Below are 288,358 nucleotides of genomic sequence, written 5' to 3' on the forward strand. Positions count from 1 at the left end.
TTGTTGCCAGTGCCACTTTTCGCATATTCTTGTATTAGGTCCATGGTATCAAACACTGACAAAAAGTGTTCAAGGTCATAATCAAGGACAGTTATTAACTTTTCCCTTATGTGCTGAGGCAACTTTGCCTTTGAGATGTGCAACACATCTTTGTGCATGACCAGCTCGTCCCAGTATTTCGTTAAACTAATGTATTTTTCGAATTACTTCCTAAGTCCATCTTGCTTTGGGTTGTAAATTTCTGGGCTGAAGCCCTTATTTCTAAGGCATTCTTGTATGCCCACTCACCAGTACTTAGCCAGAAAAGCCTTTTCAAATTGTTCACAATGTAAACAGTCCTCTGCGGGTTCAGTAGCCTCTAAAGCACCGTCTCCTTGTATATGTGAGGCAACGAATTGTATTCTTTGCATCTCACTCCATGACCTGGGCAATACGTTGCAGAATGAGCGTACAAAAGCTAGGGGATGGACTTGTCTTTTGTCTGGGATAAAGACATGAAATTATCTGTGTTTTAACAGGCTTTTTTCCTGAAAGATCTCTGTCAAGGTTGCGACTGTCTCCATCTCATCACGTGATTGTTGTACAGTGGGGTTTACAGGCTGATACCCTTCAAAGTATGTCCGCGAACTTTGTGGATCTGCAATGTACACCCCCTGTATTTGCGTATCGATAGGTGGTGCTTCTCGTGAAGGCTGTGGTATTGTTTCCACCACACTTCGCAGTTCTCTTATCTGTGACGAAACTACGTCTCACCACTGTGGAAGGTCATGATGTATCGTGTGCTTTATGCGGCCTATTTCCGAGTGGGGCGTTTGTTTTGCCATGCTGAATTCGGCCATCGCCTCGCTCCCAGCGCGTTGTAATGCGCTTTTCCACCCTGTATTTATTTTTTCGGTGAGTATTTTGTCTTTCTGCTGAATCCACTTGACGAATTCGGTATTTAATTTTTCACTTTGCTCATTTAGCCTGGTTTTTAACACTTCTTCTTATGTTTCTACGGACAGGGTATCGACACATTGTGTTAATTTGCGCGTCGTATCTTCCATTGTCTTCTGTGCTGATTGTTTCCAGATCTGTTGATAGTTTGGAAACAGTTTCTGGTAAACCCTTATATGCTTCCTTTGGGCGGGTAATTTCGGATGCTATTGTTCCTAAACCAGTTTTTAAATTTTTTACTAATTCCTCATTTACCTCAGTGGAAATTTGAGTGACCATTTATTTGTCACTTTCACTCAAGGTATTTTTTATTTGAGATGTTGGCGCTACGTCTCTTTCAGCAAGAGTAGTATTGACCTGCGTAGAGATTTGTAAAGCCAATTTTTTATCCCTTTTAGAAAGGGTGCTGTTTATGCATGAATCAAGCGCTTCATCGTGTGTTAATCATCTCAGGAATTTTATTGAATAGCAGAGAAAAGGGATCTACGACGGGTGGAGGTATTTGCTCTGCACTTTCAATTGCTTGTGCCTGCGTATTAGCTTCTGTCTCCACATTCTGACCGTCGGATTCTGCCACTGTCGGATCGGTATTGTTGTTACCGCCATCGACGTTATTTTCAGAAACACTATCATTCCATGTTTTCAGGTTTACCTATCTTTGCCATAACATTAATTGAAAATATAATTCCGAATAAAATCTCTTGATAATGCACTGAATAATTGGCGTAAATTGACCAAAACTAATTGTTGTATTACTAAAATGTCAATATGGATGCTTCAAACTAAAACAATCCATGATCAATCGTTTTCATCTCGCTTGCGTGCAGCGGAAAAGTAGCCATCTTAGCACAACGATAAGCAACAATGCCTGCTGCAATTACAAACTACGCATAATGCATAAATTCCAAAATTAAGAGTGAATTAAATGAGCTACGAGTTGCAGGCTATGGAAGCAGAGGCAACTGGTAACATGTTGGTAACCATACCTTTCTTCCGTGTTATATTTGATGTCTGCTCTGATTCCCATTACATCAGTTAATATCAATTATTTTTCGTGTAACTGTCATCAGTTTGTTCTTGACTTCAACAATACAATTGATTCATGAAAAATATAACAAACAAGCATCAATTAACATCATATAATTTTTTGTTCAAGCCCCACTTTGGCTGCACCAATATAATATTATTGGTATATATAAAAAATAATGTAATGTTATATTTATCGCTTTTGCTGGTGGTAAAGCATCTGAAATGGTAAAATGGTGCCTAGAAAATTTTTACTTGTGGATAATGAATTTATATATTCCGCCAATCAGAATCAGATTCCAACCAGACTGATGAGGACATTTACCGACGGCATTGTTTAGAGGGCAGTGACCGATCTGTTTCCGTAATTACATCGCCCGGCTACTGACAAAAAAGACCGGTGAAAGAGGTCTCACGGACGCTGGAATAATAGTTTGGTAAAATAATAGCCGATTGAACACTAGTAGCTTTCGTATGTGGCCACCAAACAATTCGTCAGCATCTCTCCTTCGCTGCAACCTGATAAAGTTCTAAAATGCGGCATAATAATTTGATATGTGGAATTAATGAAAAAGGAAATTAGATTCTTAATATAAACACAGCTATTGTAATTAAATTAGCGTAACTATTTAATCAAAAGTTATAGATACGAGAGTACTGACTCTTACATTTTGTGAAACAGTCATCGAAACCAGAGAGAGATATATATATAGAGAAAGCTGACAACTCCTGCTTCTATATAAACCAAAAACAAATTATGGCGACTGCCTTCAACTTGCTTTACAGTTTGGATACATAAATATTTCTCTGGAACATTCTTTACCGGAACAGTAATCAAAAATACATTTCTTACATTAAATTGTGACCTTTTGTCCTTACTTTACAGATTTATGTACACAGAGAAAATTTATTCTTATGTATTTTAGCCGTAATTAAACGATTGGGGCATATTCTATTTATTATTGAAAAACCAACATTTCAGTACTTCACACACAATTTATAGTCTACAAAACTGTTCACTGTCTACACGCTTCTTCCTGGCCAAAGTTAAATGTATACTCGAGCTGCCACTGAAAATTCCAAATTCACTCACAGTACATTGACACTGACAGTTGGGTTCCAGGTCTGGAGGTTGTTGCAGGATGCTACGTCCTTTTCACTGGTCTCCATACATGACGCGACTGCCTGGTGTACTATATTATGATAACACTGCTTCTCCACTCCAAGAAGCTGTGGTATATTTATTACAATTACTGATGGTTTGAGGAAGCAGGTAATGATGGACTCGATTAAAAATATGATTGTTAGTTGATGACAACATGTACAGTTTATTACTGCAAATGTAACTCATCTCAGCCACTTTTAAATACACTCAGTTAGGCAATATTCCACATGCCACCATACGACATTGATGATTTCACAGCTTTAAGCAGACAGACCACAGCATGAATAATTATATCAAAAGCAAATTAGTAAGTACCATACCGAGCAATACTGTCATTCACATCGACAGAACTCCACTCAATCCGACCACAAGTGCCAACTGGCTGCCATGCTAAGTGTTGATGCCAAACAGCAACAATCACACACTTCCCCAACCACTGTCAGCAGGCGATTATTGTGTAATTCTGGCCTTGGGTAAACCAGTGGTAGCTATACTAACATAATATACACTCTGCGGTTAAGTAGATCGACAAATCTGCCATCAAATACTACAAAGTACGGCCGGGGTGGCCGAGCGGTTCTAGGCGCTACAGTCTGGAACCACGCGACCGCTACGGTCGCCGTTTCGAATCCTGCCTCGGGCATGGATGTGTGTGATGTCCTTATGTTAGTTAGGTTTAAGTAGTTCTAAGTTCTAGGGGACTGATGACCTCAGCAGTTAAGTCCCATGGTGCTCAGAGCCATTTGAACCATTTGTTACAAAGGATGACCACTATATTGTTGTGGGAGGATATAGGATCCTCACAAATGGCGTGAAGCCTGTGGCGTCTTCCTACATTGTATTATGTATGACTGTCATGACACATGGTATTGTACCCCAATCCCTCCCTTTGACACCAACACACACCAAGAGCATGTCTGCCAACATCTTATTAAAGCATTCCGCAAGGCCACTAGTTTGTGGATGGTGTAGCAATATGAAATTATCTCTGATACCAACCTATGCTCGAAAACTTTTCTGTGATCATAGATCATCACATGGGACGCAATGTACTTCGAAATGAAGTCTTCTATAAAGTTATTTGCAATTTCCAGAGTTTCAGCAAACTGACAAACTTTGATGAGAGTGTAGTGAGTGAGGTAATCAGTGTAGACTATTATCCTTTGGTTCCCGTTTGCCATCTTGGGGAATCTCCCCAAAATGAGGACTGCACTCCAGTGGAATGGCACAGCTGCTGGCGTAATTAATATCAGATTTTCCAGAGGTAATTGCTGCACATGCTTCCATCTGTAGCATTCCCTCCAGTGACTCAGATATAGATCCATAGGGACTTAGCCAATTATACCAGCATCTGATTCTATCTAGAGTCTACATGACCCAGGTGACCAGATGTTGGAGCATCACAGAAATACTTCAGGCTATTTGGCCATCAAGTTGGATGATGAGCAACCATTTCTGCCCCCTGAATCACAGTTTCTCTTATTGTTAAGAATTCTACTTTGGTCAGTTCCCCTCTCTTCAAGTCTTCTATGGCCCTCTCAGTACTGTATCTTCCCTCTACTCAGTAGCAGTTTCATTTAATTCAGCGATGACAAAGATTCTATAATGCTCTTGTGTTCTGAAAAATATTTCCTTAAAAAGCAGCTGGTGTCCTTGTGTTTGAGTCCATTTTTGTATGCCACTGTGATTTGTACTTCTGAAGCCACAGTGTCCATCTCACCACTCAACACAAGGGATCCTTCAGACTACACATCTAGGCTATAAAATGGTGGCCCATCACAATGGTTAATGGTTTACTAAATAAACACTCCTGAACCTGTTGATGGCTCAAAAAACTCCAAGGCACTCTTTCTCAGTTCGAGTAGTTCATCCCAGGACTTTCCTGAATTTGCACTAGAACTGCACCTATGCCTTAACCACTAACACTAGACTGCGACTGTACTCATGTCTGCTATAACTTCGCACACTCAAAGGATCATATAGATAAGAAAAACCAATTTTGACTGTACTTGCTGCAACTGACTATACTCATATGTGACTAACCATTTGCAATGTTAAAATGTGAATGATATCCTATACACAAGTCCGTTGGACATGTGCACTATCTATTTGAAATGTTATATAACGGAAACGAGGATATATTCAGTTTTTTGTTACTTAATGCAAACTGTTTCCCTGGAACCACTTAGCTGCCTTTTCTATCATTGACTTGTTCATTAGTTGAACAACATTCACATCATAATGTGATAAAAGTTGTGACACTGGTGTAGATGAAGAATTTATAAGGCAATAATTCAGGCGTTTCATTACATAGACAATAAACAAGAAAGGTCCCAGTATGGATTCTTGTAGGACTCCATATTTTACTTTGAGTAGGTCAGATTATTGAGCCTTGTTTAGTAGGTTGTTACACTAAAAAAAATCACTTAATTGGTCCTTCATTGAAGTATCAAAAAAATTGATTGGTACTGTTCCTATAGATCTATAATTTTGGTGCAGATTTCTGTCTCCTTGTGCATCTTCTTATTTTCGTGGCGCAAAGATTGTTCCATAAAACTTCTGGCATGGAGCTACATAAATTTCACTTCTTCTTCTAATATTTCGGCTGTATACCATCCAACCACCTTCAGAGTGAACAGGATGACTCATACTCCAGCATATGCTTCTTTCTTTTAAATTTGTGGACTGTACCACCGTGCATGCAGCCATAGATACGCAAAGCACCAGAGATACTGACCAGTGACAAAGAGGTACAGCACATGCATGAAGTAGATATAATTTCATGCATATGTTGTACCTCTTTGCCGACAATCCACATCTCTGGCACACTAAGGACACCCACCGAATATTTTTGCATGCTTCAGTGACTCATGGACAATCAGATTACTCTCTACCATTTTTTTGCAGAGACTCAGCTGTCTGCTGAGCTTGTTTGATTTCAGATGACTATATTTTTAGAAAGGATGAGCGCTCCTGAAATTTTTCTCATTACTTGGTATAATACGATATCAACAGCAAATTTACATTGGGTTTTCAAAACCAGTCTTCACAAATCGATTTCCCAGCACTGCTTCTGACTGTCTATATAAACACACTAAAATCTATTTTGGAAAAGTGGGTGTAGCTGCCGAATTTTCTCTTCAATAATCAGTTTTTGCTCTCATGTAAACGCTCAACCGTTTTTGAAACTTCCATTGTTGTCATGGTTGTACTTGATTTTTAAAATATTGGGCTAATCTGGACAGAATGACTTCTTGTGTAGCGAAGGCAAAGAAGAAATATAGAACCGACCAGGAATTTAATCAAGTCCCGTATTTAACTGTAGGTAACCCATTGCGCAAAAAAAAAAAAAAAAATGCCGGAAAATGATTTCCAGAGGTTAGTTGAGTAAAACCGTTAACAGTCAGAAACCTGGTACTCGTCCAGGCTAGCAACACCAGTTAACTTATCACATGTAAACATAGCGTACAAATACTGCTTCCTAGACTTGGCCTTCCCGAAGTTATATCACATATGCAGCTAATGAATGAGGCTTAGATGAATCTCTTTGTATTGCTTGGTGACTCGGAGACCTATGGATAGTGACAGCTAATGAATGAGGCTTAGATGAATCTCTTTGTATTGCTTGGTGACTCGGAGACTTATGGATAGTGACAGAATGACAACATTCCCTGATTGTCTGCTGTTCGTCGACATGCTGAATGTCACATAACATTCTGTCTCAGCTGAATAGTGAAGGGTGTAGCTTAAGGCCGATTCACACTTCATGGAATGAAACCATCATGCAAAACATACAGCAACACTTTTCAAATGTCAGTATTCACATAGGTGATCATTGACACGAAACAGATGTTACTGTCATCGACTAACATCAGAAATTAACTTATTTTGTCTATGCCCACTCATCGTTATGAATTTTGTGTTTTTATGTCTTTTAAGTCTGTATTTTTATTACTTTGCTTTGTTTTCATGACAAATTGCAACTGTTCCATGATTACTTGGATTTTTTTTCCACTGGGTGTTCTTACATGAGAGAGGCCAGCTATCTGAATGCAAAAAATGATTTAGATTTTACAACAGAACTGATATTTACGCTGTGTACAATTCAGAACATAAACTGATGAAGCAATTTTTATTAAATAACCTTCCATTAATGAAAAAGATATTTCTGTTAAAGGAGAAAATTACAGTTGGTAATGGCATTATTTGTTACATAGAAAAAACGTAATTGATAAGATAAACAGGCTCAGTGTATTCGTTTATTAATATTATTTGTGAGTTTGTATGCATATAGTTTTGCAGCTAAATAAATACTGATATTTTGAAATATTGTTTCACTTCTTACCAATTTAGTATACAAAACTGTTCAAGAATATCTGTTATGAAGATAGCTTTGTGCATTAATAGACTTTAACAATGTGAATTCCTAATTCAGACACAATACTCTTATTCTTTGTACCACATACGGTGTCTCATAAGTTCATATACACCATTCAGCAGGGTGCTAAGCGAAATGACATTCCATTCCTGTGAGATCTAGTGTTAATTTACCTTTAAGGTAGCGCCTTGATTTGCAGAAGGTGGGAATATAGAGCCAGTATCAATGAATTAGTAATAGTGGTGCAGTTTAAAAAGAGGAAAAGCAAAATCCATGATGGATGCTTGTGACTAAAGTCTGATAAGTTGTACACACTACTGCAATATGAAAGGATAGGGAAAGTATCGATAGTAAGAAAGCAGTACATAACGAGTTTTGCTTCATCCTCTGCAGCTCATTTTCTTTATATTGACCAAACCACGAAACATATGCATTCTTCTCCCTCAGTGAAGTTGACTGTTTCACAATCGAAGCAATTTTCACTTATAATTTCGTTTTAGATTAACATATTGCCAACTGGAAATGTGTGACATTTGTAATGATTGTACAAAAATTTATTACATCATGAAATTCCACTTGACTAGCCACAGAAAACGTAAGTACATGCCGAATATGCTGTTATCCTCCTACATCACCTACGTTTCCCGCCTCGCCCTCTTACCACTTCTCTTCCAAACCCCTACTTAAAAATGCAGGACCATAATTTTAGTATATTATCAAGTGATTGTGGTTATCGGTATGATACACATTCATTGAAATGTTAAATGACTTTATGATGTTCAAAATGCCTAACTATATTTGTTTATCTGTACGAAGCTTTTTAGTGGATTAAGTACATATGAAGATAGCAAATGTTTGCCATAACCTGTAATGTGAAAATATTTATATATCTAATGAATCATTGACGTGATAATTTTTTATACTTCAATTATAAATTTTTAATGTAATTGTGTTTCTATTTACTAATAGAGAAAATTTTTTTCTTTGTCCAGGGATTCTAAAATCTAGATAAACACCGATTCACACTTGCAGTCATGTCACACCATGTCAAAACATTCCACAATGCATTTCAAACACTGGCATTCACACAGGCCGTCGACAGACCGTCACGTCACATCACTTCACTCCACTCACCCATCATGATTTATGAGGGAGAAAAGTATTGACAATGTCATCGTCTGCTGACATTGGAAACTACCTCATTTTCGGTGCGCTCACTCGATTTATAGTAGTAGATTTTCTACTTTTTCATCTTAAAGTATATTTTCGTATTCTGCTTTGTTTTAATGGCAAATTGAGAATGTCCCTTGGCATTTAGATATTTTTTCTCTTCATTGTTCTTCTACAAGCGACGTCAGGTACTTGAAAGCGAAACATGATATAGGTTTTATGATAACAGAACAGGGCAGACATCTACACTGTACTTATATAAATAAGAACATGAGTTAATGATATCTCTGAATCTCGTTTTCACCTTTCTTCATCGGGCATAAAGACCAATTCACATTGGCCGTCAGTGCACCTCCACGCCACGCCACGGCACATCAAGTCAACCAATTTAAGTCATGTGATCTCAGCTGTTTTCAACCTATACAAATAAAAAAAACAAAGAACAGATAACAAAAAACTAATACAAATATGTAGAATAACAACTGATTTCAATCTTGATAACCAAGCCCAACGAAAGCTCGCCAAAACGAGTACTGAGGACGATAACATGGCTGTGTATTGTGAAGAAACAAGCTTTGGGGTGACGTGATCAACAATAGATGATGAGGTCAGCTGTCGAAACTTTGCTTCTGAGAAATCCTGATGGGGCCTTGATGTGATGTGACATGCTGTCAAGTGTGAATGGGCCCTTAAGGGAATCGACACGACCTGATGTCCATTGTAAATATACCCCAACGTGACAGTGACATGACGTGTCGTGATGTGACGGTCCATTGATGTTTGGAGTGAATCAGCCTTAATTTTTTACTTTGAGATAGCGGGTCTCACGTGGGAGAAAACTATAATGAAAAATATCAAGTCCTCATACAGCCTTTCCACTGCGCACGGAAACAAAGCAAACAATAAGAGAATAAGAAGACAAAAAAATTCACTGATATAGCAAGTGGGAACGCGGCAAGAATACGCAAAGTTCCGATAGTCAGAAGCATACGTTAGATCACAGTATAACATGACAGTCGCAACACTCACTGCTGAGTTGTTACATCTGGAGCGACACTAGCGCACCAAGCGGTGAGAAAGGAGAGTGTCAGATGCGTTGTAAGTATAACGCCTTTTGTTGCATCCCTGTCCTACAAATATTTGAATTATTTTTTTGCCTCCAAGCCTTTGTGTAAAATCAGAAGACAGAGGTGTTTTTAAAAATGATTCTAAAATAAGCGCAAGTAGGGATAAAAATCGTGAATCCAGTGGCAAGATACAACACATTCGTGACCAAACACTTGTGACATTGGACAGAACTGCAGCTTCACGTTGATATCAAAAGAATATAAACACAAAGATCCACACATAAGAAGCGCAGACATGTACTTCTACACACCATTTATCGTTCTGTGGCCTGCTGCGTTTTAGTCAGTGTCACCTATTCGCACAAGTACGACAAGCGGCTGCTAAATAGTGGGAGAAATATGCTGTGTGCGTAAATCCCAAGTCCTCAAAGCCAACAACACTCTCAGAAGTGCTGTTATATGTTAAATTTGCCGTTAGAGACATTTCATCAATGACATATTCACTAGTTATCAGTATCAGAGAAATGCTGTACCTTCTGCTTTAAAAGGTGGAATATATTGTCACTTACTCCACATACCTCTGCAATGTATGCCCTGATGAAAGCATAAAACAATCTGACAAAACTTGAATGCCTTAGTGCTGTAACATAATAAATTTAGAGGAAACAGCTAATTTTCGTATTCCCATCTTGCAGCACGTTCCTCCTTCAATGGCAAGCAAATCTGGCTTAACAACAAGTCAAGGGCATCTGTTTTTAAATATTAGGATCGTACAGTCTACAAAATTTGTTTGTCCTTCTTCACTTTATCCTTCTGATACAGTTTTTGTTGTTGTCTGTACTTAAAATGATAGGCACTTTCCTTGTCCCATTTGCACGAACTCTACAGATCTGCACATCCTGACACTTCACATGCTTATGCAAAACACGAATAACAGTGTAGTGACCTATTTCTGACAATCGATCCCTACAAGTGTACAGTGCTTCATAAGCATTCCGTGAAGTGTTAATTTACTTCAATTATATAGTTATTTTTTGACTTAGCTTTAGTTAGTTATTCTGTGCTGTTCATGTCTGCACAATTCATTCATGTGTGTAGTGTTCAGTTATTGCTAAACGTATGTGGGAATAAAGGAATTGTTTTCTTCAACACCCACATTTGGTGACCCCGAGAGGAGCACTTACAGCATTTGGCACAAGTGTTTGACCGCCTACGCACACATGGACTAGTAATTAATCCTTCCAAGTGTGTTTTTGGTGAGAAAGAGGTCCACTTTCTAGGATATTTGATGAATGCACAGGGTATTCGACCGCCACACAGTAAAGTAGAGGTCATAAACAAATACCCCCGCCCTGTCACAGTCAGAGAATTACGACGATTCATTGGAGTAGTGAACTTCTACCAACGCTTCATTCGCAATCATGCACTGATAACTGCACCATTGAATGAATTACTTAAAGGCGCACCTAAACCTAACCACAGTGTGCCTTGGACTATCGAGGCGGATACCGCGTTTCACGCTATAAAAAAAGCTATAGTAGAGGCCACGCAATTAGCACACCTGGTCGCGCATGCTCCACTCGCTCTCATGGTTGATGCTTCATCCACTGCAATTGGTGCCGTACTTCAGCAACAAATTGATCAGGTATGGCAGCCCATTCCATTTTATAGTCATAAGTTGTCACCATCTCAGCAACGTTGGGCAACATATGACCGTGAGCTGTACGCAGCTTATGCGGCAGTAAAAAAATTCAGACACGCATTAGAAGGGCGACAGTTCACGATTTACACAGATCATAAACGGCTTACCTACGCCTTTAAGGTAAAGCCAGAGAAAGCATCGCCCAGGCAGCTGCGACACTTAGATTATATCAGCCAGTTCACGACCAGCATTGTGTATGTGGAAGGGAAGCTAAATGTTCCAGCTGATGCACTTTCTCGCATAAAAGCAGTGTCCACAGTAGCAGATGACATCGCACAGGTAGAAGCAGTGACAAAGGCCATTGATTACGACGCCCTCGCGCATGCGCAACAATGTGATAGTGAGTTGCGTGATCTATTGCAACAAGAGAAAGGATTAAAGCTACAGCTAGTGGCATTTCCTGAAGCAAGCATTGAGTTGTACTGTGACGTAGCAAGAGGAAATATACGTCCATTTGTGCCACAGCAATTCAAAACACAGGCAATTTCATCAATGCACACTCTGTCACACCCAGGAGTAAGAGCCACACTCAGATTGGTCAAACAAAAATTTGTATGGCCAAGTATGCACACAGACTGTAAAACATTTGTGAAGCAATGCTTGGCGTGCCAGAGGAATAAAATCACACAGCACATCAGGGCACCATTAGGCACATTTCTTCCACCAAATCAGCGTTTTGACCATGTGCATGTTGACATCATCAGCCCACTCTCGACATCAGAAGGCTGCAGTTATTGCCTCACGGTGATTGACAGATTTACTAAATGGCCTGAGGCATTTCCAATGAAGGACATCACTGCAGAAACTATAGCTCAAACATGTTTTTCGTGGTTGGATTGCCCAGTTTGGAGTTCCACTGAGAATTACAACTGATCAAGGACGACAATTTGAAGCTTACGTTTTCAAAGCATTGGCTACGTTATTAGGTACGAAACGCATACGCACCACGGCATACCACCCCGCATCAAATGGCATGTTTGAGCGTCTTCATCGACAGTTAAAGGCAGCACTGAGATATCACGCAACACCGAATTGGACACAGATATTACCTATCGTACTTTTGGGTCTACGAACCTCATTCAAATGTGATCTGAAAGCAACAGTAGTAGAACTGGTGTATGGACAAACGTTACGCCTACCTGGAGAATTTCTGCACAGCATGGCAGATGATACAATCACAGCCTCAGAATTCGCCACAAGATTAGGAGAGCATATACGCCAATTGAGACCAACAATGCCCAGAAACCAGCTTGGAAGACACTCGTTCGTTTTCGCGGAGCTAGACAAGTGCACGCATGTATTCTTACTCAATGATACTGTGCGTAAACCACTGCAGCCACCATATGACGGACCATATCTGGTAGTCAGTAGGGATAGCAATACTTTCCGCATAATGATTAAGGGTACACCGACCACAGTTGCAGTGGACCATATCAAGCCTGCATTTCTGGACGCAACAGACACCACAGCTACCACTGAACACAAACCAGAGAAGACAGGAGAAGCTACAAGATGTGTTCCTGTACCCCATGAACACCACAACGCTCAGCGCACACCAGTCACTGCAACACCAAGACCGACGTCGAGGACTACTACACCACTCCCTGACACAACCACTGACACACGTGACGCACCGCCCGGTTTCAAGAAAGCAGTAGTTACAAGAGCTGTACGGCGTGTGAAATTTAATCTGCGGTATCGTTAGCATTAAAGGGGGGAGTCATGTAGTGACCTATTTCTGACAATCGATCCCTACAAGTGTACAGTGCTTCATAAACATTCCGCGAAGTGTTAATTTACGTGCAGTGATATAGTTATTCTTTGACTTAGCTTTAGTTAGTTATTCCATGCTGTTCATGTCTACACAATTCATTCATGTGTGTAGTGTTCAGTTATTGCTAAATGTATGTGGGAATAAAGGAATTGTTTTCTTCAACACCCACAACAGCATTTACTCTAACCACCTCCTCACTGAAGCACGTCTGTGTTTACGATTCAGATAAATCTGCCACTGATATATAGAGAGTTGAACTGGCTGCTTCCATGCCATAGGACTCTTTTACAACTTTAGACGGATTGCCGAACCTTTGAGGCAATTTACCATTCACCATCAGTTGAAGTGTCTTATTTGGGATGGTGGGTTACTGCATTCCACACGAACTGATTATTCTCTGTAGTCATAAACTGGTTTTCTTCGAAGTGTAGCGGGCACTTATGCAGTTTAGCAGGTACGGAAAAAATTTTTCATTCCAAATGTATCTGGCTTGGAGAGCTTTGTGGGTGAATATGTAAAGTTTGTTGGTGATTGTACTTTGTATTTTCATAAATAAAGTGATCTGTAGCGTAGCCCACTTGAGGTTAGGTTGTGAGTTTTTTCTTTTTGGAATGCGGCCGCGGCAGCGGCCGCCTATGATTTGAAAATACTGATTAGTTAGTGTATTACGCAATGTTGCGTCATCGGCAGCGCCGCGCTTATCGGGCAGAAGATATCGCCGACGGTCAAGGGAAAATGAAAATGGATGTTATATTCGAAATCAGCGCATCACAATTCACTATATCGACAAAATATTGAAAAATAAAAAAATTTTTAAAAAATTTAAAACAATTTTTTTGATGTAAATAATTGACTGGGGCGAAAATAAATATCGTATTCGTAATCAGCGTATCAAATTTGACTATAATCGATCAAATTTTGAAAAAAAATGAAAATTTTTTTTCCGTACCTGCTAAACTGCATAAGTGCCGTGCAGCGAACAAAACTTAACATTATTATAAAGGTAACCAGGGTCGCTTTTCATAAGATCTTCTCGTCTGTTATTCAATAGCCCTTTTTCTGCTCCTACAACGAAACATTTAATCATTAATACACATGTAGTCTGCAAGGGAATCCTGAGGATACAGTTTAGTAACATGATGATATATACTTCTCAGGGTCCTTAGGAAACCCACAAAAGGACACATGAGGTGTCTTCGTCTTGTTGTTGCTGCAATTTATTGCCTATAAATGGTCCCGTTTGTAAAAACAATTGTACAAACCAAACTAAACTACTGCTATTCGCTTTCACGATAGCACCGAACTCATCGGTTTTACTTACTGGCCGCTTGGTGCGCTGCTGGCACAGTGGACAACAAAACTGAGGCGAAGTGTCGGGACAGTTATGTTACTCAATACTCTGTGAGCAGAAACACGTATATCGGTTATTAACGGCAGCCAATCAGGAGGCACAGCCGCTCTGTCCCGAAATGCTTGCACACAATGAACTAAAGCTTCGTGAGGCGAATGTCACGTCTTTATCGTTATCTTTGAGATAAAGATACGGTGTGTGTTTATTGTTTTGAAAGAAGTGGTTGTGTTATAATAGATTTTAGATCAGGTAGCTTAACATGTGCTGGATACTAGGTACATAAAGTGGCAAGGAAGCAAGAGCTGAACAATCTTTCACTAGGACTCACATCTGGTTCTTGCAGGTAACAAAGAACTGTAGTTTACACATTTCTTTATGTTTATTTGGTACAGTTGTCATGGTATATGCGATAGAAATAAGACAGTAGCTTATAGCACATTAGAAAAGGAAATGGCAGTGGGCGCACTTTGCTTGTAGAAACCATTACAGTTTTCTCCCACAGTGTAAATTTCTCAGTCTTAGAAACTGAGATTGACTATGTTATATATGTTCTAAATATACAGAAAATATTTTCATGGTTTACTGATAGTGAAATAGGTACATTATTAATTCTTCCAGTTGCTTGCAAAGTGAATATAATGCAGGCACTCAATGTAGCCAAGCAGGTATGCCACATTCATACTTCAGCGCGACCCCATCAAATAATCAAGCTTACAAGGATGAGAGTTGTGGATAATAGTCAGATCGGGAAACTGGCCATGGCTGAAGGGAAACCGCCAAGATGTATTCATGTTTACAACAAGAAAGGTGTAGGCACTATTGGTATGTATAAAGTACATCCTACACTGTAATGTTTATATGTTTACTGTATTGTTACTGCTCTTAAATGCTGAAAAGCCAGATGTATCAGGTTCTATTCTCATTTACAAACCGAATCATAACTCCATTAACAGAAGAATGTGTTCTATTGGAATCTTTTATGATCTGTCGAAAGCTTCAACTGTGTCAGCTATCAGATTCTTTTAAGGAAGACAGAGTTCTGTTGGTTGAGTGGGTCAGCAAGGATGAGGGTTAAATCCTACCTCAGTGACAAAAAACAGATGGATATCACAGATAGAACATGTGCATCGTCTATGTAGGGCAATGGCAACTATGGATCCCCACAGGACTTTTTCCTTGGTCCTCTTTTGTTCACCTTTATTAAGCACCTTCCAATGTGTACCAGTTTTGCGATGCATTTTGCACTTTTTGTGGATGACACAACTTATGCGTAACAAAGTGGTCACGATAATCCAGAGGAAATTGCAAATACTGTCTTTCCTGAAGTTTGAAAGTGTTTTGATTCAAGTGGACACACAATAAATGGGAAAGAGAAACCACAGTTCATTCAGTTTCGTGTGAACAAAAAATTTTCATGGCAGGTTAGCATTAAGTGTGGTAGTCAAGAATTAATGAATGTGGCATCATATAATTTCCTGGGTGTACACATTGAATATATTTTTCACCTTCAAAAAAATCTTAGTTCAGCCCCTTATGTTGTCCATAATTACTTACATTTGTGATACTGATGCTGTTAAAATGGCATACTTCACCTGTCTCCACTTACTATCTTACACTGTTGTGTTCTGTGGCAACCATCCACAGATAACAAATTTTCAATTCTCAAAACAGGATAATTAGTGATGTGCAAGGTTCGCCATGTATGTTCATGTAGAAACCCGTTTAGGTGATTGAGTTCTATTATAAGAATCATTCTCTGCACAAATCAAACATCTCATATCAGAGGCACAATATGAGGAGAAATCTTGAACTAAACTCTGAACTAAAGAACTTCAGTATTTTGCAGAAATAAGTGCAGTATAGAAGCACAAAATAAGAGCAGTACAGTAGCACAAGAATGCTCTCCCTCTTCAAATTAAATCCTCTGTCAGTGGACAACTGTATAAATGTACCTGCAGCTCTGCACCATCTGTGATAATACAATGCTCGTGAACTTTGACTTTGGGAACAACCTGGTTCTTGCACAATTTTTACTGCAACCCTCAAAATTTATTTTATAAGAATAATTATTTAGTTAGTAGAACATATTAATTTACAATTACATGTTTATAATCACATGTTGTTCTTTATGTTTACGAAGTTTGTATTTTCTTTTAAATATCTGTTAACCTGTCTTATTTGTTCAAGTTACATGCATTATTTTTATTAGCACTATATTAATTATGTTCTTGAAGTACTGTTATTGGTCAGTTTCGTAATACATATTGTTCGTATGAATATTTGACATAACTTTTGTAAAATTTAACCTTTGATTTATTCTACGTGCAACTGAATCACCCGTTAACTGCATACACGATTTTGAATGTTCATTAGCCCAATAAATAACTTTTGAGTTTTTCATTGTTCCATATTAACTCTCTATGGACATGATTATGAATCAATAAACACAAAAAAAATAGAATCAAACAATGGAAAATCCAGGATGGAATGTAACAATATTATGAGAAGGAAAGTTGCTACTCACCATATAGCAGGGATGCTGAGTGGCAGATAGGCACAACAAAAAGACTTTCACAATTAAAGCTTTTGTCCAATGGCCTTTGTCAACAATTGCCACACCCACTCACACAAATGCATCTCACACACATGACTGCAGCCTGAAGCAGCTGAAACCACACTGTCATATTAGAATCGTTACATACATATTACATTAGGCATCTAAAGATACGGGTGAATTATATATTGGCTAGTGAATATTTACTCGTATGAAATTACTTAAGAAGCTGAAACACTTGACTTGTATAGTTATTATTTCTTATGAAAGTCCAGAAAACAGTTCCTCTCTCTCTCTCTCTCTCTCTCTCTCTCTCTCTCTCTCTCTCTCTCTCTCTCTATCTATCTCTTTTTTCTTTTTTTTCCCCCTTCTTCAATGCACAAATGAGCATTATATTCTTCTGGCAAACAATTGACGGACTATCTTTGCAGTTTGGCATTTTGCATCAGCCTCTCTTCTCCAACACAATTGGCCAATGACCAACATTGCCCTGGTGAACAAACAGTTGAGGAATTGGTTTAGGTGCATGTCCTACTTTCTTCTTTATGTGTTTATTTATTCTGCATAGGACTTTGGCTATGTCAGCTTTGAACTGACAAAGTGGCCTCTGCTTATTTTTGGAGATCCCAATGGAGTCACTGTCCCTTCTGTACAGTGGCTGTGCATTTACTACCACCATGTCAAGGAAGTGAAAAAACATTTGCATATAGTACTTCTTTGATCTGATGTTGATTCTGTATAGTGCAATGAGTGAATCTAACAGATGCACTCCTCCCATAAACCTGTTGTAGACGTAAATAATTGATGGACAATCAACTTCAATTTTTGCTTTGGCCTTCCTACCACATCATTTCACCTTACTTAGTGGTTCTGCAGCAGAAAATGTAGATGCAAGTACTACTGATCTTTTATCAAACCATCTGGCACACATACACAGTGACCGTCAATATCTGCCTCCCATTCATCATATGTGCTGCGTCTGGATCATGGGGTCCCGGGTTCGATTCCCAGCCAGGTCGAGGATTTTCTCCGCTCGGGGACTGGGTGTTTGTGCTTCATCTTCATTCAGGAAATGCCGAGAATGGAATGGAAAGATTCGGACCTTGTACAGGTGCTGATGACCACAATGTTGAGTGCCCCACAAACCATCATCATCATCATCTCACTTTTTTTTCCCCAAATCTTTGTCAGTTGCCAACACACAGCCAGGCAACCTGTTGGCTCTGACAGTCCCCAACCGAAAAATCTTCATGTGAGCAAGCTCTGAAAGGAGTGGTATTTTTGTAAACCAATTTTGAAAGTACAACTTTGTTGTCAGGGAATGACCTTGCAAAGGTGTAAAATGACATTGGCATTAGCCCCTAAATCTTGCATTCTGGCAAAGGGTAATGTTTCCCACAATACACTTCAGAAATGTACATAATTCCTTTCCAAACACAATATATATATAATTTATACCCCCATTTGTGAGGTTTATTTCGCATGTACTGTTTGAAGCTAGACATTCCCTTGAACGGCACCACCTGCTCATCAACACATAGCATCCTATCAATATGTAGGTTGTTAAATTTTTTGAGAAAACTGTTTATTAGTGGCCTAAGCTTGAAAAGTGTGTCTTTGTTTTCACCTACATCAGGCATTTTGGTGTTGTCATTGAAATGTAGAGTGGACTTTATATCTTCCCACCTCTCTCAACTCATCACACCTGACAAGCAAGGAACACTAAATGAAGGAGACCAACGTAATTGAGTACGTGGTACATTAACAAGTGACACATAGAATGCTGTCCCTATATATTGTTCCAGTTCACTGACAATCAGCTGGAGAGATTTAGTTAGATTCTTCTGAACAGAATACAGGTTTGTCTGTTCAGTAATATGTTTGAGAAGTTGAATGTCAAAGAAGTGTTTGAAATACTCAACAAGTTCCTGGATTGAAGTAGACTCAGGGATTGAACCTAGCCAGTGTGGTATGTCATGAGCACTGTTGCCATTAGTAATATGTCTCCAAACTGGCTTTTGCCTAGTGGCTCCATATGACACTGAAGCAGCTGAAGTATTTTCTACATCAGGAACACTGGTATCATCTTCACTACTTGCTTCTGAAAGTGTCAAAACATATACTTTTTAGTGTCTTTTTAAAATCAATCAAGCAAAAACAGTACCACATAATGCTGCAGTACAGCCCTGAGATAAAAGCAAATACCTTACCATCTTCAGAACTGCTGGTTGTTGCTTCACTATTTGTTGACTTGCTCGTCTATCTTACTGAACGAGTCACTCAGGCAACTGTCATCACTCTCTCCACTAACTACACAAGCAACAGCAAGCCTATTCTTTCCATAACATGCTGCAGCTTTCGTGATCTAAACAAACAACAGTTTTGTTGCATATGCGTAAGTTATCAAATTTGTAACGCTTACAAATTGTATGAGTAATGTCTACAATAACCATTTTTGATCCAGAAGTACATCAATATTACACACATCATACAATATTTATGTAAAGTTGATAACTTGCATTCTTCAAGATCAGTAATACTAAGTAACAACAGCTGAAACACACATGGCCATGCTCGCGGAACTCATTAGAGACAACTGTTCAAATAGTTGACGAAACTGCCACAGTGCAGGGCCAGTTCCAACATCTGTTGTCTGAAGTGTCACGCATCTGCTGCGCTTGGCAACTGCATGAAAATACTTCTTGTTAAGCGCATACGGCAATGCATTCTAAGTTTTGCAAATTTGTTGTGATCATCAATAGAGGGCTAAACTGGTGCAGATGGCTATTATTAATTAATTGGATAGCTTATGCGCTGGCACTACATTATACCAGAAAAAAATTATTATGTTATAATGTCATCAGAAATTTAATGGAGGATAAGTTATGTGCAGAACCTTTTTGACAAGACTCATAATCACTTGGTGTAAGTCCTAGAGCATGTGAAAGTTGTGATAACCATCATCGTACTACTTCGTGTAAGTATTACTGCTGTATGAGAGTGAGAGTGAGAGAGAGAGAGAGAGAGAAAGAGTGTGTGTGTGTGTGTGTGTGTGTGTGTGTGTGTGTGTGTGTGTGTGTGTCAGTCTGTACATTGAGCAAGCAGTAAAGGAAACCAAAGAGAAAATTGAAGTAGGAGCTAAAGTTCAGATGGAAGAAACAAAAACTTTGAGGTCTGCTGATGACATTGTAATTCTGTCAGAGTGAGCAAAGGACTTGGATGAGCATTTGAATGTAATGGACAGTGTCTTGAAAGAAGATTATAAGACGAACACCAGTAAAGCAAAACAAAGACAATGGAATGCACTCAAATTAAATTGGTGATGCCAAGGGAATTAGATTAGGATATGAGTCACTTAACCCATTAACTTACTAATATTTTTCCGTATAGGCAACCCTACATTACCATTTAAATTTATGAAACTCAGCATATTTTTTTCTTGCACACTTTTCTCAAAATTAAATAATTTTTTTGATAGGCATTCTTTATATAGCCTATCTTAAAATTTATTGAAATTATGAACAGTGAAGATAATACTGTTTCAGAAGTTTTTGTTGGTGTCAGTATACCCAAAAACATTTAGACACATGCAGTGCCACTAGACGTTTCTCACACTCGTATCATGTGTCACTTTTCTTCTTCCTTGCTTCACACACAACACAATTTCTGGAGGTTGTCTTCTTCATGAGATTGGGGGAGGCAGATAAACCCAACAAAATATGCCCAGTTTGCTGCCTGCAGTCTAACTGGGGAAATTCCAGATTAGGTCCATCCACATCTAGGGTAGAATGAGATTTTCACTCTTCAGCGGTGTGTGTGCTGATATGAAACTTCCTGGCAGGTTAAAACTGTGTGCCAGACCAAGACTCAAACTCAGGACCTTTGCCTTTCACGGGCAAGTGCTCTACCATCTGAGCTACCCAAGCATGACTCATGCCCTGTCGTCACAGCTGCACTTCTGCCAGTACCTCGCCTCCTACCTTTCAAACTTTACAGAAGCTCTCCTGTGAACTAGCACTCCTGAAAGAAAGGATATTGCGGAGACATCGCTTAGCCACAGTGTGGGGAGGTACTGGCAGAAGTGAAGCTGTGAGGACGGGGCGTGAGCCGTGCTTGGGTAGGTCAGATGGTAGAGCACTTGCCCGTGAAAGGCAAAGGTCCCGAGTTCGAGTCTCGGTCCAGCACACAGTTTTAATCTGCAAGGAAGTTTCATATCTAGGGTAGTCTGATAGAGTGATGTCTGCTTTATTGTTGACTTCTGCTCTATTTATCCTCAGCCAGCTGAATTGTAAACTGACTGAAATTAGATTTTTTTCCCTTGTACTTTGTTTAGGAGGACATATGAATTGAAAATCCCAATGCTGATCAGGTAAAAGAAAATTTTCTTACTTCCTTTGGCATATCTTCTCATGAGAGGGAAAGATGACAACTGCTGGTCCTGTCTGACAACTGCATTCAATGAATTGTTGTATTGTGCAATTTTTTGGAGTTTCTGGACTGAGGTTTTGGTTTTCATTACAGTTTCTCCTCTTGCTGTCATAAGTGACACCTGTATGAATAGTAGATAGAATATTTGGTTCTTTTTTATCCTTCCACTGCAGAGGCATAAGCTTGTGTGAAAATAACACTAGTGTCTCCTTTTTTAGTGTAGATTTTTGAAACTGGTATGGCATATTTAGCTCTGGGGACCTAACTGTCCCTATGGCATTTGTGCTCATTTCAGTGAGCCTTACAAGCAATGGCGAGGTAGTGTACCAGTTGTCAACATGTACTGTATGACCATTGTCCAAATACTGTTGCATGAGGTCGATGACAACAGCTTCACTAATCAGGATTTCTTTGTTGCTTGGTTTAGGCATTTTTTGTATGTAAATATCAAATCCTGATCAACAACCACTATTTGACTCACAAATTTATTTTATTCCAAAACATGCCCTTTTTTGCGGACTGAATTGGATGTTGCAAAGTCTACTCTTAATTTCATTAAGCTTTCATCAGTTGCAATATCTTCCTCAACATTATAAACTCTTTGGAAATTTTGTTTGAGATGGTCAGTAAGAGGGTGTAACTTGTTCATATAGTTTGCATGGTCAGCATTTTCATTATTTGCAATATGAAGGAGCCAGAAATATGTAAGAATTTCCTGTAGGGAATGACGTCAGAAAAGAATGGAGTATGAATTGATTTCTTTACAGACTAATATGACTGAAGTGTTGGCTGCTTCAACTGTGCCCATAAAAGTACTTACTCCTCGACTCTACAGCCCTTGAAGGGCCTTGGCCTGCATCACAATATCCTGCCATTCTATCCAGTCCGTGGCTTCCTGTCTGCATCCTCTGACACTCAGCTTTTTCATATCTTCTTCAATTCCGTCCACCCATCTCTTTCTGGGAATCCCTTCTGTGGTCTGCCTCCAGCCTTGCCATCAAAAATCTTCTTATGTGTTCTGTCTTTGTCCGTTCTGACCATGTGTCCTGCCCTCTGCAGTCTTCTTATTTTAATGGTAGTGACAATGTCAGGTTCTTCAAACAGTTGTTCTAATTCTGCATTCATATGGATGAGACAACCTTCTTGATCGTCTATTGGGCCACATATTTTATGCAGAACCTCTCTCTGCCAAATGCTAAGGATCTTTTCCTAATTTGCAGTCATGGTCCATGTCTCGGCACGTTTTCATGATAGAAGCGAGCTCCTAAGAATGGGTAATGTGGCAAAGTAGCTTTTGTTGTCTGCTGCTACTCTAGCCTTCACCTCACTGTTGATGTCATTTGTCTCTTTGATAGTCGATCTGAGGTACTTGAAGTCTCTCACCCTTTCAAACCTCTTGTCGTCTATCCTGAGATTTGGTGGCTTTGGCTGGTTGGTCATTGCCACATATTTGGTCTTTTCAAAACTGACTACCAGGCCTTGTTCTCCTGTACCTCTCTCCATTTGTTGATGGGCATTGGCCAGTGTTTCATGCGAGCAATGCCACATCGTCTGCGTAGGCTAGGTACTGCAGTGATCTATTAAAAATGGTTCCTCCTATATGTAGCTCTATGTGACTTATGACTTTTTCCAGGTTGAGGTTGAACAGCAGTGAGAAGATATGGTTAACCTGTCTCAGCCCCTTCTTCACTTCAACCTCTCTGAAGATTTTTATTTTACAGTTGGTTTCACTGAGGATCATCATAGTAAGTTTAACGAGCTTCTTAGGTATTCCAGCCTCTTTCATTACATTCCACAACACCACTCTTGACCCCCCAGGGGTTCCACAACTCTCTTGTGGATACGTGCGTGGTGAGCACGGGGCCCTGAGCTATTGCAGCCTTCCTTCTTTCCAGGGCTGCATTTCCTTCCCCTTCCCCTCCTTGCTCCTTTCCCCTCCTTGCTCCTTTCCCCTCGCCCTCTCCTCTCCCTCTTTTGGTGTCCTTGCTTATGTTGGCCCCCGCTATCCTCCTGGTTCTGTTGGTTTTACAATTTGGCTTTGTTGTGTAATCACCTCCTCTTTTTGGCACTCCCCGGTCCCCTTCTGGGGTTTGACCTCCATTACTAAATTTCTCTTGCGTAGTGTGAGCCATTTGGGGAAGAGCACCTTACCTAGTGTCTCCGACATGTGCCCTCCTAGTAAATTCCACCTTTTCTTTCACGTTGTTGTCTGATGCTAGGGTGCATAGCCAGCACGCTAGCCAGCCCATGTGGTGGGGTCACTATGTACCCTTTTGGTTGAACCCCCTGAACACACAGGGATCACACTTCTGATACCTGACCTGTGACCTCCTCATGCAAGCCTTGGAGTGGTTGTTCATCATCCTGGAGCATCGGAACTCTCGGCAATGGCTGCCGTGCCAGACGGCCCTTGCTGTGGCTGGGTGGCGCCCGTGAGGAGAGCCCCGGATCGGAGTGGGCGGATGCTATGCAAATGAAATGCGTACGGGTCCAGACCTCTGGCCGTTCTTCTGCGGCTGTCTCTCTGCGTGGAACTGATTCTTCTAGTGCTGCTTCTCTTGCCCCTTCGGCCTTCCCTCCCATGGCTACCCCCTGGAAAGAGGATCATGCCCGTCGGCTAGGGGCGAAACCTTTCCCCCGCTATCTGGTTTGCACCAGGACTGATGGGGATACTTGCACCAATACCAAACGTTTATTGTTTGTGGAACACATTGAAGACAAGTTTGGCGAAGTGGACTCCCTGAGCAAGATGTGGTTGGGTTCGTTGCTGATCAAAACTGCTTCAGCTGCCCAATCTGTGGCCCTTTGTGCCTGTACCCATCTTGGCACAATTCCTGTGTCCATTACCCCCCCCCCCCTATCAGTCTCTCAATATGGTTCAAGGTGTGATTTTTCACAGGGACCTCATCCTTCAAACTGATGAGGAACTTCGGGACAATCTCGGATGGCGCGGTGTTCACTTTGTTCGGCGTGTTCAGAAGGGTCCTAAGGACAATCGCATTGATACTGGTGCCTTTATGCTGGTCTTTGAAGGGGATACCCTCCCTGAGAAAGTAAAGATTATGGTTTATCGCTGTGATGTGAAGCCGTACATCCCACCTCCTTTGAGTTGTTTTAAGTGCTTGCATTTTGGACACACGTCTTCCCGTTGTTCACAGGCCCCTCTCTGTGGTGACTGTGGACGTCCACTCCATGAGGGGAGTCCCTGTGTTCCCCTTCCTGTGTGTGTTAATTCTCATGGCACTCATTCTCCACATTCACCAGATTGCCCAGTATATAAGAAGGAAAAGAAGATACAGGAGTATAAGTCCCTCGATTGTTTAACCTACACAGAGGCTCGTAAAAAGTATACACGTCTTCACCCTGTGTCCATGACATCTAGTTATGCTTTGGTTACTTCTTCACCCCTTCCTCCCCCTTCCTTACCCCAATCCTGGACCCCTCTCCTCCCCCCCCCCTCCCCTACGGCTCCCACACCCTCTACTCTGGGCACTGCTCCCCCTCCCCAGCCGGAGAATTGTCCCACTCCTTCGGCATCTGCCAGTCAAGGGCGCCCCTCCCGGGGTGCCCCTTCCCGGCACCTTCCAGGCCAACGGTCTGCTGCCACGCGACGACCACAAGAGCCACGGTCTGTCGGTCCCCAGGTCTCTTTCTGTTCCCGATCTTGCTGCAGCTGGCTCCTTTATGCCACACAAACCCTCCTCGATCTCAGCCTGAAAAGAAGAAGAAACATAAGTCCTGGGACAGAGAGCCTCTGGTGTCACCAGAGTTCCCATCCCTGGCTTCACAAACAGATTCTGACCTGTCATTCATGGATGTTGCCCCCTCCTTGTCGGTGACGGATGGTGACCCAGCAGCATGACTGGCTTTACCTGTTCAACCCTCATTTGAATCATCGTTCTGTGATTATCCAATGGAATTGTAATGGATACTATCGTCGTCACATTCCGGAATTGAAATCCCTTATTTCGTCTTACTCTGCAGCTTGTGTGGTTCTACAGGAATCTCATTTTACTGATGCTCACTCACCGACCCTACGTGGGTTCCATGTTGTCTGTCAAAATCGGGTCGGAACCCTGCGGGCTTCTGGTGGCGTTTGTACGTTGGTCCGTACAGACATTGCTAGCACGTGGATTCCTCTTCAAACTACATTGGAAACGGTTGCTGTTAGGGTCCACCTGGACTCTGAGGTCACGGTTTGCAATCTTTATCTCCCTCCTGACAGGACTCTTTACACCTGCTGCCTTAACTGCCTTTCTTCAGCAACTACTTCCTCCCTTCCTCCTCCTTGGGGATTTTAATGCTCATCATCCCTTGTGGGGCAGTGCATTTCCATCTAGATGAGGTCTTCTCATAGACCAGTTTATTGCAGACCACGACTTGTGCCTTCTTAATGATGGCTCCCCTACTCATTTCAGTGCCGGTCATGGTACCTTTTCTGCCATTGATCTTTCTCTTTCTTCTCCCTCCCTCCTCCCTTCATTACACTGGTCGCCACACGACGACCTTTGTGATAGTGACCATTTCCTGTTGATTCTCTCTCTCCCTTCCCGCTCCCCGATGGACAGGTTACCTCATTGGTCTTTCCAATGCGGCAATTGGCCTCTATACACTGCACAGGTCGAGTTTTCTCCCTTTTTGTCAGGTTGTATTGATGACGTCCTACGTGACGTGTCTGACGCGATTGCTCGCGCTGCTAGCCTTGCTGTCCCGCGCTCATCTGGACCATTTCGTCGCCGGCAAGTCCCGTGGTGGAGTACAGCCATTGCCATTGCCACCCGTGATCGCCGTCGAGCTTCGCAACACTTTAAGAGCCACCCATCCGTAGCCAGCCTTACTACCTTTAAATGCCTTCATGCTAAAGCCCATTATTTAATCAAACAGTTGTTGTTGTTGTTGTTGTTGTTGTTGTTGTTGTGGTCTTCAGTCCTGAGACTGGTTTGATGCAGCTCTCCATGCTACTCTATCCTGTGCAAGCTTCTTCATCTCCCAGTACCTACTGCAACCTACATCCTTCTGAATCTGCTTAGTGTATTCATCTCTTGGTCTCCCCCTACGATTTTTACCCTCCATGCTGCCCTCCAATACTAAATTGGTGATCCCTTGATGCCTCAGAACATGTCCTACCAACCGATCCCTTCTTCTGGTCAAGTTGTGCCACAAACTCCTCTTCTCCCCAATCCTATTCAGTACCTCCTCATTAGTTATGTGATCTACCCATCTAATCTTCAGCATTCTTCTGTAGCACCACATTTCGAGAGCTTCTATTCTCTTCTTGTCCAAACTATTTACCGTCCATGTTTCACTTCCATACATGGCTACACTCCATACAAATACTTTCAGAAATGACTTCCTCAAACAGAGCAAGCGGATATTTTGGGAACGATTTGTTTCCTCCCTCGGTTCTACTGTCCCTATGTCATGGGTATGGGGTACACTTCACTCTCTCGAAGGTTGCCATCGGTAGTCCACCCTCCCAGGCCTTCACCTCCCAGATGGCCTTTGTACGGGCCCGTTAGTTCTTGCGGAACATCTTGCAACCCATTTTGCAATGGCATCAGCATCAGCCTCCTATCCGGCTGCTTTCCTTCACCGGAAACAGCAGGCCGAAGCTTCCACCTTATGTTTTACCCCTTGTGAGTCAGAATCCTACAACGAACCTTTTACCAAATGGGAATTTCTTGCCCAGACTCCATTCATAACCAGCTGCTTCAACATCTCAGTGCTCCACAACGGCAACATCTTCTTTGGGTGTTTAACCGTATCTGGCTCCAGGGTGACTTCCCGTCTCAGTGGAGGGATAGCATCGTGGTTCCTGTCCTTAAGCCTGGTAAGAACCCCCTATTTGTTGACAGCTATCAGCCAATTAGTCTGACCAATGTTGTTTGTAAGTTACTTGAACGGATGGTAGCCCGTCGGCTCAATTGGATCCTCGAATCTCGGGATCTATTGTCCCCTTACCAGTGTGCCTTCCAAGAGGGACAGTCTCCAATCGATCATTTACTTTGATTGGAATCCGCAGTTTGGCAGGCTTTTTCCCAGCGCCGCCATTTGGTTGCAGTATTTTTTTACCTTCGCAAGGCCTATGACACGGCCTGGCGCCATCACGTCTTACTTACGCTTCATCAGTGGGGTCTTCAGGGCCCACTCCCAATTTTTATCCACCAGTTCCTGTTCCATCGGTCATTCAGGGTTGGGGTTGGTACTGTTTTTAGTTCTCCACGGACCCGGGAGACGGGCATCCCACAGGGTTCTGTCTTGAGTGTCCTTCTTTTCCTCATTGCTATCGATGGACTTGTGGCCTCTGTCGGTCCTTTGGTCGCCCCTGCCCTGTATGTGGATGATTTCTGCATTTGGGTTAGTTCCTCTTCGATGGCCTCTGCAGAGTGGCAGCTCCAGGGAGTTATACAGCGTGCCTCTGCATGGACCCTCTCACACGGGTTTGAATTCTCTCCTCTAAAATCGCGGGTGGTCCACTTTTGTCGCCATACTACGATCCACCCTGATCCAGAACTCTGTCTTGATGCACAATGATTGCCTGCTTCTTTTCGAGAACGAGCTGACTTGGCTGCCCCATATCAGACTTCTGAAGGTAGGATGTTTCCATAAACTCAATGTCCTTCGCTTCCTTGCCCACTCGTCTTGGGGTGCGGACCATTCCCTCCTTCTCCGTCTTTATCGTGCTCTAGTTCTGTCTCGCTTTGACTATGGTTGTCAAGTTTATAGTTCAGCTGTTCCTTCCACACTGCATGTGCTAGATCCAGTCCACCATCATGGTATCCGTTTGGCCACCGGTGCCTTCCCTACTAGCCCTGTTGATAGTCTCCTGGTTGAAGCTGCAATCTCCCCCCCCCCCCCCCCCCCTCCCTTTCTGTTCGGCGGTCCCAGCTTCTGGTGTCTTATGCACTCGCTATCCGTACCTTTCCTACTCATCCTTCCTATTCTATCCTGTTCCCAGACCATGGACGTCACCCACCTGATTCCCACCCATGGGCGGGTTTACTGGTTGAGCTCCGCCTTGGGTCTCTTTGCCGTGATTTTCAGCTTCCTTTTTTGTCCTGTCTTCCTCACTCCCCCCACCCCCCATCCCCCGCCCTTGGTTAGCTCCTCGGCCTCGAATTCGGATGGATCGCTGCCGAGGTCCGAAAGATTCTATCCTCCCGATGGTGTTCCGTTCCTTTTTCCACCAAATTTTATGGGAGTTTGGGGATGATGTTGTTTTTTACACTGATGGCTCTAAATCTGCTGATCATGGGGAGTATGCCTTCACGTCCTCTGTTGGAACGGAAAATCATCTGCTGCCACCTACATGTGGGGTGTTTACAGCGGAATTGATGGCAATTTCCCGGGCCCTTACCTTTATTAAACAGTCCCAACACAACCGTGTTTTGTTATGTACGGACTCAATGAGTGGCCTTCTGGGCTATTGACCGGTGTTTTTCGCGCCATCCCTTGATCTTGGCCATCCATGACCATCTTGCTGATATTCACCATGCTGCTTGTTCCATTGACTTCCTTTGGGTCCCTGGCCATGTGGATATCCTGGGTAATGAGCTCGCTGATCGTTTGGTTGGGGGAACAGTCACTTACCCCCCCCCCCCCCCTCCCCCGTTTTCTGTAACCCCTCCTGCAGCGGATTTACGGCTTCACATCAAATCCCACTTCGCACAGTCATGGGCCAATTCTTGGGAGGCTACTCCCCTGTCTAATAAACTTCGTGCAATTAAGGTGACACCAGGCCGTGGTGTTCTTCCTTTCGCCACTCCCGAAAGGACTCGACCACACTGTGTCGTCTCCACGTAGGCCATACCAGGCTGACCCATGGTTTTCTTTTGCATGATGAGCCACTCCCACTTTGTGGTTGTGGAGCCTTCCAGTCAGTAGCCCACATTTTGGTTGAATGCCCTCTTATTTTGTCTCAGCGTGCTAAGTACAGACTCCCCCGCACTTTACCTATGATGTTGGCCCGGATGGTCTCTCTGGTTCTCAGTTTCCTCCGGGTAAGTGGTTTTTATTCTCAGTTTTAAGGTTTTTAATCTCTCTCTGGTGTTGGGGCAGGGTGGTGAGTGTTGGGGTATCTCCCACTGTAAACCGTGTTCGGAGATTACCGACCGCAATCCTCTTTTCTCCTCTTTTACTCTGTTTTTATCATTTTTTAGGATTGGCTAGTCTCCTTTTCCCATACGTACTTCTACATTCTAGCGGTTGCACCTTTTAAGTCGCAGGTGGTCTTGCCTTTGCTGCTTCCGCATAGCGTTGGGTTCATTCTCTTGCTGACTTCCCTCATTTTGTTTTTACCATTGACAACATGACTGCCCTTTTACATTTTTAGCATTTTCCCTTTTATTCTTCTGACTTTCCTGAGGTGTCACACTAGCAGAATGGACCACATTTGAAACAAGGGACTGATGACCTTGCTGTTTGGTCCCTTAAACCCCAAACAACCAATCAACCAACCACTCTTGAGATGCTATCATAGGCTTGTTTAAAATCAATTTATAGCTGGTTTATGTTTATTTGATGTTCAAAACATTTTTTGAATAGGATGCATAATTTGAATATTTGGTCAATTGTTGGACCTGATGGGATACCAGTTCAATTTTACACAGAGTACGCGAAGGAACTTGCCCCCCTTCTTGCAGCGGTGTACCGTAGGTCTCTAGAAGAGCGTAGCGTTCCAAAGGATTGGAAAAGGGCACAGGTCATCCCCGTTTTCAAGAAGGGACGTCGAACAGATGTGCAGAACTATAGACCTATATCTCTAACGTCGATCAGTTGTAGAATTTTGGAACACGTATTGTGTTCGAGTATAATGACTTTTCTGGAGACTAGAAATCTACTCTGTAGGAATCAGCATGGGTTTCGAAAAAGACGGTCATGTGAAACCCAGCTCGCGCTATTCGTCCACGAGACTCAGAGGGCCATAGACACGGGTTCACAGGTAGATGCCGTGTTTCTTGACTTCCGCAAGGCGTTCGATACAGTTCCCCACAGTCGTTTATTGAACAAAGTAAGAGCATATGGACTATCAGACCAATTGTGTGATTGGATTGAGGAGTTCCTAGATAACAGGACGCAGCATGTTATTCTCAATGGAGAGAAGTCTTCCGAAGTAAGAGTAATTTCAGGTGTGCCGCAGGGGAGTGTCATAGGACCGTTGCTGTTCACAATATACATAAATGACCTGGTGGATGACATCGGAAGTTCACTGAGGCTTTTTGCAGATGATGCTGTGGTGTATCGAGAGGTTGTAACAATGGAAAATTGTACTGAAATGCAGGAGGATCTGCAGCGAATTGACGCATGGTGCAGGGAATGGCAACTGAATCTCAATGTAGACAAGTGTAATGTGCTGCGGATACACAGAAAGATAGATCCTTTATCATTTAGCTACAAAATAGCAGGTCAGCAACTGGAAGCAGTTAATACCATAAATTATCTGGGAGTACGCATTAGGAGTGATTTAAAATGGAATGATCATATAATGTTGATTGTCGGTAAAGCAGATGCCAGACTGAGATTCATTGGAAGAATCCTAAGGAAATGCAATCCGAAAACAAAGGAAGTAGGTTACAGTACGCTTGTTCGCCCACTGCTTGAATACTGCTCAGCAGTGTGGGATCCGTACCAGATAGGGTTGATACAAGACATAGAGAAGATCCAACGGAGAGCAGCGCGCTTCGTTACAGGATCATTTAGTAATCGCGAAAGCGTTACGGAGATGATAGATAAACTCCAGTGGAAGACTCTGCAGGAGAGACGCTCACACACCGTCAGGTGGCTTGCGGAGTATGGATGTAGATGTAGACCTATTTCTTCTAAAGCCACTCTGATAGTTTCTAATTCTGTCTTCCACGTAGGGAGTAAGCCTCCTACTTAGGATCTTGGAAAACACTTTATATGTAGTATTTAGCAGGGAGATTCCTCGGTAGTTCTGGCAGTTTAATTTATCTCCTTTTTTTATGTATGGGGCACATACTTGCTGTTTTCCACTCCATTGGCATGCTGTCCTCCCGCCAGATGCTCAGTATTACTTTATGTGTTGCTTTCCACATTGTTTCCCCACCATATTTGAGAACTTCCACCTGGATCTGATCTTCTCCAGGTGCCTTAGTGTTTTTTTAAGGTCTTAATGGCTTGTATCACTTCAAGTGTGGGTTCTGGTGTTAAGACCTCTTGTCCATAATAAGTTATTTTCACCAGATCTTCTTGTTGTAATCCTTTTAATTCTGCATTTAAACAGTGGAAAATCCAGGAGGGAATGTCACAATATTATGACAAGGGAAGTTGCTACTCACCATATAGCAGAGATGCTGAGTCGCCGGAGATGCTGAGTCGCAGATAGCCACAGACCAGTGGTCGAAAGCTTTGATGAGTCTTTTTGTTGTGACTATCTGCGACTCAGCATCTTCGTTTTATGGTGAGTAGCAACTTTCCTTCTCATAATATTATTACTTCTGGGTACAGTAACTCTTGGAAGTATTCTGCCCATCTATCAAGTTTTTTATTACACTCCCCTATTAAGTCCCCTTCTTTACTCGTACATATATTTGTTCTGGCTTGAAACCCAGCCTTTCCTTTTTTAATCTTTTGCTACATTTCACATAATTGTTTCTCTTCTCCAAGCTTTTTAATTTCTTCCTATTTTTCTTTTCTAGTGCTATTTTCTTCTGCCTGCAAACCCTCTTAGCTACACAACACTTCCCATTATATTTATTCAGATTTGTCTTCTGCCTGCAAACCCTCTTAGCTATGATGTGCTTCTCCTTATATTTATATCTATAAAGAAAGATGATGAGACTTACCAAACAAAAGCGCTGGCAGGTCGATAGACACACAAACAAACACGAACATACACACAAAATTCAAGCTTTCGCACCAAACGGTTGCTTCGTCAGGAAAGAGGGAAGGAGAGGGAAAGACGAAAGGATGTGGGTTTTAAGGGAGACGGTAAGGAGTCATTCCAATCCTGGGAGCGGAAAGACTTACCTTAGGGGGGAAAAAGGACAGGTATACACTCGCGCACACACACACACATATCCATCCACATATACACAGACACAAGCAGACATTTGTAACGGTAAAGAGTTTGGGCAGATATGTCAGTCGAGGCGGAAGTACAGAGGCAAAGATGATGTTGAAAGACAGGTGAGGTATGAGCGGCGGCAAATTGAAATTAGAAGTTAGCGGAGATTGAGGCCTGGCGGATAGCGAGAAGAGAAGATATGCTGAAGGGCAAGCTCCCATCTCCGGAGTTCTGACAGGTTGGTGTTGGTGGGAAGTATCCAGATAACCCGGACGGTGTAACACTGTGCCAAGATGTGCTGGCCGTGCACCAAGGCATGTTTAGCCACAGGGTGATCCTCAATACCAACAAACACTGTCTGCCTGTGTCCATTCATGCAAATGGACAGTTTGTTGCTGGTCATTCCCACATAGAAGGCTTCACAGTGTAGGCAGGTCAGTTGGTAAATCACGTGGGTGCTTTCACACGTGGCTCTGCCTTTGATCGTGTACACCTTCCGGGTTACAGGACTGGAGTAGGTGGTAGGAGGGTGCATGGGACAGGTTTTACACCGGGGGCGGTTACAAGGGTAGGAGCCAGAGGGTAGGGAAGGTGGTTTGGGGATTTCATAGGGATGAACTAAGAGGTTACGAAGGTTAGGTGGACGGCGGAAAGACACTCTAGGTGGAGTGGGGAGGATTTCATGAAGGATGGATCTCATTTCAGGGCAGGATTTGAGGAAGTCGTATCCCTGCTGGAGAGCCACATTCAGAATATGATCCAGTCCCGGATCTGGCTGCTGCTATAGCTGCTTGGCCGGCAATGTAATAATAGATTTGAAATTTGTTTGAAACTTGCGGCCGGCTGTGGGTTAAAGGGATAGATGTGTTTTGCTATTTGGGCAGCAAAATAACTGATGACAGCTGAAGTAGAGAGGATATAAAATGTTGACTGGCAATGGCAAGAAGAGCGTTTCTGAAGAAGAGGAATTTGTTAACACAGTTAAGTGTCAGGAAGTCTTTTGTGAAACATGAACACTAGACTGTTTAGAGAAGAATATAAGAGAAGCTTTTGAAATGTGGCTTTAAGGAAGAATACTAAAGATTAGATGGGTGGATCGTGTAACTAATGAGTTGGTACTGAATAGGATTGGGGAGAAAAGAAACTTATGGCATAACCTAGCTAGAAGAAGGGATCAGTTGATAAGAAATATCCTGAGACATGAAGGGATCATCAGTTTCGTATTGGAGGAAATTGTGTGGGGTCAAAATCGTAGAGAGAGACCAAGAGACACATCAAGTATGCAGATTCAATAAGACGTTGGTTGCAGTAGTTATTTAGAGATGAAGCTTGCACATGAGTAGCATGGAGAGCTGCATCAAACCAGTCTTCAACCTGAACACCACACGAGCAACAGTGTTCAAATGTGCTCCAAAGCTGAAACAGTCACTTTTGCACTGCCCTTTAGCTGCTAGAGAAATTCCAGACTGAATAGTTTATTTATGTGTAGGCTGGAATGAAACTTTCACTCTGCAGCGGAGTGTGTGCTGATATGAAATTTCCTGGAAGATTAAAACTGTGTGCCAGACCAAAACTCTAACTCGGGACCTTTGCCTTTTGTGGGTAAATGCTCTACCAACTGAGCTACACAAGCACGACTCATGACCCGTCCTCAAAGCTTTACTTCCACTAGTACCTTATCTCATACCTTGCAAACTTCACAGAAGCTCTCCTGTGAAATTTCTTATGTGTAAGCTGCATGTTACAGTCCAAGAGAACACCTCATTTTATCTCCCTCATTTAATCTGTCTTTTATTCTGTCTGCCCCATCAAAAACTCTGAACTGAGGCTGGCATATTGCTTACTTATGTACTACTTGTGACACCTTTTCCTTCATCTTTGCATCTTTTGCTCACCACAACATATTGATTCTTCGCAACTGAGTATCTGAGTGACATTCTCCTTTCCCTCTTAGTGTTCCCCAGTCAAGCTCTGTTTCTTCCCTGAAGAAGGAATGCGTATTTCCGAAAGCTAGAAATATTACTTTACATAAAGAGTGTTTTTATTGGTAATATTGGGTGCCTTCTGAAGGCAAGGTGATTTTTTTTTTTTGTTGGGGGGGGGGGGGGGGGGGGGGTGAAACCGTAAGTATTGTGTTGTAATTAAAATGAATATGTTTGTTTAGAATACACTATTATGCGTGTGACTCATGTTTTATGACTGAACGATGATATGTGCCCCAATCTCACCATCAGACAAGACAAATATTGTCCTGTGTTACCAGTGTATCATTTAGCATGTTTTGTAAATATAATAAATAACCATTTCCAGTATAAGCATGTAGATTTTGGATTATCTGTTTTTCTTCATGTCCTCAGTAACTCAGATGATGGGGAGCTTGCTTTTGTGTGTATGTATGTATAGGGTTTCAGAAGATGACTGTGTGAAAAGTACAAGGCATACAGTGCAAAAAAAGAATAGAAACATATCAGTACATAGAGCATCTCTCAAAATAAAGATTCATAATATGTACATGGTATAGTTGCTCTAGGGTGCAGAGGTGTCAGAACATGTAGACAAATTATCCACTTCGTATTGTCATGTAGAATTAGTTCTTATCTGCCTACAGACTGAAATATTTCCAAAGCAGGCTACTGTTGTGCCTTCTACTATTTCTACCAGTGACTTCAATGAAGTGCATGGACAATTGACTTATTCTTCATCACAAATGATGCCCATTTAAGCATCGCTAATGTGAGTTACAAATTCAAGAAGATGCTGTATCCACTAAGTGTCTTTTTCCTGTGCTGTATACTTTATGTGCAGCCAACTTCTGAAATGCCCAGAGGTACCTACATAAAAAGCAATGCATACAGCTACTCTCATGGAACTCTTGTGCAAATAAAATATATTGTTGCAAGGTGTTAAGTCAGTGAAAGCAGGCATTTTAAAGTATAAGGATTGAAGGTTGATGGAAAGTTTATTTGGAAGCATCATGTTTAAGATCTGGTGCAGAAACTACACGCTGCTATCGTGACTAGAAAAATGATCAACAGTTTATCAAAAAGTTTTTTTTTTCAGTAGGCTTCCAGCAGAACTGAAGAAAATTGAGAAAAAATTCCAAGTATTCAAATCCAAGGTTAAATGTTTCTTTGGTATTATTGTTGTAGAATATTGCATGGTAGAAAGCAGTTTACCACTATTGATAACATTTATTTATTCATTTCTTTATTTTTTGTCATATAAGTGCAGCATTAGGCCTATATTGAGCTCAGGCATTGTTTTTTACAGTAGGGGAAAAGATCTTTCTTTATGTTCTGTAGTAGTCATCATGTAACAGGAGGCTAAGTTCAGTGAGAAACCAGAAAAATACATTGAGGTGACGTGTCATGGGATATCGATGTGCACATATACAGATAGTGATATTATCATGTACAAAAGGTATAAAAGGACAGTACAATGGTGGAGCTGTTGTTTGTACTCATTCATTTGAAAAGGTTTCTGACTTCATTATGGCCACATGATGGGAATTCATAACTTTGAATGCAGAATTATAGTTGGAGTTAGAAGTGTGGGACATTCCATTCCGTAAATCATTAGGGAATACTGTGTTTCAAGATCAACAATGTACCGAAAATACCAAATTTCAGGCTTTCGCTCCCACCATGAACAACACACTGGCCGGCTTTCACTTAACGACAAAGAGCAGCAGCGATTGCATAGAGTTGTCAATGCTAACAAACCAACAGTGCATAAAATAACCACAGAAATTAAGGTGGTATGTAAGATGGAGTATCCGTTGGGACAGTGTGATGATATTTGGTGTTAATGGGCTATGGCTGCAGATGGCCGATGTGAGTTCTTTTGCCTGCAGTGCCTCTTCTGGGCTTGTGACCATGTCAGTTGGACACTAGACGACTAACTGCGGCCTGGTCAGATGAGTCCTGAGTTCAGCAGGTAAGAGCTGATGGTAGGGTTTGTGTGTGGTGCAGACTCCATGAAGCCATCGACCCAAGTTGTCACCAAGGCACTTTGCAAGCTGGTGGTGGCTCCATAATGATGTAAGCTGTGTTTACATGAAATGGACTGGGTCTCTGGTCCAATGGAGTCATTGAGTAGAAATGGTTATGGCCGGCTACTTGCAGCCATTGACTTGACGTACTCAAACAAAGATGGAATTTTTATTTATGTCACTGGGTTACAACTGTTTGGATTGCTTTGAAGGACATTGTGGACAGTTTGAGCAAATGATTTGGCTATCCAGATCTCCCAGCATGAATCCCATCGAAAATTTATGGGACATACTCAAAAGGTCAGTTCGTGGATAAACACCTACAGTGGCAATACTTTGTTATGGATGATTCGATATTTGTGCAGGGGACTTGGTTACTTGAGTCCATGCTTCGTTGAGTTGCTGCACTACACTTGGCAGGAGGAGGTCTGACATGATATTAAGAGGTATCCTATGACTTGTCACCTCAGTGTACTGCGGGCACAGTTTCAGTGGACTGATGCATGGGCACAAAAACTCTTTAACAGAAAACAGTATTCACACAAGCCTTCTAGCTCTTGTTATTTTTATAGAAAAGCGCGTGCGCACACACACAGACAGACAGACAGACAGACAGACAGACAGAGAGAGAGAGAGAGAGAGAGAGAGAGTGTGCTAGCTTTGGGTGCCAGTTTGTACCTTTGCTAGAAAATGAGCAAGAGCTCCAAAGCTAGTGTGAATACTGTTTTCTGTCACATGTTGCTGTGTGCCAAACATCTGTCCACTGTGAGTGAGTGGCTGTCCTGTCCGTATTTTATGTATTGTTACATCTAGGAATTTCCATTAGTGTTATGAAAACAATATTTTGGTTCAGTCAGTAAACATGATTCTTATGCTTTTTTGGCAGGTGACAAGATACTGGTTGCAATCAAAGGACAAAAGAAGAAAGGCGTGATAGTTGGTGTGAAACAGAAGCAGCCACCTTTGGTGCCTAAATTCGACAGTAACAATTTGGTGCTGATAGATGATAATGGAACTCCACTAGGAACACGCATTCATGTGCCCATACCTACAGTTCTACGTCGCATTCTGAAAGAGCGTACACATGCAAAAGGCACGGATTATACAAAATTGTTAGCTATAGCAACTAGATTTGTGTGATGTATTGAAATGGTAGAACTGTACAAAAATTTTGCTTCTGGCACTGTTATAAGATGATGTACTATACTGTCTTGGCAAAAAAAAAATAAAAAGCATTTAGCTTACTTTATCAGTATGGATACTGAAAAGTGAGTTCCAAAAATTATGTACAACTTGTGACCTTTGTCCAACTGGATCTCAAGTAATGGGGTTAGCAGAACTGAGGAGTCCCTCAACCCAGCTTCTGACAAACCCAACTGACACATACCTTTTTTAAACAAATATTAGCAACCAGTAACCCCTCATTCCTGATTCTTTAAAGACTTAAACTTTCATGTATCAAACATCTTCAAATAATGGATGAGTATAGTCTGGGTAATTTGAGCTCCATTCTAAGAAAAGCTAGTTTTTCACGGTTCTCAATTTTTGATATCCTTTAACTAGGTATCATAAAATATAATTTTACAGGGTCAGTCACTGGTATATGTGACTGCAAGATGTATTGCAAATAAGAGTTACTGGCAAAGTACTAATTAATTAAAATGTCATGTCTGCCCAGATACTGAAGCTTTATTGTATGAACAGCAAAAGTATAGTATGTAATAAACTTTCTTCCGTCATTTTTTGTAGGAGGTATGAAGGAGAAAAAAAGTTTTGAAGCTGGGTGTAAAGCCTGTTGCAAGTGACTAATGCTCTCATAAGGGTGCAGATGACCTTGCCATTTAGTGCCCTAAATCACCACCACCAATAATAATAATAATAATAATAATAATAATAATAATAGTAATGTCAGCATGAAAATAGCAATGGATAATTTGTGTACTGTATCTTACACTTTGTCACATCTAGTTTCCAAATTTAATACCCGACTTACAGGTTTAACACAGTAATGTAAAATTGCACCTTGTAACGAGCAGAGCTTTTCAAATTTGGCCAGTAATTATGTGACATATTGGAAATTAAATAATTGTTGTTCTTAGCAGCCGTTATGTAGCCAACCTGCATTTGGGGCAGGTGGTTTTAACCATTTAGTAATATAGATCCTATAATGGTTATGAAATGATTATGTTTAGTAAGTTTATAAAAATATTTTTACAAAATAACTGAAATTATTTATACCTGAGAAACATTAGTACTACCCATGTTCCTTTGCCGGAGTTGTGATGCCAATGACTATTTCTGCAGGGAGTATGTTTTAAATTTTGTATCATTATTGAGATTAGCTGACAATTATGCGACTTGATAAGGGAGAACATGGGGTACCCATTGATAATAAGATTAATGGATCAGGACTAGATTCTTCAATGTTACACAAATGCTTGCACTGAATAACAGAGGACACAACATGGAATGCTCATGCATTTTATGGAAAATAAAGTAGTTTACTTCAGATGAGTGTTAAGATATTGCAAATTAGTTAAAAAATAGACATAAAGCAGTAGCACCATTCCAGTAGTATATTGGCTCCACCAAGCTTTACTAACATGGACGATATAGTATGTGAAAAGGTGTGGTGTAAGGTGGTGATTCTGCAGAATGACACATTCCACTTCTAACCACTTAGGCTGATGAAGGATGTTAATGGAAACCAAAAACCTTATTTATGTAGTTATTAAGTGTGGAACATCCCATTCTCAGCATATTGACAATGTGTGACAGCAAATGCTTGTCTCCATCTTCTGTGGATGCCTGTTTCTGCTTTGGCATCATGGCTTGGAAGTCAAGGAGGAAAGTGTGCTCTGGCAATAATATAAATGTGAGAATAGATCAGAACTGTCATTCTCTCTTGGTCTCTCTAAGCAGTACACCAACACATCTAATGATCTATTGTGAGCGACCAATTTATGACAGTTGTGCTCCACCCATGCTTGTACGGTGGGGACACTGCAACTACAATACAGAAGCATTATCATAAACCTTGTGAGAGATCTTATTTTGGTTTATGTATTTTGGCATATGTTATTGACGGAACGCTGCGGGGCAAAGATGCAATATAAACGTGCCAGCGCCTAAAAGAGAGATGTGTGAAAGGAAAAAATGGACAGTCATCTATATTTTTATGTTTCTTTAAGGCAATATAAGATTTTTCACTCTTCAACTATCTGCCTTTTCCCATCTAGACATGTTACATTAGTGAGCTGTGTGTATTTATGTAAAAGTTTTTTTATGAAATATCGTCTGGAAAGGCGGCAGTTTCTTTCATTTCTAAAATATTCATTGTGAAAACTATATCTCGAAGCACAACAACCTGCAGTCTTCTGGTACAACAGTGACCTCATTTATGATTGCATTCTTTATCATAGTGAGGGATGATGTTTCCTTCTCTTCAAGAAAGAAAAGTTAAATATCATCCTGTTACGGGAAGAATTATATTACTAATCAATTAGACTGTTTCAGTGGTAATCATAGTGACAGACAGTGGAGATGTGAATTGTTCTGGTGAAAGTATCTGCCAGCTACATACCTTGAAATAATGCACATTATTCACACCTCCCTTATGTCACCAGTGCCTTAGTAACTACCATAAACTGTTTACGTCTTTTAGTGGTTTGAACAGATCAGAGCTCACTTTGTGCTCATCCCGCAGCAAAAGGTGAAAAAGTCACATGAAACAGTCTAATGGCACTGCACAGCAGGTCCAGTAAAGCTATTAACTTAAAGAATGATGAACCATAAAATATGTGAAAGGTGAATGTTGGCGCACTTATTCATCGAGCAACAGTGGAGTGGAACACACCATAACCCAAAACAAGCCACCTGTAACATTCCATTTTGGCAATTGTGACAAAACGCTAATAAGAGGTGCTATAAGAAAAGAGCTTTAATAATAACAATGAAAATTTTCATGTATTTCGACAAAAATGGCAAAAGATACAATATAGGAGTGTGTAGTTTCACAGAAATATGTACTAATAAATGTTTCTCGGGCTTCCAGCTGCATCAAGTGGTTTAAAATCCACGAGCATTTGGCTGGGTACTCCTCAGCCATTGTCAAGTGGTGATTGTCTTCTGGTTGCTGCTGCCGTCCTTATATAGCAGCGCTGCCTTCCGTGGTCACTGTTACCCACTCTGGCACCATATATGGCTTGATTGAGTGTATTATTCGAGCATACTCTGACGCCATCGTACTTCTTGTATGATGGAGAATATTTCAACCTGAGACGGCGTTGTGATGGGAAGCCCATTAGCTCCAGTTGTAGTCAATCTGTTCGTGGAGTACTTTGAAAACATCGCCCTGGATACGGCTCCTGAAAAGCCTAGTTGCTTTTATCATTACGTCGACGACACATTCGTTGTCTGGTCTCATAGATGTGAAAACCTGGGAGAATTCTTGGGCAACATCATTAGCATCCATGACAACATCAAGTCCACGAGGGAGCTAGAGACAGATGGTGCCTTGCCGTTCCTTGACATCCTCATCCGCCGCAAAGCAAATGGCTGTCTCTGCCACAGCATTTACCGGAAACCCACACTTACAGCTATCATCCATCGCAGAAACATTCTGTTCTGAGGACTTTAGTGCACCAAGTCGAAACTGTCTCAGATTCTGAAGACTTGCCAAAGGAACTGAGCCACTTACAAACAGTATTTAAGGAAAACTGCTGCAACAACCGCCAGATTTCACAAGCTATCTTTCCAAAAATATGTAAGCAGAAAGACTCAATGGAGGACTCGAAGAAGTTTGTGTTCTTGCCGTTTTGTGGCTCAATAACAGGAAAGGTAGGCCGGCACCTAAAGAGGCATAAAATCGATTCAGTCTTCAGGGCTCCAGCAAAATTTCAACAATTCTTGAGGCCTGTGAAAGACGATGTAGGCCTCTGAATGCCAGGAGTATATTAAATACCATGTTGGTGTGAACGCTACTATATTGGACAGACTGTACCATTGAACAGTGTTGTTTAGAACACGAGAGATGTTTCCGTCTACAGTATCCAGAGAAATCAGCATTAGCAGAGCATGCATTAGAAAACAGTCATCATATCGCATTTGACGAGACATATATTATCACACGGACTAACAGTTTTTGGGATAGCATGATAAAAGAAGCGATCACAATAAAAATTTGTGGCAACACACTCAATAAAGACAGCGGCCTGCAGCTAAGCACAGCTTGAGACCCACCCATCGGAAGATTGAAGTGGGTGCAGCGGATGCACAATGCAAACATTACCATATATGGTGCCAGAGTGGGTACCAGTGACACCATGGAAGGCAACGCGGCTATAGAAGGATGGCAGAGCAACCAGAAGACAGTCAGCACTTGACAATGGCCCTGGAGTATTCAGCCAAAAGCTCATGGATTTTAAACCATTTGACGTGGTTGGAAGCCTGAGAAACTTTTATTAAAGATACAATGTTGCCCAGAGCAGCCAAAGTCAACAACTGAGAAAACCTAACTGAGCACACTCAGTGGTGTTGCCTAACTTAATTTGAAGAGTTAAGAAGAAATAAATTAATTGGGTTGAGACCAAAGAACCGCTAATTGATATCAAGAGCTGAGAAAAGATTACTAGTTAGCCATAGCAATGAGGTCAACAGTGTAAGAGATTTGTGTGCTTGACACTTAGGAGCCAACGCCCGTAAAAAATACATGCGCGCTCGACCAGTCCAAAACTCCGATGTCCGTAATTTTACGGGCGCGTGTGCTCGATCTTCCCCTTTCCCCTTCCTTCCTTCCTTCCTTTATGTGTTCTTAGGGCTCCCAATGGTCTGCGAGGCACGGCAGAGGCTATAGTTGAAAAGTATTTGATGCTAGATGGTGCAGGCATGCTGGGCAAGGAGGAACCGCTCTATAATTTTGAGGCTTTGCGAGCGGGAATATTCTGCCGCACGCGCGCTCAGTTGCGTCATCATGGCGAAGCGTGGTTTGACAGATGATGAAATCGCTCGTGAGTTATCGCGCGAGATTGAAGAAAGTGATGTTGATTTTTCGGAGGATGATGATTTGCTTGATTCTGATGATGATCGACTATATTCAAGAAGAAGATTCCAAGGCTTCAGGTGAGGAATGCAGATAAAATATGCAATATTTTTATTCAGATTTCAATTAAAAGAACTTTCAATACATAACTACTGTAGTAAGCGATTTTATTTGCAAATATAACTTTTATGGTAGATTCAGACAAGGAGAGCGAGTGTCCAAGTTCTTCAGAAACATGTATTGCCATTGTTCCTGCTGATACCACACCTGAAGTGCGTGGGCGACCAAGGGTGAGTGTGAGACCGAGAACTTTGCGCTGTACCGATTCTGAGGAAGGCTGGACGACTACTGATCATGTGCCAAATATCTATCCATTCTCAGGACACTGTGGAAAGTGCAACCTTACCGGTTTAGACCAGCACAGAACACCTCTAGACTTCTTTTTGTGTTTACTTACAGACAGTATGGTGAATCATATAAAGCAGCAAACTAATCTGTATGCACAACAAAGCATAAGGAAATTACGAAGCACAAATTCCCTTTCCCCTACCTGCTCGCTATCAAAGTGGAAAGGAGTTACTCTCATAGAAATAAAAAAAAAATTCTGGCAATTGTAGTTTATATGTGTGTGTGTGAGACCCCGTATACAAGAGCAGTGGTCCAAGAATCCTGTTGTGTCATGTAATTTCTGTCCCAACATCCTGACCAGTGACAGGTTTCTTTCTATTTTGAGAAACTTTCACATCAGTGACAATTCAGTTGCTAAGGAAAAAGGAGAAGCTGCTTACGACCCACTGCACAAGGTGAGACCCCTCCTGGATATGGTGTCTGCTCACTTCCAGCGAGCATATAAACCCTCTCAAAACATTACAATTGATGAAGGCATGTGCAAATTTCGTGGCCGTGTGTATTTCAAGCAGTACTGTCAGAGTCAGAGACAGGTTATGTATGGAATTTTTCTGTTTATGCAGATGAGAGGTCTGACAGTGATACTCGTAAAGACACTGCCTGGGAATCTTTGAGGAAAAGGTTACACTGTATTTACAGACAAATTCTACACCAGTCCAGTCCTTGCTTCAGAACTGGAAGCTGCAAAAATTGCCCCTGTGGGAACTACAAGAACAGGGTGTATACGAACCGGGAGATCCGGGAAAAACCAGGGAATTTTTTCATCCGGGAGAAAACCGGGAAAAACCTGGGATATTTTTAGAATTCTGGGAATTTTTCATTGTTTAAGTTTTCAGTTAAATTTTGTAATTTTGACTGGTAAGAATCGATACTCTAACAAAGGATATTACTGTATCCCGCTACTGCAGAATAATACTTCAACAATAAAACATAAACGAGAGGAAAAAAAACGAAAATAAATTGCAAAGGAAATGCGCCATATACAACAACGACACACGCAGCTCATGCAAACGTCTGCCAATTGAAAATATGTCAAAGGCTTTAGGAAGACTATGCAGTGCTTCGTAACAACAAATTGCCTCCAATGAGCGTGAAGTCACAACTGTTTACATTCGATTTGTTTTAGCAGTTTCGCGCGCGGGCAAGCGCAGTTAAAGTCACGTTTGAGTAGCAGATTCTCCCGCTTCTGGCAACAGGCTGTTGGCTGTGCTAGCTGTCGCAGCAAGATGCTACCGTGAAAAGGGTGGCGCCAAAATCATATTCTCCAGGGGGGGGGGGGGGGGAAAAAACTTGTTTCACAAAGCACCTAGCATCCTGCGCACCGTTTGCTTATCGATTATTCATATGATTTTGAAAAGCTTCCCTGTTGGTTTTTGAACACATTTTAAGTTGATTTCTGAATGAATCATAAGTTGACTTTCGAATGCATGCATGGTGTGCCTGATTCCTCTGTCAGGAGAATCCTTGTCACATCTAGAAATAAACTTTCCGCAGACAGCCAGCCGGGGTGGCCGAGCGGTTGTAGGCGCTACGCTCTGGAAAAGCGCGACCGCTACGGTCGCAGGTTCGAATCCTGCCTCGGGCTTGGATGTGTGTGATGTCCTTAGGTTACTTAGGTTTAAGTAGCTCTAAGTTCTAGGGGACTGATAACCTCAGAAGTTAAGTCCCATAGTGCTCAGAGCCATTTGAACCATTTTTTCCCGCAGACAAAAGGGGACGGGGCTATAGCTGAGGGAGTAAAGCCGAACGGATGAATGCCAATCGCTGTCTGATTATGTGGTTGATTGGGTTTGCGAATGATCAGATTTGTTATAATTACTAGCGAATACCATAGATTCAGACTACCAGAATGGAAATAAACGACTGACAGGAATAACAGGTGAGAAAGATTACGTATTATCTTCTCGGTGTATCCAAGAAAACGAAATTTTGACAGAAAATTTTTGGCCACATCGCTACACTAGTAAGGACCAGTAGTATAGTCCCCGGCTAGCAGCCGCGTAAGTTCTATTCTGGAAGTAACGCGGAAAGGTGTTGTTCGAACACGCAATAACGCCTAGCAGGAAAATAATCGCGGGATAACTAAACCTGTGATTCTGGCAGGGTTAGTGAAGTTAATCGGCAAACACATTTTGACAGTGGCAGCAATAGCTACAGAATTGATGATGACAAGATTGTTTGTTAGAACGAGGAAGGAGAAGAAACTGAAGAATTAGACGATTCCAAATTTATATAAAAATTTCGTAAGACTACTTTTCGATCCCATGCTTGAGAAGCTGGTGCTTATGAATGAGATGTGAAACTATTTCCTAACATAAAGCTTTTCGCTTGTAGCAGGCCTAATGGGCATTTGATATTGGTACATTGTGGATTATATTCTGCCGTGTTATAAAAATGGCCATTTGTGCCAAACCGTCTCGTTTATTTGGTGTTACAAAATTGCTGCCATATTAGAAAGGCCTATTTTGTTTTATCTAGCAGACAGTGACAAAATAGACGTAATCAGATCGAGAAACCAACCCATCTTGGGTATTATTTGTATTAACAGCTTTTTCAGGATTAGATAACATTTCGATTTTTCATGTAGCAAACCATTTGACGAACTTTGATGAGGTAATAGATTCTTTCACAGAAAGGAAAGCACGCCATGTAAAGCTGTAGCAAGTTTGGAGAGAAAAAAATGTTAGTAGCTAAGGTTTGAAGAAATGTGTAATTTCTTGCTTATCTCTTGTCAGTATTGATTTTATATATCCTATATTTAGTTTTATGTCACACAAAACAGCAAGTTATTAACTAACAGGAAATAAAGAGTTCAGATTTTCTGAAGAGTCCTTGTTCTCTCGTTTACAGATAATCCCAGCCGCTATTAATTGCGAGATTTTTTTTAAAAAGGGGCAGGCTGTCCAATCGGCCGACTGGGAGCAGGAGAGGCACCACAGGATATTTCAGTTTCCACTCTCCTGAATATAGTTTGGACGTGCCTACCGCACGAAACTGAAAGAAGAGGCGTGGCACTGCACTTTGGCATACTTAAGACCAAATAATATGTCTTACTTTTCCTCGAATACATATTTTTTATGTTTCAGACTTTTCAGAAAGATGTGCGCTTCAAGATGAACATATTTTGAAAATTCGATTTTTTTTAGTATTGACCCGGTTCGCAAATGTCGTAGATCCGGAGCTGATGCGCAGAGCAGTCTGAGTTCTAGTGACCCGTGTTTACATTTAGTGATTTTACTGTTTCCTCTTCGTCCACTCTCACGTCAAATGAAAACAAAACGGATATCTGTGGCCGGGAGCTATCAAGTGAATTAAAACACATTCACATGATTACGGAAGGCTGAAATATGTAATTAGTTTCAGCTTTTATTTTATTTCCACCTTTCTGACAGTCAAGCATTAATCGCCTTGCGGAACAATGAAGTTATTTTTGTCTGTTTGCTAAAGAAATTTGACTTTTGTTAACCTTTTCCGCAGAGGCAGTCAATTTATTTGAAACGAAATGTTTAATTCCACAGTACTGGCTAGTTTCAATTGTTTGCTGCATTTCAAGTGCACGTTTTCTACCACATATGGTTGTTGTTGTTGTTGTTGTTGTTGTCTTCAGTCCTGAGACTGGTTTGATGCAGCTCTCCATGCTACTCTATCCTGTGCAAGCTTCTTCATCTCCCAATACCTACTGCAACCTACATCCTTCTGAATCTGCTTAGTGTATTCATCTCTTGGTCTCCCCCTACGATTTTTACCCTCCACGCTGCCTTCCAATACTAAATTGGTGATCCCTTGATGCCTCAGAACATGTCCTACCAACCGATCCCTTCTTCCGGTCAAGTTGTGCCACAAACTTCTCTTCTCCCCAATCCTATTCAATACTTCCTCATTAGTTATGTGATCTACCCATCTAATCTTCAGCATTCTTCTGTAGCACCACATTTCAAAAGCTTCTATACTCTTCTTGTCCAAACTATTTACCGTCCATGTTTCACTTCCATACATGGCTACACTCCATACAAATACTTTCAGAAATGACTTCCTGACACTTAAATCTATACTCGATGTTAACAAATTTCTCTTCTTCAGAAACGCTTTCCTTGCCATTGCCAGTCTACATTTTATATCCTATCTACTTCGACCATCATCAGTTATTTTGCTCCCCAAATAGCAAAACTTCTTTACTACTCTAAGTGTCTCATTTCCTAATCTAATTCCCTCAGCATCACCCGACTTAATTCGACTACATTCCATTATCCTCGTTTTGCTTTTGTTGATGTTCATCTTATATCCTCCCTTCAAGACACCATCCATTCCGTTCAACTGCTCTTCCAAGTCCTTTGCTGTCTCTGACAGAATTACAATGTCATCGGCGAACCTCAAAGTTTTTATTTCTTCTTCATGGATTTTAATACCTACTCCAAATTTTTCTTTTGTTTCCTTTACTCCTTGCTCAATATACAGATTGAATAACATTGGGGAGAGGTTGCAACCCTGTCTCACTCTCTTCCCAACCGCTGCTTCCCTCTCATGCCCCTCGACTCTTACAACTGCCATCTGGTTTCTATACAAATTGTAAATAGCCTTTCGCTCCCTGTATTTTACCCCTGCCACCTTTAGAATTTGAAAGAGAGTATTCCAGTCAACATTGTCAAAAGCTTTCTCTAAGTCTACAAATGCTAGAAATGTAGGTTTGCCTTTCCTTAATCTTTCTTCTAAAATAAGTCGTAAGGTCAGTATTGCCTCACGTGTTCCAGTATTTCTACGGAATCCAAACTGATCTTCCCCGAGGTCGGCTTCTACTAGTTTTTCCATTCGTCTGTAAAGAATTCGTGTTAGTATTTTGCAGCTGTGGCTTATTAAACTGATTGTTCGGTAATTTTCACATCTGTCAACACCTGCTTTCTTTGGGATTGGAATGATTATATTCTTCTTGAAGTCTGAGGGTATTTCGCCTGTTTCATACATCTTGCTCACCAGATGGTAGAGTTTTGTCAGGACAGGCTCTCCCAAGGTCGTCAGTAGTTCTACTGGAATGTTGTCTACTCCAGGGGCCTTGTTTCGACTCAGGTCTTTCAGTGCTCTGTCAAACTCTTCACGCAGTATCGTATCTCCCATTTCATCTTCATCTACATCCTCTTCCATTTCCATAATATTGTCCTCAAGTACATCGCCCTTGTATAGACCCTCTATATACTCCTTCCACCTTTCTGCTTTCACTTCTTTGCTGAGAACTGGGTTTCCATCTGAGCTCTTGATGTTCATACAAGTAGTTCTCTTATCTCCAAAGGTCTCTTTAATTTTCCTGTAGGCAGTATCTATCTTACCCCTAGTGAGATAAGCCTCTACATCCTTAAATTTGTCCTCTAGCCATCCCTGCTTAGCCATTCTGCACTTCCTGTCGATCTCATTTTTGAGACGTTTGTATTCCTTTTTGCCTGCTTCATTTACTGCATTTTTATATTTTCTCCTTTCATCAATTAAATTCAATATTTCTTCTGTTACCCAAGGATTTCTGCTAGCCCTCGTCTTTTTACCTATGTGATCCTCTGCTGCCTTCACTACTTCATCCCTCAAAGCTACCCATTCTTCTTCTACTGTATTTCTTTCCCCCATTCCTGTCAATTGTTCCCTTATGCTCTCCCTGAAACTCTGTACAACCTCTGGTTCTTTCAGTTTATCCAGGTCCCATCTCCTTAAATTCCCACCTTTTTGCAGTTTCTTCAGTTTTAATCTACAGGTCATAACCAATAGATTGTGGTCAGAGTCCACATCTGCCCCTGGAAATGTCTTACAATTTAAAACCTGGTTCCTAAATCTCTGTCTTACCATTATATAATCTATCTGATACCTCTTAGTATCTCCAGGGTTCTTCCATGTATACAACCTTCTATCATGATTCTTAAACCAAGTGTTGGCTATGATTAAGTTGTGCTCTGCGCAAAATTCTACCAGGCGGCTTCCTCTATCATTTCTTAGCCCCAATCGATATTCACCTACTACGTTTCCTTCTCTCCCTTTTCCTACACTCGAATTCCAGTCACTCATGACTATTAAATTTTCGTCGCCATTCACTATCTGAATAATTTCTTTTATTTCATCATACATTTCTTCAATTTCTTCGTCATCTGCAGAGCTAGTTGGCATACAAACTTGTACTACTGTAGTAGGTGTGGGCTTCGTATCTATCTTGGCCACAATAATGCATTCACTATGCTGTTTGTAGTAGCTTACCCGCATTTCTATTTTCCTATTCATTATTAAACCTACTCCTGCATTACCCCTATTTGACTTTGTGTTTATAACCCTGTAGTCACCTGACCAGAAGTCTTGTCCCTCCTGCCACCGAACTTCACTAATTCCCACTATATCTAACTTTAACCTATCCATTTCCCTTTTTAAATTTTCTAACCTACCTGCCCGATTAAGGGATCTGACATTCTACGCTCCGATCCGTAGAACGCCAGTTTTCTTTCTCCTGATAACGACGTCCTCCTGAGTAGTCCCCGCCCGGAGATCCGAATGGGGGACTATTTTACCTCCGAAATATTTTACCCAAGAAGACGCCATCATCATTTAATCATACAGTAAAGCTGCATGCCCTCGGGAAAAATTACGGCCGTAGTTTCCCCTTGCTTTCAGCCGTTCGCAGTACCAGCACAGCAAGGCCGTTTTGGTTATTGTTACAAGGCCAGATCAGTCAATCATCCAGACTGTTGCCCCTGCAACTACTGAAAAGGCTGCTGCCCCTCTTCAGGAACCACACGTTTGTCTGGCCTCTCAACAGATACCCCTCCGTTGTGGTTGTACCTACGGTACGGCTATCTGTATCGCTGAGGCATGCATGCCTCCCCACCAACGGCAAGGTCCATGGTTCATGGGGGGGGGGGGGGGGGGGGCACGTATGGTATTATGCCATAATAAAGAACCAAACATGATATAATGCAATACTGGTGCTCCAAGAAAATTTACACCCCGAAAACCACACTGAAAATCTTAATACCAGGTCGAGGTCTACTTCATTGGGAATCTGGACATACAAATGTGCCCTTTAAGTATGCACTTCAAATGTGCACATTTTAATATGGTTCACGAAATACCGATGCTCTTGCAGTATCCTCTGATGTCTTGTTTCTTTTGTGACATAATGTATGATCTTTCAATGTTTTACACGTATGTACATACGAGCTTCCTACGTCATGATAGTTACCCAAGCGTGGTGTCAACTGTTATCTGCGCTCTCTGGCAACAGCTGAAACGAGCCTATTTCTAACATGTCGCGGGAAAACATTGCGAATAGTTGTTTGAAAGGCGTTACTTTCATAGTAAATATCCTTTTACGTAAGTTGAACTATGTGCAAGAATGTACCATGAGTTTATTAGATTACAGAGCGTTTGACTCTCATTTAAAAATCAACTCTTTGATGACGAGCCATTTAGAAAAATTTCAAACCCTGAAGATCAGACATTTATGTCATTTTTAAAAATTTTACTGGCACATGTGTGTGATATATCTTGAAGTGTAACACATGCAAAAAAGATCAACAGTATATGGGAAAGCTTAGCTTCTCTTGCAGCTTGAGACCAATATTATATGTGAAAGCTTTGCTTTTCTTGTAGCAACACTGTGTATATTAATTTAAACTATTAGCTTTCCCTGTTTGTGTGTTCGTGCTACGTAACAGTGATGCTGTTGGCTGACTACATCACGTGTCCTATGCTCTGAATATCCGCTGTCATCGGCTGGCGAGATCACGTGACATGAGCTACGAGCGGCTTACAAAAGCGCATCGAAATCTCAATTTTGATGATTCGGAAAGTAACATGCGGTGTTTGGTGGAATTCCAATGTATGCTTTCGTAATACGAAAATACGCAGCGTACATGTTGCTGCACATCAAACATATTTCCAAAGCGTGTCTTTTTCCCTGAGTTTCGTTTTCTAAAGCGCCGAAAAATTGCACGCCCGTGTATAAAACCATAACCAGTCAAAGGATTGATGAGGGAAAATATACTGTCCCCGGGAGAAAGTGTATTTTTAACCGGGAAATGCAGGGAAAATCTGGAATTTTTTTTTTCCTTGTCCACGTATACACCCTAAAGAAAATCTAGACAGGGATTACCTTCTACTATAAAAGATCTGAAACTTCAGCGAGGTGAACTAATTTTTAGGCGTAAAGGAAATATCTTGGCATTCTGTTGGAAGAACAAAAGAAATGTGCATATGATAAGTACAAGGCACATTGCTGAGATTGTGACGTTTATTGATAAGAGAAGCAGAGAGAAGTCAAAACCAGTCTGTGTGGTGGTGGACTATAATAAAAACAAGTTGGGTGTTGACTTATCAGATCAATGACTATTATATGGCGGAGAAAGTTGTCATTCCACACAATACTAATGGTGACGATAAATTCAAGTATAACAAAGTAACTGGAAAATGCCTCACAACACCACAGTTTAAGACATCTGTGCAGGTCTTGCATACGGCAGAGTTCTCGAACCACAACCTGGTACTATGGGACTCTCCAGACTATCAACTATAAACCATTTTCTGGAAAAGATTGAGACAGAAATAGGCAAGAAACAGAAGCAAAAACAATGTGTAGTGTGTTCTCTGAGAGGCAAAAAGATTACTGTGAAAGTGTGGTGCAAAGACACAAGCTAGAAGCCAAAAGAGTTATCTAATTTTAAAAACACAAGTGGGAGGTTTAAAAATACAAGAGAAAAAATTAAAAACCCTTCAGGAAGAATTAAAAAAGTCAGATGGACTGTCTAATAGTGTTACAGACAAAAGAGGAGGGTTAATGGAACTAGCTACTGTAATATCTTGTAACAACAGCTCGTAATTAAGGTTTTTGGATTCCTGAATGTGTCAAATAGGATTAATGACCTTTTAATGTGTTTTTGTGTGCAAGAAAGCTATTCACCAAAGGTGTGAGAATTATTAACATTTTTCAAATAACCGACAATTGCTGACAAATGGCTGCGAGTGAGCTCTGCGTTCTTTTGTGTGCACCACTAGTCCATAAACTAACAATGTTAACTGCTCGTATTAAATGTAACTTTACTTTGGTTAAGTATTTGCTGAGGATAGACGTGTTGTAGAAGCTAGATTCTTTTGTGAATGTAAGGCACTGTTGAAGTCAACCATTATGAAAGTTCTGTTAGAAAATTTAATTTATTGCTACAGAAGAAATATCACTGGAATCAATTTAATTAGTAGAGAAAGTTTTCTATTTTCAGAACATACATCAAAGTTTTGTTTAAAAGGTACACTGTCTTTTATTAATTCAACAATATAAGATTTCCTATTTCTATGCACTATGAAGCACTATAGACTGTTGGAATCGATGAAAAGTTGTTTGATAGCACAAAACGGCAGCCGTGGTTAGATTTTTTTGAAGGAAGATAGTGATCCTTTACGGAATTGAGTTTTACTATCTTTTTCTGGGTCTATCAACCAATTTTCACTGAGCGATCTGTCGCTGCACAGAGGCAGCCTGCGGCTGATCAATAGAGATGTTTTATGAAGAGCTCGAGATACGACAGCTGCACTGACAATCTGAAGAGAATTTCCGGCAACCTGCACTATTAATTATAGCATTCTCAAGTATAGTTTCAGTGTGGGGGGAAACCCCCCCCCCCACTCCACACACACACGCACACACACACACACACACACACACACACACACACACACACACAGTCAGCAAAGAATGTCATTCAATTTTACTGTACGAAAATAGATAAAATTTCTAAGATAGAAGAGAACTCTTATTAAAGTTACCAAAAGAGTTACAGACAAATAGAAAAACAATGTGACTTAGTTCAGAATGAGGTTAATAAACAAAAAGCTGCAACAAACAGTGGAATTGTCAAAGCAGGAATTCAATATTGTACATAACCGAACCTCAGGTATGCAAGGACAAGTAGAAGGGTCAGAACAAAGTAGAAAAATGTGATGACATAATTGGTGCCCCAAACACTTTGACTAGTTTGGAGGAACATCTGCAATTAGCTGAACAAAAAATACAGGAGAAAGTTGTATCCACTACCACCACCACCACCACCACCACCACCACCAAGTCTTTGGGTGATATTGTAGAACACTAGAAAGAATTTTAAAAATTGTGGGAAGAATTAAAATGGGATTCCAAATATCAGAGCATTCTTGTGACATTCTCTCTGCAATGGAGCCTATAAGAAAGAATTTAGGTGTCTGAGTGAGGTTACTAAAGTATATGACAACTGTAAACCTAAGTATAATAAATATTTTACCTCTAATGAATACTCGGAAAAAGATTTAAGCTTTGAATGTGGTGCGTGTCAAGGAAATTTGACTACTTGGCAAGATGCTAAGATGGGTATTGATTGTAGCATAATGCAATAAGTATACGAGCAGTAATGAATACTTGAGTGGAGGGTTAAAATGTGAATATATTTTACACGGGTTATTATATTAATTGTTGTTCTTTGAAAAGCTACATTATGTAGATGCACTGTAAAGATGTGTATTGTTTAGGGCAACAATTGAAAGTAAAGATGGACGATGTAATTATTTTTCTGATCCTGGAGGGAGAAAAGTTTCCATATCCCTAGTCCTGTGTGGTTGCTTGCCTAGTGGAACCCCCCCCCCCCCCCCCTCCCCCAAATGACCTTATCATCAAATTACCTATCTATGGCTGCCACCCTTCCTTCCACAATGACCTCCATCTGTTCAGATTCTGCCAGTCTTTTAACCCTCACCAACACAGTCCTGCAAAACAATATCAATCAGGCCCGAACTTCCTCGCAATACCTTCTACCCATCTGCAAAATTCTCCTGTTATGCAATCCCAAACTCATGGACCCTATAACACACATTGAAACTCTTGCCCTCCAGGAACTAGAGCAACATGTACAATACCAACTCAAAAACCTCTCGACCCTATTCAATTCCTACTCCCACCTTGGCCTAACGCCATCTAGCAACTCTACTACATTTACCCCACACTCAAAAAAATTACTGTCACAACCACATAGAATCCAGAACCTAAGTAGACCCAAAACACAGCCCAAAAGCCTTAGCCACATAGAATTATCAGTCCTTCTAATAGACCTCACCTTTTGCCCCACTCCAAACTTCAATCATGCAGCACTTGTTAAAAACCTTTTCTCCCTCTTCCAGTCCCTACAGTGGAAACACTTTTTCACCACCAACCCTACTGCCCCCAAACCACACCCTGTTTACTTTCTAGGATTTCTTAACCTCAAACCTCACATCATCATCATCATCATTCCCCAAATCCCTCAAGATGCAAAATAATCTTACATCCACAGAAAGCACTGCAATCCACCATCTAAAATCTGAACCTGACCTTATAATCCTACCTGTTAACGAAGGCTCCACCGCTGTTTTGAATCACAGGGATTACTTGGTAGAAGGACTCTGCCAGCTGTCACATTCATCCACCCTGCCACAGTGCCACCATTCTAGAAATCCAGCAGGATCTCCAGTCTCTCCTCAAATCTTTAGGCCCATACCAGAACCTCTCCTTGGGATCCATCTCTCACCTCATCACTACCACTCCCCACATTCTTACCTGCTTCCTAAAATCCATAAACCCCATGACCCAGGATGCCCCATTGTGGCCAGTTTCTGTGGCCCGCACAGAGAACCTCTGCTCTCATGGGCAACAGCCTGTCACCCGCCATCTACCCTACTACATAGAAGACACCAACCATTTCCTCCACCGACTCTCCAGAGTTCCTGCTCCTTTACCACCTGGTATCGTGCTCTTCCCTGTCAATGCCACCTTCATCTATGCTACCCTCCTCAATGCTCATGGTTTTTCCACTACTGAACACTACTTTTCCCAACACCCAGCCGACTTCAAACCTACGAGCTCCTTCCTGATCACTATGAGCAAATGCATCTTCACCCACAATTACTTCTCCTTTAAAGGCATTGCCTACAAGCAAATCTGTGGTACAACAATGAACACCTGCATGGCAACATACTATGACAACTTATTCATGGGCCACTTATAGTAATCCTTCCTAACCAACTAGAATCCTAAACCCCTCACCGACTCAGATTCATTGATGACATCTTCGTAATCTGGACAGCACCCTAATCACATTCCTCCAAAACCTCAACACCTTCTTCCCTATTTGCTTCACCTGGTCCTAATTAAAAAAGGGGGGGGGGGCACATTCCTTGATGTTGACCTCCATCTCTAAGATGGCTACATCCACATCTCTGTCCATATCAAATCTACCAACCACCAGCAATGCTTCCACTTCGACAGCTGCCATACATTGCACATACAGCCTAACCACTGGCCACTGCATCTGTAGTGACAAGCAGTCCCTCTCAAAGTATACCAAGGGTATCACTGAGTCCTTAACAGACTGTAATTACCCTCCCAACTTTGTGCTGAAACAGGTCGGTGCCTTATCTCTCTAGTAACCCACGACCTCCCAAAGTCCCATCATCCGGCCACAGATGAGCATTCCCTCTATGACTCAATACCACCCAGGACTGGACTGCTGGATCAACTGAATCTCATTCTCTGACAGTTTCAACTACTCTTGTCGTGTCCTGAAATGAGAAATGTCCTACCCACTCTCCTTCCCATCCCTCCTACAGAGGTATTCCGCTGCCCACCGAACTTGCACAATATCCTATGCCATCCCTACACTACCTCTGCTCCAAACGCCTTGCTTCATGGCTCATATCTCTGAAATAAACCTAGATGCGAGATCTGTCCCATACATCCTTCCACCACCATCTACTCCAGTTCAGTTACAAACATTACCTATCCCATCAAAGGCAAGGCTACCTGTGAAACCAGTCAAATGAGCTACAAGCTAAGCTGCAACCACTGCACTGCATTCCACCAACAAGCTGCCTGTCCACATGAATGGCCACCAACAAACTATTCATTTCAGTGACAGCTACACAGGCTGTGCCATATGGACCCTTGCCACCAGCACCACCTTTTCTGAACTCTGAGGGCGGGAACTTGCCCTGCAATATCTCCTATGTTCCCATAACCCTTCTAGCCTCAACCTTCACTAATCATTGTCCTTAACCATCTATTCCCTTTCCTGTTCCCATTCCAGCACTACACAGCTCTGTATTCCACCAGTACACCCTCAGTCTTTGTACTTTCTCATTTTCCGCTCCCTGTCACCCTCGATCTAACCTTTCAACTACACCTAGCTGCCTTACCCTCTCTCCACGTCATCCCTGTACCCTCCCACAAGCAGCACTTAATGTCCCCCACACCTACTGTGCTATCCCTCCCCCTCCCCACCCCACACTCCTCCTTATCCCCACCACCTGACTGCCTCTCCGATTATGTGCTGCTGTTCGCAGTCTGGCTTCAGCTGCCAGAGACTGTGTTCATGTGTGTGTGTGTGTGTGTGTGTGTGTGTGTGTGTGTGTGTGTGTCGCATGTGTGTGAAAGTGTGTGTATATATTGTGTGTTTTCGAAGAAGACCTTGTTGGGGGAAAGCTCACTTTCCGGCAGTCTTTTTGTTGTGCTTATCTACTACTCAGCATCTCTGGTATATGGTGAATAGCACCTATTCTTTCCATGACATTGTTACATTCCATTCTGAATTTTCCACTGTTTGAAGAAGAATATATGGTTCACGTAGGTATTCATTTATTACTGCACTGTTGCAATTGGTTTTTGATATGAGGTGAATGTGACCACTTTGATAACAAAAAGTAAAGATAGACTCTATAACATAGTAGCAATGAATAAATCTCTATTGGAGAGTCATTAACAGGTGTTTATGGGAAGGTGGAGATTACTTGGACGATCGTGCAGGAATGTTATTACTAATAAATGGTTGAATACAGGAGGAATAACATGAGAGAAAGCTTATTAGTAGATGGTTTAAGATGTGCAAGATGTGGCATTGCAAGAACTGTAGGTATAAAAGGAATAAGGAAACATACATTTAGAATAACTCAGTAAAGTCGATATGTTACAGAAAAACTACGTCATTGGGATGCATACTATCCAGTCACATTAATGTGACCCCCTGTCAAAAGCTTGCATAACCATGTAATGCAGTGTGGAGCACTGCAAGATGTGCAGGAAGAAAGTTGATGAGGTTCTGGGTACTGACAGGGATGTGGAGCCATGGGGACTCCTGTGGAGTGGACAGGTGCACAAGGTCTCTAGCTTCAGGATCCAAGGTGCAGACAGCCTGATCAAGGTGGTCCCACAGATTTTTGATTTGGTTTAAACACAGAAAGTCTGGGGCCATAGGAGTATGATATAGTCATCCTGTTGTCTTTAAATCATGAACATACACTGCGAGCTGTGTGACATGTTCCATTGTGTTGGTAAATGCCATGATGCTGAGGGCATATAGGGATGAACATGGTCCCCATCCATATATTTGTATATTTGTATTGATCCACTGCACCTTCGAGTATGATGAGATCACCCAGGTAATGTTACGAAAACACTTCCCAGGCCAAAATGTTTCCTCCTACAGCCTGGACTCTTCCAACAATTGCTGCAGGGTGTTTGCTTAGCCATCTGTCTCATAAGGTATAAAAAAAGTGATTCATTTGAAAAGGACACCTGTTGCCACTCAGTGGATGTCCAGTTACGGTACTAGCATGCAAATTCCACCCTTCGTTGACTGTGAAGAGCAGTCATCTCACTGAACGGTCATTGAGTACTGTTGATAGCCTTTTTGTTCATCTGGGTGGTCAGATGCTCAATAGCTGCACATCTGTTCACCTGTACGCTGCTGTGTTCACTCCTCTCATTTGTGGCCTCAGCACTGGTTTTCGATAGCGCCATTTTGCCATATGCAGTATGCTTTAACCATGACAACAAGTGAAAAATTTACAAACTCAGCTGTTTCACAAATGCTTCTATCCTTTTCCCGAAAGCTAGTGATCACGCCCTTTTGGACATCAGATAAATCGCTTCATTTCCACATTATGGTAATGACTTCACTGTTTTCCGGCATCCCCTGGCATCACTTCATTTCCACATTATGGTAATGACTTCACTGTTTTCTGGCATCCCCCTGGCATACTTTGCGTATCTTCAACCACCAGTGTTGCAACCTTTCTGTGAGTGGTTATTGCACGCTGATGCTGAACATGGTAGTGGTCACATGTGACTGGACTGTGTATAAGGATAGGGGTCAGAGGCTCTGCATACTGTTAAAGATTTAAGATGAGGTGTTCCCAATTTCATGAAGGTATTGAAGAGGAGAAGGATAGCTGAACCCGTGGAAGTGATGGTCTAATCCTTGGTCAGGTGAATCCACTGACAGAATGACCTGAACCATTTTGCGTAGACAGTTAAACAAAGGGACACTCTCATCAAAAAGATAGCAAGGTATGTACACAGCACCTGCCCATATGAGAAAGTGGGAGCGTAGCTCTTACAAAAGGAGGAAGATCTACAGTGAGTGTTACTCGCACTGTTGAAGTAGTCTCCAAAATAGTTAAAGGATAATAGACTCATCTGGGCATTGATTATTCTATGCATTTATGTTTCTGCACATTTTTGACTTCCCACAGGTATGACATTTAAAACTGCAGAGAGTGGCGTAAACTAAAATGCCAGCATGTATCTCCTTGTGGTAAAATGGACCTAGACATTTTTTGTCTTAATACATTTGTGAAACTTATGCTGTTGTGATTAGTGATTTAAAAGCAAGGTAAGCACAGTTACCTTTGAGTAAACATAAAGTAATAATGATATGGCCTGAGCAAACAGTGCAGATATCTCTCATTTTCTTATCTATAAAAAGGAAACAATGTACATATAAAATGGATGGATGGTGGTACAAAAGGAAATCCCATACAAATAGAGCAAAAATGTGAATGTCATTTACTAGATTATAGAATATATTGAACAATGCTATGAACAGGCATACACCAGTACTTTAAATGATACATAACTCTATTTTTTATCCAAGCAAGCTGAAATAAGTCACGGATATTTTTCATAAATAAAAATCTGTGCTGTCATAAGGAAATTTAAGTGCAGATAGTAAAGATAATTTAATGACAATGGAACCTCTTGTTATTTAGGCAATAAATTTTAATGGTATGCTGCAATGTTGTGACTAGTCAAGTTAAGTTGGCTTACATGAAATCTTTCAACTCAGTGGGGGCATATGTGGTGTAACATGGTGATTGTGTGGAATAACATGATCCACTTAGGCCCACTAAAGATGTTCGTGGAAACCTGAAACGTTGTTTAGGTAATTGTTGAGTATGGGACATCCCACTGTACATGCTCTGGTCTGCTGTATTTGCAGACTGATGCAAAAGAGGTCAGCCCAGAATACTGACGCAGTGTGATGATGTATGCACGTCTCTACCCGCTACAGAGGCTCACTTATGTTTTGGCGTTGCACCTTGACTGTGTCTAGTAAGTCATGGAGAAAAGGGTGCTGGCAATAAAGTAAATGCGAGGGGAAAAAAAAGAAGAATAAATGAGAAACATTGTATTCTTTTCTTGGGCTCCCTCGAATATCAAAGCAGTACAGTAATACCTCTACTGTGAGCTACAAATTTACGAGATCTGTATTACCAATGGTTGTAAAACTGATGGTACAGTGAAGACATTGTGATTACAATACAGAAGAGGTGTTGCAAAACTGTTTACATAATTTTGTACTTTGAATAGATTACAACTCTCTTTCAGCACCCGCATGACCGTAAAAAGTGAAGTAGTCACGCGACTTGGTCTAGTGGCACTGCAAAGCAGGTCAGAAATTAACCTCAAGAACAGCAACTTGAAAATATTTGAAAGGTAAAAGCTGGTACACGTATCCACCGAGTTGCAGATAGAACATGGAGTGGACACACACAATAATCCCAAACTATCCACTCGTGACATTATAGAACATGGAGTGGAACACATAATAATCCCAAACTATCCACTTGTGACATTCCAAAGGACAGTATAAAATTTTATAGTTGGAAGTGCCTGTAACAGCTTACAAAGCTGGTTATGTTTGAAGAACATTATTCTGAGGAAGATATTCATGGATTTTATTTTAAGACATTGGTTGTTCTTGTCAGTATTGAGATTCCACTTACAGCTCTCTCTGCTCAGTATATAATAGCTGAGACACTCTCTCTCTCTCTCTCTCTCTCTCTCTCTCTCTCTCTCTTCCCCCCCCCCCCTCCTACAACCCCCCTCCCCTCCTACACCCTGAACTCGAGAATCTCTGCTCTCGTGGACAAACACCTTCAGCCTGTTAACCGCCACCTACCCTCCTACATAAAAGACACCAACCATTTCCTCCACCGACTCTTCACAGTTCCTGCTCTTCCCTATCAATGCCACCTTCCTCTACTCTATCATCCTCAATGCTCATGGCCTTTTCACTACCTTTCCTAACATTCAGCTAATTCCAAACCGACAACCTTCTTCCTGGTCACTATAACCAAATACATCTTCAGCCCCAATTACTTCTCCTTTAAAGGCATCACCTACAAACAAATCTGTGGTAAAGCAACGAGCACTTGCAAGGCACCATCCTTTGGCAACTTATTCATGGGTCATTTAGAGTAATCTTTCCTAACCACCTAGAATTCCAAAACACTCATGGTTCAGATTCATTGATGATATCTTTGTAATCTGGAATGAGGCTGATGGCACCCTGTCAACATTCCTCCAGAACCTCAACACTTTCTTCCATATTTGCTTCACCTGGTCCTCATAAAAAAAACCAAGAGACCACATTCCATGATGGTCACCTCCATCTCTAAGATGGCTACATCAGTACCTCCATCTATATCAAATCTACCAACTACCAGCAATGCTTCTACGTCAATGGCCGCCACACATATCTTACCAAGATGTCCATTCAATACAGCCTAACCATCCATGGCCACTGCATCTATAGTGACAGGTAGTCCCTCTCAAAGTATACCAAGGCTATCATGGAGTCATTTACAGACTGTAATTCTGCTCCAAACCTTGTACAGAAACAGGTCTCCCATGCCCTATCTCTCGAGTAACCAACGATGTCCCAAAGTCCCAACATCTGGCCACAGAGGAGGGACTGTAGCAACTGCGTCACATTCTTTGCCAGAGTTTCAACTACCTCTTGTCATGCCCTGAAGTGAGGAATGTTCTACCCACTATCATTCCCTCCCCTACTGCAGCTCCACCGCCCACTGAACCTACACAACATCCTTGTCCATCCCTACTCAACCCCTGCTCCGAACCCCTTGCCTCATGTTTCATATCCCTGTAATAGACCTACTTCCAGAGATTTGAAAACAAAATTATTATTGAAATTTGCCCAGTCAAACCTACGTAGTGTGCGAGAAGTGGGCCAATGAAGATACAAGTAACAGACAAAAGCACTGTGGGACTCAACATAGAGCAGCAACATACATAGCTCTGTCGTGAAGTCCAGATAATTCAGAATTAAAACACTATATGGTAGCACCATTCAGAGACCCTTCCTTGTGCCGTCTACATGGTTAACAATGGAGCAGGAAGTGCAATGTCATCAATGAATTTCTACGCACAGTAGGAGCAAGACTCAGATGCCGTCCAGTGTTTTAACATGTTTCCAGGAATCTTTCCTCTGTGTAGCAGTTTTTCTAGTTGTTCTAACAGATCGAGCTTTTTCTGCTGTTTTCTTTGCAGTTAAACTTGTGTACGTAATGTAGTGCATGTCTGTTCACGAATACACAGTTAGCAGCTGTGGACTGATAAGTGGTTGAGCCTGAAAGCATCAGTGTACAATCTGAAGTGTGAATAGAAAGTTCTTCCTGTTTTACCTATGTATAATGCAGAACAACTGTTGCACTGTAATTTTTATATTCCATAACACTTTGTTAAGGGAGTCTTTATGATTACCGTGTGAGACCACCTGAAGGCTCAGTTCAGGCATGGGCCATTCACGCATTTTTTCTTTATGGCAAAAAGAACTGTCACTACAGGAAATTGTCTCTCAAATTGTAGTACATCACGGTAATGTCATTCAAACATCAAACCGGTATTGTGAGACACAAAACACTGAAGATTTGCCTTCTAGTGATTGTTCACAGTCATCAAAACTAGTTGGGATTACATTCCCTACAAATTAATAGCTTGTAGGTATCACAAAGAGAATGTAATAGAATTGCGTGCTACCTTTCTGGAGGCAACTGAGAGGTGTGTGTCGAGCCAGACAGCACACAATCATTTCTGCATGAGCAAATAGCCTTGAGGCATCCATTACAAATAACAATACATACCCTCAGCATCACAGTGCAAGAAAATATCTGAAATGTAACCGGGATCAATGACAATGTGTTCTCTTCACTAACGAATGCACAATCTGACTGATGTCTTGTGGTCGCTATAGAAGACTTTGGGGTCAGCCAGCGACCAATGCACATCTGAAGTGTGCACCCTACAGATTAAGGAGGGAACTGGACAGGTATCACAAATGTTGGATGTCTTTCATCAATATCTGAAGTAACATAGGGGATTTGGTGCACTACGAGATATTACTCAATACTGAACTGTTAACTTAACTATCAGTTTGCTGTGATAAAATCAAACAAAATGATAAATATTTGATACAGAAATATATTTACAGCAGGAAAAAGTTCCGCTCTGACTCAGTTACAAAACATCATCAACCATTTTTCTCATTTACACATTCAAAACTATTGCTGTTCACTATAAGGACCGAAATATTTGGCTCCTGATCAGCATTTAAAACAGTATAGCATATCCAGTTCCTCAGATCCTGAACTCATTCTGAAAAAGAAGAAGATTGAAGCTGTAGTTAATGTAACATACTTCTGCACAAATTATTCACATTGGTGCTCTATGGTAAGGATATTCTAGGATAGAAACACCCAACAGTAAATGAAAAACGAAGGCACATAACCATTCACTTGCACACTGAGTGATAGCTCGCAAAAAGACACATCTGAAAGGTCAGGAAATCACACTAGCTCTGAAGCTTCCTAATATCAGTAGATCAACAGAAAACTAGAACAGCTCCTGATCTTTAACTGCACTAGTATCCGGTATAGGTAACTGTTTGCCTACTGCTATTTTTATAATTTATATTTGTTTTAACTTACCGGACAAAATCTTTCAGCATGTCAGATGATGACATTGGATGGTTCTTCAAAACCAAAATGCACGACTGAAAAAGAAATTGGACAGATGAATAAATGTTTCAGAAATGCTAATGTATAGTATTTAAAGAAAGAAATATTTTACTCTGCTGTACCCTCCAAATAATTGTGGAAAGATATTTAGGTCCATCTACCAGCACAAGCAGTATTTTACATGCTCCATACCAATCATGCCTAAGGAGACATTTTCGCAATTCATGTACCAAGTACGTATGTGCAAATTTTTGATGACCTGTAAATGAAACAAAGCCTTTCTACGATTAGTACTTGACGCATCAGTAAACTGATGAAATACTTTCATTAAACTATAGACACACATTATGCACATTATTTATTGAAGTGGAAATGAGGGTAACATTACATTTCTTTGATTGCTTCTCAAAGGGAGGAATATAAGTTCCAACAACAATTATCTATGTGTAGCAAAAAAGGGTTCAGTCTGAAGTTACAAATTTCTCCTTGCACAATGGAAGACTAATAATCCATTTTTATAGATTCATGACCCAAATGTGAGAACATCTGTTCTCCCACTCTTGTAGTATGTTTTATGTTTTTTCATAAAGTAGTATAACTTAATTTCTTATAGTCAATCGTGCCAGTAAACTCTTTCGATATGTTCAATTGAAAAAAATGGGGATAAAAAGAAGATTAGAGGTTAGCATCCTGCTGATAAGTTCATCAGATCCAAAGCACATGCTTGGATTACAGAGGAATGAGGAAATAAATTGGCTGTGCCCTTTTCACGGGAACCATCCTGGCATCTGTCTTAAGCGGTTCAGAGAAATCATGGAAAACCTAAATCTGGATTGCTAGATGGGAATTTGAACCACTGTAATCCTGAAGACAAGTCCAATGTGCTAACACCTGTGATTACATTCAATTGAATTGGGCACAGTAATTATCAGCCGCCACCTGTTTACACAAAAGTGAATAAAGACAACAGATAATGTTGATTAATCTTTCTCATGTACACGGTCAGCCTCACTGGTGATTTAGGGCATCTAAAGCATGTAATTTAATCTGCATGGTGACAAATCATACAATAATATTAACTTTACGACCCCCCCAAAATTCCTTTCTGTTCCAGAGGAAGAGAGAATTAGTTAACTTATGCAACATATGAAAAGTTTATTTCAACAAAAGAAAGGATGGATGAGGTCATTAGGGATGGGACACAAGCTCAGATTGGGAAAGAATGAGGAAATAAATCGGTCATATCTTCTTTTAAGCAACAATAAATAACTTAGGTAAACCGCATAAAACCTAATTTTGAATAGCCAGATGGATTTAAATCACCATTGTCCCAACAGTTTTTACCCTCTACAGCTCTAGTACGATGGAAGTTACCCCTAATATATTAAAATGTATCTTACTGCACTGTCCCTCCTTTTTGTCACTGTTTTCTGCTTGTTCCTTCCTTCATCTATTCAGCAGAGAACTATTGCATTCCTTGTATCCTCAGCCCATTACATTCACCTACAGCACCAGGTATCAAACACTTCGATTCTCCTTGTATCTCATTTTCCACTCCAAATGTACATCCTCAGAAATTTCTCATGTTAAGGGATATGTTTGATACAAACAGACTTCTTTTCGCCAAGAATGAATGCCCTCTTTGCCTGTGATAGTCTATTTTTTGTGTCCTCCTTGCTTCATCTGTCGTGGTTTTATTTTACTTCCAACATAGCAGAATTCCGTAAGTTAATCTACTTAATAGTCTCCAATTTTGATGTCTAGTTCATCACTAATTTAATTTCCGCTACTCCTCATTATTTCGGTCTTTCTTCAGTTTACTCTAATCCATATTCCATTCAACAGGTCCTGTAATCCTTCCTCACTTCTGCTGAAAACAGCAATGCTATTGGCAAGTTTTATCACCAACATTCTTTCATCTTGAATTTTAATCCCACTTTTGAACCTTTCTTTTATTCCTGGCTTTGCTTCTTCAGCATACAGACTGAACAATAAGGGTGGAAGACTGCATCCCTGCCATACACCCTTTATAATCCAAGCACAATGTTCTTGGTCTTCCATTCTTATTTTTCCCTCTTGGTGCTTGTAAATATGGTATAGTACCCTGGTTTTCCCTATAGCTTACTCCTACTTTCCTCAAGCAATGGAAACACCAGATAGAAAATATCAAAAATGTAGGAAAAGACAGATTGCTACTTATTGTAAAAACAACATGTGAAGTAGCAGACAGGCACAATTAAGAGACATGAACAGCAGTAGAAGTCACTTAAGAATGAAATAAACAGGAAGCTGTAAATAACATTCATTTGAAATTTCTAAAAGTCTGCAACTTTATGTGTATTCTTTATGGTAAGAAGCCATCTGTCTTTTCCTACATTGTTCCTGTTTTTCTCAGAATCTGCACCATTTAACACTGTCAAACACTTTTTTTAAGTCAACAGATCCTACGAAAGCTCTCTTGATTTTTCTTATGGCTCACTACCATTATAAATTGGAACGTCAGAACTGCCTCTCTGGTGCCTTTATCCTTCTACAAGCCAAACTGAACATCATGTAATGGGTCCTCAATTTTCTTTCCCATTCTTCTGTGTGTTATTCTTGTTAGAGAACTGGCATGACCTGTTAAGATGTCCATGCAATAGTTATCCCTCTTATTTGCTCTTGTTATCATCAGGATTGTGGCAAGTCTTCCAGATGAGTCTCTAGAACTGCAGTCTACTCTTCAACATTAATAAATTGTGATCTCAGTCTATATCTGCTCCTGGGTACACCTTACAATCCAGTATCTGATTTTGCAATCTTTCTCTAACCATGAGGTAATCCAGCTAGAATCTTCCTATGTTCAGGCCTTTCCTAAGTATATTTTTAACTCTCGTGATTTTTGAACAGTGTATTCACTATTACTAGCTAAAATTTACTGCAGAACTCAAGCCTTTCTCCTCTTGCATTCCTACTACTGAACCCATATTCTCACGTAACCCTGTCTTCCACTCCTTCCCCTACTTTCATGTTCCAATCACCCAAGATTATTACCTTTTCATCTCACTTTACAAACTGAATTACTGATTCAATATCTTTATATATTTTCTCTCTCTCTTCATCTTCAACTTCAACATGTGACATCGGCATGTATAACTGAATTATTACTGTGGATAAAATGCAACAGCTGCAGTTTATGTTTTATTTTAAAAACCAAGAGTTAGTCTATGTTCTCTCAGGACCTCTGATGTATAGTAACTGGGTACCAGCCTTTGGGGGCCAAAACTGGTTATGATTTTTAAAATAAAAATTAAAGTGCTATTGGTGCTGGAATTTTATTGAAAATCGATACTATAGTTGCAGAACCTGCATCAACATGCTCAAAATGCTAGACAAGAAATGAATTAGTATTTTTTGGCATCCGCCTGCCATCAATTCGGAAGAGAACAGTACTATCACTGAACTGTTCACAGAAACTCACTCTTTGCCTTATATCCTTGCACATCCTTGCACACAATGAACCTTACTACCATGATCCCATTTTTCTGCTGTTGAAATTACCCTATATTTGTCCGACCAGAGATCCTCACATTCTTTGAATTTCATTTCACTGACCCTCACTACATCTGTGCATTTCCCTTTTCAGACTTGGACTCGGGACATTTCGGGTATAAGTCAAAGACGCTACCCTTCGACCACAGGTGTGGGGATGCTGAATGCATAACAAGGTCAGAAACAATGATCACAGGTTTATTTGACTGACATGAGACCATCACAGAAATCTGAAGTGGGAGACACAAAAGGATAGAATTGACTAACCACCAAAAACCTACTTGCAAAGTATCAAGAACCAATAATAAATGAGGAATCTAGGAACATACTGATTAGACTAATTACTATATTATTTAATTGCTCATTTTTCCCACATGCTGTTTGAGAGTGGAACAGTAGAGACAGTTTGAAGGTGGTTCAATGAACTCTCTGCCAGGCACTTTATTGTGAACAGCAGAGTAATCATGTAGATGTAGATGTAGACACACACACACACACACACACACACACACACACACACACACAGATACATATTTAAGCAGTAATCTTTCCCGCACATTGTGTGCAAATGCAACAATAAGAAAGTGCAGTATGTGGTAGCCTGTGTCATGAATTTCATAATTGTTTTACAGAGCTTGGACGTAAATTGAGACTGTTGTGTATTGGGGATAAATGGTACTGCGAACACAACTTGTCACTACTGTGTATCTTATAGTCTGGCAAGTATCGCGTTTTCTTGCGCTCTAAGTTTGTAATGATAATCGCTAATTAACAACCACTAATTAATTGGATGCAGCTCACTTTATAGAGCAATGATACCAAGTCTTAATGTTCTTATTATTTTTATTAGTATCTTTTATTTTTTTAAGTAGGCTACTATTTATAATAAGAAATTAAAATAACGAGATTTGTGTGAACTTCATGTTTTTTTATACTAATAAACAGAGGTCAACCTATACAACAGAATTTATTACTTTTACTGCATTACTAGATAAAAATCATGTCCAATGAACAAGGTGGCACAGAATTTGGCCTCGTATTTCCTAGGGTGGAGGTTCAAATCCTGATCCAGAATTATGTTTCACTACATAACTTTAAGCAAATGCTCTGATAGTTCCTCTAATATCCTGTTACTCCAGTGATACCAAAACTAACTCAGAAAGTGTCAGCATATGTAGTCAGTGTCAGTACATGTAGCAAATCATCCCACCAGTGGCTGCCGTGAGTACTGATGCCACTGAAAACATATCACATGTGGTTGTCAGTTGGTCTGCTGCAGGAAATAAATACCTCGTCCAGCAGTCGGATCAGAAATTTTTTCTCACCATTGAAACCTCTGTTATGCTGATAACTTCTTACTTCGCTTTTTTAGACCTAGACTTTGATCTGGAACTAATTGTCTATGACACTGTTTTGATGGTTTTGGCTTTGTTTATTGGCAGGAATTTGATTTCACCTTGCTTGCAATCTTAACATTCGTCCTGTACTGCATGTTCGGCCATCAATGTATGAGTCTGTCTTTCTTTCCAAAAAGATGTGTGGTCTGCAATAGTAACTGTGTAGTAGTGTCAGGCTATGACACAAAAGTGGTAATGAGAAATTCAAATCCTTGTGTGTTATTAGAATATCATGGGTGCCTGGGAAGACGCACGATTAAAATGGAGGGGTAAAGGGTACTGGGATGGACAAGAGATAAATGATTAAAAGAAGTGGAAGAACGCACTTGGAAGTGAGAAGAAAACTGAGTGTGAATAACGACTGAGAGATGGGAGTAAGAAGACCAGAGAAATAGAAGCACTTGTGTTCAAAGCAGACACTGCCAGTGGCGGAAAGCTGTACAAGATGAAGATGATGATGACGACAAAACCTATTATGATGAATGCTTCACATTTCAGGCATACAACAAATGACTGCATAGATGTCCAAAGCTCTAAAAGCAACTCACGTAAATTACAGTCAAATCAAACAGAAGCAACTACATTTGCTTTCCGGTATCAAAAAATCCTAGGTTTTCTTATATGAAACAAAATTCCACATGGTCAGAACCACAAGCGTCTAACTTCATTTACAGCACCCCAAGCAAACCTACCAGCTAATACAGTGAAAAAATTATATTTTTGGGTGCTGGTTTAGAGAAAATTACCATTATGAAATCCACTATCAGCCCACTGCTCAACACACCAACATGGAGGCTCTGTTGCATCTATCAATAGGTACTGACCACAAATTCAATAACCAAGAAATGTTTTGTTTCCAGCTTGAGGAAAACATTAGACACACATGAAAAATTCCTTGCGATGGCCCAGGATGCGGCTACACTCACAGCTCATTGTGGGTCATCCTAGTATGGACAATACGAAGACAGCAAGAGGATGGGACATTCCCACCGGGAGTGGCAGAGGTAAGAATGCCACATGATGGAGAGTCTCCTTGATGGCATGAAGTTTATTAGACAAGGGGGTAGCCTCCCAAGAGTCAACCCACGACAGCAAAAACTGATGCAGAGCCATAAATCTGCTGCCAGAGGGGTCAGCGAGAATGGAGGGTAGGTAGTTGACCCACCCTCTCCCTCCCAGTCAGATGGTCAGCAAGTTCATTGCTTGAAATAGTTATGTGGCAAGGAATCCAAAGGAAATCAACCAAACAAGCGGCATCACCAAGATCAGCAAGAAGGTTGTGGATGGCAGGCACCAAGGGTGGCAGGAAAAACACCATGTCTGAAGGCAACTCATTGAATCTGTCCATAACAAGTCGGGTGAGGCAGGACTATTTAATAAAACTGAGGGTACAAAAGATGGCCATCAATTCTGCAGTTAACACCCTACATGTGGCAGGCAAGGGATGGTGTTCCGTGCCAACAGAAGTTTTGAAGGCATATCCCACATGATCAGTGGATTTAGAGCCATCAGTGTAAAAAACAATGGCATCCTGAAACTCTTGTAATAGTGTTCAGCACAAACAACAGAATGCAATGCAATGGAAGCTGAGGATCTAACCAAGGACGGTGTGGTTCAGAAAGAACATGGGGAAGACAACAAGAAGGGGAGACGGAAGCCATGGCAGAGAGAAGTGAGACAAAGCCCAACCAATAAACCCACCTGAGGGAGGGCAGGGAGAGAGCAATGGCCCAAAGCCATGAAAAGAATGTAATAAGATGGGTGAGCAGGGGAAGAGCGGACAGTGATGGCACAGGAAACCAGGAGCTGGGCCTGACGAATCAAAAATGGAGGGATCCGTTTGTCAATCTGAAAATTATCGAAAGGGCTAGTGTGAAAGGTACCGGTGGCTAAATGGATACAACGATGGGGAACCAGGTCCAAGAAGAGCATCGTGGAAAGGGCAGCTGATCCATAAACTTGACAGCCATAGACCAGATGTGACAGAACTAGTGCCTGGTAAAGGCAGAGAAGGCTCAAATGATTCACACCACGGGAGATGTGAGCAAGGAAGTGAAGGACATTGACTTTATGAAAATTGTAAACCTTCACACAATGGCTATGGGGTAACCAAGTAGCTTGTTGTCAAAAAGGAGACCCAAGAAACGGAACTGGGGGACCATGGTATGCCACGCATTGGGTATTGAGTTAGAGCTTCGGATCAGGAAGGGCTGTAGTGTGGTGACAGAAATGCACTACCCTTGACTTAAGGGGAGAGAATTGAAAATTGTGAGAGAGTGTCCACATGGAAGCCCACTGGATGACACCCTGGAGCTGTTGTTCTCCAGAGGCTACTGAGTAGGTGCTAGTCCAAATACAGAAATTATCCACATACAGAACAGTGGTTACCAACGGTCTGGCGGAGGCCATGAGTCCATTAATAGCAATCAAGAAAGAAAGGACACTTAATACTGAGCCCTGTGGAATGCCATTCCCCTGGGTCATCGAAAGCTCCGAAGACCCCACTCATGAAGTGCAAGGAGGATGTGATGGCACCAAGCAGTGTCGTAGGCCTCAAAAAGATTGCAGAAAACTGTGACAAGATGGCCCCACTGAGAAAAGGCCTGTCTAAATGTGTTTTCCAATTGAAGCAAAAGATCGATCGGAGACCATGCCTCTTGAAAGTCCCACTGGCAAGAAGATAAAAGGTTCTGAGATTCAATGACCCAACTGAGCTGACGAGCCACCATCCATTCAAATAACTTACATGGAACACTGGTCAGGCTGATAGGTCTGTACTATAAAGGAACGACGGATCCTTGCTCAGCTTAAGGACAAGAATCACAATACTGTCTCTCCACTGAGAGGAGAAAATTCCTTGGAGAAAAATATGGTTAAACACCTGGAGGAGCTAATGGCGTTGTGGAGGACTGAGGTGTTGAAGCAATTGGTTGTGGATGGAATTAGGGCCAGGAGCTGAATCATGAGAAGAAGAGAATGCCAGAAGCAGCTTCCATTCAGTAAACGGTTCATTACAGGATTCTGCCTGACAAGGGGTAAAACACAAATGGGAAGCTTCTGCCTGCTTTTTACAGAGGAGGAAGGCAGCCAGATAGAAGGCTAATGCCAATGCCGTCACAAAATGGGTCGCGAGGTGTTTCGCAGTAAATGATGGATCTGTACAAAGCCCATCTGGAAGGGCAGTGCCTGGAATGGATTACTGCTACTGACAACCCTGGAGGGTGTGAAGTGTAGCCCACATCCATGATGAAAGGACACACGACTCTAGAGAGGAGACTAAGTTTTCCCAACATACCTGTTTGATATGTTTGATTAAGTAATGGGCTTTGGCATAAACACTTTTAAAGGCAATAAGACCGGTGGAAGACGGGTGCTGTTTTAGATGTTTCAAGGCATGATGACAATCACAGATAGCAGTGGCAATAACCACTACAGCAAGGCAGACACTGAATGGGGCCCGTCAAGCGGGGAATGGCAATGCTGGCAGTGCAGATTATCTTATCAGACAGATCACAGAAGACTTCATCAATGCACCCTGACAAAAAAGGTGGAAACACAACCTGTATACAGAGGCCAATCAGCATGATGGAAAGCCAAGAGGGATAACCAGGTCATTGGGAAGGGAACAGGAGAAAGGAAGAAGGGGAGGGGAAGAGAGTGATAGATTAATGGCAAAGAAAGTGCCATATGAAGCACTTAAACACATAGGGGAACCATCATTAAGAAGAAGGCACTGGTCTTGGTCCACAAGACATTGGACAATGAGAAGCCACCGGCTAAGTGAAAAAGGACTGCCCCACAAAAGGTGAGATAGATAGATATCCAGCGATCACAGGCCCTGCAGACCACGCGCTGCTTCCACAAACTGCCTCAATTCCTTCCTGTTTTGTGGCCAGTTTCTCCAGGTGTCTTCAATTCCCAGGGCTGCTAGGTCCTTCGCCAGGTCGTCCATCCAGCACTGCCTTGGTCATCCAATGGGTCATTTAGTGTTTGGTGAGTGATCATTAGTAAAATGAGATACCTGGAGAACAACAGAAGCTGCCAAGTAAATGACAATAGGGGACTGCACAGCTGGGAGGTGATGGCAGAAGCCATTACAGTTCCACTGGATGATCACACAGCAGGTATCCAAATGGGTGACGAACAGATTGGAGCCAATCATGTTGCTGAGTCACCATCCAGCACCAATGATGATGGGATGACATCCATAAATAAGATGTCAGACACAAATTGCAAGGGAAATGTTGGCACCTTCGGGGGCACCAGAGTGGAGTTGGGGAGGGGGTGGCCTTATCTTGGGACTTATGTTTCTTTTTCTCTTTCGTAAATTGAGGAGAGCAGGGCACAGAAGGAGAGCAGGCTTCTGCAAGATCAGGAATGGAGAGAGAGTGGATGACACACTGTGCACCCCATATCCGATTTGTGGTTGTAGGCCTCCAGCCTGAGAGACGCCAGAGGGGGAGGGGTCCTGGGAAGAAGCCCCATCACTGGCTGATACCGAAGAATGGGGGTACTCTTTTGGCCGGGGAAGGGGAGCAGCACCCAGAGGGGAGGGCGTGGGAACTGTAGAGTAGACGAGGGGGAGGGGAGAGTGGGAGGGGACTGGGCAAGGAAGAAGTAGGAGGGGAAAAGGATGTAGCAGAGGCAAAAGCAGAAGAGATCAACACTGGGTGGAGTCTGTGATTTTTCTGACGAGCCTCAGTGTAAGGTAGACAATTGAGGGAGTTATGCTCTGGTATTTTCTTTTCTTTCTTGTAAACTGGGCAATCTGGTGATGGTTGAGAGTGGCAGTCATGACTAGTTATACACACAGGTGGCAGAACACAGGAGCTTCCCTCATGGAGCGGGTGTCCACAGTCACACACAGGGGCCTGCCATACAGCAGGATGTACATGCCCAAAACGCAAGCACCAAAAGCACCTCACGGGTAGCTAGACATACAACTTCATGTCACATCGGTAACACCATGATCTTGACATTCTCTGGGAGGGTATCTCCCTCGAAAGCCAGAATAAAGATGCCGGTATTGGTGTGGTTGTCTTTATGATCCTTCTGCATACGTCAAACAAAATGACCACTCCATTCACAAAGCCACCCTGATACCACCCACTGCGATTAGGTGTTCTCCATGTGAGCGCCACCCAGCCACAGTAACGGCCGTCTGCACAGCGGCAGGGAAGGAAGAGGAGAAGGAAGGAGGAGAGAGGAATCCACACCATAGACACTAGGGAAGGAGTTCTTCCCGAAATGGCTCACACTAGGCAGGGAAGGAAGAGGAGAAGGAAGGAGGAGAGAGGAATCCACACCATAAACACTAGGGAAGGAGTTCTTCCCAAAATGGCTCACACTAAAGACAGAAAATTTAGATGAGGTGGTCAAAACTCAAGGGGGGACCAAAATGTCAAAAAGGATGAAAGAGAACAGGCAAGAGGAACAAAACTGCAAGGAATATAGAGAACCAGGTGGATAGCCAGGTCGACATACAGAAGAACACAGAGAGGAGAAGGAGGGGGCAGCAGGGGAAGAGCAAGGATGGGGAGGGAGGGGCATGGTGAAGGGTGAAGGAAATGCAGTGTGGGAAGGAAGAATGGGCTGCAATAGCTCAGGCCCCCATGTCTTTCATGCACGAACTCACAAAAGAACTGTGAACCCCCTGAGGAGGGAATTTTTCTGTAAAACGTAACCCAAAAACTTAATTCTTAGTAGTGAATGTGACTATTTACAATAAATGTCACATTAATACTTTCAAATCCAGGACCTTTCTTACACTTTCAGGTTGTGGACCCTACTCATACATCTGTACCATTTGAAAAATATGTTGCTGATAAAAGTTAACAACAATTAATGAATTTTTTTTCTTTCGTTGTAGTGGGCACAAAGTACCTCCTCCCTCCCCCCGGTAGTACATGTTATGAAAAACACGCTGGTATTGTTAGGGTTAAAGGCTCTTCTTGCACACAAATTATATTTTATACTTTATATGGAGTAAAGAGTCTTTCATTATTACTGTTCTCTGACTGCCTTCAAAGTTGAATGATTAGTGTCGCTACCATTGGTGTGAAAAGATCCAGGTTCTCTTCCCTGTACAACCTCTGATTTTTCTGAGGTTGGGTGGTCTGGGACATGGTCCACTTTGCCTCTTGATGCCAAATGAGGAGTTGCTTGAATAAAGCAGCAGTGGCATCACCAGGATTTACCTAGCAGCAATAATAGCTAGAGAGATTGGCAACATGCAATCACTTGTCCCATGACCATAGAATGCTCCTCCTACTGTCTTGTATGCAGCAGTCGGCCAATGGAAAAGCATAAGGTGTAATCTGTGAGTGGTGCTTAAGTATACTGTTGTTCTCTGGACTTCGGACACATGAATGATGTACAGATGTACATTGTAGTTTGGCAATTAAGAGATGTAATTAAATATTGTATGTTGTGTTGAATGATCAGTATTTTCACGTGGCATTTGGTGACCTGTTATGGAATCATACACAACGCCATTGCATGGGAGAAAATTGAATTGCAGACTGAAATGACAAATGTATCTTATGTAAGCCAATCCAAAGTATCACACAGAATTACTCATGACAATCATGTCACATAATGTTCACAAACTGTGACAAATGCTCAAACTCCTGACCAAATAATCAAGATACACTCCTGGAAATTGAAATAAGAACACCGTGAATTCATTGTCCCAGGAAGGGGAAACTTTATTGACACATTCCTGGGGTCAGATACATCACATGATCACACTGACAGAACCACAGGCACATAGACACAGGCAACAGAGCATGCACAATGTCGGCACTAGTACAGTGTATATCCACCTTTCGCAGCAATGCAGGCTGCTATTCTCCCATGGAGACGATCGTAGAGATGCTGGATGTAGTCCTGTGGAACGGCTTGCCATGCCATTTCCACCTGGCACCTCAATTGGACCAGCGTTCGTGCTGGACGTGCAGACCGCGTGAGACGACGCTTCATCCAGTCCCAAACATGCTCAATGGGGGACAGATCCGGAGATCTTGCTGGCCAGGGTAGTTGACTTACACCTTCTAGAGCACGTTGGGTGGCACGGGATACATGCGGACGTGCATTGTCCTGTTGGAACAGCAAGTTCCCTTGCCGGTCTAGGAATGGTAGAACAATGGGTTCGATGACGGTTTGGATGTACCGTGCACTATTCAGTGTCCCCTCGACGATCACCAGTGGTGTACGGCCAGTGTAGGAGATCGCTCCCCACACCATGATGCCGGGTGTTGGCCCTGTGTGCCTCGGTTGTATGCAGTCCTGATTGTGGCGCTCACCTGCACGGCGCCAAACACGCATACGACCATCATTGGCACCAAGGCAGAAGCGACTCTCATCGCTGAAGACGACACGTCTCCATTCGTCCCTCCATTCACGCCTGTCGCGACACCACTGGAGGCGGGCTGCACGATGTTGGGGCGTGAGCGGAAGATGGCCTAACGGTGTGCGGGACCGTAGCCCAGCTTCATGGAGACGGTTGCGAATGGTCCTCGCCGATACCCCAGGAGCAACAGTGTCCTTAATTTGCTGGGAAGTGGCGGTGCGGTCCCCTACGGCACTGCGTAGGATCCTACGGTCTTGGCGTGCATCCGTGCGTCGCTGCGGTCCGGTCCCAGGTCGACGGGCACGTGCACCTTCCGCCGACCACTGGCGACAACATCGATGTACTGTGGAGACCTCACGCCCCACGTGTTGAGCAATTCGGCGGTACGTCCACCCGGCCTCCCGCATGCCCACTATACGCCCTCGCTCAAAGTCCGTCAACTGCACATACGGTTCACGTCCACGCTGTCGCGGCATGCTACCAGTGTTAAAGACTGCGATGGAGCTCCGTATGCCACGGCAAACTGGCTGACACTGACGGCGGCGGTGCACAAATGCTGCGCAGCTAGTGCCATTCGACGGCCAACACCGCGGTTCCTGGTGTGTCCGCTGTGCCGTGCGTGTGATCATTGCTTGTACAGCCCTCTCGCAGTGTCCGGAGCAAGTATGGTGGGTCTGACACACCGGTGTCAATGTGTTCTTTTTTCCATTTCCAGGAGTGTATATCATTCTGCAAACATCACAATGATCATCAAGGCAAAGAACCCTCTGGAAGTGCTGCAAACTCAAGCACCTGAAATTTCGAGAAAAACAAACAGTGCTCCATACCTGCAACCCACTGGTGATGCTCCTCCAGAAGAAACAAGAGCTTGTCTGTCAGGGACAATATCTGCTAATACCACAGAAAATTTTGAGCAGCTGCCTGGCAGTGCCTACCTTCCCCTGACAAGGAAAATGCTGCCAGATATCAATAGCGATGGCAGCTGATTTCAGACTGGACAGCTACCAACTGTTCATAACAGAGCACTTTACCAAGCTACAATTCTTCTCTGATACAAGTACTGATGTTTCACCTTACTCCTCATCTTCCACAGCAAAACACTGATGGCAGTCACCTGCACACTGTGAATGAACCTTCTGTCAACACCTATGGCCATGTCACCTTGCATCATAACTTCAATCTTCCACATGAATTTGAATGGAGATTCATTGTTGTGATGCTATACCCAGTTGTTGAAGCAGAATTCTATTGTTTAATGGCCTCCTTTCAAATCTACACCACCACAGTCTGTCTGACTCTGCAACATAGTTGTCTAGCAAAATACAGCTACACCAAACCAACCACACTAGCATCAAAGTGAATGCTGCCGATTCACCAAATGATGACCCACTCACCCATTTCCTGAAGTTACCCTTCCATCACCTAATCCAGCACTGGTAAAACACTATGTGATGAATCACAATGACTCCACAACAGAACTAACAGATCATGTGTGGCTTCATTGTATACCTTCAGACAAATTCAAGATCACAAAGTAAGAGTTCTCTTTTGTGTTAGCATGGAGGGCCTTTTCACCTTCAGATCGCAGTTGGGTCTCAACACACTATACTGTTCACAGAGTAAGATCAACAGGTGGCATCCTTGTTGTGACTTTTGCCAGCATTACACCACAACGATACCTGACAGCTACCACATGCCACATATCTAAAACTGTTCTGCATTTTTGTGGCAAAACGGGTTTCTCCATGTTTGACTTCAACAGTGCTTTCTATCGTATACCAATTGCACCAAAAGGCATATACAAAATTGCTATTGCTCTTTGCACAACTGGACCCCAAAATTTCTGAAAATGCCATTTAGACTATGCAATGCAGCCCAAACCCTCCCGATCTTCAAGACAGCATGGTTTGGTGATTAATCTGTCAAAAGGGGCAATGGAAGTAAAATTTTTAAGGTACCTTGTCAATGCACATCGGATTTTGCAACTTCAAGACTGAGTGGAAACTATTTCTAAATTTCTGCACCTCAAAAGAATACGTGAATTCCATTGTTGCTTGCACTTAATGATTTTTTATCAACCTTTTGTGAACAATCATGCATTGTTGCAAGCACTTAGCAACAAAGTCTTGAAAGATATATCTAAACTTAGGAACACATGACACAGATGACCAATGAAAAGAAAGCATCCTATAAAAATTGAATAAATATCCGAAGATATGCTTTAGGTTTGAATTTCTCTTTGCTGCACATATAGATTCACAATCTCCACCTGCTTGTATGCGAGCGTGAACATATGTAATTTCATACATATCTACATCTACATTTATACTCCGCAAGCCACCCAACGGTGTGTGGCGGAGGGCACTTTACGTGCCACTGTCATTATCTCCCTTTCCTGTTCCAGTCGCGTATGGTTCGCGGGAAGAACGACTGTCTGAAAGCCTCTGTGCGCGCTCTAATCTCTCTAATTTTACATTCGTGATCTCCTCGGGAGGTATAAGTAGGGGGAAGCAATATATTCGATACCTCATCCAGAAACGCACCCTCTCGAAACCTGGCGAGCAAGCTACACCGCGATGCAGAGCGCCTCTCTTGCAGAGTCTGCCACTTGAGTTTGTTAAACATCTCCGTAACGCTATCATGGTTACCAAATAACCCTGTGACGAAACGCGCCGCTCTTCTTTGGATCTTCTCTATCTCCTCCGTCAACCCGATCTGGTACGGATCCCACACTGATGAGCAATACTCAAGTATAGGTCGAACGAGTGTTTTGTAAGCCACCTCCTTTGTTGATGGACTACATTTTCTAAGGACTCTCCCAATGAATCTCAACCTGGTACCCGCCTTACCAACAATTAATTTTATATGATCATTCCACTTCAAATCGTTCCGCACGCATACTCCCAGATATTTTACAGAAGTAACTGCTACCAGTGTTTGTTCCGCTATCATATAATCATACAATAAAGGATCCTTCTTTCTATGTATTCGCAATACATTACATTTGTCTATGTTAAGGGTCAGTTGCCACTCCCTGCACCAAGTGCCTATCCGCTGCAGATCTTCCTGCATTTCGCTACAATTTTCTAATGCTGCAACTTCTTTGTATACTACAGCATCACCCGCGAAAAGCCGCATGGAACTTCCGACACTATCTACTAGGTCATTTATATATATTGTGAAAAGCAATGGTCCCATAACACTCCCCTGTGGCACGCCAGAGGTTACTTTAACGTCTGTAGATGTCTCTCCATTGAGAACAACATGCTGTGTTCTGTTTGCTAAAAACTCTTCAATCCAGCCACACAGCTGGTCTGATATTCCGTAGGCTCTTACTTTGTTTATCAGGCGACAGTGCGGAACTGTATCGAACGCCTTCCGGAAGTCAAGGAAAATGGCGTCTACCTGGGAGCCTGTATCTAATATTTTCTGGGTCTCATGAACAAATAAAGCGAGTTGGGTTTCACACGATCGCTGTTTCCGGAATCCATGTTGATTCCTACATAGTAGATTCTGAGTTTCCAAAAACGACATGATACTCGAGCAAAAGACATGTTCTAAAATTCTACAACAGATCGACGTCAGAGAGATAGGTCTATAGTTTTGCGCATCTGCTCGACGACCCTTCTTGAAGACTGGGACTGCCTGTGCTCCTTTCCAATCATTTGGAACCTTCTGTTCCTCTAGAGACTTGCGGTACACGGCTGTTAGAAGGGGGGCAAGTTCTTTCGCGTACTCTGTGTAGAATCAAATTGGTATCCCGTCAGGTCCAGTGGACTTTCCTCTGTTGAGTGATTCCAGTTGCTTTTCTATTCCTTGGACACTTATTTCAATGTCAGCCATTTTTTCGTTGGTGCGAGGATTTAGAGAAAGAACTGCAGTGTGGTCTTCCTCTGTGAAACAGCTTTGGAAAAAGGTGTTTAGTATTTCAGCTTTACGATATACGATACCTCTCTCTCACAGCACCAGTGATTGCTTAGTATGTAAACATCACAAACTCTAAAATATAGAACAGGATTTACTGAAAAAAAAGTGTGTCAAAATTGATAGTACAATTACGATGACATGTACAACATAACTGACAATCTCTACCTTTACAGATGTGATGTACTTAACCAGAATCTTACCAACAAATCTCAGTAATCTGTACACCTTCTCTACTACTGATTTAATGATTTTACCCAATTTGACATTGCTTAATATTATTACCCCTAAATAAAGCCTGCTTTGTATCAGGGCTTAGTGAATTGTTTGCTTTGAGGAGTCTTAACTGTTTAATGAGGAGTCTTACTTCAGTGTCTTTAGTAAAAAATTATAACCTCACAAGCAGAAAAGTTCACATACACTCATGAGTCCTAAGTGGACTATACCTAAGTCTAACCGTTTTGGCACTACGCTTGGAGCTAGACATTTCACCCTTATCACAGATTATAAGCCACTCGGAAGAGGCATAATCACACCAGAGGTGGCAACTGGACTTCACTTCACGGTTTACTACAGTTATCTGACATACCGATGCTGGTGGTGAGCAGAATGGACCAGACGATGCCTCATCTTGCACTGATGCTGCTTTGTAGCATCTTTGACTTTGCAGCACTTGGCAATGCTCAAGAAGGAGCCAATGAACTGAAGATGTCCCTTGAAGCACTGTCAGACTTACAGCTCTGACATATTCAAATATTGCACTCAACTTTAATGGCAAACTGCAAAGTATTGATGTCACAAGCCCTACCATTTGTTACTACAGATTTCAGCCAACAAGCAACTTATAGCAGTCGGACGGATGCCAGTTATACCATTTCTCTTGTTAGCCTGTGGACCATCCAATGAATGTGGCAAGAGCAACAATGGAAGCCACAATCTGGTTTTGTGAGTGGATTGTCTACTTTGGCATATCCCTACATGTCACAACTGATTAGTGCAAACAGTTCAAGTTGCACCTCTTTAAAGTACTTTCAACATTACTCAGTATGAACCAAATGAAATGGGGTGTCTCTTCAGGTCACAGTCACACTAGTCGATGATGGTCATCCGAAGCAATGCAAAATTGTGATTCATTGCTGGACACAATGCAACCCATTGAACAGCAGTTCATTTTTCCTGGTCATGGCACCACTCCAAAGACAGTCACTGGTGTTGTGGTGTTAATGGAAGCCTACGAATGGGGCAGTAATTCCTTAGTCCTGCTGCTGCTGCTGCTAGTCTCCAACCAATGGCACAGGATGACACAGAATGTTGTACAAGTCGCTTACTTGTTCTTGGATGGCAGGCACAGATGGGAAGGGATTACGATGTGCTTGGTGCACAATACAGTAAGCCTCCCTAATGGTGGTCAAACGTAGTCATCCAGAACCTTGACAACAAGTATGCCTGCCAGCACATTTCCATGCAATCCAACATCGGGCCATGAGGTATGGAGACCATTCTACATGTCACACAGAATTATATCTCTAATTATTTACATACCCGCCGATTTGTGTGTGTGTGTGTGTGGGCGCGTGCGCAAGTTATAGTGATGTCTGCTATGTCTTCTGTGTGTTTCAAAGGTCTTCTAGCTAAACACTGTTATCTTCATATCAGTTGCAATAACCGTCTTTCTACTGAATTATTTATAATGGAAAGGGTAAACATTACTATTGAATTTATAGATGGTTGCATTTAGTGGTCAGCTGCTTTTTCTATTTTACAAAGGATATTCCATCACCATATCCCAGTCGAGATATTCATTGGTGTAATGTTTTGTCTATTGTATCTGCTACTTGTGTATAGCCTTGGGTATTGTTTTCTCTCTCTTAACTGATTGACTTAATTGAGCTGCTATTATTATTATTATTATTATTATTATTATTATTATTATTATTATATTATTTACTTTTATGACTTAATTGGACTACTTCATCTTCTTTGATAAGGGCATGTTTTGTTCCTTCCAAATTGCTCAATATATTTTCAATTGTTTTGATATTTTACATGTTTCCTAATCTGTAAATACCCTTCTCACTGTGTGTCATTTGTCTACTTGACATTTTCTGTTTTGTTTTGTAGATAATATGGTTTCTACTTCTTATTTACTACACCAGATCATCTTAGCATACTGAATGTCAGCCCTGCCCCCACCCCCCTCCCCCCTGCTTACTCCCAAACCTCCCTCCCTCCCTCCCACCCCTTTCCCCCAACCCCAAAATGGTTATGCATCCTAAAAAACTACCCTATCTCTTCCCAATAGCTTTGACATTCCCAATGATTATGTCTGTCTCCTAAGCATAAACAGAAAAAAAAGTTTAGCTTCTTTACATGTGCAAAAGGTTTTTGATTTGATTCCTAGCTGATTGTAAGATTTCTTTGGTACTGTATGTTCCTTCCACTTCCGGCAATGCTATACATGTTTATGTGAAAAAATGCCGTACTTCAGTGGTGTCAGAAGCCATAATAAATTGCTGACACCTAACCCCCTCCTCCGACTACTGGTTGAGTGAATCTATCACTATGCTGGAAAGAACATAACACAAACCAGAAAATGTGAAACATAGTAAAGCATCCTATGAACACTTATTAATTTCTAATGTTTCCAAATAACACACTACTTAAATGCAATATGAAAAATTCAGAAATAATGAAAATTATCTTACCAGATTTCAACTGTGGAAGACTAGAGAGCATGAACCAGCGCTTGCAGGACTCATATTTTGATTTTTCAGGTGGATTTTTAATTAGATCTTTTGCTTTATTGATTGCAGACAACTGTAAATGATTAAACAACTATGAAGTAATTTTTGCAGATTATCAAGATAATGTAGTTGGAATGGGTGATGTGCACTCTTCAAAAGCATACTTGGTTGGAATGATACATATAGAAACAACGCCTGAGTGAATGTTATATCAACTACTACTTGTTTAAGCTGTATGTAAAAATAGATTGGTATGATTTTTCCAAGCATGCCCAGGCACAGATGTCTACCCATCTTCAACCATTCAGTAATATTCTACATACACATCCGTTGCAAACCACTGAAGAACACTGCAAAGGATAGGTCCCAAAGCACCATTCATAGGGTTCTTTGCATTTCAGTTATACATTCAGTGCAGGAAGAATGACTGCTTGAATTCCTCTGTGTGCACAATAATTAGTCTAATCTTATTTTTGCAGTACCTCCAGGAACTATAAATAAGGGGAAAGACTATGTTCTTAGGTTCCACACTTAGGCTACATGCAGGTTTTGGAACTTTGTACGTTGCAGTCCTCTCCAGTGAGTTAAATCCACAAGTATAAGAGTGTATCTGGCAAAACGCTATTTGGTATACACTATCTAAATATGGTGTGGTATACAATGAAGTGGGTAACTGTCAGACTACAACCAAAGATAGAGAGTTAAACACATGATGAATACAAAAACTTTTTGCCACTTTCACTACTTTTACCACAGGCAATATTCTGGTTATGTGAAAATATTGTTGTGCAGTTGATTCAAATCTACACTTAGCCATAAGTCAGTTTATAGGTCAGTGGAAGCCAAGGACATATCACCTCCAATAAGACCTAGTAAAGCAATTTGGTGTACACAAGAGCCATTTTGCTTCAGGTACTACTAAAACCAAGAATACGAGGGAACAGATATTGCATTATAAAGACATGTCATATCATGTTTCTAATTTTTTGATGTGGTTACATATGTGAAGGTGATTAATGAAAAGTGGAACATGGGGAAAACGTCATGACGGATTAAAACTGTGTGCCAGACTCAGACTTACAACACCACCTGGTGTACTCTATTAAATGATGATGTTGCCTATCTCTATTCCAAGGAGCTAATGACATATTTTGTATTGCTGGTAATGTGAGGAACCACACAATGAGGGTTCAATTAAGAACACTTGTTAGTGAATAACACATTGCATGGCTTGCAACCAGAATTATTACTCATTTACAACACTTCAGTTACACTCAGCTTTAGCAGTTTACCACACGCCATCACACAGCATTAACCATTTTACAATGAAACCTTGAGACCGTCAGAATGTGCATGGATAATTGTACCAAAAACGATAAACTCTACTGCACATCCACCCAATGCCAGCTCACACATGTAGCTAGTAGTGAACTTAACTGCCAGGCTGCTCCACCATGCAACATCTACTACTACTTCAGAATGAATTGTCGGTGAGCAAAAGCCAGACTCAGTTGTGTAACATAATGCACAATCTGCAAAGAAGCAAATCAATAAGTTTATGACTGAGTGTCACAAAGAATAACCAACAGGCCAATGTGGGATAATATACAATCCTCACAGACCTAAACCTAGCTCCTCAACTTTCATGGGCAATGCTCATACCAATTAACTTATCTAGGCATACCTCAAACTTTGCATCATAGTTCCATACTTTCTTAACTTCATTAGTGCTCTGCACACAATATAACAAAAAAAGGATCAAGATTCTATAGTTTGTATCCAACATCAGAGTAAACTACAGTTGATGAACAGACAAAAAGAATTAATAATTAATGACAAGAACCTGCTTTTAGTTCACTAAATTATTCAGAAATTTTTACTAGACTATATCAGGAACAAACTAATGAACAAAACAAAACTGGCACTGATGCTGAGTGACAGACTCAGGATATAAAATGGTATCCTTTCAACTAACTGGCAGATCACACTGATACTTTGGTTTGGTCACCCAATGATGGAAGCTGTGCAATAGGCTCTGAAAATAATTTTCCCACTCTTTGCATTAATCAATTTTGGTAAATCCACAGGTGTTAACTGTTCAATCCTCAGGGATCTGGTATTTATTCTTATAACTAGAAGCCCTTCTTGATTCAATGCTTCCAGTTTAATCTAGGGAAGGAGACAAAGTGCTATGCATTTCAACTGTTCATTAGTTTTAAATAGACTTTTACTTAAATAACCATGGGATACACCTAAAATCAGATTCAGTTTGCATGCTGAATAAGAGCACCCCTTGTAAATCTGTAACAGGGATTCATTATGAGTTTGTTTCACTTTCCCCTTTCACATTCTCTGCCCATATGTTACGCTATCCAAGTAGGGCAATATGATTTCTACAAAAATAAGAAACACTGCAGCATGAAGGGACAATAACAACTGTAGCAAACACACACACATTACAGTGCACTAACAGAACACAAAGAGTAGGGCAAAAATGAAGGTGTATTCTTTATCCAAATGACAGCTGATCTGCTATGGGATACAATATCATCATCTTAACTTTATTGCCTAATAGTTCAATGCCTGTTATTGTATCTCATGAACTCTCACTGTTGCTGTGGTTAATCAAATGCAGATCTTACAGTAAGGACAACTGTTTTATTATGATGCAATTTACATCAATGCTAGCTAGTGAAATAGGACAGAGTTTCATACAATTTAATGAGCATCAACCATATTTGAACTGCATATCATATTAGGTGCAACAAATGAAAGGAAAGGAAAGAAGGAAGAGTTTGATATACCAATGACCTTTAGAGGTGGTTGGGTGCAACAGTTCAATCCAATGTTTGATTGTGCCAAACACGATTCTTTGTCTGCCCACACACAGTGACAGAAACAATAGAGCAAATCATATGTGCATATATAAGAAGATAAAAGAAGAGACTTGTCAAAAGTAGCATTTTGTATAATGAACAAAGTATAGTGAATGGGTCAATCTTAAGGGACAAAACAGATAACTCAAAATTTTTACCCCTATCAGCTGTTATTTTATTAAGGGAAGGACATGAAGAATGTGGTAACCAAAAACTTATGATAATTTGTTAGATGTAAAATTCTGTATCAATAACTTTGAATGTAAAAACTACAGAGCTTGTTTAAACAGTTACAAAATTTGTTTCACGTCACCCCTCCCTCCATGTGCAACAGAAAATTCTCTTTCACAACTTATGCATTTCACATTGAATTGTTATTGACATGCTGGCTGCGTTCCCATCTTTCTAAATACCCTGTAATTACATAGCTATTTAACTCATTCAGGAGTTGAATTAGGCATTAACACTGAAGTAATAATTGTATTTACACAATAAATAACTATAGTCGAGTGACAACTGTTAACAACTGACGTCTATTTGCTACACGTAATTGCCATAGGTTAGGAGCAGCAGTACTGGCTTTCTTAAATAATGCATCTTTCACTGTTCTCACAACTTTACATGCTTCAAAGTATTCTTCAGTAATTCATAGACTGTATTATTTGAGTTACTCTGACAAGCAACTTAGGCTGAAGTTTAAATAATTGATTATTTAAACTTAAATGAATTGTCCAATAACAAATAAGTACTCTAATGTACCACATTCCGATCCCGACAAATGTGTTGTAAGACAAATTCATACTTCAGTGTATTTATCAGCAACACAGGCCTAACTGGGATGTAGTTTTGACAATAGACTTATATGAATATGACAAATTGGCAAAAAAAAAAAAAAAAAAAAAAAAATGTTAAATACCAGATTCTAGCAACCCATGTAAGATCATTTTTGCAATTCTTAAATATGGAAAATCCTTTACAATATGAAACAACCGGCAACTGTACTACCCTTGCCTACCTGTACATGTTATCAGAATGTCTTTTTGGCCAGTTAATGGCTTTTCCACCAGATACAGGGAGATCTAATTTTGCATTAACAAAATGCTACTCTAACAGAATGCTGATTTTTAAGAGTGCATTTCATTGAAGAAACCTTGAGTAATCAAAATGACAGTTTCAACTGAAGCAAGGTTTCAACAAGTGGCAAACTTGTCAAAACCTTTCTTCAAGTACACACTGTCACTTAAACAACCAAGAAGATATCATTAGGACATTCCTCCCTATTTCCTTCAGAACATTTAAGAACATCTGAATGCCATTACATCAGTGTTTTCATAATAGTGACATATTGATTCTGCTCTGGTCTTCATTATCATCAGATTAAATCTCAATTCCCCCCCCCCCCTCTCTCTCTCTCTCTCTCACACACACACACACACACACACACACACACACACACACACACACACCAAGAATGTTGTTTTGGTTTTGTTTTGCTTTAGGGTGCAAAAAACAACTGGGGTCACACGTACCCAAGTCAAAACTATAAAACACGAAGACAGAGAGGGGTTAAAGAACGACTTTATGTCAGTCCCAATTGAGGTAAGAGAAGACAGCTAAAAACAGGCACGTGGAAAAAGGGCTAAAAAAGACATCATACAGAAATGGAGGTCCAAAACTAAAAATTAAATGGCCTTCACCATATTGCATGGCGGATAAAAAGTAAAATGGGGTCGGCAGCCCACGCGTCATTTGCTACAATGGCCGATAACTCAGACAGCAAACCTGATCAGGAACATAAACAGTTTAAAAATGTGCCTTCCATCAGAAAGTGGTGGACAGTTAAAACTTGGGCGCCACTTATCAAATGACGATGGCTAAAAAGGCAGTGCCCAATATGCAATCTTGTTAAAATGACCTTCTCCCGGCGGAAGGGCCGAGAGGAGGTTATCCAAGCCTTTGGGAGAGGCTTAATAATCCTGAGCTTATTCCCATGAAGGGAGGCTCAATGGCGAAGCCAAAGGGACACCACTCCTGAAAGACGGCAACACAGAGATCATTGGAGGGAATACAGGAACTTGTGGGCTGAGGTACAAGGACTGCAGTCTTGTCAGCAGCATACTTTCCTGGCAGACCGACATGACAACTCACAGAAACATCATACTGGCTCCACCAAGAGTCAGTCTTCCAGACCCACTGCATCAAGGGATGGGCAGTGTACAGCGCACACAGACTTTGAAGGGCGCTGAGTGAGTCTGAGCAGAGGGTACCATTGGAAAGTCTGTGTTGCTGGATGTACTCTGTGGCCTGACCCAGGCAAAGAGCTTGGCTGTAAATACCAAGCAGTGTGCCGGAATATGATATCGAAAAACACAGGTGCCACTGATGAAGGCACACCCGACCCAACAAGCAGTCCGAGAGCCATCAGTACATTCAAAGGTACTAATGTGAAGTTGCATGCAAAGGTCGTGAAACTGAAGGTGATAGACCAAGGCTGGGGTAATGTCCTTAGAAGCGAATGAAGGCCAAGATTAACATGGGCCGCTTCACGAAGCCAAGGTGGTGAAGGGTTCACACCCACCAGGATAGGTGCAGGTGGTGTGAATTTAAGGCGTCATAGCCAGTGTCGAAAGCAGACTCCAGGAGGTAACAGAGGAGAGGGATGCGCCCTATACTGGCAATCAAAGGAATCATCAAAGGAGGAGGCATAGGATGGGTGGCAATGCATGGCAGACAAATGGCATGCATTCCTGCTCAGGAGAAAGTCATGGTGGTGGGACAGTGGTAGTTCAGCAGGTTCAGTACACAGACTCTCAACCGGGCCAGTGTAAAAGGCACCTGTGGCGAAATGGATGCCACAATGGTGGATAGTGTTGAGACGGTGTAAGACGGATGGACGTGCAGATGCATAAACAAAGCACCCATAGTCGAGTTTCAAACGGACAAGGGACCGGTACTAATGGAGGCGGGTGATTCGATCGGCACCCCAGGAAGAGTACCACTGAGAACACAGACATTGAGGAAAGGCGTACAGCGGCCTGCCAGGCAAGACACAGGGGAGGACCAGGAGTGTTTCCTATTGAGCATGAGTCCCACGAATTTCGTAGTTTCAACAAATGCAAGGGCAACAACAGGCCTAAGATGTAAAGATGGTGGGAGAAACCAATTGTGTCGCCAGAAATTCATACAGACCGTTTTGTCAGTGGAAAAGCAAAAGCTATTGTCGATGCTCCAGGAATAAAGACAATCAAGACATCGCTGAAGACGCCACTCAGTGAGACTGGTACATGGAGAACTGCAATAGATAGTAAAATCGTCAACAAAAAGGGAGTCGGAGATGCCTGGTGGGAGACAGGCCATTATAGGGTTAATGGCAACAACAAAGAGGACGGCACTCAGGATGGAATCCTGAGGCACACCGTTTTCTGGAATAAAGGTGTCCAACAAGGCAGAACCCACACACGCCTTGAAAAGTCAGTCTTTTAAAAATGTCTGAAGAAAACGGCAGGAGGCCACGGAAGCCTCACATGTAAAGAGTACAGAGGATACCAGTTCTCCAAAAGGGGTTGTAGCCCTTCACCAAATCAAAAAACATGGCCACAATTTGGTATTTCTGCAGAAAACCATTCATCAAATGGGTGGACAAAGTAACGAGATGGTCAACTGCAGAATGCTGCGCTCGAAATCCACACTGTGCATTCATCAGTAAATTGCAAGATTCAAGCCACCATGCCGGCTGCGCACGAATCACACGTCCCATCACCTTGCAAATGCAGCTGGTAAGAAAGATGGGGTGGTAGCTAGAAGGAAGGTTACTGGGCTTCGGTATGGGTATGACAGTGGCTTCATGCCAGCGTCTGGGAAATGTGCCCTCTACCCAGATGCGGCTGTACGTGTTAAGCAGAAAGTGCTCGCCCACAAGAGAAAGGTGCTGCAACATCTAAATGTGGATGGCGTCTGGTACTGGGGCGGACAATTGGGATAAACTGAGAGGGTGATCTAGCTCCTTCATAGTAAGGGTGGCGTTGTAGCACTCATGATTTGGAAAAGAGAAGGGTATTGCCCATGCCTCCTCTGCTTGTTTCCAATGGAGGAAGGCGCACGTTGATAGTGAGAAACTTCCGCAAAATGGCGGTCCAAGGTGTTGGAGATAGCAATGGGGTCCACGATGCTATCGTCTGCTAATGTCAAGCCGGAAATTTTGGTGGGCGAATTGCATCTCAGCATACCTGGTGGGTGAATTGCATCTCAGCATACCTCAGTCCGCCAAGGGACTGTGTGGTAAAGAGGAAGTGCGGGTAAGGGTAATGTTCGTAAGATAGTCCACCTGGTCAAACAACTGGGGAAACCGTGTTCTTCGAAGGTCGCCAGGGAGGAGTAGCCACCAGTCATCCTTAGTAAGCTGTCATTTGGGTGTGCACACATATGGGGGTAGGAGTCAGCAAATGGATAGCACACGGAAAATGGTCGCTCAAGTAGATGTCAGAAAGAATGAACAACTCAAGATGATGGGCAAGCTGGGCAGTGCAGGATAAGTCCAAATGGGAACAGGTGTGCTAGGGGTTGGAAAGGAAAGTGGGTGCTCCAGTGTTAAGGCAGAAGAGGTTAAGTTGGTTAAGGAGGTCAGCCAAGAGGGTACCTCTCTGACAGGTCCTGGGAAAACCCCAAAGGGGATGATGCACATTAAAGTCACAGAGTAGCAAATATGGGGGAGGCAGCTGCCCAATAAGCTGAAGGAAGTCTGCCCTGATGACATCGAATGACGGGGGGACATTAATGGTACAGAGGGAAAAAGTCAGGTAAGGAAGGAAAAGGCGAACTGCAACAGCTTGAAGATGGGTAGTCACGGAGATGAGTGTGAATGTCATCCCATATGAGCAGCATAACACACCCATGAGACGGAATGCCGACCTCAGGGGTAAGGTCAAAACAAATTGGTAAGAAATGTGAAAGCTCAAAGCAATCGTGAGGGCACAATTTTGTTTCCTGGAGGCAGAGTACAAGGGGACGCTGTGATGCTAAAAGAAGCCACAAATCCCCTTAGCTGGACTGAAGGCCACGAACATTCCATTGGAGGATAGTCATGATGAGGATGAGATTAAGGGGTGTCACCTCGGAGACTGCTGAGTTGCTACTTCAGAGCACAGAAGCAGGAGGATCCTGCTCCATGGGGTCCACAGAAGCATTGGCTTGTTTATGCTGTCTGTCTGTTCAGTCCAACGTTGCAAAATGGTTGGTGGTGCGCACCAGCAACACGGAGGCCAGCCGGGCAAGGGAATCACATCGCAACAAAATCAAAGAGGATCATCGAGTTGGCGAAGGTGATGACCGTTTGCCTTTGGTGGACTTCTTCAAGCCTTTCCAGTTAGAGGAAGACTCGGGTGTTGTTTGGCTGGAGGGACGGAGGAAGTCTTCATGGGAGTAATCCTTCTGTCCTTTCTGGCCTACTGGTTGTGTAGCTGATGGCTTCACCCATTGAGGCGAGAGTTTGATGGCTTGTTGCACAGCTGGACGAGGGGATGGCAATGCTACCTTGATACTGGGCTATATCACAACCTCAGAGCTGAATTGGAGGTTGCATGTCTAAATGGCCAAGTCCTTAATGGAGCAAGGGGTAACGAACAGAACTATAGGTGCCAAACAGGAGAATGCAGGGTTTCCGACCAGCCAGTAACTTGCGAGTGACTGGGAAAGGCACTTTTTCTCTTGGACAGCCCACTCATCAAGATACACGGGACAATCCCGAGAGGTGGTGGCATGGTCGCTATTCCAGTTGATACAGCGGGGGGAACGAGGCAGACAATCGACCTCATGTGCGTCCCTACCACAGGCTACCCATTTGGCTGGGTGTTGACAAGATGTTCTAGTGTGGTTGAAATGATGACATTGGTAGCAGTGCATCGGGTTTGGAATGTATGGCCGGACTGTGATAATTTTATAGCCTGCTTTGATCTTGGACGGAAGCACCACCTATCAAAAGTGAAAAAAAAAGTGCAGTTGGGCACTAAGGAGGAAACTACCTTTTTCGTAACACAATGGATGGCAATGATACCCTGATCAGAAAGGTAATGCTGGATTTCGGCCTCAGTTAGACTGTCAAGCAGCCTGGTGTAAATTATACCATGGGAAGAATTCAAAGTTCTACGGTCCTTGACATGAACAGGGTAGCCATGGAGATGTGAGTCAGCAAGCAGTTGTTGCGCTGGAGAATCCGAAGCAGTCTCCAAAAGCAAAGTGCCATTCTGTAAATGAGAGCAGGATTTCTCAGGGCTGGTAATTGCATCAACACCTTTCTGAACAATAAACAGATTTACTGTGGGAAAGGAGTGACCGTCTTAGATATGTGAAAACATGAGGAATCGTGGAGCAGCAGGAAGGGTCTTTGAATCATTAGCCTCATTACGTTTAAATTTCGTAGATGTTGATTGCGAAGATGACTGACTCATTGTGAGAAAATCCCTCATGATTGTCAGCGTTTCTGATGGCGCACTCCTACCAACTGGGTGCCCCCTCCACAAGGAGGTGCACCCACCTTAGATGATTGTTCACACCTCAGGTCACGCCTCCTGAACACCTGACTGAGGGACCAATCGTCAATTTGGGAAGGTTGCAGCTCAGGTAGTCACCTCTCCCTGGGTTGGCCTGTACCAGGGGGTGCATGTGAACCCTAGCTGTTGACCCGGGGCTGGGAATTATGCATTACCCAGTCACCTGTTACGCGTCAGATGCATGGGCCGGCCTTCAGGAGCGCACAGAGAGGAAGAAGAAAAAGAAGAACCTCAAATGCTGAAGCGGAAGAACGAGAGGAGAAGGGAAACGAAGAAAGAAAAAGAGAGCGAAAAAACATTGGTGAGACTGTTCCTACGTCAGCAACAGACAATGCAGAACATTCCAAATAACATCCCAAGACATGTTCCCCAATGGAGGGAACATCATGTCTGGGATACACGAAAAGCATCACGGATAGTTGGTTTAAAAGAGGAGGGGGGGGGGGAGGGAAGATAACAAACTGTTAGGTCCTCGTTCCCTTGTTCTGAATAAAACAATGCCACAAGGGTGAGAATAAAACAAAACGGAGAGAGAGGAAAAACGACAAGAACAACGGAATGGTAACAAACACTTAACTGGACAAAAGGAGACAAGAAAACCACAGCAACGCAAAAATCATGCAGAAGAGGTTAAAATGACGAAACAGATTTCACGGCTGGCTGACTATGAGAATAAAAAGGAAAAGCCAGCCGCTCTTGCAACACATTAAAACCTCCACCCTAAAAGCACTAGGGCAGAGGACACAGAGGGGCAAAGGACATGCGCTAAATCTTAAATCAAATGATAAAACCCACCCTCATGAATAAAACATAAAACTAAATCAGCCGATGAGGTGTTGCCAGATAAAATTAGTGGCAAAGAGTCTGGTAACTGAAGATTTCGTCACAGGGCAGTAAAAGTGGGACAGTGCACCAGAATATGAGCCACTGTCAAATGGGCGCTGCACCAACACAGTGAGGTGGGTCTTCATGGCCCAGGAGGTAGACGTGGGTCGCCCAAGCGTGGCCAATATGGAGCCTGCAGAGAATCACAGAGTTCCTGCAAGAGGCACGCATTGAGGACTGCCACACATTTCTAGTCTCCTTAATGGCATGCAGTTTGTTGTACGTACTGAGACTATGCCATTCCATCTCCCAAAGATGCAAAATCTTGCGTCATAAAAATGAACGCAGATCAGTTATTGGAATGCCAATCTCCATAAATGGTTTCCATGCAGCCTGTTTAGCCAGCTTGTCAGCAAGTTCATTGCCTGGGATTCTGATGTGTCCTGGGGTCCATACGAACACCACAGAAATGACCGGACCATTACAGGGCCTAGATGGACTCCTTAATGGTCACTATCAAAAGATGACGATGGTAGCACTGGTCGATAGCTTGTAGGTTGCTCAAGGAGTCAGTACACAGAAGAAATGACTCCCCAGTGGCCTAAGTGTACACCATGCAGGTGTTTGTGAATGAACCTCAAGTATAGGTGGGAAGGGCAAGGACTCTAGTTCAGATAGAAGGGATCAGATGTGAACTGCAATTATAAGCCCTGACCTGGGCCACCAATGTGGAAGATGAACCGCTGTGGGTGGGAAAAGGAGACGGTAATTCGGATGCGCAGGAGAACTACAAATGTGTGCAATGTAACTGGTGAGCAGTTGCACACACCTGACCTGCAATGGAGGGACTCCAGCCTCCGCCAGGATGCTGGTGACCGGACTCATCCTAAAAGCTCATGTTGCTAATCAAATGCCACAGTGGTGCACTGGGTCAAGTAAACTCAATGCTGAGGGTGCCGCCGAAGCTTAAACCAGACTCCCACAGTCAAGGCGTGATTGAACAAAGGGTCTGTAGAACTGCAGCAGTGTAGAGCGATCTGCACCCCAGTTGGTGTTGCTTGGGCAATAGAGGGCACTGAGGTGCTGCCAGCACTTCCGCTTAAGCTGACGAAGGTGAGGAAGCCAAGCAAAAGTGGGCATCGAAAACCAGTCCTAACAATCGATATGTCTCCACTACAGTGAAGGGATCATCATTAAGGTAAAGTTCTGATTCCGGATAAACAGTATGACACTGACAGAAGTGCATGACACACAACTTTGTGGCCTAAAACTCAGCAACACCAATACTGGTGGAGCAGTATAAAATGCAGAAGTCGTCTGCATACACACAGGGTGAGACGGATGGCCCTACAGCTGCTGTTAGACCGTTAATGGCCGCTAAAAATAGAGAATCACTCAATACAGAGCCCTGCGGAACTCCATTCTCCTGGATATGGGGGGAACTATGGGAGGCACAAACTTGGACACGGAACGTACGAAGCAATAGGAAATTATAGATAAAAATTGGGAGCGGGCCTCGAATACCCCATTCGTATAATGTGGCAAGGATATGATGTTGCCAGGTGGCATCATGCACTTTTCGTAAATAAAAAAAAAAGACGGCAACAAGGTGTTCGACGTCTGGAAAAGGCTATTCAGATGGCAGACTCGAGGGACACAAGATCTCGGTGGTAGAGCAACCCTCGTGGAAACTGCTCTGGCAAAGAGCCAGTAGGCCAGGTGACTCCAGGAGCCAACCCAACCGCCGACACACCATATGTTCCAGCAGCTTACAAAGAACGTTGGTGAGGCTGATGGGCTGATAGCTATCCACATCAAGTGGGTTTTTGCTGGATTTGAGGACTGATATGATGGTGCTCTCCGGCCAGTGCGATGGAAAGACACCAACGCAACAGATGTGGTTGAAGATCACGAGGAGATGTTGCTTGTAGTCAGACGAGAGATGTTTAATCATCTGACTGTGGATCCGACGTGGCCCATGAGCTGTGTTGGGGTAATGGGCAAGGGCACCGAGGAGCTCCCACTCTGAAACGGGGTGTTATGGATTCACTGTAGCATGTAGTGACTGAGAGGAGTTAACCTTCCATCCTCCGTTTGAGAGTTCGAAAGGCTGGGGGTAATTCTCCAATGCAGAGGCGCGAGCATACTGCTCAGCAAAGTGCTCGGCAATCACATTTGCGTCGATAGATAACAAGCCATTTATATTAACACTGGAAACACCTGTTGGGGGTCTGGTAAAGAACAAGGGATTGCATTTTCCACCACAGAAACGATCACTGGAATTACCTGCTCAACCACCGCATCGATGTTACCGTGTGGGGAAGATTCAACGGTGATAGCAGAGGTGAAAGCATCCCATCTGGGCAGGCATCCATGGGCCTGACGCCGGGTCAGTAACAGAAAGATGGGGAAGTGGTCACCACCACAAAGGTCTTCATGTGATCTCCAGTGGCTATATGGGAGAAGTCCAGGACTGCAAACCGAGAGATCAATGGCTGAATATGTGCCATGTGCCACACTGAAATGTGTGGGGGCACCTGTAAATAAGAGGCTGAGGTCGAGTTGTGACAGTAAATTTTCGACATCTCTTCCACGACCAGTAAGCACGATGCCACATCACAAGGGGTTATGAGCGTTAAAATCTCCCAAAAGTAGGAAAGGTTTAGGGAGTTGATCAATCAGTGCAGCCAATGCGTTCAGGGGTAAGGAACCATCTGGACGAAGATATACGTTGCAGACAGTTCTTCCTTGCATTGTCCTTATCCTGATAGCCACAGCTTCAAGGGGGGTTTCAAGGGACACATGTTCACTGCATACTGAGTTCAAAATATAGACACTAATTCCACCTGACACTCAATTATAGTTACTAAGGTTCTTGTAATATCCCCTACATCCGCAGAGGGCAGGGGTCCATATTGCCGGGAACCAGTTTTCCTGCAGGGCAATGCAGAAAGCAGGTGTAAAGCTAAGAGTTGCCACAGCTCAGCCAGGTGGTGGAAAAAACCACTGCAATTCCACTGGAGGATGACATAATCGTGAGGCTGGGAAGGCATGAATCCTGCAAGGAGGCAGGTTATGCCTAAGGGTCACCTGCTGCCACCAACTGAGTATTTAAAGCCATTTACATGGTGGATGAGGCGTCAGTGAGATCCAGGTCCGCAAAGGGGTGGTGTTGGGGCCACCAGAGGGTCCTTTTTCTTAACAGACTTCTTTGTTTACTTGCCCTCTCACTTCTCTTTAGGGGCTTGCTGGAAGGACTCCTCTGAAGTAGCTTCAGAAATGGAGGAAGACTTTGAAGCTCTTCATCCAGCAGCTGTTGGCTCCTTGAGCCACTGGCGAGTGTCTGCTGTGGCATTAGTGGAGACCTTGGGAGAGAGGGACCACTTCCACACAAGAGGAGACAGAGGAGACTGTCTGTTCTCCAGCAGGGGGGAGAGGACCAATGTCACCTGCGTTTGGTGGGACCTTGCTCCTGAAGTAGGTGCTTTGGGAGCAACGGAGGAAGATTTTCTCTCTACCACCAAGGGGGCGGATGTATTCCGGTGGCCTGGAGGGCCCAGTGTACGTGGAACAGAGTGAGAAACCACTGGCACTTTGAACGGTGATGGTGACGTAGCTGCAGCATATGTGGACGTCAACCAAATGGGGAGAAATCGTTTAAATTTACGTTTAGCCTCTTGGTAAGTCAACCGGTCCAGGGTCTTTTACTCCACGATTTTCCACTCCTTTTCGAGTACTGTGCAGTTTGGCGATGAGGCGGAGTGCTGCTCTCCGCAGTTGATACAAGTGGGAGGAGGTGCACATGGAGTATCTGGGTGCAGTGGACGTCTGCAGTCTCAACATGTGGAACAGGAAGTGCAGCGAGAAGACATGTACCCGAACTTCCAGCACTTAAAGCACTGCTTAGGGGGAGGGACATAAAGTTTAACATCACAGTGGTAAGCCATCACTTTGACCTTTTCAGGCAATGAATCACCCTCAAAGGCCAAGATGAAGGCACCAGCAGCAAACCTGTTGTTTTTGGGTCCCCTGTAAACGCACCGGATGAAATGAACATCCCGCCGTTCTAAATTGGTGCGGAGCTTGTTGTCGGACTGCATGAGGAGATCGCAATGGAAAATGATCCCGTGGACCACATTGAAGCTTTTATGGGGAGTAATGGAAACAGAAATATCACCCAGCTTGTCACAGGTGAGTAACGCTTGGGATTGGGCTGCAGATGCTGTCTGAATAAAGGCTGCGCTGTTTCGCTTCTTGGACGGCACTGTCACTTCTTCAAACTTATCCTCAATGTGTTCAACGAAAAATTGAGGCTTTGTAAGTAGAAAGGAGTCCCCATCAGTTCTGCTACAGACTAAAAATCGAGGCAAAGTTCATTTCTCCAGATATCCACATCACTTGGGATGCAGAGAATGACAACTGAGCAGATAGTACAACTATTTAGAGAGAAAATCATGAATAGCAGATACAGCAGGGTAAGAGTAACACCGATCAATATGTGGTGACAGCTCATTCTGTAAATAGAAACTAAAAGGGGGTTGATGGAGGTAGAGCCCTCTCGCTCTCTTTTTTTTTTTTTAAGGGGGGAGGGGGAGGGAGGGAGAGGTGCCCAAGTGGAAGCCCTTTGAACAAGTATCTGGAGCTGGTGTTCAGCCAAGGCTACAGACTGACACCCATATGAAATGTAAAAGTTGTCAGCGTAAAGCCTGGAAGTACTACCAGTCCAATACAGGTCACCAGCTCAATGATAGTGATAAGGAAGCCCTGAAGGATGGGGTTCTCCTGAATCTGTGAGGAGCTGAGCAATGTACCAGCTCGGATGATCGGAGAGAAAAAAATTGATAAATAAAAAGTGGTATAGAGCCTCAAAAGTCCCATTCGAGGTGGGTAAGTAAAATGTGATGGCACCAAGCAATCTCATAGGCCTTCCATAGATCACGAAAGACTACAGTGAGATGTTGACATTTAGAAAAATGTCTGTTGGATTGCTATTCCCAACCAAATCAGAAGGCTGATGTGGATCATCCCTCCTAGAAACACACTGACAGACTGCAATGTATTCAGCAATAACAGATGCATAAGTAGATGTACTGATAAGGGGGTAGATTGAGGTAATAATTAAATGACTGAGGACTATGGATTCTCATGCATATGATGGGATAACTAGCAGGACAGTAACACAATGTGCTGCATATGTTAGCCCAGTAGTCACAAGTAAATCGTACCTACTCATCATCATCAATTTCATCTCAAGTTATGGTATATACAGGGCTTGGCCACAAATGAAAGAGACAGAAGTGGGAGCATTATATGGCCAAGCATTTAGAAAAAATATCATTTTTGGTGCAGACTGGGCAAGGCATGGGCCATTTCTGTTAATGTAGTTTCCAGGCAGAGGTGGTGTAGCAGAAAGAGTAGCCTACAGAATGGTGATCTGAGGGTCATCAAGTTGAGTCTCTATGCGGAAACTTTTTTTTAATTGCTTTTTATTTTTATGTTAATTGCACTGCAAATAAACTGAAATAATGTTTAGTATATTGTTCTTACTCATATTTTTATAAAGAATATGAAAAGGCAAAGGGAAATTTGGGACAGTAAAAAAATTTCCAGTATGGGTTTGTACTTACAGCGTGTACAAGGACTCTAGAAGTGACTTTCCAGTAATGCATTGTAATTCAAGTTTACAGAACTTCATTATGTACTTAGTCTGCTGCCAAGCTGTCCCAAGCAAGAGAATCTTTTATGAGTGTAAATCATGTCTGCTTTTCTATAAAAACTTTAAAAGAACCATGTAATTGAAAAAATGTGCCATTGACAACATGTGTAAGATGTTGAGAAAATTACTACTTCCCCTGTTTTCACGGCAAATATCAGCCCAGCTTGCATAAACCATCAACTGTAAAATAATAAAAGTTTCTAATTTTGCATACAAACTTCTCATGATGTACACCTTACAAACCCTTCCTGGAAATTTATTTGCAATCCCAAATTTTCCTTTGCATTCCCTTTTCATGCATTTAGAAAAGCATTAATACATATACTGTATTGAGCATTGTTTCTGTTTATATGCAGTGAAAGTAACGAAGAAACTGAAAAAAAAGGTGTTTGTATACGAACTCAGCCCTATGACCTTTGGGTTACCATTCTGTACTCTTCCCTATGTGACAACCGTTGCCTGAAAACTAGGCTAACATAAATGGCTCATGCCTGCTCTCACTTCTGTCATGTTCATTTCTGGTGAAACCCTGCATATACAATAAAGTTGGACAAAATCAGAGATGAATAGGTGCGGTCCCCTGGTCAGCCACATATGTAATTCCTCCTTAAGCAACAGTCAGTTTCCTGAATTATTAAATACTTCATAGTGAAGCTGCTTTATAAAAACGAGAAAGGTATAATGTAGACAATTTTAGACCTATTGCTATGCCATCAGTGTTTGCTAAAGTTATTGAAAAGGCTGTCTATATACGGGTAACTAATCATCTCAGTTCAAATAATTTGCTGTCAAACATACAGTTTGACTTTACAAGTGGCTTAGCAACTGGAAAGTGCTATAATCTCTCTTCTCTGTGGAGCAATGGACAGATTAAACAAAGAGTTGTGACCACTGGGTGTCTTCTTTCATTTAACAAATGCTGTTTAATAAATGTTGATCACACAATATTGCAGCAGAAGTTCGACCGTTACGGAATAATAGGAGTAGCTCACAATTGGTCCTTCTCATGCTTTAAGAATAGACAGGAAAAGGTAATTCTCCACAATAATGAAAAAGGTTATGAGCTGATGTCTGATTGGGCCATGATTAAGTGGGGTGCTGCACAGGGGTCAGTGTAGAGACCACTACTGTTTCTTAAGGGTATATAAATAAAATGCTTTCTCATATTTCTGTTTGCTGGTGGCACTAGCTTGATAGTGGAGGATGTTGATTGCAACAAAGACAATGTATCAAATAGTGTGGTGCAAGATATAAGTTCATGGCTTGTAGGAAATAAATTGATGCTACTTTACATTAAAACTCTGTTTTTACAGTCTTATACAAACAATTCAACAAAAAACAGACATTTTGATTGCCCAGAATGAGCATATGATCTGAACAGTCATAACTCCTAGGTATTCAGATAGAGTGTAAGTTATAATTGAAATCACATGTTCATAATCATGTTCAAAAACTTAATGATGCTATATTTACCATTAGAACAATATCTGCAATAAGTGATAGTCTAACACAAAAATTGGTCTACTTTACTTACCTACATTCACTTACAACATAAGGCATTATATTCTTGGGTACCTGTTCCCCACTCATCAAGTGTATTTTTGGCTCAAAAATGGGCAGTTCAAGCAATCTGTTCACGAACTTCTTGTCAATCCCTGTTCAGGTGTCTGGGAATTCTGACACTGCCTTGTCAATACATTTTTTCTTTAACATTGTTGTTAACAATATGAGTTTGTTCCCAAAAACTAGCAATTTCCACTCAGTTAACACTTGGCACAAATTTAATTTGTATTTGGATTGCACCTCCTTGAATCTTGTGCAGAGAGGCATGCATTATTCAGCCGCATCCATTTTCAATAAGCTATCACAAGAATTTAAAAAATTAGCAATATTCCTTGCACTTTTAAGTCTAAACTGCAGAATTTCCTCATGGGTCACTCCTCCTGTTTTGTTGAGGAGCTAATGGAAAAAAATAATGTTCATTCTTGTGATATATCGTTGATTTATCTAATATATACGCAAGCAGTTAGTCATCAGCATAAGATTTGTGTACATTTTATTTTAGTTATTATTAACTTTTCTGATGTTAATTTCATGTACTGACTCAATTCCATAATCACAGAGATCTGCTCCTCAGTTTAGTCCTACAGAACTAGATGTAGAAAACGAAACAAAAATTAACCACCATGATGGAGCAGATCCTGAACAGTAGTTGATCTTTTGTAACGCAGCAGGCTACAGATCTTAGGCCACACCAGGGATGAAGAGGTATATGTTCCTCATGAGGAGGCTTAGCACTCCCAGCATTCCTTCTTATGACAATTTTTAGGTAGTGAGCCTTTGGACTGAGCCACTTACAAAGATAAGGGTTGCCTATGATAGACCCTACTTGAGATGTTGCAGGGACCTTCAACAGTTCTGAACAGCTGTTGCAGTGTCTTTGGTCCACCATGGTACCCATCACTAGTGTAGAGAGCCCATAGAAAGAGGGTACCAGTTCCAGTAGTAGCGCAGGTGATTGCAACGAAGATGTCTCCAACAACCTTGCCATCAAGAGTCTGCTGCAACGAGTGGCAGAAGTATATAACCGTCAGTTGGCACTTGAGAGAGACCAACATGACAACTAGTCTATCAAGTCGCATCAAAAGTGACAGGATCACTGGAAAGCTAAAGATGATAGATGGTCAGAAGGTTCCAAGCAGATGACATAGTACTCCCCCACAGGGGTGGTGTGTACTGAATTCTCCAAGTAGGTGAATGGGACGGGAATGAGTTGTAAGTTTAAGGTAGGCATCTCAAGTTATGTAAGTTCCTTGCCTGAGGGTACATAATTGTTGTATGTGGTAATCACTTGGAGCATTCGCACTCATTCTGCTATTGTTATCGATGTGATACCCAACGGAATCCACTCACTGAAGGCTTCTATGTGAACCAACATACAAACCCATCCAGATGCTCTTTTGGGACTGGTACAGTTCCGGCAGAACCCAGTGTAATCCCAAAAGGTTTCAGAATGTTATTCAGTGAAATGCATGTCTTGGAGAGCAATGCAGATTGTTGAACAGCAGGACGTCATTTGTTGCAGTTCTGGCAGGTGACAGTAACCTCAATTGCACTTCCATTAAATTATCACTTTAAGGGCCTCCTGGTTAGGCAAGCAGTGCCCAAGAGTATAGGTCGCATCCTAGGATCACTGTTCGTCACCACCGGGGGTGGAACAACATGTGGGGGGATCTGGTATCCCTGGTGTTACAGGAGTAGTCATATCCTGACATTCTGCCTCATTCTTCTTATCTAATTTAGAGGGTTGGGACTAGTCAATGGCTCCTTCAGCCACTGGTTGGTGTAGGGCCAATGTTCTGTAGATTTCCAGGGAGAGATTTCTTGAAAGGGAGTCCTGGCATTGATACATGTTGGAGGAGGGCACTGGTTCCTCTGTTGGGATTGAGAAATCAAGGTCCCCGAAGATGGAGCTGCACAAACCACACAAGGGAGGGAGATGATTGACTCTGCAAATGACCCACAATGGTGCTTGCTCACACGAGTGTCTCCAGAAATTGGGGTTGTTCGTAACACGGGAAGACATATTCCCAAACCGCTGGCATTTAAAGGACCACATAGAGGTGGGAAATATGGCTCCAAATCACAACAAGAGACAGAAATACAGAAGCATCTAATTCCACCTGTCTGCTTTGACCCATGACATCACAAATATGGCGGAAACGACCATCCACTACGACTCCAATATGGTGCCTATGACGTCATTATGTAAACATGACAATGAACACCAAAATACATTGAAAAACCAACACACACACCTTCCACAAAAAACCTACATCAAACTAATGGGACAAACATGGGAAATTGGGTTTTTTTTGTTGGGGACAAACTAAATATAAACACACCCCACTACACCAAATAACAAAATACACAGAAATAACAAGACCGCACAACCTTCCCAAATTCCACTACACACAAAATCCACTGGAATCAATGACTTCCCTTGACCGATACTACACTACAAATCTCAAAACTTTCACCACCACTACCACACTCAATCCGAAAATCAAAATTGCAATCGAACACTTCCCTTGATCTGTTATCCTTATGACATCTCCACATATAGCCATCCCTGTTCAGAGACGCCGGAATTTTAGTAAGCCTCATTTCTTCATGACACACTGAATACTTCACGACTTCAGACAACAGGCTGAACAGCTGAAGAAATTTTATTAGAGACAACGCACTGTCCCCCATCATTGCTGACAACCAAAAACTGTTGACCTTGTCAGTCATATCCATACCTACCAAAGACATAAACAAAGCAATTTACCAAAATTCACACACGATGAACAGAAATAAAACAAGAATAAGATCGACATAATAAAACCAAAATCGTTAACTCACAGCAAAATATTCCACTGAAAGCACAGTTACAATCAATACCACACACGTGCAATGCTACCACACAAGTGAACCCCATACACCACATAACATGCTACCCATAAACACACCGCCAGAGAGAACCACCGACCGCAACAATACGCCACCTATAAACACGTCACACATGCAAACTAAACAAAAAACATTACCTAACATACAACACATAAACACACCACCAAAGAGCACCACCGATCACATCAAAATGACACCTACAAACATGTCACTCTCACAGACTAAACTCTGCGCCGTCGTAATGTCACACACCACAACAGCCTTATGTCATGGGTCAAAGCCGACAGGTGAGATCAGACTCTTCCATCGACACCAAGAGACAATGATTTTATCATTCTAATGAAGTGAATCCTCCTAGAAAGCAAGAATGAGTGATTCGGTGCCAGGTGAGTCTCGATGTACACAAAGCAGGAATTAGACCTTCTGCTTCTCCAAATTTTTGCACATCGCTCATCCATATGCAGTCCTGGTGAAAAACTATGTACCACGTTCAGGCTCTTATGAGAGGTTACAGTGACACGTATGTCACCTAGATTCTTACAAGAATGTAACACTTAGGACTAGGTAGGAGTTGCTGTCTTAATTAAGATAGAACCACTTCTCACATTACCAGGAGAAGAGGTTTTCCCAAATACATTTTCAATATTTTCTGTATATAATATGGGCTTAGCAGTTAGAAATGATCCTCCGTTGGTTGAGGTGCAAACTGGGGATAAGTTCCAGGAGTTTGCTTGACTTTGTTTTCCTCTTATGGCATGACCCAAGGCAGGAATGTTGTTGTGGTCACAACATTATGCATTATAAAGATCAGGTATGTCCAAAAGGACTACAACAACCTCACAGCACCAGCTGATAGCTTTACTCTTTTCCCTGCACTAAATATCTGCCATATGGCACCTACTCCGTTTGAAGGCTGTCCCCACAAGTACCCCCCCCCCCCCCCAGCAGGAACAATGGCCACTTGGATTTATGGAGAGGCACCCAATCCTCAGCATATGTGGAGAAGTAGCAGCTCGGGCATCAATCGTGTGTTCTCTGCATAACCAAGATAATCAAAAGAAGTGTTGTAAAGTAAAGTGGAAAGAGCGATATCTATGACAGATGTCAAAAGGGAATCTGTCCACCAGACCAAACCTGAAAGCAGTGACAGTTTGAGAGTAAGGTTGCATCTCATGAAAAGAAGAAGTACTACAATGGCTATGGGTTCCATATTCTCTAGCATGTATCCACAAAAGAGTTGTGAGTCTCCAGAAGGGTGCATCATGAAAGCTGATAAAAATATGACGACACAGACAACTGTTATATACTGTTTTATATGAAACAGTTAAGGTTATGCAAAAAACTGATCAACAAATATGAAATCAGTGTCACAGGAGATAGTAATCAATGTGAAGGTTTAATCCTTACAACACTTCCTGTATCAGCTCTGCGTTGAACATCAGCATGATAAAATGTTGTGAAGGAAATATACTGAAATATGTTTATATAAGGCATGCAGACACTTTATTCAACATGTAAATGTCACTACAGATATTCTGATTTATATTATGACATGTTCGATGTGCCTACCATCATTGGTGATGATGTGCAGACAAATAGCATAATTCTGCATGACCAGCTGAAGTTTTGGAACATCTGTGACCTCCTGAAAGGCTGTTTTCATAACATTCATGTACTGTTCAGTAATCACCATGCCATCGAGAAATGTAGCACCAATTATTCCATGACTGGACATTGCACACCACACAGCCATCCACTGAAGGTGAAAAGACTTCTCAATCACGAAATGCAGATTCTCAGTCCCCCAGATGCGCGAATTTTGCTTATTGACGAGCCTATCCAAATGAAAGTGGGCTTCATCACTAAACCAAATAATACAATCCCCATCATGCTCCATGGCCAACCGTGCAGTTCAAACGTCCTAATGCAGACCGTTCAGAAGTTATGACAATTTTATTTCATATAGTTCAATAAATGTCACCCTGTATGTAAAATTAGAGCATTTATTACTCTATTCACAATCACATGAAACAGATTTTGATAACCAAGAAATGCCCGGCATGATGAATTTACAGGAATGTTACAAAATCATCATAGGAACAGAATATCTGCATATCCCACTTTATTCCTGATGAAGTCCATTTGGCCCATTCTAGCACTACCAAAAGACTTTGAGAAACTGATAGCATTTCACACAAAAGTGTGTCTGAGCTAAAAGTGCAATTAGACATGCAACCATCTAGCCCAGGCTTTTATAGGAAGCATACGTTTTCCTGGTGAATAAAGTTTTACAAATCCCTGACACATCAATGAGCATAACAGACATTACTGGCTATAAGAAAAACTACACTAGTTTCTCTACTTCAACATCAAAGGAAGGATCAACGTGTGGTGTGGTAATATTAGCATAAATGTCATTAGCCATAGTGTTATTGACAATAATCTGACCAGGTGAATGGACTTCTTTCTTTCACAGCATCTAAAAAGTTAACTACAAACAAGTCTTCAGACTGAAGACAAAAACAACAGTGACAGTATACAAATAAAATTTGTGCAGCAGGCATTGAAATTCAACTTTTTTTTCCAAACAACTATGACTGTGATTTCTAATGCCAAAAAGATTCTCAGCGTAATTAATAAAGCACTTTCTATGGAACATAATGTGATCAGTCAATATGATAGGGAACATGCCAGTTAGTTTAAAAATGTAATGCATTTCAAAAATGAAACACTGGCAATTGCTGCGTATGTACATGATCACCTTATATGATAAACTTCAGCTACTTTTAATTTGTTTCATTTTTATTTTGCGCATATGAGATTCATATTGTATTACGTACACATTCTGTATTTTTCCTATGGAGTAGGAATGGTCAAGAAGATTCGATTTCAGTTTGTGTTTGCCGTTATTTTATGGTATTGCAGTTTTTTAACTGTAACAATGTATACAACAAACTTCATGGGTAGGTAAACTTACTCTGAGTCTATTGTCGTTACGCTATTTTGTTTAAACAATAATATACAAAAAGTTCCAGAGTGGATACAACGTATTATTCTTACACGCTTGCGTGCAATGGTTACTTCCTTCCTCAACTATCTAAATTCTGAATAAAAAACGTAGCTTCCATCCCCTATGGTCCATTAATGGCCATAGTTTATCTGTTTTACTACGTCAATATAAGACACGCCTGGGTAAACATGAAACTGCATGTGGTTGCAGATCTAGAAATGTGCAGCCTTGTTGGCAGCCGCTGTCCCAGTGGAGCGCTAATCGTCAATGTTAATCTTATTACACAGCTATACAAAATTTCAAGACTTACCAATTCGCTGCTAGTGAATTTATAGTGTTTTCTATTACGATGTTTCAATCGAATTGTTTTGCAACGTTTAACCTTGTTTTTACGATCCCTGGCCATTTCTCCAATCGTCAATTATCTCATGCTTTCATGGAGCATAACAGATTTCCCAGATCACAACAAAGCCAAACATTTTAGTCCATAAAGCCATAAACAAATGCAGCTGCCAGCTGTCATCTTCAGTCAGGTCTGCCACAATACTGTCACACAGATCAACAACTCCCGATATGAGAGTGTGCAGTGATGCTGTTTTCTTAAAGATGAACCAATAAACTGAACTCAGTTTATTATAGGGAAACCATTGTTTTCCATTTTCGCATAAATACTTTAAAGCTAAATTATCACCGAAGTGAGCATCAAATACATTTTCGTGTTACGACTAATAGTTTAAACAAGTGAAATTACTGTCTCCTGACCATAAATTTTGATAATATAGCGAATAACGTACTACTTGATTTAAATTAGGAAATAACACTTACACACAAATTTTTATTTACGTTAAGTTGCTTTCATAAACACTATGGAAACAACTGAGACACGAGAGACATCTCTGACGCACGTTGCGTCCATAGACAGCTCACAGCAGCAGTAGGTCATGAAATCTGGTAGCATATTGTATTTGGTTTGACATTTGTTATTGGTGTAAGGTGAAATGCCTCCGAAGAAGGGGAAAGCATCCAAGAAGAATGATTTTGATGTTGACTCCGAGGAAAATGTCAAAGGAAAAAGTGTCAGTGGTGATTCTAAGCCTGCGGCACAGAACTCTAAGAAGAAACAGAAGAACAGAGGGAAACAGGACGACTGGAGTGATGAAGAGGAAAAGTCTGACAAGCTGAAGTCTCAGGTAGTGTCTGACGAAGAAATAATCCCTACCAAACCACAAAAATCGACCAAGAAAAAGCAGAAAGGAAAAAGCAAGAAAGATGATTGGAGTGACAGTGAAGATGAGAAGACTGACAAAATAAAACCAGATGCAGTGAGTGATTCTAACACTGTAACCTCAAAGCCAGCGAAGAACCTGAAGAAGAAGGCGAAGAGCAAAAGTAAAAAAGATGATTGGAGTGATGACGATGATGATCAGGGAAATAAATTTAGCCTCGAAGCGTTAGCAAATGAAGATGAAGCCGAACTCAGGCCTGGAAAGAAAGACAAAAAGAAGAAAAGCAAGAAAAGGGATAGCAGTGAAGATGAAGCAGATGGTGAGAATGAAAACGACGGTGATCTTGATACAGAGAGGACGACTAAGCCTGCAAAAGCCACTGCTAAAAAGAAACAGAAAGGAAAGGCGAAGAAAGATGACTGGAGCGAAGAAGATGACAAAGTGGATGTTTTGAACACCGTGTTAAGTGACGATTCCAGTGAAGAAAGATTTTTAGCCAAGCCTGTTAAGAAAGATAAGAAACAGAAACCCAAAAAAAAGGTTAGTGAAGAATCTGAAGAGGGGTCTGATATTGAGGTAGAAGAGGAGGTTCAGAAACCAGTAAAAGGTGGTGTAGAGCCAGTACTTAATAGCAAAGGAAGTTCTGGACTAAAGAAAGAACTCAATACTAAGACCTCTAAGAAGAAAGGTAGGGATGTAAGTGAGGACAGTGATAGTAGTATAACTGAGAAAGTGTCAGAAATGAGTGTAAGCAAAGAGTTGAAAGAGAAAGAGGAACAAAAGACAGATAGTGTAAAGAAAGAAATTAATATTGGAGATGCATGTGAAACTTTGACAGAGGAAGTTGGGAAAATGACTTTGGGAAAAGCTGGTGATAAAGATAAAAGTGAATCCGCAGAAATTGCTGCAACGAAGGGAAGACATACAAAATCAAAAAAGGATGAACAAGTTGTTAATATTGATGTGGAAGTAGATGATGATAAAATTGAAGTTGGAGAAAAGTATAGGAAAAAAACTAGCAAGGAACAAAAAACTGTAGACAAAGAAGATGCAGATGATGATGCGAAGGAACCAGCAGGTACAGTAATTATTCATAAGTAAGTTTGTGACATGGATTAGAAATGTTCTAACATCGCTGCAAAGCTTTTGTCTTATAAGTTGCTGAAAGTTGTGATGACAAACTATTGTCATAAATATGCTCAATACAGCCAAAGAGTGTATTGTGATAGAAATTTCATCTTCAACACTGAAATCTTCTGGTAGTAGGCCCAAATGGGGTCAGTGGAAGTGTTTAATTCCACCCGTTTGCTTTTACCCGTGGTAAGGTTGTAGTGGTGTGTGATGTCATTACATTGAGGAGTTTACTTTGAGTTGGTTCCGTTTGTGGATGTTGCCTTAATGTATTTGATGGTGCCCTCTGGTGTGTGTGTTTTCACAGTTTCTTTAGGTGTTATCAGTTTGCTGTTGGTTTTCAATGAGATGATAATTTATTGTGTGGCTTTTCTTGTGAGGTATGGATATGATGATCAAGGACAATAGTGCTGTGTTGCAGTTGCAGATGGGGGAGGCCATTTTGTCCCTGATTAAATTATTAAATTCCTCCTGGTATTTGAACTAAATGCTGAACTTGTGAACTGCAGTATCAACTGTGAGAATATGAGATTGACGAGTGTGATTGAGTTTCGTTTATTTTGTGGTTTTTTGTAGTGGGTGACATGCAGGGTTCGGGTTTGTGTGTGTGTGAGTGAGTGAGTGAGAGAGAGAGAGAGAGAGAGAGAGAGAGTGTACTTGGGGTGGCCAACGTAGTTTGCAGCACCGGAATTTGGTGGTGGTAAGTAGTTTTTTTTTCTGTCTATTGTTCTTGGCTTGTGATGTTTTGTGTGTTTATGGTGTATTGATTGTTTTTTAATTTATTTAGGGAGGTTTGAGTTTTGGGTTTTTAGGTGTTGTGGGTTTGGTTTTATTTTTCATAGTTGTAGGCGGTTTCTTAGTATCATCAGCTGGCTTGACCTATATAGGTCAAAGGAAGTGTCTGATTCCAGCTCTTGAAGTTGTAATTTTTGAGGTATCGACAGTTGTGGTTGAGCTGTATAGGTCAAGGGAAGTGTCAGATTCCTGTAGATTTTTGTTGGTGTAGCTGAATATGGTAATTTTTTTTTCTTGTCATTTTGTGATTTTGGGAACAAAGTGTGTGTTTTTATTTTTATATTTAGTTTGTCCCCACCCTAAAACTTCCAATTTCTCGCAGTTGTCCTGTTAGTTTGATTATATTTTTGGAGGGAGATGCTATTGTCTTATTTACATAGTCATTGGCGCCATATTGGAGACACTGGGAATGGCCATTTCTGCCCTATTGACTGTCAGTACAATAATGAAAATTTCTAAAAAGAATTTAAAAAAATGGTTCAAATGGCTCTGAGCACTATGGGACTCAACTGCTGTGGTCATAAGTCCCCTAGAACTTAGAACTACTTAAACCTACCTAACCTAAGGACATCACACACATCCATGCCCGAGGCAGGATTCGAACCTGCGACCGTAGCGGTCGTGCGGTTCCAGACTGTAGCGCCTAGAACTGCTTGGCCACACCGGCCGGCATAAAAAGAATATATCTACATACAATGGCATTACAAAAAACAATCATATACAATAATTGCTGATCTGTACAGTTACATAGCCCCCACCCCAAATCCCCCAGTTTTATTTTTAGGTCGACAGAAGCGTCCGATCCCACGCATTGGCTTTGACCCGTGATGTAAGGCTGTTGTCGTGTGTGACGTCATGATGGCGCGGAGTTTGGTTTGTGAGTGTGGCATGTTTGTAGATGTCGTCGTGTTGTGATTTGTTGTGCTCTCTGGTGGTATGTTCAGGGTTTTCGTTTGTGGGGTGTAATGGGCTCAGTTTGCTTTTGCTCATTATTCAGAAGTGTTAGTGTGTCGGCTGTGTTTGTAGTGAAATTCGTTTCAATGAGTTAACGATTTTGTGTGAAGGTTAATTTAGTGTTGTTCGCTGTACATCGTATGGTAATTTTAGTAAAATTAATCCGTGTTCAGGAATGGATATGACAGATAAAATTAACAATGCGCAGGTCAAGGGAAGTGTTCGATCCCATTGTTTGGTGGTGTATGTTGGTATTTGTATTGGGAGATGGGATCGGGAGCTGCTGTTCAGCTATATAGGTCAAGGGAAGTGTCCGATTCCAGATGATATTTGGGGAGTTTTGTGATGTCGGTTTTTTTCGTCATTTTGTATGGGGGTGGGTGTCTAAATTTGTTTATGTTTATTTTGTCCCCACCCAAAAACCCCCAATTTCCCGCACTTGTCTCATTAGTGTCATTAGGCTTTTTGTGGAACGTGTGTGTGTTTGTTTTTTGATGTATTTTTGTCTTCATAATGGATATATAATGACTTTATATGCACCATATTGGAATTGTCGTTTATGGTCGTTTCCGCCATATTTGTGACTTCATGGGTCAAAGCCGACGGGCGGAATCGGACTCTTCCGTATTTCCTTATTTTTCATAGTTCATGTACATCATGTATACAATACACGCCAAAATACTCATAAGACATTATTATGTAATACGTTTTTTCTGATATTACCTTGCAGTTTTTTTATTTATGATGAATATGTTACATATTCGCTTGCAAACTGTCTCGATTAGCATGGCAGAGGGTACATGTCATTGTACATGTTATTACCTGGGCAGTTTCCTGTTGCATTCACATAGGAAGTGCAGGAAGAATGAGGGCTCAGATGCTTCTGTGCGCATTGTACTTAGTCTAGTATAGGCTTCGGGACCCTTGTGGGAGTGATTTGTGGGAGGTTGTGATATATTCCTAGATTCAAACCTTAAATTTGCTTCTAAAATCTTTAGACGTAGGTTTTCATGAGGATAATTTGCCTCTATCGTAAAGTGTGTGTGTGTTCATTTTTTTTTTCCCAGACTCTTTGTGACACTCTCTTGTGGATCAAATGTGTTGTCCTCCTTTGTATCCCTTCAGTATCTCCCACTTTGTCCTGTTTGGTGAAGGTCTCACACACAAGTGTCATTTTTGAATGTGTTAAATCAGTGTTTTGTGTGCAGTCTAACTGTTGACTGATAGCATTTCCCTGGTATTCTACCAGTGAACCACAGTTTGCAAACTGCTTTACTTACAGTTGAACCTATGTGCTTGTTCAATTTCATATCCCTACAGATTATAGCGACTGGGTTGGTTGGCCACTGTGGTGGATAATGGAACAGGGTAGATCGAGGTCAGAAAGTCAGTAGTCCTCCACCCAGGTTGAGGGTAGCAGTAGTGCTGTGAGCTGGTGCTTGCTAGACATAAGAGAAACAGCATCAGAAAACCATTCATTTGTTACTCAGAGTTCATTAGTAGTCGGACATTTGCACCAGTCAGCCAACACACACAGACTTCAGGCGCATGTACTCAGGTGTGTGGAAGATGCTGTGCTCAGTTTGCAGATCATGGCAATGAGCAGCAGCAGGTGACGGAGCAGTGGCATCAGTGCCAGTGGCACCACAAGACTGTTGACCCAGCAGGAAGAGCACACTGTGTCAACCATGCCATCTAGAGTGTGCTGACAACCTTGGGTGAGAATGATTGAAAGCATGCATGAACAGGCTGGAGGTAGCTCACAATAGCAGTCTCTGCTCAGAGCAGATGAAGGCAGCAAGAAGATTACCTTTATGAGTGATCACTCCAGAGATTAGAATAGGCCCGAGGTATTCCTGCCTATCCTAAGAGGCAATTAAAAGGAGTCTCGGACATTTCGGCCTTATTGGGATGGTCCCGTGTAGGGTTTGACCTCCATTTTTCAAAATTTTCCCAAAGAGCGAGCCAATTGGAGAAGGGTGCCTTACATGGTGCGTCATGTCCATCGTGCCTTGAGATCCTTAGCCCACTTTCTCATCGTCGTATTACAGTCCAGCCCATTCTCCATCTCTTGGACGATGACACCTTCCTGGGTGCATTTTCCACCATGCACTATGCAGTGTCGCTTTATGAGTCGATGATGACCATGGACTTTTTGCACCTCAAATCCAGCATGGTAGCCAGTCCATTGTGGTGAGGCCGCCATACATGTACCCTGTTGGTTGTAGCCCCCCTGACAACACAGGGATCGCTCTGCTGATGCCTGTGCCATTAACTTCCCTCGTATGCCAAGGAGTAGACGCCCGTCACCCTGGGGCATCAGGACTCTCGCCAAAGGCCATCGTGCCAGGTGGCTTTTGCTGTGGCTGGGTGGCACCCGTGGGGAGGGCACCTGGTTGGAGTAGGTGGCATCAGGGCTGATGACACGCGATGAAGCGTACCACGTCATCACTTGCTGGTGATCAAACACCAGCAGTCTCTAAGCATTCCAAGTCTAGTAGAATGCAAGAAAGTATGGCCCTAAATCATTGCCCTCCCTGGCCACACCATGGGAGGAACACCAGGCTAAGGACGGCAGCGAACCTTATTCAACCCAGTACCTCGTATGTATGAGAACTAATGGGGATCCTTTGTATTGATGAAGCCACAGTTTATAAAAGAGCATTTAGAGGACAATTTTGGGAAGGTGGAGGGCTTGTCCAAAATGCGATCTGGGTCAGTCTTGATAGAAACAGCATCCTCTGTCCAGTCACAGGCTTTACTCACTTGTAACAAGTTGGGGGATGTTTCTGTTGCCATCATGTGACATAAGAACTTAAATATGGTTCAGGGTATTATATTCCACAGGGACCTTCTTTTGCGTCCTGACAATGAGCTGCACGCCAATTTAGAGAGGTGAGGTGTTCATTTCGTGCGGTGCATCCATCGGGGTCTGAGGGATAGTCATGTTGCCACTGGTGCCTTCATCTTGGCCTTTGAGGGTGACACCTTACCCGAGAAGGTCAAGGTGATGGTCTACCGCTGTGATGTTGAGCCATATATCCCTCCCCCGATGCGGTGCTTTAAGTACTGGAAGTTCAGCCATATGTCTTCCCGCTGTACGTCCAGCATCACATGTCGAGATTGTGGACGTCCATCACATCCCAATACTTCATGTGTCCCACCTCCCATCTATGTCAACTGCAGAGAGCATCATTCATCTTGCTCGCCACACTGCAGAATTCTACAGAAAGAGAGGGAAATAATAGAATACATAAGCCTGGACCGACTGACCTGCACTGAGACTAAGAGAAAATATAAGAGCATACATCCTGTGGCTATGACCACCTCATATGGTGCCATTACAAGAACAGTTGTAGCCCCATCAGTTCCGCGAATTCCAGTCGGCTCTCAGAGCCAGAAGGCTACATCTGACCCCTTGATGGTGGGGGATACTTCGGCCCCCCCCTCCCCCCTGTTTCACCTGCACCACCTACTTCGGGAGCACTGTCCCCCCCCCCCCCCCCCCCCCAGCCATCAGGGACACCAGACCCCAATTCTCAACTGGAGAAGCATAAGTCTTCTTTGGCTCCTCTCACCAGGAAGGGGTCTCTTGGGTCACTCCCTTCCCAAGTTTCTGTTAGTGGGAAAGATGGCGCCCTCCAGTGGCTGAAGTGCCTAAAAGCAGCTGGTTGTAGGGTTTTACGATCATCCTCAGTCCTGGAGACTGAATCAGTGAAGCCCTCCCAACCAAAGAAACCCAAGGAGCAGTGAGAAAAGTCCAAAAAGAAGACCCCTAAGACCAAGAAAACTGCGGTGGCACCCACACCACTGCTACCTACAGGCCCTACGTCTGGGGATGAGGTGGAGATTCTGGCATGCTCTGAGGACCTAGATCTCATCTGACCCCGAGCCACAAGGATATAGACTGCTCAGGCCATAAGTCAGGGGTAGAAGGTGACCCTGAGGTGTAAACTACCTCATTGAATGGTCCATGCCTTTTCAGTCTCACGATGACATCATCCTCAAGTGGAATTTTGGCAGTTTCTTCCACCACCTGGCTGAGCTACAGCAACTCTTAAGGTTTACACCTGCTTTCTGCATTTCCCTCCAGGAAACCTGGTTCCCGGCAATGCGGACCCCTGCCCTCCGCGGCTATAAGGGACATTACAGGAACTGTAGCGACTATAATAGAGTGTCAGGTGGAGTTTGCGTTTATGTCCTAAACTCAGTCTGTAGTGAAACTGTCCCCCTTCAAACTCCTCTTGAAGCTGTGGCTGTCAGAATAAGGATGACACAGGAAATAACTGTCTGCGATGTATGTCTTCCTCCAGATGGTGCAGCACCCCTGAATGTATTAGCTCCACTGATTGATCAACTCCCTAAACCTTTCTTATTTTTGGGAGAATTTAATGCCCATAACCCCTTGTGGTGTGGCACTGTCCGTACTGGCTGAGGCGGAGATGTCGAAACTTTACTGTCTCAGTTCGACCTCTGCCTCGTAAGTACTGGGGCTGCCACACATTTCAGTGTGGCTCGTGGTGGTTACTCAGCCATTGATTAATCCATTTGCAGCCCAGGATTTCTCCCATATATCCACTGGAGAGCACATAACAACCTGTGTGGTAGTGACCACTTCCCCATCTTCCTGTCACTTCCCCGGCGTCAGACCCATGGACACCTGCCCAGATGGGCTTTAAACAAGGCAGACTGGGAAATTTTCACCTCTGCAGTCACTGTTGACTCTCCCCCACATGGTAACATCGACGTGATGGTTGAGCAGGTGACTACAACAATCCTTACTGCTGCGGAAAACGTGATCCTTCGCACTTCATGGTGCCCCCGGCAAAGGACGGTCCCTTGGTAGTAGGCGGAAGTCACTGAGACAATTAAGGAGTGCCAGTGAGCTCTACAGTGGCATAAACAGCACCCTTCCCTGGAGCACCTCATAGCCTTTAAACGGTTCCATGCTTGCATTCGCAAGCTTATCAAAAGACAGAAGCAGGAGTGTTGAGAGAGAGATGTCTTGACCATTGGGTGCTATACTTCAGCTTCCCAAGTCTGGACGAAGGTCAGACATCTTTTTGGGTACCAGACACAACAGGTGTCACTGGAACCAACATCAATGGTGTGTTATCCATGGACGCAAACGCGATTTCTGAGCGCTTCGCTGAGCACTATGCTCGAGCCTCTGTGCCAGAGAACTACCCTCCCAGCCTTTCGCACCCTCAAACGGTGGATGGAAATCAAAGTCTCAAGTTCGCTGCACGCCACAGCAGTGAATCCTATAATGCCACATTTACATAGTGGCAGCTCCTCAGTGCCCTTGCACATTGACTTGACACAGCTCCTGAGCCAGATCGGATCCTCAGTCTGATGATTAAACATCTCTCATCTGACAACAAGCAACATATCATCATCATCAACCGGATCTGGTGCAATGGCATCTTTCCATCGCAATGGTGGGAGAGCCCCATTATTCTGGTGCTTAAACCCAGTAAAAATCCGCTTGATGTGGATAGCTATCGGCCCATCGCCCTCACCAACGTTCTTTGTAAGCTGCTGGAATGTATGGTGTGTCGGCAGTTGGGTTGGGTCCTGGAGTCACGTGGCCTACTGGCTCCATGTAAGGGCAGCTTCCACCAGGGTTGCTCTACCACTGATAATCTTGTGTCCCTCGAGTCTGTCATCCGAACTGCCTTTTCCCGATGCCAACACATGGTTGCCATCGTTTTTGATTCACGAAAAGCATATGACACCACCTGGTGACATCATATCCTTGCCACATTTTATGAATGGGGTATCCGAGGCCCGCTCCTGATTTTTATCCAAAATTTCCTGTCGCTTCGTACTTTCCGTGTCCAAGTTGGTGCCTCCCATAGTCCCCCCCCCCCCCCCCCCCCCCCATACTCAAGAGAATGGGATCCTGCAGGGCTCCGTATTGAGTCTATGTATATTTTTAGTGGCCATAAATGGTCTAGCAGCAGCTGTAGGGCCATCCATTTCACCTTCTCTGTATGCAGATGACTTCTGCATTTCGTACTGCAGCGCCTACAGGGAACTATGTACAGGGCACAGTCATTGGCTCTAGCCCACTGCTTCCAGTTTTCTGCTGCAAAGTTGTGTATCGTGCACTTCTGTCGGCGTCATACCGTTCATCCGGAACCAGAACTTTACCTTAATGATGATCCACTCACTGTAGTGGAGACGTACCGATTCTTAAGACTGGTTTTGGTCGCCCGAACGACTTGGCTTCTTCACCTGCATCAACTTAAGTGGAAGTGCTGGCAGCACCTCAAGGCCTTCTGCTGCGTGAACACCACTAATTGGGGTGCAGATCACTCTATGCTGCTGCAGCTCTACAGAGCCCTTGTTCAATCCTGCCTTGATTATGGGAGTTTGGTTTATGGTTCGGTGGCACCCTCAGCATTGCGTTTACTCGACCCAGTGCACCAATGTGGCGTTCATCTAGTGATGGGAGCTTTTAGGACGGATGAGTCTGGTAACCAGCGTCCTGGTGGATGCCGGAGTCCCTCCATTGCAAATTAGGCGTGTGCAATTGCTCTCCAGCTATGTTGCACACATTTGTAGTTCTCCTGCGCATCCGAATTACTCTCTCCTTTTCCCACCCATGGCGGTTCATCTCCTGCATCAGCGCCCCAGGTCAGGGCTTACAATTTCAGTTCATGTGCGATCTCTCCTCCCCAAACTGGAGCCATGCATTTACCACCTATACTTGAGGTTCATTCACGAACACCTGCATGGTGTACACTTAAAGGCCGTGGCTTCGCCTGGATCTTTCACATGGCCCTAAGGACTCGGTTAACCCTGCGACTCTCCGCTGTCACTTCCTCTCGGTTCTCGACATGTACCAGGGCCATAAAGTGGTTTACACCGATGGCTCAATGGCTGATGGTCACATTGGCTTTGCCTCTGTTCACGGAGGACATATAGAACAGCACTCCTTGCCAGATGGCTGCAGTGTTTTCACTGCAGAGCTGACGGCCATATCATGCTCTTGAGCATATTCACTCATGCCCAGGAAAGTCATTTCTCCTGTGTACTGACTCCTTGAGCAGCCTACAAGCTATCGACCAGTGCTAGCCTCATAATCCTTTGCTAGCAACCATCCAGTAGTCCATCTATTCCCTGGAACAGGCCAGTCGTTCAGTGGTGTTTTCCTGGACCCCAGGTCACGTCGGAATCCCAGGCAACGAACTTGCTGACAAGCTGGCCAAACAGGCTATGCGGAAACCATTTATGGAGATCGGCTTCTCTGAAACTGACTTGCGTTCAGTATTATACCACAAGGTTGTGCAGCTTTGGGAGATGGAATGGCATAACCTCAGTATGCACAATAAGCTGCGTGCTATTAAGGAACCTACGAATGTGTGGAAGATCTCTGCGCGCACCTCTCGCAGGGACTCTGTGGTTCTCTGTGTTGGCCATACGTGGCTGACACATGGTTACCTCCTCCATCACAAGGACCCACCTCGGTGTCACTGTGGCTCACGAATGACAGTCGTCCGTATCTTGCTGGACTGCCCACTTTTAGCTGCTCTGCGGCAGACTTAACTTTCCCAGCACCCTAACTTTGGTGTTGGGTGACAATGCCTCCACAGCAGCTTTAGTTTTACATTTTATTCATGAGGGTGAGTTTTATCATTTGCTGTAAGTTTTAGCACATGTCCTTTGTCATTGTGTGTCCTACACCCTAGTGCTTTCAGGGTTGAGGGTTTAATGTGTTGCAAAGTGGCTGGATTTTGCTTTTTATCCTCATGGTCAGCCAGCCATGGTAAACTACTTTCTTGTTCTAACCTCTTCTACCTGTTTCTTGCGTCTGTGGTTTTCTTGTCCCCTTTTGTCCATTTAAGTGTTTGTTGCCCTTCAGTCATTGTGGTTTATCCTTTCATTCTGTTTTGTGTTGTAAGTCTCATTGTCTTATTCTCACCCTTGTGGCATTGTTTCCTTTGGAACAAGGGCTGATGACCTCGTAGTTTGGTCCCTTCCCCCTCTTTTAAACCAACCAAACAACCAACAAGCGATGACTGTTAAAAGGCTGCACAGTCCTGGAAAAGAGCCAGAGACCTCCAGGCTGGAAGTCAGCAGCACCTGACGTAGGCCCTTCCATGTGGCCTACCAGTAGGAGAGCACTAAGTCCACAGCAATGGACTCAGCATGAACAACAGTGCTGTCAATAACAGTGCCTCTCCCTAAATACTAGGAAGGCCTGTGGCTGTGACCAGGTGGAAGCTCTTACGCTGAAATTACTGCCACCTGATGCACTGCGGCCTATCGCAAATGCCTTCAACTATGTTTTGGGGACTGGCGACTACCCCTCTGCATCGAAACATGTGGAGATTGTTGGCACTCCCAAACAAGGCAAAGAAACGAGGCTTCCCCAGAACTATTGGCCGATAAGCCTGCTACCTGTTCTATCCAAAGTTTTTGAAAGAATCTGTATTAAATGGCTCATGAAGCATGTGAATAGGGAGGGGATTGATTCCCCCAGAGTAGTTAGATTACCAGCATTGCCACAGCACGCAGTACCAATCACTGCATGTTATCAAGGACATGATGAGACCTCTGGAGTGTCGGAGTACTCAGGGGTGGTATTTCTTGACATCTCCAAAGCTTTTTTAAAAAATCACTTTTTTTTTATATTGTTTGTTGGATTTCTTGGGTGCGGATGTCCCATGACAACCGTTCAGGTTCATCAATGATCCATACACTCAGTCTTTTCGTTGCAGAGGGCAGCTATCCCTCTGACCGAACACGCTTAACTACTGTGCCGGCAGGCTTTGACTGCATATGGCACAAGAGCCTCCTCTACAAGCCTTTTGTACTGGGTGTTCTGATGCCACACATCAGACTCATTGTGTCATATTTGTGTGACGGGACATTTCATGTTTGTGCCAAAGACAGCATCTCAACAAATAGGCCTATATAAGTGGGAGTACTACTGGGGTCGGTTATCGGCCCCCTGATGTACTCCCTGTATACATCCGAAGTGCCACACACCAGCAAAGTATCACTCGCACTTTACGTGGATGACACCACTCTAAATGCACATTCCCTAATGATTGACATCATTTGCTGCCGCTTACAGGAGCCACACGATTTTCTGGGGGCTTGGGCAACGAAATGGCGGCTTAAATTTAATGCCACTAAAAGCCAGGCTATCATAATAATGAGACATATAGTGCCCATGGACCTTCAGCTGCTGCAAATCATGGGAGGCCTAATTCCCTGGTCTCGCATGGCTAAATATCTAGAGGTAACTCTCGATAGGCACGTCACCTGGAAACTGCACATCCATGAGGTCTGGGGGAAAGTGAATGGTCGTTTGAAGTACTCAACCCACAATCGACGCTTCCTCCACACTGCAGAATTAGCTTTATCTGGGACTGATCCAACCAGTGCTAGAATACGCGTCTGTAGTGTGGGGGAACACAGCTGATACACACATACGTCATCTCCAAGGGGTGCAAGAGAGAGCTCTGCGACTAACCTTGCACCTATCACTAGGCTACCCAACAAGGGCCTTGCATGAGGAAACAGGGATCCCCATGATAAAGGATCGCATGAAACAGACTGCCCGACGGTTCACTGAAGCGTCGTGGCAGTCTCACAATAGGCTCATTTTAAGTCTGAGAAACCAGCAGCACCAATGACAGACCACCAGATGGCTCTACCTGTTTGGCAGTGAGATAGGAGGTAACACAAATGCATCAATGCTTCAGACACAAAAGAGGAAACACACAAATGTTAGGGTAATAAAGCACATTTAGAGGAAACACAGGAATAGTTAGAAAAACTTAGCCTGTACAAGCACAGACCTAAAGGGCTGTCCTTTAGGAAAAGACTAAGTAGAGGATGCAAAGACTCTTCATAGAGACAAAGATTCTGGCCCCTACCAGCTTCTATTGGGACAGCATCTTCAAGAGCCATTGAAATTCGCGTAACGGACACTCTCATAAACAGAGACACAGGTTTTCAACTGAGCAAGTAATTGAAATGCTTACTTAGCTCTATCAAGGAGTCATGCCTCAAGCAAACACAAGATCTTTCTAACACGGCCGCTGGGGACACTTCACAGGATTTTGCATCTTCAACCACCTGGTGCGATGCCGGGGACGGCACGGACCTGGGTCAGCGCCAGCAAATGGATTGTTGGCAGCTGCAATTGGAGTGTTGGCGCTCACAATCGGAGTGTCGACAGCCATAATTGACCGTTGGTGCAGGGAATCAAAGCCCGACTGACGGACATAAACAATATCGAAAATGAGCAGACAGACCAATCCATAAGAACCACCTGATGATGGCGGAAAGGTTATTCACCGAAATATCTTGGGACTTTAACGATCGCATCCGGCTGGACACCCGAGAGCCTTGGAAACAGCACATACACTGGCAAAGCCTCCAATCTCATATTTTGTTGTTTTTGGCAGTAAGAAATTGCAGACAGTGTATACCAATTGTGTCAGTCTTCACTTTATTTTGGCTAATTGCATGAAATAAGCAGCTTACATCCGTGGACATGAAATGACATTTGTCAATATTTAGCATTAGATGTGCTGAATGTAACCTGTTACACCATTCCTTCAATTATCATACGCGCTCTTCCATTTATTTCGAAAATAAAATAATGTTGTGTAGATAAACCACACACTGTCTCCATTTGTCCCCTCAGCACTTCATCCATTAGCTTTGGAACGTGGTCACCGCATACGTAAAACTAAATGGCATCCATTTATATTGATAGTGATCCCATGGAACAGTAAACATGGTCTTTGATTGATTTTCTGGAGCTGCTTTCAATTGATGATATCTACTCTTCAAATCTATCATGGAGAAATATTTACATTGACCTAGGTTGCCCAAGGTCTCGATTATGTTAGGTATAGGAGAAGTATCTATGACCATTCTTACATCTAAGTACTGTTAATTGCGGAAAAACCTGTACTTGTTTGTTCCATCTTATGACTTCTTTGGAACAATTAAAACAGCTGCCCCCCTGAACTAAAACTTTATTCAATGCCATCAGTCAACTGCTTGTTGATTAATTCTTCCATTATCAGTTGCAAGTGCCTAGGAATTCTAAATAGCTTCCTTAGACTAGAGTTATTCCCTGTTAAATTTCTGTGTTATGTTACATGTGTTGTTGGTAACAATCCATTGGGATTGAACAGGCCCTTGGCCTGCAGTAACAAAGTTTCCATAAGTGAGTTATCTTTTCCTTTTAAATGGTTCACTTTCTCACTTAATGCAGCGGCACTGACAGTTTTCTTGTGGCACAGGTCTCCATTCGACCTACCCTAATCATCCTTATCTAGGAAATTGAAATTGGCAATCAGTAGTCACTTTGGCAGATCAGTATGCTCGAGATGACATGCAACAACTAAAGTTTGTAACCAGTTAATTGTATTAGGTAATCTAGTGATGTTATTGACAAGTCATCTGCTGATGTACTCTTTGTATCATCAATGGTAATGTGGTGGTATGAAGATATGTTTATATTTGACATTTGTGTTCATTGAATGTTTCATATATGTAACAACAGTGAGTTAACTGATAACTGTTCCAATTAACCATAGCTGAATATTCATTTTGTTAGCCGGTAGATGTGTTTTTCATGTATGACCATTTGATTGGTATATCAGAACGAGACAAAATAGTTCATGGGTGAGTGGCTGGATTTCAGTGTACAATGGGCACATTAAGTGTGCTGATGAACAGTCCATCTTTGTGGTTGCTTGCCAAATTATTGGGCATGTTGGACTTTGACGTCTGGCTGGTCACCTGTGAACTACACTCCTGGAAATTGAAATAAGAACACCGTGAATTCATTGTCCCAGGAAGGGGAAACTTTATTGACACATTCCTGGGGTCAGATACATCACATGATCACACTGACAGAACCACAGGCACATAGACACAGGCAACAGAGCATGCACAATGTCGGCACTAGTAAGTGTATATCCACCTTTCGCAGCAATGCAGGCTGCTATTCTCCCATGGAGACGATCGTAGAGATGCTGGATGTAGTCCTGTGGAACGGCTTGCCATGCCATTTCCACCTGGCGCCTCAGTTGGACCAGCGTTCGTGCTGGACGTGCAGACCGCGTGAGACAACGCTTCATCCAGTCCCAAACATGCTCAATGGGGGACAGATCCGGAGATCTTGCTGGCCAGGGTAGTTGACTTACACCTTCTAGAGCACGTTGGGTGGCACGGGATACATGCGGACGTGCATTGTCCTGTTGGAACAGCAAGTTCCCTTGCCGGTCTAGGAATGGTAGAACGATGGGTTCGATGACGGTTTGGATGTACCGTGCACTATTCAGTGTCCCCTCGACGATCACCAGTGGTGTACGGCCAGTGTAGGAGATCGCTCCCCACACCATGATGCCGGGTTTTGGCCCTGTGTGCCTCGGTCATATGCAGTCCTGATTGTGGCGCTCACCTGCACGGCGCCAAACACGCATACGACCATCATTGGCACCAAGGCAGAAGCGACTCTCATCGCTGAAGACGACACGTCTCCATTCGTCCCTCCATTCACGCCTGTCGCGACACCACTGGAGGCGGGCTGCATGATGTTGGGGCGTGAGCGGAAGACGGCCTAACGGTGTGCGGGACCGTAGCCCAGCTTCATGGAGACGGTTGCGAATGGTCCTCACCGATACCCCAGGAGCAACAGTGTCCCTAATTTGCTGGGAAGTGGCGATGCGGTCCCCTACGGCACTGCGTAGGATCCTACGGTCTTGGCGTGCATCCGTGCGTCGCTGCGGTCCGGTCCCAGGTCGACTGGCACGTACACCTTCCGCCGACCACTTGCGACAACATCGATGTACTGTGGAGACCTCACGCCCCACGTGTTGAGCAATTTGGCGGTACGTCCACCTGGCCTCCCGCATGCCCACTATACGCCCTCGCTCAAAGTCCGTCAACTGCACATACGGTTCACGTCCACGCTGTCGCGGCATGCTACCAGTGTTAAAGACTGCGATGGAGCTCCGTATGCCACGGCAATCTGGCTGACACTGACGGCGGCGGTGCACAAATGCTGCGCAGCTAACGCCATTCGACGGCCAACACCGCGGTTCCTGGTGTGTCCGTTGTGCCGTGCGTGTGATCATTGCTTGTACAGCCCTCTCACAGTGTCCGGAGCAAGTATGGTGGGTCTGACACACCGGTGTCGATGTGTTCTTTTTTCCATTTCCAGGAGTGTATTTTATCGTGAAGTATGCCAAGAGATTTCCCAGTGGAATACAGCTGAATTATCCAACCTGAAGTATTGTGTTAAGATAAAGAGGTGCTCATAGGCGCAACCTGATAGAACACATTCTGCATTCTCTTGATGAGCTAGGTTTGGGCTCATAATACATATGTGTGATACCTAAAAGGTAATCTTTTGCCTGTGTCTTCAGTGTTGTTTAGGGATTAGGCAAGTGTTTGAAAGGGTAAAATAACAAATTTTTGCAATCAGTTTTTGTGGGTGAATGGAAACATTCTTAGGGTGCAATTTTAGGTGGTAATGACAACCAATTTTATATTGTCATGTGAGCTTCAATTATAGGTAACCAAATGAAAAGCACCAGCAAACTGGTGCTTTTCATTTATTATAATATTGTTCTACCAAGAACCGACTGAAGATTCTGTTAATATATAGGTGACCACTTACTATGTTCATACGCTTTCCCAACATGCTGCTGTCTACCAGGACTTCATTCAAGCAGTAGAAACTCCAGATAGGAATATCAACAATGTATCAAAAGACAGATTCTACTTATCATAAAGAAGACAACTTAAGTTTCAGGCAGGCAAAATTAAGACACATGCATAAAGCTTTCAGCCACAGCCTTCATCAGTAAAAGAGAGACAAACACCTTTCGTACACACGAGCAAACATACCTCATGCATACATGACTGCCAACTCCAGCATCTTGGACCAGAATGCAATATCACGTGGGATGCAAGCAGCAGTCCGGAGGGGGCAGGGAAGGGGAAGGAATATTAGTGCACAGGTGGGGGGGGGGGGGGGGGGAGGAGGCAAATACTGTCTGGTGAAGTGTGCAGGGACAAGAATGCCTATAGGTGTAGTGTCAGGAGGTTGTGGGGCAAGGAGGTGGGGAAAAAAGGAGAGGAGTGGGGAAGGATGGGCAGATGCATTGGCAGATGGCAGCAAATAGAGTGGTAGGTGAGAATGGGGAGTTGATGATAGGAAAGATGGGGTGGAGACTATTGGGTGGAGGAGGTGGGGATAGTATGCCACTCCCAGTCCCTTGTCACAGCCCAATCCACCTATCCAGCACTTCCTATTGCGGTTCTGTCTCAGGCTTATCGTACCTCATCAGGGGCTGAGCCAACTGTGAAAGCAGCCATATCATACCAGCTCTGCTGTGATCATTACACCACCTTTTATATGGGTATGACTACCAAACAGCAGAACAGCCAGAAACTGTGGCCAAAATCAAATAAGATCACCCAGTGGCACAACATACAGCTGAACGTAACTTACTTGATTTCAACAGCTGCTTCACTACCCGAGCCATGTGGATCCTTCCCTCCACCACCAGCTTTTCTGAACTGCACAAATAGAAGTTATCCTTACAACACTTTCTCTGCATCTGTAATTATCCCAGCCTGAACATACATTAACACACTGTTTCCACACCCTCCAACCAACAGTTTGCACCATACAGCATTTGTCCCTCCCACCACCCGTACACTAATATCATGTCCCATTCACTGGCCTGCTCTAGATTGGTGCTTGCATCCCACGTGACAATTGCATTCCGGCCTGAGATGCTTGAGTTGGTGGTCATGTGCGCAAGAGGTGTGCTTGCTTGTGTGCATGAAAGGTGTCTCTCTCTCTTTTACTGAAGACGACTTGATTCAGAATGTTCTCCATACTTATTACAGGATGAGCCCATGAAAGTAGAAGAATGTGTGATGGGGCTCCACCGTATTTGTCATGTTATTCATGATGCATTGGATGTTTTCTTTACTGACTGACTGATAGGGAAGGGAGAACCAGTTCAGTGTCAGTACATTTAACTGACCTCACTCCTTTGTATTGTTGTCTGAGGAGCTCCTTAAGTTAATTCATTTATGCAGCAGATATTCCTAATGCAGAGATGCTTAGTTGTAGCATCATGGAAGTTTTCAAAACCATTTTACATCAACTAATAACACAAAAATTAAAGATTATCAGATAATAACAATTTTTTTTTCTTTCTGTATGAGATACAAACCCCCCACCCTCCCACCTCCACTCCCATTTCAGAGTAATAGAGATCAGAGTCTATGTGGATAACGGAAAAACAAGGATAACCCAAAAAAACATTTTCTTCGTGGGAAGTTGTTATTTACTGTAACTTCCTTATAGAATCAGTGCACACAGTAACACAGAGTGAAAATTCAGTTACGTACACTAGACTCTTGCTAATCTGGCCATTCCTAGCACATATGGGTACCGTAGTAGTGGAAGTACCAGATTATTGAGTGTCTGAAATTTATTTTATTCATTTATTTTGAAAACATAGGGGATACAGTGTACTGTACTTTATTAAACTGAGGGATACAATTTTAAAACATAGGGGCTATACTTTATTAAATCCAAAAATACATTAATTTTCAAAGAAAACTTAGTCCTTGAGTGTATACTGTACATAATTATACAGTTGTATCTCTCACTATGAAACATGTCCCTAATTTTTAACTGTCGCACCGATGATATACGACGGTGGCATGCTTTATCGCGCAACCGTTTTACAAGCATTACATCGGTACTGCATGTATCTGGTTGTTGCATAATGTACTCCAGAAAGACCTCGGCTGCTTCAGCACCAGCAGTGTGAGAATCTTCATGCTCTCTTCTCCTGTGTCCTCTTCTTCACCACATTCATCATTACTTTCTTGCACGCTTTTGATTATTTTTTCATTTGTTAAAGTTTGATCTGTATCACAGTTTTCCTCATTCAGCCACTTAGTAACATCTTCATCAATTTCTTCTCCTCCTGGAAGGTTGTGGAACATGTCTGTGTACAAAGTAATTGATAATTCTGAATTGACTGGCTCATCACTGTCACTCACTACTGGATCTTACTCGGCAACAATGTATGACCATTATTTTCTCCAGCCCTTCATTATGATAGTACTCTCCACTTTATCTCGTGCTTTGGCTGCTTGGAAAACGTCATCAAGTATGTTAATTGCTTTCCATGCCTTCAGCATAGTCTCGATAGTCGTTTACTCTTTTGTTCAGCAAGGAGATGAGAAGGGAATGTTGATAATGACGTTTAATTGATTCCAAAATTCCCTGGTCCATGGGCTGAATTAGGGCTGTTACATTGGGTGGAAGAAAGAGTGCATGTGCATGTATACCATTGGACTGTAGAGAAACATCTGAAGGATAACTGGGAGCATTGTCACTTATAAGGATAGCTTTCAGTGAAAGCGTTTTCTTCCTTAGCTCTTTCCTCACTGCTGGTACAAATGTTTTGTGGAACCACCGAGAGAATATTTGTCTGTCCATCCACGCTTTCTTAGGAACGCAATACTGCACTGATGGCGTATTTATGTCAGTGTGTTGAAAACAATGAGGATGATGGGATTTTCCAATTACCATAAACGGTAGTTTATGACTCCCATTTGCATTACAACAGCCATTAATGTTACACGCTGTTTCTGTTGCTTGTAACCATGAGCTTCCTTCTCGTTCTTGGCAGCTAATGTTTTTGAAGGCAGCATCTTGTAAAAGAGACCTGTTTCATCAGCATTATACAAGGCATCAGCAATTAAATCTTCTTCCTCTATTATCTTCCGTATCTTGCTTACAAACTCATCAGCATCCTTTTCGTTAACTGAGCGACTTTCCCTGGTGACTGTCAGCTGCTGAATGCCATGTTGTTTTTTCCAGTTTGATAGCCAACCTTCGCTCACTCCAAACAAGTTACTAGCACCAAGTTGTTTGTTAAATGCAGCTGCTTTTTCGTTTATAATTGGGCCACTCACTGGACTTTCTTTACTGTGTTGTTGTATGAACGATCTATAAACAGCTACGTCCAGTTCCTCATTCTCACTCTTTTGCATAACCTTCCATTTTCCCAACTCACTATCCATTTGTGTTGAGTACTGTTAAATAACATCTTCTTTCATTTCTTTGTCATAAATAGTTGCTTGTCCAACGATGAACTCGGCGGCAAGAACCTCGGTTTGACTTATCTAAAATTTCGAGTTTCTGCTTGGGGTCTAGCATAACATGTTTCCTTTTAGAAGAATGATTCCAAACTGTAAAGAAAGCTACATTTTCAAATACAGTATATAAAGCATTGTTTAACTAAGCATTGTTGCACATGATAATTCATTGTGCACCTGTTTTTGAATGTGCGCCGGATTACTGAGAGGCCGGTCTACTGAGGGCCAGAGTAACGAGAGTCTATTGTGTATTTACTGTATATAAAAACATGCTACATGTCACATTTGAGGCCACTGCATTATTTACACATTATGCAGTGGAATCTGACAACTTATTTATAAAATTGCATTTAACACACACCATTTCATATAATGTTCTAGTTCACGTTCAGGAGGCAAGTCTACCATTTTTTTCCTGTTTGTGTTTTTCATTCACTTATTTGCTGATAATGTTTCTCATTTTCTGGTGAGTCAAAAAACTGATGTACTTAAATCAATTTTATCCTACATATTCTGATAATAGATCAGTGCATTACAGTACCTTGTATGATATGTACCTTGGGGTAATATGTTCCTCGATCATTGTGTGTTCAGTCTCTTCTTCTACTGAAGATGCTTTGTCCATAATAACCACCTCACTTAGCTGTTGCAATCCCTGCTTGCAGTATTAATATTTAATCACTTACATCTGTTTTCATCATCTGCATATTCACAACCAGAACTTTGTTTCACAGGGTTGATCAGAAAAATAATAGTATCACCCTCCTCATTTCCATAACTTTCAAAGCCATTTTTGCTGTAGAGTGTTGCTGTTTTCTTCCATTAGTGAGCTATAGTTATATTCATAATGCCCAAAGTCTTAAAAATACTGCAGATTGCATAGAGTACGTTCAGGGATTTCCAGAAACTCAGGATGTCTAAATCATCTTGTACAAGCTGTTTCATGAAACTCTATCGCTATTTCTCAGCCATGATCACACCTTCATCCATTGACTGTATGAGTGGCATGACATAATGTGAAAAGCATGTCAGCACCTCATAAGAATAATTGTCATCTGAAAGAAACCCATTTGTACAAAGTGAAAAGTTATGTTGACTCGTAAAATAATGGATCTTTAAGGAAACCTGTTCCCTCCAAATATGTGCACACAGCAGGTACAAATGTAGAACGGAAGCAGTACTGACCATTCAGGTTCTTTTCTGATGCCTTTAATAAGGTGGTTAGTTGATTATTCTCTTTTTAGTGCACAGTTTTTTATTTGCCAGTAACAAATTGCTTCAATTTGATTTCACTTGTTGAATTTGCACAGAGAACCATTAGCCTTTCTTTTCTAGGCTTATGTCTAGAAGCATGCACTTGACTTGGAAAGACTGAAGTTTGTATGGGCATACATTTCCAGTAAAGCCAAAGTTCATCAGCACTGTAGATCTACTCTGAAAGAAAATTGTTCTGTTTGATGAAGCAAAAAATCAGCAGTGTCTTCGTTAGCAGTAAATTTTTCACCTTGAACAGCAGTTTGTCATATCTCATAGTGATCTTGAAATCGAGTCAGACATTGTGATGAACTATTAAATTTTTCTTCAGTCTTTGGAGTTTAATAGGACTCTCCTGCTTACTCTATTCAAGCTGGATGTGATAAGGGAACTCCTACTGCTCTCTTTCTGCTGAAACCACAAGTGCAGTGCTTCCTCTAGTTTTGCGTGAGCTGAATTTTGGGCAATGACAGTCTGACATGGCTGCATGCATTTGTTGCAAAATTTATCAACTTTTCTTCTTTATTTGCTTTAAGTATCTCACTGTTTTTATGCCTGTTTGATAAACTTAAGAACATTTAACTGTGGACACTCTCTTTTCTAACTTATCTATAATTTATTTCCAGTAATTAGAACAATATGTTTGCATTTACCTGTTATCTTCCTGAAGGAAGTAGACTGTCCATAACTTCAGTGACAACAAGAAATATGATGTAGGTTAATATTCATTGTCTATAATATTTACAAACCACAGTATTAGCAAGTTCTATTCACAGTTAGAAAAAATATGATCAGTGATGCATTTCTCCTTATGATGATTAAGGAATAGTGTTTTCTCTTTTTGTTTGCCTCAAAACCCAAATCACACTCTTCTTGCATCAGTGATAAATTACATATTTGACCTATTTTGCATCAACAGAGATCAAGAATTTTGAAGGGAACTGTCCCAGAAGATAACCTAAATAATTTACCACTGGCTTTAAGTGAATTATATTCTATCAACCTTTATCTCCTAGGGACAGGACTAGACAAACAGGAAATTGGTTGTGTGCATGTTACAAGGTTAAAAATACCCACATTTTTCTGGATAGTGAAATGAGAAACAGTGGAGAAAATAGTTCAGAGATGTCAGATGATGGGATTGGGGCCTGCATAATCTTCTAGCAGTAAAAGTGTCACTTGTGTAATAGTGTATTCTAAAACAAAATATTCATTTCCGTTAAAGCAGCTTACTCCAGGCTTCATATTTTTACTTTTTCAAAACTTGCAAAACTCTTCACGGATATCCACATTCTGATAATCAGGAGCTTGCTGTTCCTCACATGCCTTTTATTTTTTTTAACTTTGACTGACATAATTAAAGATGAGCATATGTGTATTGAAAGATTTTTGGATTGTTAATGGAAGATGTAACTGAGATCCAGCACTTGTTTAAATGAATGTAGTGAACCTCATAAAACCACACTCATACTTTTTGTGCAAGTACCAACCCTCAACAGCCTAAGATTACACAAAGACAACCCCCGTATTCCCAGTATGAGACATTTCACAGCTGTATCAGTTGGTTGCAGGCCTTGCCACTCCCCTAGTCAATAATGTTGCTGAAAAAGACAGAAGGAAAGATGATTGTTTAATGTCCTGTCAGCAATGAGGACTTGAGACGAAGCGCAGACTCAGATTGGACAAGGGTGTAGAAGAAAATTGGCTATTTCTTATTCAAAGGAATGATTCTAGCAATTTCATTAGTTGATTTAGTAAAACCATAGAACACACAAGTAAATCTGGATGACAAAAGGGGAATTTGAACCACCATCCTGTTGAATGAGTGTCCTGTGTGCTACCTCACTTGCTAAAAGTGTTACAAAATGTCAACTCCTGTGATTGATACATTCTTTAAATTGATGAAAGTTTTTTGTCATGTGTAGCTGTTAAAGTATCTCGTAGGCGTGTCACCCACATTTCATCGGCAGGTGCTCATTTTTTTTATATTGTTCAATACTGGATTTTCTACTGTAACAATTAAGTTAGTCATATTTGTTCTTCTACTTTTAGTATAGTAAAAGTTATTTGATATTTCACAGGCACAACACAAAAGAAGCTGACACACAAGGAAAAGAAGAAACTCAAGAAACAAGTAAGTGATTTCACAGTCCTGTTTTGTGAGCTGCTGAAATGATTGTTAAGATAATGAAAGTTGCAAATGTTTTCTGTTTACTTGAATACAGATCTCACCATTATATTCACTAATATGGTTCTCTATGTGTGTATTGTTTTACTGTAGTTCCATATAAAGTAATCATGGTCAGAAGTAACTCGTATAATATTTATTATACGTGGAGAACATTTAGAAAAGTCTATAGGTACATTGACAAAGATGTATCTACAGGGCGAGGCCACTAACAGATCCCAGTAAAAGTATATCCAGAACGAGTGATTATATTGAGGTGCAATAATAGCAGACAATAGGTTTGTTTGAAAATGGGAATCATTTCCCAAAACGCACTGTGCAAAAAATAAAATAAAGAAAATCGTGACTGGTTGCAAATGAATTATTTATAAACAAACCTATTATTTTCACAGTTGCAGGCTTTCAGAACCATTTATAATGGATCAAACAGCAGACATGCTGAATTTTCTGGCATGTACAAGCAATTTTTAACATCCATAATTGCCAAATTACAACACTGAACTTTTCTGTATTGCATTGGATAGAGCCTCCGAAGATGACTCAAACAACAACACACCAGGTACATGGTCAAATAGCAAAAGGTAACAGTGTCAAAAATTACTGTCCCTGTGCCAACTGTAAGCAAACAGTAACTTGTAAAAGGACATGGACTGTCTTACTTTGAGGAGAATGTCTCCTAAAAACTGTGGTAGCATATCTGTCAGGAGCTGTAGATATCTGTGGCTATATAGAGCAGGTCTGGTCAGGAGGTGGTTGGGTGAGTATGAGCTCTCCGTTCACTCACCACCTAATTAGTGAGCACTCGCGATAAAATGTAGCTGTCAGGTGTCATTGTATAGTGCAGGCGAAGCGCAAACTGTGCACCGTCTTCAGAGGGATGACAAAATATTAAGTTCATCATAGTTTTAAATGCAAGTGTATTTACTTAATGGCACAGTGCTTAAATTGGAGAGTAGCTCTTTTAAAATTGATGAAAAGCAGCATTATGGCAGGGTTATGAACTTCAAAACAAAGGTCAGACAAACCAACATCAATTTATCAAATGAAAAATCCAGGATGGAATGTAACAATATTATGCAAAGAAAAGTTGCTGCACACCATATAGCGGAGATGGGCGCGCGCCCACACACACACACACACACACACACACGCAACTCTCGCACACAACTGCATTCTCAAGCTACTGAAACCATACTGCAAACAGCAGCACCAGTGCATGATGGGAGTGGTGACTGGGTGGGGGAAAGGGGGTGGTTGGGGCAGGGAGGGGAAGGGATTGTATGGTGGGGATGGCTGTCAGTGACGTGCTGCAGGTTGGACAGTGGGCCGCGGAGAGGGGAGGGGGGGGGCAGGAGGGAAGTAGCAGAAAAGGAGAGAAATAGAGAGAAATAAATAAAAAGTATAAATATTAAATTAAATAAATAAAGGAAAGGCCAGGGTGTGGTGGTGGAATGATGGCTGTGTAGTGCTGGAATGGGAGCAGGGAAGAGGCTGGATGAGTGAGGACAGCTGCTAACGACGGTTGAGGCCAGGTGGGTTACAGGAACATAGGATGTATTGCAGGGAAAGTTCCCATCTGCGCAGTACAGAAAAGCTGGTGTTGGTGGGAAGGATCCATATTGCACAGGCTCTAAAGCAGTCATTGAAATGGAGGGCATCATGTTTCGCAGTCTGTTCAGTGACAGGATGGTGCATTTGTTTCTTGGTCACAGTCTTCGGTGGCCATTCATACGGACAGACAGCTTGTTAGTTGTCATGCCTACATAGAATACAGCACAGTGGTTGCAGTTTAGCTTGTAGACCACATGACTGGTTTCACAGGTAGTCCTGCCTTTGATGGGATAGGTGATGTTAGTGACCGGGCTGTAGTAAGTGGTGGTGGGAGGATGTATGGGACAGGTCTTGCATCTAGGTCTATTACAGGGGTATGAGCCATGAGGTAAGGGATTGGGAGCAGGGGTTGTGTAAGGATGAACGAGTATATTATGTAGGTTCCGTGGATGGCAGAATACCACTGTGGGAGGGGTGGGAAGGATAGTGGGCAGGACATTTCTCATTTCAAGGCACGACGAGAGGTAATCGAAACCTTGACGGAGAATGTAATTCAGTTGCTCCAGTTCTGGGTTGTACTGAGTTACGTGGGGAATGCTCCTCTGTGACCGGATGGTGGGGATTTGGGAGGTGGTGGGAGACTGGACAGATAAGGCACTAGAGATTTGTTTTTGTACAAGGTTTTTTTAAAATTTCTCTCCTTTTCCACTACGCCCCACCTCTCCCTTGCCCACAACCCAACCTGCAGCACTTCACTGTCCGCCACCCCCACCATACTCTCTCTCCCCCTCCCTGCCCCAGCCTCCTCCTTTCCCCCCACCCAGCCACCACTCCCATCGCGCTCTGGTGCTGCTGCTCGCAGAGTGGTTTCAGTTGCCTGAGAATGCAGTAGTTTGTGAGAGTTGCAGTTGCATTTGTGCGTGTGTGTGTGTGTGTGTGTGTGTGTGTGTGTGTGTGTGTGTGTGTTGTTGACAAAGGCCATTTGTCAAAAGCTTCAAGTGTGAAAATCTTTTTGTTGTGCCTATCTGTGACGCAGCATCTCCGCTTTCCTTCTCATAATATTGTTACATCAATTTATAACATGCCAGGGCAAGATGCCTAGCTACAGTTAGAACTTTCACACGTGCAGTTTGACAGGCAGTTGAGCAATAAGTTTCATAACAAAATAAGTCTTATAGACTCATACAAAAAAAATTTTCGCCATAAATTCTCACCACTTCAGAATTTTGCAGCTGAGATTATGTCAATGCCTGGACCAACATACCTGTGTGAGCAACTTTTTTCTGCAGTGAAGAGAATGAAATCCACCCATATTAGTTCACTGACAGACCTCATTTTAAAAGCTTTAACTTCAAATTAGAAGTTCTAAGGAAGTAGTACCAGATGTTGATGCTGTAGTGAAAAACAAAATTAGCTGTGTTCATTGACATGCAGTGTTTCTATATTTAACATGGGAATAAAATAGTCACAAAATGTGTGTTGATGTTATTTTAAGCTTCATCCAAAAATGACAGTCATCAATAAGACTGATCAGTCATTACAATATCACGTTTTATACTTAGTTGCCCCATGTATTTTACCTCATCAATACAAATAAAAATAAATTTCCTTTTTATTGTCATTTCTCATTGCTGCAACAATTTTATGAAATAAATTTGTCATGAAAAGCATTAATTAGCCACCATGAAGCAATACCTCTCCTTAGAACTATTAGTGGCCATAGAATAGACTGGCTGACAGCAGTTCCTCGTGCCAAGTTACCTTGTTCTGATTCTCCCCCTTCCATTACTTGCCACGAACCAACCAGTTACTCATTTCTATGGCATGAGTGCAAACCTGCTTGCATGAGCAAATTGGTGAACAGGCTTGATCTAGAGTGCCATCAGTGAAACAGAAACCAATGACGCAATTCTTAAAAACTGCACATAACAAATTGGCAGACCAAGGTTGTTGTTTAGTGACTTCTGTCAGACAGTGGGGAGTTTCAACTGAATGATAATACATATTGTGAGGATTTGAATGTCCATGGTTTTGTAAATAATGTTTCATCTATAAACAAAATCTTGCATAGAAATGCTGCATCACTTTGCAGTTTTCATAAATAATATTCTCAGAAAACCATACCTAATTTTTCAAGTCAGTGCTGCAAAGCTGTTGTTGGAATGAAATGTGGAAAGAATGAAATCTGTTGCAAGGTATTAACAGAAAAGTCCTTTGGCTTCATCACACACTGCCCTGTATTGACATCTGGATTATATGCTATCACTGCTAAAACGTTACTTACATTCCTCTCATAAGCTGCTATATTTTTCTGTTGTCATATTTTGTTCTTTGAACTTGTTTCTGAAACACTTTTTTTATAATTTTGGCAAAGAAAGAGCAAGACAGCTTGGCACAATGAAGATAAGAGAAAACCATGCCTATGTTTTGGACTGCCATAGGCATTGTGAATGTCTGAATAGCTTCATGAGCAATTTATCTGGACATAACAGCAGCACACAGACTGATAACATAGTAGCTTACCAGTTATGTGTTTGCTTACTTCTGGTGCAGTAAGGAGGTGTTTGCGGGCTCTCTTCCTCTGACAGACAGCTCTCGGTTTGCAACACTGTTGTCTTGTTACTGTTTGATAAAGCTCCATGCGTGTTATGTCACTGCAGTCTCAAAGGACCTTTCCAGTGTCCACAGAAAACATATACAATAATACTTGCTCAAAACAGAATCGCCTGAGACTAAAATAATTTTCCAACTTGGACAAGTTCTCAGATTACACAAAACTCACTGGGCTACATAAAATTTGTCAGATATCATGCACAAAAGTACAGTAAAAATGTTAAATTGTTCATATACCGTATTTACGTACCTTCACTCCAACACAGTAGATGTTCATTTACTGTATATTGGACAATAGAACACTGGACTATTAGACTAATTTGTAAATAACACTGCATTTCTATATTTTTACTTGAGTTTGATTCGTTCCTTATTGTATGTTCATACATATTAGTCCCATGTTTATTTGCTTTTCGTTTCACTTTTTTCGCCACATGTCAAGGAGGAAACTTGTTTTTACAAAAATTCCAACAAATTGGGAGAATTTGTGTGTGCTGCAAATTGCATAACATTGTTTATGCATGCAATGGTTTCTTCAGGCATATTAATTTTTCTAGGGACATCATTTACTCCTCTTCCTCCTTTGTTTCTTCTTCACCATCCTCTGTGTTGTGGATTGCTGTTAAATCTGTTGTTGAAGTGAAAGTGGAGTGAGTTGACAGAAAGTCATCATTTTGAATGTAATCATCTGCACTACATGAAATGTTTCGCATTTTCATTAGTGCAGCAATTGCTGCCACATTGTCTTGAACTTTGATGGCCACAGAAGCGTCTTGTTCTTTACCCTCTAACCCTGCTTTGTTGAAGCACTTGGTGACAGTTTTAGGTTTTATTTCCTTTATTGCCAAGCCAATCCAATTTGCTGCATCCAGGACAGAAAGTGACCGTGCAAGAGCAAACGCACTTTTGGCTTGTTCAACACTGAGAATAAGAGATTGCATCAGTAATTGCCTATAATGACACTTAATGTGTAAATAACACCCCAGTTCATGTGTTGCTTGAGACTGGTTTGAGGCTGGAGGGAACCAAGCCAATTTCACGTTTGATAACATTACTTTCAGGTGGCAAGTTGCATTGTCTAGGGATAGGAGAACTTGGTGATTTCCTTTTTCATTTTGGCATTCAAAGAGCCCGGCTATTCTTTCATAAGACCACTCGCCATCCATGCCTTTTATTGCTTCACCATGTGACTGAAAACTTAATGACTTCTATGTTTTTGAAACAATGCAGTTTTGCCATCTTTCCAATCACCAGTGGCTTATCCATTTACACGATGCCACTAGGTTGCAGGTAACTGCGCTACCGGCCACTGCGCATTCACGCCGCACGTTTGCGCAACTCGTCGGCGAAACTAAACACTTTCGGCGTATTCCAACTTTGGCAAGACTAGTTGGTTGTGTGCGTTTGTAGAGTGTAGACAAACAGAAATATGAAGTGGGGAATGAAGAATAATGTTTGATTTTTGGATATCTATGCTTTGCATAGGTGTCTGTGGGATTTCAGTAATGCTGATTGCGAAAATAAGCAACATATTGCTGCGATCAGAGTTTAGATAGTTTGACAATATCTGAGCTGTAGGGAAAATTTAATGAATTAAGAGCACATATACAACTGAATTAAGAAAAATACAAGCAACAGTAATTCTAGCTGTGGAAATGCTCTTGTCTAAAAGACCAAAATCCCATTGTTTGAGTTGGCTGACCCTTTTTTTTTTTTAATTGTTGACAGGAGGGAAAGTTACACAAATCAAGAAGCTACATTCTTTATTCAGTATTCATCTATTTAAAATATCGCAGCAGTGCTCCCTATTCACATATGTTAGATTTTTGTTTTGAAATACTGCCTCTGTCCAGATCTATCTTCAAGAGAGCAGTTTGCAAATCATTCTCTTCTTAATGCAGCCTGCTTTGAATAATTACTGCTTTTAATGTTAATAATTATTACTGTTAATAATTATTGGTGTTCATGGAAAAGCGTAACTAAAACCGCATCTTATAGCATGCCAAGTGTTCTCGATTGTAATGCATGCAATGTGATACATAATTTCAGTTCTGGTGGCAGTGCTTCATGCATTACAGTATCTTTATTCCTTATCACATAATTAACTCTGTTTAGAAGAAATGTTAACCATTCTGGTGACATTTTAAGAGAATTAAAAGAACTTCTTGGGTCTTCCATTACAAATTATTTCAGCAAAGAGGCTGAGCAACTGAGCTGATATCTTTTCTTGATCCAGCAACAAATCAAAACACGTTTCTTATGTTTTTCTTATGCAGTGATTCCACGCAGCAAGCTTTAACTCCATCTCAACTTGTGCGACGTGCAGCTGCCAAAACTTTCTTTTCAGACACGACTCAGGAACCCACAAAACGACAAAACTGAAGTGTGTACTGGTTTCACCGTGTCTACAGTCAAATATGAAACCATTTGTGTGCAACTCATTCCATGCAATGAGTGGCACAACCCAATGTTGTGTAAACTAGGCCTAACATGTTTCCACACAGCAGTACAGTGAGTCTTTCCTTGGACATTTTTCCGCCAGTGCACTTTTCACCTCGAATTTCTAGCAATTTTAAAGGCAACGCGCAATAAGAGTCCTGTTTCATCTGCATTGAACACGTCTTTCAGGTCATAATTCATAATTAAGTTGGACTGTATTGCCTTCCATTCTGTTGCTACACTTTCCTGCACATCCTTACCTTTCCCACACACTTCATTCCACACAATGTTGTGCCTAGCTTTGAAATTGTCCAGCCATCCTGTGGATGCCCTAAACTCCGTAATTCCAAGCTCTTTAGCAACTTTCAGAGCCTCACTCTGCAACATTGGGTCCAGATAAAGGTAAGTTTTTCGCCTGCACACTTATGAACCATCCCCACACTATTTCGTTAATTTCTTCATTTCTGGTCTTCTTCACCTTTCTTTTCATCTGCCCCTTTCCTTTCATTCATTCGTCCTGAATTTCATCCATGTTTCTTTGTTTTACTGCATTTCAAATGAAACATAATTTCACACACAGAGTGTTTGTCTTTCTTACTCCCCTTGATTACATTAATCTTTTCGCTAACTGTTGATGACACGTACCGTCTGTTCAACGTTGTGTTACTGTATCTCTTAAAGTGCTACTAGTCAACTGAAGCTGGCAGAAAATAATGATCTTGCCGAGTAAAACCATTGTTTAATGGAACAATACCCACCTCTTTCCTGCGCACATTGCAGCAGTGTGTTGGTAGATGGGCAACAATGTTCTTGTATGCGCCGGCGTGTGTCAGTAATAAGGAAAACGAGAAAGTCGACAAACAAAGCACTGATGAATGAACTGTTTCCTTTGATGTACTGTACTGACACTGAGTGTAACTTGATCGTTGTTGCACAGAACGGTGTGGTTTTGGGTCCACACCAGCAGCACAGCACTGCGCTGGATCTCATTTCGTGGTTTTATGCCATGTAACAGAGGTATTAAAAGTAAGCCCTTGTAGAGTTGTGAATAACTAATGAACTGTAATACAGTAGTACTGCATAGGCTCTTTTCTGCATTATACAATGCAGTATTAAGTAGATTCTGAGATTTGCTTTCCATTTCCGCATTAAACACGTTCAGAATTTATACAAAAAAATCAGCATATAAAGTGCACTGAATGCATCAGGACTGAAATACTTGTATGGTTTGGGCAGATGTCTGAATTATACATGTGCCAATTTCACAAAGTTTTACTGTACTTTGATTTAAGAGAATAATGTTGGTGCCATAATTCGGTGGGTATAGATGTTAAAAATGAGTTGCATACACCAGAAAATTTGCCGCATTATCTGTTCTAATATAGTGAAAACTGAGCCTCAATGTTTTTACTTATTTTGGGTGGCTTGCCTTTGCTTTCTCACCCTACATAAGCTAGCATTGCTATAGATTCTCTTTCACAACTGCAATAGAATCGACACTCCAGAATCATTTGATGAGGTTATATGCTTAACAGTGACTTGGTAACCATACCAGCAAGTATCTGCTCACTCAGAATTTTCACCAGTAAAGTGACTGACACTGATGTGTTTGGTTTATCCATTGTGACCACATGTTTGGGGTAAATCAACCACATCTTTATCATAACAGAATTTAATTGAACAACTTTCAGCAAGCTGAGAAATTTGTCTTTATAACCCTCAAAAGCAAAGTGATGTAATCAGCTTCAGTAGTTGAGAAAGCTGTTCACAACATACCCACTCATAATCGCTGTATCTGTTGTTGTTAGGATTCTCTTCCCTATAAAATTCCGGTTTCAAGTCTTAAGTCCGTATAAGATACAACGATTCTTTTGTCTACCAGCGAAGTATGCCTGGATCATTGCAGAAGCAACATACACTTGATGTCGTATGTGTCAAGTTAGGCATTGTATCCGATTGTACATACATCAACCTTTTTGCAGCTTCCTGTAGGAAATTTTCCTTATGGTTACCCCCCCACCCTCACCTCTATTTGTCAGTATTGGATTGCATTCCTATATGTGGAATCTATTTTTGATTTGTTTTATGTTATGAGATTGGTTGCAGTTGTAATAGACCACTTTCAGAATCTCTTGTGATTTTGATATGTAATCAAATTTCTCCTATATGCTTCACATTAAATTGCTCTTCGATGCTTTTTATTACTAAAACTTCACATATTGTAGACATTAACAGCAATTAAAGATGTCCCCATATACGTCTGATAAACACAAGGATTCACAGTGTATCTTACAGAGTACATGCGTAACCGTTTTTTTAAATCTACATTAATGTTCCAGCGGTGATTACAGTGTTTTAGACCATAAACTGATTAATAAATCTTCATAATAAATTTGTCCTTAACAGTTGTAGTGAGTGGTGCAACATTTTTATCGTAGTCTAAACCTTTTTTTGTGTGTGCACAAAGGAGGGGGGGGGGGGGGAGATGCTTTATTCTTTGAAACTACCTCAAACAAATGTATTAAACCTTATGTGTATGGGAAGTTCTGGTTGAGAATTAAGAATTATTTAGGAATAAAGGAGATGACTCACCGAAAGACAGAAGAGCTGCACCGATAACTACACAAACAAAAGGTACAGCACTTGGCTAGCTTTTGGAATGCACTTCCTTTTTCAAGCTTGCAGGAAAAACAGGTGCGTGCGCGCGTTCACACACTCACACACACACACACTCACACACACACACACACACACACACACACACACACACACCTCCCTACATTGTGCTCAGTCAACTGTGAACTCTTTCCTGGCCCACAATGAGTGTGCTGGAGGGGTGGGATGAGGGATGGAGAGAGGCAGGAAGCACTGAGGATGTTGGGAAGAAGTCGTGAGCGGTTTGTGGAAGAGTGGAGAGACGTCCGTGGGCTAGCTAGGCCCAACCCCCCACCGCCTCCTGCCACCACATCGCACACCCCAAACTCACCCCAGTTCGCTCAACGAGGGCCAGAAAAGAGCTGACAGATGAGATAGGCTGTGTGTGTGTGTGTGTGTGTGTGTGTGTGTGTGTGTGTGTGTGTGTGTGTGTATTTGTTGTTCCTACAAGCTTGAAAGAGGATGCGAGTTTGAAAGCTAGCCAAGCTCTGTACCTTGTGTTTGTGTACCTATTGGCGACGCAGTGCTTCTGCCTTGGCTGAATCATTTCCTTTATTCCTTATGTGTTAAATGTTAAAATGGAACTTGAGTATGATAGAGGGAGTTTTATTTTTCAGATGGAGTATGAACAGCAAATGGAAACCTTAACAAAGAAAGGTGGGCAAGGTCACAGTGAACTTGGTGAAAACTTCACAATGTCACAAGTTCAAAAGTCAGCTGGTCAGCTGCAAGCACTGGAAAACGCAGTTGACATAAAGGTTGAAAACTTCAGTATATCTGCCAAAGGAAAGGATCTCTTTGTAAATGCCTCACTGTTGATAGCCAATGGGAGGAGATACGGGCTTGTAGGACCTAATGGGTGAGTGTGCAAATTGCATGAATTTTATTGATTGGGGCTGTATTAATTGCTGTAGTGTTCATTTAATGTATTGCTGGTGCTGCACTATTTTTTGTATTCTTCTGACATATACTCTCACCTTTGTATACTTTAACAAATTCATAAGAAGTTGGGAGGTATGCTGATGAGTCAGAACAATATGACCACCATCCACCACGAGACTGAATGCTGCCTGAGGGCATTGTAGTTGCAAGACATAAAAATTGTGTGTAAGCTGAGCACAGATGAATGGGCAATTATTCTGGATGACACACATTGAAAATGGGAAAACTACTGATATAAGCTACTTTGACAATGAGCAGATCGTTACGGCTTGGCACCTGGGAACAAGCATCTTGGAAGCAGTGAACCTGTTCAGCTATTCGTGTGCTACTGTGTTGAGCTTCTATGGGAAGTGGTGAAGGAAGGTGAAAACACAAGTAGGGGATGTCCACTTGATCGGAGGCTTGGCTTCCCAGTAAAGTGGAGGGGCTGTGGTAGCTTGGATGACAGAGTACAGTGCTGTTGCAGATAGTGTTTCAGAACTTGCCATTTAGCACACCTTGTTGAACAAGGAGCACTGCAGCAAATGACCCCTGTGTATTCCCATGTCGACCCAACGACATCATCAGTTACGACCGCAGCGATCATCATCGAGATTGGACTGTGGATCAGTGGAAATGTGTTGCCTGGCAAGATGAATCATATTTCTTATTAAACTAGCTCGATAGTTACGTCCAGATACGCTATCATTCAGGCAAATGGCTACTTGAAATATACTCCATTCTATAGACATAGGCAGTGGGGGCAGACTCCAACGTCATTTAATAACAAAATTTGGAAAATGCTAAGAAGACAGGGATTGTTGCACTCTTAGTCCAAAAAGATCACAGATATGTTGACAGGCAAAAAGATAGACACAAAACGATCATCATCCTCCATCATGTAGTAGCAAAAGATCATGCTGAAATCATAGAAAATTCTGGTTGTACATAAAATCACTTAAGAGGATTAAGTTCAGTCACTTGTAGACCAGTGCATTGTGCTGATAGAAGACGACAAAAGGAAAGCTAAAGTTTTTCATGCAGGAGGATTATACAGAAATACCATTGTCTGCCTGCCATATCGAAGACTTAGAAATAGGCATCCCTACCATTGAAAAGCAGCTGAAAGTGTTGAAAACAGATGTTGGCAAGTCAAAATGGAATCCCTATTCATTTTACAGAGAGAACTATTCAGCACTGGTCCCATTCTGAGCTCGCATTTGTCGTGAATATCTCAGCCAGCAGAAAGTCCCAAGTGACAGGAAAAAAGTACAGATGACTCCTGTATGTAAAAAGGAAAAAAAAGACATGCCCACAAAACTCTGTCCAATATCGTTTGCATCAGGTTTCTGTAGAATTCTTGAGCGTATTATAAGAATGATTATAATAAATTTCCATGAGAGTGAGAAGCTTTTATGCAAAAATCAACATAGACTTTGAAAGCATCACTCATGTGAAACTCAGCTTGCCCTTTCCTCATGAAACTCCTACGAACTGTGGATCAAAAACAGTCAGATTCTGTATTCCCAGATTTCTGGAAAGAGTTCGACACAGTAGCAGACTGTTAACAAAGGTCCAAGCATATGGAATCATTTCTCAGGCATGCGAGTGGCTTGAAGACTTTTTAATAATACAACCTAGTACCTTGTCATGTATGACAAGTGTTCATCAAAGACAAAGTTATCATCAAGAGTGCCTCAGTGAAATGTGATGGGACCACTTTTGTTCTCTATCTTCATAAACATGACAGACAGGCTGAGCAACAATCTTAGTTTGCTAACAATGTTATAGCGTATGGGAAAGTGTCATCATTGAGTGACTGTGAGAGGACTTAGGATGACTGTGAGAGGACTTAGGATGACTGTGAGAGGACTTAGGATGATACGAATAGAGGAATTATTCCGTGTGATGAATGGCAGATTGGTATAAATCTAAGTTAATTGAGATGAGTAGTAAAAATGATCCTGGGATGCTGAAGTACAGTATTAGTGGTATGCTGTTTGACACAGTTTGATTAAGTATCGAAGAGCAAAATTACAAAGTGGCATGAAGTGGAAGGAGTGCATAAGCTCATTTGAAAGGAAGGTGAACGGTCAACTTTGGTTTATTAGGAGAATTGTTGGAAAGTGTAGCATATCTGTAAAGAAGATTGCATACAGACCATTTGTGTGCCTAGTTCTCGAGTACTGCTCAGGCGTTTAGTCTCCACCAGATCGGACTAAAGGAAGACATCAAAGCAGTTCAGAGGCATGCTGTTAGGCTTGTTATCAGTAGCTTTGATCAACATAAGAGTGTTATATAAATGCTCCATGAATCTTCCCTCCATTCCTGGAGGGAAGATTATAATCTTGTCCCAAAACACTATTGAGAATGTTTGGAGAACCAGTATGTGAAACAGCCTGGAGAACTATCCCACTGCTGCCAGTATGTATCTTGAGTAAGGACCATGAAAACAAGACAAGAGAAGCCAGGCCTCACGCAGAAGTGTATCAACAGTTGTGTTTCCCTCGCTCCATATGAGAGTGGAACAGGAAAGGGAATGATGAAAGCGTTGTTTGAGGTACATTCTGTCATGTACTGTATGGTGGCTTACGTGTATAAATGTAGGTGTATTATCCTATGGGAGACAGTCACTTATGCTTTCATGGGACCTACGGTAGTAATAAATGGGACTATGTCGGCTGTGGACTACGTGAAGAATGTTTCAGACCACATGCATCCCATCCCACTTGTTGTTTTATCGGACAGAGATGATAACAGTATACCAAGTAGAATTTGTGGAAAAAGTGTGATGTGCACATAGGCATCTTGTGCCAGTACTCCAGAAAACTACTACTTGAATCCATTCAGACTGACTTACTGTTCTATTATGTTGCAAAGGTGGACTAACATAATGTTAAACAGAGGGTCATAATGTTTCAGCTCATCAGTATAATTTTATAATTAAGTCCTTTCACAAAAATTTTAACAATAATGGAGATGGTTACTGAAATTTTAGTAATTTGACAAATAGTAATGAAATTAAGAATTTTACATCTGGATTTTAATTCCATTGTGAGAGCAATCTCATTATTGTGAATATTGTTGGTATCCAATTAAAATGTAAAACTTGCTCAATATTTTTATGAGATTGTGATTTAAAATGTTAAAAACTACAATGCCTGTGCACTTTAAGTGGGTTTGAGTAAAGCAGAGGGTGTATTTATGCACTGTTAACAAAAAATCGACTGGAAGTGCCAAATGATGGAGCAGGAATGACTAGAAGAGAAATGCAAAGCTGTAGAAGCTTTTGTGACTATGGCCAAGATAGTTGCTGTGTGTAGGATGTTGCTTCATAAAACCAAGAAATTGAATGAGAAGTCAGTGGTAAGCACAGAAAGGATTATATAAGAGGAAACAAACTCGAAGACAGTATTATAGAAAGTGAGGAGGAAGTAAATGAAAATGAGTGAATGTATGATGCCCTGAGGAGTATCTGAGAGAGCATTGAAATACCTAATGTAAAGCAAGGCACCTGGGGTAGTCAAGATTTCTTCATAATTATTAATGTCTTGGGGATAATTAACCATGATAGAACTATTCCACATGGTATGTAAGATATGAGGCAGTTGAAATACCTTCAGATTTAAAGAACAACACCAAAGAAGACAGGTGCTGGCCAATGTGAATACTGCAGAACCATCATTTTAATAAATCACAGTTGCAAAATTATTGACATGAATTGTGTTTAGAAGCCAGGAGAGACTTGTAGAAGACAAACTCGGGAAAGATCAGTTTGAGTTATGTAGAAAAATATGGCAAAACAACATATGAATATTTTAGAAGAGAGGTTGAAGGAAGGGAAAATTATGTTTATAATGTTTGTAGATGTGGAGAAAGCTTACTACATTATTGACTGGAATACAGGATTGAAATTCTGAAGATAGGGATAAAATACATGGACTCACATGTAATGGCATAAGCCACAGCCAGAGCCAGTGGTGTATCTGGAGAGCCAGCAGGCACGATCAGTGTCTCACTGGCAGAAGCACCTCTCACCATGTGTCTGCTTCTGTCCCGCCGCTTCCATGTCGATGACTTGAGACATCGGGAAGCTTCCGCAGTTTGACACACTCCTGCCTGACAACAGATGGACACTGGTTGCCAACCCTGTTCCAGACCTTTTCGCAGTGGCACAGAAATGCTGCACTTCTGCAAAGTCAGCATCAAGAGGCAGCATTTTAACTCGCCTGTAACATAGCTGCACCAAGACTGTCAGCTGCAGCCTCGGCATCTTTACCATAACTGCACCACCAGGTCAGATGAGTAGACCAAATAACTAATGAAAAGGTACTGAATTTAACTGGGAAGAAAAAAAATTATGGCACAATTTGATAGGACATAGTGTGAGGCATCAAGGAATGGTCAGTTTGGTGATGGAGGGATTTTTTTTTTTTGTGTGTGTTTGGGGGGGGGGGGTGGACAGAATTTTAGAGTAACAATAAGGCTTCACTACAATTAAAGTGGACGAGGGTTCCAGTAGTTACGCAGAATAGAAAGGACTTCCACAGTATACACTAGCGTGCAGAGCTATGTCATACCAATTACTGTACTGAAGACCACAATAACACATAAAGTTGTTTTCACATTACAAGGGAAAAGCAGGAAATGGCATTACTTACAAAGGAATGCAGTGAATTTCATTCACAATTGAGATAATAATAATAACAATAATAATAATAAATTTAGAGAGCAGTACTGGGATTTAACAGTGACCTCTCAGGAAAATAAAATTAGTAGGAAAACACTCTGCCCAACTGCTCATAGCTTGGAGCCAGCACACTACCGCTGCCTCTACTGTACCCCTTTCCCTCACCAGAGTCAGTCTGTCTCCTGCTGCCACCCACCAACCTTGGTTCAGAATTAGGCTCTGGCCAGTGCCATGACCTACCACAATGGAGAAGGAGCTACTGACTACCCTGTGCTATATTGCAGCAGAGCCACCTGTGGTGCTACAGACGCAGTTGGCAATTGAGCCCCAGTGTAACTGTGATGTCAGGACACTATGCAACTGCCCAAGCAGCACATATTATGAGTGTGTCCGGTATTCCTTGTCTGCCACTACAATGTCAGAATATTATGAAAGCACAATAGTCCTTATCAAAGAGGAGGGCACATGCAGAAGACTGCCTAAGCTGAATAAATTAATAAAGAACTGTTTTACGTCCACTGCTATTTTGTATGCAACTTCCCCACAAGTCACATCTGTCATAAAAACCATTTGCTAACACCACAGTGCCCCAGGAGGACTATAGAGTACATAATGACAAGCAAGAATTGTTTATGTTGCATGTGGCTTCTCCACAGCTAAGATGGACCTGCTTCATTTTGGAGCCGACCATAGGGCATCTTCTACAGAAACCACATTATTATTATTATTATTATTTCTTCTTTCTCTTCTCAGACGTTATGTCTGGTCAAAAATGGAAAGTGATGCGAACCTTGATCAAGCGTGACTTCCTTTTAACTGTTCGGTATATGTTACATTGCATTTAGGAACTTTCGGGTAATTGAACATGTATCAATAATTACAGATTTCTGTAGTTGTATATATACGTTTGGCTGTAGCTGTATTGCGTTGATGTACTGGTGGATATTGTGTGGTATGACTCCTGTAGTTGATAGTATAATTGGTATAATGTCAACTTTATCCTGATGCCACATGTCCTTGACTTCCTCAGCCAGTTGGATGTATTTTTCAATTTTTTCTCCTGTTTTCTTCCGTATATTTGTTGTATTGGGTATGGATATTTCGATTAGTTGTGTTAATTTCTTCTTTTTATTGGTAAGTATGATGTCAGGTTTGTTATGTGGTGTTGTTTTATCTGTTATAATGGTTTTGTTCCAGTGTAATTTGTATTCACCATTCTCCAGTACATTTTGTGGTGCATACTTGTATGTGGGAACGTGTTGTTTTATTAGTTTGTTGTATGGCAAGTTGTTGACGTATTATTTTTGCTACATTGTCATGTCTTGTGGGGTATTCTGTATTTGCTAGTATTGTACATCCACTTGTGATGTGGTCTACTGTTTCTATTTGTTGTTTGCAAAGTCTGCATTTATCTGTTGTGATATTGGGATCTTTAATTATATGCTTGCTGTAATATCTGGTGTTTGTTTGATCCTGTATTGCAATCATGAAACCTTCCGTCTCACTGTATATATTGCCTTTTCTTAGCCATGTGTTGGATGCGTCTTGGTCGATGTGTGGCTGTGTTAGATGACACGGGTGCTTGCCATGTAGTGTTTTCTTTTTCCAATTTACTTTCTTCGTATCTGTTGATATTATGTGATCTAAAGGGTTGTGGAAGTGGTTATGAAATTGCAATAGTGTAGCCGATGTATTTATATGAGTGATTGCTTTGTGTATTTTGCTAGTTTCTGCTCGTTCCATAAAGAATTTTCTGAAATTGTCTACCAGTTCATAATGTAGGTTTTTTATGTTGATAAATCCTCTTCCTCCTTCCTTTCTGCTTAATGTGAATCTTTCTGTTGCTGAATGTATGTGATGTATTCTGTATTTGTGACATTGTGATCGTGTAAGTGTATTGAGTGCTTCTAGGTCTGTGTTACTCCATTTCACTACTCCAAATGAGTAGGTCAATATTGGTATAGCATAGGTATTTATAGCTTCTGTCTTGTTTCCTGCTGTCTATTCTGTTTTCAGTATTTTTGTTGTTGTTGTTGTAGTTGTTGTTGTGGTCTTCAGTCCTGAGACTGGTTTCATGCAGCTCTCCATGCTACTCTATCCTGCGCGAGCTTCTTCATCTCCCAGTATCTACTGCAACCTACATCCTTCTGAATCTGCTTAGTGTATTCATCTCTTGGTCTCCCTCTACGATTTTTACCCTCCACGCTGCCCTCCAATACTAAATTGGTGATCCCTCCATGTCTCAGAACATGTCCTACCAACCGATGCCTTCTTCTAGTCAAGTTGTGCCACAAGCTCCTCTTCTCCCCAATTCTATTCCATGCCTCCTCATTACTTATGTGATCTACCCATCTAATCTTCAGCATTCTTCTGTAGCACCACATTTCGAAAGCTTCTATTCTCTTCTTGTCTAAGCTATTTATCATCTACATTTCACTTCCATACATGGCTACACTCCATACAAATACTGTCAGAAACGACTTCCTGACATTTAAATCTATACTCGATGTTAACAAATTTTTCTTCTTCAGAAACGCTTTCCTTGCTATTGCCAGTCTACATTTTATATCCTCTCTACTTCGACCATCGTCAGTTATTTTGCTCCCCAAGTAGCAAAACTCCTTTACTACTTTAAGTGTCTCATTTCCTATTTTAATTCCCTCAGCATCACCCGACTTAATTAGACTACATTTCATTATCCTCGTTTTGCTTTTGTTGATGTTTATCTTATATACTCCTTTCAAGACACTGTCCATTCCGTTCAACTGCTCCTCCAAGTCCTTTGCTGTCTCGGACAGAATTACAATGTCATCGGCGAACCTCAAAGTTTTTATTTCTTCTCCATGGATTTTAATACCTACTCCAAACTTTTCTTTTGTTTCCTTTATTGCTTGCTCAATATACAGATTGAATAACATCGGGGATAGGCTACAACCCTGTCTCACTCCCTTCCCAACCACTGCTTCCCTTTCGTGTCCCTCGACTCTTATAACTGCCATCTGGTTTCTGTGCAAATTGTAAATAGCCTTTCGCTCCCTGTATTTTACCCCTGCCACATTCAGAATTTGAAAGAGCGTATTCCAGTCAACATTGTCAAAAGCTTTCTCTAAGTCTACAAATGCTAGAAACGTAAGTTTGCCTTTCCTTAATCTATTTTCTAAGATAAGTCGTAGGGTCAGTAATGCCTCACGTATTCCAACATTTATACCAAATCCAAACTGATCTTCCCCGAGGTCGGCTTCTATCAGTTTTTCCATTTGTCTGTAAAGAATTCACGTAAGTATTTTGCAGCTGTGACTTATTAAACTGATAGTTCGGTAATTTTCACATCTGTCAACACCTGCTTTCTTTGGGATTGGGATTATTATATTCTTCTTGAAGTCTGATGGTATTTCGCCTGTCTCGTACATCTTGCTCACCAGATGGTAGAGTTTTGTCAGGACTGGCTCTCCCAGGGCCGTCAGTAGTTCTAATGGAATGTTGTCTACTTTGGGGGCCTTGTTTCGCCTCAGGTCTTTCAGTGCTCTGTCAAACTCTTCACGCAATATCATATCTCCCATTTCATCTTCATCTACATTCTCTTTCATTTCCATAATATTGTCCTCAAGTACATCACCCTTGTATAGACCCTCTATATACTCCTTCCACCTTTCTGCTTTCCCTTCTTTGCTTAGAACTGGTTTCCATCAAAGCTCTTCATATTCATGCAAGTGGTTCTCCTTTCTCCAAAGGTCTCTTTAATTTTCCTGTAGGCAGTATCTATCTTACCCCTAGTGAGATAAGCCTCTACATCCTTACATTTGTCCTCTAGCCATCCCTGCTTAGCCATTTTGCACTTCCTATCGATCTCATTTTTGAGACGTTTGTATTCCTTTTTGCCTGTTTCATTTACTGCATTTTTATATTTTCTCCCTTCATCAATTAAATTCAATATTTCTTCTGTTACCCAAGGATTTCTACTAGCCCTCATCTTTTTACCTATTTGATCCTCTGCTGCCTTCACTATTTCATCCCTCAAAGCTACCCATTCTTCTTCTTCTGTATTTCTTTCCCCCATTCCTGTCAGTTGTTCCCTTATGCTCTCCCTGAAACTCTGTACAACCTCTGGTTCTTTCAGTTTATCCAGGTCCCAGCTCCTTAAATTCCTGCCTTTTTGCAGTTTCTTCAGTTTTAATCTACAGTTCATAACCAATAGATTGTGGTTAGAGTCCACATCTGCCCCTGGAAATGTCTTACAATTTAAAACCTGGTCCCTAAATCTCTGTCTTACCACTATATGATCTATCTGATACCTACTATTATCTCCAGGGTTCTTCCATCTATACAACCTTCTTTCATGATTCTTAAACCAAGTGTTAGCTATGATTAAGTTATGCTCTGCGCAAAATTCTATCACGCGGCTTCCTCTTTCATTTCTTAGCCCCAAGCCATATTCACCTACTATGTTTCCTTCTCTCCCTTTTCCTACTCTTGAATTCCAGTCGCCCATGACTATTAAATTTTCGTCTCCCTTCAGTACCTGAATAATTTCTTTTATCTCATCATACATTTCTTCAATTTCTTCGTCATCTGCAGAGCTAGTTGGCATATAAACTTGTACTACTGTGGTAGGCATGGGCTTCGTGTCTGTCTTGGCCACAATAATGCGTTCACTATGCTGTTTGTAGTAGCTTACCCGCACTCCTATTTTTTTTTATTCATTATTAAACCTACTCCCGCATTACCCCTATTTGATTTTGTATTTATAACTCTGTATTCACCTGACCAAAAGTCTTGTTCCTGCTGCCACCGAACTTCACTAATTCCCACGATATCTAACTTTAACCTATCCATTTCTCTTTTTAAATTTTCTAACCTACCTGCCCGATTAAGGGATCTGACATTCCATGCTCCGATCCGTAGAACGCCAGTTTTCTTTCTCCTGATAACGACGTCCTCTTGAGTAGTCCCAACATGGAGATCCGAATGGGGGACTATTTTACCTCTGGAATATTTTACCCAAGAGGACGCCATCATCATTTAATCATACAGTATTTTTGTTAGTCTTTGTCTATATTTTTCTTTTAGTTCTTCTTTAATATTTGTATTATCTATTCCTATTTTTTGTCTGTATCCTAGATATTTATAGGCATCTGTTTTTTCCATCACTTCTATGCAGTCACTGTGGTTATCCAATATGTAATCTTCTTGTTTAGTGTGTTTTCCCTTGACTATGCTATTTTTCTTACATTTGTCTGTTCCAAAAGCCATATTTATATCATTGCTGAATACTTCTGTTATCTTTAGTAATTGGTTGAGTTGTTCATGTATGCGTAGTGTAGCGACCTTTGTTTAGTTTTAGCTTGATATGTCACCTCTGCATCTATTATCAGTTGCTCTTTACATCCTCGTGCTCCTTTGCAACAGCCTTTTTGTTCTTCATTTATAATTTTGTTCTGTGTTGTGTGTGTCATTAATTTCTGTGTAATTACTGAAGTTAATATTTTGTATATTGTTGGTAGGCATGTTATGGGGCGATATTTAGCTGGGTTTGCTGTGTCTGCTTGATCTTTAGGTTTCAGATAAGTTATTCCATGTGTAAGCATATCAGGGAATGTGTATGGGTCTGCAATGTAACTGTTAAATAATTTATGATATGGATATAACAGAGGGAAACATTCCACGTGGGAAAAATACATCCAAAAACAAAGATGATGTGACCCACCAAACGAAAGTGCTGGCAGGTCGATAGACACACAAACATACACAAAATTCAAGCTTTCACAACCAATGGTTGCTTCATCAGGAAAGAGGGAAGGAGAGGGAAAGACGAAAGGATGTGGGTTTTAAGGGAGGGGGTAAGGAGTCATTTCAATCCCGGGAGCGGAAAGACTTACCTTAGGGGGAAAAAAGGACAGGTATGCACTCGTGCACACGCACCCATATCCAACTGCACATACACAAGCAGACATTTGTAAAGGCAAAGAGTTTCGGCAGAAAGCACCCATGTGATTTACCAACTGACCTGCCTACACTGTGAAGCTTTCTATGTGGGAATGACCAGCAACAAACTGTCCATTCGCATGAATGGACACAGGCAGACAGTGTTTGTTGGTAATGAGGATCACCCTGTGGCTAAACATGCCTTGGTGCACGGCCAGCACATCTTGGCACAGTGTTACACTGTCCGGATTATCTGGATACTTCCCACTAACGCCGACCTGTCAGAACTCCGGAGATGGGAACTTGCCCTTCAGCATATCCTCTCTTCTCGTTATCCGCCAGGCCTCAACCTCCGCTAATTTCAAGTTGCCGCCGCTCATACCTCATTTGTCTTTCAACAACATCTTGCCTCTGTACTTCTGCCTCAACTGACATCTCTGCCGAAACTCTTTGCCTTTACAAATGTCTGCTTGTGTCTGTGTATGTGCAGTTGGATATGGGCGTGTGTGCGAGTGTATACCTGTCCTTTTTTCCCCCTAAGGTAAGTCTTTCCGCTCCCGGGATTGGAATGACTCCTTACCCTCTTCCTTAAAACCCACATCCTTTCGTCTTTCCCTCTCCTTCCCTCTTTCCTGATGAAGCAACCGTTGGTTGCGAAAGCTTGAATTTTGTGTGTATGTTTGTGTTTGTTTGTGTGTCTATCGACCTGCCAGCACTTTCGTTTGGTGGGTCACATCATCTTTGTTTTTGGATGTGTTAAATAATTTAGTTCAATGTGAATGTGTTGACGTGAACTTCTTTAGCCAGAAATTTGCTATTTTATCTTTTCCAGGGGCTTTCCAATTGTGAGTAGAATTAATTGCTCGGGTGACTTCATGTTGCAATATTATCACTTCAGGCATTTGTGGTATCATCTTGTATGTGTCTGTCTCTGCTTGTATCCACCGTGCATACCTGGTATGTTGTACTGGGTATGACCATATGTTGCTCCAGAAGTGTTCCATGTCTGTTATGTTTGGTGGATTGTCTATTTTAATGAGTGTGCTATCTATTGTCTGGTAAAATTTCTTTAGGTTTGTGTTGAATGTTTGGTTTTGTTTCCTTCTATTTTCACTTTTTTTTTGTACCTTCTAAGTCGTTTGGCCAATGCCTGTAATTTCTGCTTCTTTTCATCTAATTGCTCTATCGCTTCATGTTGTGAGATTTTACCTAACCTTTTACATTTTTTGTCTGATATTTCATTTCTTATAAATTGTGTCAGCTGTCCGATGTCTTTTCTCAGTTTTTCTATTCTGATCTGTAGGCTGTGTTGCCATGCTGGTTTTGTGGGTTTCTTCCATGTGTTGGTTGGTTCTGATCTCTGCCTAGTGTGTATATTTAGTGTAGTGAGTGCTTATTTAGTGTAGTGAGTGCTCCTATACAAACCAGTAGTTGTAACTCTTCCATAGTTGTGTTTTCATTTATTTTGTTGTGTATGATTGTGTTGATATTTGTCATTGTTGTTTCGACTTGTGGGTTATTTGGCGGTCTATGCAAGAATGGTCTAATGTCTGTATTTGTGTCTTTGTACTCTATATATATGTCAGCTGAAATTTTTCTTCTATATCTAACGTGTGTCACTTCGTGTTCTATTTGTGCTTGTTCTGGTGGCTGTCTTAAGATTTTGTTTTCCTCTGATTGTTGAATTGATGCGTGTTGTTCTTTGTTTGTGTGCTCTGGGATGTTTGAGTCCATTACTGTATTTTCTTCTTCTTCTGATTGCATATTATTTTGTTCCAGTATTTGTTGTACTTGTTGTTTGATGTGTTCTAATTCTGACTGGGGTATCCTGTTATTTTTGATTACTACACGAATCTGATCAGCTAGTCGTTGTTCTGTTAAAAATTTTAATTCTGGGTATCTGGTAATAAATGTTGTGTATACTTGTGATCTGTATCCAGTTGTGTTGGTTCCTAGGTTTGTTGCTTGGTAATAACAGAACATGAGGTGTCGGTTAACTTCATCTGACCATCTCATCCTCTGTCTTTGTTTTCCTTCTAGGGTGGTTGCAGGAAGCGTATCCTGCAAAACACCACTATTTGGATTTAAATCGTTTTCCAGTTGGCTAGCAGTGTCGTTACCATTGTGGGCGGGCATAGGGTTCAAGCGTCGTCCCCGACCATGACGGCGCTTGTCCGAGGCTTCTTTAGTTCTGTCCTGAACCAACTAATCACGCTTAAAGGGGGGTTAGCCCTATTAGTGGTTTGTTCTTTTCGTCGCCTTTTACGACTGGCAGAACATACCGAAGGCCTATTCTTTTCCCGAGCCTCCACGGGGATTATTATTATTATTATTATTGACTTTTTTTTTTTCTCAGACTTAAGTCTGGTTAAAAATGGAATGTGACGCGGACCTCGGTCAAGCGTGACTTCCTTGTAACTGTATGGTATATGTTATATTGCATTTAGGAACTTTCGGGTAATTGAACATGTATCAATAATTACAGATTTTTGTAGTTGTATATATATGTTTGGATGTAGCTGTATTGCATTGATGTACTGGTGAATATTGTGAGGTATGACTCCTGTAGTTGATAGTACAATTGGGATAATGTCGACTTTATCCTGATGCCACATGTCCTTGACTTCCTCAGCCAGTTGGATGTATTTTTCAATTTTTTCTCCTGTTTTCTTCTGTATATTTGTTGTGTTGGGTATGGATATTTCAATTAGTTGTGTTAATTTCTTCTTTTTATTGGTGTGTATCATGTCAGGTTTGTTATGTGGTGTTGTTTTATCTGTTATAATCGTTCTGTTCCAGTATAATTTGTATTCATCATTCTCCAGTACATTTTGTGGTGTGTACTTGTATGTGGGAACGTGTTGTTTTATTAGTTTATGTTTTATGGCAAGTTGTTGATGTATTATTTTTGCTACATTGTCATGTCTTCTGGGGTATTCTGTATTTGCTAGTATTGTACATCCGCTTGTGATGTGATCTACTGTTTCTATTTGTTGTTTGCAAAGTCTGCATTTATCTGTTGTGGTATTGGGATCTTTAATAATATGCTTGCTGTAATATCTGGTGTTTATTGTTTGATCCTGTATTGCGATCATGAATCCTTCCGTCTCACTGTATATATTGCCTTTTCTTAGCCATGTGTTGGATGCGTCTTGATCTATGTGTGGCTGTGTTAGACGATACGGGTGCTTGCCGTGTAGTGTTTTCTTTTTCCAATTTACTTTCTTTGTATCTGTTGATGTTATGTGATCTAAAGGGTTGTAGAAGTGGTTATGAAATTGCAATGGTGTAGCTGATGTATTTATATGAGTGATTGCTTTGTGTATTTTGCTAGTTTCTGCTCGTTCTAGAAAGAATTTTCTTAAATTGTCTACCTGTCCATAATGTAGGTTTTTTATATCTATAAATCCCCTTCCACCTTCCTTTCTGCTTAATGTGAATCTTTCTGTTGCTGAATGTATGTGATGTATTCTATATTTGTGGCATTGTGATCGTGTAAGTGTATTGAGTGCTTCTAGGTCTGTGTCACTCCATTTCACTACTCCAAATGAGTAGGTCAATATTGGTATAGCATAAGTATTTATAGCTTTTGTCTTGTTTCTTGCTGTCAATTCTGTTTTCAGTATTTTTGTTAGTCTTTGTCTATATTTTTCTTTTAGTTCTTCTTTAATATTTGTATTATCTATTCCTATTTTTTGTCTGTATCCTAGGTATTTATAGGCATCTGTTTTTTCCATCGCTTCTATGGAGTCGCTGTGGTTATCCAATATGTAATCTTCTTGTTTAGTGTGTTTTCCCTTGACAATGCTATTTTTCTTACATTTGTCTGTTCCAAAAGCCATATTTATATCATTGCTGAATACTTCTGTTATCTTTAGTAATTGGTTGAGTTGTTGATTTGTTGCTGCCAGTAGTTTTAGATCATCCATGTATAGCAAATGTGTGATTTTGTGTGGGTATGTTCCAGTAATATTGTATCCATAATTTGTATTATTTAGCATGTTGGATAGTGGGTTCAGAGCAAGACAGAACCAGAAAGGACTTGATGAGTCTCCTTGGTATATTCCACGCTTAATCTGTATTGGCTGTGATGTGATGTTATCTGAATTTGTTTGGATATTAAGTGTGGTTTTCCAGTTTTTCATTACTGTGTTTAGAAACTGTATCAATTTAGGATCTACTTTGTATATTTCCAAAATCTGCAGTAACCATGAGTGGGGTACACTATCAAAGGCTTTTTGGTAATCAATGTATGCGTAGTGTAGGGACCTTTGTTTAGTTTTAGCTTGATATGTCACCTCTGTATCTATTATCAGTTGCTCTTTACATCCTCGTGCTCCTTTGCAGCAGCCTTTTTGTTCTTCATTTATAATTTTGTTCTGTGTTGTATGTGTCATTAATTTCTGTGTGATGACTGAAGTTAATATTTTGTATATTGTTGGTAGGCATGTTATGGGGCGATATTTAGCTGGGTTTGCTGTGTCTGCTTGATCTTTAGGTTTCAGATAGGTTATTCCATGTGCAAGTGTATCAGGGAATGTGTATGGGTCTGCAATGTAACTGTTAAATAATTTAGTTAGATGTGAATGTGTTGAGGTGAACTTCTTTAGCCAGTAATTTGCTATTTTATCATTTCCAGGGGCTTTCCAATTGTGTGTAGAATTAATTGCTCGGGTGACTTCATGTTGCAAAATTATCACTTCAGGCATTTGTGGTATCATCTTGTATGTGTCTGTTTCTGCTTGTATCCACCGTGCATGCCTGTTATGTTGTACCGGGTTTGACCATATGCTGCTCCAGAAGTGTTCCATGTCTGTTATGTTTGGTGGATTGACTATTTTAATGTGTGTGTTATCCATTGTTTGGTAAAATCTCTTTTGGTTTGTGTTGAATGTTTGGTTTTGTTTCCTTCTATTTTCACTTTTTTTGTATCTTCTAAGTCGTTTGGCTAATGCTTGCAATTTCTGCTTTTTTTCATCTAATTGCTCTATTGCTTCTTGTTGTGAGATTTTACCTAACCTTTTTCGTTTTTTGTCTGATATTTCATTTCTTATAAATTGTGTTAGCTGTCCGATGTCTTTTCTCAGTTTTTCTATTCTGATCTGTAACCTGTGTTGCCATGCTGGTTTTGTGCGTTTCTTCTGTGTGTTGGTTTGTTCTGATCTCTGCCTAGTGTGTATATTTAGTGTAGTGAGTGCTCCTATATAAACCAGTAGTTGTAACTCTTCCATAGTTGTGTTTTCATTTATTTTGTTGTGTATGATTGTGTTGATAGTTTTTATTGTTGTTTCGACTTGTGGGTTATTTGGCGGTCTATGCAAGAATGGTCTAATGTCTGTATTTGTGTCTTTGTATTCTATATATGTCAGCTGAAATTTCTCTTCTATATCTAACACGTGTCTCTCTTCGTGTTCTATTTGTGCTTGTTCTGGTGGCTGTGTTAAGGTTTCGTTTTCCTCTGATTGTTTAATTGATGCGTCTTGGTCTTTGTTTGTTTGCTCTGGGATGTTTGAGTCCATTACTGTGTTTTCTTCCTCTTCTGATTGCACATTATTTTGTTCCAGTATTTGTTGTACTTGTTGTTTGATGTTTTCTAATTCTGACTGGGGTATCCTGTTATTTTTGATTATTACACGGATCTGATCAGCTAGTCGTTGTTCTGTTAAAAATTTTAATTCCGGGTATCTGGTAATAAATGTTGTGTATACTTGTGATCTGTATCCAGTTGTGTTGGTTCCTAGGTTTGTTGCTTGGTAATAACAGAACATGAGGTGTCGATTAACTTCATCTGACCATCTCATCCTCTGTCTTTGTTTTCCTTCTAGGGTGGTTGCAGGAAGCATATCCTGCAAAACACCTCTATTCGGATTTAAATCCTTTTCCAGTTGGCTAGCTGTGTCGTTACCATTGTGGGCGGGCATAGGGTTCAAGCGTCGTCCCCGACCATGACGGCACTTGTCCGAGGCTTCTTTAGTTCTGTCCTGAACCAAGTAATCACACTAAAAGGGGGGTTAGCCCTATTAGTGGTTTGTTCTTTTCGTCGCCTTTTACGACTGGCAGAACATTATTATTATTATTATTATTATTATTATTATTATTATTGTTATTATTATTATTATTATCTGAAGGATGTGTGAGTGAGGCAGTTGACAGGATTGTAGTCCACCACTATTATTGTTCGTTGAGCAAGCACCAAAATAAACCATAGGAAATTGGAAAGGGAATTAAAGTTCAGGGAGCAGAAGGAAAAAGTCTAGGTTTTCCAGCAACACAGTAATTCTGTCAGAGACAGCAAAGGACTCGGAAGATCAGTTGAACAGAATGATAAGTTCACTGTTACCAGTCACTGTTTACTTTGACGACATGTTTTGAAGGTTTAATCCATCAGGTGGCTTTATGAGGATTACTGTCTACTGTACAATGCCATAGCTCACTCTGAAGTTGGAGCACAACACATACATGCAGTACTATTCCTCTTAATGCCTTGTGGAAATTGATGACAATGACTCTTAAAAGTAAACTTGTTGTGTCAATTGATATTGATAAGTCGTGGTAGAGCCTAACCAAAAATAGTCGCATTTAAGGTATAATATTTTAAAAAGGTGTTATAAGACAAACACCAACTAAGGTAAAACAAGGTTAATTGAACGTAGTTGAATTAAATCCTTTGATGCTGATGGAAGCAGATTAAGAAATAAGATACTAACAGTAGTAGACGAGTTTAGCTGTTTGGGCAGCAAAATAACTGACATTGACTGAGGTAGAGATGATAACAAATACAGTCTGGCAATGTGTGTTTCTGAAAAAGAAAAATTTTGTAACTTCAGATGAAAATTTAAGTGTTAGGAATTCCTTTCAAAAGGTGTAGTGTTCTACGGAATTGAAAAGTGGGTAATAAACAGTTAAGCCAAGCAGTGAATGCAAGCTATGTAAATGTAGTGTTACAGAAGAATGCAGATCAGATGGGTAGATCAAATAACTAGTGAAAAGGTACTGAATGTAGTTGGGCAGAAAAGACATTTATGGCACAGTTTGATAGGATATACTACGAGGCATTAAGGAATGTTCAGTTTGGTAATGGAGGGAATTATGTATGGGTGTGTGCGTGTTGGGGGGGGGGGGGGGGGGTGAGGGGAGATACAGGATTTTGAAGTAACTCTAAGACTTGACTACAGTAAACAAATTAAAGTGGATGAGGGTTCCAGTAGTTATGCAGAGACAAAAAGGCTGCCACAGTATACACTAGTGTGCAGAGCTATGTCAAACCAGTCATTGGACTGAAGACTACAATAACAAAGGAATTCATTTTCACATTACAGGGGGAAAAAACAGGAAGTGACATTACTTACAAAGGAATGCAGTGAATTTTAAACACAATTTGAGATATAACAATAAAAAGTTTAGATAACATTATTGGAACTTAACAATTTTTCTCTCAGTAAAGTAAAATTAGTAAAAAAACATTCTCTGTCACAGTCATTTATTAAATATATGACTGGTTTTGGCCTCCAGTAGTATGCTGTCTTCAGATCATGCATCATCTCGACGACGACGACACCACTTAAAACAGGTGTGCTGACCCCAGTCACACAACATTTTCCTGACTAGGGTCAGCACAGTTGCTCCAAGTGTTATCGTCAGCCGAATGGTGCATTACCTGAAGATGGCCTACTACTAGAGGCCAAAACTAGTGATACTTTTAATAAATGACTGTGTGATTGAGACAGTTTTTTCAGTAATAATAATAATAATAATAATAATAATAATAATAATAATAATAATAATAATAATAATAATAATAATAATACCAAGGAGACTCATTAAGTCCTTTCTGGTTCTGTCTTGCTCTGAACCCACTATCCAACATGCTAAATAATACAAATTATGGATATAATATTACTGGAACATACCCACACAAAATCACACATTTGCTATACATGGATGATCTAAAACTACTGGCAGCAACCAATCAACAACTCAACCAATTACTAAAGATAACAGAAGTATTCAGCAATGATATAAATATGGCTTTTGGAACAGACAAATGTAAGAAAAATAGCATAGTCAAGGGAAAACACACTAAACAAGATTACATACTGAATAACAACAGTGACTCCATAGAAGCGATGGAAAAAACAGATGCCTATAAATATCTAGGATACAGACAAAAAATAGGAATAGATAATACAAATATTAAAGAAGAACTAAAAGAAAAATATAGACAAAGACTAAAAAAAATACTGAAAACAGAATTGACAGCAAGAAACAAGACAAAAGCTATAAATACTTATGCTATACCAATATTGACCTACTCATTTGGAGTAGTGAAATGGAGTAACACAGACCTAGAAGCACTCAATACGCTTACACGTTCACAATGCCACAAATATAGAATACATCACATACATTCAGCAGCAGAAAGATTCACATTAAGCAGAAAGGAAGGAGGAAGGGGATTCATCGACATAAAAAACCTACATTATGGACAGGTAGACAATTTAAGAAAATTCTTTCTAGAACGAGCAGAAACTAGCAAAATACACAAAGCAATCACTCATATAAATACATCGGCTACACCATTGCAATTTCATAACCACTTCTACAACCCTTTAGATCACATAACATAAACAGATACGAAGAAAGTAAATTGGAAAAAGAAAACACTAGATGGCAAGCACCCGTATCATCTAACACAGCCACACATCGACCAAGACGCATCCAACACATGGCTAAGAAAAGGCAATATATACAGTGAGACGGAAGGTTTCATGATTGCAATACAGGATCAAACAAACACCAGATATTACAGCAAGCATATAATTAAAGATCCCAATACCACAACAGATAAATGCAGACTTTGCAAACAACAAATAGAAACAGTAGACCACATCACAAGTGGATGTACAATACTAGCAAATACAGAATACCCCAGAAGACACAACAATGTAGCAAAAATAATACATCAACAACTTGCCATAAAACATAAACTAATAAAACAACATGTTCCCACATACAAGTATGCACCACAAAATGTACTGGAGAATGATGAATACAAATTATACTGGAACAGAACCATTATAACAGATAAAACAACACCACATAACAAACCTGACATCATACTTACCAATAAAAAGAAGAAATTAACACAACTAATCAAAATATCCATACCCAATACAACAAATATACAAAAGAAAATAGGAGAAAAAATTGAAAAATACATCCAACTGTCTGAGGAAGTCAAGGACATGTGGCATCAACTACAGGAGTCATACCACACAATATCCACCAGTACATCAATGCAATACAGCTACATCCAAACGTATATATACAACTACAGAAATCCGTAATTATTGATACGTGTTCAATAACCCGAAAGTTCCTAAATACAATGTAACATATACCATACAGTTAAAAGGAAGTCACGCTTGATGAAGGTCCGCGTCACTTGCCATTTTTAACCAGACCTAAGGTCTGAGAAAAATAGAAATAATAATAATAATAATAATAATAATAGTTTCAATCTGTTAAGTTATGGTTCTGACATTAAAACTTAGTGCACAGGAATGTGTCAAAAGTTTCCACAGTTATAAACGTAGTTGTTTCTCAGAATTTAGCATCATTGCCATTCATAACATAATTTTCGTGGACAAGTTAAGCATAACTATTAACAACATAGTTGAGTATCACATGGAGGAGATGGCTGCATTGTTCTGGCACTGCATCTCTACTGGACTCTCCAATATCGTGTATTTACTAAATTTATTGCTAGACATTTACTGTATTGCAGAAATATATGGAAAACAAAAGTGCACTTAGTTCCACACAGAAACATTTACTATTGTATGTCGAAAGTTCCCAAGCAGGTAATTGCACCTTAGTTTGCTTTGATGACATGATTCCATTCACTAAAGTTCGTTTTCAGGCTACAAATTGCCAAAAGCAAAGCCACACCTTACATGTGGTGATATACTGATCTGGAGTGTATCCATAGTCTAGCTTAGTTAAAAAGTCACACTTTGATTGCAAGATCATGAAGCACTAGCAAACATCTCAGCTGATCCTAAAAAGCAATAGAAAAGTATCTTCCAAAGAACCAGAACTGGAGGAAACGTAGATCTAATCTCATTTGATAGCAGACTGAAAATATAAATCTTGTATTGGCAGTGTAGATCATGTTTCTTACATCAACAATGCATATTGTCAATTGTCATATTTTTGCAATGCACTCATGGGAAAATACATTAACTTGTGTATAAAATTCATTTAGTTTTAGAATTTTGAGTACAAAATTAAAATGAATCATTTACTAAAAACTTTGTTCCAGTTTTCCTTCCTTCCTTTCTATCAGGAGAAGTTGTGCCCAGTGAACCACATTACTTTGTGACAGATTTTGAATTGATTGAACCCACACTCTGTATTTCTTCTTGAGAGCTAAAATATTGAACCAGAGTCCTCAGTTAAATCACTGAACGATATAACTATAAATTAAAATGGTATAGAACTATAGAGGCCCATGTTAATTAACAATGGCACTGAAGTGAGAGTAACAAAACTACTGGCTTTGTCATACAAAATGCTAATAAAAATGGTAATTCTTGCTTCACAATCGTTTGCCCTCCCTGGGAATTATACTTGGTGCTGCTTAGTAGACCATGATAATTTCTCAACTTTCATTGCCCTGTGCTCATAATCAGTTATCAATCTTAGTCAAATGATTTTTCTTCATTTACATAGGTGCACAAGGTAAATGAGCTGAATACATATTTTCAGACAATAATTGTTCTAATATTATGGAGGTGAGAGGGGTAGCAAAGCCACAGTTAAAGAAATGAGTTTGGGCTCAAGGTTACTACTGGATGGCGATCATTATAGCATGTCCTCATGCATCCTGCCGCCATCTGTTCCTTAGCGAAGTTTCCCATTTGTCCTTTTGTGGCTGTGAGTGAGTGTGAAAGTGCAACATCAAGTATAAAGATACTGCTAGCTCTTCCTGACCCGTCAAATTGTGGAATCTCGAGTTCTAACCAATTTTTTAATGTGTACTACCCAACCACAGCATTACTGCATGTTTAACTGTCCTGTAAACTGTGGGAATCTGAATAGTTTCACAAGGAAGTTGTCTGGTCATTAGAATGAAAGAGGGGGGGAGGTGGGTGTGAGGCCTCTTCTACCACATTACGTGCTTTCAAAAGGGTTGCCGTTAGCTGGTCACTGCGGTTCACACCAGCCTTGTTTTTATTATAATTCGAAATACAATAGGTTTTTGTCATCTCTCTTATTTATAATGTGGTTCTGAAATTAACGTTGGATTTAGTCATTTTGTCCTTTTTCAAAAGTAGTACATTCCTAGCAGTTCTCCATTTCACGAACAAAAAAATGGTCTTCTCTGCCATATGAAAGTGCTTTTTTTTCTACAGCTTTTGGGCAGTTAGTGCTTTTCTGTTTTTCAGTACTGTACTGTAAGGCCATCTTGAAAATAAATCAGTGTGTGTAGCAGAGAACAATCAATGTCTCTGCACTGTGTGTGACCATGTGAGATGTGGTGCTTTGTAACAAAGGGAAAGTGAACACCACAAAGCAAGTAACATATACTGTTGTCTGTATTTCTTTCTCAGCAATATGAGTGACAGTTGCTGCCATCTTGGTCTTTTTCATGGTAAAACAAGCATCATAGAGCATCTTTATACATATGACAGATAAATGTATCACATTTACAGAGCTTAGATATGGTCGACGTAGTCCTACATAACTCCTCTTCTTGGGGTGTAATCTGTGACATAGGAGCTCTACATTTATCTCCAAAGTGTTAAACTTTTGAGATGTGTGCACTCTTATTGTTTGTCTTGCTCCACATTGAATATTGATAGATCAGAGATCAGAATTTTGCAGTGTAAGATATTGACTGCTGACAAGTTCTTCTAATAAGATAGTACTTACAGATGTAATTTTTAGAAATTATACAAATTTTCTTGCAAATATACTTCATAGTGTTTATAATGACAGGTTTTCTTATAAAAACCTTAAAATCTAGTCTTTAAAATATGGATTGTTTGCTCCCTGAAATGTATGTGTTTACAGTAGCATCACTTTGAATTTATTGAACTTTGTTTTAACCAATTTTTTGGTTACTTGTGTGAAGTTCCTTACTCAAACAGGGGTACGAATCCTGCAATGTTATACGTTCTGATTTGTAGTTTTGTCTTTATCTCTCATAGGCATGGTAAAACGACTTTGTTGAGGCATATAGCATCACGGGCCTTTGCAATTCCACCAGGCATTGACATATTATGTTGTGAGCAAGAAGTAGTGGCCGATGACACAAGTGCAGTAGAGACAGTATTAAAGGCAGATGTAAAACGCACAGAGTTGCTAGCTGAATGCAAAGACCTTGAAGCTCGTCAGGAACAAGGTGATATGTCTGTGCAGGACAGACTCAAAGAGGTAAGTGTGATATGTCAGATTATTCATGTTAAACTTTATGGTAAGTTCTATTAAAATTTGACTGAAAATGTCAGAATTTTTATGCAGTTTCACTGTATCTGTTGTATATTGTACTGCCCTCCTTGTGTCGTGTGTCTGAAATTGTGATGTGTGCACTCTGTAGTGCAGTGGTAGCGTCACCACGTACCATGCAAGGGGAACCAGGTTCGATTCCTGACAGGGGACTGGCTGGTTTGTGCCTTTCATCATCATTTTCATCATAGACACGCAAGTCGTCGAAGTGGCGTCAACTAAAAAGACTTGCAATACGGTGGCCAAACACCGAAGGGGATATCCAAGCCAATTAATACCACATGATCATTTCATTTTCATTTCTAAGGAGTGTGTTAAAAAATAACAGGAATTTGTGTCATTAGTCACATTAAACTATCCCCATTGACATACACCAGAGCTTTTTCCCCACCCCAAAAGCATTTCTGTAAGTCAATCTTTGGGATAGCTTTTATCTCTTTCAGCTGTTGTTGTTGTTGTTGTTGTTGTTGTTGTTGTGGTCTTCAGTCCTGAGACTGGTATGATGCAGCTCTCCATGCTACTCTATCCTGTGCAAGCTTCTTCATCTCCCAGCCCAGTATCTACTGCAACCTACATCATTCTGAATCTGCTTCGTGTATTCATCTCTTGGTCTCCCTCTACGATTTTTACTCTCCGCACTGCCCTCCAATACTAAATTTGTGATCCCTTGATGCCTCAGAACATGTCCTACCAACCAATCCCTTCTTCTAGTCAAGTTGTGCCACAAACTTCTCTTCTCCCCAATCCTATTCAACACCTCCTCATTAGTTATGTGATCTACCCATCTAATCTTCAGCATTCTTCTGTAGCACCACATTTCGAAAGCTTCTATTCTCTTCTTGTCTAAACTATTTATTGTCCATGTTTCACTTCCATACATGACTACACTCCATACAAATACTTTCAGAAATGACTTCCTGACATTTAACTCTATACTCGATGTTAACAAATTTCTCTTCTTCAGAAACGCTTTCCTTGCCATTGTCAATCTACATTTTGTATCCTCTCTACTGTGATCATAATCAGTTATTTTGCTCCCCAGATAGCAAAACTCCTTTACTACTTTAAGTGTCTCATTTCCTAATCTAATTCCCTCAGCATTACCCGACTTAATTCAACTACATTCCATTATCCTTGTTTTGCTTTTGTTGATTTTCATCTTATATCCTCCCTTCAAGACACTATCCATTCCGTTCAACTGCTCTTCCAAGTCCTTTGCTGTCTCTGACAGAATTACAATGTCATCTGCGAACCTCAAAGTTTTTAATTCTTCTCCATATATTTTAATACCTACTCTGAATTTTTCTTTTGTTTCCTTCACTGCATGGTCAATATACAGATTGAATAACATCGGGGAGAGGCTACAACCCTGGCTCACTCCCTTCCCAACCACTGCTTCCCTTTCATGCCCCTCGTCTCTTATAACTGCCATCTGGTTTCTGTACAAATTGTAAATAGCCTTTTGCTCCCTTTATTTTGCCCCTGCCACCTTCAAAATTTGAAAGAGAGTATTCCAGTCAACATTGTCAAAAGTTTTCTCTAAGTCTACAAATGCTAGAAACGTAGGTTTTCCTTTCCTTAATCTAGCTTCTAAGATAAGCCGTAAGGTCAGTATTGCCTCACATGTTCCAATATTTCTACGGAATCCAAACTGACCTTCCCCAGGGTTGGCTTCTACTAGTTTTTCCATTCGTGTAAAGAATTCGCGTTAGTATTTTGCAGCCGTGACTTATTAAACTGATAGTTCGATAATTTTCACATCTTTCAACACCTGCTTTCTTTGGGATTGGAATTATTATATTCTTCTTGAAGTCTGAGACTATTTCACCTGTCTCATACATCTTACTCACCAGATGGTAGAGTTTTGTCAGGATTGGCTCTCCCAAGGCTGTCAGTAGTTCTAATGGAATGTTGTCTACTCCCGTGGCCTTGTTTCAAGTGTTGTTAATCTCATCCACGTTTATAAAATGGTGACCTGTAAGGTTTCTTTATTAATGGGAACAATGACATTGCTTAGGACCTAGTTTAGTGTAATAGGACAGATAAAAGGATCTACTCACAAATCGACAACAGGAGAACAAACACACAAATAATTCAGCCAGGGGCTGTTCCTGGGCAGAAGAGTTGAAGGGGAAAGAAGAGGGGTGAAGGAAAAGTACTAGAGGTGTAGTAAAAGGGGTAGATTTTGTAATAGTCACCTAGAACTGCACGTCGGGAGACTTACCAGATATTCCTCTCATCCCATCTGGTAAGTCACCCCTGTCCTGCAGTTCTGGGTGACATTTTCAAAATGTACCCCTTTTCCTAAACCTATCCCGTCCTTTTCCTTTGCCCCTCTTCCTTCCCCTACAACCCTTTCAGCAGAAGAAGGAGCCATTGGCTCTGAAAGTTTGCATAACTATAACCTTAACCTTCTTTTGTCTGTGTGTGTGTGTGTGTGTGTGTTGTGTGTGTGTGTGTGTGTGTGTGTGTGTGTGTGTTCTCCTACCGCCACTTGTGGGTAGATATTTTATCTATCCAGTTACATTATATTGTCAAAAATAGGTTACATTTGTTATTGTAGGGCCAGGTTTGATGAATATGGAGGCTAGGGCATCAGTACATGTGAGATGGTGCAGGGAAAATACCCGCAACTGAAATGCATTTGAATAACATTTGTTATTAATTTCCTTCAGAGCTTTTTGTCATGGAACCAAGGTTTAAATGGAATAGTATTCTATGTTGAATCGTACAGTTACCCATTATAATGACCAACTGAGAAGGAATCCAAATTAAAGAAGAAAAGATTCCCTTATCATTGTTTTATGTCACCTTACGGTAAGGAGGAGCCTGCAGCATTGTGTAATATTTTTCATTTTTGGATATTGAAATGGTTGACCAAAAAAGTGATGTGAATAGCCAGCAATTGCTATATTGAAAGTTAGATCCACTGTTGGAGCATCCAGTCTACCCATAAATGCTTTTAAGCATGATTCCTCAATCTGTTTGAAAGTATTTCCTACAGATGAAAATTTGGTTCTTATTTTCTTGACACACTACCATACCTCATATACACTGAAGAGCCAAAGAAAATGGTACACCTGCCAAATATCATGTAGGGCCCCCGTGAGCATGCAGAAGTGCTGCAGCACGATGTGGCATGGACTCGACTAATGTCTGAACTAGTGCTGGAGGGAACTGACACCATGAATTCTGCAGGGCTGTCCATAAATCTGTAATAGTATGAGGGGTTGGAGATCTCTTCTGAACAGCACGTTGCAAGGCATCCCAGAGATGCTCAACAACGTCCATGTCTGGGGAGTTTATTGGCCAGCGGAAGTATTTAAACCCAGAAGAGTGTTCCTGGAGCTGCTCTGTAGCAGTTCTGGACTTTTATGGTGTCTCATTGTCCTGCAGGAATTGCCCAAATCTGTCAGAATGCACAGTGGATATGAATGGATGAAGGTGATCAGACAGGATGCTAATGATCCTTTTGTTGTTTTATGAATCTTTTAAATTTGTGTCAGAGTTTTGCAAAGTTTAAGGTAATTATCCAGAGGATTTTTGCTGTATATATGGAATACAAGTCATCTTCTGACAATTAATTTAGAACTGTCTGAATTCCACTAGCAACAAGGAAGCCTCTTTTATTGAAGTGTACTGATTTTTAAAAAATTGAATGGACCACTGCATCCAGTATTGCAGTTCTGATATTGTCATTCAAATTTCTCACATTTTTCGAATCATCGTGTTTGAAGGTGTTTTGAAGTTAGGTTGTCTTGCATATTTCCCATTGAGTTTTCTTAATATTCTGTAATAGTACCCAATCTGCCAAGTGGCTTTCAGGGTCAAAATATGGTGGCACCGCACCTCAGTGCAGTACGCAGTGGAGCAGCAGTCAACTCAGACACTAGTACTGGCCAAATAGGCTGCTTCTGCCCCAGAATGACATGTACGGGAACTGTGGGTTCTGCCAGTACAACAGGGAGTTTGGAGTCAGGAAAGCTCAGTTGCTATTGACATTCTTCATTCAGCATGACTTCCACACAAAAGGTCTATGTCTGTACCGTGGCAGTGCATGTGGTCATAGAGACAGTGGCATGCTTCCTCTGCAGCAGCTTCACCTAGCTGAAATCATTGCTTAGTGACGTTGAAATTGTTCGGCTCCACATTGGACAATCGGCTGGCATGGAGACTGTCACAGCATCAACAGAAGTCAGAAGTCTAGGAACAAGTGCTACTTGTAGCTCAACAAGGAGAATTTCTAGTCACATATGCCACCTGTGTTGTGACAGGAGTACACCTCCTGTAACTTAGGTGGTAAGAAGCACAGCACTGTGCCTTGGCACATGGGTACCCAGCCTACTGCTACAGCAGGCTGCTGCATTGCAGAAAATTAACACCAACAGTGTTTCAGCACCTAGTGGCACGATTTAGCAGGTGGCTCACCTGCCTATGTGTCATCTGGTTGTGAAGTATCATCCAGGCTGTGGCTAAGCCATAACTCTGCAATATCCTTTCTTCCGGAAGTGCTAGTCTTGCAAGGTTCGCAGGAGAGTTTCTGTGAAGTTTGGAAGGTAGAAGATGAAGTACTGGTGGAAGTAAAGCTGTGAGGACGGGTCATGAGTGGTGCTAGGGTAGCTCTGTTGGTAGAGCACTTGCCCATGAAAGGTAAAGATCCTCAGTTTGAGTTTCAGTCCATCACACAGTTTTAATCTGCTGGGAAGTTTCATATCCGTGCACACTCTACTGCAGAGTGAAAATTCATTCTGTTCTGCGGGTAGCTTGATATTTATTAACCTCATTCTCAATGTTCTTGTCATAGTTAAAACTAAAACTACTATCACACTGTATATTTTTGTAAATGGAGTAAAAGTCCTAAAATTTTCTCATTCATTATTATTATTTTTGATCTGACCCCTTTGAAAGCTATTATTTGTCTTATTTGCATATATAGTTAAGTTGTAGTATATTGCATTTGGCTCAGTCTGTATACTGCCCTTTGCAGTCAGAGAATCAAAAGTTAATCTTTTTGTTCATTCTTTTCACATTAATTACTTTTATAGGTGATATTGCTTTTAAGATTTATTTTTCTGAAATGTCTGTGAAAACATCATGATTTATTACTTGCATGATAGGATATATGGAGTCTTGCTTCTGGATGTTGATAGTGGTGATTCAATTAATAAATTTATAGTTTCTGGATCTCCAGTTTCAATTTTTATTCTGTTATGACAAAGTTTCAGATTATTTAGGATTTGATCTTTCTTTTCTAGAAAACTGGAATGAATCAGTTAACTATGGCCATAGGATGAAGGCAACAAGTATTATCTATCACTCTTTCAATAATCACTGAATAAGGCTCAGTGTAATTCTCTCTATACAGCTCTGATTAGATGGAGTTTCAGAATGCTACATTTTTATCAAGTCCATCTCATTGCCACTAACCTCAAAACAGTTCAAATTATTAGAGGTGGTTAAAGCACAACTGTGGTTAGATTCTGAGGACATGCACTTACCTGGTATCTCACTTTTACTTACTGCTTGTTATTTTCGTAAAGGTACAATTTCTTGTGCTTTTGTGTTGACGTCCTCTTTGTGTAAAGCCTGGGCAACAGTTGCCAATATAGTGAGGTTTTTGACAAAGCAAGTTGCCCCTCCTCCATACTTGACATTAGCCATAGCTGAAAATTCCATAGCTGAAAATTCCCTACAATCTTTTAAAGTTAGAAATACAAGCTATTAACTATTTAGTAACTTGAAAATACCACTTGCACATGAAGTTTATTAGTTGCTAATGAGAGATTAAAGTGGGAGTTATTTCACTATCACCATGCAGTGTGCACGAGGCATAATGCGATCTCTCTCCAGACCTTCGAAGAAAAACTTAGGTGTTTAACAGTTCTTTGCAACCAATAGGAATGGTAAGTGTGCTGACATTGAGCAATCATGGAAGATTGATGCAGTTTATCTCTTTGATTTCAGAGGTGATTTGTTGTATTTATGAGGAAAATTATGGTAACTGCTTCTGAAATGAGGTGTGTGTGTGTGTGTGTGTGTGTGTGTGTGTGTGTGTGTGTGTGTGTGGCGGTACCGTAGTTTTTGGACCAAGTGTATATAATATGCTGTCGTACTTATCTGTTATGAAGAAAATAACTTTTCACTATCAGTTAATACAGTAAGATTACTTGTGTGTAAACAAAAATTTTTTTAAATGTGAATTACAGGTGTACGAAGAGCTGAAGGCAATAGGTGCAGATTCAGCAGAACCAAGAGCTAGACGTATTCTGGCTGGTTTGGGTTTCTCAAGAGAAATGCAGGACCGTGCTACAAAGAATTTTTCAGGAGGTTGGCGAATGAGAGTCTCTCTTGCACGTGCTCTCTTTATTGAGCCTACCCTTCTGTTGTTGGATGAACCAACGAATCACCTTGATTTGAATGCTGTGATTTGGCTTGATAAGTGAGTTATAAGAATTTTTTTGCTGAACTGGTATCAAAGTGGCACTGTAATTAATGTAACATAGTTCCTTACAGTGTACAAGGTACAGTAAAATCTCTACTGATTGGGAACACAAGATTTAATAGATTTTTTAAAACTTTTATCCATTCTGGATTTGGGACACTGAACTGTCTTGTTAAAGGTTTCAGGAATTACTGCAATCAATCACTGTTTTTTCTTCAATTTTTATTTATTCATGACTGGTTTCGAATCGCCTGGTGATTGACCATCAGATGATACAATTTAGTTTGGAGTATTGTGGGAGTCGTGCATCTGTGAAAATACAGAGACAAAAAGGTGAGCACTTTATGTGGGAAGAATAATAAGATTGTAATATTAATTTGATGGTATTACTCACTGTTTTTATTCTTGTGGCAGTCACTGCACTGGAAAACATAATGAATGCTTACCAGTGTCGTTAAATATCAAGTGAAACAGGCACTTTTCCACCGATGGCGACTCCCACATACCGTACTTCACAAAATATAAACAAACCACATAGTGTGGCTGTTGTTTTCTCCAAAGAGTTTTGTGGAGGCAGAAATTTTCTTTGCTCATTTTTCATTTTGTGTGGCATTCGTAATAAAATATATATATTACATTACTTTCTTTATAAAATTATTATTATTTACATTGCAAAATTTTCTTATGCTATTTACAAAATCTACACCAAAGTGTTTAAGATAATATTTCAGGTTGTGAAGTTATGTTTGGCAAGTTTCTCATTGCTCAGTAAACAGGATAGTATACTCATGGAGAGGCTGGGGGTAGGGGGGGGGGAGGATTGGAGGGGGGAAAGAAAGAGAGAGAGAGAGAGAGAGAGAGAGAGAGTGTAATGTATTACAAATGCCACACAAAACTAAACATGAGCAAAGAAAATCTCTGCCACCACAAAACTCTTTGGAGACAACAACAGCCACTCTCTTTGGTTTGTTTATATTTTGTAAAGTATGTGGGAGTTGCCATCGGTGGAAAAGTGCCTGTTTCACTTGATATTTAACGATACTGGTAAGCACACATTATGTTTTCCAGTGCAGTGCCTGCCACAAGAATAAAAACAGTGAGTAATACCATCAAATTAATATTACAGTCTTAATATTCTTCTCACATACAGCGCTCACTTTTTCATCTCTATATTTGCCACAGATGCACGACCCCCTTTTTTAAGTTTAAGCCCAACTGTTTTCCAAATTTTTTAAGACCTTGAATAAAATTGTCATTTTTCATATGAATCTTCCTTCTTGCAACAATTGTTGAAGATTTAGAAACAAAAATATTTCCATGGAACCAAAGCCAGAAGATACAGTGGATGCAGAAGCACATTGATTGTGGCCACAAATTACATGAATGTTGCTTCATAGATGTGAGCGAGTGTGTTATCATGATAAAAGAAAACTTTTTTTCTGAACTAAATGTTCATATTTACACACATCATCCTCCTCCAGTTTGTTCATTAGTGGATTGTAATATTGTCTGACAAAGGCTTTGTCTCCCTGGAGATAGTCTATGAGCACTACTTAGTGAAAATCTGAGAAAATGCTTTCTTTGCTCAACTTTTCCCTTTGATCACTATTGTTTTGACTGCTCCTTTTTCTGCGGAAACTAGTGATGAACGTATGTTTCATCTATTAGTGTGAGGATAGAGCTGGCTGAAACCCGAAGTAGGAAGCTCTGAAATATTTAGTGAGGCATGGAACGTATATCGAAAAAGCCAGAGTGGACACTACGGGAGGCGAAGTGTTTATTGCTGTTGACATAAATATTGTGTCGGTAGAGAGTGAAATTGTGTCTGACTGAAGTTATCTGGTGCATGTGACAAGTCTAGGTGAATTTAATTATCAGATGTTTTTACCAGTTGCAGTATTCCGCTGTGACAGTTTTAGGTAGTTATAGTAAATAGCCAACAATCAAATGCCCTACCAGTTGTAAGAGGCGTGCCACAAGGCTCAGTGATTGGACCTTTTCTCTTCCTGGTATACATGATGACTTGCCTACTTTCATGCTTCACAAGTCAATAATATATGCTGACGACACAACCCTGTTTACCTCAGATAACAAATTGGAGGAAGTGAAGAAACAAACAAAAGTAATGCTTGAAAAGTCTGCCATATGGCTCCACAGTAACAAGCTAATACTCAACAGTAGCAAGACTGAAACTATGTATTTCTTCTTGCACAATCCACAGGAAAAATTAAATGAGTCTGACTCTGTAAGACTTCTAGGAATCCACCTGGACCCGAAATTAACATGGAACACCCACATGGAACTGTTATGTACCAGACTATCTAGAGTACTCTTTTTGTTAAGGAAACTAAAAGCATTAGTTAGCAGAAAACAACTTTTATCTTCTTATTATGCCTTCTTTGAATCTCACTTACAGTACGGAATAAAATTATGGGGCAACTCATCTGGTAATCAGACAGTGTTCATGTGGCAGAAGAAAGCAATTAGAGCAGTTACAGGTATTAAAAGCCAAGAATCATGTCGAAAGCACTTTAAGGAACTTAACATCTTAACATTACCTTCTCTGTATATAAAAACGTGTCTTCTTTCAAAAAAAAAAAAAAAAAAAAAAACCTTACCTTCCGGAACAGATGTACATTCACATGATACCAGATATAAAAACAATCTCGATGTAGACTTTACTAGGCTGCCTAAGGTCCAAAGTAGCTTTAAGCAAACAGGATTAAAATTATATAACAAGTTACCACCATCACTGAAAGACCTACAAGGTGATGCCTTCAAGAAGCAGCTGCACAAATTGTTAGCTGATAAGTGTATCTATGATGTAAAGGAATTGGAATGTAGTAGAGAGTAACTATGATGTTAAGGAATTATAATGTAGAGAATAACTCTTTTTCCTCATGTAATGTAATCTGAATGTACATAGTTTCCCAATTTTAGATTCACTATCAAATGTAATGTCAAAACTGTCTATTTCAACAAATGTTGGCTAATGACAAGTAATAAATAAATAAATAAAATCATTGAATGAAAGTTACAGCTCTGTAGTGTGGAAATATCCAGATCATACGGTACTAGTTGGAGATAACTTTACCATACCAAGAATGACTGGGACATCTGTAGCTACACTGCAGGTGGTACAGACAGGCATCCTTGTGAAGTGCCTTTTAAAAACAGTGTTTTCTGAAAACATTCTTGAGCAGTTAGTTCAACAGCCCACATGCAATGGAAATATTTTAGACCCAGCAGCTACAAACTGGTCTGACCTTACCGATGGGATTAGTGCTCATGATGTCATCATAGCAATGATGGTTACTAAAATAATAAATCCATCCATAAGGATAAGAGAGTATTTTCTGCTAGAAAGATCAGATAAGCAGTTGTTAGCATCCCACTTACAAAGAGGGGTCCCCAGCAGTGGGATCCACTTTTTGTAGTCATCTATACAGGTTAAGGTCCCAGGTATCACACCCTGCAGCCATTCATCCTGTTGAGCCCTCATTTGTGAGTAATTGATGAAAAAAATTATAATTTCATGGGATGCTCAGTGGCTTTAAAAAATTATTGTAGTGGAGGTTGATTGCACCACCCAATGTCTAGGGTAAGGGCCTCTCATATAGAAGGTTGTCGGTTTGAAATCCTCTAGGTGTGTTAAAATTTTTTATTTTTAAATCGTTATTGAAATGACTGATTATTATGTTTAACCAATAAATTTGTTTAAATGTATTTTTTTACATTTCTCTTCCTTAGTCACATCACCTTAATGAGTGTATTAACTCTTTCTGCTGCTGTCATTTTTTCTTCCTGTCATTCTTGTCCTACTTGGAATCTTTGTGCATGTGAATTTAATTCTTTTTGTTTGTCTATAATAATAATTAAAACATTTAAATCTGCCAATGTATTGGTTAAAAAAAGACAAAATAATCTGTTTAAATTGACTGTACAATGGTATCAAAAAATTTGTTTTGTTAGAAGCTATAAATTTTTTGGATGGTAATTGTCATACAAACATTTAAAACAAGTCTCTGTAGCTCCATCCTTGTACAGTTGGTAGTGGGACCTCGGCTGTTCAGTATAAATGATGAATCAAAACACCTTCAGCCGTCTAAATTTCCAGCTGTTATTTTATTTGAGCATCCAGTTTCAGCACTACCTTTCACTGTCTTGGGGCCTCTGACCAGTGTATAGAAATAATCCCACCTCTGCTCAAGTCAGCAAGTGTAGATATCTCAGACCCCTGGATTGGGGCACCTTTTCTGAGGGCAACAAGGAGATACAAAGATTAGCCTGAAAGATCATGCCTGAGGTGGCAGAAGTTTGAAGAGAATGAGTTGAAACCCTACTCAAGAAGTTTAGAGAACCAGTATGAAGAATCTAGGAGTATCCTACAGCCCCTGGTATATCACTCCAGTAGGGACTCCAAAGGCAGTGAAACACATTACAACACCCACAGAGGCATTTACATAGTTGTTCTTCCCACACACCCTATGTAAATGGAATGGGAATAAATCCTAAAGTGATACTGAGTGGAAGTGCCCTCTGCCACACACTTCAGTGGTTTACAGAGTATGGATATATGTGTAGATGATATTGTCAAAAAATATGTAGTGGTCTCATTGAAGGGACTGCAAGTGTGTGTTTTAATTAAAATTCTGTGCATTTTAAATATTGTATTACACTTACACATTTTGAATGCGTACATAACTGGATGCTGGTGAACTCTGTTGAGCATCCAAACTTACTTACTTACCATCACTGCCACCACCACCACCACCCCCACTAGCATTTTCTAATTAAATTATAATGAAGTAATTTTGTTTTTTGATGTCTGCAGCTATTTGCAAGGATGGAAGAAGACCTTGTTGATAGTGTCCCACGACCAGAGCTTTTTGGACAATGTCTGTAATGAGATAATCCATCTAGATCAGCAGAAGCTGTATTATTACAAGGGTAATTACAGTATGTTCAAAAAAATGTATTCTCAGAAGCTGAAGGAGAGGATAAAGGAATATGAGAAACAAGAAAAGAGATTGAAGGAGATGAAATCTCATGGTCAGTCCAAGAAGGCCGCTGTAAGTATCAATTGCTGTTAGTTTGGATTTATTTGTATTTCTACTTTCTCTTTTTCCTTTGAGAAAGCTTTGTGATTTAATTGTTGTACAGATGTTTACAAAAAATAGCTATCTATAATTTTTCTTTCGTAAGCATACACAAATATATTCTTCTATCTGTCTCCTCTTTTAACATGACACAGGTCTTAGTGCCATCACATGTTACTTACTCTCTGTGTGTGGGCTTTTCGAGGCCCCTATTCTTCAGTTTCTATCCTTTGTCATTTTTGCTCAGTTTCCCACGAGTCAAAGAAAACTGTGTCCTTTAGAGCTCCATGCTGACTGTTACTCTTACTTACTGCCATCAATGGGCTAGTGACCTATGGTGGAGGAGTGGTTATACCTTCACTGTATGTCAACAACTTTGCGTTTATGTAATTGCTGTTGGTTTTGGGGAGGAGGGGGGGGGGGAGGTCATGATCTTCAGACCCCTAGCTAGGTACAGCAGAACATATCATTATGCATTAACAAAATTATACTAAGCCACTACAAAGTACATGTGTGCCTGTGACTATTACAGTATTAAAACTGTAAATGGCAACAGCTCCAGATAGTACCTGACTAGAAAGTGTGTAATAGCTGATGAAAACCAAATAGCTTACAGAAGAAGTGTATTACTCAGTGGTAGTACTATGTACATATAAATGAGAAGGTGTATATAGATTTATACCATAAGATTTAAAAGTCTTCTGGGCTAAAATAACCATATGAGAAGGGCATATTCCTCATGTTGTAAAAATAAAACAGATAAAATGCTGTGGTGCTTAATGTATTGTCTGCATGAGGTGGGACATAAACTTGTAATCACATTTAAGGATTTGCTGAAAAACATGATGCCAAGTAAAGATAGTGACAAAGACTATGATTCATTATTAAGTGATCATCTCATGTGTAATATGTGCTCCAAAAAGGTTGTAATAAGTATTTTATAACCTACGCAGAATGCAAGTATTAGGTATCATGCTAATTGCACAAAAATAGATCTCAAATTCATAAACAATGGAGCTCAGTGGCAGTGCCCTACATCTATCAAACATTTAGAAGAACTCCCTGACACTGTTGGAAAAGGAAGTAGATACAGTAAAAGAAGATTTAGTGGAAATACATTCTGAACATGAATACCTATTTAACAAACACAAAATAGTAACAGGAAAACTATCTGCTGAGTGCTTAATTGTAAGCAATCTCGAAGTTCTTTTGGTGCCAAAGGAAGAAGATATCAATGCACTAAAAGAAGAATTGGTTGCAAAATATTCCAAATATGAAGACTGCGTGAAAAAATTCAAAGAACTAAAGAAAAAACTAACAACAGAAGATGATCAACACGCAACCGGTGCACTGTGTTCTAGTGACTCATGCGTGACTGACGATGCCAATAATAGCAAACTTGTTTCTCTGGATACAGATTCTAGTGCTTCAAATAAGAACTCAAACAAGAATAATGTGCATAACACCAGCAACAAAAGGCCAAGGCAAGCACGTTGTCACAAAAGCAGCGCAGACACTGACTGCAGTATTAATAACGACCACAGCAGCAATTCAAACAAAAATCTATGAGGTAATAAATGCAATATGCTATTTTTGGTGCACAGTCATGACAGGAAATTAACTAGTGTATTAAATGACATAAACAGCGACATCACAGCTACTGGAATCATGAAACCAGGGGCAAAAAAAGGGGTGCTGTCCTAGAAAATATTAGCCAAAAGAAAATAATGTTACAAGACACTGACCGTGCTGTTTGTTTAAGTGGCTTGAACAGTTAGCATGTAATTAAGCAGACACACGTTGTACAGGTATAAAGATGTTCTTGGAACATAAGAAATCAAAACATTCAGTTGTTGTTAAAACACCCCAAAGATACAATTTAACTAAAGTTCATGTGTTGACAGAGACATACATAAAACACCCAAATTGTACAGATTTGTTCACAGTATAATAATTGTGATGTGTTAGATATAGGCAATATTGATCAATCTTTGCAGACCAGACACGGGCTATATTAAATTACAAAGGGAAACTTTTTCTGTGCGAACAGGTTGACAGAGTAACCGAGAAAATGTTCAGAACAAATAAAAGAATGAGTTCAACAAATCATACAGTCAAAGAGAATCCAGCCTTTCTTCCAGATAATATTGTAGAAGTTTAGTTCCAGAGTCATCAGAGTTCAAATACTTCATGTAAAAAACAGTTTCCTAATCACTTAGAGAGAAAACAAAACAAATGCAAATTACTTACCCTCATACAGGTCAACATTTGCAATATTGGAAATAAATTATTAGAGGCTGAACATTTTTGTAAGATGAAAAATGTGATGTATTGTGTCTGAGAACATTGGCTTACAGAAAATCAAGTAGATGTTTCCATATGTAATGAGTACATTCTGGCAGCTATAATGTGCAGAAATGGGAGAAAAAATGGAGGATTGCAATATTTATCAGACAACACGTAAAATTTTCTAAAATAGATGTAAGTTCCTCTGAATTAAATGGAGAATTTAGTTCCATAAGACTGGCCAAGTAGAATACAATAATTGTCAATCTGTATAGATCTCCAGATGGTGATGTTAATTTATTTATTGAGAAATTTGAACAAGTGATGAGAAAAATTTTAAAATTTTAAACAAATGTTGCAGTCTGTGGTGCTTTCAAAGTAGAGTTCTCTGGCTCAGATGACCCACAACTCAAAAACAAATTTAAATCTAATCAGATCAATAAATTTATGTTGTACTAACAATAGCCCAACACATGGGAATGCCTGTTTGGACACTATTATAGTTAATTTCTCAACAGACCTCTATGCTATGAGCATAGCAGATGAATTTTTTGCAAATAATGATCTACTACTCCTCACATACCGCACTGTACACCGTCAGATAAAGATTATGTGACTGCAAATAAGAAGCCAAGCATGACAAGGGTTAGCGGTCAGAAAGAGGAATATATAAAGTTATTCACAGACTGCCTTAGAAATGCAAACAGGGACTTTGTTTATGAGTAAGATTCAGATAATTCAACTGTTGAAACTCTTTCTTTAAGACATATATTGATTTATAATACTCCTGCTCACCACAGAAAAGAAACAGTTCTAAACAAAATAGAAAAGGTAAAAAGCTTAAATGGCACACTGATGACCTTGCTGGTATCAGGGAAAAATGCTTTCACTGTAAAACATATGTAATAGTAATTGAAAATGTGAGACAGATCTGTGTGACATTTACCTGAAATGTAAAAAGCATCATAAAGCCAAACTTAAACTTGCCACTAAAGTTGGATATGAAAATTACATGGAAGGAGCTTCAAACAAATGTTGGGCTGCCTGGGATATGCACTTCTACCCAAATGAAAGATGTTCTGCTTGAACCAGAAGATCTCAGTAAATACTTTAGTACTATGGTAAATGAATCAAGATCTAAAATTAACCAGTCACACATTAGTAATTGATGTTCTTACTGATCAGCTTTGTAGAGGACATGAATTCCATTGGGCTCTCATCACACTCATAGTTACACTAAATGCTGTTTCAAAATTTTCTAACTTGAGAAGTGTGGATGCTACTCACTATCTAACTACACAATAGAAAGGACAATAACTTTATTTGCAAACCATTTGCTTTTATTGTGAACAAATGCCTAAAATTCAGAGTTTTCCCTGATTAGCTCAAAATTTCAAAAGTTATACCTACATACAAAAAGAGGGAAAAGCATCTCCCCAAGAACTATAGGCCAGTGTCTATTGTTACAATCTTTTCCAAAATATTTGAAGCTATTTTTCACATACAGTTTAGTAACTACTCTGAAAAACAGTGTCCTTTGTAGTAAAAAGCATTGTTTTTGACAAGGAAGAAATACCACTTCTGCAGTCTTTGAAGTTATTAATCAGACATTAACTGCATTTGAAAATAAGAATATAATCTCTGTTGAGCTATGCGATTGGAGTAAGGTGTTTGATGTATCCCCTATGGCGTCTTATTAGTCAAACTACAATATTATGGAATAAATAATATTCACTATCATAACAGGAGGCAATTAGTGTCAGTTTGGAATTCACATATGGTGTGTCTCAAGGCTCTGTCCTTGGACCATTCCTCTTCATTGTTGCATTTAAAGATTTGCCACAATATCTTGGGTTTCACTCAGTTATCTGCTATGCAGACGATACAACTTTAACGACTACAGATAAAGATATGTTGAAATTAAGCCAGAAATTACAGGACATTCTCTCCTTAACACTAAACAGGTTCTCATCTAATAAACTACTTGCAATCCAGAGAAGACTCAGCACCTGCAGGTGGGACCAGCTAATGACATAGAAGCAAGATGTGTAAAACTGCTTGGAACACTCATTATTTTCAGAATAAACTTGCAGCCCCATATTAATAAGAAGATATAAAGGATGTCCTATCTTGTATGGATATTATGTGATCTAGTGAGATTTTTTCTGTCTCTCATATCTTATGGGCTGTTGTTATGGGGTCACTCGCATCAGTGATGTATTACTGATTCACTAAAAGTTGCTATGAATACTGCATAAGGTGTGTTCAATGGAACACTGCCGCTCTTTATTTGTTAAGACCAAAATAATGACAGTGATAAATCTTTATATTAGTGAGTCATTGATATAGGTGAAAACAACATAGCAGAGTTTGACACCAGATAGTACATACTCTGTCATGACACTAGAAACAAGAAGTATATTGACAGTCCTAGGCATAGGCTGACAAAAATAGGCAAATCTCATGAAGTGAACTGTTGGAAATTTCTTAATAAATTGCCACATTCTGCAGTCAATACACCTTTCTGTAACTTTAACAGTAAAATGGATAAATTGTTAATAAACAAACCATTCTACAGTTAAGAGAATTCTTGAATAGTGGTGTTTTAGGTAGTTTTATGATTATAATTACAACACTGTACAACAGACTAATATAGGATAAATTATTTGTATATGTAGTGTGAACAATAATTTATATAGTGATTGCTATTGTATATGCCATGGCTGTTGGAAAAGATGGTCATCAGTGTAAGATACTCCTTGATTGTCATGGTGCCTTGCATGAGCTCTACTGGACCCATGGATGCCCATGCAAAAGTTCCCCAGAGCATATTGTAGCCACTGCCAGCTCGTCTTGGTGGAGGCCTATCATTTGGGGTGTTCAATGCCCTGTGTGTTCACACACACACACACACACACACACACACACACACACACACTTGTACTCTGCCCAGCATTAAAGTTGGAATTTAATTCTGCCACTGTTCACTGCCTATCCTGTTTTACCAGTCTGTCCAGCCTACAATGTCAGACATCTGTAATGAGGGGCGGCCACCCAACCCCACGAAGTGTGGACGTGGTTTCACCTTGGTTTCGCCATGTGTCAAAGACATTCACTACAGCACTCCTCAAACAGCCGTCAGGTCGTGCAGTTTCGGAAATTATCATGCCGAGACTCTGGGCCATCTTAACCTGACCTCGGTCAGGGGAACTTGCCCTTCAATATATCCTCTCTTCCCATTACCCACCACGCCTCAACCTCCCCTAATTTCAAGTTGCCGCCACTCATACCTCACCTGTCATTCAACAACATCTTTGCCTCTGCACTTCCACCTCGACTGACATCTGTGCCCAGACTCTTTGCCTTTACATATGACTGCTTGTGTCTGTATATGTGCGGATGGATGTGTGTGTGTGTGTGTGTGTGTGTGTGTGTGTGTGTGTGTGTGTGTGTGTGTGTGTGTTTGTTAGTGTCTCTATCAACATACCAATGCTTTCATTTGGTAAGTTACATTATCTTTGTTTTTAGATCTGTTTGTAATTACTTAGAGAAGGATACGGTGGTACAAAAAAGCGAAAATTTCTGTATTAAATATAAAAGTTTATTAAATCCAAAGGATGACTGTGTAAACTACCAGACAACTATTCTTCTCATTGTCAAATATAAGTTACTTACACATGAATGTTTTGTTACTCTCAGGAAAAGAAGCAGAAGGAAGTACTAACTCGAAAACAAGAGAAAAACCGTTCAAAGATTCAGAAGGAGGATGAACAGGGACCAACAGAACTATTACAAAGGCCACGTGATTACATTGTGAAATTCTCTTTTCCTGATCCACCACCTTTGCAACCGCCAATTCTTGGCTTGCACAGTGAGTATGAAATGAAAATAAAATTGACAGGCATTTTATAATCTGTAGCATCATATCATCTTGTACAGAGCCTTGCACATAACTCTCGCCTCTGACTGTCATCATTTGGCCATACTGTACACATGATCCTATAGTGAAATTGGTATCTCAGCACTTGTACTTTTATTTCTCCAAAGCACTGTGTGTGTGTATTTGAACTTGTATTTCTCCAAAGTATTGTTTGTGTTTTTGTGTGTGTGTGTGTGTGTGTGTGTGTGTGTGTGTGTGTGTGTGTGTGTGTCACAAAGTAAAAACAACAGGAGACATTTGAGGTATAAAGCAAGATTACCAGCAAATGGTGTTTCAGCAGAAAGGAATTAAGTTGGCTGCAAGGTAATACAAAGGGCCCTGCAAAATTATTACAGAACATCTTCAGAGAAAGACTTTATCCCAAAATGTGAAAATTGCTGTAACTGGTCTACTGAAAAGAAGACAGGAAAAATTAGTCTCATCTCTGTAATGTACAAAATGCTTGCTGAACTATCATCAACTGTATAGCAAATACAGTGGGTTTTAATCAGAGTGCTAGTCTGGATTTAGATGTGCACACTGTTCAGTGGACCACTTGCAAGTCTTGAACAAAATTACTGCAAGGAACCTGACTACTTGTTTAAATGTCTGTTGACATCTCAACACCTCTCCTAGTCAGTGAGTTGTTAACTTCGCCCCTCAGCTGCGTACTAACAGTCCTTCAGAACCAAGGCATTGATTCAACACTTATTAGTACAATGTATACCCTGATTAAAATTAAATTGTAATTGATGTTTCAAGGAGTCAAATGGTGGGGGGAAGGGAGAGTCATTCTATCTCAAGTGATCAAGGGCCTCCCACTCCATGAGCTTCAATTTTTCTGTATTTTAGTGTGTGTGCACCTATCCTAGAAATGAACCTGTGCAAAATTTTAAATAACAGCTTAAGTATTGGAGAAACAGTGGCCTTCTGTTTGGATGAGTTTCCAACGAATGTGTGTGAAATGAACAAAACCCAATATTGGAAGCTCATTATTACAAGATGAAAGCAACTAGGAAACTCTTACTTTCAGGTCTTGAATAACTTTTGACTGTGAATAAAAAAATACAGTGTGTGTGTGTGTGTGTGTGTGTGTGTGTGTGTGTGTGTGGTGGTGGTGGTGGTGGGAGGCAAAATGCAATTTCGGTGTTCAGTAACTATCAGTTATGAATATTATTAAATGGTTGTCCTTAGATTTATAACCTATTTATGTGTGAAAATGACAAATTTCTCAATATTTCATAAAAATCTGTGATTTAGTGTTATTTCGCTGAAACCTTTTAATTTCCGATTATTTTTTGTGCTAGCATTCTTGTGAAATTTTCCTGTCCCTATATATGGCTCAAGGAAGTTATTTCCCGAGTTCAGCAGGATAAGAAGACAAAGGCACAACCCAATGGAAGGTGGATGATGCATATTGCCAAAAAATATATACTTGAAAATGTCTAGAGGTTGTATTTACTCAGCAGTGGATTTCAAGCAGCTGGTTGTGGTGTGGGTGAGGATTATGATGTGATTTAAATTTTTTGGAGCTTTCTACTTCAGGTTTCAGCCAGCTCTTTGTCTCAAGAATGATTTGAGCACAAGATGTTTCCTGGAGGGCAATAGATTTGGGTACTTTGTTATGGGTGCTTTGATCATTTACTGATAAAATTTTGACATTCAAAGTGTCTGCACTCTGAACACATTCTGGTCTCACACTCTGTGAGTCATCTGGTGAATGTCCATCACAGAATCTCAGCCTACTGCCTAGTCTAAGAAACCCTCATGTTCTCTCCACAAGTACTCTATCTGGGTTTCTGCTTCCTTTGTGTAGTGCACCTCTGACCTCTCAGGTGGAGTCCTACAATTCCCCAGCAGATAACGCAGGTCCAGAAATCTGTGAAGAAGACCATCACAGAGTGACAAAGTCTTTGATTTGATCTTCGTTGTCATCATTTTCATGAAACTTATTCTTTGGCTTGAGAATCAGATAAAACTGTCAATATACATCCAATTATGAAGTCTACTACTTAGTACATCGTGTAGACACTACAGGACAATCGAGCATCGCAGAGCAACAAAATCATGCTTTGTGCCCATATGGAAATGAATATCCAAGGAAACGGCGAGGCAGCCTTTTGTGAATGTTGATATAAACAATGTAGGCCTACAGATATAGATAAAACTGGTTCACCATAAGATCAACAGATGTCAGAAGCTTACACACATGCTACAATTTCAAAATCACTGATAGTGTGCTTTAGGCCCTTACGATTCTCAGCATCTCAATTGATGGAAGGAAGAAACATGAAAACACACCATTGAGTTGAAACACTTTGCAGCTGATAGGCACATAAACACACTTTTAGTTAAGCAACAAAAACACATTCAAGGCAACATTGTCTCTATGCTGCAGAGTGAGTGGGGTGAGGGGTTATCTGATGGAATGTGTAGGTGAAAGAAACAAGGAGAGGAGCAGGGTAGTTGATGTGGCTGGGAGGAGTATTGATGGGTGACCGTTGAAAGGGAGAGGCAGCAAGGGAACGGGATAAATATGTGAACCAGGAAGCCCACCATGGCAAAGACATGTGTGTGGCACAAATCAAAATGGAGCACCCCTTTTTTTTTTGGGGGGGGGGGGGATATATAATAAATGGAGAGGGGAACAGCAGAGAACCTTTTAACAATAAATAAGAGCAATAACCATGGCATCAAGCAGTTTTTATCACGGTTGGTTTTGAATGGATCACGACCACTTAAAAACTGGTCTTTCTGCATTTAGTCTCCTTTATTCTCAAATGTTCAACAGACCATAACACTCCTCCATTTCAGATTCAGAAGGATTACTGTTGTTAAAAGACTTGAAAATAGATGTGAAATTCCAGTGGTTCCAGCGAAGGTGATTTTTACAGTTTTGGGACTAAACAGCACGGTTATTGTTACAGTGTATTAGAATAAGGTCTAATTAGTTAATCCAACTGCCTGACTGTGGTGTACATCCTTCGTCACTCTAACAACCAAAAATGATATTAAGTTCCCTTTGTGTTGGACACTGCCTTCTAACTAGAATCACTGCTTTTGATATGTAAATGAATGGAATTCAGAGTAAGAAATCTGCTGAAGAATGTGGATACCTAATAAGAGGTCTGTTCAGAAAATTCTGGAACACCCATCATTTCCTGCCAATGGTGTGTTAGAGTGAAATGCTGCTGGCATCTCTGCACGCACCTGTGTTTAATGTGCAACTGCCAGAAGTTTCATTGCTTTATGTTTGTTAGCTATTGTTCACTGCTGTATTGAGTAGAATGTTGCCACACAGTTGTGAATTTTGAGATGGCAGAATCAGAGGAGCAATGTGTCTGCATTAAATTTTGCACGAAACTCAAGAAAGCCTTTACAGAGACACACCAAACGATGCAGGAAGCCTACAGTGATAAGTTCTTAAGCCTCACTCAGTGTTACGAATTGTTCACAGGGTTTAAAAATGGGCTGACAGAAGTTAAAGGCAACCCTTGTTCAGGATGCCCTTCGACATCTATTGACGATTCTCATGTCAGGAACATCAATGAAATTGTGCATGCCAATTGAAGACTGACTGCCAGAGAGATTGCAGAAGAAGATAACATTTCAGTTGAATCTTGTGAAATCATGACACAGAGTCTTGGAACACATCATGATGCTGGCCCAATTCATCCCATGGCTCATGATTCAAGACCAGAAAGACCTTTGCCTCACAATCTGTGAAGAACTGTTGGAATGCACAAATGAGAATGAGATGTTCCTTAAGAGAATCTTAACTGGTGATGAGATGTGGGTCTATGGTTATGATGTTGAGACCAAGGTTCAGTATTCACAGTGGGTTGGGGAACGTTTTCAAAGAGCTAAAAAAATATCCTCAGGTCAGATCAAATGGCAAAGCCATGCTGATAGTTTTCTTTGACTTTGAAGGATTAGTTCTTCACAAATTTGTGCCACAGGGACAAATTGATAATTGGGACATGTTGCAATGCCTGCAAGAGAATATGAGAGAAGAAAACGACCTGAAATGTAGCAAGACAATTCATGGGTCTCGCATCACGATAATGCATCGGCACATTCATCACTGTTGGTGTGTGACTATTGCACAAAAAATGAAATCACTGTGGTGCCTCCATACTCTCCAGATGTGGCGCCTGTGGACCCTTTTTTTTTTTTCCAAGATTGAAAACGTGGTTAAAGGATAGACAAGGTAAAAGACAATTCACAGACATTGCTTCATGTAATCCAGCAAGAGGCATACCAAGACTGCTTCCAGGAGCGGAAACTGCATTGTGAGCAACATGTCAGTTGTGGAGGAGAGTATTTCGGAGACCATGCACAATCAGTAAAAGGTAAGTGTTGAAAAGTTTTGTGGATGAAGCTCCGGAATTTTTTTGAAGAGATCTTGTATTCCTTACTCCAAATCCCCCTTTTATCCCCTTTATGATCCAGGCCAATTCTTGTGTATTTGGTCAAGCAGTTGGTCTCAGACTGGTGTAGTGTTCCCAGTTATTGTTTATGCTTTGCTAGGTAATGAGTAAAGAGAGCACCTTTTGCATTCCAGAAAGCACTGGCTTTAATGTTTTGATTGGATGTTGTTACACTGCTGACTCGCCTTTTTTGTGCAGGAGTGCAGGCTTCCAATCACTGATTTGATTGATGTTTCATATCTGCTTTGAAGCGCTGTTATCTGTGTTTTAGCCTCAATAGCAAAGTGGATTACAAAATCAGTTGAACACTTTTTTAAATGATCTAAAAATTGTGTAAAAATTACATTTTGCATTTTCCTCTTGTCAGCATTCTACAGGAATGGCACCAGTATGCGTAAATGTTTCTAATAGTTAATCCTTTTTGTACAGTCTCTGTAGAAATTTGCCCAAGAAGGGGAAATATTATAAAATTGCTATCTCCAAGCAATGGAAACTCCTCATTGGAATATCAGCAGTGTAGGAAAAGATAGATTGCTACTTACCATAAAGAAGACAAGTTGCAGACAGGCAGAACTAAAAGACCTTGTGCAAAGCTTTGGCACAGCCTTCATCAACAAAAGAGAAACGAAGAAACGCACACCATTCATACACATAAGCAAGCATACCTCACACACACGACTGCCAACTCGGGCAGCTCAGGCCAGAATGACAATGCCAAATTCATTCTGGCCTGAGCTGCTAGAGTTGGTGGTCACGAGTGTGTGTGTGTGTGTGTGTGTGTGTGTGTGTGTGTTTCTCTTTGTATGATGAAGGCTGCGGCCGAAAACCCTGTGTAAGTGTCTTTCAGTTGTGCCTGTCTGCAACTTAATGTGTCTTCTTTACGGTAAGCAGCAATTTTATCTTTTCCTACATTGTTAAAATTGACATTTTGTTATGTAAATGATTCAGTGAGTTTGAAATTGTGTCTTAGTCCCAAGAATTAAATTTGACACCAGGTACCTCAAAGGTCTGTTATTATCTGCCTAATATTCTCTTCAAGGTAGATTAGTTTGATACTTAAAAATTAATCATATTTCCATTATATATACAAAGTGCATATTTTTAATAAGATTATTGATACCACCTCTTGTTAGTTAATGATTTGACATTTAATCTTCATCAGATTATATCCAACATTCTCCCAATATAATGATCAAAAAGTTGGGAAGTAGATCTAGAAGATATTTGCATATCACTAATCTTAGGATGACAATGAAAATTATAACATATAAAATAGAAAAATATCAGATAAACAGAGAAAATCCTGTACAACTTCTTCAAAAATAACCAGCAATAAATGTCATTGCAAAAAACTTTTCAAAATTGAAATGCCAGAAATAAACAGTAAATTTCGTAGATGAACATATTTATAGATGTATTTCAATATTTTATATCATTTATTTTTCTAATGTTGACTAGCATTTCTAAAATGCAACAAATTTGTTTTGAAAGCTACATGTTTTAGGTTGTACTTATATCGTCCATCCCAGGCCTGGGAATTGACTAAATGAGTGTGGCAAAATGTCGTAAAACCACACTCAAATTGGCTGGTAGAACAGACTTTTAACGCTAGAACAGACCCAAGGCACTTCTCATATGCCCAGTTTGTCACTTTAATGAATATTCATGCCAACTGGGGTGCAATCTGTGATTGGGTGTTGCACTGCATTGCAGCCCATAGAGATACAGAAGGTACCGACTCATGACAAGAACAGGATTTCAATTTTTGAAATTTAACTGCTTTTCTCTGGTGAAGAAAGAGATTCTCTTATTCATTTATGCATTTGGGTTAATGGTTGAAGACACCTGGAGTATAACATGACCATATTCTTCAGATTCTACTGCATTCTCCCTGCCAAGTAAAATTGAATGTTGTCTCAGTAAGCTGATACAGGCCTTATTTGATCACAGACAAGAGGTAGACTACTGCTGTGATAGAGTTGTGCCACAGGGGGGAGGGTAATCTTGTGAGAATTGGAGTTGGAGTGTCAGGCATGTTTGTCATATTGTGCTGTTGAGCCACCACATCCATGCTGTTGGAGCAGTCCTTTACTGTATCTTGACAAGAACTATATTAGGAAGTGGAAAATATATTTTGGCAATGCTCTGTAAAGGTTCACATTTGCCTTTGACTATGGGACAAACAAACAAAGGTGGTTACTAAATTCACAGTATTTCCCATTGCACTCAGCAATGCTGAGTCTGTTGTTAAGTTTAGAATCACAGATAGTCATTTTTAGAAGTATGTGTGAATTCTGTAGGCCTATACGAAATTATTAGGTTGGTGCATAAGTTCGAAGCTTTCTTATTTTGCATGTTATTATTCTGGTTGCTATGAGTCTGTTTATCGATTGTAATTTTTCATTTGTAGTTCACTGTTGCTATTTGAGTTTACATATTGTCATTTGGAGATAGTGAGTGAAGCTGTGGATGCTGGAAAATGCAGTGTCAAGTGGAGAAATTGGAATATTTCCAATATATTCTTCTGTTTAGTTCAAGAGAGGAGTGACAGCAGCGGAGGCATTTGTGCCGTGTATGAGGATAATGACATTGGACAGGGCATGGTAAGAAAATGGTTTTATCTTTTTTAAGGAGGATTGTTTTGATATTAGTGACTTCATGAAGAACTTTGTGGGTTGATGAACATCGTTTATGTACATTAATCCACAATAATCCATGTCATTGTTCTCGAGAACAGGCAGATGTGATGAACCATGATCATTCCATCATTGTGCAACATTTGCATGCAATGTGGAAGATTCAAAAATCAGGTGTATGGTTTTTGATTGCTCTAAGTGAAAATCACAAAAATCAACTAGTGGCCATATGTGCATCTCAGCCTTTATCATTACTGGCGTTGAGGAATGGTATCTTATGCCAATATAAAGAAAAGAAAGGAATGATTGAGCCCAAATAAAGCAGCAACCCCTTGTTCAAAGACCTGCATGCGTCCACGAAGGACAGAGCTATGCATCTGGTGGAACAGCGATGGTGTAGTGTACTACACATTGATTTCTAGAGGTGAAACTGCCACTGCCAACATTTGTCAACAGCTATGATATCTTGCAGATGCAGTCCAACAATAATAACCAGGAAGACTGCATGTAGTGATGCACTACACAATAACGCCTGGGGGACTGATGACCTCAGATTTTAAGTCCCATAGTACTCAGAGCCAATAACGCCTGCCTGCATTCTGGTAGACAGACAAAAAGAACTATACAGTGATTGGTTGGAGGAGTCATGTCACACCCACCTTATTCACATGATCTTGTGCCCTCAGAGTTTCACTGTTGCCGCTGTCTATCAAACGACCTTCAAGGAACTTTCTTGCTGAAAATGCACTCTGAACAGGGCTCAAAGTGTCCTTGTACCACCATGGCATTATGTGCAGGACATTCATCGTGTTGATACCACATTATTTGACACAAATGAAGGGGTAGGACTTCCATCGGTCCAGGTAAGGTGCATCTCAGGAACCGCCTGTACTGTCGCCCAATAAGAGTGCCATCAATGTAATACAAGCCAGTGATGTGGTATCCTACAATACCACACCATACGTTGTCACGCCACTGATGCTGATGTTCAACCTGGCAGTGAATCCAGTGTGGGTTTTCTGGTGACCACTAGTGCATTTTGCGTAAGTTGACATTCGCTTGGTTTGTAAACATGACCTCATCGGTAAACAGTGCCCTACACATGAAGCCATAGTCTTGCCATAGAACCCACTTACAGTGTTTCCGGCAGTTGTGAATGTCGTTGCCATGGAGGCCTTGATGTAGTGCCATGTGATATGGATGGTACTATGCCTGCGCAGAATACGCAACACGCTTGTTAGAGGGATTTCCATAGATCTCTCCATTTCACAAATACTTGCATGAGGGTTTATTGCAGTGGCTGCCAGGACAGATACCTCTGCTGCTTCATGTGTTATGCCTATACTCCGGATCCGCATTCGTGGAGACAACAGCTCTGTTGTGCAATTTGTTCTAACGATATTCATGAAGGTAGGGTGTGTCGGAAGACGTCTCTAAGGGTACCACTGGGCGTGCACCTGTGCCACATGTGTACCATTGTGGTGACTTTCTCCATACAGTAATATCATGGTAACCATTTCCTCATTTGTGAATACCATTTTGAATGCATAGAATGGGTGGACAGGTAGATTAGTACCACGAAGACAGCAGTGACACCAATTACAGATTGCAGTACACTGCTGCCAAGTACCTTTATGTACTTTCTCACAGAACAACCTGCTTTGTATTGAGCTATTCCCACACATTCTGCACACAATTGCAGAGGCAAAGAGTTGACCTAGGCGGTGTAACGGGGCAGTGTACATCGGCTGATACTATTGCATAGTTTTTACATAGATAAAGATGACACATGTGAGGGACACCACTATGTACATATCAGTGTTTGTGGCAGGAATCCCTGTTATTACTTTCGGCCCTCATGATAACAGTGAAAGTAAGAATGTGTACGTCAATCACATCGCAGTTACGAGCAATGTGCAGGTCACGCATGCACAGCAGAAAATGTGATAGCAGTGAGTTTCGTTCATTTCATGTGTCAACTTTGCATTCAGGATGTAATTGACGTACTGTGATGCAACCGATGCCGTTGTTATTGTGATTTCTCATGTTATTGATTGTGTATGAAATAATATAGGGTTTTCATTTGAAAGAACATAAGTTCGTGTAAAATCCAATATAGGGCTTCCATTTAAAAGAACATAAGTTCATGTAAAATCCAATATTTGCCCATGGTGTAAAATGTCTCATAGCATTTACTTTCGTGAGCCCCTGCCGTACGTATTCATGAAAGCCATTTGTCAGTAACTTGTGATTCCAGAGATATTGGCTATGAAAAGTTTGGTTGGGGCACCTTATATATTCCTCTAAGCACTGATCGTCCAATATCATATTATGCACTTTCTCGAGGTCTTCATCTGTAGTTGCAGTTTTCAAATGTTCTCAATGTAGATCTTAAACCAAAATTTAATTTTAGCTGCTCATTTCTCGACTCATAAAAAATGGAAAAGTGGACGTCTCATAAACTTTTACCATAGTTACCACTGCAGGTTATATAATACCCAAAATAAAGGATTTTGTGAATACACCAATATTCCAAGATAAAAGTTTCTTTTAAGCCATGTAAACTAAACTGTTCCACATACTACGAAGTTGGTACTTCACTTGTGTTAATGCATAGCATCTACCAAACAGAAACAAAATTTCATTGATATTGACACTCTCTCTGTGCCACTTCGAAATTTTTATTTTTCTCGGTAATGAACACACAGAGTATTCAGTCATCTGAGTTTCCTATCACCTTGTTCTGGCAATATCATCAAATAACAGACAAGGCAAAGTCTTGTTCCTTAACATAGAAATCTGTCTGTACACCTATGTCAACATTCTAGATTGCCTCAGTTATTTATGTATTATTGCTACTATACTTGGTTTTACATGTTTTGATAAATCATGGAGTCTTCAAACTGTAAAAAAGCTAATGTAGTTTAATATTGCATGTACAGTAATGTCACTTTCATGCCTCTTAATCGAATACCATTACCACCTGTACTATACTTTTTGTGTCAATATTTTTTTCATTAATTCAAAAATTTCCTGTCCACAGCAATTAATATGTGATAGTTAGAGAATTAACTGTGAAGTAACTTTTTAGTAATTATAAATGAAACAAGGAACTATTGATAAATATTTGTCTGCTCTTTTATTTCACAGGTAGCAAATATTCCTATTTATAACAGTTAAAATTCAGACAGTTCTTATGCTCTAGACTCCAGACGATGAATCTCAGATTGTGAAGGTGATGAAACGAATAGTATACAATGAGGTAAAAATAAGTTAGCTTGTGAGAAATGAGAAGTCCAGAGTGGGAAACAATAATTTTATGAAAAGGATAGATTGTTACTCACCATGTAGGGGAGACATTGAGTCTCAGACAGGCACAACGAAAAGACTTATCTATCAGTGTCTCTGTTCCCACTTCAGGTCAACACAACCTTGTATGCCATCACTGCACACACTACTCCGTTTCCCCTTCTCTGTTCCTCTTCTTTTTTCCCCTTCTCTGTTCCTCTTCTTTCTTCCCCTTCATTGCTCCTCTTCTTTCTTCCCCTTCTCTGCTCCTCTTCTTTTTTCGCCTTCTCTGCTCCTCTTCTTTTTTCCCCTTCCCTGCTCCTCTTCTTTTTTCCCCTTCCCTGCTCCTCTTCTTTTTTCCCCTTCCCTGCTCCTCTTCTTTTTTCCCCTTCTCTGCTCCTCTTCTTTTTTCCCCTTCTCTGCTTTTCTTCTTTTTTTCCCCTTCTCTGCTTTTCTTCTTTTTTTCCCCTTCTCTGCTTCTCTCCTTTTTTACCCTTCTCTGCTTCTCTCCTTTTTTACCCTTCTCTGCTTCTCTCCTTTTTTCCCCTTCTCTGCTTCTCTCCTTTTTTCCCCTTCTCTGCTTCTCTCCTTTTTTCCCCTTCTCTGCTTCTCTCCTTTTTTCCCCTTCTCTGCTTCTCTCCTTTTTTCCCCTTCTCTGCTTCTCTCCTTTTTTCCCCTTCTCTGCTTCTCTCCTTTTTTCCCCTTCTCTGCTTCTCTCCTTTTTTCCCCTTCTCTCCTTTTTTCCCCTTCTCTGCTTCTCTCCTTTTTTCCCAGTCTCTGCTTCTCTCCTTTTTCCCCTTCTCTGCTTCTCTCCTTTTTTCCCCTTCTCTGCTTCTCTCCTTTTTTCCCCTTCTCTGCTTCTCTCCTTTTTTCCCCTTCTCTGCTTCTCTCCTTTTTTCCCCTTCTCTGCTTCTCTCCTTTTTTCCCCTTCTCTGCTTCTCTCCTTTTTTTCCCCTTCTCTGCTTCTCTCCTTTTTTTCCCCTTCTCTGCTTCTCTCCTTTTTTTCCCCTTCTCTGCTTCTCTCCTTTTTTTCCCCTTCTCTGCTTCTCTCCTTTTTTTCCCCTTCTCTGCGTCTCTCCTTTTTTTCCCCATCTCTGCTTCTCTCCTTTTTTTCCCCATCTCTGCTTCTCTCCTTTTTTTCCCCTTCTCTGCTTCTCTCCTTTTTTTCCCCATCTCTGCTTCTCTCCTTTTTTCCCCATCTCTGCTTCTCTCCTTTTTTTCCCCTTCTCTGTATCTCTTCTTCCCCCCCCCCCTTCTCTGCTTTTCTTCTTTTTTTTCCCCTTCTCTGCTTCTCTCCTTTTTTTCCCCATCTCTGCTTCTCTCCTTTTTTTCCCCTTCTCTGCTTCTCTCCTTTTTTTCCCCATCTCTGCTTCTCTCCTTTTTTCCCCATCTCTGCTTCTCTCCTTTTTTCCCCTTCTCTGTATCTCTTCTTTTTCCCCCTTCTCTGTATCTCTTCTTTTTCCCCCTTCTCTGTATCTCTTCTTTTTCCCCCTTCTCTGTATCTCTTCTTTTTCCCCCTTCTCTGTATATCTTCTTTTTCCCCCTTCTCTGTATCTCTTCTTTTCCCCCCTTCTCTGTATCTCTTCTTTTTTCCCCCTTCTCTGTATCTCTTCTTTTTCCCCCTTCTCTGTATCTCTTCTTTTTCCCCACCCTTCTCTGCTTCTCTTCTTTTTTTTACCCTTCTCTGCTTCTCTTCTTCTTTTTTTTACCCTTCTCTGCTTCTCTTCTTCTTTTTTTTACCCTTCTCTGCTTCTCTTCTTTTTTTTACCCTTCTCTGCTTCTCTTCTTTTTTTTATCCTTCTCTGCTTCTCTTCTTTTTTTTACCCTTCTCTGCTTCTCTTCTTTTTTTACCCTTCTCTGCTTCTCTTCTTTTTTTACCCTTCTCTGCTTCTCTTCTTTTTTTACCCTTCTCCTTTTTTTACCCTTCTCTGTTTTTTTTACTCTTCTGTTTTTTTACCCTTCTCTGTTTTTTTACCCTTCTCTGTTTTTTTACCCTTCTCTGTTTTTTTACCCTTCTCTGTTTTTTTACCCTTCTCTGTTTTTTTTTACCCTTCTCTGTTTTTTTACCCTTCTGTGTTTTTTTTACCCTTCTGTGTTTTTTTACCCTTCTGTTTTTTTACCCTTCTCTGTTTTTTTACCCTTCTGTTTTTTTACCCTTCTGTTTTTTTACCCTTCTGTTTTTTTACCCTTCTGTTTTTTTTACCCTTCTCTGTTTTTTTTACCCTTCTCTGTTTTTTTTACCCTTCTCTGTTTTTTTTACCCTTCTGTTTTTTTTACCCTTCTCTGTTTTTTTTACCCTTCTCTGTTTTTTTTACCCTTCTCTGTTTTTTTACCCTTCTCTGTTTTTTTTACCCTTCTGTTTTTTTTACCCTTCTGTTTTTTTACCCTTCTCTGTTTTTTTACCCTTCTGTTTTTTTACCCTTCTGTTTTTTTACCCTTCTGTTTTTTTTACCCTTCTGTTTTTTTTACCCTTCTGTTTTTTTTACCCTTCTGTTTTTTTTACCCTTCTGTTTTTTTTACCCTTCTCTGTTTTTTTTACCCTTCTCTGTTTTTTTTTACCCTTCTCTGTTTTTTTTTACCCTTCTGTTTTTTTTACCCTTCTGTTTTTTTTACCCTTCTGTTTTTTTTACCCTTCTGTTTTTTTTTACCCTTCTGTTTTTTTACCCTTCTGTTTTTTTTACCCTTCTGTTTTTTTTACCCTTCTGGTTTTTTTTACCCTTCTGGTTTTTTTACCCTTCTCTGTTTTTTACCCTTCTCTGTTTTTTACCCTTCTCTGTTTTTTACCCTTCTCTTTTTTTTACCCTTCTCTTTTTTTTACCCTTCTCTTTTTTTTACCCTTCTCTTTTTTTTACCCTTCTCTTTTTTTTACCCTTCTCTTTTTTTTACCCTTCTCTTTTTTTTACCCTTCTCTTTTTTTTACCCTTCTCTTTTTTTTACCCTTCTCTTTTTTTTACCCTTCTCTTTTTTTTACCCTTCTCTTTTTTTTACCCTTCTCTTTTTTTTACCCTTCTCTTTTCTTTACCCTTCTCTTTTCTTTACCCTTCTCTTTTCTTTACCCTTCTCTTTTCTTTACCCTTCTCTTTTCTTTACCCTTCTCTTTTCTTTACCCTTCTCTTTTCTTTACCCTTCTCTTTTCTTTACCCTTCTCTTTTCTTTACCCTTCTCTTTTCTTTACCCTTCTCTTTTCTTTACCCTTCTCTTTTCTTTACCCTTTTCTTTTCTTTACCCTTTTCTTTTCTTTACCCTTTTCTTTTCTTTACCCTTTTCTTTTCTTTACCCTTTTCTTTTCTTTACCCTTTTCTTTTCTTTACCCTTTTCTTTTCTTTACCCTTTTCTTTTCTTTACCCTTTTCTTTTCTTTACCCTTTTCTTTTCTTTACCCTTTTCTTTTCTTTACCCTTTTCTTTTCTTTACCCTTTTCTTTTCTTTACCCTTTTCTTTTCTTTACCCTTTTCTTTTCTTTACCCTTTTCTTTTCTTTACCCTTTTCTTTTTTTTACCCTTCTCTTTTTTTTACCCTTCTCTGCTTCTCTTCTTTTCTACTCTGGGGCCCCCCTCCATCCAAACCTGACTACACCTAGCAGCCCTACCCTGTCCCCACAAAGTCCCTGCATGCTCCCACAATCAGCATTACACATTACAACTTCCCCCAAGCCACCCTGCTATACCCCCCCCCCCCCTTTTCCCATCACATGCCTCCTTAACCCCACCACCAGATTGCTGCTTCCATCAGGTGCAGTTACAACTTAGTCTGGTCACAACAGCATCTGTGTTTTCTACTTCAGAAGAAGGGAATTCATCCAATTGGCAGGAATGTATAACAGCCATTTCATTGTGCCTGTCTGTGACTCAGGGTCTCCTCTATGTGGGGGAGTAGCATTCTGTCCTTTTCATAATATTGTTGGTTTGTGAGAAATGATTGACAAGAACAACAACATTAAAGTTCTCATCATCATAGTTACAGATGGCAGTTTGAAATGACAGATACATACCTCATGGATATATTTACATGATACGTTATATCACACATTTCTTCTCCTTTGTGTTACACCATATATACCCAAAAAATGGTCAGAAAATATTTTCTTTATAACCAGATAACTTCTAGGGAGCAACCACTTGTTAAAAACTTTAGGAGAGGAACTAAATGTATTGCCAATGTTGTTGCTGCCTTTATTGTGTGCCATATTTTCTATGTTATTTCCTTACCTTGGCATGAATTCTTTGTTTAATAATAGATGTCACATTCGCATATCCTGGACAAAAACCATTATTCATCAACTGTGATTTTGGTATTGATTTGACATCGCGAGTTGCAATAGTTGGACCAAATGGTGTTGGAAAGTCAACTTTCTTGAAGCTGTTAACAGGAGATCTTGAGCCACAGCGGGGAGAAGTCAAGAAAAATCATCGTCTGGTGAGTGAAAATTGCGTGTTGATAGAAATAGTAAAGATGTACAACGAAAGGACTTCAGATGTTTTCCAAAATTATAGTGGAAGCAGCATAAAATTAAGGCAGATGTGGAGTAAAAGTAAAGAAATGTTAAAAATATTGAATACATTTGCTTTAGTTTACCAGTAAGTTGCAAAAATGAAATGAGCGAGAGTTAGTGATGGCGGGTACATAAAGGTAGTACAGCTGAGATAACAGCAGCACACAAAGGTATGCAGAACTCAGGTGTTTTAAATAAGATTTCTTACTTAGCGAGATGTAACTGTTTCTTCCAATGTGATACTACCCTCTTTACAGTTGTGTGACTGCATTTGCATGGACTACTTCTCCAAATTTGTCATTAGTTGAAAATCTGTAGTTGATATATTTGCTACACCATATTTTTATAAGTAACTTTTAAATTAACAAGTCGTATATTCTCTTCATTGTTACATACATGAAATGAATTAAACGAAAACTTCCATCATACAATTTACAAGTGAGTAAGGAAGATAGGAAGATTATAGTTTAAAATACCGTAGACACCACAGTCATTAGAGTTGGTAAGCGAGTAGTTCCTATATCTCAAGTTCATCTTCCATCTCTTCCAACATGTCTATTATTAATACACAAATCAAAAAAAGTTTATTCGGCATAGATCCCTCCAATGTCAGGCGCGTAATGGGGCCCCTTAGGGATATGACAGCAAGAGGGGGGAAGAAAACCAATGTGCACTCCATGTGCATACTGGGGGGGAGTCATTCCAGATGTGGAAAGGGTCTTTCTGGATGCCATGAAGGGTACAGGGTGCACCCATCTGCAGGTGGTCACTCATGTCGGCACCAATGATGTGTGTCGCTATGGATCGGAGGAAATCCTCTCTGGCTTCCGGCGGCTATCTGATTTGGTGAAGACTGCCAGTCTCGTTAGTGGGATGAAAGCAGAGCTCACCATCTGCAGCATCGTCGACAGGACTGACTGCGGACCTTTGGTACAGAGCCGAGTGGAGGGTCTGAATCAGAGGCTGAGACGGTTCTGCGACCGTGTGGGCTGCAGATTCCTCGACCTGCGCCATAGGGTGGTGGGGTTTCGGGTTCCGCTGGATAGGTCAGGAGTCCACTACACGCAACAAGCGGCTACACGGGTAGCAGGGGTTGTGTGGCGTGGGCTGGCGGTTTTTTAGGTTAGATGGCCTCGGGCAAGTACAGAAAGGGCAACAGCCTCAACGGGTGTGGGGCAAAGTCAGCACATGCGGGGACCAAGCAGCAATCGGTATTGTAATTGTAAACTGTCGAAGCTGCGTTGGTGAAGTACCGGAACTTCAAGCGCTGATAGAAAGCACCGAAGCTGAAATCGTTATAGGTACAGAAAGCTGGCTGAAGCCAGAGATAAATTCTGCTGAAATTTTTACAAAGGCACAGACGGTGTTTAGAAAGGATAGGTTGCATGAAACCGGTGGTGGAGTGTTCGTCGCTGTTAGTAGTAGTTTATCCTGTAGTGAAGTAGAAGTGGATAGTTCCTGTGAATTATTATGGGTGGAGGTTACACTCAACAACCGAGCTAGGTTAATAATTGGCTCCTTTTACCGACCTCCCAACTCAGCAGCATTAGTGGCAGAACAACGGAGAGAAAATTTGGAATACATTTCACATAAATTTTCTCATCATGTTATAGTCTTAGGTGGAGATTTCCAATTTACCAGATATAGAATGGGACACTCAGATGTTTAGGACAGGTGGTAGGGACAGAGCATCGAGTGACATTATATTGAGTGCACTATCCGAAAATTACCTCGAGCAATTAAACAGAGAACTGACTCGTGGAGATAACATCTTGGACCTACAGATAACAAACAGACCCGAACTTTTCGACACTGTATGTGCAGAACAGGGAATCAGTGATCATAAGGCCGTTGCAGCATCCCTGAATATGGAAGTTAATAGGAATATAAAAAAAGGGAGGAAGGTTTATCTGTTTAGCAAGAGTAATAGAAGGCAGATTTCAGACTACCTAACAGATCAAAACGAAAATTTCTGTTCCGACACTGACAATGTTGAGTGTTTATGGAAAAAGTTCAAGGCAATCGTAAAATGCATTTTAGACAGGTACGTGCCGAGTAAAACTGTGAGGGACGGGAAAAACCCACCGTGGTACAACAACAAAGTTAGGAAACTACTACTCCAAGTTTAAACGCAGCCAAAACCTCTCAGACAAACAGAAGCTAAACGATGTCAAAGTTAGCGTAAGGAGGGCTATGCGTGAAGCGTTCAGTGAATTCGAAAGTAAAATTCTATGTACCGACTTGACAGAAAATCCTAGGAAGTTCTGGTCTTACATTAAATCAGTAAGTGGCTCGAAACAGCATATCCAGACACTCCGGGATGATGAAGGCGTTGAAACAGAGGATGACACGCGTAAAGCTGAAATACTAAACACTTTTTTCCAAAGCTGTTTCACAGAGGAGGACCGCACTGCAGTTCCTTCTCTAAATCCTCGCACAAACGAAAAAATGGCTGACATCGAAATAAGTGTCCAAGGAATAGAAAAGCAACTGGAATCACTCAACAGAGGAAAGTCCACTGGACCTGACGGGATACCAATTCGATTCTACACAGAGTACGCGAAAGAACTTGCCCCCCTTCTAACAGCCGTGTACCGCAAGTCTCTAGAGGAACGGAAGGTTCCAAATGATTGGAAAAGAGCACAGGTAGTCCCAGTCTTTAAGAAGGGTCGTCGAGCAGATGCGCAAAACTATAGAGCTATATCTCTGACGTCGATCTGTTGTAGAATTTTAGAACATGTTTTTTGCTCGAGTATCATGTCGTTATTGGAAACTCAGAATCTACTATGTAGGAATCAACATGGATTCCGGAAACAGCGATCGTGTGAGACCCAACTTGCTTTATTTGTTCATGAGACCCAGAAAATATTAGATACAGGTTCCCAGTTAGATGCTATTTTTCTTGACTTCCGGAAGGCATTCAATACAGTTCCGCACTGTCGCCTGATAAACAAAATAAGAGCCTACGGAATATCAGACCAGCTGTGTGGCTGGATTGAAGAGTTTTTAGCAAACAGAACACAGCATGTTGTTCTCAATGGAGAGACGTCTACAGACGTTAAAGTAACCACCGGCATGCCACAGGGGAGTGTTATGGGGCCATTACTTTTCACAATATATATACATGACCTAGTAGTTAGTCTCGGAAGTTCCATGCGGCTTTTTGTGGACGATGCTGTAGTATACAGAGAAGTTGCAGCATTAGAAAATTGTAGCGAAATGCAGGAAGATCTGCAGCGGATAGGCACTTGGTACAGGTAGTGGCAACTGACCCTTAACACAGACAAATGTAATGTATTGCGAATACATAGAAAGAAGGATCCTTTATTGTATGATTATATGATAGCGGAACAAACACTGGTAGCAGTTACTTCTGTAAAATATCTGGGAGTATGCGTGCGGAACGATTTGAAGTGGAATGATCGTATAAAATTAATTGTTGGTAAGGCAGGTACCAGGTTGAGATTCATTGGGAGAGTCCTTAGAAAATGTAGTCCATCAACAAAGGAGGTGGCTTACAAAACACTCGTTCGACCTATACTTGAGTATTGCTCATCAGTGTGGGATCCGTACCAGATCGGGTTGACGGAGGAGATTGAGAAGATCCAAAGAAGAGCGGCGCATTTCGTCACAGGGTTATTTGGTAACCGTGATAGCGTTAACAAACTCAAGTGGCAGACTCTGCAAGAGAGGTGCTCTGCATCGCGGTGTAGCTTGCTCGTCAGGTTTCGAGAGGGTGCGTTTTCGGATGAGGTATCGAATATATTGCTTCCCCCTACTTATACCTCCCTAGGAGATCACGAATGTAAAATTAGAGAGATTAGAGCGTGCACGGAGGCTTTCAGACAGTCGTTCTTCCCGCGAACCATATGCGACTGGAACAGGAAAGGGAGGTAATGACAGTGGCACATTCAGTGCCCTCCGCCACACACCGTTGGGTGGCTTGCGGAGTATAAATGTAGATGTAGATGTAGTGCGGTTGGTGGGTCACGTCGTCAATAGACAGTGCTTTTCATTCTGTCTCAGGCATGTTCTATAGGGTTCATGTCTGGAGAACATGCTGGCTACTCTAGTCAAGCGATGTCGTTATCCTGAAGGAAGTCATTCAAAAGATGTGCATGATGGGGGTGCGAATTGTCGTCCATGAAGACGAATGCCTCGCCAATATGCTGCCGATATGGTTGCACTATTGGTTGGAGGATGGCATTCATGTATCGTACAGCCATTACGGCGCCTTCCATGACCACTGGTGGTGTACATCGGCCCCACATAATGCCACCCCAAAATAGCAGGGAACCTCCACCTTGCTGCACTCGCAGAACAGTGTGCGTAAGGTGTTCAGACTGACAGAGTTGCCTCCAAACACGTCTCTGACGATTGTCTGAGTGAAGGCATATGTGACACTCATTGGTGAAGAGAACATGATGCCAGTCCTGAGCGGTCCATTTGGCATGTTGTTGGGCCCATCTGTACCCCAGTGCATGGTGATGTGGTTGCAAAGATGGACCTCACCATGGATGTCGGGAGCGAAGTTGCGCATCATGCAGCCTATTGCACACAGTTTGAGTTGTAGCATGACGTCCTGTGGCTGCATGAAAAGCATTATTCAACATGGTGGCGTTGCTGTCAGGGTTCCTCTGAGCCATAATCTGTAGGTAGTGGTCATCCACTGCAGTAGTAGCCCTTGTGTGGCCTGAGCAAGGCATGTCATCGATAGTTCCTGTCTCTGTATCTCCTCCATGTCTGAACAACATTGCTTTGGTTCACTCCAAGAGCCTGGACACTTCCCTTGTTGAGAGCCCTTCCTGGCACAAAGTAACAATGCGGACGCGATCGAACCGCGGTATTGACTGTCTAGGCATGGTTGACCTACAGACAACACAAGCCGCGTAAACAACAGTGAATCATTAGAGTTAAGACAGGCTAAATCCAGTTGCATCTTCCCAAAAAAATGTTGAATAATACTGTCATCATGTAAGTATACAGGCTGTCCCAGGAGGAATGCCAATATTCAGGCATATGATAGTACGATCATTCGAAACTAAATAATTTAGTACACATGGGGTCTAAAATACATACCTTAAGATCTACAAGCACAACTTCATCTTCAAATGTAACTAAATGGTTCCAGAGACATATTAAAGTCTCAAACATCTATAATGTATATATGCAGACTGAAGTGACAAATGAAAATTTATACCAAGGCTGAGATTCAAACATGAGTCTCCTGCTCACTTTGCAGATGCTATCCTGACACAGTGGTTTTGCACAGCTGTGCAGCCTACCACAGCACACTTCCTTCCTCAATCCAAATTCCCGTTTACACATCAACCCACTTGGTATACACCCTAAACTTGGACAGCACTGCAGAGGCTCTCCAACTGTGTTGGAATGGCACCACAGCATCGAACAAAATGGGGGATCATGCCTGAAACCCAGGCATAAATGCTTTAATAAAATGAAGCTATATGGTTCCTGAGACCTTTACAAGTCTTTAACATCTAAGTTGTATACATGCAGACTGAAATGGTGAATGAAAATTTGTATTAATGCTGTTAGAGTTTCGGGGGAATAACTTCCCTTGGGCTGAAGCGTTAATGGGAATTTGTATCTAAGATGAATGCTTGTTAGGATAGCCCATGCAGTTGTGCAAAGCTATTGTGTCAGGGTGGAATAGTGGTAAGCACATTTGCCTCTAGAGGAGGTGGCCCGGGTCCAAATCACAGACTTTGTACAAATTTTCATTTGTCACTTCAGTCTGCTTATATACTTTATCCTTGATAATGTGAAACAGTTATCTCCTACTGGAAGCACTTTGCTTTCCATGTTTTGATAGGACCAACACAAATTGTTTAATAAACATCAGCTCTAAATTGCATACCTTATAGCTATGGGCAGTTGTTCAGTAGAAGAAATGTGTTTTACAATACTGAAGTGCTCACAATTCAGAAGGTAGCCATTTTAAAGCCCATGTTTACTAAAACGTTTTTTGCTTTGAGTGATCATTCCTATCACATCCCTGAATAACAACCATTCCTTCTGGAACATCCTGTATTGGTAGGCATGTGACAGCACACGCTACCTAATACGTTCCAAAGCACTGCACATAAAAATGGTTCTTTTGGGGCTCATACCGCAGGTCCTGTTGGGGATAAGAAGGTAGGGTCAAGATTTTGGGTACCTCTTGGGCTAGGGACCATATATATACAAAACAGGTTTGTCTTAGTGTCACTATCCAACAGTAAAGGGTCAAAGTATGAATATTGCACACTGCCTCCTGATTACGCAAGTGTAGCAAATCAGTTGGTTCTTCTTGCACATGACGTGGTCTATGGTGGACCTTAAGGGGTTTGTGGAGGCATCATTAGTTCAGGTGCAGTTCCTTAGAAAACAACAAAAGAAAGCCTTTTTATGACTTGTTCACACCACAACCGAGCTGCCGATTCCAAGATGGCTATGCACAGCAAATAGTTGAAATTTTTACAACATGTTCCTAAGATCCGATCACTAACAACCTTGAAAATGGTCTTGATATCGTAATCATCTTCCAAGATACAGAGGTTTATAGCTACCCAACATGTATTCATAAAATATGCATACATTATAAAGTGACGCAGTGCAGAGAAATATGCTGTAAAGTGTCTCATTGTCAGTTTGGGAACCCCATGTTGTGGTACTGAAGCACATGCAAAATTTTTGCACACACAAAATCTGGTCTGAGGTGTAAAATTAGTTTTGTGTTATTACAATTTCACATAAGCAAACTGTCGAAATTTTACTGCTCCTAGCAGAACACAAAAAAGTCGAATACGCTCCTATTTAAAAGAGGCAGACTGCAAAGGGGGGTACCAGCTGCCTCATTCTACTCTCATCAGGACCCTTAAAGATGTTCCCAATAATCGAGCATGTGTAATTCATGTCTTTTTATGCTAAGAAAGGAGACAGTGGCAGTAGGAAGACACGGAAAAGTAATAAATACTGGAAGATAGTAGACAGTAATTGTAGTATAGAAAGAGCAAAGAAGACAATGGCAGTGTGAGAGGAAGAGGACACAGTGGCAGTAGAACATTGTTGACAGTTACAGGACAGTTTTAGGTTGAAGGAGACATTGCTAGTGGGAGATGAATAAAGAGAAGGAGAAAGTGGAAGTGGGTAAGAGCCAGTGGTAATGAGACGCTGTATAACAATGACAATGAGGAGGGGAGAGATAGTGACAGTAAGAAGAGACAGCAACATTGGGAAGGATTGAATGAGATAGTAGCAGTGAGAGAGACCAAGAAGGAGACCGACAGTGGTAGGAGACAGTAGTAGTATTGTGGTGGCGGTGGTGGTGGTGGTGGTGGTGGTGGTGGTGGTGGTGGTGGTGGTGGTGGTGGTAGCAGAAGGAGGAGGAGGGCAGAATGAAGAAGACTGTGGCTGTGGGACAGGAGACAGTCACAGGGAGAGAGAGAGAGAGAGAGAGAGAGAGAGAGAGAGAGAGAGAGAGTGAGTGGGTAAGTGGGAGTGCATGGGTACGGGTGACATACAGCAGTGGACTAACGGGTGTGTGTATGTCAGTTAGGTGAGCTCATGGAAGTGAAAGGTGAGTTACATGTTAGAAAGGGCATGAAGATATTCACATGCTAAAATTTTTGGGAAAATTTTTAAGGGTACTGAGGAAGGTAGAACGAGGCAGCTGGTATCCCACTTTTCAGTCAGTGTCTTTTAAACAGGAGCATTTTTCTACTGGTAATAAACAGGCACCAAAATGTTAGTCTATATAACAAGAAGACAATATAGTCGTACACCTAGAACAGTTTTAGTCAAGTCAACAGCCAAAGAAGCCTACTACATTCATGTCTCCCCTTAGAAGAATTACAGGAGATATTACCCAGAATATGAAGCTATGAGCCATTACATCCAGAAATATGATAGTGTGGACAGTTGTCGATCAGATGAGCAGACTTGTAGATCACAGAAGCAGTGAAATAACTGTCATTGTTTAATAACCATAACAAACATGGTAGTGAAAGTATGGGGGAAGTATTCGTGGGACCCAAATATGCAATAAATTACTATTTAACACTTATCATGCTCTCACTCATTGGCATAGTTGCAGTGGCAGAAAAATCTTGGCTGGCTTGTTGCAGAAATCCTAGATATGCAAGGTCAATTGGTCCTTTGCTTAGTCTGCCTTGGAAGTTCTTGACGGTGAACGACTATCCAGATGCATCCAACACCAAATGGTGCTTCTAAAAATCAACTTCTTGCCAAATAATACAAAGCCCCCATTATAGACAAAATTAGTCAAAATATACATATTAAAAATAGACCCCTGTCATAGTATTCCCTTGTGCTGAAATGGAAATATTATGAAATAAACAAGTAACAGAATCATTTAGTGTTTAAATAAATAAATAAAACTACTTAAAGGGCTAACAGAAATATTTAGTTTTCATTATACATAAATTAATGGGATTTGTCACAGCACCATACAATTACGCAATATACAGAATTAAGACAATTATACTTCAAGAACTGGAGGGGACATGTCATAACATTTTAAAAAAATTAAATTAATTTCACTTACAGTGTCTTACTTGCAAGTATCATCATTATTTAATAATACTGAGAGTGGCAGCCTGTTCACGCTGAGCTTTGAATGTTCTGTATGTATTCCCTTGTGTTGCACATGACATAATTGAACCAGTGTTTATTCATAGCATGTGTATTAGGGAGGGGAGGGGGGGGGGGGGCAGGAACAACATTGCCATGGACAAAGTTTGTGTAGAATCCATTTCTGCTGCTAGGCATATATAGTGCAACTCATTGGCAGTTCAGTGCCACCTTTGCTGTCGACCTAACTTGTTCTGTTCAGGTACAGTGATTGTTTATGCTAGCACTGTTTTGTTGTTCTTTCATTTTTTATGGTGACAAGTTTAAGTGAACAAAATCCAACTGTTAAGTTTTGTTTTCTGCTCAGCAAAAATGCTGCTGAAACTGTTTTAATGTTGAAAACTGCTTACCAAGTGTACAGTGGTTTGCTCTATTTAAAATGGTGACATTGCAATTGATGATAAATTTTGTTCTGGGCTGTCATCAACTGCCCGAATCAACAAAAATATTGAAAAAATTGAAGACTTTATGCAAACAGACTGTCAGCAGACAATTGATCAACTGTCAGAGATTAGTGGGTTATTTTGGAGCTCAATTCAGCAGATTTGTGGCAGACAGAAGACTGGTTCTTCCACCACAACAATACACCTGCACACACAGACTATCTCTGTTAGTTTTTGGCTAAAATACCATGGTTCTGCTGCCCCATGCATCTTACTCTCCTGACCTGACTCATGTCAGGACGAAAGGACACTGATTTGACAACACTGAAGAAGTCAAAAGAAAAAAAAAGAAAATGCGGGAGGAGCTGTCAGCCATTTCTAAAGACGACCACAAAAAATGTTTCGAATAGTGGAAGCACTGGCGAAACAAAAGTATTAGTCATAGTGGAGGCTATTTTGAAGGGGATAAGATTGCTTTGGGAACAATTTGAAAATATATAGCTTTTAAAAAATAATTCCTCTTTCATTGTTACCTCCTCATATATCGTAGGTTGTTGAAAATAGAGAATGTAATTCTCAAGACTAAAATCTGGAGCAGTTAATGTGATCTGTAATAGGCAAGAAACACAGTCAAGGCAAACACAAGTAAACTGTATGTAAGTATTTATGAGGACATTTTGTAAAATGGTGCGAGTAATATAAAAGGAATAGGCAGTAGGTGTGTGGATAAATGGTAAGTATTAGAAAAGAGAACAAATGTCAGGCACACAGCTATACTGATGTGAATTTTCATGTTGGGCTGAACTCTGGCATTTCAAGTCAGGAGGCTCATCATGTTACAATTCATTTAAAAAACTGATGCGAACTGGTTTTTAGCTCCAGTAGTGTTTGATTTCAGTACTTCATAATTTAATTTGTGATACTTGTAATCTGTGTGAAATGTGCTATATCTACTTTCCAATATTTTGTAGCGGATTGGCCGTTTTGATCAACATTCTGGTGAACACCTAACTGCTGAGGAATCTCCTGCTGAATATCTTATAAGACTTTTTGACTTGCCATATGAAAAGGCACGGAAACAGTTAGGAACGTTTGGACTTTCAAGTCATGCACACACCATTAAAATGAAAGACCTGTCTGGTGGACAGAAAGCCCGTGTTGCTCTAGCAGAACTATGTCTTAATGCACCTGATGTTGTTATATTGGTGAGTAACATTTCCAAGTGCTATTAAAATATTAAGCTTTATACACTATGTTGTAGACAAATTGGCAACTTTTGTGACACATTAAATTCAACCCTTTTCTGTCCTCTGTAATTTGGCACACCTGTATGAAAATCATCATAATAGTAATTATTCACTTTAATTATTATTATATGTTTTGTAATTCTGTATCATTTACACCCTATGAAATAAAAAATTAAAACAAATATGAGACAATGTGATAAGGAATTTCATCCAAAGGGTCCACTCCAGTGTACATTTCAGCACTTACCCCCCCCCCCCTCTCTCTCTCTCTCTCTCTGCGTCTGTGTGTGTGTGTGTGTGTGTGTGTGTGTGTGTACAAATTTCTTATATTGGACTTATTGCCTCTAAGCTCATTACAATTGATTTAATGGAGCGAGATATAACAGGCACCTGCATTCAGTTTGCAAGACACATTTACCATAAAATGAGTTCTGTTTATGCTGCAATGCCTAGAGTAGTTACAGATATTATTTGGCACTTTGTTGAATCAGTTTCATCAGCTTCAGTTATATCTCTGACCTGAAACCATTCTGTGTAGTACAGTGGCATTTCTCCACTAAGCAGGTTTTCATCAACCAAATAAGTGGTTTTACATACTTTTTTAAACATGTGTGTAGTTTGCATTATTTTCATTGTTAGAAAAAGTAAAGGCTGTTTCTGTTTTGTACACCAGGATGAACCTACAAACAATCTTGACATAGAATCTATAGATGCTCTTGCTGATGCTATCAACGATTATAAAGGAGGTAAGGAATGATTGCATCCTTCATTTACTTTTTGCTTAACATATACACATAAATTACTTCTGATTAATGCAAATTGTTAGCTGAGATTATTTAGAGGATTCATACTTGCATATAAAATATACTGTGTGCTTTGAAACTTTACTAAAATCAAAATTAACATCACTGAAAACTAAACCGTATTTTAACAACATGATAAAAGCAATGTGTTTATAGTTAACCAGCTCTTATATTCTGCAGAGTCACTGGCATGTACTGTATAACATCTTCAAAAGAACTGAGATAGTTCCACACTTTGTACTATTTGTTCTTCCACCTTTGTTAAGTAAACATTGTTTTGTTTAATTGCAGCTCTTAGATACACAGGGTGTACATTAAGTCTGGGAACACTTTCAATTATTTCTTGCACAAGAACTAAACATTGTACAGATGTCATACATATTGCATTTTGAAGAAAAACTCTGAAAGTTTTTTTACAGACATTCAATATGCGAACCAAGAGTGACCCGGCAGATGTCAATACGGTAATCGAATTCTTGTCATACCCGTCCCAGCATGGCATCGTCAACTGTGGCAGTTGCTCCCTGTATTCTCTCCCAGAGCTGTACTACATCACATGGTAGAGGCAGTACATACACCAGATCTGTAATGTGTCCCCACAGAAAAAAGTCACACGGAGCGAGATCTGGTGATCAGGGAGGCCATTTCATGAAACAGCTGTTCCCCTTCTGTAGCATGGCACCTGCACTCGCCATGTTTGTGACTAGCACTATCAGCAAATTACCCAACTACGCTGTGGCGGTATACATGAAAAAAAAAACTTTCAGGGTTTCTCTTCAAAATGACATATCTATATCATCTGTACAATGTTTGGTTCTTGTGCAATAAATAATTGAAAGTGCTCCTGAACTTTATGTACACCCTGTAATAGTAAATTTTAGACAAACTGGTATGACAGTACATTTCAAAACATAATGAAATTTATTCGGAACTAACATGCCTGTGCCTTTATAGGTGTGATCATCGTCTCCCACGATGAACGACTAATCAGAGAAACAGACTGCACACTCTGGGTTATTGAAGACCAGACAATTAATGAAGTTGATGGGGACTTTGACGACTATCGAAAGGAACTTTTGGACAGTCTGGGCGAAGTCATTAATAGTCCTAGCATTATTGCAAATGCTGCTGTGCAGCAATAGTGATATTTTACATAGCCATTTCACAGACTCCACGATAATGTGTTTTCAAGACCTTTAACAGTGGCATTGTTAGCTTCTGTAGAATCTGGTTCAGAATGTGTGAAAGGCTTCCATCCAGTGAAATTTTTGAATTGCAATATTAATTTTCTATTAGTCTTGTACATATATGATCAGTGTGCATGTATTTAAATTTAATGCAACCTTTTGTCGAAATAAAAATATTTTTAATACAAAATTTGTCCATATTTTGCTTGTAAAACCATCATTTTTTAACAGTAAGGAAGGCTGAGTAGTTACAGTGAAGACATTGCCACCAATAGGACATTACTCTTTCTGGCACAGGATATGTGGGCCATTATTGGGCATTCTGTTTTTACTGTGTGGCAAGTTTGTATGAGACATTGTGATGATAAGAGCTAATCAACAAATTTTAAGTGTTCTTAACATATTTGCATTATTTAAATCACTTCCAGGCTAAACAATACAATGATCAATGGCAGTTGATGCAGTACAGTTAGCTGCTGTGTAGATTAATCCCAAAACAAAGAATAAAAGGTGAAATGGAAAGATAATTAATTTACTCTTGTGCTCATGTCAGTCAGTGCATTCCATTTTATATGCACTGATTATAAATATTATTATTCTTAAGTTGATGTTAATTGTGTAACTGACCACTGTTATGCAATTGACAGTTTTTGATGAAAAAGGCAAACCATTCAAAAAGTTTCTTAGGGCAAGAATGCAGTAAAAATTAGACTTAAAGTGACTTTGTACGTACACAATGCGGCACGGGAACTTTTTGATTTAAAAAAATCATAAATCAGAAAGTATTGGGACATCAAATTAATTCCTGTTTTCTTTACAAAGAGTAACATCTAAAATTTTGTTCCTTTAAGTTTTGAAAATGATATCTTGAAGGTGGCCTTCATTCTGCTCAATGCATTTGGAGAGCTAATATCAGAAGTTTTGGTCCACTTTTTCCTACATTTGTCTGTTGATGTTGGCAATAACAACACAAATATTGTTCCATGGCTCAGCCAGGGTCTGTAAACAATTGGTATAAACCAAGGATTTGAGATAGCCCCCTAAGAAAAAGCCGCATGGTGCTAAATCTGATGAGCATACTGGCCACTGGAGATCACCCCTCAGAGAGATGAGACAATCGGGGATGTGTTCGTTCAACATGGTCATCGATGTTCATACCGTGTGAGCTGTGGTGCCATCTTTTTGGAAACAGACATCACCCACATCCATTTCTTCAAGTTCTGGAAGAAAACATTGTTCAATCATTTGAACATAATGCTCAGAAGTGACAGTCACTGCCTTATCATTCTCTTCGAAAAACTATGGGCCAATAATGCTAACTTTAGATTGTGCACACCAGACAGTCACACATTCTGTATGCAGGGGCTGCTCATGAAGTTCTCGGGGTTTCGTGCCACTCCAATACTGGATATTTTGTTTATCCATGTAGCCAGACAAATGAAAATGTGCCTCGTCACTGAAGAACATTAAGGCATCATGAGGCAGCTCATCGATCAAGGCTTCACACACATTTTTTCGTGAAACAGAATCACGACAGTTTCAACTCTTCATGAAGAATTCGTCACTCTGTGCATTCAGGAATTGCAATGGCAGCTGCATGTTTGTGTGCAGATCACCAGGGGGAATTCAAAATCAACATCCTTACCCCCTCGATGTTTTCAGGCATTCTGGTGGTACCTGAAGGTCTTGGTTTCTTTTTCTGCTGACTTCCAGTATCCATAAAGGTGTCTATCCACAAAACAATTGATTTCCCATCAGGAACACGACCTGCAGACGCGATGTTGAACTGTTTCCTGAATGCACACTGAATTCTGATGACCAAATGTCCATTTGAAAAGTAGGCCGCAATGGCGATTGTGGACTCCTCTCTTGTCCACTGCACTAAACTTTAAAAAAGTTAAGTCTCACACTTTTGGTTCCACTGAAATCCACTCAACAATGCGTAACAGCCGCTGTGTGCCACATGTTTCAAATAAGGAAGTTTCCGTGCAGCACTCTGTATTATGCTGGAGCAAGAACAAATTAACTTTACTGATTCCAAATGCATTATTAAGGAGGGTAGCTACTAAGAGACAAATACTGAATACACATTAACATAGTTTGACACAATTATATCTTTAACAATTACTATGTTAATGGCTCAGGCAGATGTTATTATGAATGTTGGTAGAGAAAGTGTGTAGCAATATTACATAGGCCATGGAGATTATGGTTCCAGCACAGATATATATTGAAGAACTTGGAAGGATAAGCAAGAGGTAAACTATACTTGCATTTGAAAAGGCTCATGATTTCTTGATACAGTACTCATCTTGCTCAATCACATGACATGTGACTCGTGCAGTGCCGATGCAAGTGGTATGCAAGAAACTATGAATTAGTCACTATAATTATATATTGCTCTGCTTAAAATTTGACAAATTTTGTGAGGCACAGGAGGAAATAGTATTAACTTTTTATCATTTTATAAAGTCTTTCTACTTGTACAGGTATCCAATAAAAGTTCTCTTACTTGTGTGCTTTTTAAGTAAAGGTAGCATTCAAAGGTGAAAATATTACCCTTCAAAAAATGCTTAACCCAAGTCAATATTTTATTTGGTTATGAGAGACTGAAATGATTTTCCAAGTGGGTTGCAAATGAGAAATTTGGTTAATGTTCACTTATTAGAATACCAATTAAATCTGTTACCAGCTTTTAATCAGCTTTAGAATAGGATGGTGACACTGAAATGAAACAAGAAAGAGACCTAATCCAGAATTAAATGCCTAACACATGAAATAAATCATATTAAACTGACTAATTATTATCACAAGGATTAATTACAGCAGCAAGACCCATCACAGAGATACCTCCAGCAGATGTCACTAGATCGAGGGCCGAGCGAAAGTTTGAGATTTGGACTGAAACGTGATCAGTATCTTTTATTTATGTATTAGTTGCTGCTGTTACATATGACCTGCACCCTAGAAGATATTGCAGTCTGTGTTTCAATGACACCAGCTTTGCTGAGGATATGAGGGTAGTGGCGAATGGGCACCAAGTTTGTCGTGCTGTGAACCGTGGGAATTAATACCGCGTACTTGCCTTGTTGTGAACATCTACCACATTTAAACTACAGTTTTCCTGAATCCATTTGTAGTTGGAATCGAACTGACTTTACAATTTGACAAAAATTCAACAATAGTAAATGTTTACATGTACTCAACAGTAGAATACACTTCTGGTGGAGATGGTGAAGTCTAGAAGGCACCTAGTGGCGTACTTACGGTTTCGTGCAGCAGTGTTGTCGACAGTCTGTGAGGTATGACTGGAACAAAAGAGGGTATATCAGCTTTTGATTTTTCACAGCTGTTGAGAGGGCAGTGGGCAGACAATATGTTTGGAAGCGAGAGGCACTATAAAAGTCTCAGATCAGTATACAATCAAAACCTGTTGTGTATTTGGAAAAAAGGCTGTGTTCTCAGGTCCCACCATAACCACCACCTCAAATTGCACCATATTTTGAAGAAACAGCCAAATATTTGTGATAATGTAGATACAAATTTTATAACCATGCTGTTAGGAGGATGTTGTGGTGGCGATGGTGGTAGTGAAAATTTTTTTAGTGATAAGACAGATAACAGGCTTTGTAAGCAAAAAGACAGTGAAGATAAAAATTAATGTAAACTATTTCTTTTTGTTTTTTTTTAATTTTTCCTTCTATTTTCAAAAAGTATACAATCGGTAAATGGTATAAGTTTAGATTAGGTACAAGGTTAATGTTTTGGCAGATAATTTGTCAACAAATCTGTTTGTAATTTTGATTAGTCAGAATATATTAAGAATAAATTTTTCTCAAGGAGGCTCCTGAAAAAAAGGGACGGTCTTATATTGAGGGTTGTCATATACTCAGATAAATACACTGTTTAATATCTTGCAAATTATATGGAAATAATTTGCTATGCCATAACACTTCCAAATGCTAACAGTATTAAACAGTTTATCTCTACATGCATTCAAAATATTTGCAATACCCATAATAATGGTATCCAAACTTGAGAACACCACTTGCCGTATCCATCTGCATCTATACATTGCTTTTACTCTATTGAAGAATATTTAAAATGTATGAAATTTGTTATATAAATACTTACTTATAAAGAGAGTTATTGTAACCTTAAATACGTATGCCTAAAAATGACTTTCAGCTGTATATTTATAACTTGACTTGTCCAATGTCTTATGCATAAGCTGCTTTGTAGACAACAGTATCAATTAAAAACAACAACCACCACCACTATGAAGAGCTTGGCAGAGTGTACATCCCAATATACCAGTTATTAAACAATGGAAAATCCAGGATGCAATGTAATGATATTATGAAAAGGAAAGTTGCTACTCACCATATAATAGAGATGCGCGCGCACACACACACACACACGCACACACACACACACACACACACACACACACACACACACAAACTGCAGCCTCTGACAGCTGATGCCACACTGCAGTGTGTGCGATTTGTATGTGTGTGTGTGTGTGTGTGTGTGTGTGTGTGTGTTGTCTATTTTTGACAAAGGCCTTGTTGACCCAAAGCTTATATTGTGACAGTCTTTTTGTTGTGCCTATCTATGACTCAGCATCTCCGCTGTATATTAGTTATTATTAGGGCTTTTTTTCCATTCCGTTTATGGACACAGTGTGGGAAGAATGACTGTTTAAACACCACTGTGCATATTATTAGTCTGATTTGTCTTCATGATCCCTGTAGGAGTGATATATAGTGGAATTGTAATATATTTGTAGATATATTGCCTAAGATAGTTCTAGATACGTTGTAAGGAGGCTTTTGCAGGTTAGTTTACGTCTTACCTTAAAGTGTCTGCCAGTTAATTCTTTCAGCTGCTTCATGACACACTCCCCATGGGTCAAACAAACCTGTGCCCGTTCGTGCTGTCCCTCTTTGTATCTGTTCAGTATCCCATGTTAGTTCTAATTGGTACAAGTCCTACATGTGAGAATATTCTAGGATGGGTTGCACAAGTTTCTTGTATGCAATCTCTTTTACAAGCTGGAATTTTCTAGTATTCAACCAATGAAATACAGGTGCTCATTCTATTTCACATCCCTACAGATTGTTACACTCACATATTTCTGTGAAATGAAGGTTCCAGCTGTGACTCAATGATATTGTAGTCATGGAATAGTACTTTTTTTTTCATTTTATGAAGTGCACAGTATTCCATTTCTGAACTTTTAAAGCCAGTTGCCAATATTTGCACCACTCATGTTTTATCAAGATCTGACTGAAATTTACATAGGATTTTTCAGGCAGTGCTTCATTTATACTTAATTGCATCATCTGCACAGTGTCAGTTACTATTAATATTGTGTGCAAGATCATTAATACACAGAATGAACAGCAAGGGTTAAAATACATTTCCATGGGGCACCCGCAAAGTTACTTCATCTCATAGTGACTCTTCATCCAATGTAATTTGCTGTGTCTTCCTCACCATGAATACTCAGTCTAGTCACAGATCTCTCTTGAGAGATCATATGACATTACTTTTGATAATGTGCTTATGTGTGGTACTGATTCAAATGCCTTTTTGGAAGTTGAGAAACACCGCATTTTCCCCACTGCCAGGGTCTGTGGGATGTCTTGAGAAAAATATGAGTTATGTTTCGCATTATCGATGTTTTCAGAATCCATGTCGGTGGCATGGACGAAATAATTTTGTTTGAGATACCTCAATACGTTTGATTTTAGAATGTGTTCTGAAATTCTACAACAAATGGGTGTCAAGAATATTGGACGATAGTTTTCTGGGTCACTTCTGCTGCTGTTTTTGTAGATGAGTGTGGCCTGTGCTTTCTTCCGTCCTGTGGGTATGGCCTGTGCTTTCTTCCACCCTCTGGTCAGTTTCTTTTGTTTGTGGGTCTTCGGTATATTATCTAGTCCATACATAGAATGTACATGAATAATAATGACAAACTGCAGGGACAGATTCCGGACTGGGGGGGGGGGGGGGGGGAGGGAGGGAGGGAGGAAGGGGGTGGAGGGGGGGAAGACCCTATGAATATGTGATATGTGTCTGGAAATGGACGGTGTGCATGCAACGACGACAAATAGTTCCGGAACACAGTACAGAGGTGCTTCACATCCACGTGACAACAGATGTTCAGAGTGGCCTTCATGGGATTGCTGGTGATAGAGATACTAACAGTTGTCAAGTAGTATACAATCATACTTTGGCTTACACCATTTGGCAGACCACTTGCAAAGAGCTTGTACTAGGGTTTGTATCAATATCCTGTAGAAACCTGGTCCTCCAGATCTGGGGTACGCCAAATCTGTCGCCACCCTGCACATTCGTCTGTATGATAGGACCCAAGACACACCCACCCAAAAGGGCTTGAAATGTTGTGTGGTTGGTTGTCTGTGAAGGTACTTGTTTTGGTGTAGCTGCCTCTCAATAGATTCCATCTCCTTGGCTGTATACAAACACCATCTCAGCTTGTTCCTGACATGAATACTGGACCATTCTGCTGCTTACAATACGCTGAGTTCATCACACAGCCTTCACCACACAAGGAACACACAGCACACAGTCAGAGGAACTGTAACTTGTTAGCGCCATTTACTGCGGCAAAGATGCATTTTCAGACACATTTTCATAGATCCTTTTTTCCTCCATTTTCAGTGAGGAATCTGTCCCAGCAGTTTCTCAGTGTTGTTAATGTTGACCCTGTATGTCTGTCTTAAAAAGCAGATACAAATTTGCTTGATGCTTCCTAAGAGACAGTCCCCACACATTCTAAATTAACTAGGTAAGTGTAGACAGATGTGGCTTTAATTCAAAGAAATAGTATTAGTGACAGTTGTGATATTTATGCTGAATGAATTAGGGTATACAAAACGAGCCAGACCACTGTCGCAGAAACAAAAAAAAAAAGCATGCCAAATTTAAAAGAGCACGCAATCCCCAGGATTTGTGGTGTTCTACAGAAGCTCGAAACTAAGCGTGGACTTTAAATGCGAGGCTTTTAATAGTTTTCACAACAAAACTGTCATAAAATCACACAGAAAATACAAAGATATTTTGATTGTATGTAAAGAACACCAGCATCTAGACACAACCATTACCTTCATTGTTTGATAATGATGGTAATGTTATCAGTGGCAGTGCCACAAAGTGGAGTTACTAAATATAGCTTTCTGGAATTCATCACCAAAGAAGACAAAGTAAATATTTCAGCATTCAAATCAAGCGCAGCTGTCAACATGACTAACTTACTAGGAGATAGCCTTGGTTTAATGAAACAACCCAAATCACTTAATAAAGGCAAGTCTTCCAGTCTTGTTAGTATAACAATTTGGTTCCTTTCAGAATATGCTAATATTACAGGTCCATACTTAGCAATCATATGCAACTGTTCTCTGGACAAAAGATGCATACCTAAAGACTGGAAAGTTGCACAAGTCACACCAATACTCAAAACATGAAATTGGAATAACCTGCTGAGTTACTCACCGCATCACTGATGTAGATCTGCATTAGGATTTTGGAACATATACTGTGTTTGAACATCATGAATTATCTCAAAGAAAACAATCTGTTGACACACAGTCAATAGGAATTAGCTCTTTATTCACATGAAGTAATGAGTGCTATCAACAGAGAATCTCAAGTTGAGTCCACTTTTCTAGATTTCCAGAAGGATTCATTCCACACAAGAGCAAATCAACTTGCATGCCTAAGGAGTATTGCTTCAGCTGATTTATGATTTCCTGTCAGAAAGAACACAGTTCACAGTAACTGACGGAAAGTTATCGATAAAAACAAAATACCTTGGGATTTGAGCAACTTAAATATGAGCCCCGTGCGGGTTTGGGGGTTAGAATAGGCGCACGGTATTCCTGCCTGTCGTAAGAGGCAACTAAAAGGAGTCTCAAACATTTCGGCCTCTATGTGATGGTCCCCTCTTGGGTTTGACCTCCATACTTCCAAATTCTTCCAAAGAGCAAGCCAATTGGGGAAGGGTGCCTTACATGGTGCATTGTGTCCATCGTGCATTGAGACCCTTAGCCAGCTTTCTCGTCGTTGCATTGCTGTCCCGCACATTCTCCATCTCTTGGGCGATGATACACTCTTGAGTGCGACTTCCATCGTGCAATGTGCAGTGTTGCTTTTTGCGGAGACAACAACCATGGACTCCCTTGCACCTAATATCCAGCATGGTAGCCAGTCCGTTGTGGTGCGACCGCCATGTACTCTGTTGGTTGTAGCCCCCTGACTACACAGGGATCGCTCTGCTGATGCCTGCTCTGTTAACTCCCCATGTATGCCAAGGAGTAGATGGCTATCTCCTTGAGGCATTGGGACTCTCGGCAATGGCCATCCTGCCAGGTGGCCCTTGCTGAGGCTGGGTGGCACCCATGGGGACGGCCCTTGGTCGGTGTGGGTGGCATCAGGGCGGATGGCCCGCAGCGAAGCATGGTACATCATCTCTTGCTGGTGGCCAGCCACCAGCAGTCTCTAAGCGCTCTCGGCCTCAATTCAACACTCAGAAATATGATCCCAAATCGTTCCCCCTCCTTGGCCACATCATGGGAGGAGCGTAAGGCTCAGGATGGCAGTGACACTTATTCGCCCCGGTTCCTAGTTTGTATGACAGCTGATGGGGAGTCTTTCATGGCAACAAAGCCTCAATTCTTCGTAGAACGTTTAGAGGACAAGCTTGGGGAGGTGGAGGGCTTGTCCAAAATGTGCCCTGGGTCAGTATTGATAAAAACGGCATCCTCTGCCCAGTCACAAAGGTTACTTGCTTGGAACAAGTAGGGAGATGTTTCAGTTACCATCACACCCCATAAGAGTTTAAATATGGTCCAGGGTATTATTTTACATCGGGACCTTCTTTTGCAGTCTGATGACGAGCTGCACGCTAATTTAGAGCGTCGAGGTGTTCATTCCGTCCGGCGCGTTCGTCGGGGTCCAAAGGATAATCAGATTGCTACTGGTGCCTTCATCTTGGCCTTCAAGGGTGATACATTACCGGAGAAGGCCAAGGTCACTACCACTGCAATGTCAGGCACTATATCCCTCCCCCGATGCAGTGCTTTTAAGTGCTGGAAGTTTGGCCATATGTCTTCCCACTGTACTTCCAGCCTCACATGTCAAGATTGCAGACACCCACCAAATCCCAATACTCCATGTGCCCCGCCTCCCATCTGTGTCAACTGCGGAGAGCATCATTCACCTTGCTCGCCACGCTGCAGGATCTTACAGAAAGAGTGGAAAATCATAGAATATAGGACCCTGGACCAACTGACCTATACTGAGGCTAAGGGAAAATATGAACAACTCCATCCTGTGCGAATGACTTCCTCATATGCCGTCGCTACGACAACCGTGATAGCACTATCAGTTCAGCGAATTTCAGTCTGCTCACCGAGCCATACAACTCCACATGCCCCCTTGCCCATAGGGGGAAATACCCACCCTGTTGCTCCTGCGCCACCCACCTCAGGAGCAACACCCCCCACCCATTGGGGATGTCTGTCCCGCTTCTAAGCTCTCGCTCGCAAGGGGTCCCTTGGGTCCCTCCCTTCCCAGGTTTCCACAAGTGGGAAGGATGACGCCCGGCTGTGGCATAAGTGCCCACATGGAGCTGATCGTAGGGCTTCGCGATCCTCCTCCGTCCTGGAGACTGAATTGGTGAAGCCCTCCCAGCCAGTGAAACCCAAGGAGCAACGAGAAAAGTCCAAGAAGAAGATCTCTAAGACGAAGGAACTTGCAGTGGCACACACCTGACCACAAATTACAAGCTCTGCGTCTAAGGGTGAAGTAGAGATTCTGGCGTCCGCTGAGGCCCTAGATCTCGCCGAACTCTCAGACGCAGTGGATGTAACTCACACAGGTACTCAATCCGTGGCAGCAGGTGACCCAGCAGCGTAATCTGCCTCCTCGGTCCCTTCACGCCTTTCTCGGCCATGGACAATGTTATCCTCCAGTGGAACTGCAGTGATTTTTTCCACCATCCTGCTGAGCTCTGACAACTTCTCAGCCCTCACCCTTTGCTCTTCAGGAAAATTGGTTTCCAGCAATGCGAAGCCCCCACACTCTGTGGTTATCGGAGTTATTATAGGAACCAGGCAGTTTATGAGAGGGTATCTGGTGGCGTCTGCATCTATGTCATTCACTTCTTTTACAGTGAGTCTGTCCCTCTACAAACACCTTTAGAGGCTGCCGCTGTTCAGGTGTGGACCCCTCAGTCTATTACTGTCTGCAGTCTCTATCTTCCACCGGATGGTGACGTCCCACAGCATGTCCTGATTACACTGATAGCCCAGTTGCCACCACTTTTTCTGTTACTGGGCGACTTCAATGCCCATAACCCTCTGTGGGGTGGATCAGTGGCAACAGGCTGAGGCAGCATCATTCAGCAAGTATTGGCACAGCTCGACCTTTCTCTTTTAAATAATGGTGCCTTCACACATTTCACTGTCGCGCATGGCATGTACTCAGCCATCGACCTTTTGATCTGCAGCCATAGCCTATTACCATCTGTCCACTGGAGTGTGCACGATGACTTGTGTGGTAGTGACCACTTTCCAATCTTTCTGTCACTGCCACAGCATCACTCTCCTGGGCGCCCCTGCAGGTGGGCTATGAATAAGGCTGACTGGGACTTGTTCACCTCCATTGCCACTATTGAGCCTCTTTCCAATGACACCATTGATGCGGTGGTTCACTTGGTCACCACTGGCATCATTACTGCCACAGAATCTGCCATTCCCTGTTCTTCTGGGTCCCCTTGGCAGAGGACTGTGCCTTGGTGGTCACCCCAAGATTGCTCAGGTGATTAAAGATTGCAGGCGGGCACTCCAGCATCACAAGCGGCATCCCTCATTGGAGCACCTCATTGCCTTTAAACAGCTCTGTGCGCAAGCCTGCTGCCTCATTCGCCAATGCAAGCAGGAGTGCTGGGAAAGGTATGTCTCCACCATTGGCCTCCGTACCTCTCCATTGCAGGTTTGGGTCAAGATTAGGCGACTATATGGCTATCAGACCCATCAGCGTACCTGCACTTTCACTGAATGGAGCAGTCTGTACTAACTCCGACACAATTGCAAACTGCTTAGCGGAGCATTTTGCTCAAAGTTCTGCTTCTGCAAATTACACACTGGCCTTCCACTCCCTGAAAGAGTGGTTGGAACGTCGGAGCCTTTCATTTCACACATACCACTCTGAATTGTACAATGCTCCATTCAGTGAGTGGGAATTCCAAAGTGCCCTAGTCGCATGCACTGATAAGACTCCTGGGCCAGATCACGTCCATTGTCAGATGCTCAAACACCTCTCAGTGGACTGCCAGCAACGCCCCTCCTAGACCCTTTCAACTGTTTCTGGGTTGAGGGTGAGTTCCTGTCGCAATGGCAGAAAAGCGTCGTAATCCCTGTGTTGAAACCTGGCAAGAACCCACTGGACGTGGACAGCTTCCACCCGATTAGCCTCACCAACGTTCTTTGCAAGTTGCTCGAATGCATGGTGAGCCAGAGGTTGAGTTGGCTGCTTGAGTCTCGGGGCCTTCTGGCTCCGTCTCAGGGTGGGTTCTGTATCTGCCACTGATAATCTGGTGTGCCTGGAGTCTGACATCCATACAGCCTTTGCCTGCTGTCAGCATCTGGTTGCCGTCTTTTTTGACATGCGGAAGGCATATGATACGACATGGCGACATCACATCCTCTCTAATCTTCATGGTTGGTGTCTTTGGGGTCCACTCCTGATTTTCATACAAAATTTTTTGTCGCTTTATTCCATCCATGTGCAAGTTGCGGTCTCCCGTAGTTCCTCCCGAGTGCAGGAGAATGGGGTACCACAAGGATCTGTCTTAAGTGCCTGTCTCTTTTTGATTGCAATTAATGGACTCGCTGCGGCAATGGAAACATCTGTCTCATCTTCCCTGTATGCTGATGACTTCTGCCTATACTATAGCTCCACTGGCATTGCAACTGCTGAACACCAGCTGCAGGGCACTATCCAAAAGGCACAGTCTTGGGCTGTAGTGCATGGCTTCCAGTTTTCGGCTGCTAAGACCTGCATTATGCATTTCTGCTGGCGACGCACTGTTCATGATGAGCCACGGTTTTATCTTGACGGCAAACCTCTTGCTGTGGTGCAGACGCATCGGTTTTTGGGATTGGTTTTCGATACCTGGTTGACTTGGCTGCCTCATATTCAGCAGCTTAAACAAACATGCTGGCGGCATCTTAACGCTCTTCGTTTCTTGAGCCACACCACCTGGGGTGCCGACCAGTCTACCCTTGTACGGCTGTTTCAAGCATTAATTCAGTCCCATCTAGATTATGGGAGCCTGGCTTACGGTTCGGCATCTCCTTCCACATTGCGGTTGCTGCACTCCATCCTTCACAGTGGGATCCAACTCGCAATTGGAGCTTTCCGGACAAGCCCTGTCAACAGCATACTTGGGGAAACAGGTGTCCCTCCATTGCAGTTCCGGCCCCAACGATTACTGGCTGCTTATGCTAGACACGTTTGTAACTTGCCCGTGCATCCCAATTATCGTCTCCTGTTCCCTCTGTCGGTCATCCATCTTCCAGAATGGCAGCCCCAATCAGGGTGTACAATCGCGGTTCCCGTCAGACCTCTTCTCTCTGGGTTTGAGGTTTTTCGTCTTCCACCTCTTTTCTACATCTACATTTATACTCCGCATGCCACAGTGTGTGGCGGAGGGCACTTTACATGCCATTGTCATTACCTCCCTTTCCTGTTCCAGTCGCGTATGGTTCACGGGTAGAACGACTGCCGGAAAGCTTCCGTGCATGCTTGAATCTCTCTAATTTTACATTTGTAATCTCCTCAGGAGGTATAAATAGGAGGAAGCAATATATTCGATACTTCATCCAGAAACGCACACTCTCGAAACCTGGACAGCAAGCTACACCGCGATGCAGAGCACCTCTCTTGCAGAGTCTGCCACTTGAGTTTGCTAAACATCTCCGTAATGCTATCACGCTTACCAAATAACCCTGTGACGAAACGCACCGCTCTTCTTCGGATCTTCTCTATCTCCACCATCAACCCGACCTGGTATGGATCCCACACTGATGAGCAATACTCAAGTATAGGTCAAACGAGTGTGTTGTAAGCCACCTCCTTTGTTGATGGATTACATTTTCTAAGGACTCTCCCAATGAATCTCAACCTGGCATCCGCCTTACCAACAATTAATTATATATGATCATTCCACTTCAAATCATTCCGTACGCATACTCCCAGATATTTTACGGAAGTGACTGCTACCAGTGTTTGTTCCACTATCATATAATCATACAATAAAGGATCCTTCTTTCTATGTATTCGCAATACATTACATTTATCTACACTCCTGGAAATGGAAAAAAGAACACATTGACACCGGTGTGTCAGACCCACCATACTTGCTGCGGACACTGCGAGAGGGCTGTACAAGCAATGATCACACGCACGGCACAGCGGACACACCAGGAACTGCGGTGTTGGCCGTCGAATGGCGCTAGCTGCGCAGCATTTGTGCACCGCCGCCGTCAGTGTCAGCCAGTTTGCCATGGCATACAGAGCTCCATCGCAGTCTTTAATACTGGTAGCATGCCGCGACAGCGTGGACGTGAACCGTATGTGCAGTTGATGGACTTTGAGCGAGGGCGTATAGTGGGCACGCGGGAGGCTGGGTGGACGTACCGCCGAATTGCTCAACACGTGGGGCGTGAGGTCTCCACAGTACATCGATGTTGTCGCCAGTGGTCGGCGGAAGGTGCACGTGCCCGTCGACCTGGGACCGGACCGCAGCGACGCACGGATGCACGCCAAGACCGTAGGATCCTACGCAGTGCCGTAGGGAACCGCACCGCCACTTCCCACCAAATTAGGGACACTGTTGCTCCTGGGGTATCGGCGAGGACCATTCGCAACCGTCTCCATGAAGCTGGGCTACGGTCCCGCACACCGTTAGGCCGTCTTCCGCTCACGCCCCAACATCGTGCAGCCCGCCTCCAGTGGTGTCGCGACAGGCGTGAATGGAGGGACGAATGGAGACGTGTCGTCTTCAGCGATGAGAGTCGCTTCTGCCTTGGTGCCAATGATGGTCGTATGCGTGTTTGGCGCCGTGCAGGTGAGCGCCACAATCAGGACTGCATACGACCGAGGCACACAGGGCCAACACCTGGCATCATGGTGTGGGGAGCGATCTCCTACACTGGCCGTACACCACTGGTGATCGTCGAGGGGACACTGAATAGTGCACGGTACATCCAAACCGTCATCGAACCCATCGTTCTACCATTCCTAGACCGGCAAGGGAACTTGCTGTTCCAACAGGACAATGCACGTCCGCATGTATCCCGTGCCACCCAACGTGCTCTAGAAGGTGTAAGTCAACTACCCTGGCCAGCAAGATCTCCGGATCTGTCCCCCATTGAGCATGTTTGGGACTGGATGAAGTGTCGTCTCACGCGGTCTGCACGTCCAGCACGAACGCTGGTCCAACTGAGGCGCCAGGTGGAAATGGCATGGCAAGCCGTTCCACAGGACTACATCCAGCATCTCTACGATCGTCTCCATGGGAGAATAGCAGCCTGCATTGCTGCGAAAGGTGGATATACACTGTACTAGTGCCGACATTGTGCATGCTCTGTTGCCTGTGTCTATGTGCCTGTGGTTCTGTCAGTGTGATCATGTGATGTATCTGACCCCAGGAATGTGTCAATAAAGTTTCCCCTTCCTGGGACAATGAATTCACGGTGTTCTTATTTCAATTTCCAGGAGTGTATGTTAAGGGTCAGTTGCCACTCCCTGCAACAAGTGCCTATCCGCTGCAGATCTTCCTGCATTTTGATGCATTTTTCTAATGCTGCAACTTCTCTGTATATTACAGCATCATCCCTGAAAATCCACATGGAACTTCCGACACTATGTACTAGGTCATTTATATATATTGTGAAAAGCAATGGTCCCATAACACTCCCCTGTGGCACGCCAGAGGTTACTTTAACATATGTAGATCTCTCTCCATTGAGAACAACATGCTGTGTTCTGTTTGCTAAAAACTCTTCAATCCAGCCATACAGCTGGTCTGATATTCCATAGGCTCTTACTTTGTTTACCAGGCAACACTGCGGAACTGTATCGAACACCTTCCGGAAGTCAAGGAAAACAGCATCCATCTGGGAGCCTGTACCTAGTATTTTATGGGTCTCGTGAACAAATAAAGCAAGATGGGTCTCACACGATCGCTGTTTCCGGAATCCATGTTGATTCCTACTGAGTAGATTCTGGGTTTCCAGAAATGACGTGATACGCAAGCGAAAAACATGTTCTAAAATTCTACAACAGATCGATGTCAGAGATACAGGCCTATAGTTTTGCACATCTGCTCGATGACCCTTCTTGAGAACTGGAACTAGCTGTGCTCTTTTCCAATCATTTGGAACCTTCTGTTCCTCTAGAGACTTACGATACACGGCTGTTAGAAGGGGGGCAAGTTCTTTCGCGTACTCTGTGTAGAATCGAATTGTTATCCCATCAGGTCTAGTGGACTTTCCTCTGTTGAGTGATTTCAGTTGCTTTTCTATTCCTTGGACACTTATTTCGATGTCAGCCATTTTTTCGTTCATGCGGTGACTTAGAGAAGGAACTGCAGTGCGGTCTTCCTCTGTGAAACAGCTTTGGAAAAAGGTGTTTAGTATTTCAGCTTTACGCGTGTCATCCTCTGTTTCAATGCCATCATCATCCCAGAGTGTCTGGATATGCTGTTTCGATCCACTTACTGATTTAATGTAAGACCAGAACTTCCTAGGATTTTGTGTCAAGTCGGTACATAGAATTTTACTTTCGAATTCACTGAATGCTTCACGCATAGCCCTCCTTACGTTAACTTTGATATCATTTAGCTTCTGTTTGTCTGAGAGGTTTTGGCTGCGTTTAAATTTGCAGTGAAACTCTCTTTGCTTTCGCAGTAGTTTCCTAACTTTTTTGTTGAACCACGGTGGGTTTTTCCTGTCCCTCACAGTTTTACTCGGCACGTACCTGTCTAAAATGCATTTTACGATTGCCTTGAACTTTTTCCATAAACACTCAACATTGTCAGTGTCGAAACAGAAATTTGTGTTCTGATCTGTTAGGTAGTCTGAAATCTGCCTCCTATTACTCTTGCTAAACAGATATACCTTCCTTCCTTTTTTTATAATCCTATTTACTTCCATAGTCAGGGATGCTGCAATGGCCTTATGATCAGTGATTCCCTATTCTGCGCTTACAGAGTCCCTAAAGTTCGGGTCTGTTTGTTATCAGTAGGTCCAAGGCGTTATCTTGATGGGTCAGTTCTCTGTTTAATTGCTCGAGGTAATTTTCGGATAGTGCACTCAGTATAATGTCACTCGATGCTCTGTCCCTACCACCTGTCCTAAACATCTGAGTGTCCCAGTCTATATCTGGTAAATTGAAATCTCCACCTAAGATTATAACATGCTGAGGAAATGTATGTGAAATGTATTCCAGATTTTCTCTCCGTTGTTCTGCCACTAATGCTGCTGAGTCGGGAGGTCGGTACAAGGAGCCAATTATTAACCTAGCTCGGTTGTTGAGTATAACCTCCACCCATAATAATTCACAGGAACTATCCACTTCTACTTCACTACAGGATAAACTACTACTAGCAGCGACAAACACGCCACCACCGGTTGCATGCAGTCTATCCTTCCTTAACACCGTCTGTGCCTTTGTAAAAATTTTGGTAGAATTTATCTCTGGCTTCAGCCAGCTTTCCGGGCCCCTCTGCATATATCCCCATGGTGTGTGCCCCGCCCGTGCCTTCGGCTTGGTTTGGCACAGGGCCCGAAGGTCTCAGTCCCTCCTGAGGCCCTCCGCCGCCGCTTTCTTTCAATCCTTGCCGTGTTTCAAGGCTCCGACATTGTCTATACTGATGGTTCGATGGTTGCCGGTCATGTCGGTTATGCTCTTACTCTAGGGGATCATTATGAACAACACTCATTGCTGGCTGGCTGCAGTGTTTTCACTGCCGAGCTGGTTGCCACCTCTTGCACCCTAGAGTATATCTGATCCTGCTCAGGTGAGTCATTCGTTATCTGTAGCTATCGACCAGTGTTTCCCTCGGGCTCTCACCGGGTGATGGCTATCCAGGAATCCCTCCACAATCTTGCCCGTTGCAGCTGCTCTGTGGTCTTTGTGTGGACACCAGGTCATGTAGGCATCCTGGGAAACGAACGTGTTGACACACTGGCCAAACAGGCTGTCAATGCACCAGCCTTTGAGATTGGCCTTTTGGAGAGCAACCTCAGGTCAGTTTAGCAGAAGGAGGTACGTTGCACCTGGGGTGAATAACGGCACGCACTTCCTTCACCCAATAAACTTCAGGCCATCAAGGAGGCTACCAGTGCATGGCACTCCTGCTTGTGGGTCTCTCGCAAGGATTCTATTGTCCTCTGCCAACTGCGCATTGGCCACACCTGGATGACATACAGCTATTTATTCTGCTTCGAGGACCCACCTTTATGTCGCTGCGGATCAGCTTTGAATGTGGTCATCATCTTGTTGGACTGCCCGCTTTTAACTCCGTTCAGTCAGACGTTTGCGCTGCCTGATACGCTTTCTGCACTTTTATCAGATGACGTTGCATTGGCAGATTTAGTTTTGAGTTTTATTCATGCAGGGGGTTTTTATCACTTGATCTTAGTGTTTGTCTTTTTTTTGTGTTGAGTCTGGCCTTTGGCCTACGATTTTAGACTGGGGTATTTAGTGCGTTTCTTGGTGGTTGGCTTTTCCTTTATTTTTTGTTTCTATGGTCAGCCAAGCACTGTCACACTCGGTGTGCTTTTAATTCGTTTTGTCTGGTCTCTGTCTGTGTCTTTCTTGTCCTGTGTCGTCTCTTGTCATCTCACCTATCCCCTCAAAGGCAGGGCTACCTATGAAACCAGTTATGTGATCTACAAGTGAAGCTGCAACCATTGTCATCTCCATTGTTTGTTTTTATTCCTTGTGGGGGTTTCAAGTTCGTGGGAAAAGGGACCAATGGTCCCTTCAATCCCACAAACCAACCAAGCAACCAACTTAAATTGGAATAACAACATAGATTATGTTGTGGGGGGGGGGGGGGGGGGGGGACCAATGACTGGGTTTTATTGACAGAACATTTAGAAAGTATAACAGATTTACTATAATATCAGATAGGATTGACAGAGGACATAAAAAAAGTCGAAGAAGGTTAGCTTGTTTTGTATTATTGCGAAACGGGGGGAGACTGTCATGGATACAATAAGCAAGTCAGTGTGGCAGTCTAAAACAAAGGCATTATCTGTGTGGTGCGTCACTTCAGCCAGCAACTTTCTCCTCCAAGTGCGAAAATAGTTTGCTGATGCCAATCTACAGAGAGAGAAATAATCATCTTACTAAAATAAATCAGAGCTCACACAGAGATATTTAAGTGTTCATTTCTCCCACACACTGATCAAGACTGGAATGATACCCTGTAGGTGGTTCGACAAACCCTCTGCCAGGCACTTAAGTGTGAAGTGCAGAGTAATCATGTAGATGTTTAAGAGAGGAGTTAACTCAGCTGAAAATTTGGTATAGAATGTGACAGGGATTTCCTCAGACCCTGCAGTTTTGTTCAGTTTTAATGATTACTGCTGTAAAACACCACTGGCACTAATATTTATTTCACTCATCTTAGCAGTGGTACAAGAATTAAATTGGGAAAATAACCCAGGAATTTCCTTTGCAAAGGAGTGTTTGAGAACAGAGGTCAACATTTCTGGCTTTTACTTTGCTATCCTCAATTCCAGTTAATGTCTTGTCCATGGGTGTTTGGGCACTAACTTTGGTGTCACTAGCAGCTTTTATACACGACCAGAATTTCTTCGGGTTTTGTGAAATATATTTTTATATTATTCTTGTACAGTAGTTATTGAAGGCTTCATGCATGGCCCTCATGACACTCAAACATGTTTCATTCATCATTTGTCAATCTACAGTTCTTTGTTCTGCACCTATTATGCAGTAGTCTCTTGTTTATTTAGAAATTTCTTTACAGTGATTGAATACTATGAAGAGGCACTCCCATCATGAACTGTTCTGCTAGATACATATCTATCCAGTACATGGCCAACTATTCCTTTAAACATGACCCATAATTCCTCAACATGCTCCTGCCCAGATCTAAAAGTTTCAAACTCATTATTGAGATATGACACTACTGCCTTTTTTATCAGGTTTAATGAACATGTATGTCTTTCTACTTGTTTAAGTTGCTCTCTGTACTTTGGTAATCATTGTTGCTACAACTGCCACACTATCACTCATACCAGTTTCAATGAGGACACCCTCAAAGAGCTCAGATCTATTTTTTGCCATTAGATCAAATACATTTCCATCATTAATGAGATTCCAAACTATCTGTTCTAGGCAGTTCACAGAAAATGCTTTTAATAACTGGCAGGATGTCCTGCCACATGATTTTTGGATGATTAAACTCTCCACCTATGATTACAGTGTGACTGGGGAACTTAAATATCAGCAACCCTGAGGCTTTTTCTAAAATTTTTCAGGTTACATCAGGAGATGAGTGTGGTTGTTGATAGAAGGACCTAATTCTTATTTTCACCCCTGTTACTGAGTCTTGCCCAAACAATCTCACATGCAGCTTCAGTTTCCAGCTTGGTGGATTTGAGTTTCTTTTCTATTGTGACAATTACACGATCCACCTTTGCCATTAGCCTATCCTTTCAATACATTTAAATTTTCTCCAAAAATCCCACTGCCGCCAATTTCAGGTTTTAACCAGTTTTCTGTAGTACCTAGGAGTATATGAATTGCATTGCTTTTTAGAAGTGCTTCAAACTGTGGGGCTTTGTTGTGAATGCTTTGGCAGTTATCCACTAGGATTTTGATATTCTCACCTGGAAAGGAGGGCATTTGTTTGGATCTTACACTGATACTTCTGTATCTCCTATGGCTACCATCATCTAGACTGGATGGGAGATGCCTAACCTAAAAAATCCTTGTGTGCCAATATTAAGAAAAGGATAGTTGCTACTCACCATATAGTGGAGATGCTGAGTTGCAGATTGGCGAAGAAAAAGACTGTCAAAAAATACACTTTCCACCAACAAGGCCTTTGTGAAAAACAGATGACAGGCAGAAACACACACACACACACACACACACACACACACACACACACACACACAGGACCACAGTCTCTGGCAGCTGAAGCCACACTATGAGCAGCAGCAGCAGTGCATGATGGTAGAGGCAACTGGATGGGGGTAAGGGGGAGGCTTGGCTGTGGCAGGGAGAGGGAGAGTTGGCAGAGTAGCAGTGGGGTACGGTGATGTGCTGCTGGGGAGTGTGCAGGGATGAGGTGGGGAGAGAATGGGGCAGCTAGGTGCAGTCGTGTGGTTAGACAGAGGGCAGTTGAGATGGGGGGAGTAGCAGAAAAGGAGAGAAGTAGAAAGACTGTGTGTGTTGGTGGAATAGAGGTCTGTGCTGTGCTGGAATGGGAACAGGAAAGTAGCTGATGGGTGAGGACCATAACTAATGAAGGTTGAGGCCAAGAGGGTTTCAGGACTTAGGATATATTGAAGTGAGAATTCCCACCTGCGCAGTTCAGAAAAGCTGGTGTTGGTAGCAAGGATCCATATGGCACAGGCTGTGAAGCAGTCATTGAAATGAAGAATGTTCTGTTGGGCGACATGCTCTGCCACGGGGTGGTCCAGTTGCTTCTTTGCCACAGTTTGTCAGTGGCCATTAATGCAGACAAACAGTTCGTTGGTTGTCATGACTACATAGAATGTGGCACAATGATTGCAGCTTAGCTTGTAGATTACATGATTGGTTTCAAAGGTAGCCCTGCCTTTGATGGGATTAATAATGTTTATGACCGGACTGGAGTATGGGGATGTACGGGACAGGCCTTGCATCTAGGTCTGTTACCAGGATATGAGCCATGAGGTAAGGGGTTGAGAGCAGGTGTTGTGAAGGGATGGACAAGTACATTGTGAAGGTTCAGTGGACAGCTGAATACTACTGTGGAATAGGGCACAATGAGAGGTAGTCAAAATCCTGGTGGAGAATGTAATTCAGTTGCTCCAGTCCTGGGTGATACTGAGTTATGAGGAGAATGCTGTTCTGTGGCTGGATGGTGAGATTTTGGGAGAATACGGCTGACTGGAAAGATAAGGAACGGGAGATTTGTTTTTGTACAAGGTGTGGAGGATAATTACAGTTTGTAAAGGCCTCAGTGAGACCCTTGATTTATTTTGAGAGGGACGGCTCATCACTGCAGACGCAATGACCATGAGTGGCTAGGATGTATGGAAGGGACTTCTCGATATAGAATCAGTGGTCGCTGTCAAAGCAGAGGTACTGCTGGTGGATAGTAGGTTTTTATATGGATGGAGGTACTGAAGTAGCCGTCTTTGAGGTGGAGGTCGACATCTAGGATGGTGGCTTGCTGATCTGAGTAGGGCCAGGTGAAGCTAATGGAGGAAAAGCTGTTGAGGTTCTGGAGGAATGTGGCTAGGGTATCCTCACGCTTGATCCTGATCACAAACATGTAATCAATGACTCTCAAATAGGTGAGAGTTTTAGGATTCTGGGTGTTTAGGATTCCTCTAGATGGCCCATGAATAGGTTGGCATAGGATGGTACCATGCAGGTGCCCACAGCCATATCCCAGATTTGTTTATAGGTAATCCCTTCAAAGGAGAAGTAGTTGCGGGTGAAGATTTAGTTGGTCATGGTGGCTAGGAAAGAGGTTGTTGGTTTGGATTCTTTCGAGCATTGGAAACGATACCGTTCAATAGCGGTAAGGCCAAGGGCATTAGAGTGTTAGTGCAAAGGCAGGTGACACTAATAGTGATGATCAGGGCAACATGTGGTAAAGGGACAGGAACTGTGGACAGTCGGTGGGGGAATAGATGGTATCTTTTGTATAGGAGGGTAGGTTCTGGGTAATTGGCTGAAGGTGTTGGTCTATGAGAGAAGAGATTCTCTTTGTGGGAGCACAGAGAGACATCCTGGGTGGTTGGGTTTATGGGCTTTAGGAAGCATGTAGAAGATAGGAGTGTGGGGAGTGGTAGGGGTGAGAAGAGAGAAGGACTCCTGGGAGAGGTTCTGGGATGAGCTTAAGAATTTTAGGAGAGACTGGAGATACTGGTGGATTTCCGGAATGGGGTCACTGTGGCAAGGTTAGTAGGTGGGTGTATCTGACAGCTGGTGGAGTCCTTCTGCAAAATAATCCTTGCGATTCAAAACAACAGTGGTGAAGCCTTTGTCCGCAGGTAGGATTATAAGGTCAGGATCAGTTTTTAGATGGTGGACTGCAGTTCTTTCTGCGGATGTAAAGTTAGAATGCCGTTGAGGAATTTGGGGAAGATGGTGAGGCAAGGTTTGGGATTAAGAAATTCTGGAATGTTAACAGGGGGTGATTTTGGGGGCAGTGGGTGTGGATCACGGTTGGTTGGAGGAGTGAAGTGAGTGAGGCAGGGTTCAACATCGGTCTTTGGTGAGTCTGATTGTTAGGGTTGGTGGCGAAAAAGTGTTTCCTCTGTAGGGATTTGGAGGAGGAAGAGAATGTCTTTAACAAGTCCTGTGTGATTGAATTTGGGAATGGGGCAAAAGTTGAAGCCTCTGGAAAGGACTGATATTTCTGGAGGAAAGGTTCATGAATGTGTTTCAGGTCTATTTAAGTTCTGGATTCTATGTGGTGGTGGGAGGGAGTTTTAGAGTGTGGGGTAAATGTAGTAGGTGTGTGAGGCAGGGTTTGTCAGCTGTGAGGGGCCATTTGGGGGGATTCCATGAGCCATGCAACAATGCAGGAACAAAGGAACAATGTGTGGGACTGGGTTCTGACAACTGATGAAGAAGATTTTCTGTATTGACACAGATGGGAGGAGCAAGGATCCAATGTGGCAGAAAAAACGTGATAAAATATGTAAATAACATAGAATTACATCAGGAGAAATCCGCAAAAATACACCCAAATACGTGGGAAAAATGACAAAAGGGAAGAAACAGATGAAGAAGGGGGAAACAAGATGAAATCTGAGGGAGTACGATGATAGTGAAAGGCGAAAACTCACTAAATTGGTGTGAAGTCACAGTGAGATCAAAGAAAAATATAAATAAAAAAGTTATTTTACTGTAGGTTGCAGGTCTGAAGGTGGGTAAGCGTGAAGAAGTGGAACGGCAGATGTGACTGGATGAGGTGAAATTAGTAGATGCAAACGGATGGGTTGGAGAAAGAGTGGGGGATGGGAAGCGTTGGTAGGATGAGCTACAAGATCATGTGGCACCAGAAAAATGCAGGAAATAACATCAGAAAAATACAAGAGAGTGATGCAAGGAGAGAGATCAATTTGTAGATACTGGATTAATTACAGCAGTGGGTGTAATGTGGGACATAAGATGCTGCAGCAACAATCAGCGTGGTCTTGTAGCCGCCTGTTGTGTGCGGCCGAGATGGTTGATGTAGTGTGGCTCGTAAGTAGTGCATGCAGTGTGGTTTATAAGGTGACACAGAGAAACACAAGAAAGAAGAGAAAGAACGACAGAGGTTGAGTATAGTAATGCATTAGGAAATAATAACATGGGAAAACAACGCTGGGTTAGGATGGAAGAAATGCTGGCAGGCAAAATTAAACAATGGAAAATCCAGGATGGTACGTAGCAATATTATGAAAAGGATAGTTGCTACTCACCATATAGTGGAGATGCTGAGTTGCAGATAGGCACAACAAAGACAACATTACAAAATAAGCTTTTTGCGAACAACGCCTTTGCCACATATAGATGACAGACAGGCACACACACACTCACGTAAATGCAACTCACACACACGACCTCTGGCAGCTGAAGCTACACTGTGAGTGGCAGCAGCAGTGCATGACGGGAGAGGCAACTGGGTGGGGGTAAGGAGGAGGCTGGGGCAGGGAGGGGGAGAGAGAGCACGGTAGGGGTGGGGGATGGTGATGTGCTGCTTCGGAGTGTGCACGGACTTAGTGGGGAGAGGGTAGGGCAGCTAGGTGCAGTTTGGAGGTTAGATGGATGGTGGAGGAGTGGGGAGGGGCGGTGGTGTGCAATGTAAAAGGAGAGAAGTAAAAAGACTGGGTGCATTGGTGGAATAGAGGGCTGTGTAGTGCTGGAATGCGAACAGGCAAGGGGCTGATGGGTGAGAACAATGACTAACGAAGGATAAAGCCATGAAGGTTACAGGAACATAGAATATATTGGAGGGAGAGTTCTCATCTGTGCAGTTCAGAAAAACTGATGTTGGTGGGAAGGATCCATATGGCACAAGCTGTGAGGCAGTAACTGAAATGAAGAATGTCATGTTGGGAGGCATTCTTAGCAACAGGATGGTCCAGTTGTTTCTTCGCCACAGTTTGACAGTGGCCATTCATGTGGACTGACAGCTTGTTTGTTGCAGCTTCACTGCAGATCACTTGACTGGTTTCACAGGTAGCCCTGCCATTGATGAGATTAATAATGTTTATGACCGGACTGGAATATGGGGATGTATGGGACAGGCCTTGCATCTAGGTCTGTTACCAGGATATGAGCCATGAGGTAAGGGGTTGAGAGCAGGTGTTGTGAAAGGATGGACAAGTACATTGTGTAGGTTCAGTGGACGGCTGTATACCACTGTGGAATAGGGCACAACGAGAGGTAGTCAAAATCCTGGCAGAGAATGTAATTCAGTTGTTCCAGCCCTGGGTGATACTGAGTTATGAGGAGAATGCTGTTCTGTGGCTGGATGGTGAGACTTTGGGGGAATGCGGCTGACTGGAAAGATAAGGAACAGGAGATTTGTTTTTGTAAAAGGTTTGGAGGATAATTACAGTTTGTAAAGGCCTCAGTGAGACCCTCAATATATTTCGAGAGGGACAGCTCATCACTGCAGACGCAATGACCACGAGTGGCTAGGATGTATGGAAGGGACTTCTTGGTATGGAATAGGTGAGAGTTGCATTTACGTGAGTGTGTGTGTGCCTGTCTGTCATCTATATGTGGCAAAGGCGTTGTTCGCAAAAAGCTTATTTTGTGATGTTGTCTTTGTTGTGCCTATCTGCAACTCAGCATCTCCACTATATGGTGAGTAGCAACTATCCTTTTCATAAGTTGCTGCTGTCAACATGGAGGTACTGCTGGTGGTTAGTAGATTTAATATGGACAGAGGTATTGAAGTAGCCATCTTTGAGGTGGAAGTCAACATCTAGGAAGGTGGCTTGTTGGGCTGAGTTGGACTAGGTGATGTGAATGGAGGAGAAGCTGTTGTGGTTCTGGAGGAAGGTTGGATAGGGTGTCCTACCCCCGATCCAGACCACATGGTTGGATGGAGGAGTAAAGTGAGTGAGGCTGGGTTCAACATTGGTCTTTGGTGAGTCTTATTGTTAGGGTTGGTGGCAAAAAAAGTGTTTCCACAGTAGGAAAGGAGAGAACGTCTTTAACAAGTCCTGCATGAATTTGGGAGTGGGGCAAAAGTTGAAACCTCTGAAAAGGACTGATATTTCTGCAGAGCTAAAGCTTTTGGAGGAAAGGTTAATGACAGTGTTTCAGGTCCGTTTAGGTTCTGTATTGTGTGTGGTGGTTGAGTGAGTTTTGGAAGGGGGTTGGGGGGAGGGGAGTAAATGTAATAGATCTCTGAGGCAGGGTTTGTCAGCTATGAAGGGACATGGGGGAGGTTTGGAGGGTGTTATAAAGGTGGTGGACTGTGGTAGCGTAAGGCGGGAGTAGGAAGTGAGCAGGGTTGAGAGTTTTCTGGGGTGGTGTTGTGCATGTTGCTGTAGTTCCTGAAGGGCAAGAGTTTCAGTGTGTGTTATGGTTTGCAGGAATTTGAGATTGCATAGCAGGAGAATTTTATGGATGGAGAGAAGGTATTGCAAGGAGGAGAGAATCTCTGCTCTCATAGACCAGCACCTTCAGCCTGTCACCTGAAACCTACTATATAAACGATACCAACCATTTCCTCCACTGAGTTCACAATTCCTGTCCCTTTACCACACAGTGTCCTGCTTGTCACTATTGATGCCACCACCCTTTACACTAACATGCCTAACGGCCGTGGCCTTACTGCTATTGAACACTATCTTTTCCAATGCGCGACAGATTCCAAACCAACAACCTCCTTCCTAGTTGCCATGACCATCTATATCCCCACAATTAATTCTCTTTTGAAAGCATTACCTACAAACAAATCTGGGATATGGCTATGGCATTGTCCTATGCCAACCTAGAGGAATCCTTGGAATCCTTCCTAAACATCCAGAATCCTAAAATCCTCATCTGGGTCAGATTCACTGATGAGATGTTTGCGATCTGAATTGAGGGTGAGGACACCCTACCCACATTCCTCAGGAACCTCAACAGCTTCTCCTCCGTTCACTTCACCTGGTCCTACTCAGCCCAACCAGCCCTCTTCCTAGATGTTGACCTATACCACCTCAAAGATAGCTACTTCAGCAGCTCTGTCCATATCAAACATACTAACCACCAGCAGTACCTCTGCTTTTGTCAGCATCCACCGATTCCATATCAAGAAGCCCCTTCAAACCAGCCTAGCCACTCGTGGTCATCGCATCTGAAGTGATGAGCTGTCCCTCTCAAAATATACTGAGGGTCTCATTGAGGCCTATATAGACAGTAATTATCCTCCCAACCTTGTACAAAAACAAATATCCTGTTCCATATCTTTCTAGTCACCCACCACCTTCCATAGTCTCACCATCCTGCCACAGAGGAGCATTCCCCTCATAACTCAGCCTCACCCAGGACTGGAGCAACTGAATTACATTCTCTGCCAGGGTTTTGAATACCTTTCATTGCGCCCTGAAACGTTTGTCCTGCCCACTAACATGCCTCCCACATTGATATTCTGCCATCCACCAAACAGAACCCCTCTCTCAACCTCTTACCTCATGGATCATATCCCTATAACAGACCTAGATGCAAGATCTGTCCCATACACCCTCCCACCACCACCTACTCCGGTCTGGTCACAAACATCACCTATCCCCTCAAAGGCAGGGCTACCTATGAAACCAGTTATGTGATCTACAAGTGAAGTTGCAGCCATTGTGCTGCATTGTATGTGGTTATGACAACTGACAAGCTGTCTGTCCACATGAATGGCAGCCGACAAAATGTGGCCAAGAAACAAATAGACCACCCTGTTGCCGAGCATGCAGCCCAACACAACATTCTTCATTTCAATGACTGGTTCATAGCCTGTACCATATGGATCCTTCCCACCAACACCAGCTTTTCTGAATTGTGCAAGTGGGAACTCTGCCTGCAATATATCCTACATTTTTGTAACCCTCCTGGCCTCAACCTTCATTAGTTATTGTCCTCACCCTTCAGCCCCTTCCCTGTTCTCATTGCAGCACTACACAGCCCTCTCTTCCACCAATACACCCAGTCTTTTTACTTCTCTCCTTTTCCACTTTACCCCCTGTTCCCCACCCACCTCTCCACCACCCTTTGTGTAACCTCCAGACTGTACCTAGCTGCCCTATGTGTGTGTGTGTGTGTGTGTGTGTGTGCCTAGCATCTATTTTTGACATAGGCCTTGTTGACTGATAGCTTATATTGTGACAGTCATTTCGTTTCACCTATTGCGTCTCAGCATCTCCACCATCTTGTGAGTAGCAACTAACCTTTTGATAATGTTGTTACATCCCATCCTAGATTCTCCATTGTTTAAATTCTTGTGTGCACCTCATATGCAGTTGACCACTTTCGCGTAAATAGTTCTCTCTCGCTAATTGTTAAATTGTTGCTCTATGGTTTATTTATTCTCTTTGTAACAACACATTTACGGAAAGAGTTACGCGAAATACTTTTATCAATGCTGTGCTTTGCTTTTCATTATCATCATTACCTTTTAGCGGAATAAAATGTATATATGGAAGTTTGATTGTTCTGGATCTGGCCTACAATTTAAGGAACGATTTTTCGTAACTGCAACTCATGCTAGAAATCAATATATCTTCCCTACTTCATAATGAGTAAAAGTTGAAATTACTTTGTTGTGAACACTGATGTTACAGTTCGTATGATCGTTCAAAAATACAAGTTCGCAGTGGATTTTATTTCTCGTTAAAATGCTATTTCACACCACGACTAGCCCAAGAACATGAGACTCTCACTAAAAAATACGTTGTCACTATAAAGTTTGCCAGATCAGAACGGAGCACAGCAAGATTCCTATCAGATTCTGAAGGTACATTAAATTATTTGCACTGTAAATTATATCCTATCAGCAGCCCGCGTCAATCTGCAACACATCATAAAATCCGCTGATCTTCACTGCTAGTCTGGGAGCTAAAAGAAATAATATTATTTTACTATTATTTTACCGCTTCCTTGCGGTATGCTCGACTATATTGTAAGTCGTTTAAATACGCCGCGGCAGCGGCTTTTCGTTCTCCACGCCGCTCAGCACCACAGATAATATTTATATAACTGAAAAATGTTTCAACAGGATGGGATAATATGCAAGCAAGCTTAACAATAAATGATACAAGTTTTCATTTAAACAACTCTATTAAAACCTTTAAATATCTCAGTGATTACAGACCTTTGTGAATTCAGGCGTAATGGCGTCAATTGCTTAGTCTCGACAAAAGAGTGCTACATTCGCGTTCTCTACGACAACAACAGGAGATCTTACTCGCGCAACTTCCAAATTAAGAAGACAAAGACATTAATCTACATCACGTATTATATACTAGTTCATTTCTTTTATCTCTGTTTAACATTTATCTTCTGTGTCGGTTTTATTACTCGCCGACGCAGACGTTTTCACAAATAAATAATAAAAAAAATACATAATTTTATGCAATGACACAATATGATACATCTAATTCTCTAATTACTACATAATATATTGTTTTTGTTTCTCTAGACGTTACAATGCCCCCTGGCAGCAATTGACTAACGTTGGAAATGTTCGGCAATATGCTGCCACTAACGTCTGTTTGGTTATTGTCTGTTACCGTGGTTGGAACATTCACCATACACTTCTTAGTTCTTTTACACTGTAGGTTTAATTACACTTTTTATACTGTTCTTACACTTTGCGAGGTGACCGTCAACCTAGTCCCAGGGTCATTACATTTATTTGGCTCCCCCATTCGGGCTACGTGCGATCAGAAAACCTGGGAAAACTGCGCCGGAGCCATGGTCATCTCGCCTGGTTTGTTTTAATACCCAGTTTAATCACAAAAAGTTCAGATTCTGTCCAATGTTCACATATAACAAAGGCTATTTGTGAGATCATGTTAAACTTTTAGTCTCTTTGTTACCCATATAATATTTGTGTTTTGGATTGTAATGAAAGTCACTTATTACACATTTTTACCGTAGTATCATGAATCGTCCTTGCATTTACTCGCGACAATTGGTTTAAAATGTCTAGCATTCATGCGAGTATACTTCATTAACATGACGAAAACATATTATATCTATATATCACTGAACCAATGAATACTTTGAGTCCGTATTGAATAACTCAAAAAAAAAAAACAAGTGTTTGTCACGTCATTTAGTGTCTACTAAACAGGGTTCATGTTAGTGCATTAAACACATATTTGATAGTTCATTTGAATGACAACAATGTTGTACGGAGCTGGCGGCGCGAAGCAATTGTTGAGTAGCGTCGTCTGGAACGCCGCGTGCCGACGGCCGCTGGGTTCGATGACCGGCTCTCAGTAACAGCGACGTCGTGCTGACGTGGCGCCCAAGCAGTCACGAACCGCGCTGAACCATTCGCCGATGTCGGCGAGGGGCAGTGGTTTACCGTGACCGGCTGGCTGGCGACACGGCACTCGTCTCGGCTTCTCCGCATGGCTCCCCGTCGTAGCGCATGAAACAAACATTCCACAACAGTGTACTATCTTTAAGAACACAGATTACTAGCTGTGGAAGAAGATGCAACTGGTTAAAAGCGTTTATTGTTCAGTAAGCCGTCGCTTCACTGGTATGCACAGGATGGTTTGGCGTGATAACAGGTTTCTTGTGGCATTGTGACACTGGTATTCAAGGTTCGTCACACGCACATTGTACTACACATTTTCACTCACTCCACGGTTGGTACACTGCCAGAGCGTCTTTCAACACGTGAAAATGTTTCGTAACACACATACTAAATGTCCCCGTCGAGCGATGTTCGTTTCAATCGACTCCGAACGGATCAATAACTACTGTTTTTATACACTGTCTATTGTTCGTTGAGCACTGCACTAGGACAGTCTGTCACTCAACACTAGACTTATCGACGTATATATTGGTGCAGATACAACAGTCATTTTCTGTCCCTGCTACACACAATATTGCGTCCTTTCCTCCATTATTTATAGGCACAGTTTATTTTTTAGTACCTTTTAACTGTTCTTCATATACTCACTCTCATCTACATGGCGTCTATTTGTTTTTACTTTATCACAACACACTTTTCATATTGTTACTAGGCGTATATAGCCCTTATGTAAAATTTTTTAATTTTCTTATCAGTGTAGCTTGCCTGGTTATCACCCATCTATCAAACAGATTTTACCATGTGCATGACAGCTTGACTTGGGCATATTGCTCAATAAATACTTCATTTAGCACTAGCATTATTTTTAATGATTTTTCCTATATGACTACAGTGTAGGTTCCACATTGGTTGACTTAATTCGCGTATCGCGTAATGAATATTCAAGGGCGTGTACCAAGTACACAGGCTTCAATTGAAGCATTGTTATATACAAAGCGGAGTTTCCACGGAACCGGCTTGTTTTTTGATTAGCTTATGCTCCAGTGTCGTTCTCAAATCACTACTGGCAGCAAACATCACATAATTGTTGCATATTACAAAGTCCATGTTTGGCTAGTCAAAACTCTCTCCCTCAGGGTTCCTTATTCTAATACAATTACAACAGTTACTTTACTATATTAGATTGCTTCAATAATTGCACTTACATACTACACATAAAAAATGGTTCAAGAAATTAATCCTTTGTATAATGATTCAAGAAATTAATCCTCGCTTTATCAACAAGAAGATTGTTCGTTGCTTAATGAGCATATAATATTTTAAATGGCTCTAATTGTCTGTAAGCCAAATCTTTCCTGTGTAAGCTATTGCCTACTTTCTGAATCCATTTCCTCCAAGTTTCATTACACACAAATTTCTTTCTTAATACTAACATACTTATATTCTAAAACACAATTAAAATCTTCTTACAACTATTACTCTTTATATGTGATATGTCACTGAATAAATAACTTCACATCCTTACGTGGATACAATCCTTTGATCTTCCCCGTATGGGGATGTGCTAACAAATAGCTACATTCGTGTGGCACGCTTATTACTTCAAAGGGCCCTGAATATAGCAATTGCCACTTACTATTCTGTTTTAAGGTGGCTGAGGATTTAGGGTGGTTACGAATAAGTACTAGATCTCCTACATTATATTTCTGTTCGTTAGTTACACCTCGGTCGTACTTCCTTTTCCTCTTTGCCGCACAGCTGGTTAGTCTGTTCCATATCTCTTTCATCTTTTCCTCCCTTGTTTCTGCCTTGACTGGTAGTCTCGGCAAAGGCGTGAGCCATTCATTCGGTGTCTCATTAAATCCATTCAATATCTCTACCGGTGGATAGCCTGTACTTGAATGGGGTGTTAAATTGTGTATTTCTACAAATTTCGGTACTAGTCCTGTCCATTTTGTATGTCGGTTCCCTAAGTAGATTCTAAGGAACTTATTCAATTCTCTAAATATTCTTTCTACTAGACTTGCTTCTGGATGGAACCGGGATACCAGAATATGCTGTATATTTTGTTCCCGTAGGTAATTTTTCCAAGTTCGACCCGTGAAATAAGAAGCATTATCAGTCGTTATGGCTTCGGGTTTTCCCACTTGAGGCAAGTATTCTTGATTGATCCGCCTGACCATGGTTTTGGCAGTAGCTGATTTTATGCAATAAATTGCCAAGTATTTGGAAAAAATATCGTACATGGCCAGTATATACTTCATACCTCCTCTGGCCATGGGATAAGGACCGGCTACATCCACAGATACTATTTGAAGCGGCCTGAGTGGAACTATGGGATGTAGTTCAAACTTAGTGGATCTATTATAATGTTTTGCTTTTTGACATATCACGCAAGTTCTAACTGTTGCCTGAATCTGGTGTTTCATACGGGGAAAGTAGCAGTATCTCGCCATGATCTCTGCACACTTTCCAATCCCTGCATGGCCCCATGCCAAGTGCGTGTGCCATATCATAACTTTTACCGACTGGTTAGGTATACATACTGCCCAGCAGTCTTCTTTCGTGCTAAGTTTATGATACAAAATATGGTTCACTATTTTAAAACCTTGCTCATCTCTATTGTTAACACCCTCTTCAATATTATTAATGATTTTTTTCCACATCGGATCTGCCCTTTGTAATTCGAACATGTTTTTACATATATATAAAAAATCTTTCATGTAAGTATTGTCACGCACTAACAGCACTTTATACTCCGCGGACTGCTCTAACAATTCTGCTAAATCCGGTAATCCTACCGGCAGTCGCGACAGAGCATCCGCTATCACGTTATCTTGGCCTTTTATGTACATAATCTTTATCCGGTATTCTTGTAAGACAAGCATCCATCTCCTCAGTCTGGTATGGAATAGTTTGCATGACATCAAAAAACTTAACGCCTGGTGGTCACTATACACTCTAATCTCCTTCCCTTGTAGATAATAATTAAACTTTTTTACAGCCCAGACTACTGCAAGTGCTTCCAGTTCGGTTGCCGAGTAGGCTCTCTCGCAGCTAGTTAAAGTCCTACTGGCGAAGCCGATAATCTTTATTGTTGTCGGGTCGTTTCCTTCCCCCCACTGAAATAAGCACGCTCCCAGGCCATAGGAACATGAATCCGTCGCAAGACAAAAATCTTTTGACAGATCTGGGTGTTGCAAAATATTTGCATTCAGTAGGGCGGTTTTAATCGCTTCGAAAGCTTGTTGACATTTGTCAGTCCAAACCCACTGCACATTTTTTCGTAGTAGATTTAGTAGTGACGCGTCATTTAACAACTGATTGGGCACGAACCTTCTGAAAAAAGACGTGAGCCCAAGGAACGCTTTCAATTGTCTCTTAGTGCGGGGGCTTGGAAATTCTCGGATCGCCTCTAGTTTTTTGTTGTCTGGGCGGATACCAAGTGGTGTAATAAGATGGCCTAAAAATTTAATTTTATTTCGTCCAAATTTTGACTTTTCTAGGTTTGCTGTCACACCTGCTTGCTTAAATCTCTCTAGTACTCTACGCAACAATTCCATATGTTCATCCCAGGTAGCAGTAGCGATTACCAGATCATCAACATATACAGTGATTTTTTCTAATAAGTCTGGACCCAATACCGTGTCTAGTGCAGTAATAAACACTCCGGCACTCACATTCAATCCGAAGGGAAGTACCTTGAATTGGTAACTTCGCCCTCCGAATATGAAAGCTGTGTACTTCCTGGATTCCGGTGTAAGGGGAATTTGCCAATATGAACTTTTAAGATCGATCGAGGTCAAGTACTGTACTCCATGAAATTTTTGTATCTGCTCATCTAAATTCTCAGGGCGAGTCCGGACAGGTATGATAATTTTGTTAATGTCCCTCGCATCTAACACTAGCCTGATTTTTCCATTGGCTTTCGCCACTGCTACAAGAGGACTACTATATGGAGAGAAGGAGGGCTCAATGATATCCCACTCTAACATCTTCCGAATCTCTTTAGCTACCAATTCCCTCCTCGACCAAGGGATGGAGTAAGTTGCGCGACAGTATGTTATATGGGGCATCACCTCTATGTGATAGTGGTACCCTTTGACTATTCCTGGTCGGTCGGTAAATACCATAGTGTATTCCGATAGCAGCTGCGTCAACTGTTGCTTTTGTGTATCGCTTAACCCTTCAGATTCCTGCACTTTGGTTTTAAATGCCTGAACATTTATTTCAAAATTTCGATCCTCTAAATTCGGATAATAGAGGTCTGCTGCATGTGAAAAATCATCAAGGTGTAGTACCCAAGGGTTCCTACCTTTGATATTGATTCGATTACAACACGGCACAAGTACCTCCTTCGATTTCATCATAGATAACTCAATCCTCCTACCCCTATTAACTATGCTTAATTTCCCCAAGGAGAGGTCGATCAATGCGTCCCTCTCGCGGAGAAAATCTACTCCCAGAATGCAGGCCACCTTCAATCCTTTTACAACGAGGAACGAGCTCACTATGGCTTCGCCCTCCTTACAAATCTCCACCTGCACCTGGTACTTAACTGATTGGCTCTGTGCACTAATGGCTCCAGACACCTTACAATTATTAACCGGGAAAGTCGGAATGCTATGTCCTTTTCCCAGTGCCTTAAATAACTCCATACTCATTACACTTACTGAGGCACCTGTGTCGATGATTATATTCACTGCAACATCATTGATTTTCGCTTCGATAATAGCTTGCACATTTTCGTTATTATCTTTCTTACATTCGTGCGGTTCGTTCAGTAGATCTTTATCCATACTGACACCATCGTTGTATCGCAGCATACGTATCCCAGGTATATTATTATCTCTCGTGTTGCTCTCACTCCATCCCTCGGCCATCGATGGAGAGCATATCGAGGCCGATTCTAGTTTGTTGGATTAGTTACTTGTGAAGTACTTGGACGGCTATTGTCCGCGACCTCCACTATATGTACACTCTGATTTGTCGGCCGCCACGGCTGCGCAATAGGCGCGTTTTGCGGTGATGGTCTATTGTTGTCATACCGGTCATTACCCTGTCGCTCTGGGCTTCTTCGCTGATTTTGCTGCCAATTTCGATTACTATCACTATAATTGCTCTGCCACTGACCTCGCGCATTTTTCCAGCGGTTGGTCCCTGACATTCCGGATTCGTATCGATCGTCAAATCGACGCTTTTTGTTATAAGCTGTTTGTCCATACCCGTTCTGGCCTCTACCATTACTACCATTTTGCGAATGTTCTTGCCGCTTGTTACCACCCCCACTATTTCCATGGTTGTGGTTTTGTGCACTACTATTTCTGTCATGTTTACATCCTGACCCATTATTCCGCGAGTGATCACACGCTGATTTTGCGTCTTCCTGTATCAAGTCTATAGAATCTAGAACAGACAGGAAGTTTTCCATATCACTTTCTGGTACGTGTATTAATTTCTCTTTGATATGAATGGGTAAATGCGATTTTAGTAGTCTTATTATGTCTCTGGGTGATATAGGCTCGTCCCAGTAGCGTGTTTTGTTTATATATTTTTCAAAATACCGTCTCAAATTCCCCAGACGAGGTGAGTACGGTTCGGGATTATATACTTCTTTTCTTAGCCGCTCTTGTATACAAGGCGACCAATATTTCGATAGAAATGCCCTTTCGAACTGTTCATATGTCATGCAGCTGTCTGCTACTTCTGTAGCCCACAACGCTGCGTCCCCTTGAATGTACGACATTACGTATTGAATTTTCTGTGTTTCGTTCCACACACTGGGCAAGATATTTTTAAAGCTTTTTATGAATACCACTGGGTGTACTGATTTCCGTTCAGTAGTGAACGTTTGAAATTGTCTATTTTTGATTAAACTTTCTTCCACTAATATTTTTGAACTACATGGTTGTGCCCCTGGGACATATGCTGTGTGCTCCGAACCGAAGCTACAGCTCTTCGCATTATCGACTACAGATTCCCCATTGTTGTATCGCGTATAAGTTTGTGCGTTGCCAACACCGTGGGCTGTTGGCGACAGAGGTTCCTGTTCCAAATGCTTTCTGCTTTGTACTAAACCCTTCTCCAGGTCGGATATCCGTTTGTTCATATTCACTTGCCACTGCGGAATATCCTCACTGAGTATTTGTTTGATGGTTTGCACGTCGTTCTGTACCTGACTATTTACTGCGGTACTGAACGTTTCGGGATCTCTATTTGCTATGGCTGCTTGCACTTTGGAATTAATGTTCTTGTCAATCTCACACTCCTTCACTTCTAGCCATGAGTTGAATTCTGTTTCAATTTTAGTTGCTTGTTCGTTCCACTTCTGCTCTACAAGCTGCGTGGAATCTATTTCTAGCTTTTCTACTCGATTTGCTAATACACCTATTTCGTCTACCCTGTTAGTGTTTGCTACTTGCAGGTTGTTGACCTGTTCAGTCAGCTCCTGCACGGCCTTAGGTATCGACTCATAATTCTGTTTCATATCTGCAATCTCTTTTTTCATGTTTTCTAACGATTGCACAAGTTGCTGGTCCTGCTCAGCTTGCCGGCGATCTCGCTCAGCTTGCTGGCGGTCTCGCTCGACTTGCTGTTGCGCAAATTCTGCCTGGTAATTCAGCACGCGCTCTAATATAGCCTGAAGCGAATACCCACCAGGCAGATTACCACTCTCTGGTTCCTGCTTTTCTGGTGGTGGTACAACTTCTTTCTCTACATCCCCTTGAGGACTAGTGGGCGGTGGCACCACTTCCTGTGCCCCTGCCCCCACATTCTCACATGTTATATCCTCAAAGAGAGTACTAGTACTACTTGAGGTACCCGGTTCCACATTTCCTGCACTAACTAATTGTTGTTCCTCAGTATCCATATTGCTCGGACGTTGACTACGCAACTTAACCATATTCCTAAATTGCTTACTAAAACACAAAGTCTGACAGTTTTGCCCCTTGCACACAAAATACGTTAATTTATCTACACTAACTGCACACTAAAATTTACTATCTACCATCAACTTTGCCCTGTCACAAACACTAACATCAAACTACGTACAATATGCACACCACTAGCGAAATGAGATCACTTCACTGGAGCTCGACTTCTACAAACAGGACAACTACACTGTAGTCTTACCTTTAGTTTATCTTATCTCGGGGTTTGGCTGCCCCCAGATTACGTAGTCGTTACAGCTTCTCAGTGCTATCAGGATCGTCTTCTCAGACTCGTTTGCAGTAGTACGTTTTGTCATGAAAGAGTGTTTACACATTCATTAATACATAGCATTGATCATGATATACATACATACATTCATCACTAAATACATATATATCTATACATACATAACAATCAACACTGAAAGAAAAATACATAAAATTTTATATTTGTGGCCACTGCAAATTCGGGCCCCGCGTTTTTGGGCGCCAGTTTCGCGTAAATAGTTCTCTCTCGCGAATTGTTAAATTGTTGCTCTATGGTTTATTTATTCTCTTTGTAACAACACATTTACGGAAAGAGTTACGCGAAATACTTTTATCAATGCTGTGCTTTGCTTTTCATTATCATCATTACCTTTTAGCGGAATAAAATGTATATATGGAAGTTTGATTGTTCTGGATCTGGCCTACAATTTAAGGAACGATTTTTCGTAACTGCAACTCATGCTAGAAATCAATATATCTTCCCTACTTCATAATGAGTAAAAGTTGAAATTACTTTGTTGTGAACACTGATGTTACAGTTCGTATGATCGTTCAAAAATACAAGTTCGCAGTGGATTTTATTTCTCGTTAAAATGCTATTTCACACCACGACTAGCCCAAGAACATGAGACTCTCACTAAAAAATACGTTGTCACTATAAAGTTTGCCAGATCAGAACGGAGCACAGCAAGATTCCTATCAGATTCTGAAGGTACATTAAATTATTTGCACTGTAAATTATATCCTATCAGCAGCCCGCGTCAATCTGCAACACATCATAAAATCCGCTGATCTTCACTGCTAGTCTGGGAGCTAAAAGAAATAATATTATTTTACTATTATTTTACCGCTTCCTTGCGGTATGCTCGACTATATTGTAAGTCGTTTAAATACGCCGCGGCAGCGGCTTTTCGTTCTCCACGCCGCTCCAGCACCACAGATAATATTTATATAACTGAAAAATGTTTCAACAGGATGGGATAATATGCAAGCAAGCTTAACAATAAATGATACAAGTTTTCATTTAAACAACTCTATTAAAACCTTTAAATATCTCAGTGATTACAGACCTTTGTGAATTCAGGCGTAATGGCGTCAATTGCTTAGTCTCGACAAAAGAGTGCTACATTCGCGTTCTCTACGACAACAACAGGAGATCTTACTCGCGCAACTTCCAAATTAAGAAGACAAAGACATTAATCTACATCACGTATTATATACTAGTTCATTTCTTTTATCTCTGTTTAACATTTATCTTCTGTGTCGGTTTTATTACTCGCCGACGCAGACGTTTTCACAAATAAATAATAAAAAAAATACATAATTTTATGCAATGACACAATATGATACATCTAATTCTCTAATTACTACATAATATATTGTTTTTGTTTCTCTAGACGTTACACCACCTGACTAAGGCAAGTGGTGTCGTGAGCTTAATACACAGATTGGGCTAGTGAGGGCCATAGCCCTCTCCTCAGTTGAACTATAGAAACAATTTTGGGTTTTAATATGAATTTGTTTTGTTAATTAACATTCAGTGAGTAGCTGTTACTAGCGAATCAAAACACTACCAACAAAATATCGGAAGCTGTACAGAGGTATTTTCTGAGTATTTTGATTTAAGGGACATGTGGCCTCTGGTGGCTTATTACACAGTTATGATGTAATTATGATTTATTGAGTTTGTCACCACAATTACCTTTATTTATGTGAATATATCTTCACAACAGTGAAAAAATCTGTAATATGACAGCATAAAAACTAAGTAATGTAAGAACCCTCAAAGAGATGTGAAGCTAGTGTAACAGGGTTGCTGTCTCAGCGTACATCATTGTGCCACACTTCCATTGCATTCAGTTAAGCAATACATGAGGTGCACGTTGGCAATCTCTCCATTAGTAGGCCTATCCATAACTCAAGTGGGAGAGTTTGGTACCAGTCTGAGTGTCTTGACATCTGGAGGTTTGGGTGTAAGAAAAGATGTTGGTCATTGGTTGACAGCCAGAATATAGAAGAGACATTGTACAAGGCTAGTGTTGTATAACTTGGAGTGTACCCAACTGTAAAAATGCAATATACTTGTTGCAATGGAAAGTGAATTCATATATTGCAAAGAAGAAGAATCTGAAATCATTGAGCAATAGCTGGTGTCTTAAGTGACTTTCCAGGCTGACACAGGCATTGCAATGGAGGAGATGGAGTCTGAAGTGATGATACCTGGGCCACAGTACCTCTTGAAACATTAGGATGTTTCAAAATCTGCTGAAGTGTAAAGAATTTCTCACTGTTTGTGACAACAGCTTTTGTGAATGGTTCATTGATAGGGGTGTAAATTCAGTGAAGTACAAATATTTATCTTCTTGTTTTCTTCTTTGCGACAGCTGATTCTCGTAGATAATCTGAAATTCTTCCTATCTGCAGACTTTACATATGATTCATATAATAATCGAGTTTGCAGATGCACCATTTTAAATAAATATTGTTTGTTACCACATTGTAAGGTCTGATGACAAACATAGATTCCGGCTCAAAATTTGATGCAAGGTTAACCTGTTGGCTACAAAAATCCACCAGTATTTATAGGAAACACAACAGTGGGTTAATTGTTATAAACAGACTTCAAGTGAATTACAAACAAAAGTTTTACACTGAGTTGACATCTCAGATGGCAAAATACTTCTATTTTACAGGTACACATTTTTAAATACAAAGGTCACAGTAATTTTTATGCTTCCATAGTGAAGTACAAGATGTTCAATTTAACAACAATTCAGTTACTTCTTTCCTTACTTATGGTCAAACTAACAAATAAAATGAGTTCCTCCATACATTGAGAGATGTAATTAAATACAAAATTTTGTGATATAGGCAAAACTTATGTATCTGGCTCAGTTGTCAGAAAGTTAGATTTGTTTACATTTCCTAATAATGGTCTCACTACAAATTGATCAGTTGTAGAATATTAACTTTTTCCTGAAGTTCCAAACACATGAAAAGCTTAAGAACATTTAACAGAAATACATTTGGGTCAATATTATATTGAAATATGGTGGTAGTAATGCTTGATAAATTACATTACATCGCTCACTATTTGTGTTTACATTTTTGGGGATTACAAAAGAGCCAGATAACCTTGTTCATTCCTACCAACGTCAGCAGTATATTTCAATATACAGAACATTCTTACATAGTTATAATTCCCACAATATTTCCCCAAGGTGATTTTTACACATGTTTGGCTGTTTGGTGTTATTATCTTCTGGTATTGTTTCCATCTATAGTTACAGGTGTTTGCTAGTATATCTGGACATCCATATTTAGTGAAAGAATATTCTATATGTGACTTCAGATATGGTTGAAATCAGCTGTTACACTTCATTCTGCAACTACTTCCCAAGTGCAAGAAGGTAAAGTTTATAATCTACAGCAGCCAAAAAATACATGCAAATGGACATAACAGACACGGTACATCTGGTGACTGTGTCAGGATGATCAGACGTGTCTGTGCTAGCAAGTAATAATATTTGGTAGAGAAGACAAGAAAAAGTAAAAATTAAAAGGAAATTATTGCTTTATGAAGAGATTTATCTCCAGAATTTGCAGTAGTTGTCCATAGCAACCGATCAACAACTCTGATAATACGATACTTGAGTTATGACCAGCTTTGCAGTTAAAAAGGAAAATTCACAAGGAGTCAAACAGCTGAAGAGTAAAGATTAATTACTGTGACAATAGCTGAGAATCAGAAGAGAATATTAGGTAGGCGGGTGGGAAGACCAGCACTTTTGTGTTGGTGTACAGCAGCTGGTTATGGTCTGGTTGGCCGTTCATTAAACAACAGCTGCAGTAGCAACAGCAGCATAGCATTTCACCCACTGTGTTGCATTAGTGTCTCATCAGCGGCACTACACGGTGAGATTGTCACAAATGCTTGATGAACTGTGTTTAACTCAAACTGATGATTTTTTTTTGTCTGATTGCAGTGTTGCAGTGTATGGGTGAGATAATCAGGAGTGCAATTGTCTGATAAAGTTTGTTAGCTTGGTGCACTGTAAGGTCAATGCTGAGATATGAAGGTTTGGCAGTAGATTTGTTATTGTTTGGTATATGCCTTTAGTCACCCAGAGTACATCACAACCTGTAGAAGAGATATTAAGAGTGTTCACGGAGAAAAAGAATGCTAAATTCAATAAGGCAATTGAAGGGTGAAATACAAAAACAGTAAATCTTAGAACAAGCTTGTCTATTAAACTCAATAAAAAGATGGTACATATTAGAACAGAATTATCTGCAATGTGTGAGAATTTAGAAAAACATGTAAAGGAATTGAAAGAAGAGAAAAAGGAAATGTGTAATTCAGTTTCTAACTTACAAACAACAATAACTAGGTTAACTGAGGAGTTGCTAAACAATGCAATCTTGTGAGAAACAAAGCTAACAAACAATCTTCAGAGATTAATGGGAATATAAAGCAATTGAAAGAGGTTAACACACCAGAATTTGAAGCAATTCAAGAACAAGTCTCAGGAACATGTAGGAAACTGGTAATGTTAGAAGACGATAATGGTTCTAAGGTGACGGCTACCATAGGATCTGAAACTTCCTGGCAGATTAAAACTGTGTGCCCGACCAAGACTCAAACTCGGGACCTTTGCCTTTCGTGGGCAAGTGCTCTACCATCTGAGCTACAGAAGCACGACTCACGCCCGGTCTCACAGCTTTACTTCTGCCAGTATCTCGTCTCCTACCTTCCAAACTTTACAGAAGCTCTCCTGCTTCTGGAAATCGTAGGATCTGTTTTTGCTAACAAGGGGGGAGGGAATGGTAACAGATCAAAAGGTACAAGAGAAAGTAGATTTGAGTATCAGTACACCCTGTCCTGCAGAAGATTTGGACAAGCATGAAGGGGAATTTCAGAAAATTTGGGAGGAACTCGAAAAGACAAAAAATGGAATTAAACAGGAAGAAATCTAGTGCTGATAATGCATTGTCATGCTCAAAGAATTATAAAAAACAAATGGGACAAATTTATCCAAATGATTCCTGAAGTTTAAGCCAGATGGGGAGGTGCATGCCATCTATTTTCTAAGGATTTTCTCTAGGTCGCTCCCTAAATGGTAGGAGGATTTGAAAAAGATAGATTTTGCACTCAGTTATTTAGAAGGTAGCAAAGCTGGGTGGGAACAACATGCTCTGAAGAATTTACTTCTTGGGATGACTTCCAAGAAAAATTTAAAAGAAAGTACTGATCCCTGACTGCTCGGAAAAAACTAACAAGATTCCAAGTTTTACAGTAGTACATGGGCAACTTTTAAGAAATACATAAAATGCCATCTTACAAGATCCAAATATCTAGGTAGTCGGTTAGACGATGAGTATCTAGTTAAGGTATTAGCACTAAGACTTCCGTATCTTGTGATAAAAGAAATCTGGTATAGGGGATGGTCCACAGTTAGTGATTTATTAACATTTATTGAGGGATTAGAGATATTCAAAAGGAACATGGAGGTTATAGACCAGGTTAAAGCCATAAAGGTGGAAATAATGAAGGCAGTCATTACCCACCAAGGTGTCAACAGAGAAAAGAAAGTGGTGCATAAGTGACATAATGCTAGGGCCAATAAACAAACAAATATTTGCTCCCAAGTAATTACTTCTAATGATTTCAGTAATAAAGAGATCCAGGTATCTGCACTTAACTCCCTTCGCCAATCAACATTTAGGAAACATAGAACGTTCTGGGGCAGAGGCCATGCTCCAGGATGTGACAGTACAACTAGACTAAATGACAAGGACAACTTATCTCACTTAATTTCAGTTTTTTCTCCTTAGAATACCTTGGCACAATTTTTTTAATGGCATACAGCACAAGGCTACAATTGCTTCTACCTTCTTTAAATTTTAATGACAATATGTATAAATGAAGGACACTGGATAGTATCTATTTGAAGGTAACTACACATATTGATCACTGTACAATAATAACATAAACTTTGTCACTTTTCCATGGTTACAAGAGCTAGATGTTAGCATTGTCACATTCACTGGGGGGCAGTTAGGAGGAAGCGGGTATGGGGCGAAGAATGAAAAACTTGGTGGTTGACATCTCTAACAAGAGAAGTTGGTCACAGATTGACAGCTAGAATATACAAGAAACATTGGATATGGCTAATGTTGTACATCTCATAGTGTAACAGCAGCAAAAATACAATGCACTTGTTGTAACGGAAAGTGACTACATGCATCACAAAGAAAAGGAATCTGAAATCATTCTGTAATAGCAGGCATCATAAGTGACTTTCCAGTCTTATGCAGGTGTCGCAACAGAGTAGGAGGAGTCTGCAGCCATAATACCTGGACCACACTACTTCTGCAACTACTTCCAAGTGTAGGATGACAGACACATAACATATTGTAGTTGCAACAATTGTAAGATTGGAAGCACAACAATACTTACTTAGTTCAAACAACAGAAACTCCAGGTTCATATATCAACAATATTAGGAAATAGATAGATTGCTACTCACCATGAAGATGATCCCTGAGTAGCAGACAGGCACAATGAAAAGACTATTACTTACATAGCTTTCAGCCATACCCTTCTCCAGCAAAGAAAATACACACATATTCACACAAGCAAGCACGTCTCACACACACGACTGCTGCCAACTGGAATGCAACTTTCATGTGAATAGCAACCTGCAGTGGGGCGAGGAAGAGGGAGGAATAGCAGGGTAGGAGGGAGGGAGGAAGGGAAGGAGGGAGAGGTTGGTAGGTTGTCTGGTTGAGGCTGGGATTATTTTAGGAGTGGAGAATGTGTTGTAAGAATAACTCTCATCTGCACAGTTCAGAAAAGCTGGTGATGGAGGGGAGGATCCAGATGGCCCACATCCTCCCCTTCACCATTACAACACATTCTCTACTCCCAAAATTATCCCAGAATCAACCTATGGTAACCTACTGACCCCTCGCTATCCACCCAACAGTTTCCATCGCCTCTTACAATCATCTCTTCCATTTTCATATTCTATCACCCTCTTTGTGTGCTGTCCTCTGCCAAAGTATCTGCCCGTCCATTCCCTTTCACTGCTTCTCTTCTTTTCTGCTCCCCATATTTTCATTTTACTCCCCCCACTCCCCATCGCCACCCAATGCTTCACCTAGTAGTCTCTAGTCCCTCCACAACCCACCAGGCAATGCTCTCCTCTCCCCCCACCTATACTCTGCTATCCCTCTGCCTTCCTCTCTCCACTCAAGATTGCTATTAATGAGACTGTCACATTCCAGTTGGAGCTGCAGTGGTAGGGATCATCTGTGCATGAGCTGTGCTTGCTTGTGTGAATGTGTGCATCTTTTGTTGATGATGGCTTTGGCTAAAAGCTATACGTGTAATAGTTCTTTTTGTTCTGTCTGTTTTCAACTCAAAGGGTTATATCATTCAAAGACATACAACAATTTTTACTGATGGGCAGTTTCTTAAAATAGTGACTTGGCATGTAACATATGCTATAAACACAAAATGTACAATTAAAACCATTTGAAATGGGACTACCTTCCCATTCCTACCTGAAATTCCTTCTTCATGTCAACATTCTCTGAAGAGGTCATTTTAGCTCAAATTTCTAATTTTTGGGACTTTATACTGTTACGTCTATACCCAGCTCCAGTAGTAAACTGCCCTTTAAAAATTAGTACAAATAAATTTACTACTTCAGGTTTAATTTCACATTAATATGTTACCCAATTTATATTAGCAACTAAGAGGAATAGGCCATTTGTTAATAATTCAACTTCGAAATTTCGTAATATGAACTGTTCAGCCATGTTGTACTACAAATTCTTGAAAATTTACTTCTCCCCTCTTTCTGAAAATCTATGATATTTACTCATTATGATTATTTAAAATGATAGCTCTACTTGAGAACTATCCAAGTCACCAAAACAATATCTTATTCAAAGTAATTTGTTCCTAATTACCTAAAATGTAATTTAAATTGTACTGTAAAACTCATTGAAATTGTATATGAAATCAAGTCATCATCAGTTATCTGCTATATTAGCAGGTCCTTTGCCTCTCCATTTTCTGCGATCCATTGCTTCCTTCTTAAGGCTGCTGTATGTTGTACCGTCCATCATGTCATCCAGTATCTGGAATCTCTTCCTTCCTCGCTTCCTTTTCCCTTCTACATAACCTTCTAAAACTGTTTTTATCAGTCCGTCATTCTTTCTTAATATATGCCCAATCCAATTTCTTTTTCTTTTCTTTATTACATCTAGTAACTGTCTTTTCTCTCCCACTCTTCTCAGTACCTCTTCATTTTTTACTCTGTCCATCCAACTTATTCTTTCCATCTTCCGCCATGTCCAGATCTCAAAAGCCTCCAGCCTTTCTCTGTCTTTTTTCCTCATAGTCCATGTTTCAGCGCCATATAGAAGAACACTCCATACAAGACATTTTATGAGTCTCTTTCTGAGTTCTCTGTCCAGACCGCTGCAGAAGATTCTCCTTTTCTTATAAAACGCCTCTTTTGCCATTGCTATCCTTGCTTTAATTTCTGTGGTGCACTTCCAGTTGGTGTCTATCCTGCTTCCAAGATACTTAAAATTTAGCACTTGTTCTAGTGTTTCTCCATTCAGCACAATTTTTATTTCCTTATTTCCTCCTATTGCCAATACTTTTGTTTTATTTGTGTTAATTTTCATTCCATATTTTTTTCCATTAGTTGCAATGGTGTCCACCAAATCCTGTAATTCTTTTTCCCCTGTGGCTAGAAGGACCATGTCATCAGCAAATCTCAAGCATCCTACTCTTCTTCCTCCAATTTCTACTCCTTTGTCATCTAATGAGCATTGGTCAATCATATTTTCCAAGTACAGGTTGAAAAGAGTAGGTGATGAAATCAAGTAAACTCTTCCAAAGTGCATATCAGAACATGTAGGGCAACATGTGGTCCATTTTTTGATGTAACAAAAATCATCTAATGACTTTAATTGTTGTTTTGTAAATCTTAACATTTAACAATGTATTCAGTTGTTTTGTTGTATATAAAAGGAAGTGGCACATGAACCATGCAGGCAGAGTCAATAAGGATGTAGTAGTAGTATTAGTAGTAGTAGTAGTAGTAAGAGAGTAGTAAGTGAGAGACTGTGAGTTTTCATTATTGCCTTTCGGAAGCTGTTTGTGTAAGACTCTTTCGGAGGCTGTTAGATGACAACATGTATCTACCATCAATGTCTATACTATTCAGTCTTAGTAAGAAACAAGAAAAGTGATATACACTATGTTTTATTTAAAAATTAGTATATCACCAATGATGGACTCTGGACTTTCTGAAGCAACAACCCCTGAGGATATCAAAGTTGAGTATCTCATCATATGGAGTAGCTAAGTTATTGTGTGAACTTTTCTTAATGGTGCTTGAAATTTTCTGTTTTTTGCTCATCTCTTTACTTGTGAATGGTGGAGTCCCAAACTGTTAACTTGCTCTGATGGTATGATTGAGAACTCACTATTACCACTGTCCAGTTATAGGTAGAACTAAAAACTTTATATTTTTTTCACACTTAGCATCAGTGGTAATTAAAATGCTTCCCTCCTCTCAAACATTAAGGATGGCATTTCGATATGGTGTTGCTGAGCTGGGATATGTATAAGTCTGTGTACTAATTTTTGCATTAAATTTCAGCGTCTAATTGTGACGTGTGACAATCGATTATTGGACAACAGTAGGGACAAAACAGAAAGTGTGGTGTGGCTGCTCATTGTTGGACCATATTTGAGACGAGTACAATTTTTAAATTACTTTTCCTCAGGTTATCATTTTCCAACTTTCTTTTGCCATGTGACTGTTGATAGGCAGGATTATTGTGAATTTACATGTGACGATAATCTGGTTGGGAAGGTTTATTTTTGTGTTTTGTACCCTATATTATCTTCAAATATAGAAAGCACAGAAAATCTTGATACAACTGGAGAGGTTTCATATACTCAACGTCCTCAATTGTTGACACCAAACCTGCAACAGTCAGCCAAGGCATCACATTTCTTAGGATTTTCTCCAAGTCAACAGGCCACAGGTTCATTAGAAAGACTATCTCAACTTTCAGATCACAAGCTTACAGATCAGTCTCATCTCTTGGATTACAAGCTTACAAATCAATCCCAACTCTTGGAACACCAGCCTCCAAATCAGAACAAAGATTTGAAGAATGAACTTACAAGTTAAAGCAATGACCTGAAAAAGAGTATTGTTAATCTAAATGACACAGTTAAGACAATTGAGAGGAAAATCCAGACTATGCAGGAACAAATAGCAAACTTCCTTTCAAAACTTAGTCAGTTACTTGACTCGACTGCCCTTGAAATTTAAAAAGAAAACAATAAGGTTGATCACATATGTTGCGTGTGGAGAACACTGAAGATGTTATTCAAGCTGAGTTATAATAGGTAGAAGGAACTCTGAATTCAAAATAATGGTTGAATATATAGGAATTCATTGAACAGAAACTAAAACTAAACAATGATCAGATCTGTAACCATACTAACAGTATTAACAATAAAATTCAGTCTTCGTCTGAAAATTTACAACAGGTTAACATCCGACTAAGTGATGTCGAAACAAATATGTCATATCTGCAAACCAGTGGAAATTTTTACCATTTTGTAAAAATTTATCTCTTAAATATTTCCCTGGAAATTTTAAAATACACCCAGTGAACTTCCTATGGCAATGTAAAGATAGTTTTCCTTCAAACTTGGCTGATTTTGCGAAATTTAAACTAGCCAAGCATTTCCTTGATGGTGAAATGTTGTGATGGGCTAGTCAAAAGATAAAGCCAAACTTAGCATTTAGTGAATCCAAACAGATGTTCTTGAATAAATTCTGGTCTGAAAATAAACAGCTGGCATCAAAACGTTTTTGAACGGTAGTAGATACAGACCAGGTAATCTCTCAATGCAAGAATTTTGTGAGAAACAGTTATTCAGACTTGCTCAATTTTTTAAAACATGTTGATAAACTTGACAAAGCTTTTGAGGAAGAGGATGCGGTTAATAACTCACATTACAACAGAAACAACAATGGGGTCATCTCAACACAACCAGCAAAATAGACAGAATGGTAACAAGAGGAACCATAATCCTTATAATAACAGTAATAATAATAATAATAATAACAGAAATGGTTAGTTAATAGTCAAAACAGAAACCATAGCAACCAGAACCAGGAAAACTTTTAATAACTTCACCTGGTGCCTGTCAGGTGAAGGAAGTAAATATTTTCATGACAAGGCAATAAAAAATTCAGTACCTAATTTTGAAAGCAAGTTTTGGAATGTTATACTTAAACAGATGTATAGTGGTAAGAACTGTACTGTGGCTCCTTATGACCTTGAGGTGTTTTAGCAGAATTGTTTAACTCTGAATCTTCTGTGGAATATGTAGATATTAATAGTGATTACTTTGATGTTGGTATTTTAATGTACAGTGAGCAGGAGAATTTTAAGGTTTATTATGATGAAGAGGGGTGCTTAAGTGAACACTGGTGTAAAGAGGATGAGCTTAGGTATAAGGTATTCAATGATTACACTTTACCTAGTTGCTACAGTTCAGAACATCACTTACATGGAGGTGTAGTAATAGATGCAAAAACACCTCTTGCACCAAACTTCGGTACGATAGATCTCAACATCCTTTGTGCTGAACTACATTTTGAAATGTTAGGACCAGTGATTGAGAGTATTAAGCTAGTGGCCATAGTAGTAGTAGTAGTGTACAAGCCACCTAGTGGTGACCCATATGTCTTTCATGAGAGATCTGAGGATCTCTTAATGTACTCCGGTATACCAAAATGGGAGAAGAAGCCAAGTAGCGCAGTCGCCATAATGTAGTGGTTATGATACTAGATTGTTGCATGGAGGGTCATGAGTTCAAAACTCACCTGAACTGAAACATTTTAATTTCTATCTTTGGTTCAAATACATTCTAGAAGTATCCCCAAATGGCAAGAATCATTTTACTGGAATGTTCTGTAGCTATATATATACCATATGTGTTCTGGTCGGAGGCAGTTCGCTCTGTGCTCTTATATGTGCAAGTGCTGAATAACCCTTCATTAAGTGAAGTCAGTGTTCATCAATCATCTGCTTACACCTTCCTCTGCATGACATTATTCTGGTGGAGGCACTGGGTATTGGAACTTGTGATACAGCACATTATCGACAATGCAGTGGCTCCCATCAGTGCACTGTTTATGTGGCGAGAAACCCAAGTTCGAGCCATATTCAACAGATTGCAATCTATCAGAGACAGAAGAAGAAGAGGACGTCACAATGATAGCAACTGTGTGCCACCACATGAGACATCCTTCCGGGGTCTCTGCAGACGATGACCAAAATATAAACAAGTGGCTGAAGGTATATGAGCATATAGCCAAATTTAACAAATGGAATGACACTGTGTGTTTGGCTAATGTATTTTTCTACTTGGAGGGCACTGCCATGCAATGGTATGAGAACAACGAGGAGAACTGCACAAGTATTTTGGCGACACACAATGACAGAAGAGCAAGGCTGAAGATAAATTAAAGTGCAGGGCATAGTGTCCATGAGAAATGACAGCATCCTATATTCAGGACATCTTGGAGCTGTGGAAAATAGTGGATCCTAAAATGAAGGAGGAAGATAAGGTTGCACATCTCATGAATAGTGTTGCTGAGGACATGTATCAAGCCCTACTTCTGAAGGAGGTTTCGACAGCAGACGACTTCATAAAATGGTGCCAGTATACCGAGACAATGCATCAAAAAAGAATTACACATAAGAAGTTTGAACAGCTTCCAAACATCATATCAATGTCTGTGATGGAGGAAGAAACTGATTTCACAAGTGTTCTTTGTCAGATAGTGAGAGAGGAAGTTCAGAAGGCACTTGGATTGCACGGCGAGCAAAAAACCGAGATGCTTCAAGAGGTCATAAGGGAGGAATTGGAACAGACATTTAACCCAATCTCTCATCCTTCATTTCCCTTTAAAACAGTAAAAAAAGTCAAGACCCAGATGAAGTTATATTCATCCAATGCCATATGAGGAACCTGTTTGGGCACCAAAGAAGACTGATTTCTGGAGGACCCAGTATGTTTCCACTGTGGACGACTGAGACATGTGGTGCACTATTGTCGAGAAAGGTGGCAGATATTTGATGATGCCCACACCAGAAGACAGCAGACCAATCTTAGCTGACGCCAACTCTGGGACAACAAAGATGAACATGAAGATGTGGGTGCAGGACAACATAGGTCACCAACACCCCAAGCTAGCCACTGGAGAGTACGCTCCCCAACACGCCGATCGAGGTCTCCATAGCTGTTTAGAAGTTCCAGACGATCACCTAGCTGCCACAATCAGGAGAACTAAAGGTTGCTTTCTTCCTTGGAGGTGAGGCCGCCGAAGAGAAAAATCCTCTGTTGTCGATCACTACAAAAATTATAGGAAACTATGTCGATATCCTCATGGATGGCCGACCAGCCCAAGCTCTTGTGGAATCTGGAGCATCATATTCAGTCATTTTGGAGAAGTACCGTCACCAGTTACAGAAAACCGTATTCGTCAACAACAAAACATCTCTGCTGAAGGTGGCTACTGGGAAATATGTAAAACCTACAGGACGATGTATCATTCGTGTGGGTATAAGTGGCCATACACAGCCCTTAGAATTCACTGTCTTACAAGAATGCCATGCATCAACCCATGGATCTTGTAGGGGAATGTAAGAGAAGCATACCACTGAAGTATAACTTGGTCATCCCAGTCTCTGTTGTCTCGTTTAAGAACAGATTTGGTGAATTGTGGATAGTTAACTGTCGCTGAGAACCACAGATCCTTCCAAGACACAAGTGCGTAGCAAACGCTGAGCCATTAATTGCAGAACAGCTCAGCATCATAGAAACCTCCCATGCCGAGTCTGTGGGTGAAATTAGTGCTACCACTACAAGACAAGATCTTCTAGCTCGACTATCACCAGATCTCACTAAGGAACAACAGAAGAAGCTACTTGTCATTCTTCAAGAGTTCTCTGAATGCTTCAATCCAAAGGTGAAGAGCAAATTTGATAAATCAACAGTGAAGCACTGGATTAGCACTGGAGACCATCAATTAATAAGCCAGAGAGCATACCGTGTGTCAGCAACGGAACGTCAAATAATTCACGACGAAGTAGAGAAAATGATGAAGAATCATTCAGCCTTTGCAGAGCCCATGGTTGTCACCAGTGGTTCTTGTCAGGGAGAAGGATGGCAGTTGGCGCTTTTGCGTTGATTACAGGACGCTTAATAAGATAACTAAAAAGGACGTTTACCCGTTTACACAAACTGACGATACACCACATTTTCTGAAGGGGGCTAAGTTTTTCTCAGCCATGGACATGTGTACTCATGATACTGGCAAATCAAAGTAGATGAGGCTGATCATGAGAAAACTGCATTCATCACCCCTGAGGGCCTGTATGAGTTTAAGGTAATGCTGTTCGGTTTTTGTAATGCACCAGCAACGTTTGAACGAATGATGGATAATCTTCTAAGGCACCTGAAGTGGACAATGTATCTTTGTTATTTAGATGATATTATAGTGTTCTCAGAGACATTTGATGAACACATAAAAAGACTGTGGGTCATTCTTAAGTGTCTCCAACAAAGCCAGACTGAAACTTAATCCAAGAAAGTGTCTCTTTGGAGCAAATGAAATCAAAATACTTGGGAACCTTGTGTCAAATGAAGGTGTGTGGCCAGATCCAGAAAAGTGAGAGCTATAACGGAATTTCCTATTCCTAAAAGTATTAGAGATGTGAGAAGCTTCCTTGGATTGTGTTCTTATTACTGTCATTTTATCAAAGACTTTTGTATCAAAGCAAGGCCACTCCAAGAGTTGTTAAGAGGCCATGCTAAATTTATCTGGGGTGGTGCTCAACAAGATTCTTTCGATGTGCTGCAAAAAGCTATGACGACTGATCTTGTACTTGGTCTGTATGATGAGAGAGCACCTTCAGAACTACACACAGATGCCAGTGGGTATGGGTTCTGTGCTGTTCTGGTGCAGATTTCAGATGGACACTTACAAAAGCTGAGTCAACTACAGAAAGAGAATGCCTTGCTGTAATCTGGGTCATGTGCAAATTTCGACAGTATCTCTATGGAAGGCCATTCACAGTTGTTACAGACCATCATTTACTTCGTTGGTTGACAGGTCTTAAGGATCCAACAGGACGACTCGCCAGGTGGGCACTACATCTTCAAGAGTATGACATTACCATAGTATGCAAAAGCGGAAGAAAACACCAAGTTGCTGACTGTCTCTCAAGAAACACTGTGCAAGACCAACAAGACTTTGATGAAGATAATGACTGTCTCGCTGCGCTCCAGGGTCTCTCTGCTGAGCAGAAGGACACCAAGATATCTCAAATTATGCTTTCCTTAAATTGGTCAGAGAATGTGAAAGGACAATTTAAGCTAGTTAATGTATTACTTTGCAAGAAAAACTTTGATCCGTTTGGAAAGAGGTGGCTACCAGTGATTCCTAAACGCATGCTCTTAGATGTTCTACAGAAATTCCACGACACACCTTTAGGATTTATTAAGACATACAATAGGATTCGCAAGAGATTATTCTGGCCAGGTTTATTTAGGAGTGTCTGTCACTATGTGTTGCACTGTCAAGAGTGCCAGAGGAGAAAGGCAGTTCCTCAGAAACCAGCTGGCTGACTCATACCAATTCCACCAGCTGAAATGCCTTTCCAGCGTGTTGGGATTGACCTCCTCAGACAATTTCCAGTGTCTGCTCATGGCAATAGATGGACTGTTGTTTACACTGATTATCTGACGCGCTATGCCATTACAAAAGCTGTCAAAACAGCTGAAGCATTTGAGGTAGCCAAATTCATCGTAGAAAATGTTGTATTAAAACACGGTGCCCCAAGGTCATTAATTACGGATTGAGGGAAAGTTTTTCAATTGATTCTTGTGACAGAGATAATCCGTCGGTGCAACATTACTCATCACATGATGACTGCCTACCATCTGCAAACTAACGAGCTTACTGAATGCCTTAATAAGACCCTGGCTGACATGCTATCAATGTTTGTCAATATTGAGCAACTGGGATGAGGTGCTACCTTTCGTGATGTTTGCCTACAACACCACCAAACAAGACACCACAGGATTTACACAGGGTGTATACTTGGACAAGGAAAAAAATTCCCAGATTTTTCCCGGGTTTCCCAGTTAAAAATACACTTTCTCCCAGGTGAAAATACACTTTTTCCATGCTTAAGTGAAAGTATACTCTTCCTCGGCACAGTAAAACTCATCAATCCTTTGAATGTTTATGGTTTTATATACCGGAGTAGAAATTCCCGACACTTTAGAAAACGAAACTCCGGTGAGGGAGGGGGGGGGGGGGGGGACACTGTTTGAAAGACCTTTGATATGCAGCATCATCTACACTGCATCGCTGCATATTTTTGTATTACAAAGGTATAAATTTGAATTCCACCGAACCCCGCATGTTACTTTCTGAAACTTTGAAATCGAGATTGCGATGCGCTTTTGTAAGACAGTCATAGCTCATGTCATGTGATCTCACCAGCTGATGGCAGCATAGGACACATGATGTAGTAAGCCAATGGCAAGAACACTCTTCAGTAGCGCGAACACACAAATAAGAAAAGTTAATGGTTTAAATTAATATACATAGCATTCACATATAATATTGGTCTCGAAGATTAATAAGCTGGAAGAGAAGCCAAGCTTCCATGTATAATGTTGATCATTTTTGCGCGTGTTACATTTCAAGAACATCACACAAATGTGCCAGTAAAATTTTTAATAATGACGTAAATGTCTGATCTTCTGGGCTCGAAATTCTTCTAAATGGTCGTCCTCAAAGAGTTGATTTTTAAATGAGAGTCAAACGCTTTGTGATTTAAGAAATTCATCGTACATTCTCGCACATAGTTCATCTTGCGTAAAAGGAAATCTGCTTTGAACGTAATGTTTTTCAAACCACCATTCGCAATATTTTCCTGCAACCTGTTAGAAATAGGTTCATTTCAGCAGCTGCAAGAGAGCGTCAGATAACAGGCATCACTGTGCTTGCGCAGCTACGATGATGCTGGAAGCCCAAATGTTCGTACGTGTAAAACATTAAAAGATCTTACATATGTCATAAAAGAAACAAGACATCGGACGATACTTCAAGAGCGTCGGAATTTCGTGAACCATACTAAAACGCAGAATTCGGCTTAAAATGCACATTTGTATGTAAATTTTCTTGGAGTACCAATACTGTATTATCTCATGTTTAGTTCTTTATTATGGCATAATGCCATACGTGCAATTGAAATGCAGCGAACAGTTGAAACTAACCAATAATGTGAAATTAAACACTTCGTTTCAAATAAATTGACTGCCTCAGCAGAAAAGATTAATTTTAAGCCAAATCTCTTTAGCAAACCGACAAAAATAACTTCATTGCTCTGTAAGGCAATTAATTCTTGACTGTCAGAAAGGTGGAAATAAAATCTGGAACTAATAACATATTTTAGCCTTCCGTAATTGTGCGAATGTATTTTAATTCATTTGATAGTTACCAGCCACAAGAATCCATTTGTTTATCATTTAACATGAGAACAATAAACGAAGAGGAAACAACAAAATCACAGGTCACGTGGAGACTCCCCACCTCAACTCAGATTGCTCTGTGCATCAGCCCCGATTTACTATATTTCCGAACTGGGGCAATATTAAGTAGTGGCGCCCAGCCACACCTCTGTACCCAGAAGCGGGAGAAGGTATTACTCATACATGACTCAACTGCACGAGCTCATGAGCCTGCCCACAACAGCTCAAACTAATCTAATTTAAACAGTTGTCTCGTCATGCTCATCGGTGACAATTTGTTGTTACAAAGCATTGCATAGTCTTCCTAAAGCCTTTGGCACACTTTGCTGTTGGCAGACGCTTGTATGAGCACTGTTGTGTTGTTGTATATGGTCCATTTCCTTTGCGACTTAAGTTTTATTTTCATTTTTTTTTCTCTCGTTCATGTTTTGTTGTCGCAGTATTATTCTGCAGTAGTGGGATACAGTAATATCCTTTGTTAGAGTATTGGTTCTTACCAGTCAAAATCACAAAAATTTAACTGAAAACTAAAACAATGAAAAATTCCTGGAATTCTAGACAATTCCCGGGTTTTTCCCTGTTTTCTCCCGAATGAAAAAATTTCCGGGCTTTTCCCAGATCTCCCAGTTGTCCCGGGTCGTGTACACCCTGTTACACCATTTTTCTTGGTGCATGGGCGTGAGGTCACGTAACGGTGGACACTGTGTTTCCGTTACATCCTGATGACATGGATGACGACTACATCGGCCAGGTGTTAACCAGAGCTGAGAAAGCTCGGCAGTTAGCTCGACTCCGCACGCTGCAGACTCAAGAAAACGATCGCTGAAGGTATACATGAGCCACTGCCCTGTTATCTACCAGACTGGCGACCTCGTCTGGATCTTCACTCCTGTTCAGAAGGTTGGTCTCTCTGAGAAGCTCCTCAGGCACTACTTTGGACCTTATAAGGTTGTAAGACAGTTGTCTGATGTTACTTATGAAGTTGAAGATTTCAACGCTGACACAAGACGATGAAAGATCAGAGATATGGTCCACGTCCTGCAACCCAGGGTAAATCTGAAGCTCCAGTGACAGGCAACAAGCTGAAAGATAACAAAGAATGCAGCGGCAAGGGAAGTTCTAAGAAGATCACCGCCAGGGCGAACATCAGTCATCAGGAATTGGAGTATGCAGCACCGATGACTCATTCCCAGACTAGGAGGATGTAACACCAAGATGCTGTTCTCTTAAGGAGGGAGCAATGTCGTAGAAGAAGCGGAGTAGTGCAGTCGCTGTAGTGTAGTGGTTATGATACTAGATTGTTGCATGGAGGGTCATGAGTTCAAAACTCACCTGAATTGAAACATTTTAATTTCTATCTTCAGTTCGAGTGCATTCTAGAAGTATCCTCAAATGGCAAGAATCATTGTACTGGAATGTTCTGTAGCAGTATATATACCGTATGTGTTCTGTCCGGAGGCAGTTTGCTCCATGCAAGTGTTGAATAAACCTTTGTTAAGTGAAGTTAGTGTTTGTCATTCATCTGCTTACACCTGACAATATAATATTGTCATTGGAGGGGATGTCAATTCAATCTTTGATATTCTGCAGGGCAAAAAATATGTGACAGAGCTCATAAATTTGCTTTGACAATTTAACCTATACTACGTTAACTGTAAACCTACAAGGGGCTCTGCCTGTCTAGACAATATATTTACAAATGTTAAGAGAACTTGTATGTACACTGATATAATTAGTTTCCCTTTCTCAGATCATGATGCAGTATTTATTAGTATTAGTAATGTAACTTCAGATTGCACCAACCCAAAAGCCGACATTGTGACTACTAGACCAATGAGCAGAGAGAGGATTGAGTTGGGACTCTCTCTTTAGTAGGCATGAACATTGTTCATCTGATATTGTTTTCACTGAGCTTTTCTCTGTATTTTTAAATATATTTGAAAATAAAATCCCTCTCAAAAAATGTACAGTAAATATTAGCATTAATTACAAAAAAAAGGAAATACAAGGAATAGTTTACTCCACAATTTGGGCAACTGAAAAATATTGTTATGCTATATTGTGGCCTGTACAAAAATAGTAAATCAGAAGTGTATGAAGAATTGTATGCTACAGCTAAGCATAAGTATAGGCAGGCACTCAGTGAAGCAAAGAAACATTATAATATAGTAAACATTGAAAAGTCCAAAAACAAATGCAAGAAACCCTGGAGTGTAATTAATTATATTGCCCATACTAAACAGAAAGATGATATTGTCATACCACAGAAGAATTTAATAAATTTTGTATCCAGTCCATTGGAGAAATTAGTAGTTCAATAAACAAACCTCCTTAAACTGCACTTAGTATCATGGACAACTGCTTAGAAAAGCCTTTCCTGAGCACTTTCACTTTTACAGAAGTGTATCTAAATACTATCCTGAAAATAGTGAAAAATTTCAGACCTTCAGCTAGTGTTGATTACTATGATTTGTCATTTAATTTGTTGAAAGATTTTATTGAGTTTATAATTTATCTTTGAACTTATTGTGTAAATAAATGTCTTGTTGAAAGTAAGTTCCCTGATAAACTAGAAATTTCTAAAGTTGTGCCCATATATAAAAAAGATGAAAAGAACTGTTCCACTAGCTATAGGCCCATATCCATCACTCCTGTTTTTTCTCAAATTTGTGAAACAATAATTAAAATCAAGTTAGTTTTTACTGGGGCAAATCACATGTAATCAGTGATGAGCGATTTGTATTTAGGAAAGGTAAATCCACAACTGATGCAATGGATTCCTTAGTAAAATTTATCCTAGATGTGTTTGAGGCCAGGGGCTACACCCAGGCTATGTTTTGTGACCTGAGCAGAGCTTTTGAGTGTGTAAAGAATAATACCTTGTTGAATAAGCTACTCTATTACGGTTTTGATGGCAACAGTGTACATATGTTTAAATCTTTCTTAGAGAACTGCACACAAGTTGTGTGCGCTTGTAGAAAGAAATCAAATTTGGTTTATGCTAGGTCTGGAGTGACACAAGTGTCGGTGCTCAGACCTTTACTGTTTCTGTTAATGATTAATGATCTGCCTTTGTTCATAAATTCCCACACAATATTGTATGGTGATACACAACTTTCATACATAAAAGCTCAAATCTAGCCACACGGAAAACATTGATCGAAAATACCCATGCTCAATCTTCATTATGGTTCAGAGCGAATGGTTTCTTGCTAAACAAAAGTAAAACCCCAGAACTTTACTTTAGCTTGAAGGAGATCCATAACCACCATTAATTAGAAACCATTAAATTTTTAGGTGTTACTATTGACAACAAATTGACCTGGGAACCACACATCAAAAATATATCGGGTAGACTCTCAAGAGTCATTTATCTAATTAGAAATTTAAAAAGACATGTTCCAGATAACTATGTAAGATCAGCATATTTTACTTTCTTCCAAAGCATTATATCATATGGAATTTTATTGTGGGGTAGTAGCTGTCACATAAACGACATTCTACTTTTGCAGAAGAAAGTATTAAGAATAATTACAGATTCTGGTAGATCAGAACACTGTAAACCCCTGTTCATTAAATTGTAATGTCTGACTGTAGTAAACCTATTCATTTATAATGGTCTGTTGTACATTAGAAACAATATTTCAAAATTTGTATTGCGATGTGATATTCATAGCTACACTATGTGATCAAAAGTACCCGGACACCTGGCTGAAAATGTCTTACAAGTTTATGGCGCCCTCTATCGGTAATGCTGGAATTCCACTCTCTAAGGTGTACATTCAATCAGGTGCCAGAAGGTTTCTTGGGGAATGGCAGCCCATTCTTCACAGAGTGCTGCACTGAGGAGAGGTATCGATGTCGGTCGGTGAGGCGTGGCACGAAGTCGGAATTCCAAAACATCCCAAATGTGTTCTATAGGATTCAGGTCAGGACTCTGTGCAGGCCAGTCTGTTACAGGGATGTTACTGTTGTGTAACCACTTCGCCACAGGCCATGCATTACGAACAGGTGCTCCATTGTGTTGAAAGAAGCAAATGCCATCCCCGAAGTGCTCTTCATAGGTGGGAATCAAGAAGGTGCTTAAAGCATCAATATAGTCCTTTGCTGTGATAGTACCATGCAAAACAACAAGGAGTGCAAGCCCCCTCCATGAAAAACACAACCACACCATAACACCACCGCCTCCGAATTTTACTGTTGGCACTACACACGCTGGCAGATGACGTTCATCGGGCATTCGCCATACTCACACCCTGCCATTGGATTACCACATTGTGCACCATTGATTTGTCACTCCACACAATATTTTCCCACTGTTCAGTTGTCCAATGTTTATGCTCCTTACACCAAGCAAAGCGTCATTTGGCATTTACAAGCATGATATGTGGCTTACGAGCAGACCATGAAATCCAAGTTTTCGCACCTCCTGCCTAACTGTTATAGTACTTGCAGTGGATCCTGATGTAATTTGGAATTCCTGTGTGATGGTCTGGATAGATGTCTGCCTGTTACACATTATGACCCTCTTCAACTGTCGGTGGTCTCTGCCAATCAATAGATGAGGTCGGCCTGTACACTTTTGTGCTGTACGTTCTAACGTTCTGATGACTTAAAGTGTCTGGGTTATACTGATTTATTTCTCCAAATCACATTCTTCTTTACGAGATGACTTACTTGGGGTTTGCAGCCACTCTTCTCTACTGGATAGCCGGCTGCTGGAAACTCTCTTGACTTCTTCGCCGTCGAATAATGCTAGGTACAGGAGCTTTCAAGCCACTTTCTACTAATGAAACAAGTAGCCATACAAACTTTATGTTTTGTCAATCAATGATGTATTTGACTTTCAAGCACAATAAAAATTCTCACTTTCAACATAATATGTAACTTCAATAAGTCTCTCATACAGTTGTATGTTAGAAACAAATTGATTTACATTCAAAAGAAAGTCTGCTTAGACACCATGACTTTGAGAAAAGGAGACTGAAAAAACATCTTGCGTCTCACAAGGCTGACTCAAGAGTCTATAAGAGAACATTTTCCACTGTTCTACATCTACATCTACATTTATACTCCACAAGCCACCCAACGGTGTGTGGCGGAGGGCACTTTATGTGCCACTGTCATTACCTCCATTTCCTGTTCCAGTCGCGTATGGTTCGTTGGAAGAACGACTGTCTGAAAGCCTCCGTGCTCGCTCTAATCTCTCTAATTTTACATTCGTGATCTCCTCGGGAGGTATAAGTAGGGGGAAGCAATATATTCGATACCTCATCCAGAAACGCACCATCTCGAAACCTGGCGAGCAAGCTACACCGCGATGCAGAGCGCCTCTCTTGCAGAGTCTGCCACTTGAGTTTGCTAAACATCTCCGTAACGCTATCATGGTTGCAAATAACCCTGTGACGAAACACGCCACTCTTCTTTGGATCTTCTCTATCTCCTCCGTCAACCCGATCTGGTACGGATCCCACACTGATGAGCAATACTCAAGTATAGGTCGAACGAGTGTTTTGTAAGCCACCTCCTTTGTTGATGGACTTCATTTTCTAAGGACTCTCCCAATGAATCTCAACCTGGTACCTGCCCTACCAACAATTAATTTTATATGATCATTCCACTTCAAATCGTTCTGCACGCATACTCCCAGACATATTACAGAAGTAACTGCTACCAGTGTTTGTTCTGCTATCATATAATCATACAATAAAGGATCCTTCTTTCTATGTATTCGCAGTACATTACATTTGTCTATGTTAAGGGTCAGTTGCCACTCCCTGCACCAAGTGCCTATCCGCTGCAGATCTTCCTGCATTTCGATGCAATTATCTAATGCTGCAACTTCTCTGTATACTACAGCATCATCCGCGAAAAGCCGCATGGAACTTCTGACACTATCTATTACGTCATTTATATATATTGTGAAAAGTAATGGTCCCATAACACTCCCCTGTGGCAGGCCAGAGGTTACTTTAACGTCTGTAGACGTCTCTCCATTGATAACAACATGCTGTGTTCTGTTTGCTAAAAACTCTTCAATCCAGCCACACAGCTGGTCTGATATTCCATAGGCTCTTACTTTGTTTATCAGGCGACAGTGCGGAACTGTATCGAACACCTTCCAGAAGTCAAGAAAAATAGCATCTACCTGGGAGCCTGTATCTAATATTTTCTGGGTCTCATGAACAAATAAGGCGAGTTGGATCTCACACGATCGCTGTTTCCGGAATCCATGTTGATTCCTACAGAGTAGATTCTGGGTTTCCAAAAACTCGAGCAAAAAACATGTTCTAAAATTCTACAACAGATCGACGTCAGAGATATAGGTCTATAGTTTTGCGCATCTGCTCGACGACCCTTCTTGAAGACTGGGACTACCTGTGCTCTTTTCCAATCATTTGGAACCTTCTGTTCCTCTAGAGACTTGCGGTACACGGCTGTTAGAAGGGGGGCAAGTTCTTTCGCGTACTCTGTGTAGAATCGAATTGGTATCCCATCAGGTCCAGTGGACTTTCCTCTGTTGAGTGATTCCAGTTGCTTTTCTATTCCTTGCACACTTATTTCAATGTCAGCCATTTTTTCGTTTGTGCGAGGATTTAGAGAAGGAACTGCAGTGCGGTCCTCCTCTGTGAAACAGCTTTGGAAAAAAGTGTTTAGTATTTCAGCTTTACGCGTGTCAACCTCTGTTTCAACGCCTTCATCATCCCGGAGTGTCTGGATATGCTGTTTCGAGCCACTTACTGATTTAATGTAAGACCAGAACTTCCTAGGATTTTCTGTCAAGTCGGTACATAGAATTTTACTTTCGAATTCACTGAACGCTTCACGCATAGCCCTCCTTACGCTAACTTTGACATCGTTTAGCTTCTGTTTGTCTGAGAGGTTTTGCTGCGTTTAAACTTGGAGTGAAGCTCTCTTTGCTTTCGTAGTAGTTTCCTAACATTGTTGTTGTACCACGGTGGGTTTTTCCCGTCCCTCACAGTTTTACTCGGCACGTACCTGTCTAAAACGCATTTTACGATTGCCTTGAACTTTTTCCATAAACACTCAACATTGTCAGTGTCGGAACAGAAATTTTCATTTTGATCTGTTAGGTAGTCTGAAATCTGCCTTCTATTACTCTTGCTAAACAGATAAACCTTCCTCCCTTTTTTATATTCCTATTAACTTCCATATTCAGGGATGCTGCAATGGCCTTATGATCACTGATTCCGTGTTCTGCACTTACAGAGTCGAAAAGTTCAGGTCTGTTTGTTATCAGTAGGTCCAAGATGTTATCTCCACGAGTCAGTTCTCTGTTTAATTGCTCGAGGTAATTTTCGGATAGTGCACTCAGTATAATGTCACTCGATGCTCTGTCCCTACCATACGTCCTAAACATCTGAGTGTCCCAGTCTATATCTGGTAAATTGAAATCTGCACCTAAGACTATAACATGATGAGAAAATTTATGTGAAATGTATTCCAAATTTTCTCTCAGTTGTTCTGCCACTAATGCTGCTGAGTCGGGAGGTCGGTAAAAGGAGCCAATTATTAACCTAGCTCGGTTGTTGAGTATAACCTCCACCCATAATAATTCACAGGAACTATCCACTTCCACTTCACTACAGGATAAACTACTACTAACAGCGACGAACACTCCACCACCGGTTGCATGCAATCTATCCTTTCTAAACACCGTCTGTACCTTTGTAAAAATTTCAGCAGAATTTATCTCTGGCTTCAGCCAGCTTTCTGTACCTATAACGATTTCAGCTTCGGTGCTTTCTATCAGCGCTTGAAGTTCCGGTACTTTACCAACGCAGCTTCGACAGTTTACAATTACAATACCGATTGCTGCTTGGTCCCCGCATGTCCTGACTTTGCCCCGCACCCGTTGAGGCTGTTGCCCTTTCTGTACTTGCCCGAGGCCATCTAACCTAAAAAACCGCCCAGCCCATGCCACACAACAACTGCTACCCATGTAGCCGCTTGGTGTGTGTAGTGGACTCTTGACCTATCCAGTGGAACCCGAAACCCCACAACCCTATGGCGCAAGTCGAGGAATCTGCAGCCCACACGGTCGCAGAACCATCTCAGCCTCTGATTCAGACCCTCCACTCGGCTCTGTACCAAAGGTCTGCAGTCAGTCCTGTCGACGATGCTGCAGATGGTGAGCTCTGCTTTCATCCCGCTATTGAGACTGGCAGTCTTCACCAAATCAGATAGCCGCCGGAAGCCAGAGAGGATTTCCTCCGATCCATAGTGACACACATCATTGGTGCCGACATGAGTGACCACCTGCAGATGGGTGCACCCTGTACCCTTCATGGAATCCGGAAGGACCCTTTCCACATCTGGAATGACTCCCCCCGGTATGCACACGGAGTGCACATTGGTTTTCTTCCCCTCTCTTGCTGCCATATCCCTAAGGGGCCCCATTATGCGCCTGACATTGGAGCTCCCAACTACCAGTAAGCCCACCCTCTGCGACCGCCCGTATCTTGCAGACTGAGGGGCAACCTCTGGAACAGGACAAGCAGCCATGTCAGGCCGAAGATCAGTATCAGTCTGAGACAGAGCCTGAAACCGGTTTGTGAGACAAACTGGAGAGGCCTTCCGTTCAGCCCTCCGGAATGTCTTTCGCCCCCTGCCACACCTTGAGATGACCTCCCACTCTACCACAGGTGAGGGATCAGCCTCAATGCGGGCAGTATCCCCGGCAACTACAGTCGTAGTCCGATCGGGGGATGCGTGGGATGAGCTGGCCGTCCCCGACAAACCCCCATCCGGACCCCCACAGTGATGCCCATTGGCAACAGCCTCAAGCTGTGTGACCGAAGCCAACACTGCCTGAAGCTGGGAGTGAAGGGATGCCAACTCAGCCTGCATCCAAACACAGCAGTTGCAGTCCCTATCCATGCTAAAAACTGTTGTGCAAAGAACGTCTGAACTAATCTACAGAGAGCACAAACAAATTGACACAAAATTTAAACAGTTATTAAAATACAAGATTGCCTAGTAAATGCAGTAATGCTGCTACTTGCGCACTGCTGACACACTACTCGGCGGTGGAAGGAGACTACGCGATTTTACACTATTCAGGTACTAAAACACGATGCTACAACTCTCAAATACTATAATACACCCAAAATTTATGAATTAAGCAATGCAAGTACCAAAAACACGCAAAGAAATTAAGAATTAAACTATGTAACAAATGAGTGAGCTAGGAGTATACGACTTGCTGCTGCAGCTGCTTATCCAACGGCGGCAGGGAGCACACTGACTGTGACCAACCGGCACTGGCCGTTCAAAACAAAAACAGAAGACAAACAACTACGTGAATTTACACTATTCAGGTACTAAAACGCGATGCTACAACTCTCAAATACTATAATACGCCCGAAATTTATGAATTAAACAATGCAAGTACCAAAAACACGCAAAGAAATTAAGAATTAAACTATGTAACAAATGAGTGAGCTAGGAGTATACGACTTGCTGCTGCAGCTGCTTATCCAACGGTGGCAGGGAGCACATTGACTGTTCTTGTTATAATTAACAATAGTCAATGATAATAAGCACAGAGAGGATGTAAACTTCATGATTTTTCATTACACACTGACTAATGCATCTATGGATTGTCCGACAGGTAGTTGTGGGTGCCATTTGACCGCCGCATCTACGTTCTTCCCGTGACTGATTTTAAACCTGCACACACAAACATGTGATGCGCAGTAGGTAGGATTTTACAATCCCACAATCGTATCTAGAATATCGCGTGTTTGAGATGGTAGAAGGCTGAGTGGTTCTAGAATTTACACAGAAATTCTAGAATCTTTTGAATAACATCACTCATAATAACATTTCATATCTTAACTCTATACATTTCTTATATATCCTTTGAGTAACAATTCTCTGTCCTCTCTTGCACAATCTTTCACCTATTTTTTCTCTACTCTTTTTTTTTTACTTTGATTTGTTATTAAGACATGAGCATTCATTCACTGTTTTAGTCAGCTTTACTAATATTAAGAATTGTGAGGACTCTTTTTTTCCCTTATTTCCTTTTTTAATTGAAAACTTCAAGTGTTTATGACACATGAGTAATCTATTTTCTATTCTTATCTTTTTGTACTACCCTTTTTCTTATTATGTACTATTTTCATTTGTTGTAATTTGGAGGAACTCTGGGCAAAATGAAAGTGTTCTTTTGACACTCATTTATTACTACAAAACATAATAATGCTAGTCGTTAATTTACACTTTCCAGAATAATTCCTATAAAAATTGTGACTTTTGTCACGATATTGTCCCCTTCTCCTAGGATCAGCACCTATTCCTTGCTTGTGGGTTGATCTAATGGGAGCACTTCCTCTTTCCATTCCGGCAGGTACGCCTCTTACAAAACGTCTCCACTTTTTAGGCCCAGATCAGCACCTATTCCTTGCTTGTGGGTTGACCTTACGGGAGCACTTCCTCTTTCCATTCTGGTAGGTGCGCCCCTTACAAAACATCTCCATTTTTTAGGCCACAGATCATCCTATCTCCACGTAGGTACGTCTACGCTTTGCACTTAGTGAATGCTGGGTATGCCCCCCTTATCCTTTCTGAGTAGGCCTCATGGTTCATTACCCTAATATACATTTCTATGTATACTATAATTATCTTCTTGTAAAGCTATATATCTATTTTAAACTTTGCATTCATTCTTTAATATATCTATCAGTCCCTAGAGTCCTCCTCTACTCATCAACTTTATACTTTCAATAGATATTATGTCTATATGTACTACTTATGTCCCACTATCCTTCAATTCATCAGAGTTTTTATTGAACTACGTTGCTCACACCTTATTTATCCATTACTCATTTCTATTTTATGGTTATTCATTATGTATGGGCACCTCTTCTTATGTATATTCGATGTAGAACCATCATAACTCCCCATATATGTGCGCATAATTCCCTATGTACACACCTTTTCCCCTACAACACCTGGCAGTTCTTGTGGTGTCACTGCCAGACACCACACTTGCCAGGTGGTAGCCTTTAAATCGGCCGCGGTCTGTTAGTATACGTCGGACCCGCGTGTCGCCACTATCAGTGATTGCAGACAGAGCACCGCCACACGGCAGGTCTAGAGAGACTCCCTAGCACTCGCCCCAGTTGTATAGCCGACTTTGCTAGCCATGGTTCACTGCCTACATACGCTCTCATTTGCAGAGACGACAGTTTAGCATAGGCTTCAGCTACGTCATTTGCTACGACCTAGCAAGGCGCCATATTCAGTTACTATGAATGTCTTCTGAACAGATAATATTGTGACTCATGTACCGTCAAGAGCAACGTTCATCATTAATGGATTAAAGTTAAGTATCCAACAAATTATGTCCGTTTTCTGAATTCTAATTCCTTGTCATGTTCCAGACCTCATGTCAGTATAGTTCTTCCCTCCTCACGCCAGCCTGCGTGAGCTAAAACGCGTGCATTTTGGTCTTCTCTAGTAACACGGTGTTGGCTATTCTGCCAACACAACAGTTCTCACTTCATGACAGGCTTTGTCTTATATAATTTAATTTTTGTGTAGAAGTGTATATTTGTGTACATGTGGATGTGTGTTTGTATAGTCTGATTCTCCAGCCTTCTTATCTAAAGATAAGATACAGATTGTTAGTAACCATGGAAATAAGGAAGGACTTCAGCAATAGAAGTTTATGAATATGGAAAGAGGGAAAAGATAGACAGATCCTCAAGATAAGAAGTTGGAAAAGAAAAAATAGATGTGGTTGCTAGGATCAAAGAAGAGAACGAAGATAGCCCCAAAGACAGGAAACCCTTTCCATCCCCCTGCCCCGGGATCCCTACATCTCAAGTACTTGAGTGAGATGCCGGAGGAGGTTTGGTGTTGAATCATCTCCTACAGAACAGACTTGTCCCACCTCCACCTTTTGAGGTCCCTGCAGGAAATCCTAGCAACCCTATGGAAATGGCAAATGAAGATGAATCAGGCACACTTGTTTGTGAGGGTTGTTTGAAAGGTGTGATATGTGTTTTGTGTTAGTTATGATTTATCTGTTCTTGTAAATCATGCTTTTAGCTACAACACCCACCCCATTCAAAATTTATACAAACCCTCCCATCTATATCACATCTCATAAAAGGTATAAAATACTCTATACAAAATAGGAAAGCTATTGTTGTTGTGGTGGTCTTCAGTCCAGAGACCGGTTTGATGTGGCTCTCCATGCTACTCTACCCTGTGCAAGCTTCTTCATCTCCCAGTACCTACTGCAACCTACATCCTTCTGAATCTGCTTAGTGTATTCATCTCTTGGTCTCCCTCTACGATTTTTACCCTTCACACTGCCCTCCAATACTAAATTGGGGATCCCTTGATGCCTAAGAACATGTCCTACAAACCGATCCCTTCTTCTAGCCAAGTTGTGCCACAAGTTTCTCTTCTCCCCAATTCTGTTCAATACCTCCTCATTAGTTATGTGGTCTACCCATCTAATCTTCAGCATTCTTCTGTAGCACCACATTTCGAAAGCTTCTATTCTCTTCTTGTCTAAACTATTTATCGTCCATGTTTCACTTCCATACGTGGCTACACTCATACAAATACTTTCAGAAACGACTTCCTGACATTTAAATCTATACTCGATGTTAACAAATTTCTCTCCTTCGGAAACGCTTTCCTTGCCATTGCCAGTCTACATTTTATATCCTCTCTACTTCGATCATCATGAGTTATTTTGCTTCCCAAATAGCAAAACTCGTTTTCTACTTTAAGCATCTCATTTCCTAATCTAACTCCCTCAGCATCACCCGATTTAATTGGACTACATTCCATTATCCTTGTTTTGCTTTTGTTGACGTTCATCTTAAATCATCATATCAAGACACTTCGGTATAGCAGTTGATCAATTAGTCATATTACATTTTCCATAAATACACTGCTTTAGTCAGTTTATTTTGTCTGGATGTCACTTTTTTTTCTGTGATTCTCTTAAGTTGGTCTCTATTTTATGGTCAAATTCAGTTTTTTAAGCAATAAGATTATAGGATAGTTTTAGATTTTAGAGGAATTTGGTGCAGGATAACTATTTTGGTAGAAACACCGAAAACTACTGGGCTGGGTCCCATGGATCTGATATTAACTTTTCTTGAGCACCGGCAGACCAGTATTTCTTTTCAAATTCATTTTGAAAGTCCTCCCAAGAGGAAAAATTCTTAATACTTACTGTAAACCATTCTGAGGCTTCCCCTAGAAGGAAGCCCACAGCAAATTCAATCTTCTTAGAATCTTCCCAATTTTTTTGTAATGCTTGGTTAAACCTTTTTAAGAAATGGGTCAGATGTACATCTCCGTCCAGCTTAAATTTAGGGAATTGTCTAGATAACCCTGAATTAGCTCCCCATTGTAAATCAGTCACAGCTTCACCAGTTAATGTAACGATAGGTGAAGATACTGTTTTTTCTACTTTATCTTGGATAAGCTTAATCTCTTTCCATAGGTCGTCCATACCCTTCCTGGTATCATTAAGTCCAGAAGCAGGAATTGGCGATACATTCCTGGATGTTATTCTCTCAGTAACTTTTTGATCTCTAATTTCAACAAATTGTTCCTCCAAACTAATTACATTTATATCAGAGTTAGCTATTTTCTCTTTTAAATTCCTTTCTACATTGTCTACCCGTGTACTGACACCTGTAATTTGTGACTGAATGATTGGCATTAATTCATTCTGTTTATCTACACTCTCTTGCAAAGTATAAAACCCATGTCTTACATCATTATACTTAATATTGCACACATTTTCAAAAGATCCTAACATTTCAATAAGTTCCGATTCTACACTATTACATTTGTTTTCAGTGTTAAGTTCTAACCTTTTTGACAAATCCTGAAAGGTATCATTCTGTTTCTGACTACGTTTGGTAAACATATGATTTATATGAGTAGTCAAAGAGTTTGTCAACTCTTTCTTTAGATCTACTTTTAAATTCTCTACTTTAGTACTTATAGTGTCGAACTCAGTCTTCAAAGCACCCATGCCTTCGCGCACGTTACTAAATTCTTCGCTTTGAGAGTCGACCTTGGCACTTAACAAACCTAAATTTGTCGTTTGAATATTTAGAGTTTCCCTCTGAGCATTTAAAGCTTCACTCTAGGTATTTATTTAAGAATTTACTGAACTCAGAGTCACACTCCGAGCTTTGAATAAATTTACAAACTCAGCCCAGTCAGGTATTTCTTTGCTAACTTTCATGGCCATACCTGGGTCTTGTGTTTCCCCAAACTATTGTATATTTTCCATACTCTTGTATGCTTTAGCTCTTGCAAGCATTTAAAACTAACTTTAAATACTATAATTACACAATAAAAGTTCACTCAACAGTATGTACCACTTCTTACTAAAGTAATAAAGTTTTGTTTCACGCTCATCCAGCATAGAATTCTCATAGCGTAGGTGAGCGGATGTGGAGGCACGTCACCACCGGTAAACAGCAGCTGGTGCTGGATATATGTTAGTTTCCATGTCTGCATCCCTGCAACAACCAAGCTTGGTTAATAACTAGCTCCTTTTACCGACCTCCCGACTCAGCAGCATTAGTGGCAGAACAACTGAGAGAAAATCTGGAATAAATTTCACATAAATTTCCTCAGCATGTTATAGTCTTAGGTGGAGATTTCAATTTACCAGATATAGACTGGGACACTCAGATGTTTAGGACGCGTGGTACGGACAGAGCATCGAGTGACATTATACTGAGTGCCCTATCCGAAAATTACCTCGAGTGATTAAACAGTGAACCGACTCATGGAGATAACATCTTGGACCTACTGATAACAAACAGACCCGAACTTTTCGACTCTGTAAGTGCAGAACAGGGAATCAGTGATCATAAGGCTGTTGCAGCATCCCTGCATATGGAAGTAAATAGGATTATAAAAAAATGGAGGACGATTTATCTCTTTAGCAAGAGTAATAGGAGGCAGATTTCAGACTACCTAACAGATCAGAATGAAAATTTCTATTCTGACACTGACAATGTTGAGTGTCTATGGAAAAAGTTCAAGGCAATCGTAAAATGCGTTTTAGACAGGTACGTGCCAAGTAAAACTGTGAGGGATGGGAAAAACCCACCGTGGTTCAACAACAAAGTTAGGAAACTACTGCAAAAGCAAAGAGAGCTTCACTGCAAATTTAAACGCAGCCAAAACCTCTCAGACAAACAGAAGCTAAACGATGTCAAAGTTAACGTAAGGAGCGCTATGCGTGAAGCGTTCAGTGAATTCGAAAGTAAAATTCTATGTACCAACTTGACAGAAAATCATAGGAAGTTCTGGTCTTACGTTAAATCAGTAAATGGATCGAAACAGCATATCTAGACACTCTGGGATGATAATGGCATTGAAACAGAGGACGACACGCGTAAAGCTGAAATACTAAACACCTTTTTCCAAAGCTGTTTCACAGAGGAAGGCCGCACTGCAGTTCCATCTCTAAATACTCGCACAAACAAAAAAAATGGCTGACATAAAAATAAGTGTCCAAGGAACAGAAAGCAGCGAAAGAACTTGCCTCCCTTCTAACAGCCGTGTACCGCAAGTCTCTAGAGGAACGGAAGGTTCCAAATGATTGGAAAAGAGCACAGGTAGTCCCAGTTTTCATGAAGGGTCATTGTGGAGATGTGCAAAACTATAGGCCTATATCTCTGACATCGATCTGTTGTAGAATTTTAGAACATGTTTTTTGCTTGCGTATCATGTCATTTCTGGAAACCCAGAATCTACTCTGTAGGAATCAACATGGATTCCGGAAACAGAGATCGTGTGAGACCCAACTCACTTTATTTGTTCATGAGACCCAGAAAATATTAGATACAGGCTCCCAGGTAGATTCCATTTTCCTTGACTTCAGGAAGGCGTTTGATACAGTTCCGCATTGTCGCCTGATAAACAAAGTAAGAGCCTATGGAATACCAGACCAGCTGTGTGGCTGGATTGAAGAGTTTTAACAAACAGAACACAGCATGTTGTTCTCAATGGAGAGACGTCTACAGATGTTAAAGTAACCTCTGGCATGCCACAGGGGAGTGTTATGGGACCATTACTTTTCACAATATATATAAATGACGTAATAGATAGTGTCAGAAGTTCCATGCGGCTTTTCGCGGATGATGCTGTAGTATACAGAGAAGTTGCAGCATTAGAAAATTGCATCGAAATGCAGGAAAATCTGTAGCGGATAGGCACTTGGTGCAGGGAATGGCAACTGACCCTTAACATAAACAAATGTAATGTATTGCGAACACATAGAAAGAAGGATCCTTTATTGTATGATTATATGATAGCGGAACAAACGATGGTAGCAGTTACTTCTGTAAAATATCTGGGAATATGCATACGGAATGATTTGAAGTGGAATGATCATATAAAATTAACTGTTGGTAAGGCAGGTGCCAAGTTGAGATTCATTGGGAGAGTCCTTAGAAAATGTAGCCCATCAACAAAAGAGGTGGCTTACAAAACACTCGTTTGACCTATATTTGAGTATTGCTCATCAGTGTGCGATCCGTACCAGGTCAGGTTGACAGAGGAGATATAGAAGATCCAAAGAAGAGTGGTGTATTTTGTCACAGGGTTATTTGGTAAGCTTTACAGAGATGTTTAGCAAACTCAAGTGGCAGACTCTGCAAGAGAGGTGCTCTGCATCACAGTGTAGCTTGATGTCCAGTTTTCGAGATGGTGCGTTTCTGGATGAGGTATCGAATATATTGCTTCCTCCTACTTATACCTCCCAAGGAGATCATGAATGTAAAATTAGTGAGATTTGCACACAGAGGATTTCCAGCAGTCATTCTTCCCGCGAACCATACACAACTGGAACAGGAAAGGGAGGTGATGACAGAGGCATGTAAAGTGCCCTCTGCCACACACCGTTGGGTGGCTTGCGGAGTATAAATGTAGGTGTAGTAGATGTAGAACTGTATACTCCCCACACTGGATCTTCTTGGTTGAAGCGTTCCACCGAGCGAGGTGGCGCAGTGGTTAACACACTGGACTCGCATTCGGGAGGACGACGGTTCAATCCCGTCTCTGGCCATCCTGATTTAGGTTTTCCGTGATTTCCCCAAATCACTTCAGGCAAATGCCGGGATGGTTCCTTTGAAAGGGCACAGCTGATTTCCTTCCCCATCCTTCCCTCGCCCGAGCTTGCGCTCCGTCTCTAATGACCTCGTTGTCGACGGGACGTTAAACACTAATCTCCTCCTCCCCTTGAAGAGTTCTAAGTGTACTTCTTCTTAGACAAATAGTTTGAAATCTTCTTTGCTGTTTTATCATTGTGAATTTTTTATGTCTTTGCCATTTTTCATTCAAATTTAGCTCCATTAGATACTTGGACATATTCCAATGTGTCAGAGTAAATCCCTTGTCATATTATGTTTGGTTGCTATGGCAACACACAACAGCTACGTTTCTCATTTTGGACTAAAAATTCCTGTTTTTTTTTTTGGTTCTGTCATGGTCGCCACGTTCTAATGTTCTGATGACTTAAAGTGTGAGTGTGGGTCTGGGTTATACTGATTTATTTCCTCAAACCACATTCTACTTCTTTACGAGATGACTTACTTGGGTTTGCGGCCCTCTACTGGATAGTCACCTGCTGGAAACTCTCTTGACTTCTTCTCCATCGAATAACGCTGGGTACAGGAACTTTCAAGCCACTTTCTACTAAGTGAAATAAGTAGCCATACAAACTTTACGTTTCATCAATCAACAATGTATTTGACTTTCAAGCACAATAAAAATTCTCACTTTCAACATAATACGTAACTTCAGTAAGTCTCTTGTACAGTCGTATGTTAGAAACAAATTGATTTACATTCAAAAGAAAGTCTGCTTAAACACCATGACTTTCAGAAAAGGAGCCTGAAAAAATGTCTTCCCTCTCTCAAGGCTGAGTCAAGAGTCTATAAGAGTACTTTTTCCACTGTTATTGTTATAATTAACAATAGTCAATGATACAATAAGCACAGAGCGGCATGTAAACTCCATGGTTCTTCATTACACTCTCACTAACACATCTATGGATTGTCCAACAGGTACACATCTATGGATTGTCCAACAGGTACTTGTCAGTGCCGTTCGACTGCTGTGTCTACTTTCTTCCCGTGACTGATTTTAAACCTGCAGACACAAACATGTGATGTGCAGTAGGTAGGATTTTACCATCCCACACTCACATCTAGAATGTCGTGTGTTCGAGATGGTAGAAGGCTGAGTGGTTCTAGAATTTACACAGAAATTCTCTAATCACTACAACGTGTCCCCTCACATTTCCACTTCACTATCACGTCAGAATCAGTGGACCTACGTATGTTTTGGAGTGTGGAACTCTCACATATGACACGAGTGACACCCAATCACCTGACAATGTTCGAAGTCTGTGAGTTCCGCAGAGTGCCCCATTCTGCTTTCCCACAATGTCTAATGACTACTCAGGTCGCTGGTATGGAGTAACTAGCAGTAGGTGGCAGCACAATGCACCTAATGTGAACAATGTATGTGTTTGGGTGTGTCTGTATAGTTTTGACCACATAGTGTATAATACCAAAAACAGAACATGTGTAGACATGCCACATTACAGACTATGTAAATCACAGAATTCCTACCTAGTCCTTGGACAAAGGATGTTTAACTGACTAAGCAAAGATTTTAAAGAATTGCCTGTAAATATTTTTAAAGCCAAATTGTATACGCTACTAGTAAACAATCCTTTTTACATTGTTGATGAATTTTTTGAAGATCAAAGTACTGCTCTGTAACATGTGGTTTCTACTTTTACCCATTTCGTGCAAACTAAGGTACATTGACAAATGTATGCTCTTGAGTTTGTCTATTGCTGTAACGAGCTGAATAAAAAAAAATGTTATTATTATTATTATTATTATTATTATTATTATTATTATCATTGAGTTTCATCCTGAGTCAGTAGTGGTGGAAGTGTGTGGCACCCATATGAGTGGTTGAAGCTGAAGTTGATACTTTAATTTAGGAGAGCTGGATGGCATGATTTATGCTGAAGTAATTGATCATGACTGGGCCAGTGGTGAAGCTCAGGAGAGTCAACTTGTCCCAATCAATATTAGTGATATTTTGTGTGAATGCCAGGTCATTCGAACACAGCATTATGAGGTCAATAAGAGGGTTATTGAACATTTCAGAGATGTTGGTAAAGATGAATCAGATTTCAGTTCAGATTTTACTTGCAACACTAACGAGTACACCTATTCAAGTCCAAGTTCAATTAAGCATTAGAAGTTTTCATGACACAAGCATACAACTACCACTTTGCCCTACACAGCAATCTAACGATAATGAGAACCATTTGAAGAAAGATTTATATTTGGAAGATGTAGAGGATGATTTGCTTAGAGAAACTAATATTAGTGTACAGCAGGGTTAAATCACAGTTGGCGATTGACAAAGTTATTATTTGATTGACACAGATAGTACAATTTCTATTATTTCTGAAAAATTCAGGGATGGAGTTAAGCAGAGTTCTGAGTTTACTGAATTTGCTATAACAAGAGTTACGATTAAAGGTGCTACAGGTAAATTTCATGTTGATAAGGCAGTTTTTGAGCAAGGATGCAGTACAATTTCTATTATTTCTGAAAAATTCAGGGATGGAGTTAAGCAGAGTTCTGAGTTTACTGAATTTGCTATAACAAGAGTTACGATTAAAGGTGCTACAGGTAAATTTCATGTTGATAAGGCAGTTTTTGAGCAAGGATGCTTGGTAGTCAGTGATCTGAATGAGGAGATATGCATGAATTGGATATTGAAAAACAATGTAACAGTTTCTAATGCCAATACACACACTCAGGGGGATGTACATTATTTGTGCATCGTGTGTGGCAAATGCATGATCCCTAGCTAGTGTGGTATTTGCTTCTACAATTATACAAGTATACATCAGTACCACATTCTTCTCACACAAATCTACACATTTACCTTACTAAACTGAGTGATGCATGCATTGAAAGACTTACATTTGTTAATTGGAGGACAGTGAAGTGATAATTGAGTTTATTGCTTATTTATTTATACAGTAACTGTGAGATTTCATTTTTAACTTGCACCCTCAGGATGAGCTACACTCTTTGTGCATCATGTGTGTGGAAAATGCACACCTTCCCTACTGTTGCTTCCCTTTCATGATCCTCGACACTTATAACTGCCACCTGGTTTCTGTACAAATTGTAAATAGCTTTTCGCTCCCTGTATTTTACCCCTACCACCTTTAGAATTTGAAAGAGAGTATTCCAGTCAACATTGTCAAAAGCTTTCTCTAAGTCTACAAATGCCAGAAATGTAGAATTGCCTTTCCTTAATCTATTTTCTAAGATAAGTCGTAGGGTCAGTATTGCCTCACATGTTCCAACATTTCTGCGGAATCCAAACTGATCTTCGCCAAGGTCGGCTTCTACCAGTTTTTCAATTCATCTGTAAAGAATTCACGTTAGTATTTTGCAGCTGTGATTTATTAAACTGATAGTTCGGTAATTTTCACATCTGTCAACACCTGCTTTCTTTGGGATTGGAATTATTATATTCTTCTTGAAGTGTGAGGGTATGTCACCTGTCTCATACATCTTGCTCACCAGATGGTAGAGCTTTGTCAGGACTGACTCTCCCAAGGCCGTCAGTAGTTCCAATGGAATGTTGTCTACTCCTGGGGCCTTGTTTCGACTCAGGTCTTTCAGTGCTCTGTCAAACTCTTCACGCAGTATCGTATCTCCCATTTCATCGTCATCTACACCCTCTTCCATTTCCATAATATTGTCTTCAAGTACATTGCCCTTGAATAGTCCCTCTATATACTCCTTCCACCTTTCTGCTTTCCCTTCTTTGCTTAGAACTGGGTTTCCATCTGAGCTCTTGATATTCATACAAGTGGCTCTCTTTTCTCCAAAGGTCTCTTTAATTTTCCTGTAGGCAGTATCTATCTTACCCCTAGTTAGATAAGTCTCTACATCCTTACATTTGTCCTCTACCCATCCCTGCTTAGCCATTTTACACTTCCTGTCGATCTCATTTTTGAGACGTTTGTATTCCTTTTCATTTACTGCATTTTCATATTTTCTCCTTTCATCAATTAAATTCAATATTTCTTCTGTGACCCAAGGATTTCTACTAGCCCTCGTCTTTTTACCTACTTGATCCTCTGCTACCTTCACTACTTCATCCCTCAAAGCTACCCATTCTTCTTCTACTGTATTTCTTTCCCCCATTCCTGCCATTTGTTCACTTATGCTCTCCCTGAAACTCTCTATAACCTCTGGTTCTTTCAGTTTATCCAGGTCCCATCTCCTTAAATTCCCACCTTTTTGCAGTTTCTTCAGTTTTAATCTACAGTTCATAACCAATAGATTGTGGTCAGAGTCCACATCTGCCCCTGGAAATGTTTTACAATTTACAACCTGGTTCCTAAATCTCTGTCTTACCATTACATAATCTATCTGATACCTTTTAGTATCTCCAGGATTCTTCCATGTATACAACCTTCTTTTATGATTCTTGAACCAAGTGTTAGCTGTGATTAGGTTATGCTCTGTGCAAAATTCTACCAGATGGCTTCCTCTTTCATTTCTCTCCCCCAATCCATATTCACCCACTATGTTTCCTTCTCTCCGTTTTCCTACTCTCAAATTCCAGTCACCCATGACTATTAAATTTTCGTCTCCCTTCACTACCTGAATAATTTCTTTTATTTCACCATACATTTCATCAATTTCTTCATCATCTGCAGAGCTAGTTGGCATATAAACTTGTACTACTGTAGTAGGCATGGGCTTCGTGTCTATCTTGGCCACACTAATGTGTTCACTATGCTGTTTGTAGTAGCTTACCTGCACACCTATTTTTTTATTAATTATTAAACCTACTCCTGCATTACCCTTATTTGATTTTGTATTTATAACCCTGTATTCACCTGACCAAAAGTCTTGTTCCTCCTGCCACCGAACTTCACTAATTCCCACTATATCTAACTTCAACCTATCCATTTCCCTTTTTAAATTTTCTAACCTACCTGCCCGATTAAGGGATCTGACATTCCATGCTTCAATCCGTAGAACGCCAGTTCCCTGATAACGACGTCCTCTTGAGTAGTCCCCGCCCGGAGATCCGAATGGGGGACTATTTTACCTGGTCAGTCTGGAACCCAAGAGGACGCCATCATCATTTAACCATACAGTAAAGCTGCATGCCCTCAGGAAAAATTACAGCTGTAGTTTCCCCTTGTTTTCAGCCTCTCTCATATACACTTCAAATGGTTCATTTATCGAGACATCAAGAGGCTGCAGCTGTGAAGTAAGTCCTCCCGGAATAACTTCAAGCTCTGTATTTCCCTGTCTCAATTTCTCTCTCACAGGATTTTTCAAATGGCTACTAAACTGATCTGGCACAAGAAGAGAACTCTTTTTTAATAATGCACCTTTCCGATTCTCCCACACACCATAAATCCATTATTTCATACCAGCCTCGTCCATCCAACTGTTGTTGTGCACGTGAACAACACCTAGCAGTATTTCAGAAGATTTTGGCATTGTTTTTCACTTGAAAATGGACACTGAATTAAGTGTAGTACAGTCATCACAACATGAAAGGACAATAGTGTAGTGCTTTTTTTTTTTTTTAAAGTTACAGTTTTAGCACCTTACATGGCAACAGTACTGTTACTCAGCGCATCAAATGTCAGAGGAGTTTTGTCTGTATTCGTTATTTGGCTTAGTTCCATACCGCTTTTCTTTTGATGTTGAGTAATAAAGCAATGGAAACATAATATTTTATTTTTATACTCTTGTTGCATTTTCTGAGATGTTTTGGTTTACACACTAAGTCCATGATGCTTCATAAACCTGTAGCAAAAAATGGTTCAAATGGCTCTGAGCACTATGGGACTTAACATCTGAGGTCATCAGTCCCCTAGAACTACTTAAACCTAACTAACCTAAAGACATCACACACATCCATGCCCGAGGCAGGATTCGAACCTGCGACCATAGCGGTCGCACGGTTCCAGACTGAAGCGCCTAAAACCGCTCGGCCACACCGGCCGGCAAACCTGTATCACCAACCTACTCCACCCTTAAAGTATGTTAAGTACCACTGTGGCACTAGCTTAAGTTTGTGTATTTAAATTATTTTTGTATCAATTCCTATGCCATTTTGATGATGTCCTTAAATCCATTTCAATGTTTTGGCTCTTTTGAATTCAGTCCTCTAGTCGCACATTTAGGCTTCCTCATTTTTTTCTGTTCTTCTTTACTATCTCACCGACTGCGAATGTTTTTTTTTCTGAGGTAGAGGGCCAAAATGCACTCAGTTACTATGTTACCATGTTTTTCTGTGTATGCTATTACTTTAAAAATTCTGCATCATATGAATACCTTTTAATTTTTTCCATTATGAAACTAGCTATTAACAAAAATAATGTACAGTTGATGATAACACAACTAACTTTCAATTCAAGTTCACTGGCACCATAGATTGCAGTGTTGCATCATAGGCTAGACTGAGTTCTGGGTTTGTGACGGCAGAGTGGGAGGGAGACAATGTTAGAAGCTTGTGAATCCCCACAGTGCTGTGCTGCTGCCAGTTGAATCCATTGTTGCCAGATAGAAAGAGGTTTACCACGTATTGGATACATGGCCATTTTTAAGAGTGGTGGGAATTTTAAATCAAACACTAGACATTTTGATATTAATTTTGAGTATAAGGTGAACTTCAATTTTAGAGGCAATTTTTCGAAGAAAAAAGTGTGTCTTACAGTTCATAAAATAGGTAATACTGCAAGCTGTTCGGGTGAAATTTAATTCATTACTGGAAGCCATATTCTGCAGGAGAACTGGTTTCAAAGTAACTATGTACATTCATTGTGTTAGTCTTACATCATATATTAATGAAGATGTTCAAGGTATGTGAAAAGTAGTTTGCAAAATCAAAGAAATCTCCAGCACATAACAGGATATATCACTGTCCACAGTCGTTGTTGTTCTCCAAGCCTTTTTCTTGTCACGAGAAATCCCAGACAGACCTTCTTCTGTCATTTCATCTGGCTGTATATTCAGGTTATTTCCACTCCAATTTCTAAAAAGTCACAGTCATTTTCTCGAGTCCTTTCTTTTCTCTTATACATTTGTTTGCTTTTCTGTCCCTTCCTGTTATGCCCTACATGCATCCATTATTCACTGAGTAACTTTCAATTTTCAAACTGTTTTATTCTTACAGAGTCAAACAAATGGTTAATGACACTGGTGTTCCTCTTCTTCAATAACTTTGTTATTAACCTGTAAATGTACTGTGTCCTATACCAGCTTCTAAAGTGAGCTTGTTCTTTTCCCTGGTTATATTCTAAAGATATTGTCTACCACTGCCAAAAGATTAATGGGTCTGTAGTTCCTCATACTCCTTGCTTTCTTTTACATGAATTACAGTTACAGTAGGGACTGATGACCATAGATGTTACGTCCCATAGTGCTCAGAGCCATTTGAACAGTTACAGTATTGTGCCAATGATCTGATCATCCTCTTATGCAAATATTGTGAGAATAACTGCAAGTCTTGCTTTCACCAACTCTCTCATGATTTTTATTATTTCTTCTGTTAACCCATCATTCACAGGACGTGTTTCTCTTTCTAAGCACCAGGTTGCTTCCTCTACTTTTTCTGGTAGTACTTTCCACTCTTATAGTCTGAATGTTAATTTGTTTAGGTGCACAATATAGATTTTTGAAGATATCTTCAAATACCTTTAGTATGGTCTTAGTTTAACATAATGATGCAAACTGCTTCTGACTGATGAGATATGATGTCTACCCAACATAGCTGCCTGTTTTGTGATCTTCACACTTCAGCAGTTCCGTCTTAAAAGATCTTCTCATAATACTTTAATAGGATAGATAAAAAATCTACTCACTAAGCAGCAGCAGAACACACACTTAAAAAACAGTTGTAATTGGCAAGCTTTCAGAGCCAGTGCCTCCTTCAACAGGCAGAAGGGTTGAAGAGGAAGGAAGAGGAGTGAAGGAAAAGGACTGGAGAGGTCTAGGAAAAGGGGCAGATTTCAGGAAAGTCACCCAGAACTGCAGGTTGAGGAGACTTAACGTTTTGTATGAAAAGGAAAGACTGATTGTTGGGGACTGCCGACAATCAGTCTTTCCTTATCCTGAACAGTAAGTCTCCCCTGACCCACGGTTC

General features: G+C 41.1%; 3 protein-coding genes across 3 annotated transcripts; 2 read left to right on the plus strand and 1 right to left on the minus strand.

Moving 5' to 3' along the window:
• Nucleotides 1-14,629: 14,629 nt before the first annotated feature.
• LOC126092077 (39S ribosomal protein L14, mitochondrial) lies at nucleotides 14,630-37,823 on the plus strand. The gene is made up of 3 exons (XM_049907499.1): nucleotides 14,630-14,912; nucleotides 15,188-15,391; nucleotides 37,455-37,823. The coding sequence occupies exons 2-3, from the start codon at nucleotides 15,208-15,210 to the stop codon at nucleotides 37,706-37,708; spliced, it is 438 nt and encodes a 145-aa protein (XP_049763456.1). The 5' UTR covers nucleotides 14,630-14,912; nucleotides 15,188-15,207; the 3' UTR covers nucleotides 37,709-37,823.
• A 24,745-nt stretch (nucleotides 37,824-62,568) lies between these two features.
• On the minus strand, nucleotides 62,569-106,043 carry LOC126092076 (uncharacterized). The gene is made up of 5 exons (XM_049907497.1): nucleotides 105,807-106,043; nucleotides 82,031-82,142; nucleotides 63,245-63,381; nucleotides 63,093-63,157; nucleotides 62,569-62,760 (listed from the first exon to the last, which is right to left on the minus strand). The coding sequence occupies exons 1-5, from the start codon at nucleotides 105,900-105,902 to the stop codon at nucleotides 62,709-62,711; spliced, it is 462 nt and encodes a 153-aa protein (XP_049763454.1). The 5' UTR covers nucleotides 105,903-106,043; the 3' UTR covers nucleotides 62,569-62,708.
• A 388-nt stretch (nucleotides 106,044-106,431) lies between these two features.
• Nucleotides 106,432-208,588, plus strand: LOC126092073 (ATP-binding cassette sub-family F member 1). The gene is made up of 11 exons (XM_049907493.1): nucleotides 106,432-107,800; nucleotides 130,122-130,174; nucleotides 140,104-140,345; nucleotides 163,235-163,460; nucleotides 169,739-169,971; nucleotides 174,809-175,046; nucleotides 181,059-181,230; nucleotides 195,869-196,047; nucleotides 206,133-206,366; nucleotides 207,082-207,154; nucleotides 208,166-208,588. Exons 1-11 carry the CDS (start codon nucleotides 106,495-106,497, stop codon nucleotides 208,351-208,353), a joined length of 3,144 nt encoding a protein of 1,047 aa, XP_049763450.1. The 5' UTR covers nucleotides 106,432-106,494; the 3' UTR covers nucleotides 208,354-208,588.
• The last annotated feature ends 79,770 nt before the right edge of the window (nucleotides 208,589-288,358 follow it).

This window comes from Schistocerca cancellata, chromosome 7 (genome assembly GCF_023864275.1).
Source record: "Schistocerca cancellata isolate TAMUIC-IGC-003103 chromosome 7, iqSchCanc2.1, whole genome shotgun sequence".
NCBI classification, from domain to species: domain Eukaryota; kingdom Metazoa; phylum Arthropoda; class Insecta; order Orthoptera; family Acrididae; genus Schistocerca; species Schistocerca cancellata.

Excerpts from the sequence above, each read along its gene's own strand:
- LOC126092073 (XM_049907493.1), top strand. The coding sequence starts at position 106,495 with ATGCCTCCGAAGAAGGGGAAAGCATCCAAGAAGAATGATTTTGATGTT. Across the intron at positions 169,972-174,808 it reads GCTGTGATTTGGCTTGATAA|CTATTTGCAAGGATGGAAGA; the intron begins GTGAGTTATAAG and ends TGATGTCTGCAG. Across the intron at positions 206,367-207,081 it reads CACCTGATGTTGTTATATTG|GATGAACCTACAAACAATCT; the intron begins GTGAGTAACATT and ends TTTGTACACCAG.
- LOC126092077 (XM_049907499.1), top strand. The coding sequence starts at position 15,208 with ATGCAGGCACTCAATGTAGCCAAGCAGGTATGCCACATTCATACTTCA. Across the intron at positions 15,392-37,454 it reads GAAAGGTGTAGGCACTATTG|GTGACAAGATACTGGTTGCA; the intron begins GTATGTATAAAG and ends CTTTTTTGGCAG.
- LOC126092076 (XM_049907497.1), bottom strand. The coding sequence starts at position 105,902 with ATGGCCAGGGATCGTAAAAACAAGGTTAAACGTTGCAAAACAATTCGA. Across the intron at positions 82,143-105,806 it reads AATTCACTAGCAGCGAATTG|TTGTCTGCAATCAATAAAGC; the intron begins GTAAGTCTTGAA and ends AATCATTTACAG. Across the intron at positions 63,158-63,244 it reads TTTCCACAATTATTTGGAGG|TCGTGCATTTTGGTTTTGAA; the intron begins GTACAGCAGAGT and ends TTTCTTTTTCAG.